The sequence below is a fragment of the Myiozetetes cayanensis genome, unplaced genomic scaffold (assembly GCF_022539395.1).
Source record: "Myiozetetes cayanensis isolate MyiCay16 unplaced genomic scaffold, myiCay2020 scf12, whole genome shotgun sequence".
Lineage (NCBI taxonomy): Eukaryota > Metazoa > Chordata > Aves > Passeriformes > Tyrannidae > Myiozetetes > Myiozetetes cayanensis.
In genome coordinates, this window is record NW_026086826.1 from 826,820 (window position 1) to 1,115,177 (window position 288,358).

General features: G+C 40.6%; 1 protein-coding gene across 32 annotated transcripts; it reads right to left on the bottom strand.

Annotated features, from left to right (window-relative positions):
- Positions 1 to 35,213: 35,213 nt before the first annotated feature.
- ADGRL2 (adhesion G protein-coupled receptor L2) lies at positions 35,214 to 190,844 on the bottom strand. 32 transcript variants are annotated; one of them, XM_050306413.1, is made up of 27 exons: positions 190,710 to 190,844; positions 189,340 to 189,911; positions 159,068 to 159,240; positions 105,993 to 106,206; positions 85,631 to 85,740; positions 80,983 to 80,997; positions 79,237 to 80,037; positions 71,416 to 71,712; positions 70,775 to 70,878; positions 69,748 to 69,933; positions 68,114 to 68,152; positions 65,047 to 65,230; positions 63,132 to 63,254; positions 62,659 to 62,864; positions 61,404 to 61,577; positions 60,164 to 60,373; positions 58,987 to 59,207; positions 57,658 to 57,724; positions 48,992 to 49,083; positions 48,096 to 48,140; positions 47,782 to 47,808; positions 46,942 to 47,110; positions 43,590 to 43,718; positions 43,078 to 43,174; positions 40,632 to 40,760; positions 39,812 to 39,829; positions 35,214 to 37,299 (listed from the first exon to the last, which is right to left on the bottom strand). In XM_050306413.1, exons 3-27 carry the CDS (start codon positions 159,138 to 159,140, stop codon positions 36,545 to 36,547), a joined length of 4,485 nt encoding a protein of 1,494 aa, XP_050162370.1. In that variant the 5' UTR covers positions 159,141 to 159,240; positions 189,340 to 189,911; positions 190,710 to 190,844; the 3' UTR covers positions 35,214 to 36,544. The 32 variants fall into 32 exon arrangements, with proteins under 32 accessions (XP_050162370.1, XP_050162371.1, XP_050162375.1 ...); XM_050306441.1 differs by lacking the exon at positions 190,710 to 190,844 and adding an exon at positions 37,979 to 38,031 and having other exon boundaries at positions 37,161 to 37,299; positions 189,340 to 190,058; XM_050306440.1 differs by lacking the exon at positions 190,710 to 190,844 and adding an exon at positions 37,979 to 38,031 and having other exon boundaries at positions 37,205 to 37,299; positions 39,778 to 39,829; positions 189,340 to 190,058.
- Between the last annotated feature and the right edge of the window lie 97,514 nt (positions 190,845 to 288,358).

Consider the following 288,358-nt stretch of genomic DNA (forward strand, 5'->3'; position numbering starts at 1 on the left):
TGCATTCCATAAAATTCTAATTGTTTTGAGTAGCCTGCTCCATGGATGTGTAAAATCTTTAAAGAACTTATCCAAAGAACACTTTGGAAATGTGGATTTTTTTTTTTCCTTTTTGGCACATCTTTGAATGCTGTTAATAATGTGTTGTAAGTATTTATTGGAGTGCTGTGCTGGAGCTTTTTGTTTTCAGTATAAACTGATGGAGATCAACAATTTTTGACACTCCTAGTACTAAGTGCTTATAAAGTGTTTATATCTATAATTGTGTTGAATTATGTTAATGAAGCACTGAAAGACACTAGTAAATTTAAGTGCTCAAAAAGTGCATTACTCTGAGTGTCACCTAGGGGCTCTTCACATCACACACTTGGGGGACCATTTTTTTCCTTCCAAGCACCTTTAGAGCACTATATCTTAAAGTGTCTTTTTAGCATTAATTAAATTTAAAAAAGCAAGTGCCAGGTAAGTGTGCATGATTTGCTCTAATCTTCTGAAATGCATTTTAGACTAAAATACCCTTCCCTTTTTACAATTCACTATTTTCCTCCTCAGTTGTCCCCCACACTTTTCCTATTGAGTATTCAGCTGTTAAAAACATCCATTGCAAAGGCTGGGAATTAACTCCATTATGAATGATTAGGCAAAAAAATAGAACTATTCAAAGGATCAAATACCCACATAAGGGTGTCTAATAGCCTTATGAATAAATGGCATTATACATATTTAGTATGAGCACTGAAGAAAACAAATAGAGTTTCTGGAGGAGAACACTCTGAAGATAGAGGCAGCAGCACAAGGACACCAACATTTAATACACGCTTCCCTGAAGAGTTTCAATAAATAAACAAACAAATAAATAATTCTGAAGTCTGATCAAAAACAAATAGGCACTTTTAGGAATGTTATTATTGAATATCCTACTTCAAGGGCTAGTCTGTTGTATGATAGAATATTCATATTTTAGGATAATAATCCTTACATTACCTAATTCTGACTAGACCATATTGAAATGATTTTTTTCACTTCTCCGAGAAACTGTATTTAATCCCTGTGTCAATGTGCTGAGAAAGATAGTAATGATATATCTGAACTTTAAACATCTTTAATCTTTCTCTTTATCTTTCATTCTTGTTGCACAGCCCCAGCAATCAGATTTCAACACTCCATTCCTCAGAAAATCTTGCTGATTTAGAAACCATAGTGAGATAAGTTTCTCCTTTGACCCAGAGACACATTCTACGGTGTCTTTGGAAAGTTTTTTTAAATAGCAATGTCTGCTGAAATTTTCTGAATATTTTCTTTGGAAATGACTGGAATGTATCAGCCATGTGGCTGGAGTCCCCAGGAGTGTAGATGTGAGTTGTGTACTCCAGGTAAAGAGACATCCCAGTCAGTCCTGACTGGAAGCATTATCAGAAAGGTCCTTTTTAGCCTAGAGTTTGTAAACTGAATTGTTCTTAACTGCATTCCCTGGGGACAGATATCTATTTCACAAGTGTCACTCCCAATGTAGCAGGAGTGAAGAAGCCAAGAACTGGGTAAAATTGAGCTTGTTTTACCAGTTCAAGGTAAAATACATTGTCAGGGCACCTGAAGCCTTTCTGAACAATGGTGTGTGTATTGGAGCAGCTTCACTGCTGTATAAGCAGAGAGTTTTATGCTCTACAGATCCCAATCCAGCTCTTACCTGCAGGTTGATCCAGTTACTGGTGAAGGCAATTACCAAGGAGCTGATTTTAGAGTGAGGGGAATAAAGTCTCCAGAGTATCAAATGTAAAAAAGAAAATTTGAAACGTGATTAGTTTGAACTGTTATTGTCTGCTTTTTGGAAGGAAAGGAATCAGTGCTCTGACTCTCTTCTCTAAGGTTACCTATTATGCACCATATCCCTCTTTTCTGTCCTTCTAGCTACTTGATTGCCTATTTATTTGCAATAGTCTTTGGAGGTAATGAACAGATTAAATTTAGATAGAGGACTCAGATTCACTGTTGGCACAGCTCTGCTGAAATAAATGGAATTAGCCAGGAGAGTCAAAATACCTTGTGTTCAGCAACCATAAGCTATTTGGCCTGTTGATGACTTCTAAAATCCCTCCAGTGGATGCCAGTGTGTGGTTGTATGGTGTAATTTTAAAGGGCGATATGTACAGGTCTGAAAAGCAGAAGTCATTGAAACATAGAAGGTATTATATTACCTAGACAAAATAATTGTCAGAATAAATAAAACTAAGCATTTGGAGGAGGGACCAGTGAGGTAATTAATTTTTCATTTGGGCAGTATTTAATTTCATGAAATACCTTTTTTTTTTTTTATCTTGGGTAAAAAAAGGGCTGGACTGGTGTGGATCCAGGTCTTTTTAATACGGGGTACAAACCACCCACTGAATGCTGTGAGCAGTTAGACAAATGGTATTGGTTACTGGTATATAAATGACTTTGTAATCCAAGCATCAGCCAACAGATAGCTTCCAGCATTGTTACTATTGTACATGCTGCCAGTGTGCACTGATTCCAGGCTGTGACAGCTCTTGGAAAATCTCAAATCATCTGGCAGACATTTGCTGTTTGTCTGTACAGGAATGGAAGTCTGAGGAGCAGACAAAATCAGCATCATTGAGGTCCAGCTTTAAAGCCACAGCCAGAGGAAGAGCAGGACAGAAAGGGGCACAAACACAGCGAAGTTAAAAAGATAAGCTTATAGGACACAGGGAAAAACAATTGCTGGGAGCAAAAGGACTGAACATTTAGGTGAAAACACAAGCCATGTGATCCTGGCAGTCTGCAGCCCTTGTTGCTGCTGGCTGTGAGGGTTCTAGGCAAAGCTGTGCTGTACCAGAAGTGCCACTGAGCTCTTAGGCCTTCAGCTAATGAACACAGAAATGGTGAGCCTGGACTTTTCACTTTCCTGTGTCCCATTTGCATGAGGGAATGAAAATTTAGCCTTCAATAAAAATGTCTTATTTGATGCATAGCTTATGCTACAGAAAGTTTTTAATAAAATGTTCATACATGGCATACTTGGCAATTATTTCCCGTTGCTCTAAACTTGAATATATCTTCCTTATCCAGGCACTCAGTACATAAATCCAGTGATGTGTTTTTCCTCTACACCTGCAGTAAGTTAGTTTTCATAAGGATGGGAAAGTGCCTCTTGAGACAACAAATTGCTGAGAAGAATTAGAAGACCAAAGGTAATAGATCTTTTAATTTAAGATAGAACCACTTGCCATTTCTATTCCTTTAAAAAGCAGTCAATTCTAATTATAGAGATTTATCTTGGATTAAGGAAAAAAAAATACTAAAGTAAGCACTGCTTCTTCTACTATAACTGTAGGGTTAAGGCTTTTCTAAATGGGAATTATGTGTAGTGAGGCCAGTAGAGTGACTGCCATCAAATTCTGAATTAACTGTTCATATAATGGAAATTTGGTTGATCTGAAACTATTTTCCTCTTAACTTTACATTTTAAAAGTTGAAAAAAAGAGGCATTACTGGCAACTACCAGTGTTGGGGAAGTAAAAATGAAGTGAAGGAGGGGCTTTCTGAAAGAAGGAAAGCATTTTTATTAGTTCTTGAAAAGCAATATTCAGTCTCGCCCACAGAATATCAGAATTCCAATGGAAAAAAACTCTTGTGATCCATTTGAACTCAACTGTTTTCAGGGTCCAATGCAAGGAGTGAAAGTTACAATAAAACTTCAGCCACCCTGGCTAAAAATCCTTAACATGGAGAGAATCCCTTTGAGTGCAGTTTGGAAGACAACTGTTGCATTTCCTCCTCTGCCCCCTTTTCCTCATGTCCCCAGAATGGTTTTGCTTGTATCATATCTGCCTTTTTTCTGATAGCCTTTGTTCTCCACATGGCAGTTCTTTGGTGCTCATCAGAACACCTGGTGTGTCTCCCTAGACCCCATTTATCACAGGACTGTACATCACTTGTTGTCTCTGGGCCACAGATGTGCTGGCCTGGCTTTGGAGATTCCTTCTCTTCTGAGCTGTCAGAAAATCCCTGGAAAGGAATAGGACAAGGAAAATCAAGCCACCTCCAACAAACAGGGATTCACAGTCTTCGGGACTTTCATGATATTCAACTCTGCTTTTGTCCTTGTCATCCTCTTGTTGTGGGAATTGTGATCTGCCTTTATTTAGTACAGGAAAAAAAACAACTTTGTGCCAAACTTTCTGGTATTTCATCATCACCCACATGGGGAGAGTGGGAAAAACACTGTACTACCTCTCTCAAAAATCTTGGTATTGATACTGCACAGCCTGCAATATTTAGCCCTCAGTCTGTTTCTCAGGCAAAACTAAGGGATTGGAGTATTCAGTATATTTTATTATGGATATCTGTGACCTTACCCTGAAAACTACAAGTCTCTCTTAAAATACCTATTTAAAAAATATGAAGTGGGGAGGTTGGGGCTTTACAGACAATCAGTTGCTCTAGACCCTGTTTGGGGGTGTATTTTCCTTTCTTTTAGAATAGTTTCCCACTCTTGCTGTGCTTTCCCAAACTAAGGCTGTGTGGCAGTTCCATTGAATGAAACTTCATTTTGTACCAAAACATTTGGGTGCAAGTGGGAAAGTATTGACCAGCATGTGATCCCAGCAAAATCTTTTCCTCCTGCTTTTGTGGGGGTGTATTTCCCTCATTCTGTTTTTTAAGAACTCCGAGTTCTGAACTTGGCATTTGCTGTTATTGAAAACTTCTGACAGCACACTAAAAATACTGGAAAAAGTAACTCCAGTAAGTGAAGTGGTAGTAACTCAGTATTGTAGTCATTAGTAGTCTAGTTGGAAGTCATCAGAAATCTCAAAGAGTTCGTTTTTCAGCAAACCTGAAGAAGGCTTCCAGAGTTAATGAGTGATTCAATCCGTAACAGGAGTGCTGAAAACATTTCTTTAAGATACAAGAACCAGGTTTTGGTCAGGAGGAAAATCTCATAGATGTTCTGCAATTGTTTAGCTTTTAAGTGTCACTGAAATAAGTCTGCAGGGAGTATGAAACTTCTGGTAACACTTGCCTGACCCCTCTTACCATTTGCAATTGGATGCTTCTTTTACACAGGACTAAATATTTCTGAATTATGGTTTGGGTTTTTTTTTTTCCAAAATGTTCCTCAGAGCACCATTTACTGCTTTAAGTTTCAGGTTTGAACTGAGCACACTTGATCAGAGATGAGTTTTTTTAGTTGCTTCTTACCTAGTATAAATGAGAAACTTTCACAGCTACAGTGGGAAAGTGAAAAAAACCACCAAACATTGGCAGATCCATGGGTTTCTCCAGCTATTAAAATGAGCCTTCACTAGTGATGTATCTTCTACTGGAACTGTGAAAGGCTTCTTTAAAAGAACTCAGATTTTCTTTGCAAGTGGAACAGCCCAAGGATCTGTAGCAATCATCCAATATTCTGTTATTCGTTTGTAGGAATGCCAAGAGTAAAGGGTTAAAAGTCTGGGGGGACAATATCTGGTTATTTTCTTTAACTCAGTGATGAATCTGCTGTTAACATATGTGGAGAACAAAGCAGTTCAGACAATTAAACTTTCTAATCAAAATGTGTGAAGAGAGGCAATGCTTTCTGCACTTGAATGGGGTGCTTGCAGGAAATACTTGTCTGGCAGACCAGCCCTTCAGCTTGCAGTCCATGCATCGTAAATGGTCCAGGTATCTTCCACACTGAAAACAATTTACTCCTCAGTGAGGAGATGACAGGCTTTCACTTCCTTTATTTATTTATATAAAATCCTTGTTTCTTTTGCCCAGCTGAAGGCCTCGTGCAGATGTGTTTGAGTGCTGGGGGAGCAGGGATGGCGATTCCCCCCGCTCTGCATTCTCCTGGAAAACACTCGTCAGAAAGCGTGGGGAGATAGCCCTTCCACAGCCAGCTCAGCTGCAGGGTTTGGCAGTCCATCTTCAGCCCTGGCACGTGGCAGTGGTGCTGATCTGCAGGAGCCATGGGGCAGTTATCTCTGGGCTGGATGCAGCAGTTCAGGTATGAATTTAAATCGTTGTTCTGTGTGTGGGCTCTCCCCCTTATTTTCCCGGAGGGTCAGAGGCATCAGGCGATCCCAGTGGGCCCTCTGGTCTGGGCTGCAGCAATCAGCAAGTGCCTGATTTCAGCTGGTGGTGCAGTGGTGCTGAGGGGCCCTTGGGAATGCAGGAATCCTGCCTTCCTTTCTGTCTGCGCGTGCCGATTGAATCCACATGGCAGGGAGGGGTTTAGGGTGGAGATGATCCAAATATTAACTGAATGCAGAAACTGGAAGCCAGAATTCCCTTCTCCCAGGTGAATGGTGAAACAAGTTAGGTTGTGGAGTGATGTTTGTTCTAGCTTTCTGCCTTTTGCTGGTGAGTTTGTAGTTAGGGTGTGCCAGCAGTATACGTGTGGCTCGTTAGTTTATGGAAGGAAACAAATAGTTTCTCTTCAATAGAAGAATTTTATACTGATTTTCACTGAATCAGCCAGTGCTGGGTCTTTTATTGGGCTTTTCACTATCTACAAATGTTTTACCAGTTTCCATGGCAAGCCAAGGGCACTGCAGTCTTTCTTGGCTTTATGGTTTGACAGGGAACATGAGGACAAAACGGGTTCTACCTCGTGATTTTTCCCTCTTCCACAAAGTGCAGTCTGAAAAGAACAGCTACTTAGGCTAGGAATATATTCAGAAGAGATTACTTCAGTAGCTAAAATGTCAAGTTTTTTAAAAAAGGTCATTGAAATGGAATGTTTATTTTTGTTTGGTTGGGTTTAGGGTTTTTTTTTCTGTAAGAAGGAAATTCCTACTTTTGGACATTATTTTGTAAACATAACATAACTAAACATAATCATGTCTCTACATTAGAATGCTCCAGTATGGCTCTTTGCTTTGAATTCTTTTACCAGTTTACTGATCAATATTAGACAAGCAATATTGATAATTATATATATATAAATATATGTATATATTTGCCATTCAGAGCTGGCAAATATACAAACAGTGAATAAATTATTTCATAAATGTAATCATGTTTATATTTGCAGAAGTAAGGAATATGAGTAAGAAAAAAGTAAAGAGTACATTATGGAATTGAAATTACAATAAATTTTAGGCAGTTATACTGTAGTTACTCAAGCTGATATCTCATGTTAGCATATGTGCTATGTTTTATGTTTATTTTCAGCTTCCTAGTATGACTTTTGCCTTAACTAAATGCAGTGCACAGTAGAAATAAAATCTCAGCTATAACTATCAATATAAATAGGCATCTCAGGGGTATTATATCATCTTTGTCTGTTAAAAAGATTTTACATTCACCCTGTGCACGCTCTCTCACATATAAAAAGACCCATTTTCAGCACTTATATGACTTTATTGGTAGCACTTTAATGTCAAAATTATGTATACTACTTTTAATGCTAGAATGAAATGGATATGCTTCTTACTGCAAATTAGGACAGTGGTTCCAGCACCCCAGACTTATCAGTGTTCAGGAAAGCTCCCTTCAGTACATGATCAGCAGTGAAATTGCAGGGACGTGCAGATAAATTTGAATAAACCCATTTCTGTGAAGGCATAAAGAAGAAACAATGAGGAGTTCAAATGTCAGAGCTCCCTGATTAATTTTTAATGATTTCCAATTCTTGCTGAGGTTCCCAGTATCAACATTTTAGTCAGTTATTTGCCCAGCAGTCATCCTATCCATATTTGATATGGGATAATTAGCAACTGGCTTAGAGAAGTGCAGCCCTTCCTACCATCTGCACAATCAATATTAGCAAGTGTTCTGGTTCCTGGGGATAGTCCTGTGTTTTCTGAACAGCTCTTGATTTATTCAAAGAGATGTAACGATCATGAAGAGTGTTAAACTTGCAGCCTGCTGTTGACAGTGGCTCTGTTTGGCCTCATTAGGTGTGGTACCAACATCTGTCCAGCGGGATGGAGGCCACCTGCTCGTTTCGTGTGAGTTCAGAGCACCAGCAGCTGCTAAAGACCCAGGCATTCAGCACGTCCAGCCATGCCAGTGGTACAAATGAAAGCATTTGTGCTTCCTCATCAGCCTTCCAATTTCCTCTTCTCTCGCCATTTATTGTGTTACAGCTTTCTGTGGTCCTTTCAAAGAGTAACAACAGGCCTCTGTCCTTTCAAGCTGGCAATTTGCTCTCACCCAGACAGCCTGAGATGGCAGCGCTGCTTTCACTGGTGTGATGACTGCAGAATGCACAAGCACTGAAGGATCAAGAGGGTAGATGGTTTGTAAACACCGAGAAATAAGGACATTCACCAGCATGGCTTCCCCATTGCAACAGGTGATGTATTAACATGCATTTGCAATAAATACCTAAAAAAATAAACTCATTTTTGCTGGTCACTAACATATGAAATGAGGCCTCATTCCTCCTTTCCCTTAAAAAACCCAATAGATCCTAAACTCCTCTGTAGAGAGCAACTTACATCATATTTTATTAGCCAAGAGAACAGTCGATTTAAAAACAACTATTTTTTTCTTTCATGTCTTCGTTTCCTTCCCTTTTCCTTTCTTATATGGGAGTTTATGTTGTGATGAATAAAAACAGAGAGATAAATGGTATTAAAGCTGTGTCAACTGCAGCTAAACAAGTACCTTTATCAAAAAGACAGACCATTCCTGAAATCTTAAAGGGATATTCTTCAGAATGTAATTCTAGCAAAGTCCTGGAAAACTCTCCTGCTATTAAATTAGTATGTCCATTGATCATGCATGCATTCCAAGTGGGAATTTATGCTGTGTTAGACAATAATGCACTTATATGATTTTTCAGCTTAATAGAAACGATGACCTTAATAAGCATATTAAATTGGGAGGCACTGTCTGATGATGCACATTTTATTTCGCTGCTAACAAACTGAATTACATGCTAAAGGTTTGCAGTCAAGTTGAAACCTAGTCAGTTCATAAAACTGATTTAATAGCAGGTTCCTGTAGCACAGTACTCCTGCATCCTTAGCTACTGTGGTTTTTAAATCCGTTTTTTCTCATCTCATTCAATGAAAATGTTTTACCCTCTTTGGGGCATTAGGAAAAGTGAAAAGGGGCATGAGTGTGTAGGTGAGATGCTGAAACCTGACACGTTTGGTGATATGAAAGCTGCCAGTGTTAAAGTCAGCAGGAAACAGTAGTGAGTGGAAATTCTCACAAAAAGTACAGCAACATACACAATAAAAATAGGCAATAGCATTGATACTGCTATGCATCTCCCAAACTGAACAAATTAAGTATTTTCAGAGGAAAATTAGTGTTTTTGAAAGAGATATTTAACCTTTGATTATTTAAAAATAAATGCTTTATTGTAATTTAAAATTTATTGAAGCAAATGGTATCATTTTTCAGAGAAGCCTCTGAAAAAAAAAATGTTGCTTTTAAACTTTTTTTTTCCTGAGAGGATTCTCTGTGGCTGTGTTGCACGATTTTTCCTTGTACTTAGTCACTGTACTCTGTGATTCCTGCTCTACCTTTCTTATTCTTGGCAAACTATAATCTTGGAAGGCAGCTCCGTGATTTCAGTATGCATATAATTTTACGTAGTTGATGAATCCTGCATGCAATAGTAAACAGCAGGGAGGGGCTCAATGGAAACTCATTTGTTAGTTTTCCCACTTGGAGGCTGTTATTTTTATAAATTACTTATATTGGACACTGTGGGAGTGCCCTTTTCCATATACACTGAAGTACTTCACTGGCCCCAGGAGTCACTAAGACTAGTGGATTTTAATAGTTATAGATCTTAAATGGAGGGTTAGAAATTGTTTCTTTTCATTACAATTACAACAAGGAATTAACCCCAAGGGTATCCACTTAATTTCATAATATATAGACTGGAACGCTAATAATGTGTCTCTCCTAAAATGTAATAAAGAAGCAACTGCCCCTTGGCTCCCTGGGGTAGATTTCTGTAAAATGTATTGCAAAAGTGTAACACAAAGAAGATTTTACGTTAACAAGCTCTGCAATGTCACCGTGCTCAGAGTGCTCATCCAGTGTTGGCACCGGGATTGGGCACCAGTATTTGGTGTAGCTTGGCTGGCACCAGGCGAGCCTGAAACAGGCAGGGAAGGAGCGGAGGGTGATTTACAGTGAGCACACAGAGAGGGGAAGGAGTGCAGAGAGGAAGGGGGAGTGCAGTAGCACAGAGTAATTACTTCCTTTGAGGGCAGCTCGGACCTGTCCCCTGGCCAAGTTTCCTGTGTTGTTTTAATCTTCCGTGCCCTATTGCAAAACAAACCCTGGCCCTGCAATTGGCAGCGAGTGAACTCCAGTGCATTTGCTGCTGTACTTGTGAGCAGCAGAGGAGCTCTGACCTCTCAGTCATTATGGATGGTGGCTGTGGAACAGATTCCTGGCCAGGATCTCAAGCACTGGATCAGGCCGTGGGTTTAAATCTGGGTTAAAGACATTTCTATTTGGTGGTGGTTTTAATGGGATCTGACTAGATGCAGTATCCTGGGAAAGCTCGACAGTAAAGGCAGCAAGAAAAGTAGTACAGGAGCTGTGCCTGTTTTATCCTGAAAGAAAAAAATCAATTATAGAAGAATTGTTTTGGTTTGATTTTTAATTGTAATGCTTATAGACATTTCTGAGATTGTTGTTTCTTAAGGAAAATTCATCAGGAAAGAAATACATGGCCAGGTTTTTTTTCTTTAATTATGCATGATATGCTCAGAATTCTGTGTGCCTATTTTTATTGCAGCTATTCTGTTTGTAGCTGCACATTTAAATAACTGTCCTGACTAGTCATGGGTATATGCAAATGTTCAGCTGATATGTTTGTCCCCACCCTCTAAAACTGAATTCTCCCAGTTATTCGAGTGAGTATCTGTGGCTTGTAAACATTGATTGGACTCCTACTCCCAGAAGTTGGAAATGTAAAATTACGATCTTTGAACTAACTTCTCTAGATTTTCTAGGTTTTCTGAACTGATAAGTGCCGTGTAATTTATGTAAAACTTTCTGTATTGATGCAGAAGTACCTGCCTTTAACAAAGTTACTGCTGCTGTCAGAGATGTGCCAGGCAAGAGAGAACAGATGTCTAGAAGGCTGCCAAGAAAGGGAATGGCAATGGGAAGAGTCAGGTAGCCCTTTGCTCACCAAGGCAAAATAGCTCCATCTTTGAAGAAAAAATTAAAATCACAAAGCAAACTGGAAGAAAATCTAAATTCGTAAGTCTTTCCAGCTGCTTTCTGTTAATTTTATTTTATTGGTATTAAATTTGGCATTTCTGGGCCTTTTTTCCCTTTACTGGCATTATATTAAAATGGGGAAAAATATTTACATAACAGAATTTATGTTTTAACAACTTTCATCACCTTCTCCATGTTGTGGTGTTTATGTTCCCAAATGTATCCTGGAGCCAGTCCACTCAGTAAGAACAACAGCAAAACTGTCAGGAAGAACAGGAGAGGCAGAATAGAAGTTCAGCATGTCACTGAGGCTGGAAGGGTCTCTGGAAAGTTTCAGGGTTAAAGGAAATGCTTGCAGCCATTTCTCCCACTCATGAGTAATTACTCATATGTGATGGAGTAATAATTGCAATTGAAATCACATGAGTGACTTCAGCAATCAACATTACGATCATGGAGCATAATCTGGATTCTAATCAAGGACAAATTAAAAATAAAATGCTAGGGATCTCTTCAAGAACTATTTCTGTAAATAGTAGAGTTGTTTCACTAGGTGAAGTCAAATTAAAGCTGTGTGTGAGGAGTAGAGCTCTCGTGCTAAGTTCTTCCATTTCTTCCATCCATTCACAGGTGATACAAGAGCGAGTCATTTCAAGGGAAATCTGTGTTACAGCAAGATAACAGATGTGATGTACTTCACAAACAATGTTATCTCCTTCAAACAGATAAAAATACAGATACTACAGGTTAGGTGCCAATTTGTTTCACAGAAATTACATGCTGTAAATCACTCCTGCTGTATTGCTGTGTATCTGCTCATATTGTGCCCAGCTTCTGCATCCCTAGAATAGATTAATTTGTAAGGTAAAAAATGTGTGGTAAAACATATTATAAAAAATGGAGGTACTCTACTCGAGAGCTAGAAGCAAAAATCTGAAGCACTTTTTCCCCAGATATTACAATTTTTGCCTTTTTTGTGCTGCCTCCATGTAGTGATAGATCAATATGTGCTTTGTCACCCAGTATGGGGCATTTCTGTGATAGGCACCAGATGTCCTGTAGCCTTTATTCTAAAATCCCCATTCATTTTAAATTAAAGATGGATGCCTACCCTTAATTACAGCAGGGCAATATGGTCCTGGTCCATTTCATAGGTTTTTGGAGAGGTGTAAAAAATACATTTCATCATAAGTACTGAGGTCATATTCACGTAGGGAATTGTTTTGGGAAGCAGACTAAAAAGTGGTTTTGTTTTGTTTTGTTTTTTTTTTAGGAATAATGCCGAGCGTGCACAGTCCAAATTGTGCTGGAATTCTCTGTGTGTTGTGGAGAGCCATGGACTCCTGCCTGCAGCAACACCCATGACAGAGCAACACTGATCTGGACACTTAGGAAAGGCAAGGGAAGGGAAGAATGTTTAGAATACTGGATTCAGGCGATGTAAGTCTTGAAAATGCCTCATCACAAACTGCCATAGGGAGCCCATGTCAAAGTAATAGAATAAAATGCCACGATGTTTACAGTCAACTTGGGGGTAATGCTGGAGGTGTGATACACAGGCTGAAAGGCTGGGGATATAAAAACATAAAAATACCTGAGCCTTAAATGAATTTCTGGATAGGAGAAAAGTAATAGGATTCTTGATTATTTGCCCCAAGAGAATTACACTTATGTGGCAGTCAGAATAGTGAAAGGAGACCTCAAGTTGTCATCATCAGTGAACATAAACCTTCCACTGGGAAATGCCTCCAAAGCAGTGGAAAGCAGTGTGTGGGCTGGGCAGAGCTCAGCAGCATGTGCAGTGCACCCCCTGTCAGACCAGCTGTGCCTGTGCCCTGCCACTGCAGCGGGGCAGAACCACGGGAGGGTTTGCCAGGGGAGATTCCACAGAGCTTTCACCGTGTGCTGTTCAGGGAGCCTTGGAGCAAAAGCAGCAGGGAGTCCTGGTTATAAATGATGTGGAACCAAAAGAATACAGTGCACCATGTAGCCAGTCCTTTAGCTGCACTGGGACACTACTGGTGTGGAAGAGCATGGGCTGAGAATGGGAGCAGCTTTTGAGAAGTGAGGGAGGGATTTCTGTTACTGAAGTGGGGCAAGCAGCCTTCTACCCATCTCTGGCCCAGATGTGTTATATTCTTTTGTGAAATCATACTCCTTTTATTAAGAAAATCTAAGTGGGTTCTTCTTGCTTTCACAGTACCTGTATAATACACTGAAGTTCATCGGAGGAAAAGAAAATCATTCTGCTTTCATCCTAAAGTACACCTTATTGAGAGTTGTAAATATGCTACACTCTCATATGCAAACTCGCAAAGCAAGATTTGTGCCATTTTTCTCAGAAAAAGGCCATTTGAAGTTGTATGAATGTCTTTGGGGAGATATAACTGTCCGGAAGAACGAAGGTACACCGAGGTCTAGGAGGTAAGTGGGTAGAAAATTCATTCTGATTTAAGCAACTTAATTATTACTTGGGTTTGGTTGAACCAGTAAAGGTTGTGCAGATCATTCATTTTTATTATTAGGAGAGAAATGGTCTGATCACAGCCAAGACATTTTTCATGGTCTTTCTTATTTACCTTGAGCAAAGACTGATGAACAGCTGTGCTTAGAGCCAGAGATTGCAGCTCTCAGCCTCACTTTTTTGTGGTACAAAAGCACAGCTTACTGCTTGAAATTTCCAGCCCAACTGCTTCTCTGCACTGTGTCTGTTGTAATGCATGCTTTTCTGCACCAAATAAACCCTTTAACTTGACGAAATTCACCACAGGAAGTGGTAATGCCGTGTCTGTTTAAACTGCATATAATCCATTTCCATAGGAGCATTAAGGTACAAGCTGAAAGACTTGCAGAACACCTGGTGTCCATATTGTTTCCTTTGCTGTTGTTCAAGACCCTAGAGAAACCATAAGTAGGTGTAGCTAAAGTAATGTCAGTAATAATGCTGTGTCTCTAGTTACGGGGGAGCAGAGGAGAACTGGAACGCTTCAAAGCTGCAGAATTGTTGTGAACAGTGTTTGTGAAGGACAACAAAGCAGCAGCACGATCCTGCTGTTGGGGGTGGTTCAAAGACACAAAGTCAGGTGATTGAGGAAATTGCTGTGCCACTGAAGCTGCCTGAAGTGGGGTGTGTTGTCATGTCTTTGAAATGCTGTGATCCCAAACCCCTTCTCAGCACAGTGGAGTGGAGGCTGGCACCGTGGTGTGTGGCCAGAGCAGTCAGCCAGCCTGTGTCAGACTGGGTGCACTTCTCTCCTCACCCTCTGTGGAGCTGGGCCCTTCTCTTACCTCTAGAAGAGTGTGCCAGCCTCCCTCACGGGGACAGATGGCACTGCGGGCGGCTTTCAAGCGGCAGAGATATTGCTCGTGGGGTTACCTGTACTCTTATTTTTAATTATTAAATATTTATCAAAACAAAACACTTTCAGCAAGGGTTAAGAAACTCTTTTCCTCCACCTCATGACTTTGTAAATGGGAGAGTGGAAGGTTGGACATGTGAGCCTAAGTCCCTTCAAGGCAGAGAATCGTGTCCAGGTTTTACGTGTGAGGAACGAGCACTCCTGGTCTGTGAGAAGCCTAATCTATTGCTTGTGTTTACTAGACAGGTCTAGAAGATGAGAAGATCAAGCAGTTGCCTAATTTGTGGATCCAGACTGGACTTTGGTGGGGATTTGGCACCTGTTTCGTTCACAGGTACTGGGATGTGTGATACGTGAACAAATTGCTGTACATGCAAGCAATCTTAGCCATTTCTGAGTGCTGGAGGAGGTATTGTTGATTAATGTTGATTTATGTTCAAAAACGTTCAAAATCATGAAAGCATATCTGAAATCATAAAGTCACGTGTGCGATGATCCTTGTGGGTCCCTTCCAGCTGAGAATATTCTGTGATTCTTCCAGGTTTCCTCTTTGGCTGTTCTGGACTTTGAACCATTAAAGAAAGACACCTTCTGGTGGTTAAATGCAGTGTGTGTGTGTCAGCCAGCTGCTTCCAAGGCTGTGGAGCTGTTGGGTCGGGTTGGGGGATTGCAGTTTTACGTGAGGGGTCTGTGGGAGATGAGCAGTCATGACTGTGCTGTCAGGAATCCATAATCCTAGAGCTGTGGTAATGAACCTTTTCTGCTTCCAGTGACTGAACCCCCCAATATCCTCTCCTGCAACACTTAATATAGAAGCACTTGAGTATTTCTTTATATAGTTCTGGATATCTGCCTTTTATTAATTTCCCTCTGGAAACCTCTCTTTGAAGTTTAGGCATTTAAATACCTTAAATTACCTGACTGTCAATGAATCAAAACCAGATGCAACAGAAGTTACACATATTTATGGCAAACAAGCCAGTATTTCCATTGTGTATGAGCAGGAGACCAACATCATAACATGTTGACTGTGACACTAAATGTGCTACCCAACCTCTTTGTGTCTGTGTTCAGTAGTCCACAAAATTATGATGATGATACCTATTATACACAACTGAACAGTATGGAGAATTAATTCATTAATGTTTGAAAAGAACTTTGAGATCCTGTAGCAGAAGGTAGTGCACAATTGCTGTGTGCTAATTTGTTATTCTCTATTACCAGATTCAATAGGACGCAGTATAAATCTTTAAAAAGCAAACAAAAAGCTAATCAGGAGTCACTTATTCTCACTGTCAAAGCTGGTAATGACCAAATAGTCTTGTTGTGGAAGTACAAAAAAAAGAAAAAAAAGTAATCCATGCTACTTGGTATGTTGAAGCAGCAATTAGTACTCATTGTAGGGAAGAGAAGTGGAGCTAGACCAGAAATGAGCCTTGATGAGCCTAATTGCCTTTAATTATCCCTAAACATTTTCTTGTTGTCTGTCTTATGAAGACAGAAGAAACCCTGTAGTTCTAAAAGGAAATAAGGCTTGGTTTTGTTTTCCTCTTTTAAAGAGGGACATAATAGCCACCATGGAAACATGTTCTTAATCAACGACATTAAGCTCCTGGCTGCTCTGCTTCTCTTGAAACTGCCTAGTTCATTATTATCAGGGAGAAGGGGGAAGGGAGGGGCTTTAATCACTATTTAGCTTTTCTTAGCAAATTAAAATATTAATTACGATACCCATTATTTTATCTTTGCTTAAGCTATTTGTAAGTATTGGTGAATAAGAGCTCATTTCATGTTGGGGTAATTTATTCTCAAACTATTCAGACTTACTTTTTCAATTCCTTTTGAAAAATCATTGGGTCATGAAATGCTGTCTTGCAAGAGCTGAGAAAAAACCTGAGAAGTGATTACTGCAGTACATTCCAGTGCTGTGGGAAGGTGAGCAGGGGAAGGCCAGAGACCCCCAGACCAATGGACAGGTGTATCTTCTGTTCACATTTATATGATGGAAAGCCATAACCAACCTGATTTGTTTTGGTTTTCGGAGTAATGGAAAAGAGAAGAGGAGACCTTTTGTAAAATAAACTCTCATAGGAAATCCATGGCCTCTGGAAATCTACACCTCTCAAAGCTTAAGTAATATTAATGATGTTAGTTTGGTTGATGGAATACAGAAATGTGGAGGGATTAGAAAAGCAATTTATAAAAGGAACATGATCAGCACTATTATGCATCTCCTGTGAACATCAGATACCTTTTCTTGGTGTACAGAAGGGAAGAGAATTTGCAGAAAGGGAAAAAAATCAACGATGTCTCTGCATCAAATTGTGACTCAGTAAACTTCTTTTAAATTAAAATGTATGCTGGGATAAATCAGTACAGTTCTATTAGCTCTGTTGAAGCTATGTTGATTTATACCAACTGCAGGTATAACTAAATTCATCCATTCAAGCAGTTTGTGTAGAATTACATGGAAGGCGATAGGAAAGACATAGCAGTGTGTCAGAGATGTAGTTTTACACACATTGCTGCCATTGCTGCAGGTCACTGAGCAACAGAGAGAGAAAACCAAAAGTATATTGCTATTTTTCACCAAATGGTGGCCTGTGGCTTCTCACTTTTTTATGATAGTCTTGCAAAGTTTGTGGATATTGTTGGAAAAAGCAGGGCATGACTGTAAGTAGCTGTGAGAGCATTAAGGTTCCATCGTGAGAGCCCTCCTAGTCACTGGATGTACATCTGTGCTCTCAGCATCTGAAGGTGTTAAACCTAAAAGATATGTGGACTGTTTTGATTAAGTCAAGTTACTAAAATTGTCTACTGATAAACAGAAAGGAAAAGCCATTATGAATCTGGCCTTGAAAGAAAACTATTCTGTCTTTTTTTTTTTAAACAGTCAAGTTAGTTCAGAATAAAACGTTAAGTGAAATTTGCCAGCAGCAACTTCCAGTTCCGTTCAGTTCTAGACCTGACCTCTTTTACCATCGTGACCTCTTCCTTTCACCTTAAAAAACAAATACTTTAAAAGCTCAGGGTATGTGTGCAGAAAGGGTCGAGCAACCCAAACAGTATTTTTAATTGTAGCCATGGGATATGCATCTCAGGAGACACGCCACCAAGTCAGAGGATTTTCTTTTCTTAATTGCAGGAGCCTTGCACAGCCTCTCTCCTAGACATTCCTGCTGCCCTACATTATTGATGTGTTCTGGCTCACTGGTCCTTATTTATTTTGTATGACACCTCATTCTCCTGCCCCAGTGCCATGTTTTCGGAGTCTTTTCTGGTTGTTCTCGTGATTGTTGCTATTGTTCTTACGATACAAGGAAAGCTGAGAAAAATACATTATAAAGCCTGGCTACAGCACGTGTCCTGACAGCACAGCCAAAACATTTCTCATTCCTTCTCTCCTACCTAAGCACAGATAAAACCAGCATTTGGTTATTTCTGCAGGCCTGTATCTCATCAAATTCAATTTCCTTTTTTTGTGTGTGGCTGCTTTTGGCCTACATGTGACAGAAAGATTTTTTTTTTTCCCCAGCACCCAATCTACTGCAATGCCATCCTTTTCTTGCAGCTTTCTAATAACTTGTGACCCAGGGTCTTTAGTCCAAGAAAGTGATTTTTTGGAGTGGTGGAATGACAAATATTTGCCACCTTGGAGACTTTGAGGATTTGGACCATCCAATAAGACCATTAAATCATTTTCTGATTTGTTTTCTCCTCCCACGTTCAAATTAATTTTCTTTATTGCACACAAGTAAGAAATTTTCACAAGATTTCTACCCTGCCAAACTGTTCAGTTTAATTTTCATTTTCCATGGAACATATCTACTAACAGCAGTAGCATGTGGGCTTGATCTGAGCAGTGCACTTCGCCATACTTGGGCTGTCACTTTAAAGGGTTCATTGTGTTCCAGCTACTCCCAAACCAGATGCTCTCCATCAGAGCTGCCTTCCCCCGGCGTTCAGGATGTGTGGCTTTGTACGGAGATTTACAGAAGGAGTTTAAGCTCACACAGCTTCTGCTGTTGCCTTAACGATTCCCTCCCCCACCAGGCTGCCTGGAGTAACTAATGTCAGTTCCTGGCTGAACTAAGAAATTAAATCCTTAATAGTAAAATATCTATATTATCTGCTGGAGGATGATGAATTGGTGGGTTTGTGTAGGATTATGTACATCTTACCCACAGATGTTTGACCTTTCTTTAGGCATGTGTTACTTATGTGCTTAGTGAGAATGGGGTTGGTTTTCCAGACAGAGGTTGGATCAGGCCTTTTGAAGGCTTTGTTTGTGCTTCTCTGTGGCAGAATCAATGCAAGAGAGCAAATGGTCGCTGCTATTTGCCTCTTTACCTGTGTCAGCACAATTCACTGCAAGCTGAGAGGAAACCAGGAGTTAGAAGGCTTTTGGGGGGCAGAGGGGAGAGAAGTTAATAGGAACCATGTTAGTACAGCTGCTAGATGTGTAACTTTTTATTTGCTCTGTGATCTTTGCTGGCTGTGTATGAGGCAGCAGTTGAATGGAGAGTTTAGTCCTGAAATCAGGTGTAGCAGCTGGGATGCCACAGAGCTCAGTTTGGGTTGGAAGCCAGAGGCAGCTGTTTCTACAACAGCAAAATCCTGCATCAGTGTCTCCCTGGTCCCATTGATCTCACAGCCTGTGTAGAGATCTTAGCTACTCTTATTCTCAAAGGTACAGCTCTGTTTTCCTGAGGATGTGGCCTTTGAAGAGTGGAAGGGCTGTTACGATCCCCAAGGCAGGGGAGATTGGGTTTCCCAGCTCCTGGTAAGCTCAAAGAGAGCCTGAGCTGGGATCCAGTGACCTGTTCTAGAAATGCTAAAGTGTGATGAAAGCAGCAGCTTCTGCTGAGTTCCTGGTGATCCCCTTGATGTAGATATTTTTATTTTATTTTTATATGACAATGAGGGTTACATTCAAAATCTGTGAGTTTCTTATATGAATGACTTAAAATATGTGCAGCTTACTTCAAGCCTAGGAAACCTAGGAAGACATGAACAGGTCTTTCAGACCTAAGTGGTCATTTATGCTGCATCATCCCTTTACCACCTCTTTCTGTGTCAGTTATTTCGTTAGATTGCATTTCTATTGCTTCCAAAAATGCTCTGAAGGTAAAGCAGCCTCATTAGACTGACTGTGCAAAGTCAGCCACAGTGGAGCCTGGTGCTGACCTCTAAATCTGATCAGCAACAAACCCTTGACCTTTATGCCATCTCATCATCACACAAATATAATTGTGCTGCAGAGTGATGCTGTACAAAGTTAGCTAAGACAGTGCTAGTATAAGAAATAGCACAGTGTCTGCAGAGTGGGCCTTTGACAGACAGTTCTGTTCCTCCTCAGAGTTGCCAAGTCCATCTGAGTGCCCAGAGGTGTGACTGCAGCTCCCAGCAATTAGCTGTTTAATTCAGAGGTAGCTATTATTGATGGAAATGCAGGGTGCAAGATGTACTTATCCTGGGAAGTGGTACAGTTGTGTTAATCATCATCTCAGCTCCTGCAGGTCTGCAGCCCTGTGAACCTGTGATGGTGCCCCTTAGAGTAAGTACAGAGAATGGAAAATCCAGGATACAAAAGGTTAAACTGAGACTGTAAAGGAAGCCTGACTCAAACCAAAACTGTGGTGTATGAGTGAATATTTTCCACTAACGTAATTTTTCAAAGTTTTAATTTGTGTTTTCAGTTCTACCAAACATGGTAGCTTCTGTTTTGGGCAGGATGAAATTGGAAACACTAACAAAGACTCATCCAAACAGCAGCTCAGTAGTGAAAGCAGAAGCCTTGACTCTGGAGACTATTGAGGTGGTATCTTAAAGTGAAATTGCTAATAAACCACCATATTAATTAGAAGTCTCCTCGTTTCTGGTCTTTGCTGTATTTTCTTCCTTCACTTCCTTCATTGCTCAGCAGCAATTTGTGTTTGAAAGCTGCCTGCACTTGTATCGCCTCTGAGCATGGGATGAACATCACCTCTTGGGCACTGCTGTGTGGCCTCTTGTGGCTAAGAATTAGTGTTCCACTGTTATGAAATGGATTCTCACCCTAATTTTTGGACACAAACTGGTCGGTTGGAAAGTTTCCTTCTGCTGCTGTAATAGTTTTCCTTTTTCCTGGAAAAAAAAAAAAAAAAAAAAGAAAGAGGTAAATCCTAAAGTCATGTACACATATGTATTATATATTTATATCTATTAATATATATAGATTTATACAGTGGGCATAGGTACCTCTGATATAATCCCTCAGAACTCAGTAAAAGATAAACCAGATGTGTTTTGATATCCTTCTGAAAGTGTCATGTAAAGCACAGACAGCATAGTTCATATCACAGAATGATTGTAGCACAGACACATTCCTTCAGAACAGGAGCATCCCTACTGAAAAATCTCCCTGAAGGCTGAAGTCCAGCCTCCTGTCTCCTCAATGGCCATGATTTTTTAGTTCCTACCACCTGTAAAATTGACAGATTTGCTTTTGTCTGCCTGCAGTGTTATCTGGAAAAAAGGAATCTTCAATTGCAGCTGAAGGTAAATTTATTTCTAGCATTTGACACAGGTTCAAGAAGTCCTGTGGCAATGCAATGTTGAATACAATCCAAGCCCTTCTCTTACAGTTATCTTTGACATTTCAGGGTTTTATTTTAGTTTAAATAACCTTCGTAACTATGCTTTCAAGATAGGTTTTCATCTTCTTCACCTGTTTGACACTGTCTGCAGTGAATGCCAAGTAATCAATACTTCTGACCTAGGATTTATTTTGCAGCCCAAGATTGGTGTTAAATTTTTTCCCACACTGTAATGGATAAAATTAGGATAGAAGAGAAAGGTAAAAATGAAAACTGAGACTCTCAAGATATCAGCAAATTAAAGTCTGTCTTCTTTCCTATTGTTCCTAAATATATTGGAGGGTGGCAATAGCACAGCTAATCTTTCCCAGGGGACCCCTCTGTGCTTCCTGATGAAGAACAAAGCTGGAGTCCAGCCCAGTGTTTGCAGCTTGCTCTCCTGGCAGCAGCAGGAGTTCCATGGCGTGGTTTGCAGAAGCTGCAGAGCAGCACGTAGGTCTTGCCATCATCTTCTAAATCCCTTACCTTTAGAGAGGGTGATTGGAATAGAAAACTGTACCTTCAGATACTTGCTTTTGGTTGAGGAGGACCCAGAAGACACTTCAAAGTAACCTGATTCTGTGTGGAAAAGCAGACAAACTTAGGAGGATGCAGCTTGCGAGGAGAGGCCCAGTGTCTGTTTTCCTCCCTGGCTGCTCCTGAACTCCAGAAGTGCAGGCAAGTGCATTCATTGAGGATTATTTCTCATCCCCAGACTCTGTAGATGAAAAGGTTTATTATGAGACTGGAATGATCTGGGTCTTTTTTGAGCAGGTAAATGATAAAATTTCGAGTTACTCTAAAACACTCATCTTCCATTTCTACTTGTGGCTTCAGAAAGTAATCGTTCCTTTTGTACCACTTCTTACTCCTTCCCATCACCCTTCTATAGGTTTCCACTTTTGTGTGTGCTAGACCTATTGCAAGTGACAGTCTGCAGATATGGACGTTGAAAAAGCCACTGGTGTTTTGAGAATAAAGGCTGGCACTTTAAAAGAGGTATGAGATGTGTATTTACTTGTTGTATTTAGCTTTGACACTGAACTGTAATATGTTTTTTTAGATTTGACAGCATTCCTATGGGATGGTATAGCACTTGTATGGTAACTATTTTATGCTTTTAAGAATGCAGATGTGGTTGAAACAGAGATGAAGGCTCACAATTCACAATATTTCCCATTAAAACCACAGAATTAAATACAAACATAAAAGGATTTTTACCATTATCTCCTTGGTTGGCAGAAGGATAATGTATTTGAATATAAAATAGCAAAGGTTGTAATATCTCACTTTTTTCTGCTAAACCTCTTCATAAGGTTGTGTGTATCTAACAGAAAAATATCTGAGAGGCAAGATGTTCTAAGGTGAGGTTAAATGAATGAAAGCCTTTTGGATTTTTCTGAAAATTATGAGGTTCACAGGCACTGTTACATATTTTACTAATGTCTTCAAATCAGCAGCAGTGCAAGTCCTCTTCTTTGCATATAATTTTGCGGCGATGAATATTAAATATTGCATGATGTTTTAAGGATCGTGGCCTCAACTGAGAAATATGGAAACACTGTGAATTTCTGTGTTCTGTTCAAAGGAATTAGACATGTAATAGCAGTTGCTCTGTCTCTTAGAACGGTCCCCTGAAGTCCCATCTGGGATGCTCTCTGGGCAGATGTCTTCACTCAGTGTCTAAAATGACACCAGACCCCGTTGTTTAAGCTCAGAGTTACTCTCGTTGTTTATTGCTTGGCTGCTCCTGGTGCCTTCCAGGGGCAGGGAAGATCTCAGCCGTCGTTAGGCAGCCCTGCAGATTTGCCCTCTGTGGATCTGAGCCGTGCCTTTGTCCCAGCTGCTCCTGGAGCCAGAGCCTGCAAAGGGCCTGGTGGAAGCAGCTGTTTAGAAATCTTTGAAAGCTTTAAACCAAGCTTGCCCCAGAGAGCTCGTCCCAGGTTGCTGTGGGTGCTTGTGCTGGCCCATCCTCCCTGGAGAAGGACCGTGCCCCACACAGCGTGGGACGAGAGATCGCTTGGCCAAGCCTCCCTCCAGACACATTGCTCCAGGGAGGAGACCACGGACAGTTAAACAAAATAATCATTAGTGAAAGCATCTGTCTCATCATCCTGCAAAAGTATTTAAAACAAAAGTCTGGAGGGAGATTCTTCTGGTGTACGAGAGCTGTGTTCTTCACTTCTGAGCTCCAGCTGTAGGTGCACAGGAAATCTGTCTGTGTTCTGGGGATTAAACCAGCAGAATAACTGCGACTTTGAACCTCCCCACAAGCCTGAAGACGTCTATGAGAAGAGGGTCTGCCTTATATCTCAATAAAGATAGGTAAAACAAGAGTTCAGAATCGAGATCAGAATTGAAAACACAATTGCAGCTAATCTGTATCCATTCTGTTCTGAACAGGAATTCCAAAACTTTGACATTTTTCATCAAAGAAGTGCTGGTACAGCAAAAAAAAAAAAAAAAAGTGAAATTAATTGAAATTCCTTGCCTCAATTATCATTTATTTATTTGATGTTGAAACAATCAGTTAAGAGCTCCACAAGGTTGATGTTAGGTAGCTGACTGTATTCCTAAATCTGAGTCAAGTTACAATAATTTCTAATCAATAATGCCACAATATTGTAGCAGGACTGTAATAAAGATTCAGTCAAGAATTTGGCCATTAGCTTTTCATTGCAGTAAATTCTTTAAAGCTATCTAGCTACCTAAAGACACCTTTTAAAATGTAGCTCTTTCGTTTTGGCATTCTACCAAAAACTCAGATAGATTCCTCTTGGAGATGCCTCTGTCAGAAGGGCAGTAAATTCAGTTTATTTTATAACAAGGAACATTTAGACAAGCTTTGTATTATTTTTTAGGTATGGAATGACAGTTTAGGGAAGACTTTCTTTAAAAGTTTTCCAGGGAAGGACATGACTTGTATGATCTTTGTCAGGATAACACTTACACACTTCAGAAATGCCTATGTTAATTTTATAACTCCATTTTACATTGGTTTTATGCAGCTGCTGTGGAACCTCTTCTCAAAAGTATCAATATAACAAATGTTTTTAGGCACCCCCTTTTCAAAGTTGAATTTGGATTCATAAAAGTAAAAAGGAGCTCTTCTAATACTGATGTTAATGGATTATTTTTATTAGAAATTTGGCAGGATTGGTTTGCTTTAAATACACCAAATCAGTTACAGGAAAGATTTCCACCAGCTCTTTGTTCTTCACGCCACAAAGGAGGATCTATTTCGGATCCTTCCTTCAGTGCCATGATGTCTTCTTGATTAAATCTCTCGCTGGACAAATACTTGTGCTTTTTTTATGCATCATCAAAATTCTCACCCTTCTTAGTCAGCACGCTTCAGTGTCTGGGGTTTGTTTTGGTTGGTTGTTGTTTGTTTGATTGTTTGTTTGTTTTTAATTTTTGTTTCTGTTTCTTCTTGGGTGATTTTTGTTACTCTGTTGTCTTCCTGCTTCCCTTTGGTGCATTTTTATTTTCCAGGGCTCACGTTGTGTTCAGGGTGTTCACTTTGCCCATATAATATGTTGCAGCCACAGTGAATAACCTTAAGGGATAGGCCTCTGAGTTGTCTGTCCTTTCCTCATGTTAATTTTAAGTTCCTCTGGGAAAGGAGTGGCTTGTGTTGGTTTTAGTTCTGGTTTTCTCCACAGTGTGGGTGACCCACTGTAAGAGAGCACCGAGCACTGTTGCTGCAGAGGTCAGGGGATGAGACTGAACTCCCTGATTCTCTGTCCTTCACTGTGATTTGTACTATCCCACTCTTTATTGAATTAAATGTGTTAATAACAGACTTATGTAGCAGCTCAGAAGGAGCTGGCTGTCATTTATCAATTAATTACCCATGAAAAGTGGCATTACATGGTGGCAGTAATCGTACCCATGGTGTTAGGCATATGCTACATAAAAATGCAGTCACCTTGAAATAATATGGACAAATCAGCTGGTAACCTACAGAATACTATTAATAATGTAGTCCTAAGCCCTGCAGGACTGCAATTTGTCTCTTAGTGGTCTGTGGATAGATTCTGCAATGTTTTTTTTTTGTTCAAGTTTTGGGTGATCAAACTGGTTGAGCTATCTTTAAATCCAAAGCCAGGGATTTCTCTCGTACCAGATGAACTAATTAACTTTAATATTTTTAGGTGAAGGCAGGAGGTGTGATGGCTTGTGGCAGGCAAGTGGTGGAAAACCAAGTTTTAAGCAAAGTTAAAGATGCATTGGTAGAACTTGTGTTGACTTCAGTACTAATTTCTACAGCAGTAGAATGAAGGGCCTGGTATGACACTGTTCCACTGCTGTTCTTTTAAAAGCAGGCCAGTGCAAGGCCAGCTGCAGTCATTTTGTTGCTAGAGAAGGGTCTCAAGTGGCACTGTGTGCTTCGAGTCACTGTGATGCACTGGAGCTGTTACTGCACGAGCTCAGAGAGAGAACAGCACAAACCAGGGGTCCATTCCTGGCTGGTGACACCTGCCTGGGTTTGCTCCTGGCTCTGGAATGAAAGAGAAAACTCAGAAAGAAAGCAGCTGTGGTAGACAAGTACAGAGACCCAGAGCTGTGTAAAATGGTGCTGTGCCTGTGCTCTGCTCTTACAGCACTGTGTAGTGACAGTGTTCTTGATCCCCCCACACTGCTCCAGTGTCATTTAATCTTCTGGCAGGTCTGGGAGACCCCAGCTGTCGGCTCTTTTTGGCAAAGTCATCGACTTAACGAACTTTTCCTGTTGCTCAGAGTGGAGCAGATACTGAGACTGTCCAGACTGGCTGGAGTGTCAGACAGGGAGTGCAAATGCTGGCACATCACTGTTGTGTTGAGCTTGTCAACACCTATTGTCCTTTCTGTTCCTGCAGAGAAAGGTGCAGTCACTTGCCAGAAAGTTTGCAGCCCACACTTCTGGGGGAGGTGCAACATCAGAGCAGCAAATCAGGGCACAGAGTCTGAAGTAGCAACAGCAGAATGGTGACCTAATACCTGTTCAAATCAAAAGCCATTGACTGCAGTTGCCTTTGGAGTCTAGAAAGATGATGGAAGAAAAAAACCTGATGACATTTCAGATTTCATATATCAGTTTATTGAATCTTTCTGTAGACTTTGAGCAGAAAATGCAGGGGTTTACTTGGGAAGGTGCTGTCTTTTGTTTCTGTGCAGTTGTTCATCACGTGTCTGACATGCCAAGGTAAAAGGTTTTCATTATCCCCTCTACACACCCCTCCAGTAAAAAACCACATGAAACAGTAGAAGCTATAACATATCTGTAGTTCAAAATATTCCTTTCTCTGGCTTTAACCTGTGGCTTCATAAATGAAAAACAATATGCACCACATTGAAAAAATTATGCACAGGCATTCATTTCAGAGTCAGAGCTATTTGGATGCAACTATAAGTGCACCAGTTGTGCCAACAACTAAATAATACTTTTATTCTAGCTTTGTTGTTGGAGCATTTTTACACTTCAAGTATATTATATGCTTCTGATCAAACGTTGTGCACCATGTACTCTTTGTAATTATATCAATATGAATAGTTGCTAAGGCTGAAATAGGTAACTGCCACTAGAAATCTGGAAAAGTGAATTTATTAATACATTTTGTTATGTAAGAGAGCACTGTCAAGGTTCCCATTTTATGTCAAGATATGCTAAAATGATACCCTTTGGAAAATAAAAAAAAAATCATATTCTTTCAGCTACATTGACAAAGATTCCCTTCAGTTTTATTCCAAATTCATATATGTGTCTCATGTCAGAACCTGGGCTGTAAATGCTGCTGCCTCTGTGCAGTAGGACAGAGGTTAGTAGCCTCTGGAAGCACATTAGCATGAGGAGAAGTGAGGTCAGAGCATAGGTGGAGATTATGCTGTCTGGAATGTGAAAGCAGACACCGTCACCCTTCTTTGAATAAGCTGTAGCAGGTGAGTTCTCAGATGGGATCTATGTCACACAAAATTGGGGGCACTAGATAAAAGAAACACCTCTTGGGAGACCCATTCCCAATCCAGGCATTCTGATGGTCATTTCGTGCCAGGGCCCAGGAGGGGGGCACTGCCAGTGTGTTTGGGCACCCAGGGGTGCTGTAATGGGTTTGTTCTTCCTGGGGATGAGGCATCTGCTGGTAATCCTTCCCAGCTGATTCCAAGCAGGGACATCAACCCCGAGATGTCAGCAGGGTGACTGCCTTAATTTTCCTCTTGCATCTCCATCTCTGTAAAAGCTTTCAGCTGGACTGGGGCTGCTTTTTTGCTCTGGGTACTGCTTTAAGAATACAGGTTTTGAGGCTCTGCTGACTGTGAACATGGTTTAGCTGTTTTTCAGACAGCTGGACGAAAAGCACAAGCTCCTCTAAAGACAAATGGTGTGTCAGTGGCCAATTGCAGGAAAGATAAAGGATTCCAAAGGCTGTGAATATTGCAGTCAACTATCCAGGGCTTATTTAATATCCTTTTATTCCAGCTTCTTTCATCACTTTAGTCTTTGCTAGTCAGAATATAGGTTGTTGGGTTGAATACATTCACAGAGGTATGATACAATAACTTCTGCCTTATTCCAATAGAGAGTGGATTACCTGGATGTCTTGCTTGCCCTTCTATTCTTCTTCTGTTTCTATAAAACAAGACTTTCATCAGTCTTTTCCGTTTCCTATTTTGATCATCATCCTCTTGTCTCCTTTAGGCTGCTGTGAACAGGAACTGAAGATAAAGTGTGTGTTTATAGGCAGCATTTTAAAACAGCTGCAATTTCAGTGCTGGACCAACCCTCTGATTAGACAAGTGGAAAAGCTATGATGTATACTCTATAATAAATGTCAGAGCAAAGAAGAGCAAAGAACTGAAAAACACCCTATTAGGGGCTAGCAAGAGCCAGGAAATAAAAGAAGAACCTGTGTCAAAAAGCAAAAAAATTCAAGAGCAGAACAGAAGTTCAAGGGTGACAAAGAAAAGGATCAGAGCCCTTTTGGTGAGTAAATACTTTTAGACAGGTATTGATCTAGTGGGTGAAAACCAGTGAATGCTCTTTGTTGAGAAATAGCACTTACTGGGGGTGGTGCATCCAGAACAAGGTTACACATAGTAAAGAGACACAAAGCATTTTTCCGTGGCTGGAAACAATACTGAGGTGGGTTTTGCCTTTATTTTTAATTTCCAGTACCCGAGTCTAAGAATCAGCAAACTGAAATACGGAAGGATTCTCTTGATGATTCAGAAGAGAAGTCACAGTCTCACTGAAGTCAGCAAAAACTTTGGCCATTGATTTAACTGTGGCCAGGGCTTCACTGTGGGCTTTACTGTTATGAACAGCAATCTGCTGCTGAGGGCACAACAAAACATGGCACCAGAGAAATACGTTGCAAAAGTCCCTGTCTTCTGCTCTCTTCACTTTTCCTCTGGTTGAAAATGGTATTTATTGTGGCCCAGTGCTGGGCTTGGAGTACAGGGTTCCTGTTATTTTCCACCAACTGGATGGGTTGCCTTGGATTTCTTTACTCTTAGGGTCATTTGGCTAATGGAATAAATTGAATTATGCATAAACATAAATGGGCGACTTGTCTTGTTTCCTACGAGGAAACAACACACTCAATCTTGTCATTCCCCACCCCCAACTGTTCAATTATTCCTTACCTGTTGAGAGAAAATTGATTAAGTAGTGAGCATTAAATTTAGCAGTGGTGCTACAAGAAGGAGTGCGTGGATGTGGAACAGCACTGGCTCTGTGATAAGGTAATAAAACAGGGGGTGAGCAGCAGAGAGAAATGGCAGCAAATAGGTGGTGCCAGACAGCAAACCTCACTCTGCTCCTGTGAACTGGTGCAGGACTGGAATAATCTCACAGACCTCAGTCAAAATATGCTAATCTTGTATTGGCATAAGTTGAGGCAAACACTTATTTGGGCATATCCTGCATGCTCTGCCACTCCCTGTTCTAGCAGAACTCCTGCCTGTGGCCTGACTCAGAACTGCAGTGGAATGGTTGTGACAGTCTTTCAGTATTTCAGAAAAATACTCAATGTAATCATCATATTTTAGGGAAGGGTTGAGGAGTGGGCAGAAAGGAATTGTTTGTTTTTACCAGGGCAACCAAGAGCTTTTCTGTGTGTATGTTTAATGAGTGAATCAGACTGCTTTAGCACACAATTGCTTAGATCAATAATTATTCAAGAAACAATACTGCCTTGGGAAAATCTGTGGTAATAAAAAGGAAATCTGGATGGGCTGGATAACCTTTTCAGGCAGATATTTATCTTCAGATGAAGCTATTTTTTGTACAGTTTCTAGTCTTTTGAAAATGCATTATTGGGTGGTTAAAAAATAATCAGATTGTTAGTGTTTGGAGTCTGGAGCTCAGGGTGGCAGTGAAATGAAGCATTAATGGATGGTATTCGCAGATGCATAGCCAGCAAGATTGTTGGGTTTTAATGTCAAAGTGGCAATATGAGATTAATCTACACGTCTGTACTCTAGTGACAACTGTTACCATTACCAGTGTGAACAGATAGCAGGTTCTAATTAAAGTTACAAGCCAGGGGGAAGAAGCATTAAGAAAGAAAAGAATAATTTCATGAATAAATTGCACTTGATTTACTAGTTGACAGAAAAGGTCTAAAAATTAGTATTTGAAGTCACTTTAAATACAGAATCTATCAAACCACGGAACAATAATCAAGTTGACCTAATTATAACTATAAGCAGCCTGTAACGTGTTCTTTTCTTGACATGGGGAGACCAAGTAATCTCCTAAGTGCTGGCTAATCTGCATCAAACTTTTGCTGAGACCTAGAAGAAACCCCCTGCAGCAGCCACCTGCTTACTTTAGATGTCAGACTATGCAGAATTTAGCTTCTTGTATTTTCTGCATCTGCATTAAGAGCAGCTTCTGTGTGCTCCCCATCAACTGGATCGTGAAAGGTCCTCAGCAAATGACCCAGCACTTTGTGGGAGCAGTTTTGTCTGTCACTGCTAGTTAGCCTTTATGTATGGCTGCCACTTTTACTGATACTTTTGCTTGCTTTCAGTGTTCATTCAGGACTGTAATCTTTTCGATATGAGACAAACATTGTTTTTTGCAGATATTTTCAAAACCTGTAAGACTGGACGTAGAGCAGATGCCTTCAGTGATGCTGAGGAGCACAGCACTTGGTGTTAACAGCACCTCTGGACAGTAACACTGCCCTGCTGGCTCTAACCAGCCTTGTTCTCAGGGAAGGGCTTTAGGAAACTTATGGGAAACCTCTGCTGAGGCAAGTCTCCAATCAGCTTTCTGTTGCTGGTAGTTTTGACTGTTCCTTTGCCTACACTGCACTGAAGTTTAACTTTGAAGAGTTAAAAGTGCTTTTTGGGTCTGACATCCAGCAGATCCACATTTAAGCACCAAGTGCAGGGAAAACGTTGCCAAGAGAGATGTAACTGCTTAGGGCAAGGAAATTGTGCCTCTCTAACGTACTAAAATTAAGTCAATCGTGCAGCTGTTGAGACTAGAGGGAATGGTTGATGTAATTTATTTGGATTTAAAAATTAAAAAGTCCTTATAAAAATATCCCCACCAAGAAGCCATTAAAGTGAATGAGTTTTAAAGAAGTGAGAGCTAAAGTAGCTGTGCATTAGAAACTAAGAGGTAGAGCAGGATTAAATGTCCAATTTTTTGAGCAAGGCAAAAGGCTAATGGTGTAGTGCCCCAACTCTCCACTCAACTGGTGCAATCTGAAAATGGGGATGAGGGTGCCATCAGAGAGGTGGCACTGTTTGCTGTTCACAGAGAATTACTTCAGTTAATCAGAACTAGGGAAGATTGTGACTGACCTGGGTTAACAAAGTGAATAAATGGGCAGTGTGATGCAGATGAAGTGCAACGCTGACAAAGGCAAGGTTGGGCACACATTCAAGGGAATAATTGGAAGTATTTGTAGGCTTTGCAGGGCTTTAAATTAACCATAACTATTTAGGTCACTATTTATATGATCAGCCTAGTGGAACAGTGTGTTGTGATCCTGTGAAAACAAAATATGATGTGAGACCATGGGGGCCAGCAGGAGCACAGAATAGAAAATACAACTCCCATCCATAAATCAACATGGGCAATTCACCCATAATTTTGTTCTTGCCCTATCTCTTAAACCATACTGATGAAAAATAATTGTGGAGACTGGCAACTAAATGATTAGAGAGATGGAGGAGGTTGAAAACAAGGGTTTGTTTAGAAAGAAGTAATAGGAAACAAATGGGAAGTATTTTAAACAATGAGTGGTGTGAAGAAGCTTCTATTTATATTGCTAACAAAAAAAAAAAAGGCAGCAAAGGGGTGTATTTAAAGAGAATTAAAATGAATTATTTTCATGAAAACCTCATTAACCTTTGGGAATTACTCTGTTAAGCAATCATGGAGGCCGAATGTTCAAAAGCATTATGTTATTTTAAAACAATTCTTATGCTGCAAGAGGACTGGAACAGTTATTCCAGATAGCTGTTCAGTGCTATCTGCAGAGATCCTGCTGCTCCATTAGAAAAGCCCATACAGGTACTAACCTGCTGCCTTCTCTTTGGGAGTCAGAGCTTTTAACAACCTGTATTGCTGTTTTTGGGCTCAGTGATGGTTTTGTGCTGTCTAAACTTTGAACTCTTTGGCAGTGCAGAGCCCACATTGTGCCAGGGCTCCCACTCCAACCTGCCAAAGGGGATGTACACCCGAGGAAGAAATGGTTCAGGTCACAGACTGTGCTGTAGAATTTTCTTTATGAAACTCCCTATTGTGAGTGCAATTTCTGCCCCTGGGATCCTGAAGGATGACTGCAGCACGGTGCACTGTATGGCATGGTCCTTTAAAGCCTCCTTGCTGCCGAGTTAGAGTTAGAAAAGCTTGTGTGCTTTGCAGGAGCATCTCCCAGCACTCAGCCTGCACCGGGGTGGGAGCTGTTCCCAGGCCAGGAGCTTTGATGGGGAGCGGCTGAGATTAATGATGACATAATACACTAAGAAGAGATATTAATGCTCTTAGGCATGAATTAATGAAATACCATTGAGAATTTATCCTGCATGAATAAAGGGATTTGGAAGTTGTTGTTCTAAAAACCGCAGGAAGATCTTCCTGGAAAAGCCCCAGACGCTGGGTTGTGATAGTCAGGGTCCCAATGACCCCTTCCTGCAGCCTTTTGGCTGAGCCAGATGATTGAGCTGGGGTCATTAATGGAATTCCTACTAATTTACAAAACGTTTGTATCAATGAGACACATGGATATCTTGTTTCCAGGGCTGTGACAGTGCTAATTTTTCTCTCTCAGTGCAAAGCTGGATTCCAACCTGTGGTTCACTGTGGAGCAGAGACTCAGCGTGCCAGAGGCATCCACAAATCCGGGCTCCCGAGCTGGCAGTGGTGACACAGCCAGACCTGCCTTGCTGCCATGGCAGCCGTGCTTGTCATCAGTGGGGAGGGTGATTGTCACCACGTATTTAACAAAAATATCAAGGTAAGCTTTACTGTGACCTCCCTGGTGTGTCTTTGCAGGGCTACTGAGGTGGAACTGAAGAATTACTGTATCCCATCACTTTTCATTCCTCACTGTCCCCTAGAATTAGTGAGTTTAAAATGTCGTGTATATATATATATATATATAATCATCTTCCTGTAGCTTCTCTTGATTTAAAAAGTAATTTTATTCAGGGATAAAACTTTACACTATGATATGTTGCCATATAATCAAGTCTAGAAGAGAAGTTTTGTTAAGTTTTGAGGCAAAGTGGGATAACAACAGTTGCTCTCTTAATGTCTGTTCTGTGCAGTTAAAAAAACTTTCCTTAAAAATCAGGACATGAAATATGACACATATTTTATCCATAACTTATGGCAATTTGAAACACCCTTTATTGCCTACATAAGTGAATATATGTAAACTTTATTTAGTAATTTCATTTCAAATTTAAAAGAAGCAAAGGTGTATTGTAGAATTCACAGATAAAGGTTAATGTAAACTATAAAGTTATTACCAGTGTTGCATTTCTTCATGTTATGGTTCACTTATGTAGAATTGAGATGTATTTTATATTAAACAATGCATAGCACCATTATACAACAGTTCACTAAATGCACATCCCGGTCAATCTTCTGTAGGAATTAAATATAACTGGACTGAAGTTACAAGGAAGAATTGAACTGAGCCAGTAGGGTTAACACTGATAGTAACAGGAGATAACTAGCCATAAGAAAATTACAGCTCTTCTGAAAGACAGTGCCTAAAATAGCAGCGTATCCTTGGCACCATCATAGGAACTGGTTAACTGCTGACCCTGAAGGAACACTTGTTTCCATTAATTCTGCTGTCATTATTTCGCTATTCTTGAACTCTTCCTCTGAATTCTTCTGTCCTTCTGATCCCAAGATGGCAGGAATGTGAGAACATAAAGAAATTACAATAAGCTGTCAGCTATATAATTATACTGTAACCTACTACACTGAGAAGTTACACCAACAGAAGTTTGGCAGTGTATTGGCTGCTAGCTAAACACAGCACTCTCACTAGCTCAACATTAAAAAAAAAAACCAGGCTCACCAAAAAGCAACATCTGCATTACAAAGAAGCTAACAAAAGAATTCCCTTATGGTACTTAGGTTCAGCTGCTTCATCTTAGGTTCATCAGCTACATTTTCTTGCTTTGTGAATACTTATTACATTTGCAATTTAATATATATTTATTTAAGATCACAACACTACAAACCTTTCTCCAGTCTGTAGTTTTGCCACCTTTAGTTAGACACAAAGGAGTGCTTGCTTGAACTAGGGTTGAAGATTCTGAAGAAAGTTGGTGATGTTATTAGGTCATGTGTACTGTAATTACTTGAGCACCACAATTTTTAAATCCTTTCCTAGGTAGAAGGCAGTAAGTATGCTTTTAAGTTGTCAGACAGACTAAGGGAATCATTTTTGCTCCAAGGAGTCTGCTGTATAGCCTGAATCAGAACAAAGTCCTGTGTCATAGAGACTGCAGATTGTTAAAGCATCTCTACGAAACAGAAGCAAACCATTACTGATTAAATTTTAAATGTTCCAGTGACTTTACTGCAAACACAGTAACTTTCAAGTGTTAAGGAACTCACTGGCAAGAGTTACCAGTAAGGCTGATGGTGAAGATGCCTTTCTCAAGAACCACCACTACAGTGTCACAGTCCTGATTACAGATACATTGAGATTACCTGAACCCCACGGTTCCATCTCAACCTGGACTTTTTATTTTTTTACAGAGCCTGAACTTTCTCCAGAGCAGGAAGTCTTGCTGAAAACATTCTTCTGAAATCGGTACTTCTTCAAAATGCATGGACTTATGGACTCTATATATTCCAGTGCATTAGAAGGTAACAATACAACTTTCAAGTGAATTTTTACTGTTATCACACAGAGTCACAGGGGTCACACGTAGCCTTGGCCTCTGTGATGGAGGGGTGTCAGTTTGAGAAGAACACAACTTTGGAAGTGGTGACAAATGGAGTTCTTGGTGTTATCTTTGAGAGGGCCTTCGATGAGAGGGACAAAAGAGGCTTGGGAATCAACACAACAAAGACTTCCAATTTTGCCACTGATTTGTAAATGATAACATCTTGGGCAGCAGCTGCCTTTGCAGTTGGCCAGTCTGGTAAGAACAGGGACACTCGTCCTTATTTATCACACACAAACCAGCGCTGTGATGGGGGGATTATTTAGACAGCACTGGCAGTGCTCGCCAAATGCTGCTTATTCGTGTTTTCCCCACTGCAACAATGTATCTTCATCACTAATAATTAACTGCTAATTACTGTTGCTGACAATATGATAGTGGCATTTACCACCTTGTTTTTAATTTCAGTACAGATGCCTTTTTAAAAGCTATGTAAATATATGAAATTACAGTACGTTTTCCTAATGACCCTGCCATGTCTGAGTTCGATCCAGTTCAATTGTGACTAAAGAATAGTAAAGATGACCTCTCTTCTGTAGAGCCATAGACAGTTTCTGTTGAGTTCCTGACACTTAAATCATGAAACTTAAAGAAGCCATTGTAGGCAGGATACATCTGGGCTGAAGGACTGCTGATGCCAATTATGCTTCGTACATAATAATGCACATTTTACCTATTTGGAAAAAAATTCACATTTATTTACTGTCAAACAGGTGTTAAACTTTACACTGGATATTAGTGATGGGCTCATTATTAACAGGTTTACACAAAGGGATGAAAAAAAAGCAGAATTTTGTTGAAACAATTTACATTTCATTAGATTTTTATCATAAAATAAATTAATTACTAAATATAGGCAGAAGGAATATGGAAGAGTAATAGTTATGTTTTATTTAATTTTTTTTTAAAGGACAGGCACCTTTTATTCACGAGAAAGCTTGTGAGAAGTGTCCAGTGTCCCCCTTGCCCCCCAACCCTGATTAAAGAATGAACAGGGAACTGAGTTACAATCTTTGTTAGCTATACCAAATTTGTGCAAGGCTTGGCATAATTGGCTTCTAAAACAAATTTCTCCCCAAATTATGGTTTTTTGGCAATAAAAATTCAAAACTTAAGAATAAAAACTAACTTGTCAAAGCAGAACACTGTTTACAGTGAAAAATAAGTGAAAACGGGTAGAAGTTGCATTTTAAACATACTACCGTACTATGAACAGTGTAAGAAAAACAGCTTAGAACGTATGTGCAACCAAGAGCTTCTCACAATATTTTCTTCAAACTCTTTAAAATTATTTTTTAATGACAATTATATTTCAGCTGGACACAAATGTTTTTATTTTACCCTAGCAATAGAACAAAATATAATTTCTTTAGCCATTTTTTTCATGAGAACGGTTCATTGTACAGTTGAGGAAATATATGAAATAAGGCCTGTGGCTTGATTGCTAGTGGTTAGACATGTATTCAATCTTTGCCCTAATGGAAAAGATTTGCAGTGAACTGCAAACTGATGCAGAATATCTCTCCTGCTTTTGCAAGTCTTGTCAGGAATAGTAAGGTACAGTAAATTTGTCCCACAGGATTTTAAAGCCTACGCCTTGTATATAATACAATGTAGGCCTAGGAAAAAAAAACTGGTGCAGCCATATTTACAAATTTAGTTCACAAACTGCTGCAGTAAAATGGCTGGAAAGTGTTTATTTCTCCTTTTTTTTTTTTTTTTTTTTTTTCCACAATTTTGTTAAATTCAGCAGCAGAAGATATCTTAAATACCTTGTTGGTATTTCTTTTCTTTGTAACAAATAATTCATTTTAGTATACTCTGTGTATATACAAAGTTTTTGTTTTATAAAAATTCACAGAACTGCGAGGTCCAGTCATCTCCGTTACTGGAGAACCACAGGGTCAACAGAATTGTCTCTTCAAGCAGATATGAGGGAGCCTGCATGGGGCAAAGTAAGTCTTTTTAATACTTGAACGTGGCCTTTAATATTTCTCTGCTACGCTATTAAAGGCTTGTCACTAGTTGCATTTGTCCTTCTCTAACATCTCCTTCCGGAATGCATCCTTCCTTGTTAATGGGGATTATGTAGCCGTCGCTGTTCCCCCTGCTGATCTGATAGTACATCTGGAGCTGATGGCCAGCCCCTAGGTTTGGCATGCTCTTGTAGTAAATGTCCTCGTTTTCACTCCTCCTGGAGGGAGAGAGGTCCTCCTCGCCGTCGGGGCTGCTCTCGGGGTAGGGAGAGTCTCTGAGGTTGGGCATGCTCGTGTAAAGGGAGTCTCTGTTGGGGGACTGCAGGTGCTCGTCGGCCTCGGCCGTCAGCTGGGACACGTAGCTGTCCGTTCCCTCGGCCTTCACTTTCTTCTGGGGCTGGTACAGAAGGGAGTGAGTCCGCTGGGGGATGAGGGGGGCCTCGAGCTCTTTGTGGTGCAGCTCCAGCCCGGCGGTGTCGCTGTGCATCAAAGAGGAGGCGTCGGCCACGATGGCGTCGTCCTCGCTGCTGCTCCCGCCCATCGCCGCCTTGGCCGGCAGCGCCCGCTCCAGGTTGTGGTTCTTGCTGCTGCCCCGCAGGTTGTTGTGCACTAACTCTGAAATGATCATTTTCTCAAAAGCAGTATCATTCAGGCTTAGTCCACAGTCCACGACTTGCACGCTGTCGTTATAGTCTCCGTTGCGCAACGAGTAGCTGTTGTTGAAATTACCATTTAGCGGTAGAGTATCCATGGCACTTGTATCCCTGGCATTGTTCAGTGAATGTCCTGAAAGGGAAAAGGACAGCTCTGGTTAGTGCCTGACGTGCCTTCATCACTTCTTTTTTTTTTTTTTTTCTCTTTTTAACACAGTTCTTTAATGTAGTTCAGGACAAAGTTGTACTTGGAAGTAAAACTTGAGAAAAGTTAGGTTATTGAACATTCCCAAATGTAAACAGTTGCACAGCTTATAGGAAAGATGCATTCTAAAAAATACTCATGTGTGTTTCCTGTGGGGAATAGTGGCATTTTAATTTCTTAATTTAGTGTCAATTCTGTGACTTTTCCACCAGGAACTGTTCACTCCATGCCCTTGCATATGTAATGCAAAGCAATTCATTTGGAAACATCTATGTTTTGAAGTACACCACCATGATTTAGAAAAAGAAAATTAACAGAATTTGTCCTAAACGACACTAAATTAAAAAGGAATTAGATCACAGACATAACTGAAGGTAAATGTACAACATAAACCCACATAACTGGCAAGCAACTAGTTTAACAACATTTCTAACATTTTTTCCTGTTTTTTTTTTTTTTTTTGAGATGAAGTAAAGAAAAGAATGAAAAAAAATGGATAAATACAAAGAATTTATGTTAAACAAGGACAGCCATCTTTCACACTACAGGGACCAGGGCCCACAAGCACCATCCAACAACACGATAGACAGCAGGTGGAATGACTCACTTTGGACAACTCACATCATGTCTGTCTGCTCAGGCTATCTGGCCTAAGAGTAGCTGATATATAAAAGAAAGTAAAATGATTTATTGTAACATGATGAAGAATTACTGAGCTTCTCAGCAACTTAGTCAGAGCAAGGGTTCAGCAAATTAGATTACTAAGCAATAACAGCTTTTCTTTTCCCACTTAATGCAATTTTTTTGCACTAATATTCTGTCTGCCAAGAGTGGCCCCAGGCCCCTAAAGGTCAGAGTTTGCCTGCAGTCTGCATCAGTCACAGTGACAGCGCTGAATGAACCACAATAGTTAATTAAGAGTTAGGCCCACAGTTAACCATGGGCATGGAAGTCAAATGCAGAAATGTTAGGGATTTCTGTAAGTATGGGTCACAGAAATTAAACCAAAGAATAAATATTAGTTGTGGAATGGGAGGAGGAAATCAGCCACGGCTGATATCTCATAGCTGCTGGAGGAATGACAGATTGGGTAAGTCTGCTGAAAACATGAAAAGGAGTTTAAGGGGGGGGAAATGAAGTCTTATGATGATTAAGGTCTTTATGCTTTGGGGGTTGGCTTTTTTTTTAGTTTTTTTGGTAACTTGGTAAGGAAAAGGTTTTCCTATAGACACAAAGACATGTAAACTATGACAGCACAGTGCTTCCCAAGCAAAGGAAAAAAAAAAAAGGAAAGAAAAAAAAGAGAAAAAACTTTGCAAGAAATTAAACAGTCTGAACATGGAAGTCAGATGGTTAGAGCATTCCTAGAAAATCACTTTATCTACAGATATGTCTGGAAATAAAGAAAGAATGAAGTGACTTTACTGAAATGAGACTGACCACTGTGAGGCTGCTGCATAATATGCAAGGCTTGGAGGAGTATAAGAGAAAAGTTTTTTTGAAAAAGATTATATGTTTTTTCCCATTTTTATTTGTTTGATTTTTTAAATAATTAAAGCTGCAGCTTATCCTAGAAAATTCAGTCCTCTCTGGAAATATTGTTTTCAATTAAAAAGTAATTGCATTTTCTCATGAAAAGATTTTTGTCTTCAAAAAATGGAGTAATAATTTCCAAATAAATTTCGAGCAATTTGCAAGTCATTTTGCATTTGTGTTATTGTTAAGTCTTCTCCATGTGCACTGATTTAAACAGTGATGAGGGTTGTTTGAAAGGTCTCTTTAAGCTTTGATTAAACAACTTTGTAGTTTTGCAATTTCATGTATGTTCCAGGATTTTTCTTGCAATGCATTTAGCTGCAAAGAACATATGGCATTTATTAAAGCAGACAACACATGGACCACATGCTGGATTCATTTCCCTCATGAAAGTGATTTAATTCTGTAATTTTAATTTTCTTTTTCTCTGCTAAACAGATATCAAAATATCTCTGATAATCCAAAATGAGTTTTCTGTGATATACTGCAGAGTTAAGCATGCTAGAATATATTCAAATTGGTTTGATGAGGCAAATTTTGTTGCCCGTGATCAGGTAATTAATTTGAAATCTTTCCATAGCCTGTAGCAAGATTACTGTAGGAATATAAAAATACAAGTAAATTGTTAAGCATTTCGGCCTGACACCGCTTTGGCTTTAAAAGCAAATTATTTCAGCATTGCATGGCCTGTGTTACCAACAGGGTTTGCTACAGACCTCGTGTCCATTCCCAAAAAGCAGGATGCAAGTACTTTTTGAATGGGGAAACATTTCGTTTGCAAATTGTGAACCACTTGCCCGCTGAGTCTACTTCATGACTGCTAGTTATGTTTTAATTGTGCCCATTAAAAATCATGCTGAAAAAATTTACATTTGATAGGCAAAGTTAAGTTTTACTCCCATACTTGTCTCTCTGTAGGTTGCTAGAGGAAAGCATAAGGAAAGTAAGAAAACAAGAGAATGAAAATAGAAACTACAGTTCAGTTAAAAAGGAAACTTCAAATAAAAACTGGAAACAAGTTTTTTATGAGCTCTTTTTCAAAGATTTATCATTCCAGTTACACTAAAGTGATATTACGACTCATCAAACAGTATCTGCAAGGTATTTACTGATGAGTTGCACCATTGTTAAAAAAAGCAAGTAGATAATGTAACAACAAAATGTTAGGTAAGCGATGACACCCTTTATTCCTTCAGAGCTAAACTGTTCTAACTGGTAATCTCAAGATTTTCCTACAGGAAAATGATCTCCCATAAAGCTGCACTATACTATAGTTTAGATCTGTTTGATGCTGGATACAGTTTTCTACACTGGGGTATCCAAAGGTGCCAAGATGCCTCGTGCTTTAGTATTTAATCTGTTCCAGAAGCAGGATTTTCTCAACAAGCTTTAGAGTCAACCTTATAGTGCATAGACATGATACCTCTAAGTGATAAATATCTTGAAGATGGGCTCTCGGACCATGTGGTGTCAGTCCTGTAATAGTATATTAAGATTTATGCCACCTGTGTTGAAGACATGGATAATTACTGGTAAATACTGTTAGGGCAAAGGCATTACTATAATATAGTGCAGTTTTACAAGCTGACATCATTGGCAATACTGCATTTCTCCAGGGGACAGAAATTCAGACACTAGGGCTGGGGCATTGCAACAACTCGAGTTTCTGTCTAGGGAGGAGAGCGAGCCAAGAAAAGCGGTTTATTCAGGAAGGATGAGCACACCTGGTGAGTTAAACACGGGAGCTGAAGGGGCATTACATACAACTGTTTCAGCGAGCAATGTGTTATAGGGGTTGTTAGTGCCGTGTGGTCGAAGAAGAGGGTTTGTTAGTAGGTAATTGCCAGTCATTCCTAAAGCAAAAGAAACAGAGAGAAAAAAAAATGTCAGTTCTTTAATTTTAGTCTGACAGTTTCAATAAAGAATATTTTTTTATTCATCATGAATCATGTAGGACTTGTCAAATGTAATTCAGTTGAAAATTTCTGGATGTGTTTTAGCTATGTATTTGAAATGGGAGCAGGAAAACACGGTTAGATTCCAGTAATTCACAGGTGCTGCCCAAATCCCCCAAGTAAACATCTAGTGAAAGTGATATTTACTGATGTATACAAAATCAGCTACACCAGAATAGCAATTAAATGGGTAGGGATGGAGGTACCACATAAAGCTACTAGAACTTTAACAACGAGCATGTGGACAACTTCTGTCCAGAATGGAGAGAACTGAAATTTTGGACTGAAAAACCTCTCATGACAGGATCAGAGCTGTTATTCATTTATTAAACACACACAGGGAAAGGAAGGGAGTTGCTGGTCTCAAACAGACAGTGGATGATAAACTGCAAGAAGCATATCTTAGTATATGCAAAAGTGTGCATGCTGAGGGGAAAGCAAAATATTTGCTCTAAGAAACCAGAGCATTCTACATTTTCTCCTGGGACATTCATGCTGCAAATTTATCTGCCAGGTTTAAAAAAAGTATTTCCTCGAATGACAAATTTCTTTAAACAATCAGTTTACAAACAAGGTAAGGCAAAGCAAAATAACACATGAACAGATTTTTTTAAACCCATTTTACATGTTAATGCAACACCATTTAAACAACCCTTGGAATAATTAGAAGAAAAACCAACGTATTTTGAGACATTACTAAAAAGTCAATTAATCTCTGATTTCCAGCTACTGCAAGAAAAACGGATTGGAATAATGACCAAAAAAAGCCACACATGAAAGGCTGTGTTTAAAAAATTATTTTAAACTTTTCAGTAAGGCAAAATTTCACTTTATATTGTATTGCACAGGGTCAGAGTATGACAGACCCAAGGACAACTAAAGAGACAGCTATATCTTTATGGTAGGGATATTTTTTGGGGGGCAAGGAATGATAGTATATATTCCAAATATTAATGCTTTTGTACTACTCACTACCAGCATAGATACTTAGTAGCAGAAATGAGCAGAAATTTCTGAGATTCCAAGAATTACTGTCTGACTATGCTAATCTTATTTTAAAGTTTGTATCAGTGATCTACTAAAAAGCTTTTATCACAGCTTTTTTCAGTGGTACTTCTTTCTAAAAACACTAACTGAAATATATTTTGCTTGTAATTTATAGTTAAGAATTATTTTCAATCCAAATTTTTTTACCACCTCTAAAAGCTTGATTTTTATTTTAAAGGAAAAATTACACTTGCCATTAATTATTAGACTACTCTTATAAGTGTGTATCACTGAGACAGTGACAATCTTAAAAGTGAAAAGAGCTGATATCAATTTTTCTAATCATGGCAGAACATCTCCAGTGACTTGAGACTGAACAGGGAAAAGCTTTCAAGACCTCAGTTCAACTCTGCATTAACTCAGGGTGTAGAGCAAACCTCAGGAGGCAGAGACATCAAATTAGGGTGAAAACCCAAACATTTATGTAGCATGTATTTATGGGATTTTAATAAGACATTAACTTCTTTCTTGGACATGAAAAATACACATTTTCTACTTAATTTTTGCCAGAGGAACATGCAAGAGCCATAGTGGGGTGGGGGAGCAGTGAGACACACAGGAAGGGACAAGCTGTCTGGGTTTTTATACTCATATATATCATACCCTTGTTTTCTAACTGATTTCAAAGTCTATTTGAGTGGAGAAGTTTTGAGGGTTTGACTTCTCTGTGCCTGAAAATCTGGATTCTATCCCATGTTACAGATATGCTGCTCTTTGAAACAGAAAAGATAAATGCTTTACAGACATCTTTTGCATAGAAATGATATCAATTAGATTTCACTGGGAAAATTTCTGCACCTAAAAATCAGTCAAATACGCATTAAAATGTTACTGCACTCATATTTCTGTTTCAGATTTAACCTATAAAGGTTAGGAAAGATTTAAAATTATGATCTTGCTTTTAAGCTAAATTATTGATGAAACTTATTTAAATACATTCCCATGAATGGAGGAATTCAGCTTCTAGAGCAGGGCCAGCTGAGGGAACATGGTTTTTAAAAAGTGCTGGTGGATGACTTTAAAACTCTGCTTTTAGAGAACATTTGTTCCAGATTTCTTTTTTTTTTTTTTTTTTGGAAAACATTCTTTTCAATTCTTCTCTGCTAAGTGATATAAAATCTGTATAAAATTTAAGGATTCTAAAACTGAAATGTTCCCAGTGACTGACCTTGATTAAGAGTTGAAGTGCTGTTGATGTCACCTGAGATAAAAGACGATTCAGATTGTTTTCTCACAGTGTCATTCCACATCCTCCTTATCCGACTCTGTTAACATAAAGCAGGGAGACAAAAGCATAGTGAGTTACGAAAAGATTTTTTTCCTACTCATGTGCTATTATGTAGAATATTTGTGTTTATTTTGGCCTAAAGTAACGCATTCTTCTAGCACATAGTGAAAATTCTTCCTTTTTTATTAAAACTCTAATTTATTAAACTTCATTTAGATGAAACATGATGGTATAAACCCTCCCATAAACCAGCCCCTAATTACAAAAAAAAAAGATGCTTGTATTAGACCAAAGTAAAAGGAAATGTTTAAAAAGAAATAATTCTACTGTGCAGAAGTATGTATTTGCCATCTAAATGACAATAATGAGAAGACAACTAGCCCTTCTGAGTGGAACACATCTCAGTAGGCTTTTAATAAATAAATGTAATGAAAAGATGCTGTCTTTGTCACCTGAGTGCCAGAGGAGTAGCGGGCGCTGGTCCTCGTGGTGGATGCCTTGACGGAGCTGTGGGGGCTCTCTGTGGGCAGCCCCCCGCAGCAGTAGGAGTGGCGGAAGCATTTGCCATACTCCTTCCGAACCTGGGGGGAAACCAGAACAACCAGGGCTCAGTGTCTGCTGGCAAAAACACAGCAACCCCGCACTCAGAGCACTCACTCTTCCAGCAAATGGGTAATTCTTGTCTGTGGGATTGTTGGCTGGAACCAAAGCCACATCTTCCCCCTGCTCAGAGCAGTATTATCAACTACCCAAGGCTTCTGAACCAGTTCTTTCTGAGCTCCCCAGTGCCACTGCCCCACTCGAGGCACAGCCCCAGCTCCTGGCAGTGTCCCAGACTCACAGTGGGAATCTAAAGGATGGGAATGAAGCAACTTCCACCCCTAGCACCAGAACATGCCACTGCTAAGTTTGCTGAACCCAGAAATTCGAATATACCTATGTATATGATTTTTTTTCCCTGACAGAGCAATAAAACTAATGAATGATTCCAGGGTTTGGCCTGCATTTATTCACCTTCTGTTTCCAGTGACCTCCTGGAAACTTTAGTTTTGTTATGTGTGTTAATGATTGCCACGAAAGTAATCAGGATTAATTTACAGAGCAGTTAATTCTCTCATATTCAGTGACTGCTACACTGACTACTATTTTCAGATAACAGGAGAGCACATGCACATCTTGGCAGTGTGACAGCATCAGTGAAAGGACACAGTGGATAAAATTTGTATAGATATGTAAGTCTAAATTCATAAATCTTCCATCAGAATTTAAGTGTCTCTTCTACAAGAGTGAGACTCGTGAGTTTCTGTGAAGAGCAGGATTTCAGCTGAGAATTCTGCCTGACCTATGAATATATAACACAGAAAGTTATGGGTATGCAGAAAGGGGAGAGGGGAAAATGAAAGAAGTTAATTGTGTGGATTTACATATGTAATGTGCTGTTTTCAACATTCCAGGAGCTTTACTCATGGAATACACACCATGATGTTTCTGTAAAGCACAAGGTTGAAGAAAATTTGAATAATTTGTGCCTTAACTTCAAGCTAAGCACAGTAACTCACCTTTTTATAAAAATATATGGTACATATTTTAAGTCAACCTCTATCTATATCAGCACAAAAGACACATAAAAAACGAAAACAGAAATGAAACAACTTAGAATTCTAATTTTCAACCCTGTAGTCTGAAAAACATAGGTCTATATTTATCATCACTAGATGGTATAACACCTAAAGAAAATCCATTCCTGAACACTAATGGATACTAAATGCTCCGAACCACTACACAGTAGAGACAATAGCAATCAAAACTGTATTTTTACCGAAATACCACCCCTCCAGGGCTGGTTTTGCCTAATGCCTATATTGCAGTGAATGTACATTATCTGTCAGGACTGTGCATTCCACTGTCATTATTTCTAAATTATAGCTTGTTGAAAACTGATGGAAGCAACAGCACTATCATCTCGTCAGAACTGGAAACATAATAGTTTTCACTTCCACAATTCTATTTCTCTGTTCAATTTAGTGACCAACTAGTAATAACAGAATAAAAAGACTACATTAGCTATGCAGACAGAGGATAGGACAACATCCAGTCAAAGGCAGCGACACTTGAAAATCTTAAATGGCAGCTTTAACATTCTTTCAGGTATAAATCTTATTGCTCTAGGTTATGCTTTTTCACACTCGACTGGTATTTTAATATTCCTTTTTGCTGACTCCACTTTATATAAAAACAATGCACAGCTGTAAAAAGAAATAAAAAAGGAATCTGGTTTTGATTTTTGAGTCCAACACTAATACAAAAAGGGAAACATTATATGAAACCCTAATCTAGAAATTATTTGAGACTTTGAGAATGTTTGCATTTTCTTCCCGATCTTCTTTTCTTAGGCTCCATCTCCTCTCTAAGTGTGCTTTTGTTCTCCCAAAATGAGAGGAGTGCCATGTTCATCTGGATAAAATTCTGTCTACCAGATTTGCTCAAACATGCCTGAATGCCATTGTCTACATCAACTTTAGAGAGGCTGATACCATTCAGAGCTGGTACAGCTGAGAACGTGCAAGAATATGTTTTTTTTTACTTCCACAGCAATGCTTTATCCAATGGTCTCATTAAAAATATCTGTTAATTATGTCTCTGGTGAGCTAATTATAATGGGAGTTGATAATTGCTAGGTCTCCAGCCTAAAATTGGTAAAAATATTTAGAATCTAAATATTGAAAATAAGGTATTTCCAAATGTAGGATGTACTGCATTTCACGTTAAGTTTTTTTGGGTGGGATTTTTGACATTTACCCTTCCTCTCAACTCTCATTACTTTCATTTGTCCTGCCTTCTAACCCAGGCTGTCAGCATTTTTCATTCACTCTTCCTTAAAGCATCCCTAAGGCACCCTTGGAAGCAGTCTCCATCCCCTGGGGAACAGAAGGGAACCCAAAAAGAATCCCACAGAGCTGCACCTTCTCTCTTGCTTGTTCCTCTCTCCTCTGCAAGCTTTCCCTCTCTCCATCAGATCTGCTCATTCTGGACCCTTCTGCTGAAGGGGAGCAGAACTAGTTTAGCTCATCCCCTTCACGAGGGAGGCTCTTGCCAGGGGATTCCAGTTTTTCCAGGTAAGAGAACAAAGCTACTGGGATTTCTAGGGGAGGGAAACTCTTGGAAAAAAAGTAGTCATGCTGGCATCTTTTCCATCTTTAGAAGAGTATTCCTGTTAGTGGCTGTCTAGCATTAATGACTACTTTTCTTTTAAGGTGTGCTGAAGTTCGCAATAAAATTAATTTTTACATCTCACGTAATTTTCTAATGAATGAGCACAGAAAGTAAAGTCCCTGCCTATCACCTGTAGCTTTATGGGATCTCAGGAGAGGTCCTCTGCCTTGATCTGAGGAAAGGAGAGCATTTCCAGGCTGATACTGTCACTGGTCCTTTGTTTGCAGCCCTGCAGCAAAGGCAGGACTTGTTTCAGGGGGGCATAGAAGGTTTTTGGCTGTAAGTGCAGACTAATAACATGTCACATCACCAGTGTTAAACAGGACATTTTCTACAGTGATTTTCCTCACGAAGCCTCAAAACTTTTCAAGCCCAGGTTGGAAATGCTGCATCCATGTTAAACCTGCCTGGGCACAGAGCAGCTCCCCACAAGCACATACAGCAAGAACTGCTTTGGAGTCCCAGTCCCCTCCCCAGATTACTTCTGAATACTGCAGTTCTTGACATGGCTATTTTTCTCTATTTTATAAGAATTACATGTGGCCTTTCTAAGGAATTAGGGAACACACCTCTGTGGCTCTGGTAACTTACTTTCTTTTGGAGGGCACAATGAAAGATGAATATAAACATTCCTTGGAAAGCATTAAATACTGTGAAGAGATACGTCATCACAACGGTCCCCTCGTTTATAAACAGCAGGCCAAATGACCATGTTAGGCCAAGGAGGCACAGGAGAGCAAATGCACCCAGGACCCAGGATCTGGAAAAGAAAATTAATTTTAGTAACGTTACTTATGAGAACGCACATCGCCAAATCCAATATTAACATTTCAGTTCCTGCAGTTGACTTTTACTAGTCTCATACTCAAATGTAAAACTTCCTTGGGTTTAACCTTTTATCTATTAAAGAAAGAACAATTCCATTTAGCGTTCTTAGTCTCCAGTGAAAACAGCAAGAGTAGATATAACCTTTTTCCTTTCTCAAGAACAGCACAGGATGTCAAAACTATTTTGAAATGCAGAAGTATAGCACAAACCCCAGCTACTCCACTGCCTTATCTGCTTTTAGAAAAGAGATGATTGATAAATCTGGCTTAGCCACTAATCACAGCATAGATTTTAAACAGCGGTGCTGCCATATGACACCAAATAATGTCACACAAATGCACAAAGGTTAAACAGCAGATTAAAAGCCTAGAGCCCAAATCTTTAATGCTCCGATAAACTCAGCTAAACCGAAGCTAGATGGTCTAACTTCCACATGGAGAAACCCTGCTGAAATGCGACAAAAATATGGATATTGCTTTACAGAATAATCTCAAAAAGATTCCATCATGAACAGGTTAAGGAAAAGGAGTTGTAGCGAACGGCACAGAATGAAAGGGAAGGGGAATTTAGTCAGTGAATTCCACATCTAACTAATGATCTTACTTGATAAATGGCTTATTATCTTCATAGCTAGAAAGCATTATAAGCAGAAAAGAGAAACAAAATTATTAGACAGAATTGAAACAGAAATTAATAAGAGCATTTTTAATTGTCTATAAAAATTAGTCAAAATTAGGAAATTCAAAATGCAGAGGCAAGCAATTTAAAATTATAAAGGCATATAATAGTTTAAAAGTCTTTAGCAAATCAGGTATCTCAAAAATAGTTAATTAAAATTAAGGGAAATCCACAATATGACCGAGTTTGTAAAGTTAAAGATCATGCTAGAAATTTGTTAATGTAGGGTTCTATCTTACCCAGGCAAGTCCGTATTATAGTAGCCATCACAAACACGGTAATTACTGGTGTGGATGAGAAGACAGAAAGAGGAAAAGGAAGAAAAGAGAGAGATGCTAAAGATTAGCTCTCTCTCTCATCATGCAACATGCAATGAAGCTGATACTGCCCTATCTAGCACATCTAGTTCACAAGGTTAGCCTTACTGGAAATCTCCCCTGGCCATTTTCAACATTCAAATCTGTAAGACCCTTTCACATCCAACCCTCAGTGTTAGAAAGCTGCACCATCCCTTCAGTGTTGGTAACAAAAACCTTCAGTACAATGTAAAGCTATAGAGAATACAGTAAAAAACTATCTAAAAAAGTGAAAGTTGCCAAAGCCTTGTTAGCTATATAAAACTTATATTACTGTGCAAAAGGGATACTACAGTACAGCACCATGATAAAGTAAACATTTGTTAAATTAGCATGAAAACAGCAGATAATCTTCAAGTTAACAATAATAATAGAGTCAATTCTCTTGGGAGAACAGGATTACGAGTAGAAACTGCTCAGAATCCCTAAATCAAAAAGTCATTTAACAAAACAAACTTAATATAATCATATCAGCCATGCAAACAGGAACATCATTTTTGAACTGCATTTTAAATGCAAATGAAATTACTACAGTGCTGTGGCATTTCCGTGAAACAGTTTCTTGGCACTAGTTCCAGGCTGAAATTATCTAATTTTGACCGGCGTTTGTGACATTACAGCAACAATGTGACGAAAGCAGGATTGGCTCTGTTTGCTTCTAATTGACATCTGCAGTTGCTGGGAGACAATGGCATGTGCTCCTAATGGAGAGTAGCTTTCAATCAGTTCAGCAATCAGAAAATAATCATAGTTCTCATACTTGAACACAAAGCACTTACTTAATGTTTTCCAACCTGCTAGAGTCTGGTTTCAAAGTGTTTGAGTGCTTCACCATTTTGCACAATGTGATCACCAGGAAGATAAGATTCAGCTGTCAAAACAGATAAGAGTGAAATTAAACTACTTCAAGTAATAGGTTGACTAATGATGATGTTACAGGCTAAACAAAACCCCTGTAGTTTGTTTCCAAGTAAGCACTGAAAGTTGGTAACTCCATCAGATACAGTCTGTAAAAGGTGACTGCAAATACACACGAGGGGGAAAAGAAGTGTTAGAAGTCCTTGTTTCACGTAACGTTCCCAATTCACCACCCCATCATGAGCTCCTGTCCAGCACCTGCCATCCCCACTCCAGCTCTCTCTTCCAGCATGTTGTGCTCAGCCCCTGCTCACCTGTGCCTGTCCACTTCTGGCCCTTTCCCCTCTCCCTGATTTCCTCCGAGGGCTGTGGTTACCCCTTTCCTGTGCTATACTACTCATCTTTTTAGCACCCCATCCTGCTTTTGAAATGTTTTTTCACCTTTGCTGGTTTCTTCCCCCCCTCTTTTTTTTAATTCCTTTTTGTTCTCACAAATTCTACTGGGGTCTAGAAGAGAGCTCAAATGTAACTGAAGAAAAAGAAAGAGAGAAACAAAGATGTAGCGAATGCATCACTCTGAACAGTGCCACAGACACATGCAGGTGGTGCACCCTCTGACTGCCCTCCTTCCCTTTGTAGTCTGGCTCCTGTCAGAGTGACTGTGTGCCACTTGAAGGACTGTGGTGTCTTATTCTTGTTGTGTCACTCATACAGATAACACCAGGGAAGAGACCGAGGGAAGTTTTTTTTATGGTTTTCCTATTCTGAAACAGAATCACAGATATCAAAGTTAGTGGGTGCCCTTCTCCTATCGATTTCAAAGCCTGTGAAGAGCACAGCAAGCCAAAGACAAGAATGCCTGCAGAATATGGGCTGAAAAGTGGCACCCAATTAATCTGAGTAATTAGATTGTTCATGCAGACAATTCAAACCAAATTGCATCTTTGAAACCAGTCAGAGCTGTGCCCTCTCAGGAGGAAGACACACATCCTGATGTACTGGTACAATGGTACCTAAGAAATGACTGAACCAAAAGCTAAGGCAAGATGGGAGAATATGCTTGGACATCCTTAGAACACATATATTAGACAGATTATAACCCTATTTTTATGATCTTCCATATGTATCTGCAGCTGGTTACTGATGGAGAACGATCACACCAAGTCTGGTGGCCTTTGGTTTGAGACAGCTTCAAAATCCTCACAGTTTTTCCAACGTGTTCCTACGGTTGTGCCTCAGTGGTCAGAAATGTCACTCAAAGAAGAGTGACTCCTAATAAAGAGGTGGTCTTGAAAATCTTGAAAAGAGGAGTATTTTGCAGGCTCTGATCAGTCTGTTAATAAGAACATGTATTACAGAAACAATCCCTACTGCTAAGGGCAATCAAGTTATCACTCCTGCTGCTGTCTCAAAATCAGGATGGACAGCATGAACTATTAGGCAGTTCTCAACACTAGAACAGTCTGGCAGCTTTTGACCTTATCAGTCCTCATTGAAAGTAAAATATTTTTACAATTGTATCTTGAGATTAATAGAAAAAATATATGTGATGCAAATAACAAAAATAAGCTTTTATGATTGATTTCAGTTTGTGTTCCAAGAACAGACTGACAATGCTTGACCTTTAAGCAGATGTATGTGCATGGTGTAGGTTAAGCTTATTTCCATTGCTGCAAAATCTAATAGAAGTGTCAATAATTCACGATCTCGATCTCCCTTTATGATTCTTACAGGTAATGTCTAAGCAGATGAGAAACACCACTTCATTATATCATTGTGATCTCTTCCTCTGGTTTAGGTTTCCACTGTGTGGTGTAAGTTCCTTGGGTAGAAAATGAGTTGCCTCTCTCCCTGGCCTTTGCACCACACGGGACAGGGGCTCTGGGCCTGACCCTCACTCTCGTGCCTGTGCAGGCAGACTTTATACTTCTGGATCTGAAAAAGTTTCTTTACATTTGGTAGCTGACATAACGTGAACTTCTCCAGCCTGCTGAAAAGAAGGCAACTTCACTTTGCTTTTTGTGAAAACAGACAGATTAAGAGCTAAGACACATGCCCCATACCAATGCTAACATGTAAATCAACTCTGGCTGCAACCTGTGCATCCCTGAGTGCTCCATGCAGCTCACAATGGTATTTACAGCACAGCTGGAAGCTAATCCTTGCCTAAGTAGCTACCCTGGAGTATCCTGTATTGTACTAGCAACATCACTCTTGGATCAAAAACTCATAGATATGGCTTAGCCCATAAATGACTGCCTTACAAAACGAGAGGGTTTTATCCTCTGACTCTGTACAACTGAAGTGCTGGTTTGACACACGAGAAACAAAAGCTTGTATTATTCAGATATTGAGGCTCCTTCAGTGCAGACATGGCCTGAGCCAAGCTCCAGGGTACTGAACAGGTTTTTCAGCTCTGTCTGTGTGTCCTTGCTGCACTAGGGAATAACTGTACACAGCAGTTTCTTAAGAGACACTTTAATTCTAATTTAGGTACAGACCCACAAAAGCAGCCCACAGAAATAATAATGCTGTATCACAACAGCTGAAAAAGTTCTTCCAAGTAAAAAGGAAAAATACAGTACTTTAAACACAAAGTAACTATGACAACAGAGCATATGATACTTGTTTCTCCATCACTGAAATATTGCATAGTTCTCAGTTTCAGCAGTCAAAAGACCATGGTCTGTCACTTGTTCAAACATGCTGGCATCTCTGTTGCACATGATATCATTATAAAAAACCTATTTTGCCTGCTTACAGATACTGTAACCAAACCTTTCTACAGATGTGCTTTTTGGCTCCCTTGACTGCTTTTCAGCTAGGAATTGATTGTTTTGGAGGAACTCAGGAGTTAAAGATTTTTGGGTATCCTGCCATTTTTTTTTTTTTTTGTCAAAAGAAACTAAACAGTGAGGGAAGGGAACTTCCTGGAAAATAATTGCTTTTAGAGGGAATAGCTGAATTACTTTTCTTGGTGAGAAATATGTAAGGGGAGAGGAAAACACAGTTAGGACTTTTGTATTCATTTGTGCAAGGAGAGCTTTTTCAGCTCTGAGCAACCTGGTCTGAGCTCAGAGCTGAGCCTGTTTTGAGCAGCAGGCTCGACTGCAGATCTCCTGAAGCCCCTCCAACCTGAATGGTGTCATGACTGTGAGGACTGAACTGTTACTGATCTAAGTGCAACCTGTGCATCCCTTGAGTGCTCCATGCAGCTCACAATGGTATTTACAGCACAGCTGGAAGCTAATCCTTGCCTAAGTAGCTACCCTGGAGTATCCTGTATTGTACTAGCAACATCACTCTTGGATCAAAAACTCATAGATATGGCTTAGCCCATAAATGACTGCCTTACAAAACGAGAGGGTTTTATCCTCTGACTCTGTACAACTGAAGTGCTGGTTTGACACACGAGAAACAAAAGCCTGTATTATTCACATACTGAGGCTCCTTCAGTGCAGACATGGCCTGAGCCAAGCTCCAGGGTACTGAACAGGTTTTTCAGCTCTGTCTGTGTGTCCTTGCTGCACTAGGGAATAACTGTACACAGCAGTTTCTTAAGAGACACTTTAATTCTAATTTAGGTACAGACCCACAAAAGCAGCCCACAGAAATAATAATGCTGTATCACAACAGCTGAAAAAGTCCTTCCAAGTAAAAAGGAAAAATACAGTACTTTAAACACAAAGTAACTATGACAACAGAGCATATGATACTTGTTTCTCCATCACTGAAATATTGCATAGTTCTCAGTTTCAGCAGTCAAAAGACCATGGTCTGTCACTTGTTCAAACATGCTGGCATCTCTGTTGCACATGATATCATTATAAAAAACCTATTTTGCCTGCTTACAGATACTGTAACCAAACCTTTCTATAGATGTGCTTTTTGGCTCCCTTGACTGCTTTTCAGCTAGGAATTGATTGTTTTGGAGGAACTCAGGAGTTAAAGATTTTTGGGTATCCTGCCATTTTTTTTTTTTTTTGTCAAAAGAAACTAAACAGTGAGGGAAGGGAACTTGCTGGAAAATAATTGCTTTTAGAGGGAATAGCTGAATTACTTTTCTTGGTGAGAAATATGTAAGGGGAGAGGAAAACACAGTTAGGACTTTTGTATTCATTTGTGCAAGGAGAGCTTTTTCAGCTCTGAGCAACCTGGTCTGAGCTCAGAGCTGAGCCTGTTTTGAGCAGCAGGCTCGACTGCAGATCTCCTGAAGCCCCCTCCAACCTGAATGGTGTCATGACTGTGAGGACTGAACTGTTACTGATCTAAGCAAGTGAATCTGTAGATGCTTTCCAAGCTTGCCAGGTGCTCAGAGTAGGACACCCTTCTCTAAGAAGCATGCAGTACCCTGAGGTCACACAAAGACCCACAGGAACGGCAAGATGGGCTTTTGAGAGCAATCTTGTTAGAGAAAAATGGGCCTCTGACAACGATGACTCTCTCATCACTGCATGTAACATAAATAGGGAGTGACTGGCTGGGCCTCATCCTGACAGCTGGGCTGTGCCCATCCCCCCTGAGCCAAACTCTGCAACCCCTCTTCTTCAGTGGTAGCAAAAAATACAACCCCATGCAAACACAGGCAGAGGCACAGTGCTTACATCTCAGTCGTGACATTATACCCCTAACACAGGCTGTAAAATCTCCTTCATGCTTCACTTCTGAAAATCAGACTGAAAATCACACCAACACTCTTCTGAAGGCTAAAAGATAAGAAGTTAAAAGTCTGGTCAGGCATCAGGTTTGGATTTGTAGGTTCTGCTGTGATATCAACGAGTGACAGAACACACACTTGCAGTGGGTGGAGCTATAATGTGAAATCTCTTAAAACATTACGCTTGATTTTGCCCTAATTTCTAAAACATACCAACTTGAAGAGATGGGATACTGGATTACATGGAGAGCTATCTTAATCTATATCCTGATTTTAGAACTATGCGTAAAATAAAAAAAAATTACACAAATAATTAGAGCATCTTCTAATGTACCTGGAATTTCATGCTTCTTTCACAGCCAACACACGTGGCCACTCCTCACTTGGAAATCAGAAGGTACTGGACATGAAAGATGGTGTAAGTTGGAAATTTGTGTTTCTGGGCCCTGAAACCCATGTAATTTTGAGAGAGGGAGTGTCTTCACAGTCAAATCACCTTTTTAAAAAGTGAAGGTAATATCCTGCACAGCAGACTATTGGAGTGGGATTAGTTGTGGGTACAATGAATTAGTCGTGAAATAAAGCTAGATTTTGCAATAATTATGATAAATTTCCCCCTGTGAGTAATAGATAAATACCATTTATCAAGTGTCTACTACAGAAAGGTAAACATTTATTATTTATAAAAATAAGGTTCCAGACACAGTCCATTTTCATACGTGGAGCCAGGTTATGTGTGCACCTGTACATCCCTGACTTTGGTAAGCAATACTTCAACCTGACTGGAAACATTTCCTATTTCCTATGTTAATGAAATGTAATCTTTGCCTACACAACCACTGGCAGACTGATATGTTGGCTCCATCTGTGAGAAGCAAACCGCGCCAGTTGTGGCTAAATTAAAGTCAAACCAACATCCCTGGTTCCTTGGGTATGAATGCATATGGATCTGCACAGCAGTGAAAGCACTCGGGCTTTCCTGACCAGGGATGACAGAAGTGCAGTGTTTGTTTTATAGCCATGAACCTGCTCCGTGGAATCACGTCCTCCTGGAGCTCAGCGGTTTAAAATTCCTCGCACACAGCCTGCAGTGCTGACATGGAGACGATAAGGCAGAGGAGCAGGAACAGCACTCTGCAGTAACCCAGCTGAACTGCACATGTTCTGACCCTTTTTGAACTCCCCCGAGCTTTTGTTACCTGGCAAATGCAGCTCTAAAGCTGCTCTTGTATCTGCAGATCTTTGCTCTCAGCCATGCAGAAGCCGATTCCTCTCTGGGGCTGGCAGCGAGAGAGGTGCCCTCCGAAGGCTTCTAAATGAGTGTGCACACTGAACTCTTTCTGAACTGAATTAATTATTGAAGATGCAGATGGAGCTGTCCAAGTGATAAGAACAGCTCCTGACGTATCATGATCCAAGCTTTCATTAAACCATTTCAGGCATACTAATGGTTTCCCACCGCTCATTACTTACATGCTCTTCTCTCATCGATATAATAACCCTGGTGCCCAAAGGCATGACAGGCTATGGAAACAGGGAAGCTGAAAGTTCCTCACAAGACATACTGAGGAACTTCATACTCCTCCCCACTCATACTTCCCATCCTCATTTAGTGCAAAAATGTACACAGAAACAAGTACAAATCCTTACAAACTCAGAGAAAAAAATCTGTAAATTGAAGTAGAAAGCAATACTGTCAGAAAAGAGCTGATGTGCATTGACAGTACTATTAAACTGAGAAACATAAAAGTGATTTGAGTACGTTAAAAAGCTTACCAAGGTGAAATCCTCACATGCTACCGACCCTAAGTAAGCTACACTACAAACACAGCTCTTCAGTAACGCTGCACAGGACGTATTATTTTTCAGCCATTACACCTCTCACACTCCTGCCTCTGGTCTCTCTTGCTTTCTCAGTTGGGACGATTAGAGGGCAAAGCAATTGCCAGAGAAGAATTACTCCCAGGAACTGTGCTGTGATTGCTACCTGCTGTTTCATATTTCTGATGTTGGGAATACTGCTCCCAAAGGCCTTCTGCGTCTCAGTCCAAATGATTTGCTGGAGGATAATAATGTCATGGCCAGTAAATAACAGTGAACTATGTCTGTACATGGTCAATATGATTAAATGTCCTTCACCTCTATTCTCGCTCTGACCTGGTTATGAGGAAGTGAAAAAGCCATCAGCAAAGCCCAAAGCTTCCCATGTGAAATGTTATTTTAGAGCAAGGGAGAAAAATGGAGGTGACTTAGCAAAATACTCCCAGTAACAATAAAATAAGGAGCTGGACACGAAAAGCAAAAGTATCACCACATGATCAGACTTGAGGTGACTGAACCATTGTGGCATGAAACTCAAGAACAATTTTCTAGTAATAATTACAACACCTGCAAGAAACAACTTCATGTTGAAAAATATTGTCTATCATATTGAAAACACTAAGTCTATCTTTCAATTGCAATTGTAGGTTTAATTAAAAGAAGAATCCCCATCATTCTGAGACATGATTTAATTTGAATGTATTTAGTATAAATTCTGTACAATTATTATAGTCTATACTTAAATCTTACAAACCCTATAATTTTTCTAATTCATCTCATACCCACATAAGTTTTGGCACCTACGCCCGTGTGTTTGAAAATATGCCAATGAACTCTTAACAACTTCTATATTGCACAACTCTCTTTTCCTAAGTGACTGCTCAAGCATTGAAACAGTTTTTGATATAAACAGAGAGCAAATCCAGTCTAAGTATACATAGGCTTATTTCAATATTGAAGGCACCAGGAAGGAATCAAGTACCTACAAAACACTGGCCAGGCATATTCTTTAACAGAAAATTTCCACAATCAAAGCTTATTTTCACATGAGAAATAATATAGGCTGTAATGTACAAAAGGTGCTGAAACAGTGTGTCTGGCACGTGATCTATAAAGGTCAGAAATTTCATAACTATGCCTGACCCATGTGCTTCAGCTGGAAAACCAACAATGACAAAATACAATTTCTGAATTTGGAAATTCGAGGGAACTGAAATTCAGTTAAACATTTCACAACTCTCCCCCTGTGCAAGGGCAGGAGAACACGCAACTACTTGAACTTCGAAAAGCACGAAAGCAAATTAATTCACCCTCCCAAACTCTCAGCAGTGATGAGAACAGCTCTGTGTGTACCCAGGCTATGCCCCAGCACCAGCCCTCTGCAGCACTTCCCAGGTACAGCCCAGCTTTAGAGACACAGAACCAGCAGGGACAAACAAGGGCAGGCAAAATGCACATTGTGTGCTCACTTTCCTCGCAGATTCCTACACTGGGGGTGCTCTGAGGGGGGCACTGAGGGGGCACACAGGGCACTTCACACAGACCAGCACGTGCTCCCCTCTGCCCAAGGGGCAGCCCACTACTGACACTGGAACACATCAACCTGCACAAACCACACACACACAGAAGTACCCATGGCCAAATGTGCATATGCAAATACACATACAAATACTGTGGAAGTGTAATGGAATATAAGATTTATTTAATTATCCAGTGCGTTAGAATACCCTTTTGAGATAATTATGCTGCATAATTAGCAGTTAAATTCTGGAATGTGTACAGAACCGACTCAATTGAAAGCAATAATAATGGCTCCTTTTTAAAAAAGCCTGTGTTTAGTATTTCATTCATTTTTCATATGACTACACATGTCAATACGACCTTCAGACTTCCAGCCATTAGGAAAAAAATGGCCATGCTGAAGTGCCACCACAGCTTTGACAATTAATCATTTGGTCAGCACTCCTTAAAACTTTCTAAATATTTATATAACCATTGGTCACATTACAAATTGTTCATAAGCATTTTCATGAAATATCTTGTGAATAAGGATGGTATTAATTTCGCTGTGAGGCAACGAGAAAGGAAAGGAAAAAACAAAGTTCTTACCAGAATAATAAAGGTAACAGGTCCAATGAAGCTCCAGATAAAATAGTTATCTACATGGAGCCAGCAACTATTAGGGAAAAAAAAAGAATGAAAAGTGAACAGCTGCATTAGCACCTCAGTCCAATAAATGCAAAGTGCAAAAATACTTCTTAACATTTTGCCAATAAAAAATGATAAACACTGCTCAGTACCACTTAATCCATGGACAATTCCTAACCTGAAAGTCTCCTGATGAGCCCTGTATAGTAACACTACTGAACCTGAAACTACATCATCAGGAATAGGTAATGTATGAGGAGAAACAAAAGCAAAAGGAGCTCGCTCTCCTTCCAGTCAGTTGTGGAGACAGGTGCTACCATGGACTAACAAAACTAACATCAGTCAGTATTTTTTACAGGCTTCCCAATCTGCTTTTAACTTGGTATCATATGTGAAGTGCTCACTCCTGAGGAATCTGAGACAGAAAATGTTCAGATGCCATGTTCTGCTGAAAAACAATATGGTATAAATAAAATGCCCCATCTGGGAGCTGAACAGCAGAGAAGGAACACATCAGATACCAGACTAAATGACGTGTAAACCTATTAGGGCCAACTTCACTTAGCAATTCATTTTTCATACAGCCCAGTTCCCTGCTGAATTGCTCTTATTTGTCTTTCATCAGTAGCAAAATCAAGCAGCTTCCTTGTAGTCAACAGTATCTTCCCATTCTGTAACTAATTTCATCAAAGGACAAAATAAACACTACTGAGAGGCAAATTCATGCCTCCAGCAACTCAGATCCTCAGAAATGTTTTCTGTCTACCTTCTGTCACTTCCTATATATATCTGTAGTTTCGTAAATAAAAGGCAGGGGCTAAATTTTAATCCCACTCTACTCGCCTGATAAAATACTATCAAAATAAAACATATGGGTTGGAATATTGTGCTGTCAGAATCCAGGAGAGAGCTAGCTAGAGGGGCAGCTGAACAAAGACACCTAATGAAGCATTAGCTTAAAACTGGGTGGTTAGGCTTGTCAGATACTTGGAGAAATTTTACTTAATATACATTTGAGGACAAAAAGTTATTTACTTTTTCAATTTGTTTCAGGTCAATCTTTTGTGTTAAAAGAAAAGACCGTAATTTAGAATCGGTCTCTCTAGAGTACAAATCCCCTGAACCCAGAGAATTACAAAAGACTTGATTGTAATTTGTGCACAGCATCGCCATTCTCTTACCAATAAAGCTTTCAGATGGTATTTTAGTCTGTCAGGGACCCTCTGACAGCTAATAGGCTTTAAAAAATTATTCACTTGAAAAACACTCAGGTCACTTGCAATTACTTACGCTTTCTCTGTTCCGTAGCTCTTATAGTCAATGGCTGCTGAGACACCAACTACTGTAGCAGGGAAGAGGTAGCCAGCAACATAATAGTACTTCTTTCTAGAATATTCACTCTCAAATACTTCTACTAACATTAGATAAAGCTGCACTCCTTCTAGACACATCCAGGCAAAGGCTGCCAGGAAGAAAAAGTGTAAGAGACCTGCAAATATCGGACATGCAATCTGCAAAGAGAGAGAGAGATGGAAATATAAACCACAAAACCTTCACATCATCACCTCTCCAATTAAAAAGTGTGCAATAGAACAGCACGTGCTTCTATTAGAAATCTTTCACAAACTCAGGAGCAATTTCCCCACCTGAGAACATGCACTGAACATCTGAAAATACTACTGTGTGTTCAGTAGCTACAGAAAGTAAATTAGCTGAGCAGTGTGAATGAAAATAAGGAAACTGCACCCTCATCCAACAGTCATCAATTATACAGTGGACTTTTCAATGTTATAAGCAACTCTTTAATTTTGAAACTGGTATGGTTTTAGGACTTGCAGCTGACATGAACAGTTGGCTCTAGATGCATAATGTGATACCACTTATTTAAAATTATGAAGTGGTTGCCCAGAGATTTTTATCTGCTGTAATTTGGAAACTTCTACTGTTGTAACAGAAATCAATCTGAATTCTCTCCCCACTGGCCAAATTCTGGATGAAACTATGCTGAATATTAAAATTCAACCCAATGTATTGCTTCAGAAATATTTTCACCAATACTGCTAGAATACCTGCATGAGTGTACAGTGTAAAAAAACCTGTACACATACAGAAAAGGTTCTCTCTTATAATACATATACATAAAAGTAGTCAATAGTCATTCAGAGATGTGAATAGGGAAAACATACAGGTTCCTAATATGTCAACATTTAATTTCATCTCCTCTTTCACAAGTCTAACTACCTGCTTCGTTAATAGCCAGTGTTTCTCAAGTGAAAAGGAAAAGCATATTTTGGATGGATGTAAATACTATTTATGAGTATGTCTATCTTATTTTCACACTGAGCTTTTACTTCAGCCTTGCTGTGTCAGAACACTGAAAACTTGTCAGTGTTGTCATGTTTTAACTCAAATCCATTTCAAACAGTCATTTCAGAGAACAAGACCAGTACACACAGAGAAAACTTACCTTGTACTCTGTCTTATCGATGCCTATGAGGAAAATGAACTCAGCAATGAATAGGTTGATACAAAGGTTCTTGTGAATGGTGTTACGATCACTTTGCAGGCCACGGAAAAAACAGAATGTGAAGATGCAGATGGCCAGGCAAACAAGAGAGATGACAATTCCCACCCAGGTGATGACAGTGAGGAGCAATTCGTGCACTCCATCTTTGTACTAGAAATAACCAAGAATGGAGAAAATTAATGTGACTCTTTATGAGTATAAACAAAAACCTATTTTCACAGGTAGCATCCAGAAAAGTTACTTGTTTATTACATGAGATGGGCAAAACGTACACAATAATATATCTCAGTCTCAGGTCAGCTCCCAGAAAAGCAGGATTAGGGTAAGTGGAAGAGGAGCAGGTCTGAGAGAAAAATGTAACTATTTTATCCAAATCAGATAGCATTTTTACTCTTCCTTGTCTCCCTGTAAACTGGTCAGGAATACAGCAGACACCACGTTTTTAAAGAGTCACTAGCTGTGATGCAAAGAGAAGGGAGAGCTTTCCCACTGTAAGAGTACCTGTTCTTTCCTACAGACCTGCAACTCCACAGCAGAGAAGAAAGCAGGGATTTACACACTGAGCAGGATAAAAGGCAGAATATGCTACAGGTATAATTCTGGCTCCAATCTCACATCCACCTAAAGAAGGTTCCTTGCTTCAGCTATGACAGAATCACTTTTGTCACCACAGCAACCTTTTTGAATGCAATGGCTGTATGAGAAGTCCCACATCCCTGCAAAGATTGCATGCTCTGGGCCCCCTGACATCCAGTAACTGCTTTATATAGACAACAACATTTCTGAGTATGAACAGGCACCTAAACAACCAGTGTGGAAGCTCCCTGACCTTCCTCTCTAAGGAGAGCTGGCACTTGTGCTCCCAGGGAACAGCCTGCACAGCTGTCTCTACAGACACTCTCCATCTGTGCTGGGGGGAAGTCTTTAAAATGCTTGTAGGGTTGGCCAGTAACTTTAAAATATGACTTGTAGAAAACTCTTCTCCTTCTCTTTCCTGTTGTTTTACTTGTAACTTCATGGATGAGGAAGAAAAGTGCTACAGAAAGCAAACTGCCTTGGAAAGAGTGGACAGGAGCTATAAATACTGAAGAAACTTCAGCAGTTTTGGGTCTTGCTGACAATTTAAAGCTGTATCTTTAAAGTTAGTTCCCTGGCAGTGGCTGGAAACACCGTTACCTACCACAATCTCCCGACGAGCCATGAGAATGGCAAAGTTGGTCAGGTGGCTGCAAGCACACGTGGTGTGGGTTTTGTTTGTGTCCACCAGTTTGCAGCCCTGCGTTGACCAGTATCCCATCATTGTCCTCTCCGAGTAGTTCCAGAAGGAGCAATTTGCGTTGAAATAATTGTCGGGCTGGGAGATGGAAGGATGACACGAAACGAGGATTTTACACACTGAGATGGCAGTAACAGTTGTTTAATATGTGTAAAGGGTAATTTAGATTAAACTCTGCGTGTTTCGGACAATAAAGTTTTTCATCAGCAGAACTGTGGACTGTGTTGCACGAAGAAGGCATCCAGTTTAAAGGGGCTTTGTAGTCCGAAGCACTCCAAAGTGTAGTCTCAATTACTGTGGACCCAGTTCTAAACAATTACGATTTCTATCTTACGATTTTATGCACGGATGGTACATTACAGTCATTTTTGCTTTCTGGAAAATTAGGACTGTGAATTTATTTTTCCTGTAATTGACAATTCGAAAAGAGGGTCTTTTTCCTTTGATTCTCACCTTTGGTCAGGCCAAAGTCATATGAATAGATATGAGGAAAAAGTCCACTCCTCAATGCCTATCTATTTTGATGAAAAACAATCAAAACAGATTTATAAGAAGAGGCAAATTGAGAGGAAAAGCCAACCATATTTTCTCCATCACAGTAGTGATTATTTACTTTCCCCATGTGAGACATGAAAACAGAAAGGGTCAAACTTACGAGCAAGAGAAACACATCAAATAAAATGCCATGAAGAAAATATATGTAAATTTAAAGTATAACAAACCAAGATATCATACTTTATTCTTCACTGAATAAATGCAGTTTAAAGAATTTGAACAGGCATCCATAACATGGTGCAAAAGTAATGCTGAAAGTCAAAAGTGTCAATAAAAGTTGTTACATCAGACCATCAAGAATCTAGAAAGTTATCTTCAACCCTGCTACTAAGGTAAGAGTTAATTTTCAGTTAGAAACAAATTAGTCATTTACATTTTCATGCTGATTACTGAATTAGCTTTCATTAAGAATACACTTAAGTTCTAATAATCACTGAACCAGGCTCATTTAATTTTATGTTCCCAGACTTAACTCAACTTGCGTCTCTGACCCAGTCCAACATTTAAAATTCAAATGGAAAAAAAAAAAAAGGTTATTTTTCTGCATTGCTTTTCTCTCTCACTGCTTTTATGACCTTCCCATTAATTCATCAGCACGACTCACATCGATGTGCTCCAGTGTGAAGTGCACAGGATCGGTGAGGTACACCCGGCTCGACTCCTTGTTGATGGAGGCCGCGATGACGTGCGAGTTGACGGCGATCGTGCTGTTCCGCCCGGCAAAGTCGCTGCCAAGCTTTATGGTGGCGTTCTCAGTGCTGAGGAAACGGCCCAGACTTTTGTAAATGATGAAAACCAGCTTTGCTGACCCTGCAAAAGACAAGAAATCCCGTCACTGTGCCGCAGAGGTCTGCAGAAAGACAGCCACCTGTACCCCGGTGAACTGACAGTGAAGCATCGGTAAACAGAGAGGCATTTTTAGGCTGTGGGTTCGAAGACAAACAATCAGGTGCCCGTGGTGTTTGGGAAGAAGCCATGGAGCGGCTTTGCTGTGCTTTGTTTGGGTGTTTAAGCAGGGGAGGTAACGCAGGCTGTGTAACAGTCAGTGGGGTTCAGAGCTCGGGGCCCAGCACTCACCGTTCCTGCTGTTCTGCTTCACGGTGCTCGCTGAGAGCTGAATGGAGTTGCCTCCTTTACTGCCCTGAGGAAATTTCAAGTCCTGCACCTGGCCCTCAGTAATGAGCACTGCAACATCCAAAACTAAGCAGACCAGAGGGGAAAAAAAAAAAAAGAGTGTTAAAAAAGGAGAACGCAGAGAAAGTCTCCTGGCCAGACTGCAATATGCCAGATGACAATCTTTCCCCCCAATCTTTATTTAGTTTTCTCACACTGCTGTCTGTAAGGCAGACTTGTACTGCATGTTTCAATCACACAGAGCTAGCTTCTTTAACTAATCTAGTGCACACTGCTAAAATGACAGCACTTTAATAGTGATAACATGATATCAAACCTCCTTCTAGTTTGTGTCCCCAAAACATCCACTTTAAAATACCACACACATTGCAGAGAAATGTTAGTTTTGAAGATCCTAATGTCTATGCAGTATCCTCTGCTGACAAATTTAGAACTTTAAGTATTGATTTAGATATAAAGAGTTTTTTAAACAGTCAGCAAAGAATACCTAAGAACAGTTAAGCTGTGCATTTAGCAAAATCAGTACTCATAGCTAAAAATAATTTCTAATTTTTTTCCTAAATGTAAATCTGTATAAAGATTTATAGGAATCCCTTTTATTAGTTCACATTGTACATTGGGAAACTTTTGTGGGATTGCCATCAAACCCTGGATTCCTTTGGATAGATAAAACCATCGAGGTGAGAGCGGACAATCGGTTTGACAAAACGTGGGCTATATTAAACTGGTCTAACTACAGGTGTGAACTGGACTGACAAAAGGTATGAACTTAGGGAATGGCTTCCCCTTCTCCAAGCCACACATGTATGTGCACTGGGACTTCAGTCCTGCATGGCACTGGTAATGAGTTACTGTGACTCGCAGGCAGCTCATGGTAAGATATAACGTCCAGAGAGTCTGCTCAGCTCACAGAGCTGCTCTGCTGCATCCCAACACACATCTGTGATCCCACCCAAGTTCCTTCAGGAGCAAATGGTGCAGTTACTCTGATAAGGGACTGTAAAACCTTTCCCCATCCTTTCCCAGTATCTTCCTACTCAATTAAAAACCAGGCAGAATCATCTTCTGCAGTTACAAATATGCAGACACTGAAACGTGAAAAGTCTAATTTCTGCACTGTATTCCAAGTCTCTACCTCGGTACTCTGCATATTAGCAGACTTTCAGGTTCCTTGTACCTCACTGAGACAACATTAATCTCTGTAATAAGTTGAAGGAATTTTAATTTTATGCATAGCAATGATTTTTGCTTTAGCACATCCTGCGTAACAATATTTGCACATCTCTAATACCAAACCCCTTCATTTCTCTGTCACCACTCAAATTCTAAATGAGGCTCCAACTATCTTCAGCTCCTCTGCAGTCTCTGAAGCATAGCTATTCTGCATTATGGGAGATGTAGTTCACTGAACACATTTTTACCTGAAGGCAGTCATGTTTAATATAAACATTTGGCCTATGTTCGGAGTACCTAAAATATTTAACTGGCACAGTACGGTGCAAAAAAAGTAATTTAAATTCATTAGGAACAGTTTATATATAACAGAAAAGCATTTTCTGCAGCTCTACAGAAAGCAGTTACCTCAAAAAATCCATACTCTGCCATTTAAGCCCTCTTCATATCCATGCGTTCTGCTAATGATTTTTCAGTGGCAAATCAACTTTGCAACATCAACTACTTTCCATTTTATACCGTATTAATGACAGTGAAGAAGAATGTCACTTTGGAGCATTCACTTTTCCACTAAACATTGCACAGCTCAGCTTCAGAGGCTACGCTGCTATCTGGAGTATTTCCTCCTCGTTTTGTAAAGCAATGCAGAGCACCTGAACTTCTGCTAGAAAAGAAGTTTACTTACCGATGTTTTCTGTGGGCATTGAGACCCTGGTTGGTTCTAAGAGATTATCAGCCAAAACAAAAGCCCCTTCTTCTAACGTATCAAGTAACATTGTGGCTGCATGGGCTTGTTCTGAAGAATTCATGTCCTTCCAGGACTCCAGAGCTTCAGGCCTGAGCAGGTTGTCCACTGTATCCACAATTGCCTGCATTCATTACAAAACTATCATTAGGTCTGATTGCCCTGGGCAGCTGGGGAGTATTTCCAGTGTTATCTGGTGACAATTATAATACTTAACTGTCAGAATGATTTACTGTGATTTAATGGCGCTAGAACACTATTTCCAACATTAAAATATTTTCCACCCTCTCGCTGGATTAGCGTGAATAGAAGTGCAGTTAGCCACTAGCATTGTGTGGTCTCTAAGTGGTAAACATGCAGATTTGACTTGTTTTGTGCCAGATATAAAGATGGTATTATTAATGTGCTGAAAAATGTAAAAATAAATGCCAGAAGTTTTGCCTGAAGCTTTCATCTTAAAGTTAATGTCAAAATGTATAACTTCTATTTAAAAATACTAATGCCAAAATTAGCATTCTGCAGTTTAGCTAAAAATGACAATACTCCTCCTCTGGAAACTGAGCCCAGCTAATGCAGCCCTAGCACTATAAACTACTTGTCTATGACAAACTGCCTTCTTTATTACAGGAGGCATGCAATGAAGCTGACTCAGTGGATATAAATTAGCCCTGGCCACTCTCACTCCCCCTCCTGTTCCTGTACCTGTTCATAGATACTTAAAAAGATTACCAACTCCCATTCCTGCACAAAGGTCAGTCAGAAAAGGAAATCAATAGAGCAAACAAGATGTCCACTGACTGTCCCTGTTATCAGCGAAGGCAAAAACTGTAAAGCCGAAAAAAAGCTGCCACTTTAGAAAGTTTTACTTGTAACAACTCTATCATCATGTTTTAAGGTTCATTAAGCTGCATATAAAGTAACAATAAATAAGGAAGAAGAATAATTCAGTGACATGATTACATTATTTTTACAAAATAATCCAATCAGAGTAATCAGTTAATCAATTGAAGGCAGGCTTTTACATTAATGCATAATGTAGCTGTGCATTGAGTACACCGTGCATTGCCGAGGCACCCTGTTTACTCTGTCCCATTTACCTGCTCATAATGTGTCATTAAGCATATATATAATTTGTTTGATCAATTTAAAAGCAGTGGAAATGGAAACAGAAGACACTGTACAAACAGAAAGATGTCGGTCTGGAATGCTGGATCGTGCAAACAAACGAAGAGAAAAAGTTGGTCAAGGCTATTGTCAGAGCAAGATTAATTAGCCTAATCCATTTTAATATCCTCCTTCTGTCTGCACTGTGAGCCACCATGACCTTCCTGGCAGGTGGAAGATACTTCGAAGTGGCATTAAAGCCTTTTTTCTTTCTCTAATGGGAGACAGAATAGTCAAAATGCTCACACTGATGCTGCTGCAGCCATTAACTAGAGTGGAACAGAAATTGGTCTGCAGAGGCCAGATTCATTAGTCACCAAGAAATACAGATTGGAGCCTCTAATCTGAGGTACAAATGAATCCTCTGTCACAAAGTGGGAACTTGCTTCATTTGCATAGTGTAAGTCAGCTTTTGATTTGTAATTTCAAGAGGTTTATTAGTCTTATCTAAGCAGAGAAGCCCATTTGAGACCTACAGAAAATGACACCGGTTGGAAATGAGGGTTGTGCTACGGTTCTCATGTATCCACCCAGCACTGACAGTGTGTGTTCATTAACGTGAGGCTATTTTATTTATTATGGCAGAATCTAACTCTGCATTTTTCTTGTGGAAAATGATCACCTGCCCAGTAATATTTCTGAGGTGCTTCTCCTCTCAGACAGAGGCAAGTGGACGGTGGCAGAAAGCCCACGGCCCCTGTGACACCTCTGCTGGAGCAACCCCGTGACTGCTCTTCTCGTGATCCTGGTTATAATGAAAAGGAAGCACACAACCCCACTCAAACCATGGCTGCTGGATTTCCCTTTAGTATTAAAAAAATACTTTAGAATAAACAACTATTACAATTATTTTTATCTGAGAACCTAATTTCTCTCCAGATCTTTGCCTCTTTTTGTCAAATTTCTGCATAACTGGACATTTCCCATCCACTTCCAGGGCTTCAGGATAACAGACAGAAGTGCCCTGTACAGAGAATTATCTCTTCAGTAAGAGTCTGAATTATTTTAGTGTGTTGCAAAGTATTTCAAAGTTCTTTTCAAAAATCATTCTTACATTTCATCTCAAAGGGTACAAGTAAAAATCAGTACTTTAAAAGTTTTGAAAAAATGCGCAATAAAATTTTTCAGAGGCAGACACACGTGTTCCTGGACTGTTTTCTCTCCTTCACAGGGGCGAAGTGGCATTACTGGCACTGTACAGCAGAGAAGGAGTTGGCCAGTACAGACAAGCATTCTGCAGCTGATGACAGGAACTGGAAATCAGGCAGCAATGTGTGACATGCCTTCCATAGAGCCTGGTTAATGGGACACATGGCAGACATTTAATAGTGAAGTCAGAGAAATGTTTGCCTTTGCATTTTTTCCTGAAGTCACTGAATTGTACCAATTCTTGAAACTGTAAGGAAGAGTGATTTTGCTAGGTATAAGGGTACACAAAGAACAAAGCAAGCCATATAACGTACATTTTCCACACAGGCAAATTAACTCTCAACAGTCTTTGATACAAAATTCTACCAAGAATGAAGTAATTTCTTTAAGTTGCCAGCTTTTTCCCCTACCCAAGGTTTTGTTATGAGATAGATGTTATTTCCAATTCAGATAATAACCCTTTCTGCTTTTTGTGTTTTGAACAAGTTGAGGTAAAAGACGTATAAACTTTGATCATAAGTTTGTGGTTTTTTCTGAGCGTTATACCTGTGCAAAGCCAACATTTGTAAAGTTGATATGGGGCACAATACACATTTATCAAAGACTGAAATACATAGGATCATGCAGCAGGATGATAAAGCGTGGCAGGTTGCTGAAGCAGGGAGAAAGCAGGGTGACAGCACAGGAGAGATACCTTAAGGTAAGCCCTGCATGTCTTCTCTCGTTTTTGGAGCTTTTTAATAAGGAAAAAGAAAATCAGAAGTTAGACAGGTTCTGGAAAGCTTCAGAAATAGGAAAAAAAAAACCCACTCTGGTTTTTCAAATCCCGGTTTTGAACTACAGCCTGGACATTAATCTAGTTCCTGTCCACAATGGCTACAAAAAAAACATCCCAGAGGAAACACTTTTCCCCAGCTGTGGTTTAAGCCCAGGTGGCCAGTCCCACACAGCCCTGGCTCATTCCCTCACCAGCACCATCGGGGAAAGGAGTGAGAAAACTCCCGAGCTGAGCTAAAGACATTTCAGCAGGTAAAACAAGAGCCACGCATGCAAGCAGAGCAAACCAAGGAATGCACTGCTTCCCACGGGTGGGCAGGTGTTCAGCCACGCCCAGGAAAGCCAGGCTCCATCACAACTCTTATGGGGAAAACCAACACCCTAACTTCGACTGTCCTCCTCTTCTTCCTCATTCCCACCAGCTTTACACAGCCAGCAGGATGCCACAGGGGATGAAATATCCCTGGGGTGAGCTGGGCTCTGCCGTCCTGGCTGTGTCCCCTCCCAGCTTCCCTGCCAGCGTGGCAGGACGAGAAAGGGCCCTGATGCTGTGCAAGTGCTGCTCACCAAAAACAAAACACCTCTACATTAACAACACGGTGTGCACCACAGATCCAGAGCACAGCCCCACACCAGCCACTGAGAAGAACCCTGACTCCATCCATGCCAAAACCACCACAGCAACCTTTATGTGGGTGTCTGGATACCTTCTGTCCAGAGAGTGAGATTTATATGAAAAGGCCAAAGGAGGAAATCCCTGTGTGGGCACTTGATCTGTCTCTGGGAAAACTATTTTAAGGGCAGCTAGGGACTGTAAATAAAACTATTGCCAAAATAACAGAGGAGTTCATCTCTCTCTAAAGGAGGATGAAAAAAAAATTCCTTTGTGGCTTGCTGACTAGGCTGACGCAAGGAAGAGGCTGAGAAACACAGCATTTCCTCTGAGAAAAAGAGGAAAGGTAATAACACTTGCAATTTCGATTTAAACCACAAGGACATAAATTTTCTCTGCAATGTTTCTTGGAACATCATTCCAGAGAAAACATTAATTCACGTTTTAGATATGTGTACTAAGGCATTCTTATAAAGATCAGCTTTAAGTCATGTTGGTGTCTTTTAAAAGGCTAAGAAAGTGCTATTATTCTGCAGAAAGTCACATCAAAATAAAACCCTGCACCTATGCAGAATCCCACTGATTTTGTTCCATGTTGAGGGTAAAAAGGATCACTGGATAAACACACTGATTTGTTACAGAATTTCTGAGAGCTAATACTCATTTCCCTCACACTAGTTATAATGCATTCCAGATTTTAATATGAGACACAGCTATGTATTTTAGGACCAGTCAGCTATTGTGCATTACATCTTATTCCCTAAAGAAGGTAATTGCAACTTTCTGCTGCGTATTTACTGCTGTTTTCTCTTATATGCTTATTCCAGAACTGTATGCATGCAGGAACAAAGTACAGATTAATGTTTCTGAAAGGAAAAGAACACAAAACCCAAGGGCAATGGTTATCCCAGCACGAGGAGGTGATGGGAGGTGTGTACCTTGTTATAACTCCTTCCAGCAGAGTCTTTCTCACTAGGCCGTAGTTCCTGAAGTTGAGCATCCAAAATATCCACGAGCTGCTCCATCAGCCTCACTGATGAACTAACATCGCCAGCAAACACTGGTCCTTTGGTGTGTTTAGCCAGTTCATTGGCCAGACTAGCAGCGTTTTCCCCACTTCTGATCTGAAATGACAATTGGTATTATCTCAGCAGGGTCCCTTGTTCTGCTTGAGGCTCCTAATTCCAATTCCCTGTGTACCTTTGTTGTGGTGAAATAACCATTGGCACATACACTGAAATCTGTAACTAATTGAGACCAATAACGTTCTCTTTATCTCAGAAGATTAAAGGTTCTTAGATCCATGACACACAAAAGCAGTTCTTAACAGCCATCAAAACCAGAAATCTGACTGGGACTTCTGGGCTAGATCTTCTATTCATCCTCACTTTTATTTTACTGCCATTATCAGACAGTAAGAAATCTATTTGTTCATACCAGCGCTTGAGGCATTCAAAAGTCAAGTAGCTTGGTAGTGACAACAAATTATCCAGTTTTCATAAACTTTGTAAATCTCAGTAGGGAGGGAAAACACAGAAAGTGGTTCTGCACTCTAATCATACTGTTATCAATGCACTCAGACAAAAATCTATTCATTACAGTGTAATTTTTACTGAACAAAAGCCCTTGCTGCATACCACAGGTTTTCTGTTTGATGATTTACAGTATTTGATTTATTAAGCAAATACTGCGTTGGGTTTCTGAACATCAGCAAAGCTGCTTTGTTTTGAACAGTGATGAGGACATGTAATCATGGATCCAGTCACAGAACTCAGAGAGAGGGCACACCACACACACACACAGACCTAACTGCTGGGCAGTGCTCTGCACAGGAAGCACCCACAACTCCTTCTACTTCAAATGAACGCAGGGCAATAAACACAGCTTCAACCCACTGAATTATTAATGCTCAGAGTTAAAGTCTTTAATCACCAGTGAACACCAGATTAAAAGGTTTCAACCAACCTTCTGAGCCAGCTGATTTACCCAGTGTGAGGTACAGTTGCTAAGATCAGGGCCTTTGGGGTTCCACATTCCCGTTAAGACCACGCAGAGATACGAGGCAGTTCCTACAACAGATGCAGAGAACTACAGTGAAAGGGAAACCATTTTTCTGCACACATTCAGGAACTTGGCTACACTGTGCTCCTAAACAGCGTTACATTCTGAATGCTGCTGCCAATGGTAGCAGTTGACAATAATTGACAAAACCGAAAGGAAATAATGTCGATTACAAAGAGCAATAAAAACCAAGTCAGTGAAAAGTACCAGACGTTTTCTGCAAACAAACAAAAAGCCCTTGATTTTTCCTGGAGCTCGTCCAGAGGGGAGCTAATAATGAGAAAGGCAGCTGTAAGCATATTTCACAACAGTCCTCAAGCAATGCCCTAAAATTTGACCCAGATTCTCAACAGTGCAAGCGCAAGGTAATTCTGCGGCTACGCTCAAATGACGTCTGCAGATTGACCACTGACCACTGCCCTCTCCAAAGTAACCAAAGAATCATGTGACAAACAGCCTGAGATTAAAAAAACATTCGTCCCAAGAGCTGCACATCACTTCTGAAATATCTGCTTGAAATCAAGATGCGTTTCTAACGGCAATACCTCTTGTTCCTTTGGGGCAAGGGCGTTCAACCATCATCCCTCGCTGTGTCTGAGGCCAGCTAATGCCCCTGGCCTCAGTGGGTTCACAGAATCTCTCTGGCAGAGGGAAGAAGCTCGTCACGGGAGGGATTCTGGTTGTGGACACGGGTGGAGGTGGTCTGGGTCCTTTGCTTCCTTCCTTGGTTCCTCCAGCTGAGGTTGTGCTTACGGGACCTTTCTGGGATGTGGTGCTGGTGGTTGACACTGTGGTTTTGTACAGCTCTGCTGAAGAAGTTATTGTCACTGCTGTGGTAGGCACTGCACAGGGAAAATTAGAGCAATAATAAAGTAAATGGCTTAGAATTATATATATAGAAAAAAGTTATTTAAAAGTTATTTATGTAGCTTTAAAGGATTCTCTGGAGTCTCCTTTCCTTTATCTTAATATTACTCTCATTGCTATTCTGGGTGCTTAAGATATAACTGACTGACTTTTTTTTCTTTTTTCACTCCCAACCCACACTGGTGTGACGTTTCAGCACCTCCTGCAAATAATCTCTTCCGTAATAAAAACTGATAGTTACAATTCTAAAGGCTGAAAGGCAGTACTAGCAAGTTATCAGTACATAACAAACACGCTCAAAGCAATTAAAGATTACTTAATCACTTCTGCAGCAGGAACAACTCCACAGATAGAATCATTTGAAGCAGTGTGCCGTAAACAATGCAGTCCAGCTTTAACAGCAAAGGTAGTGGGCTGTAACTAACGAGGCCATTTTTAAAAAACAGTCCCCAAAACTTCAAGCTCTCCCAGTACACACCTTCCAGGGCAATCATTATGATAACATCTTCCCACCCAGCAGTCACTCTGCTCCAGGGAGCTGCAGCATGCCCGATTAGCTGCCAACATGTACACCGTGCCCTCCTGGGTGAGCATTTGGGGCCATAACATCCTCTGATAAAGCAGGTGTGAAGACACAACTCATTTAAGCTGGTGGCAAGGACCTGGTTTCACCTTTGACAGAAGCCCAGGACTGGCTTAGGACACATTCCTTGTGCCCAGGATGCAGCTGCTCCTGCCACGGACAGCACAGATCCTTGTGCTGAGAATAAATAAGCTCATATAAAATAATTTTGGCTCTTTTCTTTCTTTCTTTCTTTTTTTTTTCCTTATTCTGCTAGGCCCTTGAACTCTGAGTTACTGGACAATGCAGCTTCTCTAAATCAAATCATAAAATGAAAACGAAGAGCTGTCTCACTTTCTTTTAGCAGTTACTTTATAAGTTAGTGTTTTGAATAATATTAACTTTCAGTAATTTAGCAGTTAAAAAGCCTTTTTCAAAAGCCTTTTTCAATTATGTTTCAGTTATAACATATTAGAGGTCTTAAATAATAATTTATCTTTTTATTTTCACGTGAATTTAGAGTGGAGTTTTTAAAGAGTAAAGGCAAAGATGTGCTTTTCATCTCTCTCCTGTTCACAAATGAGAAACTCCTCCAGAGAGCCTGTCTTCTTTTCAGTCTTGTTCTTGGCTGCTTGAACACAGCCTGTGTAATTGTGCTGAACTCGTGGTGTAGCCAGCTACTCACTGAAATCCTCAGATCTGTTCTGCCAGTGCTTGCCTGACATCTTGTGAAACTGCTCTATTTTCCTTTTGATTACAATGCACCCAGCCTTCTTGTGCTTTCCCAATTAACATTTGTCAAAAGCATTTGCAATCACTTGCACGAGTGTCAGGCAAGGCCTGCTGAATCAGGTCCTGGGAACGGGGAGATGGGGGGGATGGAGAACGATGCAGGGACAACCAATTATTTCTGTCCATCCCCTAATACATCGTGCTAATTAGTAAATATTTAATCACTGAAATGTGCACTGGCATTGCTGCAACTACAACTCAAACCCTATAACATTTAGGACAGTTTTGTCTCAGGAGCAAAATACCCTTGCCAGAACTCATAACAATATTCTGAAGTTCAGGAGTGAGGTAAAAATTTTCAGAACTTTTATTTTGTGTTGCGCCCTGAGCTAAAATAATCCCACTGTCATTATGCAACTTTAGGTAGAACAATTTTCATGCTATCCACTAAAATCAGTTTCAAAGCCTATCACCCACGATTCAAAAATGACCTGCACAGCACAGTAGTACTACATACGTAGAAATATACTTTTAATCTCACGTTTTAGGAGAAGGACTTCAAACCACCTCTCTCAAAAGAAACCCTGGAAAAATTACAGATAACTTCTAAGAGATTTTCTCTTGAATTAAATTAAAAAAAAAAGAAGAAGTCAGCATATTTAAGAATATATCAGGAAACTTCAGACAGTGCTTGAAGTCTGGGGAAAAAAGGTGGTTGAAAAAATAAGAAACAAGTGAATGCATCACTTCAAGGAATATATATCTAGTTTTTAGAGGGCAGCTCATTTTGCTTTTAATGACCTGTGGGAACTCAAACGTGCGAGGCCACTGTCCTGAGCAGCCAGGGACACGTGACAGCTGCCACCACCCCACTCTCGTCATGAGAGCTGAGGGTGGCACCTGCGGGCTCCTGCCAACTGACCTTACCAACACCACACAAAGGCAGTGATCTTTAACATGCCACAACTAAGAAGAATAACAAACTAAGAACTCCATATCAAGGTTATGAACCTGAGCAGCAGGGCTGAGTCCCTACAAGGCTGAAGATTATAATTTTTGTCCAAGTCCAGCATAATTTTTGTCCAATACCAAAAAAGCCACTTTTACAATGCAAGATTCTATTCTGGACTTTTTGACTAAGCTTGACATGATGCTGAGGAGAAAACCAAAACCTCTTCTGCTTCCTCCCTTTTTTTTTTTTTTAAATGGGTGTCTCTTACTATCAGCTGAAGAGCAACAGGAAGTAAATCCAAAGACTCAAATTGAAGGTAATTAATTTACATTTGTTTCATGCAGCTCCTAACAGCTGATTTAAACAGTTATGCATGCTATCTGTTACTAAAAATGAAGACACCACTGGAGTAAAACTTAACACCTGTTTAACAGTGTGATGTCTATAAAAACCATAACACAATTGCCTAGGACAGCAGGGGAATAGTAACTTCCTTTCCCATACTGACAGTGAAGAGTAGATTTAGACAAGGCACACAAGCTATCTAGTATTCCTTGCCAACAGGTTTCTATTCTAGGCAGGCATTAAATAAGTTTTTAAAAAACTAAACCAAGCCAAACCAAAGAATTCCCCACCCAAAATACAACCTGGATCTCAGATTTACAATTGTGTTGAAACGCCCAGATGATGTGGCACTTCTGAAAACACCAATGGCTCCATTCTCACCTCTGGCATCCAGGTAAGTTTAGAAATCAGCTGCATGGATTTTTCAGTTAAATGTAAGCTCTTACAGGCCAGGTATTTCGATGTATTTGGACACATGAAAATCTACGTGCCCACCTTAATTTTCCGGAGGTTGTCACGCCCTGAGCTGCTCTGGAAAGCCACGGAGATCAGAAACCTGTGCAAATCACCATTTTCCTGCCTTCTGTTTATTGACTGCTGTGTGCCTGTTTTCATGCTTCAGTGAAGAGCAGGGAAGGCACCAAGACTCACCTAATTACCTATAGGTTCCAGCTATTATGCTAGCCAGTACTCTACTGACCCTGCCAAATCCATTTAGTCGGAAGCGAAATGTTTACACAGCCATCTAAAAATTTACACCCTGAAAACAACAACAGATATGACAAAAAATTAGCAAAATACCTACGGTTAAGAAATGTGCTATCTGGTCCCCACTGTATTGCCCTTACTCGTACAACCACTCTCTCATCAGTCTGTAGTCTATCAGATTTGATATAACAGTACAGGTGTCATTCACTCCACAATTCTTGCTGTTGCACTAGTTTTCTACTATTTCAAGCCCTTGGTGATACTGCTGTCCAAGTTTCTGTTCTGTCCACACTCACCACACCAGTATTTTCCTGCAGTTAATGATGGGTATCATGGTACAAAAGGGGAGACAGTTTCAGTTTGAACAGTTAGCACAAATTGGGATGAATGTAGATGAAATCTCTCCTTAACACACTAACACAGAACAAAAGGATTTATCTTCTTTTTGTTACCAAGGAAACCTTACAATGCAATGCACATATTCACTTTTTAGAGGGAGAATTCCCTTCATTCTTCCTGGTCTTTTAACTTAAAATTCTTCAAAAATTCCAATTTCAGCAAGGATTCATTTGGACCGCTGGTACCTCCTGTAGAAAGAACGTACCTGGGCATATCCACTAAATTTGCCAAGGATATAAAAACTCTGGTTTGTCTCAGGTTTTTCACAGTGGCTTTTTGAAGGGTCTGATATGTTTTATTTCATCTCTAAATTAGAGTTTCAATTTTTAAATGCTTTTTACACTTAACCTTAGAAAACATGCTCTTCTGCAACATCTGAGTGGTACTTGTCAGCTGTAGCTTGACAACCATTCCTGCATCTATGCCAAAGATGCACCAGCTGGGGCTGGATGTTTCACACGTGGCATTGTCTTGGCAGGCACCTTGCAAATGCCAGCAGACACAAACACTGCAGAAACAGGAGGGGCCCTTGGAGAAAACCTCAGCTGGGGCATTTGCTCGGCATCAGATGGGCAGCCCTGGCACTCAGGGCACGGCTCAGTGGTGGACTCAGCAGGGTCAGGGTCACACTGGACTCCATGAGCTCCAGGGGTTTTCCAGGGTTCTGTGATACCTCTATGGACTGCAATTTTCATGAGAAGTGAGAAGAAAAAGCAACATAAAAAGAATGAGGTTAAGCCAGGAGTTCGAGTGCAAACTCCACGGTTTCAGAAATCTGAGGAGTCCTCCTGAAGGTTGAGGAAATGAGGATACAGGGAGCACATAACACAGACAGCTGCAAGAGGAGAAAATGGTGTGGGTTTGCAGCAAGGGCAAAGTCAACATTAGGTTAATTATAGTGGTGCTTCAGAGGTTTCACCAGGCAGATTTAAAAATTAAAGAAACAACAGAGAAAACAAAGCCAGGTTTGAGGACATGGATGGGCCCAAGTTTTGGCACTGGGAGTAAATGTAAATCAAAAGTGCAGCTCAACCATGACAAATTCATCTTTGTTGTAGGAAGAAAAGACTTGTTTTTGAAGAACTCTGTAGCTGGATGTTATGGTGTAGACAAGAACTGATAGCCAAGACAGATAGATAGTGAAAAAAATAAAAATCAGTATATGTCTTATCTATCTTTCTTTCTCCCATGGTAACAGGTAACACAGATTACTGAGTTTCCCACCATGGTCCCAAGTTCACCATTTGAAAAGAAAAGGCCATGACTTCCAATTTTGACACACTGACCTTGTGACACCATTAAATACTTGCCATTAAAGTACCATTACAAACAGCACTAAAAGAAGGTTCTTGTGGTAGGTGACTTAAAGAATGTTATCCTAACACCTATGTTGTTGAGTAGATGATTAAGAAATCTGAGTAGACCATAAAAAACCCAAATCAAATCAGAACAAAAGAAACACAAAAATGCCCTTTATCAAATGTGCTGGAAAACTGATCTAATTCCACATGATCCAAATGTTTATTACACATATAGATCCTTTGTGTAACAATTGAAGGACTGATCTTCGATTTATATAGACTTTATGCTGAAACAAAGAGGAACTGGCCATACAATAAATACAGAAGTAGAAACTGTACAGAATTTCTTCTTGCTTTTATAGCAGTACATCTCAAGGACAATTATGTTAGATAATCTTTCCTTTCATTTAGTCGTTTTTAACTACAGGCAATTGGCTTAGGCAAAAGAGGAAATGAACTGAAACAGATTCTTAGATCTGCTATTTACGGACCTGTACAAAATTAAAATATTGGGTATTGGCTTTATCTAAGGAAAAATACTGTTTGTGGATATATGCATCACATATTCAAATAAACCCAGTTCTTCATATGGCTTCTATATTGTAAAAAGGCCAAAATTAAAAAATATCCGACATCTTAATGCATTTAAACTCGTAAGTTACTCAAATATTCTTTCTCTGCCTTCATGGTTGAATGGGCAAACAGCTCAGACAGAGGCAAGCACCCTGCAGTGTGCCCTGGACGCCTTCTCATCTAGGTCTGGTTGGATTAAACCATTTCTCCTCCTGCCTTGCATGCAAGCAAGGAACCCAGGAACAGGAAGGGCTACTGGGGGTGCCCAAATCTGTTCCTGATATTAGATGGGATGTGGCCAGCACATGTACTGTAACTTAAGATCTTGGAGACTCTCACATAACAAAAACATTATGAAATGTCTTACTGGAGACCTTTGGAGGTTTACTACAGCAAAGGAAGGATTCCACAAAGCCTTCTCTCTCCCTGCTCTTCCTTTACACTTTCCTTCCTATGCAATGATTTAAAGATTAGCTTTTGTCACATTCACGCAGCTGCCTGAACTGCAAAAGCTACTCAGAGCCAGCACCTCCATTTTCTCCTTACTCTTAAAGCTTTGTGGAATTTAAAATGCATCTTCGCCTCAGTTAAACCGAATGAAAAGTGACATGCATGAGAATGTATGGAAATGAAAGCTTTAATTTTTTTCTAATTACAGAGGTGGTTATCTCTGTGCTAAGAGCAGCCCCAAAGCCTCCCTGAGCAAGGGACTAGCTTGATGTAGGGAGAGCAAAGCTGGCCAGGATGCAGCCACAGCTCAGTCCCCAGACCCCTGGAACCTCACTGAGCCTGGCCATGTATTGCCAGGGAGGTCTGCAGGAGGCTGACTGGGCAGATCACTGGAGATCACAATGTATTGGCTCCAAACTGGCCTGTTCTGCTGCCTCTTCCACAGCTTTGTACCTGGAAGAGCTGTATGTACGTGGATGTAATTGTGTGCACATTACAGAGCTTGCACTGCTGAGCATGAATCAGCTCTGCAGAAGCAGGACAGCCACTTTTCATGTGGAGGAGCCATTATTACTGCTTTTTTGAAGTAGGAAAAACGGCTGCTAAACATGCATACCAGTTAGACGAGAGAAGTGAAGTATTACCTTCATTGCTAAAGCAGCTTATCAACATTCTGTTCATTGCTGCATACATCTTCTGCCACAGAGCATTTCTCTTGGTACTTACTCTCCTCTGTAGATGTTAGTATGTGGCTGTACCCGTTCACATCATTTTTAGGGCTTTCTGAGACCTAAAGGCCTCTGGTTTTCCTTCCCCTTTTGACAGTTGGTACCTTTCCTTTTAGGTAGTAGTTCTAAATTCTAGTGGCCTGAAATGTGAGGGACTTACTGAGAAACCCACTGGAAAGACGTCAGATAATCCTGCCTAACCCAACATCAGACACTGTGAAAATAAGGCTGCAGAAAAATACTTGTGCTTGGTACTGCACATTAACCCCACCCATCTCCTCTGGGGCCTCCCAGCACACACTGCTCTCCTCTGCTGGCGCCAACAAGCTAAAAGGTCTGCGTGTGTGCTGTAATCAATTCAGAAGGCAGGTACCACCGAGGGGATGGGAACAGCCTTCTGGCTCAGCGGGAACCTCCCTGCACTCAGTTCAGCTACACAACTCAAACTGACTGATGGTACAAAGCAAATAATTCCTCAACTCAAACAGAAAAGCTACACACTTGCAAAAAAAAAAAAAAATCAAGAAAAGCAGGAGCCTGTAAACCAAATAAAGTAATTCCATTTCTCTTCACAGGTTCTGCAGATTTATCTTGGACAGCTGTAATGCTGCACTGCTCAGCACGGTGCAAACAACCCCTCCTTGCCCTTCTGCCAAGAGCTAAGTCTAAGACCAAAAATATTTTAACACGGTTCTCAGAATGGAAACACAAAGAGATTAAAAACGAGAGGAAAGAAAAGAGATGCTTACCTTGGGCAGGATCAGGTGGGCCAAACTCCAAAGAGTACCTCAGGATGAAGTTGTTATTCCACACGTACAGCTGGTTGTCCCTGGGGTTGTAATCCACTGCGGCGATGTACTGGTACTGGTTGGGGAACGGGATGTCCACGTGCTCGCCCCTGCTCAGCCTGGTGTTGTAGATGTAGTCGATGGCGTTGCGGCCGGTCTCGCTCTCGTTGTCCTGGTACACCGAGCGCACCACGTACAGGACGCCGCAGATCATGAAGGCGTTGGATGCCGCCCGCTTGTCGTACGTCGTCTCCCAGGTGGCCTCGAAACGCAGAGTGTAGGGGTTCAGCTGGCTAATCACTATCATCCCGTTGTTCTGCTCCGTAGCGTAAATCACCCACAAGCCATTTTCATCAACGGCCAAGTCAATGTCAGTCTTTCCTCCCCAGCGGTACGGAGACGTGTCGTGGTAATTAGCATAATTGATTATGGCCTCTCCGCTCTTAATTCTAGTCCTCAAGTCGAATTTCACTATGTTCCTAGTTCTTTCCTTGTTAAAAAAGACAGCGCCATCGTACACGACAAAGCCGGTACCATCCACTCGGTTGGGCAGTTTGTACGTCGTCTGCTGGCGTCCGCTCTGGAAGTCCTCCAGAGAAGCATATTCTATCAAGGTATCGGTGCGGTACGGGGTCCATGGCATGAAGTATATTTTATCTGCAGCCTGCAGAGGGTCTTTGCACCAAGCACCTGCTTTTTGTTCGGCCTCGTATAAATACGGTGAGTCCACAATTGCTTTCAACGTCCCCGGGCAAACAAAAACTAACAGTCACAGAGAGAAGTAAGACAAGAATTATGTCAAATTAAGACTGTCTCATAATGAAAGTCAAAAAAAGAAAAAAAAGAAAGAAAAAAAAAAGGTAGGTAAATCATAATGACTGTGGCAGGAAGAAAAAAAAATCCATTTAATTGGCACTAGATTATACCTTATGTTATAATTAATGCAATTATCACCCTTTATCATCCACTTTTCTTAAAGTTACCATGTTCTTGCTGTACCAGTATGGAAAGTGGATGGGAAGCGTTTTCACTAGTACAGACCAAGGCTCAATGGTATACACAGACAGCTGAAAACGTAGAGCTACTCTCGCGTTTTTGTTTCAGACTTTTAGTGAGTGCGGATTTAACGCTCCAGAGCTTTTAACTGGTGTGCAGCAGTGCGCTAGGTCATTTCAGTCCAAAAAAAATCACATCGACTTGTTTAGAACTTTAAGAAGTGGTGAGGCTGAAAAAGGAGGGGCCTCGATTAAAAATAAAGGAACAAACCAAATCATCAGGTATATAGAGAAAGCAATTAGGAGCAGAGAAAACAAAACACAACCAAAGCAATGAATGAAACAGACCAGGAAACCCTGTAACCATGGCATGCTATGGAGAGGGTTCTGGAAGCCAGGCAAGATGACACTTGATTAACAAGAATTTACCCAAGGGTGAGAGAAAGAGAGGGAAAGAAAGACAAAGAGAAAGGGAGAGAAAAAAGCAAGGGAGTCTTCCCTCCAGCCCAAGTACTTCAGACACTATACCCCGCCACCTACTTTAAGCAGCCAAGTCACTTTATTGCAAACAGTCGACTTCTTTATGAGGTGTACTTATGAGATCCTGCTGATTATCATAATATAAGAGTGTTGTGGGGAGGGGAAGGGAAGAGGTTAACATCCATAAGGCACATAACAAGGAGCTGGGGTTTGGACTGTATACGTTATTTACCTTTTTGCTCCACTTCTATTTTAAGCATCGGAAGAAAAATAAAAAAGTGCAAGGAAAAAAGAAAGAAGATTAACATAAATTGACTATTAATCTAAAAGATTAAATTAGTAACAGACGCTAAATATAGGGAGAATAAGAACTGCACTATATTGGATAAAGAGAAACAGACAACAGGATAACCTAGCAGGAGAGAGATTCTACGGTTACACAAGTGAACATGGATCGATCATTTTAGTAGATTAAGGAGGCAATACAGATATGTTGGCATGTAGTTTCACTTAGTGAACCTGAATAAATAATGAATGACTTTACTAATGCATGCTATACACACTCTTTTTTCTTCTAAAAATATAATGCTATCAAGTTGGGTTTTCAGTGACATATTAATTTATCATATATGTGCAAGTGCACATATACATATTGTATTAAGTAATTAGAAATACAAAATTCAGTATATTAATTATATAGGTTTGCATATGTGCTTATTAATCTCCCCCCATCTTTGTCCCAGACATCCCTCTGCTTTTCTTTCTTGTAAAGAAAGCAGCTTGCACACTTTGGCTCTCCTTAGGCTTTATTTTATTTGTTTTCCTGAACGTTAATCTTGAGAACTTTTGCCACTTCCCAGTTTATAACTGCAAAATCAGACTAGAAGGAATAAGCAAAAACATCTAGAAAAAAAGAAGCAAAAGCACAGTAAGCAAGAGGAAAAGAGAAGAAAAAAGTAACAATTAGCTCATTCAGATATTCTCCAGCATCATCGATTAAGCCCACAACAGCAAGCCAATATGCAAGGACAGCCACACTGTGTTTAAACAAACATCCATCCTGCCACCACACATGGAACACATAAACCCAACCCAATTAACAAAGTTATATTACTACAGCAATTTTTCCCCCAGGAAGTTTTAAGGAAGTTACAGAAAGATATATAGCTGAAGCCCAGCTAGTAAATAGCTTTCCAATAATTATTTGCAATAAAACCCATTTCATACACTCTGTGGCCTTTGAAGTGTGCTCCCTCGGTTTCATAAAATGACCTGGAAAATGACAGATGTACCAATCCGTGTAACAGCAGCTGCTGATACCAAGGAAGTGCATCAGAACTATTTGCACAGCTCTTACATTTGCAGTATTACAGCATTATCCCGAAGAATGCCTTTGCATGTTTCACAGGGAGTTTTGGATTTCAGTTCCATTTAACGAAATTGCGTAAGATTATCCTGAGAGAATGGTATTGGCTCATCTGATCTAGTGTTTCTTCAGGAAACAATTCCATAACTTTACGGGGGAGCTGAAGGGGGTTAATATTTTCAAAATGAGCAGTAGTTTTCCTGGCTTTTGTACAGTTATACATCTTTAGGTAAAATACTTGTTTTTCTGCAATTTGTAATTCTTGCAGGTATCCAAGTAAACAGAAGATGTATTCTGAGGTGAATTCCTGGGTTTCACCATTAGTATTAATGACTTTTGGACGATTCTGTTTGTGAACTTCTGTGCATGTGCTTATTCCTCGCCAAAGAGCAATATTGATATTGAACCAGCTTAGAATTAGTAATAGGAGAGGAGGGGAAAAGACAGGGATAACTAAAATCATTACTGGCATGTCTGCTCTGCATGCACTGGTGTGCAGCTGTACATTTTTCAGGGACAGATGGGCTTATTGAAATAAACAAATGCTGCAAAGTCCAATCAATACAGAGAGAGAGAGAGAGAATAAAACACTTTAAAATGTTTTCTATTGAACTCCCAAGTCCAAATAGGCTTAAAATAAAAATGCACAGATGTACAAAATGGCACTTTTGATGTTCTCCTTTATAAAAGGACTGACTTCTGTTAGTCAAAGTGTCAACATATATTGTGCAGCATAAGTGAGAGAAATGTCAAGTACAGTACTCTCAATTTCTTTGTAATTTAATCAATAATACTCTTATTTCAGGACAAAGCAACGCCTATCAAACATGTCTAGAATTTTGGTGGAGATCCAACTGAGTGTCTCAAAAGTTGTGAGTTTTGTGTCTACACTTTGAGATGTAAAAGAGGAAGTTCTTCATTAAGTACTTTCAAACTTATAAGTTTACAAAATTAAGTACTTCCAAATGAGCAAAGCAGCTATGTATTTCTGAAGGCCAGCAAGACAGAGAGGAGCTCATAAACTGCATTTTGTACAAGGGTGACAGCAACTCCAGCGTGTGAGAACTCCCACCTTTCACCACAAAACCTTTTATGATTGATATTTGTCATCCCTCGTGGATGGAAAGCCACCACAGTGAGACACAGCACATTCTGCAGTCTTGCAGCAACTGAAGATCAGAAAAAGTAAGAACCACAGCTGAACTTTGGTTAGAAGTGCTGTGATCACTACACTCCCCCTTCCTAGGCCCACAGAAGCCTATCCTACCCTCCAACAAGTCTCTTCAGCTGAGACAGCTGCTATTTGCAAACTTAATGATTTCAGTCATTCTGTACACTTAGACATGGAGCACTGGAACAAGTAAGGAAATAAAAATTTGGATTTGATAACTGGAGTTTATCAGGCATCAAAAAAGAGACTTGAAAAATAACAGGATAGGCTTTTTGGGACAGGGAAGAAAGATGGTCAACAATCGAAACGGCTACTGAAGCACCATGTGGTTTGAAATCAGACTTCAAAACTGATTTTAGTCTCTGGCAATCTTTTGGATGACTGGTGGTAATGACAGGCGATGCCTCTTACAGTTCTGGAATTGGGCAGTGTCATCACTGTACAAGCTGCAGTTGACAAACTCCAAAACTTATAGACTTTGAAAGACAAGAAGTATCCAGAATCCTGAGTTACGACAGACACAGAATTAGCCAGTTCAAAGGGCAGGCCAATACAACTGACAGTAAACAAAAATAAACATTTTAAAGTTAGAGCAACTACAAGTTAGAGTACAGGGTGGGCCGCGCTGTGGCACTATACTTCTGAAACTGGAAAAGAAAAGATTCCTGGAGATAGCAATACCCAATCGGTAGAACATATCCACACTTCTCTTCCTAAAACAGCATAAAAAATTATGTTTGAACATTATTTGCATTACACTTTTTCTCTATGAGCTAGCCTAGTGGAACTGGAAACGTAACTTCTTGTCATTTGACTGACCTCACGGTTTGGAATCAGGTGCACTGCCCTCTCTCTGAGAATTTGGGAATGAAAATAGCGCCAAAGCAGAAGTGGTCTTTGTGGAACAAAACTTTGGTTAGATTGGGGTAAGACATCACTCCTCAAAAGTGGCACGAGAAGAACAGTTACAACAAGCCACCGATACTACACACGGGAGGAATGGTACTAGGGATCACTGTTTGCTGTGGGCTTCCAATCCTACAAATGGTACAGGGAAAAAAATCAGCAAGCAACCATTTCACAATGACACAGCAGAAATGAGGAGAAAACAGATGATCTGTGTTTGGCCTTTGGCAACAGTGAAGGGTCAGTGTGGTGAAGCAGTGCAGAGTAGTATTTCAGTTTCAGGAGACTAAATCTTAAAATTTTGCAGGAAGCAGTACGGACAGTTTTGACACGGCCTTGCCTATGCCAGAACTCATTTCCTTCCTTTTGGGATATATACTGTCACCACAGAGTTTTTGCATCTCAGACTTGGCCTGTTTCCTGTACCAACAGAAAATGTGACTTTGGTTAAGGATTACTGCAGATCAAGAAATACACACTTAATAATAACTCAAGGGAATGATCAGTGCACTGCTCAAATTCCATTGCAAGCACCGCTATCTCTCTGCTGAGTTACGGGACGAAGTCACTGCAAAGAATGACCTTACAAGAAAGCAAAACCAGTTAAAAGTGTCGAATCTGCAGAACTTTTATGAACATGCACACATATCAGTGAAAAAAAAGCATTAATTACTGCAAGGAAATAAGAAGTATGTCTACAGCTACAGAACTTTGGCATTAGAAAGAATATTGTGCAAAACTGCTGAAGTTGCCATAACATCACATTTTTCTATCTCAGTATGATTTCAGTATTTACTTTGTTTTCAGTGAAAAATCCTGATTTAAGGCACAATTCCTATTCTGCCTTTAAATTAAAACTGAACATTTCTTTCTCACTCTTTTCCCCTTTGCTTTTAAGAACCCATTTTGAGTAAGTCATTAATGAATTATTCACTCCGAATTTGCGTTCATTTATAACAAAGTCCTCTTACAAATGTTCCCCAACTGGGTCATTTGCCTGTGAGTGTCAGTGCTGGGTTTGCTGTGCACCCAAAGTCACCACAGCAGCAGGTAGCCTTTCAAGCAGATCATGATTAAAATTGAAGTCAATTCCTGCTTTACAAGCCTGTGAGCCAAGCCAATTTGTCAGCAACTGGTAGCGGGCAAAAGTACAAATTCCTATCTGGCCTATTGAATAGCTAATCTGAGTTTGTTTTCTGGAAAAACAGTAGCCTTAAAAGCCAAACACTTAAGAACACAGACAGACACTTGGCCAGCATCACACCATGGCTCCCTTCCACACTTTGTGAAGCTAATTGGAGGCCCTAGCCTGCAAGTGCTTTGCATGCATAATGGGTCTGTGGGCCATAAACATATGCTCCTTTTCCACGGAACAGCTCTCCAGCTTCGATTGTGAGGGCCAGAGGAAGTGAGCAAGAATAAAAAGATTATACTTACTGTAAGGAACACATTCATACTGAACTTCTAGATATTTGTATGTTCCAGGACAAGGATCAGGAAACACATCTGACCCAGTAACTACTATACACTGTGTTCGGTTGTTGCACCTGTAATGGGAAAAGAAAGCAAGCTAATTAATTTAAAATTACATTTAATTTGCAAGTTCATACTCAAGTACTACATTCAGTGCTAACTCTCTTCACACTTGGGCAATCCAATCCATAAGACAACAAAGTTAATTAATACTAATTAGTCAAAGTCCAAAAAAAGGCTTCGAGACAGTATTTTAGTTCAGGCTTTATACTTTTAAATTTGGATATCAGGGTTATCTTAAATGCCCCCACTGTAGAGATAGCTGTACCAAACATATACTGATTTGATACTACTGTTCAATAAAATGAAAACAAAATGTAAAGATTATAGAATTGAAAAATGTGCAATTCTGAGTAATGTATCATAACACCAGTGAATAATTCCTTCCATCTTTAGAGACATACATACTGCTGAATGGTTTTACATCTCAGAGACAGTTTTGCTGTGATTCAAGGAAATGATTTTGGGTGGAACAGTTATTGTGGACAAAGAACATTAGCATTTTCATTTAAATTATTTTAGGAGCTACTGGTGGACTCCTGTTAGGCTACAGGAAAAGACTGAACATCTGAGGAAATAAGAATAACAGTTAAAGAGAAGAACTGCAAGAAAATTAATTAAAATGTATTTTAGAGGAGATTAAGTACTGAAACATATAAATGATTTGCTTACCAAGCAAATGCTTTTTAATACAAAAAAGAACTTTATTACAATGCCTCTAACCACGTGGATCTACTGAACATTTTTGAAGGCATTTTTAATAATAATAATCAAGACTACTGTTAATTTTTCCAGAATAAAAAAACAAACAAACAAACATTAGTTTGGAAGTTAAAAGCGAAAAAACAATCACCTAAGCCTGAAGAGATGGTCAAAATGTAATACAAAGAAATAGTCACAAGGAAGTGAAGAAAAAAAGGAGAAGGTCAGGGAGTTTGGTGACTAAAAGAAAAAGAGTTTGGCTGATCTTCCCAGGGGTTGGTTTTGTTTGTCAGCAAACTGAATAACAGAAGTCTGAACTTAAGTAATAGAGCAGCCTTTGGCTCCAGCTGTACATCAACTGCTGTGCTGCACCACCACTTCCCACCCCCCCTGAATGCCACAGCCCAGGGGAAAACCATCTGCCCTGTACCCATGGCCTTCCTCAGCTGCCAGTGCCAGCAGGTACTGCAGCAATCCGTGCTACCTCCTAAAGGCAGAGCAAGCCCATTTGAAGGACTCTAAAATAAATCACTTCCCTTTTTAAAAACCCAGGGATCAGAGCAGCACAGAGCCGGTCAGGACATGCTGTGCCTCTCTGCTGAGTGAGCTCAGCAACAAAACTCTTCAGACAGCTAATCCTTCTTCTTCCTTTTTCTTCTTTATTTCAAGCTACTTATTTCCAGCACCATCAGGCTCATTCAAAACTGCAGAACTAACTGGAAACAGTCAGGCATTTCTGTATACATGCACAACCACGGACAAAGGTAGATGGTAAGGAGTTCACCTGCACGAGTGCTGTGCAGATGGAGGCTGTAGAAGCAGAAGGCAACACGGCCCCAAAAATCACAGGCCTCTCTGTAATATCCCTGATACAGGGCTTTTGATCCCACATCTCAGGCAGACTAACAAGCATAACCTCAGATGTAAGATTTTGTAACAAATTTCTCTGCGTTTCTTCAGTGAAACCCTGATTTTCAAGCACTTCTAAGATTTCAAATTAAAGACACAATCAGGATAGTCACATTTTAAAAAGTCGACATTCAGGTAACTGTTACACAGTTTTGTGGTCACATTTCCATTAGAGTGAGACGTTCAAGAAAAACCAAGAGCAGCTACAGCAGCTGTCAATCCCAACTCACGGCTTACAGACAGGACAGGAAGAGAAAGTGGACTTTGTAGAGGTAGTTCTGAGACAAGTAACTTGGGGAATTTACACTGCTCTGGATAAATTAAAGCTGTGTGTCTGCTGCATTGTGTAAAACCAGGGATACCAACTTCTTTGTTAGTTATTGGCCTACAGTTCTGCTGCTGTCTGCAAAAGCCATTTTGCAAACTGGCAGAGGTTTCAGTTGAGCTCCTTTAAGACAAGAAGCCCCAAATTCCATGGTATATTGGACACAGGAGCCTCCACGCTCAGCACTACACAGAGTTTACCCCACATGGCTACAGATTACCAAAGCTACTCATCCCTGGCACAGCAGAACCTGGTGAAAGCCTCAGAAACACTGTGCTCCAAGAGGAGGATACTGCACTGTACAGCCTTCCTGTACGGTGACCCATTCTCATTCCTTTCTGTAACGGATTCCCTGGGACAGGATTCCCCAAGAGAAGACTACAGCAGAAATAAAGTCCCTGGCAATCTGCAGGATTGGCCTAGACAGCATCAGGGACAAAAACAAACCCAAACCTCAAAAACCTTAACTGGCAATTAACTTGAAGTCCCTCATTCGTTTTAACCAAAGTTATTTTTTCTACACAATATACTGGTAGTTTGGTCCATCTACTCAAGCTCTTTTAGAATTGTTCCAATGAAGGTGTGATACAAACCAGCCATAATTTCTCCAAATTTAAGATGTCAAAATCAGAAATACTTTGGTGTTTCAGTTTGTGACCTAGTGTTTTAAGTTTTCTGTAGGTTTAAATACCATTTAAGTGTTCTGCAGTCTACAAAACAGCATGCTTCCCCTGCATATGTAAAAATATGCACAGTCTCAGGTTTTTATGTACAATCTTAAAATTCATATGATTTCACACTGAGAAATGTCTTCATGCTTAAGACATTCACAATATTCACAAAGATTTATGATACAATGACTTTGCCATTTACAAGGAAATAAAGCAGATCTGCAAAGAACTCTGTATAAACTCAATAACAGTTGATTTAGGCAAGGTAATATAGGACTTAAATTTGAAACCCTAGTTAGGAAAAGACTAACTGAAGCAGTGAAAGAATTCAGGTTCCTGTGCTAGCACCAACAAGAGTTTTGCAAGGGGAAAGGTAGGAATTACAACTATTTTCATGAATGCAAGAAGCAATTGTGGACTCTGACACTCGTTTCTTCTGTATTTTAGTGTGAATGAAAAAAGGTTACATCTTCATAATGCAGATGCATCACTTAGAGTAATCTAAAAATCAAATGGAGTGTTTAATTAACAGTTACAGTATAATGTCTGAACTCCTTTCACCTCAGGAAGAAGACTGTGCAAATGAGGAATGGCCCCTTCACATTTCAGATGAATAAAGAAAGAAAAAGGAAAGCAGCTCCAGCAGGGCTGTTATTAAGTGTCTCCTGCTCATGATGTAGCCATGTCCCTGCTGCATCCATCCTCCTTGCTCAGCATTAAGAAAAGCTGTATTTTCCATGATAATTTGTTTGCATTTCAACTCTAATCTTGACTGGTACAATTCCCAGCAAATTGCTTTTGCCTTTTTTTTATTATTATTATTATTATCTTATGTTTATTATTGCACTTTTCCACGTGCAGTGTATGGAGATGAGATTCCACGTGCAATCTATTGTGCGAGGTGTTTTAATCAATAATCTTGTTCTGCTGATTAAGCAGGGGCTCCTGTTTTGGCAAGATAACATTAGTTTCTCCTGTCATGCTCCAAAAGCTATTGGGAATCTTCAGCAGATCATTAGATATGCTACAATAAAGCTCTGGTACATTCTCTTTTCTTTCTTCAATTACTTCTTCACTGTCCTATCGTTCCTCGTCACTGCTGGCACTGCATTATTATTACAGCTCCCCTGAAACTTGCACTAGAGCTATGTCTGCAGGCCATGGGATGCCATTTTCAATTGCAGCTTCTGCTTGAAAATATAAATTAAGAAAATTTCATTATCTCCTGCCAAGGGCCATTATTCACCATTGTTCTAAGGAAGATTAAAAACACACAATCTATGGACTTGAACAAATACTCCAGCACTAAAATGAAAAGCACAGTGTGTCGTGACTGGACCAGAGAGTGAAGCACTGGAATCTGAACAGCAGAGCCTGGAAAGGCACAGGCATGACATGAATCAAACCAACCGAGTGAAAGAGGGATCGCCTTTACAGGCCAGTCACACCTGTCACAGAGAGATACACACACGTGCTTTTCAGGGGGTCCTGCAGTCTGCAAAAATAAAGCACGTGTGAAATAATGTCCACATTGCCATTCATCCTTCAAATGCTTCTGTCTTGCATACTAACTTCGACAAAGATAGTAATATAAAAGAAACATCGTGAAAAGGGTAGGGATTAACGTCTAGGCAGAAAAGAACTATCAAAATAATTCTGGGTATTCCTGTATTCCTCATCTCCAGGAATGCAGCATTTCATTAAGCTGGGTATAATGCAAACACAGAAAACATCATGTGTACTTCACTATAAAAAACCCAAAATACAGTATAAACCCACATCTAATAGATAAAATTCATTTTCAATAACATTGCCGATACATTAAAAAAATCTATCTTGGTACGTTTTGAAACTCTCAAGTCAGATGTGGCAATATTTCTCTTTCAGCATATTGATTAAACACTTAAAGGCCAGCAGGATGGCATGTTCCTGCGTACTGCCTGCAGCAACCTGCTAAACACCACGGAGGCACTGAGCTGGGGCTGCAGCTCCACGAGCTCCACGAGCTCCTCGGGTCCCTCCCTCGTTACGTGCATGAAGATGGCAGGTACTACTTCAGTGTTGTGTCTTACTAATCTGGTCTTGGAAAGCATGTACAGAACTTATAAACAAAATAGCCAGAGTTTAGTTTAGGGGTGTTCAGATACAATTATTTAAAGCAATGTACTTACATTCTGAGTTTCAAGTTCACCTCCCAATACATGTTCCAAAACATGTTACATACTGAAACCTAATGAGTCAGCAATTTAATCCTGAAAAAAAGAGCTGCTAAGAAAACCCAGCCAGCCTTCCTGTAAAGCCTGGATTTGAGGTGGCATTGTCCAGCCACCACTGCCATTTCCAGAGTGCCCCAGCAACTGGCACAGGGTGGCACAACCCTTCCCATGCAGGAATAGTGAGTGCACGAGTCTCTACAGAGCCAGGCTTCCTTAAAGATGGATCTATAATCCTGGAACTGGCCTTTCAGAAGCCCAGGAAGCCACACTGACATCGTTGCTTACTCTTGTGTAAGATCTTCTAAAAATTATTTTCAAGTTAGAATGCCCAAAGCTATTACAGGGGAATGAGCATGCAAAAAAAAACATGGTAGCAATTTTACCCAGCTCAAAGAGAAAGCAGATTTAGTGTGCTGGGGCTGGTGGTTTTCATAATCCAAGGAAAAAAAAAGGGAGATACATGAGCAGGTATGATAGTGGAATTTGGCCATAAGAGATGTGTCTAGATACTGGCAACCCTCCTGTGGCCACTAAAGCACTGAGGCATGCTAGAGTTTGGTTTGACAATTCACAAACCAGCCCTGGGATTTCTATGCACTTGGCAACGTGACCATTACAGCAATAAACCTGGTGGGTTTAGATGAAAAATATTGGGGGGGGTGGGGGGGGGAAGGGGTATTTTTCTTTTTTCTTTTTAAAAATATAATATTGATGATTTGTTGAATCTTCCTAATTATCAAGTAAACAAACAGAAGCAAGCAAAATAATTTATAATTAATATTGTAGAAGGTGCACCATAGAGTCGTTTCTGTTTGCCCAATAAAAATGCAATAATATTTAACTGTGCTTTCTTTGTAAAATGTAATCTTGTGGGAGTTTAAGGGTACACATTAGGTATAAAAACTCCAAATAGACAATAAAACACAGCATAAAATTTGCAACTCCCACAGGCCTTTTCTTAGGATTACCCAGTCTGATCCACTGTCAATGAATGTGTATCAGACTTGTATGGCAAAGTAATTTAACTGTATTTCTCACTTTCAACCTCTTCTTACAACTTTAATACATTTAGTTATGACCTTTTAGCATTCATGTCTCTAAGTTCAAAGCAGCCACTGTTAAAATGATGAATCTTCTCACCTACTCACACCTGAAATAGTTTTTTCTTGTTACAATTCATCCCTGTTCTAGCACTTTGCTTATTGGTGTAAATGCTATTATTATGGGGTTATTGTCAACCAGAAACTGGAGCACCAGAAAAAATAGGGAAAGGGGAAAAAAAAAAAAAAGAAAGAGGAAATGTGGATTCCAGTGGAATGGGTAACTTCTGCCTTCTCTTGGTATTTTTTAAGTGCTTTTATAATCCCATCTTTCTATCCCCACTGCTTTCTACCACATACATGAAAGGCCTACTAGAGCGACCAGAGCTTGTGAGGAGAAGGCTGTAAATCAAGGACAGCAAACCAGATATGAAAGATGCACCGAGGTGTGCAAAGAACACGGAACAATCTCCTGGTGAGGCCGGCGCGGGCACAAACCCAAACCCCGGAGCAGCACGAAGCAGGAGAGACCTGCCTGGGAGAGAAAATGCTCCCAGGGCAGCCCTGCCTGAGGAATAAGAAATGGAAATACACCGATTGTCACGATCTTGTCACATTGTTTAGGTGCATGCACATTTGCAAGCAAGCTGCAGCAGGGGATTACAGCCCTGCGTGTCTCAGGACACCAGCTAAGCCGAGCAGATCCGCGCCGCTGAAAAGTAATCAGTTCAAAAGACCCAATTAAATGTTTCACCATTTAGACAAAATAAATAGCCTGCAGCCATGGTTATTTACTAATGAAAACTTTAGTAGTGCAGCACCGTCCTATCTGGGCAATTTACACAGATTATTCACACTGAGTGAGCATAAGTGCAGCATCACGCCCTGTGATGCTCCAGGGGAGAAACGGGGGCTGTGCAATAAACCCAGGGCTTCAGGAAGGGGCATCATTTCTGAGGCACAGAGCTAGAGCAGAGCTATGGAAAATCCAGGGAAAATCCTGGAGCACAGTGTCTGATCCTTAGGAATAACACTGCAACACACTTGCAGGAGAAGAGACTACCAGGTAGAGAGTACAAGATAAGAGTAAAAACCCCTTAAAATTCTCTTTTTTGCAGCACTGTTGATCTTTTTTATCCATGGCTTGGCATGCAGCATATTCATAATTTAGTTAAAAGTTATGTAACTTAAGGCAGCTTCTGAGTCACTATTAAATGAGTAACTTGAAGAATTACAATACTGAAAATATTGGAAATACGTAGCTTTATCCTTCACATTAATTTGCACAGATCTGAAATACATTTTTAACAATCACCCACTTTAATTACTAAAATAAGGCATTTTACATGACAGGTGTGATTTGTTACTGCACCTTCTGAAACACAGAAGCCTTGGTAGACTTTCAATGCCCCCACCAGACTCCAGGTCTGTGCAATGCAAGTTCAGCTTGATTCACTGTGGGTCTCCTGAGTTCAACACATCTCCACTGCTTACAGAACTGCATATTCAACACAAAACTATCTGGCCTCTAACAGGAAATTAAGACTTGGTCATTTCCAGAACTGGCCCCTGAGACAACTGGATTCCATAGGGTCCTTTGGTTCCCCTGTGCATGGACAGGCTGAGGACAATTTCAAACGGGGTGTGCAGTGGGGGCAACCCTAACTCACCTTTAACGTATGCAGTCACCTTGAATAATTAAAAATACTATAGCCTCTATCAATTAGGAGAAATTATCTATAAAAATGTTCACCCACTGCAGTTTGCATATGGGAAAACGATCATATTTTTAACAAGGGAAATGGGAAATCGCTATGGGATGCCCTACTTAGATTAAATTAGCAAGATCTTGTTATCAGGCCATATAAAAGATACACCATAATAAGATGTGACCTTGCAGAACCTTGGAGCCAATCTGACTTTTTTCCCCCTGTAACCCTTCCTAATTATCTGCAAAGTTACAGACCCTTTTGTGGCAGGTTATTTTTCTGTGAATAGTGAGGGGTTTTGGGCTTTTAAATATTTAATTAGTCTTCTGATATGAGAATTGTTGCACATGCCAACTGCTTCGATTTTCAAACTGTGTTCATCCTAATTATGTTCAGATTTAGATTGGTCATCCCAAACCTCTCACTCTTGTAATTATTTACTCCTTAAAGATCATTCAGCAGAGAAATATTTTTCACCCTTATGGCTTTTTCTTTCCACAAATGGCTTTTCTGGTCCGTTAATTACCCACTCAGAGGATTAGAGTTTGTAATAATGCAAGAGATCCTGCACGTAAGATGAATTTTACAGGGTGAAAGAGAATAAATTGTTTTTTGTAAACTTGCCTTGGGGAATACCCCCCCTTTTGGGTTATAATTTTCATCGACAGTGCCATGTGCCCACCACTGCACATCCCCCAGCTCCACAGGGCCACGGGGTGACTCATCTGTCCGGCTGGACAGAGCGCGAGCAAAGCGCTGAGCGAGAGGCAAAAGGCGGCTCGGGGATTTCAGGAGATCTGTGAGAGTGCAATCTGCTGGCAGCGAGCTACGCTCCTTTTTCTCATCATTTTTAATGCCCATTTCGTGGCCTTAAAGTTACGTATATTTAACCGATAACTAATAATAAAATTACAACTTTTCTCATTTCATCTGCTGATTTTTTCCAGAAGTGCTGTCCCTTGGTAGATCTTTAATCAACTCTGTAACAGTGGTGTCATTTCCTATTAAAATGTGTCTGAGAGTCCTCACTACAAGTACTTTCTTTTCTTCTGAGAGGAATGCTTGTCACAAAAGCACTGTTATTCATTACCCACAGTGATGTCTGGATCTAATTATCATCTGGAAAGCTTGCAGGGTTTCCAGGTATAGGACTTCCCCTGCAAAAGTATCCTGTTCTAACTTGGAAAGCACAATCCCACTTTCTTCTCTGCAATTTGAAGGAGAGGGATTAAATTACTGATGTGAGCTTTGCACTCCATCGTTCCTGGAACTCCCAGTTTAAGCCCAGGATAGTTTAGGGGGCTGCTTGCATTTGCTTGTTCCCACATCTGCAGAAATCCTGTCTGTGCTGCAGTTGTTTTTTACCCAAGTCAAGCAGATTCACCACCATAAAACACAGATGAGAAAATTCACTGGCTTGACTCTGTCAGTCAGTGCACAGATAATCTTTAATTGTGTCAAAAATATTCATGATCTAATCCTTTTATCAAACGCTCTGCCACTGAAGGAGTCTCCTGTGCCTGCACAATTAAAAACCCCATGTCAGCCACACATAATACTGTGTTACATTTGATGCAAATCCTTTACTATTGAAATAAGCACTGGGCTGACAGCAGGAAGTGGCTGATAAGAAAGCAACAAGGCATTGCTGATGGCATTCATGATAACTGAGCTCTAACTCATATGTGTTCTGTCTACAGCATGTTACCCAAAGTGCTCCTGTTTTAAGTGCAACTCCAGGAGGTGTTCTTTTGCTGCATCTCTGTCACAAAGGCAGCAAAATTACCCAAGAAAGCTAAATACACAAAGTAAATTATGTTTTTCATACCCACCAGTGATGCTGGCACCAGAATAATATACTGAGAGTAATATCACTGCTGCTACATCCTAGCTGAGAAAACACCTACAGCTTCCTGAGAGCAACAGTACAGCTGAGCTCAGTGCTGGGAAGGAATTCTGTAAACAGGGAAAGATTATGGGTTCAGAACTGTCACTTTATTGCTACACTTACAGCTCAGCCTAAATGAAAATACTTAATAAGAGCACAAACTCTTGAGTTACTGTAAGGCAACAATTTTACAGTGCTGCAAAAAGGTGGATATTAAATACATTTCCCAATTGCTCCTTCATCATACACATATATATCACAAGAAGCAGGGTAAGGTTTAAGATCACAGATTACCACTACGAAAGGAACTTAAGACACCTTTGTAATTAAAACAGCAAAACATGGATCTTGCCAGATGAGACATTATAAAGCTTGGTGTCACTAAGAAGGAGTAAGGCTTCTTCCTCCAAGGTGTTTGAACTGCGTGACTTTGGTGAGGACAACGAAATCATTTTGCTGCCTCATTTATTTTCTTTTTTTTTTTTTCTTTTTCTGCTTTGCATGTCCATGTGAGTGTATGTGTGTGTGTGTGTGTATGTACTAGCAGAAATTGGGACGCAAAGGTTCCTACAGCTGTCGTGTTATTGGATAAACCTGAAAAAACAAAGCTCTCAATAGTAAATTCGTAGTAGAGCTTCTGTGCTGCAAGGGTATTATAAAACAGGTTTGACATGGAAAAAACTCCTCGTGGTAAGAACCCTTCCTTCCCATTGATGTGTCTACAGCAGGCTAAAAATATCCTGAATACTGAGTATTCGGTCTGTGTAACACTTAAGACTGCATTAACTTCATTGCAGTACCTTGTTTTATGGGCTCAGTTCATCATGACCTATAAAATGTTAAGCTGAAGTGCTTTAAATATCTGCTCACACGGTGTGCCAGCCGGGGAGTACAAGGCACTGTGCTGTGAAGCGGCAAAGAGCGCTCTGCTGAGGAAGTGGCACGCACTCCTGTGTCACTGATATAAACAGGGGAAGCTTGCTAAATTATGGATGAGACAGGCAGCCAATCTTGAGAGGAGACAGCAATCCTAGCTGAATTCTGCCTTTGATTTTTGTTTTACCGGTATGACGGCATTTTTCAAGATTGCTTCCTAAAGAAACCCTCAAGCTGACTGCCATACTAAACTAAGGGCACACATGCAAACTCCTTTCATTCACAGTTATTACAGGAAAGAAAATAAATAAAGACCTCCTTTATTTGTGGCAGTGGTATTTTTGCTAATTATTGTTCTGCAATATGAAGAAGATAAAATGAAAAGAGGGAAATTATCTACGTTTTTCAGTAATCATGGCCCATTTATTAAGCAATTAGATTGCAATTTTATTATTAGAGAGAGAAAAAAAAAAAGGAAATGTTGTAAAATACCGTTATTGCTTGTATCTTTGATCCTTAAACTCTTCCATTTCAGCAACCTCATTAATGTCAAAATGCCATGAATATGGCCACCCCTTTTTAGACTGTATACCCTGGGCTCAGGCAGAATCTATGGGATTCAATAAAGAAGATTTTCTTGTTGAATTCAACTAAAAGCTTAATTGAGCCACAAAGGTCAGAAGGTTCTTTTTATTTTAAGTAGGAGATTATTCTGTGGCAGAAGGAAATTTACAGAATATGAGATCTGCTCATTTCTACACTACTCTGAATCCAGTTTTTAATTTTTAAACCCACGTTACTCTTCTATTCCTTTCCTCTGAATTAAACATTTTCACTGTAATAATCTTTAAATTCCATTTCATTTGTGTTACTAATGAAAACTTTACACTTTCATGGCTACTGCTGACTTTTAACACTAAAAAGTACTCGTAATTTACTTACATATATTTAATTCATATTAATCTGTCCTAATTTATGATCTATACCCTGCTCTGCCCATCTTCCTGTACCTTTTTCCATGTCAGTTCTGTTTACTAAGTGATGTTCAACAGATTTCCTATAGTGCAATGAACCTCAACAGGCAGCTTTTAATTGCCTCACATAGGAAACCACATCACTATTAATTCCACAGCAACAGTATAAAATAAAACTATTGCTTCTCAGACTCCAGAGCAATTAGACCTCTCGGCTATTTGGCTAACTCTGCTTCATGATACCCAGTGCAGTTAATTATATTTTTTGATGTTAATAGTCTCTGTCAGTTTCAAGCATAACTCCTCTTTGATGAATATTTAAATTATATTTGAATAAAAAAATAATCTTGGTTACATTTCATATTCAGCAGTCATCACAGCTTAATAAAGGTCTCCTCAGCAAGGCTTGAGATAAATGGCTATATGAACACATGTATGAAGTCCTAAATCAACTTATCAGATAATGCAGCTGTTTTGGCTAAGTATTATAGAGGAGGTACTGGGGCTGGAGGAATTAACAGGCCTCAACTATTACATTATTATTCTATATGAACTAAATTTGGCACAGCAACATATAAGTAAATCACAATTTTTCAATAATAAAGTTCTGAGTGCAACTGAACCAGGAACTTGCACTGCCTAGACTAGAAAGATGAAAACTAGGTAAGAGTCATACAAGCCCACCCAAGAGGACACAGAACTCAACTGAAAGGTGCTCAAGGTTAAGCAGTGTTGTCTCAGCCAAGTTATCAAAAATGTTAGCAAATTACCAAGATAGGTAATTACATACCCAAAACACCCAGCACATGATTAACTGGGGGGTAAACAGTGTGCACACCGAGCAGAGCCCATTTCAGCAAGCAGAAGAGGCCCACACAGAAATCACAGGCTGAGGTAGTTTATATGATGCTCAAAGCAACACCATACAGTACTTAAAATGTTATGCATACTTATGTATAGCCACATTTATTTTCACCCATGAATAGCAAGGCAAGGCTGATGAGTATCTCTATACGATCCTCCAGATAAGATATATGCTGACTTCAGAAGAATTTGAGGGTGGTTTTGCCAAAAATAAAGGAGGAGAACAGCTTGAATATAAGATATGAAAACACTACATAGAATATCAAGCTACACCCTAGTAAAATAATGAATCCTATCTTTTTTGAAGTGAACTAAATCTAAATTTTAAATGTCATTAGTTGGTACGAATGATCCTTTCGTTGTTTCCTTTGTAGCTTGTCCAATGTCGTGACCACCTCCACATGCCTGGGTGTTATGTGCTTGCACGTGTGCAATGTAATTTCTTCTGCAGAAAATTAAAATACAACATGTTGCAAAGAGATGATCAAGTACCACTGGCAGCTATTTCCCCTCACCTGACTGCTCAAAACCTCATAATATGAGGATCTGTATTTAATTTACTAAGTAATGCCACGATAGAACAACCCCATTAATAAAATCCCCTATTTTTAATGAGCAAGACTAGACCTACTACTTTCATATTAAGAACTAATGATAGTGAAAATGCCCAATGCCTGCTGAGGTTCTTCCCAGTCACGGGTATTACTGTTTTCTGCGGTGTGCTTCACAAAAACTCCAGGCTCTGTGATTACACCTCATTCAGGAAAACAAACTACATGGATTTCTGCTTTTTGCTTTATATTTGAGGCATAACAAAGTCTTGTGACTAACATGTAGAAAACAAACCAAAACAAAAATCAATCTGGCCACGGCTCGGTATTGTGAAAAGCTTAGTTTCAAAATAAAGAGCATTTTCAGCTTCTGCTACATCTAAATACTCACAGGGCTGGCTGCTGTACTAAAACCTGTGTCTGCTTCAGATTAGAAATCTTCATTTAAAAGGGCGCTTACAAAAAGATATCTGATGTTTGCTAATCTTGTATGGTAAATGTTTTGTGAGACAGTTGTCAGGAAGCTGAAACAGAAAGCACTGGCACACCAAAGCAAAAGAGGGACCTGGCACGAGAGATCAGCATCACTGCCACAGCGTGTAAATTCCAACCTACTCATCCACTACAGCCTGGGCTACCCTGTCATCAGCACTGGGGTTTCCCTGACACAAAAAGAACAGACATGCAGGCCTTCATCACCAGAAAGCAGAAAAGGACAAGGTGTCCCTTTTATTCATTCCGAGATGCTTTTCACCACACTAGCAGAGAGGCAACCCTGGGCTGCAGGAGGAGAAGCAAGGGAAGGAGCAAGGACAGCAGCAGGGGTCAGCAGAGCCCTTGCCTAAGCCTGGCAGACCCCAAAGAGCAGTGCCATTCCCTCACTCACAGGCAGCTCCTGATGGCAGCGGGTGGAATGCACCCGTGAAATGGCTGTAGGTCACACCACGACATGCAGAGCTGAAGTGTGCTGCGTTCACACACTGCTGTATTCACACACTGCTGCATTCACTGCTGCATTCACACACTGCTGTATTCACACACTGCTGCATTCACTGCTGCATTCACACACTGCTGTATTCACACACTGCTGCATTCACTGCTGCATTCACTGCTGCATTCACTGCTGCATTCACTGCTGCATTTACACACTGCTGCATTCACTGCTGCATTCACTGCTGCATTCACTGCTGCATTCACTGCTGCATTCACACACTGCTGTATTCACTGCTGCATTCACTGCTGCATTCACTGCTGCATTCACTGCTGCATTCACTGCTGCATTCACACACTGCTGTATTCACTGCTGCATTCACTGCTGCATTCACTGCTGCATTCACTGCTGCATTCACACACTGCTGTATTCACTGCTGCATTCACTGCTGCATTCACTGCTGCATTCACTGCTGCATTCACTGCTGCATTCACTGCTGCATTCACACACTGCTGCATTCACTGCTGCATTCACACACTGCTGCATTCACTGCTGCATTCACTGCTGCATTCACACACTGCTGCATTCACTGCTGCATTCACACACTGCTGTATTCACTGCTGCATTCACACACTGCTGCATTCACTGCTGCATTCACTGCTGTATTCACACACTGCTGCATTCACTGCTGCATTCACTGCTGCATTCACTGCTGCATTCACTGCTGCATTCACACACTGCTGCGTTCACTGCTGCATTCACACACTGCTGCATTCACTGCTGCATTCACTGCTGCATTCACACACTGCTGCATTCACTGCTGCATTCACACACTGCTGCCTTCACTGCTGCATTCACTGCTGCATTCACTGCTGCATTCACTGCTGCATTCACACACTGCTGTATTCACTGCTGCATTCACTGCTGCATTCACACACTGCTGCGTTCACTGCTGCGTTCACTGCTGCATTCACTGCTGCATTCACTGCTGCATTCACTGCTGCATTCACACACTGCTGCGTTCACTGCTGCATTCACACACTGCTGCATTCACTGCTGCAGCTCACAGCCCTGCACCCTGGAACTGCCTGTGAACGAGGCACTGAAATGCTTTCTGTGCAAGCCTTGCAAAGGTTGGAACTCAGGTGACCCTACAGCAGGTTTTGCCTTCTACCAGCAGAGCACCCTGTGCCAAGCCTGCTTTTGGGTGCACCTTTTCGCTCCCGTGAGCGAGATTCATCGGTTAGAGGGCATTTGACCCACTGTCCACCCAAGCCTGGAGTCTGTGGAAGATTTTCTTTATTCACTGACATTATGGAACGGACCAAACTTGTTTTTACTTGAAAGGACACTAACACAGTGTGACAGAGCTCCTCTGCGGACCTGACAAGCAGCAACAGGAAAGGGGGTCCAAAAGACGGGTCTTCTTCAGAATGGAACCCATTTTGTTTCCTTTCAAAAATGTCTGACTCACTCACATGCAGGATTTATCAAAATTATGTATTTCTTGGGTATGTGACTAGGTGGAAAAGACTGAATGTCCCCGTTCTCCCAATCTCCCGTGGGATGGATAAGGAAAAAATGAAGTCTTGGGAGAAGGAATGGATATGGTGCTTCCTCCAGCTTCCCCCATCACTGCGTGGGGCAGGAGGCACGTGCTTACACTCTGCAGACCCCGTTTCAGTGCAGCTGCCTTGCAGAGGGCTGATGGACAGAACAGGTTAAGAGCAGTGCCCTGTGAGGGAAGTTGGTGGTAACAAAACCCAGGCGGGAACCGCTCAGTGGTGTCGTGACAGACGTGGCACTGAACGTGTGGCGTGTGCTGCAGATAGGACAGGGCATGTGCCACAGGAGAAACAAACACTGCTGAGGAGGACTGGCTCCCCTTTAATCCTTGTACTTTTCTGCAACAGTGTTTTAAAAGGGAAGGGTATTTTAAAAAATTACAGCTCCTTAATTTCATCTATTATACCTGACATATTTTTGTATTAGGTTTACCTATGAAAATGAGGTTTGCTTTGTTTGTGCATATTTAAAAAGCAAAGTGATAGTGATTTATTATGTTTAGTAAAAATATAAAGTTCACATAAAGCTACAATTATAGTATAAATCATAGATGAAAATAGAATTTAAAGGCCATTTCAGTGTAGAATTGATGCAACCAACCTTTCTGTTGCAGACCAAAAATAAACTCAATACACCAACTGTGAGATTACTTTTTTCTAATGTGGATGTTTACATGGTCTGTAAAGGAAGTTTAAACATCCTGAATTTTCTTCTTTTCAATGTTTACAACTATACTCTTGGTATCAGAGCATACATTCCTATTTAAAAATTCAAGGTATTTTAGCCTCTGTTAGGAGGGAAGCAATGTTTTCTTTCTGAAGTTAACATTAATTTGACTGTCAAGAGTAAATACTTGAATTTTACATCTATGATTCCATAGATTAAGAGTGAATAGGCTGTATTTTCTTTAAATACAGAACATTAATTTTCAACTAGTCCCACCAATAGCTGTAACTAGAAACTGCTCAAAAAATAAGGTGTACAGACTGGAACAGACCTGACATTTTTTAAATGTGGTATTTATCACGATTTAAAATTTGCAGGCAAAAAAATAAAATAAAATAAAATCTAATTGGACTGTCCTGGAACCACAAAGATAGTTATCGTGTCCAATTGTGACAACAAATAATAATAATAATAAATAAACATGAACTTTTGCCAAACAAAAAATTTAGGACTTGGAAAAAGGATTCCTACTAAACAACCACTATTTTAAATTCAAAAAGAAAGGTGGCAGCATGCAAAAATCCATCTTAGCATCTTATCATTCCACTATAAAATGACATACACCGTAGGCCTTTGATTTGAAACGACTTTTCAGTATGTATTTACAAGTACTTTTAAATATCTGTTATTAATTTAAGCTAACAAAACAGAAACCCCAACACTTCGTGGTACCTATGTAACCCTTCAGTGCCTGTCCTAACAAAATCCTGCTGTCCTTGGACACTGGAGGCAGAAACTCTCGGTGGTTTGCACACAACTCCCACGATCCATCTGCAATCTGCCCGCCACAGAGTGGATCTCAGACCGGGCACTAAGGCAGTTTTATCCTGTTCCTTTCCAAATCCCTGCCATGCCCACAAAGAGCAGTACCACTTGGCCTCATCAACTTCAAAGTTTCATGACAGTTTCTGCTACAGCCACACAAATGTACTTTATGAGCAAGCAACTAGAGCAATTTCCTCAGTCTGCTTTGCATCTTCTGCTTCCCTGTTCATTTAATTTCTTTTTAAATGAAAAGGAAACAGAGGAGATTTGTCCCTGCTAAAGGACAGTGGAGCACCAAGGAGTCTGATTATTTCAGGATCTAACTGCCTGAAACGTGGGTGCTCTGCCACTCACTTACAGCTACTTGCTCACCAAATATTCCAGAAATAAGCTCATTTCTACCCTGAACCTCAGCACGTGGTAGGATCTCTCAAACCTGACGGTATGCAAACATGGGGGTTAATTATCACACAAGTGTGAAAGAGGAGAAGGATTTTCTGAAGGTCTAGTCTCTTTCTTCAAAGCTTTAATTTTAACCATGCCAGTCTGAAGTTGACATGGAACCTAAATACATCTGAAAGGCTTTATTCTGGAATAATTGGGATATAATTTCAATCGGGGCCTAAAAATTTAATAACTACTTTACAAAGGTAAAATAAAAGCAATGAAGTCATTAAGTGTTCCAGTCAGGCTTCCTAGGAAAGCATTAAGTTTAAAATCTTTTGAGAACTGCTGAAAAGAAAGAAAAGGGTGAAGGAGAAAAGATTAAGCAGCAGCTCACTCTGAGAAAGAGGAGCTGATGCATCAGTGGACACCGGCAAAGTGTGTGCTGGTATCTCAAATTCTCTGGAAGGGGAGCAGGGCACGTGATCACATGGCTTTGTGTTAAACTGGAAACCTCATCTTATTTTTCAATCTTTGGATTTCACAGCATTGATCTCATTAAGCCACTGTTTTCACCTCGTAATTGCAGCAAATGGAGTTGCTGTGCAAAAGCTGTGGGGTAATGTTGCAAGTGAATGAGGAGTATTTAATAATTGCTGTGGAACTACATTTAACTGCACGTCCAGACTGAATTGAGTGGGCAAATGCAGTGGTGGCACGGTTGACTTGATAAAAACATGGCATTAGTCCTTAAAAGTAAACACTGTAAGATTTTAAGTAGCAATATAGAAACCACTGTTGTTTATTTATAAAGGTAAGGAAGAAAAGCTTTCCCTGTCACCAAATGCTCTTTTTTTTTTTTTCTATTAGTTAGAAAAAAGGAAAATCAATGAATCTGCTAGTCCTTCAGGTGAGATTTTTCTATGCAATTGCTGCCATCAAAATACAGCTGATGTGATACTTTTATACATCACATCAAGGACGTGTTGAGCACCAAACAGTTTGCTTAGACAACAAAAAATTATGATCACCAATGTAGTTATAAATAAATGAGACACAAGAACTTCTAATATTTCATAATAAATTTGCAATATTCTCCTATGCTTGCAATATAGCACAAATTGAGCAATTTTGGAAAAGATTAAGCAAGACAAGAAACATCTTTTCTACTTAATGACAGGTTCTAAGAAAGAAAACTATGAAAGCAAACTTGCAAATTGCTATAAATGCCAGACAAAAATAGAAAGCGAAGTGTCAAATGATCTTTGCCATTTGTTCAAACAAAAAGAGAACAAAAATGAAAAACTCTCTGAGCACAGATAATCTGACCCAACGTCCTACATGTGATCACAACTTCCTTTTAATGTTGAATAAAGCATATAAGAGTAGAAGATGGGGGATGTTCAAAAGCACTCTCTGCTATCATAACCTTACAGTTGATTAACTGAAAGGGGAGGACTGAAATTTCAGCTTTCCAGTAACAGTCTGATGTCACTTCAAGCAAGGTTGTGCCTCTGTATTTGTCTCTGACTACCTTAATCTGTATATTTGCAGCGAACATAAGGAAGACTTTGATCAAAACACAACATGCATTTTACACAACAAGGAAGTCTACAGAGAGGCACTACATTTACAAAAGCAATTGAAGGTGGTTTCAAAGGGAGTTGACAGATTAGAGGATGATGACACTGCTGCTGCAGTCTCAATGGAAATCTGGCTTGATCTAATTAACAACTACCAACTAGAACCACAAGAAGATAATTCTAACATGGTTTAAAGAAGTTATATTACCTTTTTACTAATGTAGCAATGGAGCCTTTCCCTACTGATCACAGAACAAGTCACAGGTTCAACACTGAAGAAGAATAAAAGGCCTGATATCCTTAATTTACCTCCAGCATTTGAAACTGAAGTCTCAAATCCAGCCCAAATATTTGACTACAGAAGTAGACAACATCCACATATTCACATAAAAATAATAAAAAATTGTAAGAGTCCCACTCATGACAACTTGGGTGAACTGGTAAACTGAAATGGAAGATTATTTCAAGAGGTGACTCTACATTACTGAGTGTTCTGAGGTCCAAACAGAACAGAGTAAATGCAGCACAGCATGAGGACAACTCGCATGTTTCCTCTGACACATCTGTGTCCATGCACCAGGAAGCTCCCAGGTTATTCCCATCTCCTTTTTGTTCAGATTCCTCACCCTAGGAAAAAAAACTTCCCCCCAATGCTGCCCTTACCCAGGCTGGTGGATTGAGCAGTAGCAGTGCCAGTGACTGATCTGTGCTGATGGTTCCACAACTGTCAGTACGAGTGAGTGCTGCCTGCACACGGCCTGTAGCACAGCACTTGCTGTGGATCTGAGCTCTGATGCACCTTCTGTACTAAAAATACTTTGACTGGAACTCAGGGACATGATTTAGAGGTGGACTTGGCAGTGCTAGGCTAATGGTTGGATTCGATGATCTGGAAAGTCTTTCCCCCCTAAATGATTTCTGTGATTCTGCTGGTTCTTCTGTCTTCTCTGAATGACAACTGCTGTCACTAAAGGAATGTAACTTGTGCTTATATGCACATGTATGCTTATGCACACGTGTAGAGTGACATACAATCATCCTGGCATGTACAATGACATACAATCATCCTGGCATGTACAGTGACATACAATCATCCTGGCATGTACAATGACATACAGTCATCCTGGCATGTACAATGACATACAATCATCCTGGCATGTACTCATTCTGGCATTTTCCACTGGTTGCATTTTTTGGGTGGGAACTACAGCAGTGATATACTTCATTTACTGAAAAATGCAGCAGCCATTTGGTAACATTCTGAGGGTTGTCTGACCACCTGAGAGACAAGGAGATAGGGAATCTCCAAATAAGTGAATTGTTTTATTCTCCTTGCAGTTATCTTCCTGCCTTTTAACCTCTGCTCACAGAATGAGGGGGAAAAATCCCATTCTTATTGCAACTGGTAGTTTATATTTCCTTTTAACATTATTAGATAGAAATAATACTACTATTATAGTATAATAGCGAAGTGGCAACTACAACTCAACACTTCCTTCAGTATTTAGCAGTTATACAGTGTGTAACTCTCTATTAATTCAGGCATTTTTCCTCTCCGGTCCTCCACACGTCCTGTGTCTTTTTACCTTTGTGTCATGATTTTGTAGGCGTCTGGAAGGAAGCACTCTGTGTTCTCCATCTGGAAAGGGTCAGCATCGCAGATCTTGTCGTCTGTCCGCCCGTAGTTGGCACTCTCTATCATGATGACGTCGCTGCCCGGGCAGCGCAGGTCGATGGAGTAGCCTTCGCAGGACAGCTCCCTCCTCACCAAACCAAACGGGAGCGCTGCTCGGCTGAAACCTGAAGGGGAAGAAAAAGGGGGAAATGGGATTGAACCTGAAGGATAAATGGCACTGGGCTGCTCCTTTCCTGTCACACAAGCACCAGCTCCGCCGGTGTGCTAAAGGCAGGGCACCGTTACACGGCTTCACCTGGTACCACCTTACGGGAAGCATCTTCCATGGAACTGTCACACCCCTACACCCCTGCTGTGCCCTTCAGCTGGGAAAGGAGGAAATTCCTTGCCACTGCTCCTCACCCTGGTCCAGGCAGACAGTGGAGCCTGTCTGCATGACTACACTGCACGTTCCACTTCCCACCTCTTTTCTCTCCGCTGCTGTCTCCACTCCTTGGGCGCAGTCAGACAGGCTGTGTCTGAAAGCGGGAAGCAGCAGAGCAGGCAGGATTTGCAGAAGTGATTTAAAAAAAAAAAAGAAAACAAAACAACCACAAAAAAACCCTAAAGCCATAGCTCCAACTTCCAACTTCATTAGTCTTTCTTACTCTGTGTCTCACTCTCCCCAGGAAGAGTTGGTTACTTTTGCTTAGCTATTTTGTGACTTGATCCAATATACATGCTGATACTCGACCTGGTTGAACTTCAGTGCCCCTCACTATGTCTTTCACATAAATTAAACCACGTATAGATAAGATTTTGAACAAATATAGAAATGATTAGTACACAAATTGCAGATGCATACTGTACAAAATCTTCCCCTCCCAAAAACGATACATGTGTTTCACAGAATTCTCATTTTTAAAATGCTTTTTCTACATAAGAGAATTTCTAAAAATAAGTAACCTCTCCAGTGAAGCACCATAAAATATTCTGGAAACCAAACAAGGTTCAGCTATTCATCCACATGTTTAGTCTTTTGGAGACATTTCTTTATGCAAAAAATTTATTACATCAGAAGAAAAACTATCTGTATACTACAGTTCCTTATACACAGTTACTGATGGATTATTATTGAACAAAGTATTCCTGTTTCTTACAAATTTGTGTGCATTACTGCCTTTTGGAAGACAAGCTGGGTAACATGGTAGTGTCAAAATCCTATTTCTTTAAAACAGTCATTCCTTCCTAAATTTTCACTAGAATTACAGATATTTCCTATATTTTAAAAATGTCTTTATAATACAGTAGCACAAAGCCATTAATACCTCAGTGCTGTTGGAGACCAGTCATGACAGCACAGAGAAACAGCTCCTACATATGGAAAGTTGGAGCTCTATGGTGGTTTGAAGGCAAAGAAAATAAACTTTTTAAGAAAAGTATGATGTGTTAGAAGAGGCAAGGAAGTAAGATCTAAAAAAAACACAAGACAACTCGAGCTAACCCTTTGATAGTAAATTTTCACACGAACCAGAAGCTGTCACTTCTTCTACTGAATTAATGATCTGTGGATTAAAACTCCTACCGTGTGAAGATGATTATCTGTTAGGACTGCAAAAATAAAGTTTTTTATAACCATCATGCCAGTATCAGGATGTGGCTCCCAGAAGTCAGAGCCAGCACCTCCAGCACCTGCACGCCCCTGCCCTCCCCTTGCACCAGCACCAGCCTTTGTAACCTCGTGTAAGAACTCGCACAGGGGCTGGTGTCACCTCCAGAGGAACCAAGGCCACAGCCCAGTGACCAGGTCTGCCTTGGCTTAATATTTTGAGGAACTGAACCCCCCGTGAAGGCAGGCAGCAGGTTCAGTGTTTGCTGACGAGGAAGGGAGCCATGCTGCAGGGAAGGCACCACGTTCCACCTCCAGCTCACTCCTGGCCCTCAGTTCAGCTGCACGTACCACGAGCAGCAACAAACACTGTTATTAGAGGCTTGCTGAAGTGTCATGAGCTGAAAGCTGGAAAGAGCTGAAACACGAATCCATCACATTAACACCCTACACGTTCCTCCCCAGCACCAAATTAGTACAAGGAAGACAAGAAGGCGCTCCTGGCTCGGCGAGGGCGTGAAACGGGCACAGGGAGGGGCACATGCAGAGCACCCCACACGAGCACAGCACCCCACACATGCAGAGCACCCCACACGAGCACAGCACCCCACACAGCAGCTCCTCTGATTAATGACCACCCACAGCCATGGTGGGACCCAATACAATGCTGCTGCTGGTCACTGCCATTCCTACACCCCCCGCTCCTGTCAGCTCCTGCCCATGGACAGCTCACCCTCCAGCTGGCAGCACTGGTGCCGGTATCTCCTGCACCACAGCCTGGCAGGGAACCCTCCGCTCCCCAAACTTCTTGGGTTTCAGTCAGCAAGGAGGGGAACAGCTCCTAGAGCTGTCAAAGAGGCGTCTGCACCGGGGCAGGAGGGGAAGGGCAGGGGGACAGGGCACAGCCACAGTCCGTGCCACACCGAGCTCCCGTGACGGGCACCGACCCTCACTGCGCACCCCGCAGCACGGGCTCCTCTTCTGCCAGGAAACATCCTGAATTCAAACACAAGACCTCTGCAGTTTGCTACAAAGGAATCAGCTGCCTGCAAATCTTATTTCATCATCTATGGCAACCACTGTAAGGACTGTGAATGTGTTTTATCCTGCATTTTTTCCCCCTGCAGGCATCCGTGAGAAGTTCTGTATCAGAACTTCTGTATTAGAACAAACATAAAAAACACTAGAGCAGGGTTAGATCACTTCACAGGCAACAGAGGACACACCTGAGATTGCAATGTAGGTGTTACATTGCAAAAGCTGAAAGCAATAAAGCAAAACAATGCAGCGTATGCTAGGTGGGAATGCTGCTCTAAGGAATCTCTATGGCGCAGAAAGAATTTTAACGAAATAAAATAAATAAATTTAAAGTCCACTAGCAGAGCTGCTGCGATCTTTATGCTGAAGCTTTATTTGCAATTTTCTCCTATCACCAAAGAAAAAAATAAGTGTATCAACAAGCAAAGTGTAATTCAATCCATCTTGCAATCCTGACAATCGAAGAAAGAACTTGTGGGAGGCCCTGTGAGCGAAAAATCAATATTGCAGCTTTGTGCCGTGCAAATGCGAATACTGCCAAATAGCAGTGCTTAGGGTAAAATGAACTGTTTTGCTCCATTTTCTCCTCTCTGAACAAATGATTTTGAAACGACAGCTTCTTTTGGAGCTATAAAACGTCAAGCAATAACTCGCTGCGCTTTAGGCAAGCGATTGGAATAAATACCTCTTGGCAACAGGTGCAATGACTTAGGACTGAGATTCATTTACATTCAGGAGATAACTCCCGGTAAACAGATGCACTGCCACGGGATGGAAGTCTGAGCGACCGCCATCTGAATGCCTCAGCATCCTCCCCGAGTTCCTCACACGTAAGTATGTGGCTCTGCCAATAATGGATGTTGTCACCGGTAGCTCTGTACTCTCAGGGCTGCATTTCCTAACCAGCTTGCCTTGCTGTACCTGGAGCAAACCTATCAGTCTGGCAGCCGAAATCAACGCTCCCCCCCTTCCTGCTGGCGGCCTGCAGGCAAAGCGTGCCCCGGATGGCACGGCCCCCGCTGTCTGCCACCCACCAGCAAAGCAAGGACCTCGCTGCTGCTTGGGCTGGGACTTGCAGCACACCCTAAACATTGACTCGAGTCAGCGTCTGCACCACACGCACCATATGCTCCTCTGATTCACCCGCCTCTGTGTACATTCATCACTGTGCAATGCGACTTTTTTTTGTTGTTTTTTACAAAAATGGAAGAAGATTAATATCTAATGAGAAAAAGAGCATTGTTTCTGTCTTGCTGACCATTTTGATTATAGGAAAGCTTCCTGGCAAACATATGTTTCCTGCACTTCAGATCTGCCTACAAATTGGTTGAGCGCAGGCTCTTCACTGAAGGAAGAAAATAAACTGCTTTTGCAAAATCTCATTTCCCAGGAAAAAAGGTAGAGGGATTTTTAGTGGTAATGTATGTTCTTTAATGCTTTATTGATCAATGCATGTAGAAGACCAAAATAAAAGTAAACATCGCAAACAAAAATCTTTCCTCTGATACTTTAGTATATAAAATAAAAAATACAAGTTGTATGAAAGGACTGTAACTCAGAATCATGTTTCAGAAATACAGTAAATTCACAATTGGCTAAAAATTTTTAACTCAAGTTTGCAATGCCTTATTTACCATTCTACTGCCTTGGTTCCTCTAGAGAAACTATTTGTCTTTACAAAGATAACCTAAATTTGTCAAAGTGCAAAGAAAAGTTAATAATTCACAGTATCCTGCCCACTTGCATACCATCTTTCTGAGCTGTCAATAATAAGAGAGTGTGCTAAGCTTGGTAGATAAAAGCAAAAAGGCACCACCACATTTGAATGTTCACCCCATACAGAGGGAAAACAGTGGAATGTAAACAGGCTAACATCAGCACTCGACATCAGAAGCAAGGAACCTTTGATTAAAACTTAAAGCATAGAGAAAGTCAACATGGAGATACCAAATTATTTCAAAAATGCAGATACTTGAAAAACTGAGAATCCAAAACAAATTCTCTGCAGAAATAAATATATATGTCTCTGCGAGCAAGAAAATATTGCTTCTTGTGTTATTTGGCTGCAACAGAAAGGTCTTTTGAAAAGAGCACATCTTTTCAAACAGAATGTTTACAGTTGTCTCTTTCACAATCTCTTTTATTTTACCATATCATGCAACGCGATGATTTAAGTTCTACACAAGATGAAGTGATGCGTCCTGGGCAGCATTTCAATAATATATATTTAACAAATGCAAAGCCCCACGAAAACCCTGCTGGGAATTCTCTCCCTCTCCAGCGAGGTGCATGCCTGCACACACGGGAGGGTGCAGGGGGACAGCTGAACACGCTCTGCCACCTCACAACCACGCAAATGCTCACCACGGGCCCTGCAAAGCTTTCACAATTCCACAGACAAGCCTCAGCATCCTGCAGTTTCTAAAGAACCCCATGAACTCTGTCAAAGGGGACTTTTCTCCCCGTCTCTCAGCACTGTATATGTTTCACACAGACAAGCATGTTATTTTGTTAAACAGCTTTTAAATTATCCAGTCCCGGTCAACAGATCACTACCAACTACTACAAGGACAGAGGCAATTTAAATGACAACTGTGCTTTCTCATTCTATCTTTGAAGGGAAAAAGCCATTCTGGCAAGCATGTCTATTAAAAGATTACCCTGGCACAGTAAGAGCTGCTGACACTGCCCAGAGGTCTGGAGTTCACAGCACTCGGCTCCTCTGGCAGGGAAGCCCCGGCAGCCGCAGCCAGCCCGGCACACAGAACCCCTCTGTTCCTCGGGGTCACGCTGGGCAGGAAGCAATCACTGCAGGAATATTCTCCTCCAGCTGCACGCTCTGCCATCTCCTGTACATACCCATCCTGGCTCAATTAAGATGCTGGAAGGAGGGGACGCCGAGAGAAGAGGGATTATTTAGCGAGGGAAATGTGTTTGCTAGTAAGGGACATCTTCCTCGTTTATATCAAACTCATTCATAAAAACAGGATAAAAGTACATGAAAGGGTCTCATCACCTGAACTTTAACAAACAGGCACAGAGTGCAAAGGAACAGACTTGACCATTTAAATTACATGGAGGCAAAGCAACTTCTCCACTGAATAAATGAGTTGTGAGGGGTGATTCTTAACACGGGTTTCTAGAATTCTGCTTCTCAGACATTTCATATTTTAATTACTTGACTAAAATCTGGAAGCCTATCTCTTACAAACTGGAAATACGAATTGCTATCAATAAAAGCTTTTAAAAATATTAAGTATCTAATGAAGGCTTTTTAGAAATATTTTTTACATTTTATTTGAACACAATTTAGTCTTTTGAAAAATTAAAACTGTAAAAATCTTTGTCAAATTTTTAATGTTTTTCAAGACTCAGTGTGAGCAGCAGAATTACATCTGCAAGTCATTTTCTGTAATTATATACTTAATATTCAGTATCCATAAACATAAAGTACGTATGTCTGCTTAATGAAATTCAGGAGAGAAGCCAGAGTTACACCCTCTGACTCACACCAGGATGGGTCCTGCCTTCCAGGTTCACTGAAACTTATTACAATCTTCCTTCTGCGTTCTCCAGTCTCCATGCAATTCTCAAAAATAACCCTATGAGGCTCTCTTCAGCAAAAAAAAAAGTCAGGGCTTACCTACTCTCTGTACCTTGTTGAATGATTCAGCAAAACCCGGAGTGAGCAGCAGCACTCAGCCTTCCATCCCTCCTGTGCAGGCTGGCAAGGAGCTCACGGGAACTCTCCTGAACAGCTCTCACCCCTCACTCAGAAGGGCAAGGTGGCAGAATTAAGGGGGGGTTTGGGGACTGTGTTTTTGTTAGGGTTTGTGTGTGTGCACTTCAACAGCAGGAGAGGAAAGAGGACAGAGATGAGAGCCACACGGACAGAGCTGCAGAGCACAGTCCCTCAATCACCTGGCACACTCACAGCCCGGGCAGCAGCCATGCACACATCCACACATCAGCCCGGTGTGTCCCATCCCTATCTTGAAGGAATCACCACTAGGGGAAAACAGACAGTTTGGTCTTCATGCTCATTTAATCCTTCACCTGCCTGCTGAGGCTGCCATTAGAGTGCTAATTAATGCTAAACTGTGAAAATGGGCTTCTGCACTTTGAATCCAGCCACACTGAAACTGGAGAGAAACCACTAATTCCTTTAATGAAAGTCACCAAACCAGAGCCTGGTTCCTGGCAGCATTTTAGCAGTGCCTGCATATGGCAGATGGAAACCACGTGATCTAAACATGAAAGTCTAAATATCTAATATAAAAATACGTGTTCTTCAGTTCTCACTTAGAACCACGTTTTATTCTCATATGTATGCACCTTTCCCATCCCTTTCAGTGGGAGCTGTGTGCATGAGAGCAAGACTTTGCCCTCTTGATCTAAAATTATCCCAGTTAAAAACAGTATTCATCTGTCAATGATATTTCTTTCCTTTTGCCAGCCAGATGTCTGTTCTCAGGCTGCAAGAATCTCCTTCCTTTTTTCCTTCACATCACACACACTTGATCCTCTGCCAGCTCACAGAAAGCACTCTACCCTTTTCTTTCTCGCCATTAAATACATTGCATCTTCAAAATTCCTCAAGGCAAGTAAGTCCCATGGTCTTTGTAAACCCCCCTCCTGGAGGTTATCTCCAGTTTACCAACTGTGAACTCTCTGAGCACACCACCTGTCAGGAAGGAGAAGCTTCTGAATCAGAAACAACCTCCAAGAAAGGGAGGTAAGAGACACAAAGGCTGATGTGTCAGAAATGTTGTGTCAACAGGATTTCCCATTGAATTATTTCCTCTGCACAGGATACCCGTAGCAGAATAAAAATAAATATTCTTTTATTTTCTACAAAAATGTTATTTTGACAACAATTTATATTTCCAGTTATCTCAATCATTTCTGATTGGAAACCATGTGATGAGCAGGGAAAGAGGAAGAGGAAGAAAGGGGGACTTCCATCAGTATTCAGAGTGACCAGCTGACAAAAGAAATATGCTTTTATTCTCATCATTAAGAAACCCAAAGCCTTGTCACTTCAGAGGTTGATAGAAGCATGCAGAGATGTATCATTTCCCTGGGAATATGTGCATTGGTGGAAGTCAAATCATCCCAGCAGGTGACATGTTGGGTGCCAGTAATAACCCCTGGTTAAACTGGTTATAGCCTAACCTATGCAAGGAAGGGAAACACTTCATCTCACTACAATACCTGATAATTCTGGCTCATTTTAAAGAAAATGTTATTCTATGAGTGCCAGAGTTTAAAACACCAAATACAGCCCTAGTGCTAAAAAATTACCACAGATTTAATTACTGTACAATTGCTATCATATGGCAATATTTGACATCACAGCTGTAAAATTACAAAGGGGGCACTTTCTTGTTTACAAACAGAATTATATATTCACTGGAAATGGAATCAAGAAACAATATAAGAATTCATATACTCTCTTTTGTTTCAATAAAACAATGGGGTGGAGTCAATTGTCACAGTATAATTTACAGTGGAAAAATGATGTGGTTAATTTTAATGACGGCAAGCTGCTTAAAGAGTGCTTATGAGCATGCAAATAGCACAGCAATCCCCTCTCATTCAGTATTCTCATTCAGCTTCTGAAACAGTGCAGAGGACTCAGGAGAAGAACCCGTGCAAACTTAAAGGCTCAAGATCCTGCAGATGAAACTGCTAAACCAAAATCCACAGTCATTCCTCGTGAAAACAAGAAGAGCCATGTGATGAACGCACTTTAAAGGTAAATGTGCCGTCACTTTTAATGTTCCCATAAATAGATATGAGACAAGAGTAGCGACCAATCTTGGAAAATACCTGTCAGAGTGAAAGGTTTTCTTCCTGACCTTACCTCCTATGAAATATTTGTGGATTTCTGAAAGACTATCATAGAGAGGAGAGGGATAAACAACACATAGTTTTTACAACATACTTAAGGTTCTGGCACATTCTATGAATCATGGAATAATCCTGCACAGACACTTGAGAGCATCCTCCGAAAAATGAACTGCACGAAGGAAAATGATTCCACTTTTATAAATAACTGAGGAAGATACACAGTTCTGCCATGCTCCCTGGACAGCAGGGAGGAAGAATGGCGACACAGGTCCCATTTCCAGAGTAAATAAGAGAAGCATGCACCTTTTCTACCCTGTCAAACTGCTGCTCATCACCTATAAAGGAGCTGAGTATCCATATGCCTCACTGCAAACATGCAAGACAAGTGAGATAAAGGGACAGGATAATTAAATTCCACCTGGACTCAAAGTCAGGGCTTCTGAGTTTGAATTCTGGTCTTCAGTCCTGGAATTTGTCCATCTCCCTCACCACCTGTCACAATGTGTACGGCAAGAAGGCTCTCAGCTTCTGAGAACCAGCTAGTGAATGCTCAAAAGAAAGAAATGAAAAATCAGGATCCCTGAAATCTCTGAGTACTAAGATAGAAAGTAAACAATTTTCCATAATTATGTGATAAGAGTTCTGTATTTAATACTATTTACATTAGGAAGTAACAAAAGGGATGAATAGACACTAACACAACACAGAAAGGAAAACTTTTCATTTGCTCATTACTTCAATTTAGAAGCACACATCTAATAGCTGAAAGACTCTGCTTCCAAAGCTGTTCATTGATCTGAATACAACCCATAATAAAGGCAAGGGCTAGAAAAGCTCTGCACCAAACCAAATCACTGTTAGGTGCTCGAGAATAAAGTCAATAACTAGCAAGACAGAAGTGCTACACCGTTACTACAGGTGTGGAAGGCAATTTTCTCAGTAATTAATGTCCCAGGTCACAGTTTTCTTTTGTAGAAGTCTTTTCCTGAGCATAAAAGCTAGTATTTCAGGACGAGACAGCTGTGTAGAAAAGATCTGATTGCTCCACTTTTTTCCACACCACCCAAAAGGACTCTTTGCTGCCAAAAGCCCCGTGCTGTGTGCTCCGTTCCTCAGGTGCACAAAGGGGCAGGTGTAGATGGGGACAGGCAGAGGGGACGCTCTGAGGAGCGATGCCCGTCCCACACCCACCCAGCCTCATCCCTGCTGTCACCACTGCCCACACCTCTCTACAGCAGGGTGACCCCCAGATCACCCACCCAGCCTCATCCCTGCTGTCACCACTGCCCACACCTCTCCACAGCAGGGTGACCCCCAGATCACCCACCCAGCCTCATCCCTGCTGTCACCACTGCCCGCAGCTTTCCCAGCAGGGTGACCCCCAGATCCAGCTGGGAGCACAATCCAAGCAGTCATTACGGCAGCGTAATTGAGGAGGGAGTTGTTAATCTGCCGGGGATGCCAAGCAGGAAGGAGAAGGTTAGGGGTGTCCAAAGAAGGCAGGAATGAGCAGGTGTTCGGGTGACTATTTAAATTAGGCATCCTGACATAATCATTTATAACACAGGCTTTAGGCTCCCTGGAAGGCACTAGAGCTGGATATCCCATCTACTCAGCAAGCAAAGTGCATTTCTCTTTGGTCCAAACAAGGACTTTGTAAGTCTGCAGTACCACAAAGCAAGCTGCATGTGATGAAACTGTTCTCTGCAACTTATACAGTACCACGCCACTACTGCACTGCTGAATTTGAGCTCCAGATCCGTACTGGGATTCAGCAAGGTATGGCCCACGTTACCTTTAAATAGACAATAAAGGCAACGTTTGAGCTCCAAAGCCAAAAAGAACCCTATTTTCCACAATGGTTCTCACACACAAGAGTCTCTAGGAGCTCACAGGGGTACTGTACAAATCAAATGCAAAATACAGAAACAGTATTATCTCCCACTGAATTGCTGTCATCTCTGAAGGACGTGTTGAGATCCAACATTACACAATTGTTCACAGTAGCAATTTTGTAATATTTTATCTACTTGAAAATAATAGGGAATTTTAGGTAAGCAGAATCTTAATTACCTCAATTAAGTTCTCATCCTGCATCACTAATATCATCGGGAGCTTTGTCATTAACCTCAATGAGCGCAGGACAGATTTTTTAGAATTTAACCTGGACACTCAATATCCTTGTTCTAATGAAAAAGACATTAATGAGCTTCATTAGACTACTCCATTTTAGAGAAGCATCTTCAGCAGCCAGCTCCCCTCAGCACCTGATGGGGCACTGGTGCATGAGGGAGCCAGGACAGGACCCGGGAGTGTTTAGGTCACTGTCTTTATTGACTCAATGAGCTTCACGTTCAGCCCCCCACGGGAAGAGCAACACCTTTTGACTCATCTCAGGAACTCCCTGAGGTGAGGATGACAAAATGTATATACACTTCTGAAATTAAAACTGAGGTGGTACAGCCGAGAGACTATATGGAGTGAAATAAACACAATTAAGAAAAGAAATCCTCCCTGTAATTAAAAAATGACACAAATTTTCTATAGAGTCTGCACGAAGATCCTCAACCCATTTCAAACACTACCCTTTCTTCCAGTCATCTACTGAGACACATTATGGGAAAACCAGTGATCTTCTATGACCTTCATTTTATTTTATTAAATGCAGCAGACTCCTCATGCTGAATACGAAATAAAAAATATGCAACCCAGGAAAGTACTTTAAGAAAAAATGCCCTTTGGAGGACCCAATTTCACTCTTGATATATAATGACTCAAATTTGCCAGTGACATTTGAATAAAAATCTCTATTATATTGTTGTGCTCAAAATTCTATTAGGAATTACTAAATTTAGAACAGGTGCTGTAGATCACAACTCAGTCAATGTTTCATAAACATGGGGAATACATTTTTGAAATACAAGTGATGTCAGAACAGACTAGTTGTACTCCCCATCCTTAGCCACATTTTAGGATAGGTTTTCTGTTTCAAATGGCTACCCCACTGGCAGTAGCAAAAACCTCCCAAATATCAAAATACACTCTTTGTTTACACTACAGTGGCCAATGTATTTTGCTAATAAAGCCTTCAAGAAGAAAATAATGTGAATTGCCCAAGCAAGGGAAACTGGCACTTGCAGATACTATTTTATCTTTCCCAGGGCTCTAAGGACAATTGAAAAGTATCACTTGTTGCAGTCCCTTGCCTCTGAAAAACCTGGGGGAGAGCAGAGGGAAGGTTAGGAGGTCTATTATCCCTGCTAGTAAGTGCAGATTAACAAGTCACTACCCAATATAATATCCACTGAATTTCAGTTACCTGCTGTCTGAGCAACCTGCCTAAAATTGCGAAGACTACACGCCAAGCCCAATTTGTAGCTGGTTTGGAGCCACATCAACATGGGATAGGTGTAGCTGGTGGCAGCAATAATGTGGGGGGTATTCAAATTTGGAAGGGAGGGGACTTATGGAAATCCCTCTCCCTAATTAAATCAGAGAATGAGAGTTTGAAGTGGTAAATAATAAATCACAAAGAATCCTCAATCTGGTTGTCAAGGAAACCGGTATGCCTCTGCCATAATTGCTGTGAGCCCAATCTTGCCCTTTTTGACATGGAGCCTTATCATGCATTCTGGTCAGAGACTGAGAAAGTGGCTTTTCTCTTCCTCTCAGGAAGGAGCTGAGGCGGGGCGGCCCCGGCGCCATCCGTCCCCATCCGTCCCCATCCGTCCCCATCCATCCCCATCCGTCCCCATCCGTCCCATCCGTCCCCATCCGTCCCCATCCGTCCCTGCGCACCGTGACGGGCCAGCCCAGCCCCAGCTCCTCACCCGCAAACGGGACTGCCCCGCCTGCACCGCACACTCACAGCTGCTGGGACCGCTGGGAAGGCACTCCCAGCTTACTGGTGCTGACACCCTGAGCCTGTTACCTCAGCTGCTCACCAGGCCCAGGTATTCCTGGTTCCCCTGTGCTCCCCCTCCCCGAGCACATCCCCCTGGACGCGGGAATCGGCCACTCATTGCACTCGTGGACAAAGAGGTGAACAGGGAAAGGGAAGTGCAGGACCAAATAAATGCTTTCAAAGGCACAACAAAACAGATTAGAAGCTGACTCCGCGCCAAGTCATTCAGATGGCTCAATGCATCATTGTCTTTTTCCCCTGCGATGATAATTACCTTCTATAAACACATCCAAACTTGTTTTTTCCTTCTGTTTCTGCTGTAATCACACATCGCCGCTGGACACACACCAAACTTTGAGCATAAGCAATTCTCAGGGCTTCAACACCAGGAAGGCCAAAAAGGGAGAAAAGCTATATTAGTGTCTCTATCTCATCCTTCAAGAAATCCTGAAGCGGGTTTTAGAGGAAGTATCTTCAAAGTAAGGAAACAGGAGGAACAACAGGCAAGTACATCATGTTCCCAGCTGACTTTAGGCAAAAGAAAATCCAGAGACACAGGGAAGAATTGTGAGAAGGAAAAAACCCATAAAAACTCCCTTTAGGAACTATAGAGAGAAAAAGACGACCGGAAACATTTCTCAAAGAAGATTCTTGTTTGAAACTGCTGATTGGCTGCTTGCTGTTTCACCAACGGACAGATCTTCTTTTCATTCCTAACCCAGTCCAAGCAACAACCACCAAGCCCATCTCCTTGAACATATTTTTATATATTTAATGTTAGCAAAACACGTAAAAAGTAACAAGACTGCCGCACCCTTGTGGTTTTAATTTTTTGCTGCGTGACATCCCAACGATCTTTGTTTCCGTCAGTACTTAAAGAATGCAAAGGATTCAGCTCAGCATCCAAGTTGCAATGGGACGCTCTGGATACCCCACTGTATTATTCCCAAACTTTATCACCACACCACATTTGGGTAAATGTAATTTACAAATTTATTTTTAGCCATTACTCCAAGGGCTATAGCACGCTAACAGCACTTCCTTCTGTCTGTTCAGCTCCTACTCAGACAAAGCTATTCAGTTTTATTGACTCTAGCAACTGTCATCTTTTTTTTTTTTTTCAGTTGAGAGATAAACCAAACATCTCAAGAAAACATATGGTGAGACACAGTTTTCCTGCTGTAATATTTAACTATTCTAACATAAACTAAGGACATTGGTAAAATCCTTTGTTCAACAGATCTGCAGACACGCAACGCATAAAAAGCAACAAATGCTTGTTCCAGAACAGGTGTAACCAAAGCAAAATAAACCCTCCTCCTCCTCCAAAACCAACCCAAATCCCTTCCATATTCCTCTTCCAAGGAAGTACAGTGCAGGTGTTTGGTAGCTAGGAGAGCTTGGGCAAATTCAACTTTGACCTTTGCTCCAATGCAATTCATAGGAGCAGAGCATCACCAGACAATTCAGGCTGAAATGGATTCCAGCCTTTTCCTCTATGCTCAAAATATTCTTTAATCCAAATACTTCGTACAGTTATAAAATTTAAGTCACATATAGGAAGAATTATTCCTAAATAATTTAAAAACAGAAGACCTTGTAGATGTCATCGCAGTTAATTACAGATTAGTTACAACCACTTACAATAATGCACATTACTATCTGTATCACTGTACATGCCTCTAAAACTCAATCACCTTCCCCCGCAAAAAAAGAGATAAATAAAGGTTTGCATCAAAAAAGATAATGCAAAAGCAAATGATTGTGCATTTGTGTATAAACACATTCATTTGCAAAATACACGTACATCCATCAGAAGAAAAAAGGCCTTTAGCTGATTTACAGATAATTTACTATGGCACACTCTTACCACTATTTTATTCTTATTTGAAAAATAAGTCTGGATTCCTGAGCACAATGACAGAAACCAGTTTATTTTTATGTCTCTTGCTAAATTTCAGTGATCTTGAACCTCTAGGGCTAAACATCTCCGTGTCAATCTGTTTTTATCATCCAAGACTCTCCCATTCTTCAGGATTTAAAGAACAGTGTCACTGGCTTTCCCAGTGACACAACATGCTGGAGAAGGAGTTCAATATTACCCAGAACCTGCCCCATCATAATCCACTGTGAAAAAAATACCTCAGCCTCTTCTGTTGGTAGGAAGCCATAACAACCCAGTATTTCTCCTCTGAACAATTTTCCAGGTGGTCAATTTGATTTGTCAATTCTTTAGAATTTTATGTCCTGTGAGCAGCATCTATCCATCATCTTTTGTCTTCACCTTTTAGACTCCTGCAATTCTGAACAAAGGCCCTCAGACCTCTTATTCTCTACAACACCAAACTCTGGACTTCAGTAAACTCTGCTGTGTGGGGAGTTTTTGCTGAGCTGCCCAGTGCCTGCTCCACAGCCTGGGTTTAGGCTGGGTGTGGCACCACGAAGCTGGAGATAGAACAGGCAGTTTCCTACACTTCTGAGCTCAAATGCAATTTTAACACAGCCCTGTGCAGTATCATGCAGAAATATCCACAGCCTTCTCCTGCTGTAGTTATGACAAATGGTTATTAATTTTAATTGGCCTGAGATAGCTTTTAGGGAAATTACATCTTCAGGCTTCATCACCTACCTGAACAGCCTCTTTTTGCCGTTACCACTGATATTGCTCTACTAAGAAATACAGGCAATGTGTTCTGCATTTCCTCACTGATTACCAACTATATTAAGCAAAGAGGACTGGAAGCAAAACAGAAATAAAAAACTAAAGGCACTCTGAAACAAACTGGCTGTGATGCTCAGTTCTAGGCAACTTATTCATAGGCCTCTTTCTGGGACAGCAGGACAAGACTGAAACTCCAAACCAGCAAACCACAGAATTTCCCTTTGCGAAAATTACCCAGACTTTACGTTGAGGAACAAGCTCTGGATGCAGAACAATGTTCCTGTGGTTCTGTTCTTTCTTTCCCTGCTTTTCTTCCAAAACCCTGATAGGATTAGATGTAGTTCACAATCCCCAGATCAAAACAAAAACGAAAGTTGTGTTGGTTATCAGATTCAACACAAAAACATCCTAGCTGCGCAGGACTGATAATCTTAAAGGTTACCTCTGCTAATGATTTTGAAAGACAAAGCATTTCTCACTGTCATGACAATTTTACAGACTTATAAATCAGAAATGCTTCGATTTTTAAAGTTCAGTTTTAATAATTTCCTCCTGGTCTCGGATTCTCAGGCTGTAACAGCACAGGTGATGGCACAGCAGCAGACAAAGCAAGGGTTACCTCACAGAGGTAGCTGGTGAGAAGCTTTACAAGGGCTTTCCCATCATCTTTCTTCCCCTGCACAGCAATAAAGCAGCCAGTGGAACAGACAAAGGAGCTAAATTTGTTCAAGCCTCGCTCAGTGGGGCTGCTGGAACTGGGACACTGCAGAACATCCCAGTGGAGCCAGTTTTACCACCAGGAAACAAATTTGGCACTAATGTGAAATACCTGACAGTTTGGAGTCTACAGCTTAAATCAGTTCTGAAGGTCTGTGCTTTGTGAAAAGGAACCAGTGAGACACCAGCAGAATAAGTCAATGAACTGGAATCTCTGGCTTCCATTTTTTTTCTGAAAATATCCCATCTTCTCTTAGGCTTGCCAACAATTTGAACAAGTAGCCTTAGAAAGGAGTAATTTAGTAAACAAAAAAACCCAAACTTGTGAATTTGAAGTACTTTAAACAGAATCTGCTGTTACCACATTTCATATTAACATGGTAAGCTCTCACAGAATGCCTTTGCAAGGAAATAAATATATTCCTTGTGTGTTCAAGTATAGAGCCATAAACCATATGAGACCCTATTTATTTCAAATTTCCCATGATGCCATTTACTCCAGCTTTTAACCTTTTATGTGACATTGAGCTATTTTACAATCATAAAATAGTAGAAAAAACGACCTGTTAATTTGAAAGGGACACATTACAACATCTCTCCCCGGCACTATAATATTTTAATTTCTTTTTTTTCAAGGCAAACCAGTTGGAAAGTGACCATCTGCTAGTCTCTTAGCACTATTCAAGCAAAGCAATGCACAAAATGTCCTCCTTTTCCAGCAAGAGTAGGACCATTAACCAAAAGGAATTTAGGATATTGTCGTGTGAGTTTAACAGATTGATTCACAACAAAATAAAACCTCTATTTCTTTAATTACTGTTAAATATACTGACTGTAAGGTGATGATATAAAACTGCTGCACATTGTGTGACCTCTAGAGCAGAGGAAGAAATCTGAACCTTTCCAAGCAATAAAACAGTATTATCAAATTTCCTATGCAAATAGTGTTCTTCTATTTTGAGTGCTAAACTAAATGCAAGCACACTTTTACAAGTACAGCTCTACTTCTCACTTCAAAATACACAATGTGCTTTGGACACTGGGTAAGTTTTCAGTATCACTTAAGGTTCTGAATATTTCAAAACAGTTGATAACGGCAGGGAAAGAGGAAACTCGACAAGCTCTCCACGCTGATAAATATAGAACTTTTTGGATGAGTAGAGCTCAATGGAGCCGTAATCTTGGCTGGCACCTGTACATGATACTGTAACACATACAGCTAGAGCTGCAAGTTTGTGAGAATAAATTAAATTAAATTCACATTCATGTTAGCACTTTAAAAGATGTTGTCAGTACAACTTTGTATGCGTGCAAGCCACTGCACTTTTGAAAGTTTTACCCTAAATGTTTAGAATTCAAGCAGGCTGTCTCCAAAGGTTAGGAGGAGATACACTGGCCGTATCTTAATTGGCCTTTATCCACATTATTCACATCTGTACCTTCTCAACATGCCTAACTAAACTGCAGATTAGGCTGAAAACGAAGTAACTGACTTCAAATTGGTAGATTCTTAAAGAGTTTATAGTATCTGAATTGTGAAATATAGCAGATGTCGAACGCCCCTACCAAAATGTACTCCACAGTTGCCTTAAATCTGCAGTACATTTTACTTTAAAAGCATTTTTCTCTTATTCCTCTTCCTAGTCTCTCTCTCCCCATCAGAAAAACAATCAGGCAATTCAGGAATTTACACCAGTAGCAAAATACTTGCTACATATAAAAGACAGTTTCTCGCTGTTTTATTGAACAAATAGATCTTTTTGATCAGCTATTAATGACATAGTAGCCCTATCCATTTGCTCAATAAACGTGTAAGTCTCACCACTTCCCTTGTTTTTATTTATAAATTTCATAATGGCAGTATAAGGCACTTTAAACTGTGTATTTCTCAGGGAATACTGCACTTCTGGGACTGTTAAAGTCACTTTGCCTTCAGCCTTTATCACCCTACGTGAGGCGCAATAAACGCTGAGAAATGTGCTGCCTATTGTGTGCCGAGTTACAAAGCTCATGTCCAGCCGTTCTCCTGTCCTTGCTCTCTGAATTTCCTTCCTTCAGCCCTTCTCAGACGTGCTCTTAGCAAGTCTGACTGATCCATCATCACCATTTCTGATGACAGACTGGGTTGAGCAGAACAGGCTCAAGTTATGCAACTGGCTCATTCACAGGGCTAAAACCTCACCTCCCGAGCACCCCACTCAGCTCTGGCTGGGGAGAACTGCTCACTCACACGCCAGGTTCTGGCCCCTCTTTGCCAAAACAATTCCACTATTCCACAAGGAATCTCTCGTGCTCTTCAGTGGTGTTGAGTAATTACACATTACCAGGCTCCAGCTAAGTCAAACAGACCTTGCTCGTGATGCTTCTCAGGATTCAGGGCACACTCTAAATAGGAAAATTCAAGGAAGGCTGCACATCATTTGTGTAATTTCTTTGACACAGTCAGACAATTTGGCGATATTTTGCGAGGTACAGAGACAAGTTCCAGTCAAGCAGTAAACTACAAAAGCTATTCAGAAGACAGAGTGATCCTCTCAGCTTGCTAGGAGGCCACGCAGACATTCAAAAGCCACATTAGCTACAACTGCCTTAATTCTCAGATTGGCTGAATCAGACAAGAGGAGAAGGCCAGACAAGACTGCAAACATCCCCCTGTGAAGATACAATTGTTAATTCCCTATGTGGCTCTAATTCCCGTAAAAAAAGCCATGCATGCACATAAATATGTATCTATTTGCTGTTATGCTAATTTTGTTAAAAAACATCAATAGTTGATCAGCTGAATAATGTGTGCAATTTTGAAAGGCTTTGAAAACATAGATGTCTGACTTGACCTTATGACTATTTTCTCCTTCAGGCAAACCAATATTATAACCAGAACAACACAAGAGGATGAACATTGTTGGGGAGTTGCTCACTGTGCCTGTCATACCCCGTTAATGCAACTTTGATTTGCCTTTGTTCTGACAGTAGCAAACAGCTGCTTGTAAATGAGCCACAGTCCCTGGGCTGCCTCCCATTATTCCACACTTTTGTTTGACAAGGTCACTTGCTGTGGGGATTTTGGGGAGAAAGAGTGTGCAGCCTATAGAATTAGAGTTAAACCACAGGCAACCCAGCTTGAATGCTCTTATTATATTTTTTTTCATAGCACCAGCAAAGCAAGATTAACAAAGAGAAAATCTTTTACTCTGCGAGCAAGTCAAACTTTTCTTTCTCTCAGTGTTCATTTCATAATCCTAAAACTATCTTATAAAAAGCAAGTCATGTTTCCATAAATCCCCTTTCATTCAAATCTTAACAGGATTTATATGAAAGATGTATTTAATTACAAAACAGGATTAACAAAAACAGATTAATATTGTTTTGTTCATCCGCTGCAGCAATTCATTGGGAGACAATGCCGAGCCACAGCTAACAGCAACTCCGACAAACACTGCGAGAACATGAAGAAACAATCTGATTTATGCCAGTTTCCACAGGAAATTGATTTATTTTTGATAGGAACCGAGACACGTTAGTCTTCCAGAAAGAAAAGCATCTCATAAGCAAATTACTGCCATGATAGCTGCCCATTTAAGGACAAGCAGACATTTCTTTGACTAGGAGGTTTTATAGTGTTGAATTAAACTGTGAGATCAGTTTACAAAGACATTAGGATAGCATCTGGTGCTATCAAATCATCCCTAAACCTTCACTTTCCAATTTGACCTGTGATCTTAAAGGCAGCGAAGGCTGTCATTTAGGAGAGCCTGCTTCTTTGTGACAACTGTTGCTTTTGAAGTCACGGCACAAACAAGGAATAGGTAGCAAATATTCAAAGGGCTGGCTGATGCTCTGGGAGGAGACAGCCAGTGGCAGTCTGCAAACACAGATGAATCACAGTTGAGTGCTTTCAAAACTTACAAGTGGAGAAAGAAGAGGTGCTGACTTTTTTAAAAGAGTCTTTCAGACTCTTCAAGGAGGGTCACTGAAAACAATGAATGGAAATCAGTCCAAAAGCCTCCCCCAGCAGCCAACTGTGCTATTCCAAAGGGACAGTCCCAATTGTTCAGATTTTTATCTCATCGGCCCAAAAAGTGACTGAGCTCTTCCTGCTCTGAATCGTTTGCTTCCTAGTTTTTTGTTAGGCCACTGGAAGAAATGTCTTCATCACAAAGGCCTCCGCATCCGCACTCAATAAAAACTTACAGACGGTTCTGGAATCTCTGATTTAACTTCCCAGTCTCCTGGAGTTCTCAACAGAAAAGCACAGACCATTCAACAAGTTTACACATCTTCCCTGGACTCACTGAAAACTCTGACTGAGCTTGGAAGATTAGATTTATGACAGTAGGATTGGGACAGGCAGCCTTCTACTCTCTTCCCTCTTGCAGCTAATTCAGTTCCAACCTCACTCTCCACCACAAATCCATCAACGTGCAGGTAAAGAGAAGTCTTCCCAAGTTTCAGCTGGAAGTAGTTTCCCTTGTCAAATGCAGGTTGCAAAATACATAGTTAATGGCATACCTGAAACATTCTAACTGAATTACACCTGAATTATCCACTGCTAACAAGCAGTCATCAACAACAACAAAGTCTAACGATAATTCATGATGACAACACTCACTTTCCAATAAAGCAGGCTGCAAACACCCCTGGAGCTGGCTGCCAGAGTGCAGGACGGGAGGTTGTGAGTCTCATTTGTATTCAAAGGCAGGCAAATCTCTAAAGCTCATTTACATGCTTCCATCTTTCTTAGTGCATGTCAACAGCAGGTGGTCTATCGATACTACCTTTGAAATAAGTAGGTGGTTTAAATTGCCTTCAAATTTCAGTAAAAACCCTGAATTATAGAATAGACCTCGAGTCTTAACTTTCCTGTTTTCTTTGTGTGGGCTGTAATAGAACATGAATAAGTACAGCGTGCACTTTGCTCGCACTTTAATCTACATTAAAAAATAAGTTTTACACACAAACCCAGGCACCTTAATCTCGAGCGTTAGCAGACAGTCACAGACACAGCCGTCTGTGATCTCAGCAGAGCAACTCACACAACTTTATTTGCAAAGGTTTGAGTAGAACCCGCAACAGATTATGAGAGACTTCTATGGATGATTTTTTTTTTTTTTAAAGCACACATTTTTAGGATAAACAGATGAAGACTGACTCTTGAATCCTTCGATGCATGTGTTTAAGTTTCCCTGCTGCTAGCCCACTGGGAACTACTCCTCTGAATAGATTACGTTCACTACACACTTCTAGGGACATATGTCTCCTATTTTTCTTTGTGGCATTGTGACTATTTCTAACAGTCAGTTTAAAAACACAAATGTCTGTTGTCAATCAGGACCCATTTCTGATGAAGTGAGAAGAAACACTGCCTGAGACAGGAATCAAGGCCATCTTCATGCCCAAAAGAGTACACAGCCAGCAGTAAGCAACATCACAAATGTGTTATACAAAACCAGAATAGATTAAAGTGACTAAACCCAGCATTTGGTTGCTCTTCCTCTGTGATGTTTGCTTTCACATTTTGACAACTCCCTCAGAATTTGTGTGAAATTCAGTGTCCGCCAAAATTAATACTTTGAAGTCTGGCTTCAAACTCCCATAAAGAACAGTGTCTTTTGAAACACAGAGGTCAGCAATAACTCCACGGGCTCTGCACATTATGCTAAATTAGCTCCCAGATTTTGGTCAGCAGGTGGAGAAAGCACAGCACAGTGTCCCAGTATCCCTGAAAGCCAAAGCTGGGGGCAGTCCCCACAAATCCACTGCAACCTCAGAGCTTTGTTTACTCCCCTGTCTGGCCTCAGCTGAGCGTCAGTAAAAACTGACCTGCAGGATTCACACTTAAAGACTTGAGCAAGGTTTTGTTGCTGACAAATGCACGTATTTGTTTATACAGTTGGGATTTTTCTATGTGAAAAATGGTCGGGATGCTGAAGGTGTCCCCTGAGCTACTAAGCATAAGGAAGCCTGTACTTCACAATGAGTTAAAGATTGTTTAAAGACCAGGGCAGTCATTAAGCTGTATTTACTGTCTAGACAGGAATAGCTCCACCTAACCATTCCCAAAGGTTGTTAGCATTTCTAAAAATTAAGCAGCAGCAGGAAAAGGTTAAGATCAACTTACTAATTAAGTTACACTCACAGAAATCTGGAGAGGGGAAGAGAATGTAAATATGAACAGCATCCCCCAGTCTGACTCCCAATCCTTAAACACAAGTCCTGCTCCACGAAGAAAAACCTTAGGGCTGAGCATGTGTGCAAGCCTGATGCCCAGACACGGGGCTGCACAAGAATCCCATTATCTTGAGACTGGTAAAAGAAACCTCTTGGAGTTTCTCTGAATTACTGGTAGAAGGGGCAGTGTTTTAATTTCCATACTGTAAATCCTCGGTCTACTGGTAAGTCCATTAGCTGCTCTTTTTTAGCTTTTGGTGTTAAAAGGTGAACTCAAGATAAGCACCAAACAATGAGGCATGTCCCAAGCCCAAGTTATGATGTTAATTGCATGATAAAAGCAGATATTTAGGTCACTTCCACGGTACTTAGCAAATTCCCAAGGGCACTTGACAGGAAAACAGAACTCCTCCACCGAGCTCCACTGGCAGCAACCGAGATAAAAGAGATCCCTCCTGGTGACAAGCATTACTCAGAAATTCCTTGGCAAGTGGTGAGACAGGACTGTCTGAGAGATCCCTCAGACTCCCAGGAGGGACAGCAGCTCTTCTGCTCCGCAGGTTCCTGCAGGTGGAAACCCTGAGTCAAGCTCAGCGAGCTCCTATTCCTTGTCCCACCGCTCTCCTGGTGTCCTCTGTGCCTGTTCACACACTGGAGATGGGAAGGGCCTGCTGATGCACTAAAAACAACTGAACCCTCACCCAAGGAATAACTGCACGAGCCAAGAACGGGTGGCATGCAGAGCCACTGCCACCCACACCTCTGGGAACCGAAAGGATGAGCGCGAATCAAACTGTTTAGAGTCACTTACACTGCTGTTTAAATCACAGTTCGATTACTTAAATTGTCAGAAAGAAACCTATACTTAGACAATCAATTTATCCTTATTTACATCTGTAGTTTTTTTATAAAAGAAAAGATAATTCAGTGATTGCTAACGAAACATATTGATAAACACAGATTTTAAACTGAATTTGCACTTCACTTTTTCAATTAGTAGATCTATCTACCTCAGTGATATTTCAGCGGAGATATTTACATTCCTCCTCTTTTCTTATACTGAAAAGGGTAAATAAGTACTAATTTGTTTTTAATCAAATTACTACCAAATCTTACTCTTATTTGTGTTGGACCTTTTGGAGGGCAAAAACAGACTAGAAGTCAACTAAAAACACACCTCTTCAAATCTTGTGGATTACTGCCATGTAAATTAAGCTATCCAACTTGTTTACATTACAAATGCACATATTTTAAAAGCACGTTTTCTGGAATGAAAAACTGAATTGGTCAGATTTGGTGACCAGGTCACACAAAATTTTAAAACCAGTTTAGTCCCATCCTCTTACCAAAAAAATTAGTTACAGATCAGAAGAGAAACAAAAAAAAAAAAGATTTTTCTGCTTTCACTGCTCCTAGGTAACTTTTAACAAAGCTGTCACAGAAGCAGAATGAACAGAATAAACGTAAATTAAAAATAAATCCCGAAGTGTTTCTACACCTGCAGAGGACAGCACTCATGCCTAAAGCTAATTTAGCAACTCCCAGCCTTTTGTTCCAGACTACATCGATGCTTTCACCGCTCCTCTCTCCTGGAGGACCAAACCGGTAGGGCTGGAATGTTGCTGGTGAACTGGGAGGCAAGCCCGGCACCTGCAGGGCCCAGGGCTGTGCCCACCCCTCCCTGCCAGCCCTGCCAGAGGGACACAAGGGGTTACAACTCCTGACACCACCACTGATAAGCACACACTAATGGCTTTTTCTGATTTTTTTTTTTTTCCTTTCTCCTACTTCCCCGTGGGCAGAAGTTGAGAATAAACTCTGTATACAGCACTGGCAGTCTTACTGGGGAGGAATAATAAACTCTGCAATTCCACCTCTTCCCTGCCCATCTCTCTGGGAGGGAGGAATAATGGCAATGCCTACCTACATTCTCCTCCCCACCTGCCTCAGACAAAAGGTTAATAAAGCACTCGGCATTTGCTTCTCCTGGAAATGGCACATGTGGATTAATTAGCATTGCCCAGGTAACACAACAATACCATCGTGAGTGCCCAACACCAGGTTGTTCCAGAAACCTATTATAAAATTGTAACCCAAAAGCAGCTGAGGATTCTTCCATTTCAGGACAGCAGAAATGGTTGTGGTTTCAGCTGCAGCTGGGCCTAGAACTGAGCACTGACAGACTGTGGCATGGGAGCAGGAGCACGACCACAGCCAAGTGAGCTGTTCAGAAGCATTTACTCTCTTTGGAGACCACTGACAGCAGGCCTTCATGCTGCAAGACAATTTATACTTGATCGAGGTGGGAGGATACAGATCTAACACCTGCATCTTGCAGGGTCTCTTGTACCTTCCCCGAGCAAACTATTGACAGGGGGAGCAGGCAAGACCCCTTCAACCTCCAGCTTAGGGTGATCTCACAGGACACAAATGTTCATCTTCCCTCAGGCACACAAGGCACTGTCCTGTTTTCCAGCTCCCTGGGCTAGTGCATCTGCATGGGAGGGTTTTTGTGTCCCAGATGGGAGATGGCACCAGCAGCCAAACCAGAACCACTCCTGGCAGGTTCACCTCTGAAAGGTGCTGAATGCAAGAACAAGTGTTCACTTCCAGATCTCAGGTGGAAGGAGATGCCTGCAAGGAATCCTGAGTGCTAACTCAGAACTAGGGCCCAGAAAACCTCCTTTTCCACAGGCTAGGGGTGGACAACTCCAAGTCAGACCACCAAACTTCAGACCCCACCTGGGGGTACCACCAAACGTCCAAGGGCCACAGTGATCTTACGAGTGTGGGAACACAGACCTAATGTTAAGCGACACTGAGGCTGAATGTCTGATCTGCAAAGCTCCCATGCCAATATCACAAATATCTAAAGATTACTGCTTCCAGAATTAGCAATTAATTACTGATTAAAAACTGATCCTGAAAAATATGCAAAGATCAGCTATATACATAGATATGCCAAAGAAAAGAGACCAAAACTAAACCCAAACTGAATAGAGACTCTCAATTGATCTGCACAGTCCCTTTTGTATGGCTCAATTCCATTTCCAGGAAGGCAGCACACAGTTTCAGAGCAAGACATCTGCCAGACTAATGAGAGCCCAAGAGTCAAAACAAAAGCACAAATAAATACTAAGAAATTAAAAATCCCCAAACTGTTAAATAGACTCTACTGTCTAAAACTACAGGTGCTTAGGAAGAAATTATTTCTTAACTGTAACATAAACATTTACAAAAGATGACTTTTTCTTCATCTGGTGTTCATCAGAAACTTTTGTTCAAGTCTCAGAGCAGCTGCCCACCATTTCTGCATCTTCCAGCACAAAAAAAAAAAAGGGGTTGCCACTGGGGACGGGAAAAAGAAAACCTTGAAGAGCTGGCTCAGAGTAAACTAAATACTTCAAATCCAAATTTGACTCACTTCAACATGCTTGGAAGCGGTGCAGGTTGGCCGGGAGCCATCCTCAACCCAAGCAGTGTGGCTCAGCAGCTGGCACGACCCAGGCAGGAGCCCCCAGCTCGGGAGGGAGCGTTAATGGGGCACTGCAGGTTGGTGCCTGGGCACAACTTCCTGCTTGGGCTCCAGTTTCAGAGTCAGTCCCTGTTTGAACCGCTTGGTCTTCAGCTCAGGTTTCCAAATCACTGTTTGTTTTATTGTTTTGCAGTTCAGCACGGTCAAGCACAATCAGCTTGTAAACTACTACACTGGCTGTCCTCAAGGTTGAGGGAGGGTGAGGAAGCACAGTGAGCAGTGAGTCACACACCTGGGCAGCTCTGGGCACACTCAGCTTTATGCCATAGTGTATTTGGGCAGCTGTTGAACTCAGTGTGCAATCCAAGACAAATAAAACTCTGCAGTCATCAGCAAAGCAACTCCCATCTGCATTTGAAGGCCAGGCACATTTCTGCTGCCCTGGGAAGAGCAGGGCTGGGGGATGTGGGGACACAGCAGGGGTTGGAGCAATTTACTTACTGTAAATTTGACCAATTTTTCTTCCAATAAAATTTTTCAAGAAGCTGTTTTGGATCCACAGTGAACCTTCTGATCAGAGGAGGCTGAACATAGAGAGCCAGGCATTAGGATTTGAATGAGGGAGAACAGAGTCTCAGGGGTGTCCTGTGCTGGGAACCCCTTCAGTTCTGTGTGCAGGAGGGGGCACAGGACACCAGGGAGGGGCTGCAGGAACAGCAGCTCCACAGGCAAAGCCTGCAGCTCCTCTGAGGAGAAACATCTATTGCAGCATTAGAGAAATGGCTCAGAATCCACACATTTCCATCACACAGGGTACAACACAGTCCAAGAGAGGGTGAAGAGACGATTTCTGTGTAAGTACCCACAGGAGGAGAAGCCCCCCAGTAACTGTGCTCACCAACAAGCAGAGCACAGGACAAAGGAGCTGGGCACGTCTGAAAGCAGCAGGCTCTGAAGCAAGGAGGAACACTCCCTGCCCCGGGAACACCTCCTGAGCAGCTCCCCAGTGCCAGGCACGTGCTGGGACACAGGCACGGACAACACGAACCCCTGCACTTCTGTACGGACACACCATCCAAACTGTCACTCAGGATCTGAGAAGGGTAGCTCTTAGTTCTTGGGGAGAGAGTGCTTGCTTTGTTAGCTTAAAACCAAAAATATAACAGAGACTATCAGAATTAACCACCCTTAGTCATCTCAACATATGGAATATTTTGGTATAGTTTGTAGCTACAGCTACTTAATTCAAACACAAGAAGTAGTTTGAAAGGTACTAAGCAGTGATTCATAAATACTTAATTGATACACTCTAGAGTTTGGAGTTTTTTTGAAATGTGCATTCCAATTATTCCTAAAATAGGGAAAAATATGAATGAGAAATTTGTTATTCTACATTATTTTCCACAAGAAATGTGAATTTAGCCAGAGGCTATCAATCTTGAAAGAACACTACTTTTAGAAAGCTTAGTCACAAGTTTTATATTCTTTTATTCTATTTTTCTCTGTAGAAACAGACTTCTACAAACGAGATTGCCCCAATTCCTGGCTCCAGACCTACAAGGGAAATCTGACAGTGCATGCACACAGTTTTGTAAGATCTCAGTTTATTTTCCAGCAGTTCCTACTCAGTCCTCACAATGATGCATCACCAGATTAGCCATTCCAATTGCTTATTAAAGTATGAACAGGGTATCTCAAGTCTGTTATAGACATAATCCTGGGGGTGCCTCTTCTGGTCTCTGGACGACAACACTGACATCCCAAAACATCAGTGCTGCATTACCCTTCCAGTCACAGGAGGGACCTCCCAGCTAACAGCCCAATTAATCACGAGCATGTACTTGAAAAGGGAGTTGAAATCTTATTTGGATAATGAAGTAGACATTACAGGATGCCTAAGAAGAAATTGTGCCATACAGGCACAAATTGAACACGTTCATTATAGTGGTACAGTACACTTAACGCAACCTGAGAAAAAATAATTGACAAAATCTTAATCATCATTTTACAAATTAACAAATAGGTAAAAATGGATGTGGATAGAGGAAGGGGTCTGAGGGCTCTAACTGGGTCAGATTGTATGCTGTTGAAATTAGGTTTTCATTTATAGTTATTAGCTCCACAAAAATGCTTTAAAAATGGTATCTTCTTTTATACACAGATTGGATTGAAAATGAAGAAGGAAAGGTCTTCCTAACTGAAGATAGAACACATTTTAATATTACTGACCTAGAGTTGTTGAGCCTAAAAATGTATCTCATAGTGTCTCTTCAGCGTTCCTTTTACATTAAAGGATATTTGAGTCCAGCTGTGTGAGGCACTGGACTCTGTGACAGTAGGACAGGGGACATGTCCACAAGCTCATCCTGATGTTGTTCTACCACAAGATGTTAGATCCACATTACTTCTTCCAAGAAGGTAAGGACTTCACAAATACAGAGTAAAAAATAACATTACATGATTTTGCGCTCTGCATTTACATCCAGCCAAGTGGTAATTTGTTGCTTATTTTAAGTAATTTTTTTTAACTATTCACTGGATTCAAAATAGTCAAACCTCATTATGTAGTGTCTCTGAATTTACTTTCCAATACAAAAGTATCTGTACTCCAGGTACTTCAGTTATTCCAGTTATAACTGTCCATATGTCACTTATTCCATGAAACTGGTAAGAGAATCATTAAAATGGGAGAATACAGAGGATTTTTTTTTCCTGCTTAGGCAATGAACAGCCCTAATCACATAGAAATCTTATTTTATTATCACTTTAAACACTCACCCCTCATACTACCACACAAACACCCGGGTTTACACACCCAAATCAAACTTTCAAAACCACTGCTGAGACTGATGAACACTGGACTTCTCGTAGGACCAGATGAACACCTTCTGTAACTCTGGCTAAAGACACTGCTACTCAGTAATCAAGGCAACAGCTCCACCTTTTCTGTGCCCTTATCCAATTCCCAAATACAGAGCACTAGAAGAGATTACAGGAAAGCCTTAAAGTCCCCAGAATTATACCTGTTTATGTTTCTGTTAGCTCTGAACACACAAACAGAGGTAGGAATTAGTAGAGGCACTACGTGTTTGTCAACTCTAGGGTTTATATTTATATTTTCAGACTCTCAGGAAAACAAAAGATATGTACACAAAGTCATAAAACCAAATTTTAATAAGAGAAAGGGAGTAGTAAACCCATGGCTAGTGAAGGCACCACAATTCAACTTGTTCTCATTTAATGAGGATCTGTCCTGAAATCTCTCACTTGCAGGAATAAAACAACTACCATGATGTTTTAATTTTATTATTTCACCTTAATTTAATTTCAGGGTGGTTTTTGGTTTTTTTTTTTTTAAAGAAACAAAACCTTACAGAGTCAGATCTATTAAACTACCTAACGAAAAGGGCATTGGACCGCTTCAAAGGGCACCAAATTCCACACTCACATATAGTCTCACACAGGCTGGGAGGCTCTACTTTCATGGATAAGCACATCCTAAAGAGATTACAACATCTTAGGCAAAAGGCTATTGAGTTACAGTGTGGATTAAATTACAGAATTTGGTAAGTGTGTCGCATCACATATCAGCACAGCCACCAGTTTAGTTCGGGAGATAAGTTACTAAAACTATGCAAGAAACTGAATAGCCTCTTATGACAGTTTGATGCATTATTGATTTTTTTCCCCATTTTTATTTCCAAAACAAATTTCATTTCATTTTCGTTATTTAATTCCCATCAATTGGGGCGATTCACAGACTTTTTTGGCTGCAAAATGTCTCTGTGCAGAACACACTTAAATAACCGAGTGGAAAATTCTGTCCTAACCACACTTTTTCCTGCTAACTACTGGCAATTGTTCTCCCACTGCAAGAATTGCAACCAACCTAATTTTTACATATGAAGACTGGAGGAAAAAAAAATTGTACAGGAACACAGACAGTTCTCAGTACTCGAGCATTCCAGGTTACTACTCATCCAAAGCAGTAATTACCCCTTGATTCAGCTTACCATGAAGTCACATATTTAATATCTGCCCTTCTGTTTTACCCAAAGTTTCACAATACAAGCTTTGCTTATTCATTTCATGCACAAGCTACTCGAATGCTAAAGCAAAATGATCTACATTAGATCTGCCAAAGGCTCATTATTCTTTAGGCAAACAAAGCTAAGAGGGTAACTCTTTCAAGCACTTGGTCCTGTTAATTCTTAATAACAAAAATAATATTTCTAGGATATTTGTGCACTACAGGGTAAAATGAAGCAAGCCAAACTATAACAATGAAGAATAACCAATTTAAGTACTTACTAAAATATGTCTTTTTATGGGAACTGTTCAAACATAACCCAAGAAAGAAACAACTATATTCAGCCTCTGGGAACTTTTGCTAGACACATTGTTTTACATTTATATTAGAACATAAAACATAATTGTTATTTTCAGAAAAAAAATGTTTAAATTAGATAAAGAAAAGCTGCTTCAGCAGTAACTTCAAGCTGGTCCACCAGAATGCAATGCTGTCACATTCATACTCATTTCCTATTTGGAAAAAGTAGAGTATTGCATAGAACCAAAACTGAACTAGTAGAAAAAAGGAAACTAGTACAACTAGCACGAAGTTATTCTTTGTAAGAATATAAAGTTATGAGCATATTTTAAATATAAAATCTGCCAAAACAGTGATAATGTTTTTTGCCTGCTAAGAGAACACACTGCAGAATGGATCTCCCCAGCCCCTGTGGCCCGAGGGGCTGCAGACTGTACAGTGATCAGGCCTGGCTGGATAACACCACAGAACAATCTGGGATCCCACGACTTCTTTTTCCCCTTAATAAACTATTGTTCAGTTCATTCAAAAATGGAATATTCCACTGGGGTCAGTGCTGGCAGCTCAGGCAAACAAAAGCAGCCTTTATGCTCCATCCAGACATTGCAAGGTGCTTATTCAATTCCTTCTGCATCAGGGGCACTGTTCCTTACCTAATATGTATACATTTGCTGAGTGTTATTCAGCCTTTGTTGCTTCTGACCCTCACTTGGCATTTAATTCCCAGTCCACCAGGGTATTCATGCTTGATGGCACTGATGCACACACTGAATGCTTTATTTATTTAATGGTACAGGGAATGAAGCTATAAACTGTATTAGACAATATCCTGTTTAAAGATGCCAGTGGTCGGTGTCACAGCATCACTAACCTGGGCCTACAGCAGTGAATGTGTCACTGGAATTTAGAGGACAGCACATACTGATTACAGATCAGCACTGCAATAAGGAAAGAATAAGGTTCCAATTCAAAGTTCCATTTAGCATTTTTCAGGAGTACCGTTATAGTATTGAAAATGTTTTTTAAAGATGCACATTAATCTTCACCGCTGGTGGCAAAGAAATTTTCCTCCAAATACTACAGTCCCCAGTAAAAACTGCTGATACTCCACTGAAATTCCATTTATATTCCTGTGCAGCTATGCAGAGTTCTTTCTAAAGCATGGCTCTCTGTGCCTAAAGCAGTGGAGAGCTGATTGTAAACAACTCATATAGAATTTGATAACTAGTGAAAAAAACTACTGACCTTTAGTCAGTTGAACAACTTTGTCATTTATAACAATAGAAGAAGCTTCACCTACACTGGTAAGGTACAGTCTTTCCTCTAGTTAAGGTTTTCCAAACAGCAAAACTCATGAAAGTTATTCAGATATTCTCTCAAAAAGTCTATTACGTAAAACCAAATAAACAATGTTTAACCAAAATAATATGGAAGTGACCAACACAGCTGCAACTTACTGACATCTCCCCATTCAAATATCCTGACTAAGTGAAATATCACACAAACGCTAATAGGCAGCCACAGCAAGAGGTATTTTAGAGGAACTTACAATTATTCTGGAACCCTGGGACCTAAGATCCATAACAGCCTATATCATCCGTTGTTTTTAATTATGTCTTTTAAAAAAGCTCCCCTGCTGTGTTTCTGAAATACTAAATGGCCTCCACAGCTACTTGGCATAACTCATTCTAATTCATGATTACAAGATGATATTTTCAGACTATTCCCTCTTTCCCAGCAAATACTTAAATGGGGGAAAAAAAAAATCATTTTATCTTAATTCCTATTTAAGCCATCCATTTGAGGCATAAAATTCGAAATGCAATAAATGTCAAGTCACAGTACATAACATAACATTTACATTATGTTTATGCAGAATTCCTATCTAAAAGAAATTTTAAAATAAATTAAACATGCTGATTTTAATATTTGCTGTCAGGAAAAAAAAATCACATGGTAGAGGTTTTTACTTGTAAGCAGGATAGTGTCAGCTGAGTAAGGTTTGGGTTTTATTCTTCTGTGCAAGACAGAGAATTTAAAGATTGTAATCACACTAAAAGTAAAACGTTCTGCTCAGTACATCCCATTTCAGACATCCCATTTCCTAACTGCAGTTCCACGTTCAAATGCTAAAGGTTGATATGTATATTTATCCTCTAAGCTCTGACTTAAACTATTGCCTGGAAGAAGGTTATGCCCTTAAGGTCCAAAGAAAACACACTGGAAGACACGGTTAAAAGGAGAAGATTCAAGCACTTTGTGTGACCTGTCCTCTGCAGGATTACTCCCATAGACACTGAGAGCTTTTTTCTTTCGTTACCTCTCCTTATTCCTAAAATACCACCGATTGTGTTTTAAAGAATCCTGCCTTTAAGAACTGTCTCATTTGCATAGCAGAATTACCATTGTTATCTCCCCGAGAAGAGGAGCAAGGTAATGGAAAGGGAAGGGAGGAACTGAGCGCTTGGGGTCATAAGGACTAAGCCTTAAACAAAGGCAGAATACAGAGTATTCATGAATTTGCAACTACTCAAAGTGTGCCAAGGACTGTGTTTCCTCCCTGTAAGCTTTTGTGCTGAGTGTAGGCAAAAGTCAGGCCAACCTCGAAAGAAGCAGTATCTGATTTTCTGGACAGTTTCTCTGATAGGATGTAGCTGGGGCTCTGTTTATCTGAAATAATGCTTGACAGCTGCATCCCCCAAGCACATGCTCTGACACAACATCCCAAGATGGGGGAAGCATGTACAACAAAATGAAACTTAAAGCGAGACAGACTAGTCAGAGTAAATCCCTGTTTCATTGAGTTCTTCCCTGACTGAAAGACATGGAGACTGTCTCTTGCTAACTTACAGAGAGAAACCAGAAGGTCTGGGGGGGATATAGTGCCATTCTTCGCCTTTTTCTTTTTTTTAAAACATCGATTTTGAACAGCACATTAGAAAGAGGGATGACAGAATCAATAGAATTTAAGATGCTCTTGTAATCTGGGTTTAACTTCATAGTAACACCTCTAATCAAAGGCGGGGAACCCTCTGTGGCATTTTGACATCTACATCTATCATGTGGATATGGCTTTTATTGAGCTGAATTAACAACTTTACTCAAATAATTAAAATCTAGCCGCCCAAAATGTCAGAGTAAAAGTAGTTTAACACTTCATCATTCCCGTAAAAGTGTAATTTTCATCTGCACATTATGCCAGCTGTTTTGTGGGTTTACAATAAAAGTAATCAAGCAGTAGAACAGAAAAAGAAACTGTAAAACAGCAAAAGAAGTAACATTCCAGTAGCCTGCCACATGTTGAAATTAGCAGTGATTTTACTCCATGGAAATTAAATCCACCTATAAAACTGATAATACCTCAAAAGTGTAAACAAGGGAATACTTATAGCATCAAATCCAACCTGGGCTCTATTTTTCTCCTTAAATAAAAGCAGTCATAAAAATCTCTCATTTCCTCCCAAAGTGGAAGTAAAAAAATACCATTTGTTCTATCCTTCAATTTGTCTTCTCATTTCCTGTTCCACTGGAAAAATCCAATTCTCCAACTACACACGGAGTCTGAAAAGACTGAGGCCACCTTTTCAAAAAACAAAAGAGGAAGAAAGGAGCTTAGCTTTCATCTTTGCTGCTCCTCCCCTGTTTAGGGAAGGTGTTTTCGTGGTGTGGGCTTGCTGGTTTTTTTTTTACAGGGCGAGTGGATCACCCATGCTGCACAACTGATGGGGGTTCAGACCACATTTCTGTAGGGCGGGGTAACCTAAGGTTGGAAACAGGTCCCAGGGGTGGGGACAAGGGTAGGATGCTTTTTTAAGTGGTCACACTGGCTTATTTCAATCGCAAATGAGTATAATCTCAGTGTTCTCACTCAGCCGTTGAAGGATTTGTTCATTTAATTAATACTTACTGAAATATAGACAAGGCAACACGTATTGATAATTCTCCCTAATAAGGATTACTTTGCCTTCGCTTCTATCACTTGCCGTGGTGTACGAGACCATTCACACTAACAGATATGACCTTTCCCAAGCGACGGAATGAGTGCGAGACAGGGGAGGGAAAGGGGATGAAAGATGATGCTGGTGCCGCAGTCATTTTATGTTAAAGGCTCTGCTTATATGTGTAATTCATACCACTGAAGTCAGAATAATTTGAGAGCTGAGTTTTCAACAGCCTTTATAAATGATGTGTTTTGTTTCAGGAAATGTCGTCTTCACTGAAACGCTGGTAACACGTATATGATTATGTCAAAATAAAAACCACAGGTTTTAAAAAACTTCAAAGCCCTAATTTCAAAAATAAGCTACATCTCAGCGACTATTTTCTTTTGCTACCTTGATGTCAATTATTTTGAATTTTACTGATACATATCTTTGTTTCAGCCAGGTTCTTTCCTTACTAACTGCATTAGCAATGTTAATGAAAGAACCACATTTTCCATACAGACAAAAAAACCCCTTCATAGTTATGTCATCTTTTTCTTCCCCCTCCCCCAACTTCTCTTACAGTGTGAAATGCAGAATGTGTATTTCAAATTATGAGACTTGTACCACAGCAGTAGAGACCCTACAGCAAAACACTTCCAGAGGGCCATGCACTGTCCCCAGATGCACAGCACGGCTTCTTATTTATTTCAGAGGGATTTTTAGACAGGCAAAGAAGGTAAAAACTAATAAGCACCTGGGGAACAGATTAAGTTTAAGCAGTAAGAAAAAAAATATACTTAAAGACTTCTCCTCATTTTGGGAAGGTGCTGACACACTTCTCACCTCTGTCAAGTGAAGAGTAATGAGACAACTTAATTCCTTTGCATTTTGATAGAGTTAGCTATGCCTAGAAATTGCAGTTAAAATTTCTGGCAAGAAAATTTCACTCCTGTGACTTTAATCCAAGTCCCAACAAGCACCTAGGCTGATAGAACTGAGATAACTCACAGATCAAGTTTCTAGGTTAAATTAATACATCCCTCTAGAACTCACTTTAGGCTGACTAAGGTGAACTGAATTTCATTAAGAAAATCTGGAAAGTGCTGTTTGAATTGGCAAGGAAATGGGGAGGGATGGTGGGAGGCAGGGACTAGCAGCTGAACACATCTGCAGCCTAAACGCCAAACCCTTCTAGAAATCCACAATCCTACTGGGTGAAGGGGGACAAAAAAAGGTACAAGAACCGTGCTGAAGAGTGCTCTCTTATCCGGACTGGCCACTAAACCAACACTAATTTGAATGTTTTAATGCTTCTGGGAGATTAGGAATTGCCCCTAAGGGAAACACTGCAAAAGAAACAGATTAACAAGACATGAGTTCTAAAAAGTTTTGGGTTTTTTCCTCTTTTACTGGCAGACAAGCCAGAAATAGAGAACAACAGCTGAAGGGGAAATTACAGAGAAAATGAAACTCCTGCAGACTATGAGGAATTGAGAGGATTGTGATCTTTCACGAGATTATTACAGCTAACGACCCAGTTCAGACACATCCAACAGACAGGCCAGCGTTTTACATACATACCACCTTGCTCCTTCAGAGCATCAACAATGCAGAAAATAAACACTACAGACAAATATTTTAACTGCAGGACTAATTCAGTTGGTTTTACTCTTTGCTCAGAAGTACACTGTGTTCCTATGGCTAAATGTGCCTGTCTGTTTTGCATCAACCCCACTCAAGCACAGCACTGTGGAGAAACCCGGAGTGGGTGACCAAAGGCTTCTCTCCCTCAGACACCATGCAAATATTCCAAACCTCGCCAGAATTTACTAGAAAAACAACACAATATTTGTTTTTCATTATTTGTTCCACGGGAGACACTGCATGTTAATCGCTACAAATGTATTTGGGCTGAGAGGCTGCAGCTTTTCCTGCACAAGAAGTATTTTCTTCCTCCCACCCTGCAGGAACACCTTGCCTTGCTGCAATCTGCCTCTTGCCAAGGGGGAGCCTTTGCTGCCCGTGGGGATCAGCCAGGGATCATCTTCCTCGGGCCTGGCACTCCCAATCCCACGCCAGGCTGATGCTGGCCACTCAACGGGACACACATCCCACTGCTGTTGGTCCCACGGCCTGGACACTCCCTGCACGTGTTAGGCGAGTAAACATTTTTAAAAGGCTGAGAAGTGGGATTAGAAAACTGGAAAAAGTAAAATAGGAGAGCAAAAACGTAGAGCTTGCTTCCCAAGGAAAGCCTTCCTGGCTCTTGCACTGTCTGGGTTCACCTGCAGGTTTTGCAGCTCCTCCTTTACCCGTAGCTAACTCGCTTCAGAGAGTTACTCGCAGCTACATTTCCTCTGTTCCTTTGTTAAAGATGGAGTCCCCCCAGGGCTGCTCACAGCACTTGCTTAGGGCTACTTTCCTCTCCCTTCCATCAAAACTCTCCTTTTAGGCATCTCTGCCTTTCACAAATTCCAGCACTAGTCATATCAAATACAGCCGTGGAAATCTGTATTTTTCCCTTCTGCTTTCTGGAGTACAAATTTATTTTAAAAAAACCTCAATTAAGTAGGACACCACTCTTCTTGAACTAGGGCATCCTGTTTCATTCAAATGAGATTCGAGATTTACTATCATGTACGACTCCAGATTACTAATCTCCTATATTTACAAGTATTCAGCATATACACAATTTACTTATTGCTTAGTGCCCCTCCTCGGTGCCTTGGCTAACACCTGCAGTGCCTGTGCATTCCTGTTCCACAGCCCTTTGGAAGCCCAGCCACTCCACAGTGCAGCTCCCTCCAGTGAACGCAGCACACAAAACAAATCTGCAGTTCCGCTGCCGCTGTAACAACCAACCTTTGTTCGGACTCAGATCCATTTAAGCCCCGACAACAGAAAATACACCATGTCAAAAGGTGAAAGAGTGCAGCCTGTGTTTCCCAAAATAGCAGCCCCGCCGCCTCCTGCGCCAGGCGAGCTGTGCCGCGCAACCCGCCCGCGCAAAGCGCCGAGCCCGGGCACCACCCGCCTGCCACACCAGCGAGGACAGCACCAGCAAAGGCCTGAGAGCACCCACAACCACATTCTGAAACAGAACTGAACTGCACAACTCCTTGGCTGCTGACAGAACAAAGGAGAGATCACAGGAAACACCGGTATGATGGAAACAATAGAAGTTTATTTCTGCAGCTCAACCTCTATCTCCCTCGACATATTCTTCAAAATAGCCTTAATGATATGAAGCTGAAGACCAAAAAGAAAGTGTAAAGCCAAAAGAAACATACATTGTAGCAAAAAAATTGGAAAAAACCAAAATCATCCTTCAAATAGTCATTATATTGTGGTTAGAAGACATAACACAGTATACTACTAAAGACAAAGAGTAAATTTAAGTTACAGGATATAGAAACGGAATTTGCTTAATATGATAAGACTGAAATGTTATTTAATCTTTTCCTTAAGAACTACTTTTTAATATATGATGCCATAAACACGACCCTTAAAATCACTTTCTTTTTTTCCCAATATAAAATATTTCACTATGAATATTTCCCACTTTTTTTATTACGAGTTTTGGAAAGGAGTGAAAAAATCATGGGTTTGTGCAAGTGTCCACTTCTCCCTGAATTCAGTTTATTTCTACATGATCAATCCCTGCTGAGCTCATAAATCTCACAGTAAAACTTGTGAAACTGCTACAACAAATATCAGAAAGACAAGATATGAGAAATGGCAGATCTGACTTTCTGCTCAGGTTATTTCAGGATGAACAGATCAGCCTCCCAGATGCGTATTCATGCCTGGACTGGGAAAGCCATTATAATGAAAATCAGAGTTAAAAGGTTTGAGGCCTTACCTGGCCTGGAGGTATTCTCTGAAAAACCTGTTTTTCCTGGTCTAGGAGTCACCTAAAGAACTGACCCCATGAACAAGGTAAATGAGTTCTTCAGAAGCCTGGAATAAATTCCTAGGCTCAAGATGCTATTTGGTCTTTGCTAGTTACCCATTTCCTTTGGTTAATGCACCTTAGCAGAAACAAGAGCTGTGAAACACCATTGTCATCCTCTCATCATCCTGTTTTAGGCACCTCAGATGCAAATACAGGGCCTAACAGATCCCTAAACTTACTTTCTGTACCCCTAGGAACCTACAGCGTGCACCCACAATGAAGCAGCTGCCTCCATCTCTAAGCATATCAACACTCTGCAACACTTGTTCTTAGGACAGAAAACTGAAGCTTTGTAAAAACTGGGACACTGGTGAGAGATTGAGGAAATAATTGCAGAGTTAATCTGATCCACCATAAAACTGCACTGTCACAGAGAAGGGTAGCCCTTTATCAGCCCTCATGTCCCCACTGATGCCGGATTTGCAGAGTAACTGCATGCTCAGGTATTTTTCCAGCCTCATTCCATTTGGGACTACAGATGTAGGATAGTTTTCCACCTGTAAGATATATATATATATATTTATAACTATGTATATATATATATATATTTATAACTATCCTTTTGGTACCTGCTAAGTTTTTAGTCAAAACTCTCCAACTATGAATATATATTTTAAGCAACAAATGCCAGATGACACTTACTTGACAGTAGGTGAATTAATTTATGTTTTAAAAAAGGTCTCCTTTAGAATCCTTAGTTTGAGAGGAAAGGACCTCTGAATGGTCATTGGAGGCTTCCAGTGTTTACTCCCTCTGTATTTTAGGGCAATTAACTTGACCTTTCATCCCATGATTTATTCCTTAATAAAATGAAGAAATGTTAACACCACAGCAGTGGAAGTTCACTGTTCATGAAACGCTCTGAGCTACACTCGACTGCACACCTTCCCAAGCTCTCAAGACACCCCTTTTCCTTTGTTAAATTTTCTGCCATTTTTACTTCCCCCTCCCAATTCAGAAATTCACTTCGAACCAATTTGCTCGTACAAGACCAGACTTCAGCAGGAGGTGGATAAAAACTCAATGGATGCACATGGCTATTCTCTTCCACTATCAAAAGAGCATTTTCTTCTCCAGGAACTTCCCTGCAAGACAGAGGAGCTGCTCATCCCCACAGCACCCTCCCAGGTCAGCAGCAGGACCAGCCAAGCAGCAGCGGGGTAGGAACACAGCCAAGGCAGCAGTAAAGGAAACCAGCATTAATTCACTGGGATTGCCACATGAAATACATGTGGTCTAACTTTGATTAGTCTTTCTAATCTAAACAAAGGCAGAGAGAAACGCAGCCATTTATAAGGAAGCATTTCTCAGTAAGTAGAATTCTTATCAAGGGCTGTATTTCTAAGGTGTCTAAAGCACCGTATTTTCCCTGATGGAAACACAAGTGAGGCTCCCAACATGTTCAGAAATACCCACGACTGTCAGCTTTGCCTCATGTATTAGCTGAAGTTATTACCCCGATCAGTTTTACTCCTACTCAAAGTGATAATGAAATGGCAATTTTTTCCAGCTGTTGAAATACAATCTGCTTGTTTTCTTGCAGTAACACTGCAAACCAAACAGGTTACAGAAGAAATGAAAGAGATGAAGACAGAGATATGTAGGTATTTGTTTTCACAGAACCATACAGGAATTAACTTTGGGAATAACCCAAGATCCTTTAAAACAGGCTTTGGGATCAATACTGGTATTTTTTGAATACACTAGGAGTAATTTTCAAGCTAGATTTAAAAAAAATCCTGTTGATTTGCTAGACCCTGTAATTATCAATTAACTATGTATTAAAATATTTATTAACTCTTCATTTCTGGTTTTAAAGAGAGCATCATTAGTAACTAAATCTTCTTCACCAAGATTCCAAACTCTGGTACTACCATCGATCAGGTTTCCCCCCTCTCCCTTTGGATTGTTTTTTGTGGGGTTTTTTTTCCCTTGGTTTTGTTTGTTAGGTGTGGGGTGCTTTTCTTTGTAATTAACAAGTTGCTATATTACACCTCCTGAGTGCTGGTAAATATTAACTTGCAAACTAAAGGCACGAAACAAAAAACAAACGTGAAGGTGCAACTACCAATAAAATTGTGTTGGGCATGTATGTTTGTATATATATATATATACACACACATATATACATACACATATATATATACATACATGCCCAAGAGAATTTATAAATATATATATATATTTGAGATGCTCAAGTGAACATCATGAATTTTAGACTGCACAGAATGCCTGAGAATGAAAACTAGAACTCTTAGAAGGTGTGGAAAAATGCAAGAAGAAATAAAGACACAGATGTTGCACTTACTCATAGTAAGGAATGTATCTGTTCTATACAGCATTAAAGAACTCTAAAATGCCAATGGATGACATCAACGCTTCTGAAGTTTATTTGGATTCATTTTAATAAATATCAGGTAAAGGGAGGCATAATTTAGCTGTCTGAATTACTGGATTATGAATTAAATGGTTCTTTTTACCATTCTGCACTCAAACCACAGTCCTATTAAGCACAAGACTGTAATGTGAATTTTTGAAGAATGAGAAAATATTATCAGTACTGCAAGTGATTAAGTCTAGCCCAAAAGAACATGTAAGGCAAACGCTTCAGAAAGCCTGCCTTTTTGTATAAATGACAGATCAAAGTGTTATTAGTAAAATGATATAATCCTGTTAAACTGGATCCTGGAAAAGGAGTACTGAAAGGCAATTTAGACTCCACCACTTCCTTAAACCACCACATTTTATTTATTTTAACTTGCAGGTCCTTGCAAAACTCTCACTGGCATGTAGGCACTTTTCTTTCCACTGAAATCACAAGACAGGACAATCAGGTTTGTTATCAAAAAAACCTCAAACACAACAAACATGCACACAGTTTTCCCGGGCTGTGCAAAAGCTTCTGCTTTTCACCCTGACAAATTCTGTAAGGACAGGAAAATCCTTGCAAATTTGTCTCCTATTCCTCACTGAAGACTCAAAAAAAGAGAGGGAAAAAAAAAAAAAACCCTACACAGATGGGTAGAGATTTCTTACATGTTGTGCACCCTGTCCTGTCACCACAGGACCACCTGCAATCCTGCACTGCCCAGAGAGGTGTTCTCAAAAACACCTGGGTAAGCTGTTTGCCCAAGGACTGTGCACTGCAGATAAGAGGTAATTAGCAAATGAAACTATTCCTAGCACTCCTCCTTCAACATTAAGTGCAGAGCTGCAGCAGCAAGCTGGCACCTGGTACAGGGAAATGCTAGATGTGATCATTTCAATTTACACATTCAGCACTACATCCCATATGCTTGTCAATGTGAAAGTGTCAGTGATAACAGAGATACCCTAAGAAAATGCTCTGTTGAAATGCTGACATGAAGTTTTTATGTATGAAACAGACCCGCTCCTCTGGACCATCTGTAACTTCTTCCTTTTCTCACGGGGCATGTGTTGGCCATAAAATCTTTTCATAAAAAAAAAAATATATAAAAAATTAAGTTTGAGTTTAAAGAGAAAATTCTAAGCCCTTAAACATCCATAAACCAAGTTTATATATCAGAGTACTGTTCACATAAGCACACTACTTGCTCAGCAAGAAGAAAAAAACTGCTGAGCAGAAAAACTTTGTTGCAATTAGATATAGCAAAATTTATAACCCTGCTGCAAAATTAAAGTATCTGGCACTGTGACTTGTATCACTGTATAAAGCTAAACAAACTGGCAAAATATAACTGGTGTTGTTGCCTGTAGTATGTTTTTCCATTCCTATGTTCTGAGCACATCTTAAACTCGCAGGTGTTTTTTCCAAAATGTTTTCCAGTGATTTCATAACCAGAAATTTCTTAAGTACAACAAAAGCAGGAAGCTCCTTTTGTGTGAGAAGTGACGAGTTTGCTGAATGAGGTGACCGACTAAGGCTAGGAAAGACAATGCAGAGAAGCTGAATGATTTCCTCTGCACAGCTGAGGTTTGTGAGGTGGCCTTGATCATCAGAAAAGGATGGTGGAGACGGTGGAGGGAGAGAAACAGAACGACAAAGTTTACAAGAGAACAGCATTACTCATTATACTCCGTGAATGATCTGGGAATGGGGCGAGAACCGAAGGAGAGAGAAATTCGCTCCATGCCAGTGTCTTTAAAATAAAAGTTGACAAAAGACAAGGAGATTCATGACCACAGTACTGTACTCCAAAACCTAAAAATATAACTTAGTTAAATGCCTTTTTAATATCCTAAGCAATAAATCAGGAAATATCTACTGGTACTCAGTGACAGCAGATAATTAAGAAATGTCCACTGTAAGCAGGCTACTTTGTGCCTTTAAGTACTTTGACACCTTCCCCTGCAGCTTCCAGTACTGACTAGCACTGAGAGAAAAAAGCTGAAAGATCAAGATATAATGAGGCAATTTCCATTCCAGTAAAAGTATATGCACTCCTAAAATCCCTAAGCTACCTGTGAAAGGGCCAGTTTATCTGGGAAGTGAACCCTTCAGAAAAAATCTTGTTTCTCTCTTCAGACACAGTCTTCACATCCACACTTGTGAATCCTTGCACACGATTTGGGACACCCTTCACCATCTTCATAACTAAATCAGGCTGTAAATACTCTGACTTTAGGCGACAGGGTCCCACAAAGCAACATTAATCACGTTAAGAGTCAAACTGGTACTAAATTCTGACAAAGAATGACACTTTTTCGAACCAATTTTCCCTCTTGAAAAGAAAATGCCCATTCAACTGGCACAGTGGCTTCCCAAGCTTCAGTGGCTGCACGGATCTCTCCTTTTTCCATCTATTTAAGCACTCTGACAGCTCCACCTCTGTCCCACTTGTCCAATGCCCAGGTGACTGGGGGAAACCCCTTCCTAAAAAAGGAGGAGTGTCTCCTGCCAGTCCTGCTCCCAGGACCATCCACCCCAGGGTGCCAGACAAATGTCCCCTGCCCAGGCACAGGGAGGGCACCCGAGCCGTGCCACTGAGAGCCTTTCCAAGGCACGCTGCCTACTGCAAACACCTTCTGATAATTAAATCTGAATACCTGCGCTTTGCAAAGCAAACAGCAGCCGTGGAGAAGCTGTACACATCTCCACATGCTCCAGAGACATTCCTAAGTAACTTGTCAGCGGTGCTAATTGAAAGTGTGCAGCATTAAGATGTTAACAGCACACATCTTATCAAAAATAAGCCTTTTCCCGTAGAAAAATGGAATTTGTCACAGGGGAGGAAAGAGATACATGTGGATCTATTATTATTCAATTTTATTATTTTAAGTATTTATTTGGGATCTAATTTAGACATTCCTCTTGCACATTTTAACCGTGTGCTTTGTAGGTGTTTCTTTTTTTCCCCTTTAAACAGTATCAAAGCCTTACATTGTCCTCATCAGAGGTACTTCAAATTCTGATCTGCTAAACACAACAAACACAGAAAACAACCGCAGTGCTTCTCCTGAAGTATCTGACTGTAAGGTCCAGGTGTATATTCGAGTGACAGGGGCAAAGCTGACAGCTCTAAAAGCAGACTTAATAGTTGAGGTTGCAGACATGCTATTGTGTTGTCAGCAGAACAAGCACTCAGTAACCTTCAGTATTTCGGCTGAGGAAACCAAAAAAGTTGAGCTTGAAAAACAGAGGAAAACCAAAATTAAGCATTCTAAGCCTAGGGAAGTTATTCTGCTATCATCCAAAGGAGACACCTACCTATGCTGCAGATCTCATTTAGGAGGTGTGACTTTACAAATGCTCAAAGAATAAAAATGAAATTTTTTAGCTGAGCATATATGTACACACTGTCAAAATATAGATCTACATGCATAAAAATGCCTGGTTTTAAGCTCAGGTAATGTTTTCAAAAATTAATTCCTAATGAAGGGTATATATTTGTGTAAGTAATACAAACAGGAATTGATTCCAGAGGCTTCTAATTCCCCCAGGTTATCTTAAGAACGTAGGACAATTTAGAACTACTTTCATGGAACAGCAATTCTAAATAAACAGGATATTGAAGACGAGAGCTGTATGTCTAAAAATGCCTTCACGTCTAAACCGTGAAATATCTTGCAGTGAACAGCAGCATCTTTTGCACATTTAAATGGTTAACTGGCATAAATATATATTAAAAAGTCTTTTTAACAACAAATTTTTTAGTTAACAAGCTTCTAGTAAAAGCCACCTCATGCAGACCAAACCAGAGTACAAAAAAAAAAAAAATGTGCATTGTCTTTTTATGGAGCTCTTGTCAACACTCAGGAGAATCGTGAGTGGTTAACTAACACCACACTATCAAGACATAAACATGCTGCAAAAAATTCTCAAAATCTTCAATAATGAGATTTCCCTGTGTTATTCCTTCACAGTGTCATTGGTAACAACTCACTGGCCCTTATCAGACAAGAGTTCCCATTTTCTGTCTTTCCATTTTAACCTGCCTAATCAGTTGAACAAAAGTACTTTATGTAAAATGATTCCTTTAGTTGCCTTAGCTACAAATCCCTGCAGTATTGTATAATTGAAATCTACTCACGTAAGTTAGGAATAATTAGGACCCAAAATTAAGCCAAACACAAAGTTAATTCAAATAGTCAGCTGCTGTCATTTAAATGGTTACAGAGTTTTATTGTTGCTTAACATCTTTAAATGCTTCTAAATGCACCTTCCCTCCTCCCCCTGTACGATCTGACTCCTTACTCCAGATGGAAACAGGACCAAGAGAATAAATTTTGCTTAGGTCACCATCATCCACACCTTGACCAAAGATTTTCTGTACTAAAGTTTGTCTCTGTTATTGTCACTATATTTTTGTATTTTATTTTTTAATGAGCCCTATAGAAAAAGGAAATAAGAAGGATCAAAACAGATGAAGAAGCTCTGAGGTAAATAAAGTCGGAATTACTGTGTCTGTTACAAATGGCATTAACACGATGACAAACTTCTAATAGCAAATATTCACAAAGTCTCTCTTCATACTTCAAAAAACTCATTGTAAAAAGAAGGCAATATACAAATACTATTAAAATGGATTCACAAAAAATCCAAGAGCTAGAAAATAATGCAGCAAAGAGGTAAGGTTAAATATCCTAACTGGAGTTGTTGTCAGCACTGGGTTAGCACTCTGTTGATTTAACAATGTGAAATTCAAAATAATTTATGCAGCAAATTAATTGTTATACTGTTACATATAAAACATATAGGAAAATAATTGTTATATTACTACATTACAGTGTAACTGGTAAAGGAAAGACTGCTGGTTAGATGTATTTCTTGACTTTCTGTCAGCACTTAGTTTACACTGCAGAACAAAACACTGTGCATCATCATCAATCCTTCAAAACAGTCTACATGTGGATGACTTCCAGACTTTTGTATTGTGAATTTTTAAAAATGTACAGATGCTTTTTATAGATATGAAGATATATATATATGTATATGTATATCTTTACACCAGCACAAAGATTTAAAGTGTATTACTGATCAGGATTTCAACTGAAGGCCTAAACCAAACAATTTATGCATGATATGCAATGCTGATATGTTTTGGGTTTTTTCCCAGCTGGTGCATTAATACATGAAGTGATGTTTTGTGGACTCTATCCATCTTTATGGGTAATAACCCACATCACAAACCACCCGTTTGCCCTCTAGTACTTTCCATGCCTCACTCTTCACGCATGCCAGTTTCATCTGGTGCAAATTAAATGATGCAAAAGCCTGAGCAGCAAACTGCTCAGTTTTGTTTACTAAAAGCATATTTATCTTAAGCCACTAGAAAGCACGATCAGTTCTCAGCCACAAACCCACGTTTTTCCAATAGACTTTCAGTGGTGCAGAATAAAAACCAACTTAATTCTTAAAGTAACATTTTGTAATTATTAAAAAAGGCGAAATATTACAGGCAATCCAATAAGTTAGAGAAAAGAACTGAGGCAGCTCAATAAGAGAAATTAATGTGAAGTACTATGGAAGGCAGATCAAGTCACATGCACAGACAAACAGGACCAGTGGCAGCAGCCAAACCTGACTGAAGCTCACTCAAAAGATGGTTAAAACAGAAGTGATATGAAATAGCACCAAAGTCTATGAAAGGCAAACATTCCCCATTGCTTTTACAAGTAAAAATGCAGCACAAAGGCAAATCTGGTTTCAGTGTCAGCTTCCTCTCAGGTTTCCTAAATGAATTACTGAATTCAAATTTAACAGGAAGACTGCTCCAACAGCACCTCGCATTAATTGCACTTTCTGCTGGAACAGAACAAAACTGCCCAATTCCTGAGAGAGAGATCACAGGCCCTGACAAGGGAGAACACAAAAGGCAGCTTTCCTTCCACCGTCAAGATCCCTCATAAAACTCACCGAGTGCCGTATCCAACAACTGAAAGTTATGTGGTCCCCCCGGGTTTCTCACATGTATGGGTTGCTCCGGCAACAGATGAAAAAGAATTCATTTTGCTTCCCAACGAGTCTCCCCCACACATCTTTTACACACCGAGACAACATCAGGGATTATTACACCAGTATAAATCGAGAAAACAAAAAGAATGAGACGTTCCCAACCGCCTGGACCGGCCCAAGCTCAGAAGGAAGAAGCAGGGAATGTGCCCTACCACTGCCAGCACCCTCGGGTACATTTACAGGGTGCCTCAGCGTCGCTGGGACGAGGATGAATTGTGTCCCTGAGTGAAAGGAGGAGCCACAAACAGAGCTAACATTTGTACAGCTCTATTTCTTTATACTTCAAAAGAAAGTGAGGAGATAGAGATTACAGAAACACAAAGAGCTTCGGCACAATTGGGTTCTGAAAGCCAGTGAAGTAGTTCAAGACTCTGTCTGGAAGGGCAGAAATTTGGGACACCTTCAGCAAAAGGATTTTTTCAGCTCCTACGTATAAGAAAGAACTGCATATTCAATTTATTGTACTGTGGCTGTGGATTTCAGGTATGGCTCATTTACAGAGTCACCCAAACATCCTCTGTTAAAAATGTAAAAAGTGTAGTAATCTTTTAAAAAACCTGAATGACGATTGGAAAAGTATCCCCCATTCCTGGGTCTCAATCAAACTTGCAATCTAAACATAACAAAATAAAAACAATCACAAGGAGCAACTGTACTCTTCCAAACAGCCAACATTAATGAGTAAATATGACACTAATTAACCACTGCAAAAGGCCAGAGAGTTTTTAAGCGTCTCTTCCACGCTTTAAGGAGCTTCCATACTAGGAAGTGCATTTATGACAAGAGTATGGATGGACAAGCCAAGAACTTCTCTCTGTGAATGGTTTCATCTCCTCTTCCTCATGTAACACAGTCTGGAACACGAATATGGAAGTGGGCACATACATGAAACACATATGAGAGTGTCTGCATGAGTCCTTCTTCTGCAGTGCTCTCACTGTACACACTCCCTGCTATTGAGACATCTGCACAGCACACAATTAGCACCAACTCTGTGCCATTTACTCACAGAGGCAGCCCACGAGCATCAATGGATCTGCTTGCAAGTATAAAACCCATTATGGGCCTGTAGAACTCAGCAACAAATATTAAATCTAAAATCATTATACTTTATGATAATTTTTATAATCTGATCATAAGGACACTAAATGCAATAAGAAAGCCAGTGCTGAGGCATTCATTGATATCAGATGCTTCAGGCAGTTATACTTACCATTTTACACTATGACCCGAAAGTACAATATACAGACAGTGTTGTTAAAACTATATAAAAAACCTTGTTACTAAGACAAGCAGTATTCTTCCACTCGACAAAGAACAGGAATGAAAAATAATGCAACATTTTTAACATACAACTCTTAGTAAAAAATAAATTTCTGTAATTTTCCATGTGTAGTAACAGCATACCAATGAAGCCTATTTGTTGTGTGGTTTTTTTTAGACATGTATGTCCAAATTCTGCTACTGTGTTCTTGGAAAGGTACCTTATCAAAATAAACTAATCTAAAATATACTCAGATTTCTATTTAACAAAAGAAAAGCCCCTTAGGCACCGATGTGAGTGCAGCTGAAGGGTAAGTCAGTCCCCTCTCCCTGCAGTGGTCACTGCACAGCTCGCCTTGCCCACTGAGACCCCTCAAGGTTACAGCAACTAAAGACAGTAACTCAAGCAGCAGCTTAGAGGGCTCTGAAAATAGAGCCTCTGCCTTTAGCACAGCACACTTCATTTCTGTCATCCTAAACATTACAGGGCTCTTCTCTTCTTCTGAATAGAGCCTGGGAATATGCAAAATCTCCACTCATCAAGGAGAGTGTTTTCCAGTAACTGTGAAGACAGCAGATCAGAAAAGTAATACTATTACTCATCTCATAGTAATTATGCATTTATACTCTTTGCTTAAATTTTAAGGCTCTTACATTAGCACTTCCTAGCAAACTCTCATTTAAATGTTAGTACAGTATTTAAAATGGTGGGTTTGCTTTGGTTTCAGAAATGTAATGTTAGAGCACAGAATCCTGCAGACCTCACTGCTTTGGGAATATATAAAAGGGTATTCACTGCCAGCATGTTAAAGTATCTCTGGATTTCCAGGCAGTCTGTCTGTCTCTGTTTCCTGGAAATGCAACTGAAAACTGTAACACTCTTCTTAAAGAAGAAGTTTGGTCTTGCTTTGAAGCAATTTCCTTTTTAGAAAATGTGCTAGGCCTACATCTCCCTCATTAAAGGAAAAAGATGTCCCAGATAAGTAAGCACCAGCATATCCCGTGGAAAAATGGCATCATCTGCCAGGGTAGAAACAGGACCCAGTGCAGCAGCCGCTTTCTGCAGAAACCCTTCACACCAGTCCTAAATCTGCATAGTCTGCATTAACCAACTGAGAAAAAAACATTTGCTAAAGAATCCTGAACACATTAGGAACATGTGACATCAGTGAGGACAGTACTGGGAGGTTTATTAGAGTGACCCTCCCAAGGGTGAGCAACAACTGCCTGGCCCGAGTTGGGCGTGCTTAGGGATGCTCTGCAAACTCCGGGAACCACGCAGTTCCTACTCACTGGGTGCTTCCCAGAGCTCCCACTGACACAAATTCCCTGGCTACAAACTAAATTTGTGCTCCTGTCTGCTCTTGTGGGACTCCATAATGGATTTCACTCCTTGTAGAACCCAAATCCACTGATTAACAGAAGCTGATTTCTACTCAAGTCCAGGGTACAAGTTTTTTTTAATTTCTATACTGAGCAAAATCCTACTAATACCTCCCAATAAATGTGTAGGAAAACTGGTGTGCTTTTACAGTTAGTTCAGTACCTGTGGCATATGCCTGAGACACTCCATGTCTGAGTGGCTTGACAGGAAGCTGAAGATCTGAAGCAACACACTAAAATAGCAACTATCTTTGTAGTGACCCAACGTCCTTTATCTGTAATTATTATGTCTTTTCTTTAGTAAATGCACTAACATTGAGCATGCACTTAAAACTGCTTCCAATGTAACACTCAGCTCTTTGGCTGGCATAACTGGAATTTATAAGAAAATATCTTTCTCAGTGTAATGTTCATTAAAACAAACATTCAGAGGCAAAGACAGGCTGGATTTCTTTAAAAACATTAATTCCCTTCAGGAAAATAGAATTAAATAGATAATGAAAGCATGATGCTTCTTCCTTTGGACAAAGCATAGATAATAATTCACAAGAAAATGAATTAAAATTGTATTAAGCCTTGATTAAAATAGAATGTAGGCAAAGAAAATTGTTTCAGTGCTTCCCAAGCATTTGTGCTTTTCAAGCAGCAGAAGAGAGAATGAAAACAAACGGCATCAAAAGCTAGTCAAAAAGGTGGACGTTGTAAGCAAGATAAAGCTTAAAATATCGAAACCTACACAGTCCAGAAACCAATCTTCACCAGAATGTTTAGCTCTGACATCTTTTTTTCATATGCATATTAGTGTATCTGTCTTAACTTGCTTGAAGAGAAACCAATAATATGTATAATAAGCTTTCTACTCTGCTTTGCTATGGAAACAAGGCATGTGTGATCTCACTCTCTGACTTTCTGTATTTTCTCAGATAATTTCTAACTTGTTGGATGATTTCACCTAATTAGGAAGGGGGAGGGGGAAGAGAAAAAAAAAAGAAGAGGCGGTGTCAAAAGTAATTAATTTCCTCAAGTTTGTATAAAACAGGAGAAGTAAAGGTGCAGGACTCAGCTGCAAGGGATTGAGGGGAGCAGGAACCCCTCCTGGGAGGCCAGAGAGTCACGATGGGCACGGGCTCTGATGGACACAGGGCTCCCAGGGACAGGGGGCTCCCAGGGACACTCCCTCTGCCCCATGGCACAGGGCAGGACTCACACAGCTACTGTCCATGTCCAAGCCAATCCACTCCCCAAGGCAGTCCTTTCATTCTGCCTTTTTTAACAGCCTATAGCAGAACAGTCCAGGAAAAAGGGGCAGAAAAATACTTTCCAGAAACGACATTATTATTCATGACTTCGGCTCTTCATTCCTTTTTCCTCTCATCTTTTCCTTATTTAGGGCTGCCGTGCTCGGTGTTGATGGCAGTCACAACATTTTTCAGAGCCCTGCACAACAACATTGACCTGCTGTTGATCAGACCTATCAGCAGTGTACAATAACTCGGTGTGGTTCTCCCGTCCAGCTGCCGGCACTTGTCTGTTCCAGGTGCATTTTAACTGAGGGAAGGGACTGCTTCAAAAGCAATCCCATCTGGACTGCACAGCCAGGAAAAACAAAGCAAAACCAAGACCTTTTCAACTGAAGATAGGACTCCTGTCTGGATAGGCAGCACTAAAACAAAATTATAGCCTTCGTATAACTGTGCCTGCTTGCTAATTCCCTGGTGAGTTAAAGTTAGGGCACTGGGAGAGTAATGAAGCCTTTTCTTGATTGGAAAATGTTTCATTATATGAGCAAATGAATCAGTTGTCCACACCCAGGATCTCCCCCCCTCCTCCCCGTTTAGCTGTACAGAAACATTAAAATGTAACAGCAGGGCATTCAGCCAGGTTTTATCTCCCCCTCTAACTGCAACAACCCGCACGTACACACAGGATTCCATAAAAAACTGCAGTTCCGAGCGAGAGAATTAAAGATTTTTCTTATTTCTACCAAAAGTTAGATGCTCTTATTTTAACCTTTGTTCATGTTCGTACTTCCAGGCATGAAGTGCTACTAAAGCATGTTATACTTGGCATCTCTCATTACTGAAGCAGAAGGCAATGTAATCTTGTGAGAAAGTGTAATAATGCGGTATTCATTTTGCTTCTGTGGCTGGAAGCCAACTCTATATTAATATTCATTTCCAGTATACAGAGCCACAGTATTTCATTTATTTTAAGAATTTACAATTAATTTGGTATGATTCTGTTATCTGCTCCCAATTTCCTTTCCTGTTTCTTTTAGCTGAAAAAGCAGCTCTTGTATAGACTTTAAAAAAGTGAATTCACAACTGAAGCATCAAAAGATTGCTACTGGCTACTACAAGCCAGAAAAACAGGGACAGCACAGAATGAACTTGAAATATTACAGATGACAATGAAAATTAACTTTCTGCAAATAGCAAAAATTCAATCTGCAGAAGTTCTTGGTTGACTTTTTCCTTTCCAAGCTCTCTTACAGCACGCTCTTTGCAACTTTAACGAAATCACAGCAAGTTGTTCATCCACTTTTCCTTTCTGCTTTCAAATGTTTTCAACCACCACACAGCATTAAACTGCAAGTGCCTGGATCTTTGTAAAATGCACTAAATATACGGATTTTAAACAACTGCAATAATGAAAAAAATTCCTTAGTATTTTAAAACTTCAGGGGAAAAAAAAAAAACATAGATGACTCTACTACACAGATGTCTACACCTTTGGTTTCAACTAGTGCAACCACCTTCGCAGTGTAAGTGCATTTGTAATTAACACCAATTACAACCAAACCAGCCAGTCGTAGGGTTTGTAATTCCAATCTCCTAATCCAGACTCGCCTTTCTTACTGTGAGAGAGGCTGAAAAGCATTTCACCTTTCAGCTGTTGGTCCTTACTGTGCTACAGAAGCGAGGTTACACCGCAGTGCGCAGATGGACCGACAGGAGAGCACAGTCCGTACAACTGGCACCAGAGAGGAAACCACCCCGGCCTGCAGCACCCTGGGGAACGCCAGCCTTCTAACATATCCTGGCAGGGTTTGAGAAGAGGGGAGGACAGCTATCTAAGCCACCTTCAGAAACCTCTGTGAAGGCTCCGAGGACGCACCCCCGACAGATGTGTGTGTCCACACGTGCAGATGAACAACTTACTTCAGCAGAGCTCGTCTGTCAGCACAACACACAGCCCCAGCCACGACAGCCTAGGATTAGAGCTCAGGAAATCACCCAGTGAGCGTGGAATACCGCGTATTTCAATTTTTAATCTTGGCTTTTGCCATTTTTGGGGACTAGTTATTTATATAGATTCCAGAAAGAAGAGAGGGGGAGGCAGAGTAGCTTTCCCGAAGAATTTCTGAAAATCTTGCCTTAAAATTCAAGGAATTTTGATAGGGTAAGGTATGGATCCGCTTTAAAAGCTGGTGAGATCACAGCACAGATGCACCAAGGAAGCCTATATATTACATACCAATTACTGAATAATGTGAGGTGCTATTTTATTACTACACCAATCTTTTCACCTGCAATCTGGTCAATCAAAACGCTTACACCCAGAAATACCCTCAAGTCCTAGATGAATATTTGTAATTAAGAATTCATAAACCATGTTTTCCTGTTCGTCCATTTGTGTCCCTCTGTTTATTAAAAGGGCCACAAGAACTGCTGGGGAGACAGACTAACTGGATAAAGTTTATGAAGAAAAACAAAGAATAGATAACGCAACATGTTTAAAAAATCCTTTTCCTTCCTCATCTCTTTGATTTAAGAGCTATTTTAAACATATTTGATAGTAGTGAAGTATTTTTCCCTTTTCTAAAAAAAGCAAGCATATTTTCAAGTAGATGTTATTTCTGTATGAACTTTGAGGTTTATTTCCTGAAATTTAACTTGCATAGTTCTAATATTAATGAAGTGTTTGCCATTTCATTTTCATCAAGCCAAATTATAAAAGTAAAGCAGGTATTTCATTTTCACTGTTTAGGTGTTTTATATCACATTTAACAGATCTGTACATTCCTACTAAATTGTTGTGCAATGAAAATAGAAAAAGGAAGAACAAACGGGAAGAATCCAAAAATAAGGCACCTACCAAAGCATATTAATACCATCACTTCAGTTTAAACATATGACACCATCAAAACCAAAAAATATATTTTTTTCATTAAGAAGGGGCAGTTTGAATCTTATAAATAAAACCTAAAATATGCGATAGATACGTTTAGTTTGACATTCTCAAACTTCAAGTGATGTAACAGGAATTAATGTGCAGTCCATTTAACCATCTTCAAACTCAAGTAAAAAACAAACTAAAGCTTACCTTCAGAACACTGCAGGAAGCTGACAATGAGCAGAAACCAAAAACTTCGCATTCTGCAGCCAGAAGACACCATTATTGATCCCTGTAAGAATTTTCTTTGTATTCCTTAATGAATCCAGTTATAAAAGCCCAGCATCATCGAAACCAGTGGCCTGCATTATTCATCTTCATACCTGGAGTAGCAGAGGATTTGGAAGAAAAAGAGAAAAAAATTCCATCACTAACCGAACACCAATAACTCAGAATACCAAATTTGACTGGACAGGAACGGGAAGTTTTTAGTAAAACTGACAGTACACCCGCACTGTAGCTGGGAATTCAGCAGGTTTGTGGGATGTAATCTCTCAAGGTCAGTGAACAATAAACAGAATGCCAAATAATGATACAAGTTGAAACTGAAAGTGTGTTATTGATGTACTTGTGGCAAGACATGAAAAAAAACCCAACAGGAGAACGTTTCCTCTGAATAGAAGAAATTGGATGTGCAGATGAGTAAGCTAAGCTTTTCCCACTGCCCAAACGATGTACCAAAGGAAGAATTCTTAGAGCTATCATTTGCATTTGAAAAATACAATTACAGTGATAGAGTGCAGTAGCTGTGATAGAAGATTTGACAGCAGAGTGCTCCCTTTCTCTGATGCCTCCATCCTCTCACCAGCCCAGTGAGTAACTCTGTTCATCCTCGCCCATATCCCACTGTATGAAGCCAGGTCACGCTTCAGCCCTGCCTGTTAGAGTTTGGGAAGCTGGAGAAAATTAACCCCCATAGAAAACCAAATTACTTTTAAGTAGAAAGCTGGCCCTACATATTACAGATAAGTGCATCAACTCTGGAGAACAACTTTCTGACCACTGTGCAAAGAGCTGAGCCCACATCACACTGATTTGGTCTCTCCAAGGTGAACGAACAGCACTGTGTGGATGTATCCCTGAGACATCTGAAATTAACGTTACTTTAAAACCATGTAACAATGACTATGTAAAAATTTAAGTGGCAGGATCCAAGGGCCACTTGTGATTCTCACGAGCACTAGAGCACGTTAAGGGCTTTAAAAATACATTTACCCTTTTGGCAAGGAGAACTGGGAAGGATGAAGCGCACAAAATGCCAGATAAAGAAATGCTATGAACTGCAGATCGTTTTCAGAGGTAAAAGTGTAACACTTTTTATAATAATCAATGTTAATCGATGATAAATTTGTTCCTTGAGCACACAAACCACATCAAGACTGACAGTCACTATTTTCCAGTGAGAGAGACGGGAATTAACAGCAAACACTACAGAACAATTTCTCCAGCTCTGAATGCAGGCAGTGTAGCTGTGGAGATTATTAAACAGGCAAGCAGGCTGCTTTACTTGGCCCCTCTTTAAGAGAAGTGGAGGCATCCCCCTCACAACACAAACGTGCTGCTGGCTCCTCATACAGGGAAATGAAAGAAAACTGACATCTGAGGCCGACTGATTTTATTTATGTTTATTTACACATAAAAACGAGCACTCCTTTCCATTTCCAACTACAGGCAGGTGCTTCCCAATCGCAGGCACTTCCAGCCACACGTATTTCAACAAGCAGGATGGAACAGCAAAGCACTTCAGCACAGGATGGCCAGAGCCTGGCTCTCCCTGGCACACCCCGGGTGCCCACAGCTACAAGGTGTGACCCTAATTTCCACCCTGACACACCAGCTGCTACAGGACAACCCAGGAGCAGCCAGAAGAGGCAGTCCCATTGTATCTCTAGATCTTCTGCGCTGGGCTGAGAGTGTTTTGCAACCAAAAGCAAATAAATCTAAAAATCCACAAAGGATGCACTGCATTCAGCAGAAATTACAATTGCAAAGGAGCTCCTGCTGAGTAAAGAAGAAAAAATTGCCACCACGGTCTCTCTGAAAAAAACCCTGGAGATAGTTCAGCTAAAAGCTTGGGAAGAGTTTGGATTAATTTTTCACCTGTAGCACCCAAAGGAAAAATCATAAAACTATTTCACACACACTACAGACTAATCAGCATAATTTCAGTAAGCAATCAGAATAATCCAAGAGAACAGATGACAAACAATAATGGTTAAAAGTGAAATTAAGTCAGCCTTCTGATTGCTCCCAGTCTGTCCAGAAGATTTTGACTTCCTGAGACTCAAGTTTTATTGTTATTACCATAACAGACCACTGCACTCCCAGATTTTGAGACATCTTCCATCAGCTTCAAGTGGGTAGTGACATACCTGTCCCTTATCTTCAAACTCATCCCTTTCTTGTGGGCCTTTTTTAAATTGGGGGGAAGGAAAGAGTTACGTAAAATCAAAACCAATAATCAAAGCACCACTTGAGGTGAGACCCAACATCTCCCTAGAAAACTGCTGCAAAATGTATGCCAAATACTTTTGCCTTTTTCCTTTTTTTTTTTGAGTAAGAGTTCTTAACCTTGTAAACTGAATTTGCTATTTTAATAAGAAACTACAATTTCTGAAAGGATATTGATGTCTTTGTGACACCAAAACCACAGAAACTATTAGGAATAAATGCAGAATATTTTAAAGGACACATTTAAGTGTTTGGTGCAATATATTGTTCTCTTTAGATTGCTGTAGTCTACAGACATAGAATTTAACTCACCATGCCGCTGCAAATAGAATTCAAAATAATCTAACCAGCCCCTACCAAATTATCAGTAACACATGTTTTTCTAAAAACCCAAGAAAAAATGAAAGAGTGTTTGAAAACTGATGCAATAGGGTTCGGTTTTGCCTCTTTTCATTTGAATAAAAATTAACACATTCACAGCGAACAATTTTAATGCAGCCTCTGTATTTGCGAAGCTCTGCGTGGCTCCAAGAAAAAGAACAGTGCAGTTCTGAACCAACCATCCATCAGTGTAACAAAAGCTAAACCTGAAAAAGGCACTCAGACAGGAGCTGGAGCCAGAGAGCACTCGGACTACAGACACTGCTGTCAGCCACGTCCTCCTGACCATCCATCTGTCAGCGACACAGACCCACCTCAAAACAACAACAAATCCCAAATCAAACACGCAGGACCAGGCAAAGATGTGTTAAGTTACTTCTCTGTAAACAGAGAAAGGAGACCACAGAGAGTGGCTGTCCTGAGCAAATAAGTTATTTCCCCTCAGACCTTAATAAACCTTTTCTCTGGATCGCTGACTGCTTGTGGGTGGGGCAGAGAGAAACTCCCTCGAGCAAAAGGTTGCTAGAATTTCAGAGTGCAATAAAAGCTGCCCAGAAAATTCCAGTTGTAACTTAAATCCCTACCTCTGAGCCATACTGCAGTCTCCCATAGAAAAAAACCCAACCCTCTGCTGGAATAGAGGGGTTCACCTTGTTTTTTCTCATCTGCACTGGTAGAGGAGGCTGGAGCAGGAACAGAAATGTTAACGCTCAAACCTGTACGCTTCAAAGGCACTGGGCATCTCTTCATACTGCATTCATCAGCTGTGCTCCAAGGCCTGAATATCTCAGTGCCCCTGCCTCGCTTCCTTGTTCTTCTGTGCTTCTGAAAGTTCTCACAGCCAGAACAGGAGCGCTGCAGAATACACAGCATGCTGGCCATCCCTCCCCCCACACTGCCCAAGAGCACCCCAGAGACAACAGAAAGCTGCTCCAAGCATGCTCCTTGAAATACTTTTATCTTTGAAGAGAAAGACCTCTAAAGGACTGCCACGTCCCAACTCTACTCTGTTTAACCTTCCCAAGGTTTTATTTTCAAAAGCCAAAAAAAGGGTCTTTTAAGAGCTTCCGGACAACTGACACAGCATGCTCAAAAGCTGCCTTTTCCCTCCTGTTCTATCCAGCTTTGCAGGCAATTAAGACAAAGGGGAACAGAGAGATCTTTCCAGTTAAGCAAGGATGTTTTTCTTTAGCTCGGAGTCTTCTCAGACTAATGCTGATGTACTTTAGAGTATAGTGTTTAATTTTCCGAATCATCTTAGAAACACTGCAGAGCACTTGCAACCTCAGTCAGGCTTTAACATCCCCATCCCAGAAACAAAATTTATACTAGCTTTGCAGATGATGAGGCACAGAAAGGTAGAGAACATCAGGCGTAGCTGCGCAGCTCGTACGTGCCAAGGAAGCAGCAGGACCCAGGCAGCCCTCCTTATAAATCCTGTGTGACCTACCCTGCCACACATGCAGCACCCCCACCGCCTTCCATAACCCAGTTTATGAAACTAAGTAATTCTGTAATATATCTGAGACACTCTGCAGAGGAAAGGAGGGGGAAGAGGAGCCGAGGGTGAGGAGATATATATTCATACAATATAATAGACTACTTGGTCTCCTGAGAAATCATGTGTCCACGTGCTTTCCCATCATGAGGCTTTCCCAATTTAAAAAAAAAAAAAAGTTAAACTTCCTATAATCTGTAACGTAAGAATTTAATTAGTGCAGTGTGATTAGCAAAACTAAGCTGCATTAGTAAAATACTAGAATGAGACTAATACTGTTTATGATCCAAGGGCTACAGTTTTCTATATATCTGCAATGAGATCCAGCTCTACTCTTCAACACTGAACATACCTTTGATGCGTTCAATATGAGTTATTCCCTAACTTTTCAATATGCCTATTCAAAAATTGATTTACATTAATAACTCTACATTAGTGCTACAATATCAGATTGTAGAAAATCTGGTTATGTGTTCTGGTTATGAGACCTTGGAAAAAAACCCCTGAAGACAAGCAAGACTCCATGCTGATCTAGTTAGCCTCCTTGTACTACCCATGGCAAACAATCAATGCCTGATCTGCTCCAATTAAGCAAACTGCATATTGCAAGGAGAAAGGAAAGGCTAACCCTGCTCTGTCTAAAACGTTTAACAAAGACTCTGTTTCCATTAAAACCAATTTAATGCTAAAAAGGTAGCAGGGAGTCTTATCTACAATTCTGTATTCAACAGTCCCTGTTAATTGTCACCTTGAACGTTGGATTTCTAACCCAAAACATCTCTTCCCAAGTTGCATGGAAAGCATACAGTATCAGGGAAGGGAATAATACAGTAAGAACAAGCCTTGACCAAGGTCAGCCAATCCTGCAGTGAAAGAAATCCCTTCAGTGCACTGAGCTGTGCTGTGCTCTCAAGTGACATTCCCACACCTGAGGAACACCTGAAACAGGGCACAGTAAACCTGTATCCTAAACTGGGACTGACCACAGCAACACCCACACCAGCCTGAGTGCCCAGCTCAGCAGTGCAACAGATCATCCAAAATACCCCATCTACCCATGCCAGATGTGCCACTGAACACTGCACTGACACAATTTCAACAGTGCAACATCACAAGTTCGTCCATCAGTCCCCAGCACCCCCGTGGTCTCCTGCAGTCATTCACAGAGAAAATAAACAGCACTGGAGAGGAAAAGACCAAGATTTTCTTTTCTCAGCAGCACTCCACTGCAGCTCAGCCTCACTCTGGTGTTTTCCAGGCAGGGTACACGGCACTCCATGCCCAACAAGCCAGCTCTGCCCCTCCTTGTTAACACAGGACAAAGCCTGGACACTCGAGGGAGTTTTCATTCAATAAGCCAGCAAAGCAAACCTTTGCTAGCGCTAATAAGAATGGCTTTTTTTGGCTCCAGGCACTCTCCTTTTGCCAAGTCTGACTTTCTCTTTTTGCCTTTGATAAGTGTTCGGGATCAAGGGGGGGTGTCACTCAATCCCCATCACAAATTCCCTGTAATTCACCGGAATCGACACCGTGCTGCTACACAGACCACCTCCACTCCAGCAGAGCAGGTAAAACCCTTCTACCACTTCTGCCCTCTGTGTCACTACAGCTTCCTGGGGACTCAAAGATAAATCCCCATCATCCAAAGAAGGGGGAGGGAGAGGGATGCTGCAAGTCAATTACAACCGTTATCGGCTGTAATATCTTAGTGTCATGCTGAGCATGTTAAATATGCTGATCGCTGTGGACACCAGAGGCACAGTCTGGGGCTGTTTGCCATTCTCTTCATTAAACTGCAAAACAAATAGCTCTCATTTTCAAACCTATGTAGGACAGATTTTTATGAACATCAAAAATAAACAAGAAAATAATGAGTATCTGTGAGAAACATTGAGAACCGTATGACAAACCAAAAGAAGCAATTGTAACAGCTGAAGAAAATTCAAAGGCTTTTCAAACTTCTCAGAGAAGAGAAATCCTGAAAATAATCTATTTATATTAAAGATCTCATTTCTCTCCCTTGGAAAAAGAAAAAAAAATCACTAGACTGACATCAACCAAAGACACAGCAGTCTTGTAAGACAGGAAACCGTTTGCTGACAGCCTTGACAAGGCTTTGCAAAGGCCCGTATTTCTCAAAGCTGTTATGCCACTTAGCTGATCTCTTTTTTTTTTTTTCTTCCCATCCACTGTTTTTCACAGCTGAGAACTTGTTTGAAGTGGAAGTCGACTGAAAAACAAAACAAACAGAACTAAGTCCTGGGACTGTGGTCAGACATGTCGGTACCTGTGGAACGACGTGATGTTTCTCTAAGTGACTGCAAGGATTTCAACACACCTGATCTGCTTGATGGCTGCTCAGCACTGGGCTTAAGCAGGGAAATGAGTTCTGGTATTGATTCTCAATCCAGCTCTGGGGCCCTCAAGATAAGAAATATGTGGACCTGTTGGAGCAGGTCCAGAGGAGGCCACAAAGATCCTCAGAGGGATGGAGCACCTTTTGAAGCAGACAGGCTGGGAGAGACGAGGCTGTTTGGGCTGGAGAAGGTTCTGGGGAGATCTCAGAGTAGCTTTCTGGTACCTAAAGGGACCACACAAGAGCTGGAGAGGCACTTCTTACAAGGTGTAGTGATAGGACAAGACAGAATGGCTTTAAACTGAAAGAGGGTAAATACAGATGAGATGTCTGGAAGAATTTCCTCCTGTGAGTGGTGAGGCACTGGAACAGGGCTGTCAGTGCTGCATCCCTGGAAGTGTTCAAGGCCAGGTTGGATGGGGCTTTGAGCAACCTGGTCCAGCAGCAGGTCCCCCTGCACATGGAAAGGATAATTTCAGGTCCCTCCCAAGCCAGACTGTTCTATGATGATATGCTTTTCACAGCTGACACTCCGAGGAAAGACAACTCCACAGACCAGCACCGAGCCAGCAAACACCCCCGAGTTACTGACTTCCAAAATAAACCCAAGCTGCAGACAAGAACACGTTTTTATCCATGCATTTACAGCACACAGATCCATCTATAACCAGGTTAATGGGGACTGTACAGCCCCAATACCCTGGACCTGCCGGGGCATGGCTGTGCTGCAGCCTCAGCACCAGCTACTCATGCACAAACCTCAGTCTGGCAGCACCAATTCCCCAGGAACTACTGCACTGAAAACTTCTTTTCTAGGCACGTGCCGAGGAATATTATCCAAAAGATTCGTGAAGGTGCTGGTTTAGCATCCTTTTCAAAGCAATCATTTTCTATCAGTTGTACTTACGATCATATTAAGTGTCTATAATCAATATAAATTGCATGGTTCAAGTTTCAAGAATAAGTTTGAGTATGCAGCAAAATCACTTTTGGTTATTTAAAAAAAATTTCATCAAAAACTGGTTGTTGTTACCAGAGAAATACCGAGTATGTAAACACAACTGAAAAATATTTATTATTTTGAAAAATCAGAAGCAGCAGGCACATAGATACACTCACCATGCACTGGGTGTAGCTTGTGGCAGATCTCTGCTTAGAGAGGAATATGGTTCTAACATTAAAATCTGTGAGACCATGGCCTAATCATTGTGCAGTGAAATATGAAACAAAATCAATGGTGGCACCCAAGATGCAATCTCGGCTGTGTTTGGCTCACTGCACTGAATCCTTGGCTCATAAATCATTGTTACTAGCCATTCAGGGAAATCAATATTCAGATTCCCTCTTGGTCTATACATATGACCACTAAATGAAATAATAATGACCAAAATCTGTCACATATTAGGTTATCAATATTACCAAAAGGGATTTCTTGGGAGCAGTGAGGTAATCTAGGATAAAATACATCAGATGAGCACGCACAGAAATGTGATAAAACTTTGACTATATATAGGCAGCAGGAGAAAGTTATTTTCAAATATCTCTTCTTCCACCATATCCTTAAGTATTAAAATTTATCACAGCATCACAATAATGCATTTTATGAAAGACCCTTTCAATAATGCATGCTTTTAATTATGCTTTAAAACATGTGGTACTTAAGCATTGTTCTTTTTCTTCTTTCAAAGAACCCCTTCTAAAGTCATTCCTACTTTTGCTTCTTTCCTCTGAAGCACAGTTAATATTACAATGACCAGAGTTGTGTTCTCTTACCAGCAGCCTGACAGTCAGAACATTCTGAAGACCACATTTTAGTCCCACTAAAAATCACCACCAAGCAAACCTCTAAGAGTAATTCTATAAAGCTGCACTTTCCCAACCATTCCGTTATTAAATGGTCTTGCAGAGAAACCTGAGAAGTTCTGTGTGCAACCATCCCATACCTGGCCAAGAGCCACAACAAAACCTGTAATCTTGACAGCAGAAGAAGGGAAGAAACCTTTAACTACTTTCTAAGCACACAAGAGATTCTGCAGGCAAGTATGACCTCAGGAAGAGATTCCTCTGAATTTCCATAAGCCTGTGGAGGACTCGTGTGTGCACTTCAGACACACAAAAGCAGCAGACAGTGACAGAAGACACATCTTTCAGGTTCACCACTTTTACATACCAGTAGCACTTAGAAGGCTGAAACCTCTAATATCATGAAATAAAAATCAACCAACTCCCTGTTTTTCTCCCCTCATCACAAGAACTCAAGGGTGAGAAGCCATCTATGACATTACTGCACAAACTCTCTTCTTTGCACCTACACACAAATATACGACTGAATTACAAAACTACTGCTTGCACATCACCAACCATGTGGGAAACGGACGAAATAAATATGGTAAATAAATCTTCAGGATCTATTCAGAAAGGGCCTGTTTCTGCAATGAAACCAAGGATTCAATTCTGTTACTGGCTGATGGGCTCTGCAAAGACAGAGCTGCCCAGGCATCTAATGGTGCAACTGCAGTTAAGAGTATTTTCTTGTACAATTTAATAAGCAATGAACATTCAGATGACTCTCCTTAACTGTGCAAGGCAGCTGAATGACTATCAGTCATTTACCTGAGCTGTAACATTCCTCCAGCTGAGGTAAACTGGGGCCTTTCTTATCTACTTAAAACTATAACAGAAAGATAGAAATTATGCCAGTTAATTTTTTATTCCTTTTGTGGACTAGTCTAAACCAGGGAACTAAAAAGATTATATTTGGAGAAGCTACGAGCAAGAAGAGTTCCAAATTATGGTTGCAGGGAAAGGCTCGTTCTACTTGCATTGCCCCTGTTTGAAACTCTTCCCCCTACACAACATTTTCTGCTCTGCAGGGAGGCAGAAAGAGAAACAACATGTACTGTAGGAACAGAGAAGATCCTTTCCATGCAGGGCGAAAAGGGAGGTGTGGAGTGGTATCTTTTAAATATTAACCAAAATGGAATATGGGTTTTCTCCAGCACTGCCATGCCAGCCACTGCGAGCACCTGAGGACAAAGTATCCTCCAACTGCTTCCAGGAGAGGAATTTTTGAAGAGAACGAATACTTTTTAAAATATTCAAGAGAATGAACTCTTTCCATTGGAACGACTGAAAACATTGACATTTGCCATACATTTTAATTTTTTTTAAGCCATCCATACAGAACAGATGAAATTTCAGATACATTTTTAACACGTTTTTCAGCAGCAATGTGACCTCTGATACTCTGCGGTTTCATCAAGCAGACCAAGAACTCTTTGTCACACATTTACAATTTCTTTTAAGTAACACAGGTCTTGGTGGCTCAATGTGACAATGACACTGCTACTTTTGAAAAAAACTCTTATTTTCTGTTAATTAGCTTACATTATGATTTCAGATGAAAGTTTATTTAGCCTTTTGTGATTACAAATACTCACCAGGTTTTTTTATTTTATTTTGTATTCTTTCACTAGAAATTAAAGCGAATTGGTATTTCATTAAAACCCTGCTCTTCAGACATTCTGCTGCAGTTCATGAACTGTATGTGCAACTAAAGAAAAAAATAAGTCTCCATTTGTCTATCAACAGTATTTATAAGTGAGAAAGTGGAAAGATTACAAAATTTTAATAAGAACATTACATTATAGTAGCAATAATCTAGGTGTTTTACTGGGAAGTGAAGTGGATTACCGTAAATGAAATTTTAAATGTCCTTTCCATTTTATAGATAACACAAAATGACTCTTTTCATGTCTCCAGCGATAAGGATACATGTGCCACACATTTAAATAGTGCCTTCACCCTATCCAACCCTGCTCATGAATTAATAATTCAGTGACATTAATACAAGAAGATAAATGATAAAGAGGTTACAGCAAAAGGGCCAGTGGTACACATATACTTCTTTTAAAACAGCTAATACCTCTCTGCCAATTACAGTTAGAACTTTTTAACAGTTTTCAATGGCATTTTTACAATCTAAATAGCAGCTTATGCACACACAATTTCACACAACTCAAGCTTAATAAATCTCCTGCTGCTACCAAACAATCATTCTGGGGGATTAAAGTGCAACATCTGCTAACATTAATAAGCATTTTACATAGCAATATGTATAAAAGCAGTTGCTATCAGTCTTCTCAAAAAGCTTCCAGACTGGTTTGGCATAAATTATACCTTTATCGTTCAAGTGGTAACTTTAGCTTACGGCTACAATAAGGTAGCTTATACAATACTTATACTTGCTACAGTAATGCTATCTAGCAGCAAAACCTAACAAAATTATATACTGACTGCAATTATTGCGTGTACCGGAACAATTTTCAAAATACTTGAAAAATAAACCAAAAATAAAAAATGGATGCACGCAAAGAATTTCAGTTCAGAACCCGGTAAAGTCACGTAATTCCAGTGCCTAGAAGAAACCAAAGCTACCAATCTGCTCGCAAGAGACAATTCCTCTCCTTACACCAGTGATAATTTTCTAATTCACCCTGGGCTTTTTTCATCTGTGTTTCTACCAAAGCAGCATCCACCGCGACGGAACGCGCGCCTTTCCACGGCACGGAATAAATACCAGGGGGGTTATTTAATTAGGAATTCCAGCATGCACTTTTCGGTGGAATTTGGCAAGTGAGCAGGCTCTGGAGCCGGGAGATGTGTAACACCGGCTCGAGCCAAGAACACAGTTGGCACAAACGGCCCAAACTTCCCCGAGCAGCCCTGCCAAGGCAGCTCAGGGCCTGCAGTTCAGCTGTGGACACAGCGCCAGGGCCTGCCAATCACCCCTGCTCTGCAGGGAGGAAAACCAACACAGTCACATTCCAGCTGCTGCCACCAGTTTATTAGAAAGCAGGTTTTAAAAATATATATTTTTTTGTACAGCGCCCCAAGATAATTTTGTTGTGAGGTCACATCTGCAAGCTCGTTTCTTTCTTTTATGAAGTAAGAAATTTTTATTAAAAATATCCATATACATAAAAGAACGGCAATATCTGGATCAGATATGCAGGTAGACAATATTTAATATACATTTTTAATTATCAATTAATTCACCCAATTTTCCCATTACGATTTGCTTGAACCTGATTGCTTTAACATTATTCTTTAAGTCAAAACAGTGCTTTAAAAATTATTATCTTATTGACCTGACATCGCTCACATTCTTATTTGACACATTTTAGGAGAGATGAAGAAAATCAAAGCAATAAGATAATAAAAGATTCCAGCAATGCCACTGCCTCACCACTAACACTCAGGACCTTTTGATGATATCAGGCTTTAAAAGTACCCAGAACCAGGGCTGAAGCCAGGCTTAGCTGGGAAAAACCCAGTCACTTAATGCCAGAAGGAAAATGCTCAAAACAAAAGGTAAGCACATTTAGTAGCTGCATTTTCCTCAGACTGCTGGTTTCCTTAGGCTGAAGCCTGCACCTGAAGTTCCCATCCACATTTCACAGATGGAATCACTGCTGCCAGAGGAAGCACACGAGGATTAGGAACCCAGGTGCCTCAGTGCCTCAGTCTGTCTTAATGCAGCTTGAATTTCAGATCACCCTTTTAAAGGAAGTTTTTATTAAGTTACTGTGTGCTGCCTGTAAAAAACCACAGCTTTAAGTCAAGTGACAGGTTCTTACTTTTTTTGTTTTAGAACAAAATGACATTGGCACAGGACTTTCTTTCCAGGCTATTCCTCCGCCTGCACTCCCGTTCTCACATCAGACATGTCCCCACCATGTGCGAGCCTTGCATGTTCTGGAAGATTTACTGCTGCTCTGACAGTCTCATGGCTATTTCAAATCCAGGTCACAACTTGCCACAGTTACTTAGATTAACATTTGCAATTTAATCTGTTTTAACACAAGAATTCAACAGTGCTGAGACAAAAATGAGGTGACTTTATTTCTCAAAGATGACTGAATATTAAATATGAAATTTAACAGGTTGTAATCATAACAGTTTGTAAACACTGTAATATATATGTCTGCCCTAATTTAGCAAGATGGAATTCTCACATAACACTCATCAAACTGAGCACAAAAAAATTGTTCTGGCATTTCACTAAATTAAAATCTTCAGTCCCCACAGCCAGAATGCACAAATTTAGATTTTATTAATACCTTAAATCAAACTCACTTTTATGAAAGGCAATTTACAAGTCATCTTCTCTTGCGACAGCCAAGAACAGAACGGGGTCTTAAGTATATTTTTACAGACACTTTGATGATAATCTAACCTTTTGGTCTGATTGCTACTTTTAACAAAAATAGCGTTTTCTTTGAAATCCAGCAAACTCTTGTTTTCATGAATATAGCTTTAAGCCTTCAGTGACAGAGTCGCTGACAGCTCAACAGAAAGAAGGCAAATTTAAGAGAAGCTGTCCCTGTTAAGAAAATGCATGCCATTTTACCAGCTTCTCATTCAGCAATCTGAACATCTCTAAATTTAATCTAGATCACCGTATTTCACATCTTGCCCAAAGATGTTGCGTTGTGCCAAACCTTCGCTCTAACAAAACCATGCAAGTTGTACACACCCTCAGCAAGCCACCTTCATTTAACTGGTCCTCCACATCCTCTAATATTTTAAATTTCTAACCCTAAATAACAATATCAGTCTTCAGCACTCCAGGTACTTCTGCAATAGATTACAAATCAGAAATCATCATCAGGTAGACTCCCCTGTGCTGCTGGTTACTCACCAGAAATCAGTGAGAGTCACACCGCACAGAGAAGGGGAAGACTCGCTGGCATGAAATACCTGAGTGCAATCTGATTTCCTTAGCCAGGCTGCCAGCACTGAGGATCACCTGCCACCCTCTCACAACCCAAGGGACAGAACTTACTGCTCTCCAGGACACACAAGCTACACGGACTACTCTTTTTAATCCCTGTGAAAGGCCCACCAACCCACACCAGGATCCACGGAACTGCCTGCAGAAGGAGTCAAAGCAGCAATAAAGGAGGAGACAAAGAAAGAGGCCACGGGCACTCGATGCTACAGGAGGGGCCAGCACACACGGGCAATGGGATGCACAGAATTATTTAGAAACATCTGCTATTCTGCAGGAAACCACATTCTATAAATGATGATTTTACAGTGCCATAACAATATTCTGTAAGTGACTGATGATTTCATAATGTCGCCGTAATAATATTAGTTCTTCAAAAAGCTGACAATTTCAACACATCTATTGCCTATTTTGTGCTTTTTTGTTTGTTTTGTTTCGCTGGTTTGGGTCTTGTTGGCGGTGGCGTTTTTTTGTTTAAACATCAAATCCAGAAGAGGTGGTGAAACTAATAAGCCTACAGTTTATTTACGGGTCACTATTGGGCTGAGAATTTATTTCTGCAAGAAGAGAAAGACAGGATGATGAATAATACTGACAAAACTGGAAAGGGAAAAAACCAAGCCAAACTAAAGGTCCATCTTCTCAGATATGCAAGAAGTAACAGACGGAGGCAGGACAGAACTCCTTACCTGACACTGCCTGGTTACCAACATACTCTCCAAAAGTTACTCAGTTTTATTTTAATATCTCTTCAGTCAAAAGGTGATTTGCCATTTTTTACCTAGAAATAGCAGCTTTATAGACTTTTTAAAAATAAAAATATCCAACCCAAGTCTACCATAGTGTACCATACATGAAGAGTTTGCAGCAAGCACAGTGTTTCACCCCAATGATTTCCTGTCTTCAGAATAAAAAACAAATTCACTGTGACAGAATTATGTTAAAATAGCTAAGTAAATACCAATTTTTAGCTTTTCCACAGTGTTGTTATTTACTAACTAAACATGGAGCTGTACAGTCCAGCATGACTAAGGGCAGAGGGAAGGAAAACAGGTTCTTCCTGGCTAGCAGCAACAGGCATTTCTTCTCCTGATCTGCCTCACAATTTTATCACATGATGAAGTGGAAACTTCTTATTTTTAAATAAGTACCATTTTAATAAAGACATAGACATAGCTTATTCAACTACATACACATTCACGAGCAGATATTTACTATTGGTCAACCTTTGTTATTATTTCATTCACTTTCAAAAATATTTACTAAAAACACACTCTGTAAGAAGAGTTTATGATAAGTAAACCCAAAAACATATTCATCTAATACTTTCAGATATTTAAATAGGCTAAATTTAAATTGCATTCCTCTCTAGAAGGTATTTATCTTGAAACAACCACTAACAGCTCTCGCTTCCAAACAGCAAGTACTGATGCTTCAACATTCACAGAGCACCAATTTCTTAAAGCCTAAACTTACACAAAAGTCCATTTCCCAGTTTTCAATTCGAGCCTCAATCAGTAAGTCATAATTACGATTTCTTTTCTGTGCTATTATTCTATTACAGGTACCGCAGTACAACTCATTAAAGTGAGGTTGAACAGGCTGTGGTATGGGAGGAAAAGCACCACTGCTCTTCCACTAAGGACCAAACATCAATAATTCAAGCTGATTGGGAAACACTATTCAACAGGACAATTAATTTTTAAGAATGTGGTAGGGATAGTAGCAAACACTAAAAACAATTTTAAGTTTTAGAAGACTCATCAACAAAGCTTACAAACACGAAGCTTTTGAAATAAATAATTAAAAAAAAAAATCTACATCTCTTCTTGTTCCAGGTTAAAGAGAAATGGGACTCAAGGAAGCATCCTGGAACCCAGCCAGCCTCTACAAGCATTGCTTGTCACCCCAGCTCTGCTGCTCCAAGAGAGGCTCCCCCTCCAGAAGTCAGCGAGCACACCCAGGAACACAACAACTGCAAGAAGAGAAAGGACACAACCCACCAGGCAAGAGCCAGGACTGTGAGATACACCTGCCCTCCCAGCTGGCTGCATTTCCCACGTGCCCACGAAGCCCCTCCGTGGCTGGCAGGGTGTCCCCAGCCCTGGCACACAGTGTGCCCTTCCCGGGCAGGGCCATCAGCTTCCCATGGAGCAGGGGGAACCCTTCTGCTCCTGAGGGCTGAGTGAACGTCATTTACATGAAGGCATTATAAAGGTTCCCACATGAAAATGCATCTCTGGCATAATCACATTCTTTCAAGTTACTTTTCCTCCCACTTGCTGTAGTCCTTAGGTGAAAGGATAATATTGACAAAAACAGGACAAAAGATAACCACAGACTGAAAGCCATGAAAACACCAAGCCATTTACAATTCTTTTTTTTTTTTAACTTTAACTTCTCACAGCAACTGGGCAGTCTGAGATCGACCACACAGGGTAAAACACTTATAATTTATAGCCTAGGGGCTCTTCCATGTTTAAGAGGAAGGAGCATGTAAAGAAATACAATATCTTTCTCAGCCCGTCTGTTCTTTGAAATGTCTTCACTAAAATGGAGATTTTGACTTTTTGACTGTGAATAACAGAAAAAGGACAAACCTGGTTTCCAAGGATCTTCATCTGCAGACAGCACACACAGCGCTCCCCCTTCACTCTCACAACCATCACACTTCTGTATCACAGGCAGATTTTCAGCGTGAAGGGCAGATGGGACCACCTCCAGCTCATGATGATTAGCTAAATTAGTCCTAATCACACCTCTGTTTTATCATGAAGGAACTGAAAGAATACAGCAGGAATCTGGACCTGCAGGCCAGGGCTCACACTATCCCAGAGGGGCAGCCATGGCACTGCACACAGGCTGATGACAGCTACGCATCAGCACCAGAGAGCTCAGAGGCACCAGCCTGCAGTAAAAAAGGGGTTACCTCTGGTTTGTTTCTCTTGTGGAGAGCAGGGCAGTGTGGAAATGTCTCGTGTACATTGGCATTCACAGTGTTTCACCAACGCTGCAGTTAAAACACAACTTGTTCAACAGTCAGATGGACCTGAGTGGATTTTAGAGCACAATACCAGGAGCTACTTCTTTCTACCCTCTGTGAGCCCCAATAAAATTCCACCGAGCATATCTGCTCCTTCAGTTCAGCAGCAGCCAACATGTCCTACATGCACAGTTTTCTTTTAGGTAACTTAAAAAGGGCTGTAATTAAAGGATGAGAGCAAGGATGTGTTAACCCCATCTCTCACCTGTGCAGAGGTTGTGTGCAAACTGCTTACCCACAGCACTGAAACAGCAGCAAGTCCTCCCACTGCCCCACGTATGTTTCATAAGTCCTAACCAAGTAGTTTTAATAATCTGCTAATGCTGCAGCTTTATTTGGTGTATTGGTCATGTATCTATTTAAAATACACACAGAAATAGCTTACTGGATAGCTTCCAGTAGACCTACTATAAAATTTTCATTTATTTGACTTCAATTCAATTAACATTAGGACTTTGGTAACTTTTTTTTTTTTAAATATATAAAATTGTATTGAACAAAAAGAATAGTTTTAAATAATTTTTCATATATTGAGTGATTTTCTGTGGAAAATACGTAATAACTCAGAAATTTATTGGTTACAGAATCTTAGCAATATATCACATGCAAAGATCCATCAATGCTGAAGAAAAAAAGTAAGCTAAATATAATTAAAATAAACTAAACTTTTCATTTGGTCATTAATTAGACAGATAATAGAAAGACACTGATTTTGCTGTAAATCACTACATTGTGGGGTTTTTTTTAATTAAAATCTAAGGGACCATATGTTCATAAACAGGCTGAAAAGCAGCACTTGTCTTATCATGCCATTGTCTAAACACTGCTGTAGACATCACTGTAATCAGAAATAATATTAGGAGAAGCGAAGATGCAGTCAGGATGTACGAATTCGGTACAGATGGCAGGAGTACCAGCAATAGTTTATTCACAGGTACACCTGGAAGATCGTACCGGGCTCCGTTCGGCAGATTCCTCACTCCTGAGCCAAGGGCTGCTGATTACTCGCATCCCATTTGCCAAACACAAAAGCTTTATTAGTCATAACAGCACTGCTGTTCCAAACAGATACAAATAATAACAAAAACGAGAAAAGAAGAAAGAGGCTTGCCCCTTCTTCAGGGTTAGCTGTCTGTGGGCAGTTATGTACGACTCAGTGTGCCTTCATTTTAAATGCACGCTACAAATGAAGTGACTACAGTGTGGATTTGTGTTTTGATTTGTTTGTCTTGCAAACAGAAGAATACTGATCTTAAGAAGCCATTCATTACGACATTTGTCCAAAAAGAAGGCTGATCAATCTTTTATCTTAGTTATATATACATATTCCAAAAACGCTTCAAGAGAGCACATAAGGCTAACAATTTGGTAAGAATATTTCTGCATATATTTTCCTCTTTCAAGTGTAGGAATTGTCTTCTAAAATACTTGACAACTTTTAGAATTATATATATATGTGTGTGTAAAACAAATCCACTGCAATCTATTTAAGAACTCCGAAAATTAACTATAAATAATTGTAGTATTAAAGCATGGATAAGACGCTTCAGCTCTTACTGAATTTTTATGCATTATTCACCATTTACTCTAAGCACTGGTTTGTTCTTAGGCAGGGTATGAGAAGCCAAGCGCTGCCCTCAACAATGCAGTCACAGTTCACGCTCTGAAATCGGCTGGGGCTCCACATTCACCGGGGTAACATTCATCCCTTTGTGTTTGCTTTCCACTCACAGACAAAAGACACGATCGTTTTCCACAGTTCAAAACCAACGAAAACCGAAGCCACTCTAAGAACCTACAGGAGTCTGTCTAAAATAGAAAGTGTTATTCTTCAGGTCATAATTCTTCTGCCGAACACAACACTAAAGACAAAGTTCCCCGGTTTTGCACCAGATACAACATGTTTGAGCTGTGGGTCACAGATAAAGCCACGCGTTGCCACCACGATCACAAAAATAATGGAAAAAAAAAATTTAAGGCTGTGAGCAGCAGGCACATTTTCAGAAGTGGAATATTTCATGTTAAAAGAAATATGTATACCTTTCCTTTGGCTTCTGGCAATCAATAGCAATTTAAAACAGGTGGGTACAGGATCTTTCTTTATAAAGTATTAGATATAGAATTAATCCAGAACATCCAGGCAATGTCATGTCTTGCAAATCTAACCAATACTACCAATGCATGGGTACAATATATGGAACATGTATTGGAAATGCCTTATACAACAGGAATTGCCATCCCTATAATTGCTTAATTTGTAATGACCTTATCATCATATTGTAAATCAGGGAAAGAAGGTTATTTTTCTTTCTTTAAACACTCATTATTTCAGTATTTACTGATTATAGCTCGAGATACCTTAAAATACGTGGCTGTTTTGTCACACTCTGCCACACAAACTGCAGCACTACTCAGTGCAGTTATTCATAAATGGCTACACAACCTCATGCATTTTGTTCAATTAAACCCTATAAGTGTTTTTTATTGACAAAACCTATTTTAGTTTTATTAAATATGACTGGTATATTGCTTCTGCCAAATAAGTGAGTATTAATGTCTCACTTTTTTTTGTTTCTTTAAAAAACAGATGGAAAATTTTAAGAATTAAGGAACAGCTTGAATGTCACTTACATGAAAATTGTACAAGCATGACATTATTGTCACTTTTGTTGCTTGCAGTAATTTTAAAAAGTATCTAAGTTACTTATCACCATAAAAACCTGGCACTAATGAAAGAAAGTGTGTTATGCTACGGCTGAAAAAAAAGGAACATGATTTTACTGAAGGAGGCTCTTCCAGTGTAGCAACTAAATTACCATTGTTCCACCTTCTAACTGCAAGGGTGTTACAAACTGTATCGTAATCCCAGCTCCATTACCCTCACAACAGAACTAAAGTGACCTGCACGTGTTGATTTTCACATTGTACGGCAATCTCCACTCAGTGGAACTTGGGCAACATCCTCACCTCACCAGGAGAGAAAAAGGCACACTGTGCAAAGAAAGATTATGTCCATCACCTCCCCATAATGCCTCAACGAGATTAAACTAACAAACCTCTCTCTCTTCATCATGACTAATACATCAGCATTTTCCCATGCAGAAAGCACGATACAACTTTCCAACTCCAAGGACCTATCAAAGTGTCTATGGAAGACATCACTTCTATATTTTCTGTAAATCTCACCATTATAATCCTATTGGAGTGTAATTGCTGTGGCTAATATTCTTACCCTGTTATGAAAATGCTCAACATAAATGTGGCACTGAGTTGTTAAGATAATACATGATCATGCTGTGAGAGGGTAATACCTATACAATAGCCCTTGCCAATACCATAAATCTCTTTATTGGACAACAACCTATTACAGGAGATCTACTTAACTGTTTCCCTACTTAGAGGGCCATTTGGTGTTACAATAACAAGCTGACTTTTCACATTAGCAAGGATTAGCCAGTATAAATAATAAATCGACACAGAGTTGCTGCTCTTTTAGAGATGGGAAACCTTTCCTGGTGTTTAAAAAGAGAATCCAAACTAAATCCCCAAGACCACGTCAGGCTGAACATATGTTAACTTTAAAGTTCTCTGCTAGTCTAAACTAACAAACCTCCCCCCCAAGCATCAACTCGAACCAATTCATGCCCCAGATTTATTGCAGGAGAGCATGTTACAGAGAGCTGTTTCTGTCTTATGGAATGTGCATGCATACTGCTTTATTTCCTAACATCATAACAAATCATCCTTGAATTTACTGAAATATCTTAAAGTAAAATGATTGCCACCACTTTCCAGAGACAAATAGCACAGAATTCATCTAAGTACCATCTATTTTGCTTCTTGCTCAGCAACCAAAATGGTATTATAAATGAATTATTTTCTTCTCTAAAGTCTTAACTTTTTGAAGGACAACACACTTTCATCATCCAGAGAACTACAATACAAATTATAAGGCATTCAACACACCACATCATTTGTTTCACTGTGCCAGATGAAGGAAATATCACTATTTGAAATACGTATTTCTGATTCTTCAAGCTAGTTTTTGCGTTAAAATTTACAAATAAACTTAGGTTATGACATTACTTGCTCTCCGTTGTATTTACCAAAGCTTAAGCGAGAAATCCTTACGATTGTTTGTTTGGTTTATCAATTTATCAATAATATTTGGATGAAACTCACCTTTTTATATTTTAAATAGAGAAAAAGCAAAATTAAGAGTCAGCCTTGCATCTGCAGTCACCTTGATTATGATTCAGAGCACTGCTTGCATAAATAGAAAAGACTTACCTACTGCTTTTTGCTAGCACACTCCCTGCCCGGGGTGCAGCCAGGACCTGAGAGGACTCTGCTGTCTCTCTCGTGCTGACAGGACATTTTTAGGATCTGAGAAGGCAGTTTGTGCAACAAAAATCTGCTTCCCATCACACAGAGTACCAAAACTGTCCTCTTGCACCTCCACAGGCAAGAACTGTTTCTCCTCAGTTGCTTCTCAGGTTTTTTTATAAAAAGACACTTCTTTGAAATACGAAGAATTGTTAAAGTCAGCTTTTGCCTACTAATGTTTTACAATTTTTGCCCACTGTTATTTACTGTTACTGATGGACAGTCTTTTTAAAAGCTGTCTTGCAGAGCCCTTCTGCTCTGCCTAACAGAGAAGGCTCTGAGAAATGAAACTGTACTTACTGGAAACAATTCAGCTCGGAGTGCCTTGATTACTCTGATTATCTCATATACAAGCTCCCTCTGCAGGTAATAATAAGAATGAGCAAAAATATGTGAAAAATGTGGGTAACAGGCGGCACAGGAAACCAAATAATCAGTCATCATTTTACAGATACTCCCCCAGAAATCCTTCTCCAATGTTACCCAACATAAGGAGTTAACACAGAAAACATTCTTCTTTTTTTTTTTTTCCCAGCTCTGTGTCTCTTCTTGTCCCCTTGGAAAAGATAAATATTCAGCTTTTTTCTTCCTAAATGTTAAACTAAATGTTCTCAGTTTGGAAAGAAGAAAAAAAAAAAAGAAAAAAGAGAGGAAAAAAAAGAAATCAAAAGAAAAAATTGCTCGGCTTATCCAGAACTAAAGAGAAATGAAAGACCACCCCAAAGAAAAAAAATTCATCCTATCTGATGCCTCTCCCTAACCCGAAATCAAACAAACAGCAACATCCCTCATTTTATTTACTGCTGGGAGAGAAAACCCAATGCCACTTTTGGATACAATTACACATGCACTCCACCAAAGTTTAAAATGCAATTAAAATGAATGGTAAGTTACCTTGAAAATTTAAAAAAAAAAAAAATCCCTACCAACTTATACAAAACCATGAAGTAACAATATAGTTTTCATCCAATTAGAGGCAGATGTTCTTCTTCCAAAAGACATTACCCTTAGAATGTCTTATGTTTTTTCACTATAATAGCATGAGCTTTATAGACAAAAATCCCTTCAAAGCAAATGGGAAAAAGTTTCAATGAGGAAAGCTCATTATAAATATATACATACATAAATATATAATTAAATAAAATATACATATAACACATATAAATATTAAGTACATCATAATTAAGCCTTCATCCTCTCTAACCTTTCGCACACAGCAAAAACTGGGCAGCCATCAGGCAGCTTTAATCTCTCCTCTGACATGGAGAGAGCGAAGGTGCGCCCGTAGTTTTGTTTCTCCTGCAGACCCAAATCTCACTTTCTGCCAGGAGTGCCGTCAGAACCACGAAGAACACGCACAGAATAAACACCCACGTGCAGGGCATAAAGTCACAGATGCACTGTGCCACTGGACTTTTCACTGGGAAAATAAATTCGAAAATAAAACCTTTCAGTGTTTCAGAGTCAGCTTTAAATAAATAAATAAACAAACCACTAATGATATTCCAGTATGGCTACAGCCATTACATGGGATAAATGTAGGACAAATTTTGGGTGTTCACTTCAAGCTGATGAGACTGCTGCACACAGAGCTCTTCTTTGCTGCTGGAATACCTTTAACAGTTGGATCAGTTACTATCAGATACTATTACACACGTCCTCAAATGAGGAGAAGAATAAGGAAGTACAGAAAGCAGGAAAAAAAAAATTACATTCTGGAGATATGATGCTCTAATCAAGCACGGGTAAGATGACTGCCTGAAGGGCAAAAGGATTTCTTCTCACTTTCAAATTATGTCAGCCAGCACCTCCCCTCCCTCCTCAAAACAACTCCCAGCCTCAGCCCATTTTCCTGGCACAGCGGCTTCGACAGAAATACACCACAGCTGAGGCACCTTCTCTCCTTTAAGCACTTTATACTGATTTACACAAGAATCAGCCTCACCGATTGACAGTCTGCGTTTAAGAAATACCTACTAGGCTGAGGTAAATAAAAACTGCTGGAGAAACTGCCCTTCGACATTTATGTGACAAATTTACCAACAAAACAGTCATGAATTGGTCTTCTGCAGAACAGTCATTTTGTTCAAAATGAAAATGCAATCTTTATTCATTCTGGGAAAGCAAGGTTTTCCAAATCGGTCACTTCACATAGAAAAAGTCTACAAAATAGTCCAATAGTCTAATGAAAGGCTGCCTGGATCAGATGGAAAAGAATTCTGCCTACCATCAACACAGGCATCAGGAATTTGCCAGAGAAATGCAGAGTCAACAGCAGAACTTGTTCTCAGAAATATTTTCTTAAAATGGCACTTTATTTAGAGGCAACGCTGCCTACTGCAAGGGAATTGTTTCTGAGCACTCTCACCCCGGCACAGACTGCTACGCTGTAAAAGATTAAAAATATGATCCTGTGCGAGAATATCCAGAAAAGGGAACTGAGTTCTCCCCCTGGCAGTGGTGGCTCTCCAGCACTGCTCTCGCAGGGTGCTCCGAGCACACCAGAGCCCGTCAGCAGCAAAGCAACTATGACAGTCAGAACAGGGTCGGTCACCCCTCCCCAGCCGGCAGAAACAACCTGAACAGTAATCGGCATTATTACTCTGTCACCTGCATTCAGAGCAGGAATCGGTGCGAGGTGCCGGCTGATGGGAACACACCAACAGAGGGCACAAAGGAAAAAGCAGCAGCCCAACCTAAACCAGAGACTGGGGCTTTCATCACACCCGGAGGCAACCGAATAGACAGGGGCAGCCTAAATTCTTTTAGGTAATTACCCAGCGGCAGGTTGTTTTGCCGCTCCTCTGCCGGTATCACCGATTTTCCCCCGCAGCTGCAGAACAAACCCCGCGGTGCCCGCAGGAGCTCGCCCCGTCCCCACCCAGGCACCCCAAAAGGGCCCTGCAAAATTCCCCTCTGCCATACAGGGTGTGAGCGCTCCCACGGGCACCCGCGCACCAGCACACCCCTGGTTCAGGCATTACCACATTTAACACGCTTTTTATGCGTGCAGTTATCACAACTCGGGATCTCAAATGGCACTCTCCATTCCAGCTTTTGTAGCTCGTTGTGGGCCAAGTAACACATCATTAGCATGGTATAAAAACACTCGTGCGCGCTGATCGGTGCCAGGTCAACCTGTGTCACGGCTTAAAATCCGTGCCCCGTTTTCCCCCTCTATTGCCGGTCTTGGAAAAGGAAGTACCTTTCTTGGGTGATAAACACATTGTAAAACGCTGTTAAAGTAAAAAAACCACAGTACTTTCAGAGTTAGGCCGTGCACCAAGGGACAAAACAGGCAGACCCAGACTCAACTGTATTTGTACGAGGAAATGGCATAAGATAAATCTCCTATGACAAAAAACTGCATTACGTTGAAAGGAAAATATTCCTAATATTGCGTCTCCAAAAGAAACACAAGTAGCTTCTTACCAGCTCTAACTAGATTTTCTCTGAAGATAGCTACGCTCCCCACCGAACACAGACATTGATACTTAAATCTTTTTGTGTAAATGTTAGTGTTTATAATGTGCTCCTGAGAGATTGAGATTAGAAAAAAAAATAACCACACAACCAAGACAGGCCCTATTTTTCTCAGCCCATGATCACTTGTCAAGCCATGATTAATGCTGTGCTCTGTAGAGGGAGACATTACATCTAGGCTACAACAGACCTAAATTTTACCCTAAGGCAGGAGTCTGATTTAAACATCTCTATTCAAAGTGACATTTGTCCTCTCTTTTCAACCAGTTTCCTCTGAAATTCCAGTAAACCGACTTTGTGACCTACAAATGGTCCATTGATTCTAACTTGTCGTGTTGCCTGTCCTTGTAGCAAAGTTAGTTTTGGTGACTGAATGAAGCAAGATGTTATGCATTCAAGAAAAATACAGGAGCAGAGTCCATTAGGTGCTCTATTAAATGCTCGGTTGGATAACAGCGACTAGAATTTATGGCTGTAAGGATTCCAGCTTACAAAGAGGACCTAAAGGTGAATGCTGAGGTCAACATTAAAAATCAGAAAATATTTTTATATTCAGAAGTAACAATGGCCTCCCTATTCTGAGGTGATGAGCAAAGATATCTCTTTTGTATTACAGACAAGAGCATGGGCATCGTCAGAGCCACCCTGAAAAGTAATTACATTTTATCTCCTGCCTTTCACTCTGAAATGTCTGCTAAGGTATTTACATTTGTCTGTTACAAGAACAACAAGAGAAAAAACTCGTTGTTATCACTTATCTCAAGTAAATACTATTTCTCCTGTGAATGGTGGTATTCCATCTATTCTATAAAGTTATTGTTAGATCCTCCGATTTACCTGTAACTGCTATTGAAGGAATAAAAATAAGACATGCTTATACCTTATAAAGAAATAGACACATAGCAGACCTGGACATGCAGAATAGTCAATATCCTTCTTACTGAACGTGAAACATGGCAGCATTTGATAATATTAAGCAATTTAGACAGTGCTGGCAAGTTCCTACTAGCCAAAGTAATCTTATTTCTGGTGCTTTTCAGGGCAAATTGATTTTTTCCCCTCCTCTTAGCCGCTCTGATAATTGAACAAATGTATACAAGTGTGATGGGATTTTACTCAGCAGACAACACACAAAACAGTCCCCAAACATGAAGTACTTTGCTCATAAGAAACGAATTTTTGTTGTAATCAAGCAGACTGTACCTAAGCTCGCTTTGTGCCAGGGTGACAATCACCAGCATTCTGCCAGAGATGCACTCCACCTGCAGGTGTTTAAGCACTGTGCTGGCTTCAGCCAGGCTGCAACGCTTTTCACTGTTATGCCTTTCTAAATAATTTGGATAATGGCAAGCTAGAGCTGCTCGAACCATTACAGTACCTTATGATAATCAAAAAGGAAGAATTCATGACATATGCCTATTACATATTCTTCTAAACCCCATAAAATACTCCATTTACTGTGACAATCCATAACCTGGAGATGCTGCGATTCCCCATTTGAAGACTTTCCCCTTCCTAGGGACTCAGTTCCTGGTTAACCATCAGTCTGCACGGCCGCAGCACTCACTGAGTGCCTCTCTGTAACCAAATCGCTGATATGAAGCGACACAATCTTCCCAGTCTATGCTGCAGGAACACACCTCGTACGTTACAGGCTGAAAAAAAACATGAACTCCAAGGAAATTAGCTACTGAAGAGGGCTTTAAACCTGTCATCCTTCACCTTTCAAATGAAGAATGTTAAAAAGAATCACACTTGTTAAATAAAGACTGGGAGTATTTTCTACACCAGGTATATATTCACATTAAATTGCAAGTTACCAGTATTCCAGAGCCACCTGATACTTTTATTTTACAAAGGTCTGGAAACAAAATGCAGTTATCTTTTTTAAAAACTATTTAAATATTAAACACGACTGTTAAGAATATTGAGAATGGCCTTAAAATAGCTTGTTGTTCTTCCACTTTTCTTGACATCCAATTACGACCGTGATGGTTTAAATCTTTTACTTGTTTCAAACTGAGGGTTTTAAAAAATAACAGACAGCCTTTAAGTTTAAAAGCTGCACATAAATACTTAAAAAGGTGAAATTCTTGCAATTTCAAATCTCTTTCGTACATCACAAACATCAGTCCTAAAAAAATGCCTGGAAAAGGGTGTGTTTAACGTGACACCTCCAAGTAACATGACTGACTGTAAATTTGCCTGGCCTGGGCTCTGAAGGATTTTGCTTTATATCTGACTGCTTGTCTGCCTATGCATGAATAGGAGTTCCATAATACATCAGACATGGTTTAACTTCTTCACTTGCAGTTGACCAGGTAAAAAATCACTACTTGTTACGTCCAGCTCCTGTACAATCAGTCATCCACAGATAGTTATCAGTGGATGTGCAGAGCAGACAGAGCATTTTTTTATATAAAATATCTCCAACCAGTTACTGGTAGGTTACTCATCAGGAGTAATATTACTATTGCTAGGCATGGTGCTCTCTGCAAGAGCCATACCATAAGTTACCATTATTTTCTTACATGTATGTCAGCATCTGAGGTAGACACAGGATGAGCAAGGACTTGGAAATACAAAAACTTTTAGTCCAAATTTCGGTAAAAACTTAATGATTGTGTTTCTGTGCTCTCCAAACATCAAACAGCTCTTTCTACTGTAAAGTTATTATGATTTAGATGAATTTATGACAGTATCTAGAAATGAATTTCAAATATAACTTTGATAAGTACTTGGCCTAACTGGAGACTTCTCTCTCCAAAATCCTTAAGTGAAAACTGTGGACCTTTCTAAAAAGCTGTCATTCAAAACTGTAGCATTTTTTCTTCATTTTAACTATTCTCATTTAAAAAAAAAAAAAAATCTCTTAATCAAAGTTCCATGCCTACATATCTCATTTTCAGAAAACCAATCATATTATTACATACTATTAACCATAAAGACTACAAACGCCTAAGACTTGCTTATTTAAATTTTAATAAGGTGCTTCCTTACTAGAGACTGGAATTCCTGAGTAACCCCCTTTCCTGACTTCATGCATTAAAAGCAATAAGAGATAAATAAAACATTGAGAAAGCTTCTGAAGTGATCAAATAAGAACTAACTAAGCAAACTTTGGTTTTTTTAAAGCTCTCCTCTTGCTCATTTTAAGAAGGGAAACACCCAGAAGCCTGGTGTTAATGTCTCTGCTGATTGTGAAAATTGCAGCAATAAAAACTCCAACTGCTTGTTTTAAATTAAGACTTGCAAGACTACATGTGAGATCTGTATCTTTACATTAGTTTTTATAACATTTGGAAGTTTAGTTGCCTGCTTTGATGTTGGTCTATTAATGAGCAGGGGAGCCAAAAGCCAGGGGAAAAAAAAAAAAAAAAGTTTACTGGAAATTCTCAAGTCAAAACCTGAAGTAATTGGTTTGTTCTACCCCACATTATTCAACATCCTGATTCCCCCAACTACGAGCTCCCTGAGCTATCTGAACCTCTATGCTTTTTTACTGTTGCCAACACATAGTAACCCACAGTGATTGAAAATGGCAGCTGAAGTGCTGCTGCAGCACATTAATTTTTCTCTAAGTGGTCCAATTTTGTCATCTGAATGTTGAAAATCTTCTTTCCACTACTTTTTTTTTTCCTTTTTTTTTTTTTTTTTAACCTTCGGAGATTTGTCGAATTTGGGGTTGGCGTCACATAAACCGAAGTGCAACATTTTCAAGACAATTTTTAGATTATCCCTAATAGCTGAAAGGATAATGTGCTTTCTTTATAGCACTCTGCATTCAAAGCAGACTAGTTAACAGCAACTTAAGTGTGATAATGGCAATTACATCAATATGTCCCTTTTACACCACCAAAAGGCACTACTTCAGACAGCTGAAGACATTAGGTAAATAAACTGCTGGAAATCACCTGAAAGTAATTATATCATTTTAGGACCACTAAATACATCTATTTACAAAATACCCAAGTGGTCGTCTCCATCCAGGAATTACAGAAGTCTACATAAATTATTTTATTAAGTGCAGCGTTTGTCACCAAGACATGCCATATGTCCTCAGACCCTTCACGAAAAGAAAGGAGGCTGACGCATGAGTGAAGATACCCTACTCTAAAGGCACAGCACTTTCATGGCTTAGGAAGAAACACCACTCAAATGGTGAGCCAGAAGGGAAAAAAAAAATAAAACAAACAAACAAAGGCCAAACAACAGCCCAAATACTAAACAAACACTCAAACATTTTATAAACACAAATTGTATGGTTTTAGTATGTGTATCATTCAAGTAAAACATTTGGAAAGAAGCATTAGGCAAGGAAAGCATAGGAAGTTCTTTTCTGCCAGAGATATAAACCAGAATATAGTTCCCAAGAAACATCTGGTCCCTGGAAAAGGTCCCAACTTATTGATGGATAACTGGATTTTGCTTGGCTTTTGGGTTGTTGGATTATGAATATTGATTTGCAAAGATAATAAAAGGGTAGGCCGGGCCACATCCTCTTCCAGACTCAAAGAAACAGTAACAAAAGAATAAAAAACTACAAATATGTAGTCAGTAAAACAACTTGCAATGCGATAACTGTTCTACAAAGCCACCAAAAAACCAGCACTCCTGCCATGGCTGGTTTCAAATAATTTATTATAGGGTAATACTAACCGCAAATTAGGTTATCTTAGTAAACACAGTATCACTGATTAAATGAGATTACGAGAATTACTCATTTTCACTTTTTCTGGAATGAAAAGGAAATGGAAGCATATGGCCGGTGGTGATCAAAACTTCTTTTAGAACTCTCCCTAAAAATATCCATTATTCCAGCCTACCCACCCATTAAGGTGGGAAGCGTATTTGTTTCAAAGGCCTGGAACCGAGAGGTCTTTTATGGCAAGATTTCATTTGTTTTCTGAAGTAATTAGAAGGTCTTCCCCATTCAGCCCCGCACGCAGCACCGTGTAGGCCATACCCGGAGCATGAGCGGCAGAAAGGGCTTTCTAAATCCCCCTCCCAGAGACATCACAACCCTCGCCACAGCGCCTGTCATAAAAGGTCACTTTTTTCCCTCGGAACAAACCATTAATCAATGGAGTGTAATTGTCCGAGCGTTCGCGAGAGCTCGGCCGCGGAGGGACCTCGTTTTTAACTCGCATTAATTGCAAAACGGCAGAAGTTCAGAAACACAACCCAAATCCACCTCCCCATTTTACCCCTTTACAATTCCCACTGCCCTTTGGGCCTCTTCTTGGAAGCAAATGGAAGACGAGCTGAAGTTTTCTCAATTGAGCCGGAGCTAAGAAACCTTTGATATGCTAATCCCCTCCTTCAAACGGTAAGAATTCACACTTGCATTAATTCAAACAATTTCTGCAGAATGATGCGAAATGGCACCTCTTTTCGTGGCAAGCAACAAAAGGAGGGAGCCGGGGCGCCTGAGGAAGCCAAACAGCAGAACATTTGTTCCGCAGGACGCCTTCCGTCGGCAACAGGGGCATTTCTGGGCAAAGAAAACACACCTGAGCACCAGCAGAGCTCTTTACTTTCTGACAAACCGCGCTCAAATCCCAGCAGGGCCGGCGCAGACTAACAAGATGTTATTTTTAGAGCCAGACACAGCAACGGTGCCTCATGACACACTGTTTTCTGTCTCCAGATGGCCCCAGATTTCTACATGTGAAAATAAATAGAAAATAAAAAAAAAAAAAAAAAGTTGCTCTCCCCCCCACCGCCGACAAAGGGTAATTTATTCCTCTTCCCACAGCCACCCCCCACCTCGCAGGGGCTGGGGGGACCGGGCGCTCGCCGGAGTCCCACAGATAAACCCGCAACAGGTAAATATTTACCGCCCGGGACGCTGCTCGGCGCGGGCCTGCTCGGCGCGGCTGCCGCAGGTCCCTCCGCAGGGCGCGGGGGGGCGGCGGAGCGGAGCGGGGCCCCAGCCGGGCCCGGCGCTCTCCGCGGGGCTCGGAGCAGCCCGGGGAGCGCTGCCCGGCCGGGGGCAGGCACGGGCGGCAGAACGCGCGGCTCCGCTTACCTCTGCGTGCGAGCCGAAGGCGGGCCGGGCTGGGTGTCCCCGCAGCGCGGCGGGGAGCGGGGAGGCAGAGCCCGGGCTGGGGCGGGCAGCAGCCGGCGCTGCGGCTCGGCGGGCTGGGCAGCGCACGGCACGGGCGGCTTCTGCTCGGCGCGGCCGGCCGGGAGGCTCTGCCGGGGCTAAGTCAACATCTTCCTGCGGCTCCGAACGCGCCGCTCCGCACCGAACGCGCGATGCAGCCAGGCTCCCGCACGCACGCACACGAGGAATAGATTCAATTAAAAAAAAATAAAATAAAAAAAGGCGCCGAAATGGAGGGGAGGACGGGCGCAGCGCAGCGAGTGTGCCCAGCCTCGGCAGTCCCTTCTGAGCAGCGATCAGGAGGCGATGCCCGCAGCTGGGGTGGCGGGGAACAACTCGAATGTTACGATGGACCCCCCTCCTCCGCGTCTCTGTCGCTCGCACCGACTGGATTCACATCTCCCGGGATGACATTCTGGCCTCTGGCGGAGTGCGGCGCCGGCCCCTCCTCGGATTTTCTCCTCTTCCTCCCGGTGCTGCTGCCCCGCCAGCGACTGGAGACCGGGCGCCGAGCGAGCACCGCGCGCGGCAATGGGAAAAACGCAATACATACACACCAAAAAAAAAAAAAATCCCAGTGAATGTATGGCAGCCTCTCCGCGCTGTGCACCGCTCCTTCTGCGGCTGGGGAGCGCCAAGTCCTGACACGGACTTTCCGCCGGCTCTGAACTGGAGTCACCTCCAGCCTCCTCCCCCTCCAATCTCCACCCCCTCTCCCTGCGCTCCCACCCCTGGGCTCAGCTAATCATATAAACATATTATCACGTACAGCGGCACCGGCGAAGGACAAAAATCTCTCCCTTCCTGCCTTTTCCAGACCCCCCCTCCCCATCTGAAGGCAGGGCGAGGAAGGGATGCTGACGGCCGAGCGGCGGTGGAGGCCGCGCCGGCGCTCCCCGCCCCAGCCGAGGGGCGCGGGCCCTGCGGCCGCCCCCTCCCCTCGCCGGCTCCCCGGCGGCTGCAGGCGCCAGCCCGGCCGGCCGGAGGCGTCCCCGCCGCGCCTTCGCCTTCTCCTCGCCCTGCCCGCGCAGCCGGGGCCGAGCGGGGCCGCTCCCCGCACCGCCTGTGCCCGCTCCTCTGCCCGCCCGCACCCCCAATCCTCCCGCGGCGGGGCGGGAGGAGCGGGGTCCCCGCACCCCGGCCCTTGCTCGGCTCTGCCGGCCCTGTCCCCGCTCCCCGCACTGCCACGGCCCGCGTCCTGCCCGCCGAGCACAGCCACGCGTGACGGGAGGCATGTCAGGGCAGGGTAAACAGCGCTGGGAAGCGATTGAGAGGATACTCGCTTGACTCACTGCTGTGCTCGTACACAAAACGCAGTCTAGCAGCGCTGTTGCGTTCTCCCAAAAAATCCGCTCTCGGAAGCCAGGTCTGGCATTGCCGGCAGGGCTTGGGTTTTTCCTCTGTGTCGATGCGAAGCACGGAGGATCCGCTCCGACCTTTGGGGATGTGCAGCACGGGCAGTTCCCGGCTCTCAAGGTCAGGGAGAAGCAGCTGGGCACCGGCGGGGGGACAGCGCGGTCACAGCAGCGCGGACCTGCCCTGATTACCGCCCCCTCCCCCTTGTTTGGGGTGTTCAGCCATCCCCTCCCTCTGCCAGCTGCAGCACTGAAATGAAATCCTCTCAGCTGCATCTATCCACGGAATCGCACGTACCAGGCATGGAAGGCATGAGCGCTTGGGGCTTGATCAACTGCTTTAGGTCCAAAGCACACTGACAATTCAGCTTAAAACACCCACACCGCGCCCGGGAATCAGGATCATTACCTTTGTTAATGGCAATGATTTATTTTTTAATTTAATCATTTTGACGTCTCTGCGTACCTGTGCAATTGGTGCTCTTCTTTAGAAATTGTAGCGTGTCTTAAGAGAAACACGACCTGTTAGAAGGAAACTGAATCTTGAAGATCTTGCAATATGAAGTAGTGAGAACCACAGAGCTGGTCCAGGGTCCTTCAAAACCACATTAGACTTTCAACACTGCCAGCAATAATCCTGGGGATGAACATCTAATAGTCAGTGAAATATGGGCATCCCATAGCCATGCAGACCTTCCTCAGTTCAGGGTATCTGTCAAGGGGACTGCGGAGTGGAAAAACAATCCCAGGCTTTTAGGACCAAAGGAGGAGTTCAGTGCATCTTCCTGAGGCTGGTTTCAGCTGTATTAAATCTGCAAACTCCCTCAAAACCAAACTCAGCATGGGAGGACAGAAGACTGTCTGTCTGTGTAAGAGTTTTGTGCCTACAATGTATAATTAAGAGTATGGGTTCCTGTGAGAGCAAAGTATAACAAAAGAGCAGATTCTCTATGAAGTCCTTTGTGTATTCCTAGTATAGCCAACAGCCCTCTCTTGCTGAATATCCTTATAAATACCTGTATAAACCCTAGCTAACCTCTTATGCATTTCTAATGGAGTTAAATTATACAGGTGTTTTAATGTATTTTATTAGAAACTGGTTTTCGTTGAACGGGTTGGTTACATCTGTTATGGAAACATGCTTGAGAAGAGGGTCACAGAAATATAAAAACATAAATATTGATTTGCGATGGTTTCACCAGAGTTTTAAAATATATCACTAACAAATCCTACTTTTTCTCTTTTTTTCTTTTTTTTTTTTTATAAATGTAATTGCAGATAAGCAGTGATAGCCCTAAGCTAACAGACTTGTGCTTAGTTGATGAGAACAGGATTTAGCCAGAAAACTGTCGATAATACAAGAATTAGCTGGGGTTGACGGTTTTCCTTTGAGAGGATACGAGAGAGAGGAATTCTTCTGTTTGCAGCAAAAAAAGTCTGTTGGGTTCTCCAAAGTTTTTTTTTTTACCCAGGAAAAAATTGAAAAGAACTGCAGAACTAGGCCTTGTGTTAATATTTGCAGAAGTCAAAGTGAATTCACCTCTGTGGATTCAACTGCAGGACTCAAGTTCATTTTCCGTCTTTTCATCAAAAACTTCTGGAATCATATTTCTTTCTACATGCAGAGATGGAGTTTTACAACTCTAAGTTTTACAACTCTAAGCTGTAACACCGAGTTTTAAACAATTGGTAAAAATGCAGGGACCTTTTAGCATTTGTTTGGAAAACACATGTTTCCATTAATCCTCATTAAAACTGCATTAAGATATAGGAATACCTGGCAGAGGTGTATATTGTTTTGGCAAGTGAAACACCATTATTCAAATGATTAATTTTACTTCACGTGAATCAGCATCTGTTTCTTTAAAACAGAAAAATTGCACACACATGTACCCATGGCATAGTTGAATCTGATCCTGTAGTTTTTCCTCAGCCACAATTATTGCCAGATTTGAATATTAATATGTAAGAAGGAATTATAACAAATCAAGTTTCTTTCCACCATTATGACTGCCTACTATTTGCTTTTTGCCATGTCCCCATAAAATACGAATCTCATTCCATACAGGCTCCACAAATAAGTACAGACAAGTAGATTTTCTTTAAAATCTTGCTTTGCTGCAATAGTGCAAAATATCTAGCTTGAAAGCACTACAAGAAATTTTATATTCTTACCAAAGTAATTCAATGATATTTTATGCCCCCTTTTTACTCATGTTAAATTTGTAATGTATCATGTTAAGCTCTATGTTCTGTGTGTATTGCTCTCCAGTTGCTCTGATTAATCTGCTGGACCACGTCTTTGAAAAACTAAAAGCAAATTCTTAGTAATTTTTAAAATAATCACAATAATTGTGTATCAATTAGCATTTCTAGGGACTATGTGTAGGACAGTAACAACTGGAAAAGATTTAACTGTCAGCTGTGCACTTGGAGATGCATCTGAGAAAGATGATTTAACTTGTGGCAAAAATTGGCCAAATTATGATGTCTGTAATATGATCTTATATCCTCCACTAACTTCTTTTTTTTTTTTTTTTAAGAATTGCATCTTACATCTGCCTGTTCTTAAAAAGGTTAATTTAAAGTGTTTCGATATCTTGATAAATAATATTTTGTATTGCCCTAAGTGTCAGTTGCCCCATGAGAAATGATTTACACAGATTTTATGCAGCCTATTTTATTATTACTGGAGTTTTATGACTGAACTTTAAATACTAGCGACTGACATTTCCTCTTATCTGTCTGTACTCCTGTGAATAACGTATCAATGATCTTATAATTAGATGTAATGTTAGCAAAGACTGATGGAAGAGGTAGTAAATATATGTAGTGTGGTAGCATCAGCTGAAATTGGTGTACCAGTATAAAGACAGGGTTTAATTGGTATAATGTAAAGACTTGAGGTTTTTTCCATGACACATGGAAATGTAACAAACCATTACATGATTTTACCATCTCAACATAAAGCAGAAAAGGGAAAATTTTGCTTGTTTTATTTAGGAAAATCCCTAATTAATTTTTGCAGGCAAATTTATATAAATAAACTGTGAATGATGCAACCCATAATAGGAAATATCCAATGTATTGCCTTAAAAGTTTGGAAATATATCTCGACAATTACCGGTCTTTTAAACTAAGTAATTGATTTTAGTGTCACTTGGGGAAAAAAATGAAACCCATCAATAAAAAAAGAGAATTCTGCAGCTGTTCCTAACAAATAAATGTAATATGAATTTGCATTTTTGCATAGTTTACTTCAGTAATCAATTTTAATGACTCATAATCTATATCATTATTCAAGAAATGACAAAATCATTGAGTTACTCATAACACTTGCTAATTGTTTTTAAAAATAAATTCTATACATGACTAAGGAAACACCCATTTCCACTTGCTTTATGTTAAATCAACATCTAACCACTCATGGTGATTTCATTCAAAGAAAACAGAAGGAACACATTAGCTGTGTGGTTAAAGAGATTGATGGGCTTCAAACATTTTAACCATGAATGGTTTTTTTCCAACTGTAGAAACGCATGTTTTTAATTTAAATAGCTTCAAGAAAATGAAGATCATTTTATCCAACAAAGCTGTTGTTTCTTGTTCCTTAGAAATTAATTTAATTTTGTTTAATTAAGTAATATTAGGAAAAAGCTCGTTCAGAGAAAATGCAGCTATGAAACAAAAGCATGTGTATGCCATATTAGCTAAGTATTCTGAGACAGACTTTTTGTATCACATTAATAAATTAAAAGAGATCAATGGGGTTTTTACCAATGAATTGAGATCCAGTTTCCTATGCTCATGCATAAGCTGTGCTTTGCAGTTGCCTCTCCACTCTCTGAAGTAAATTTGGGGGAGTGGTGGAGCTCAATGTTATTGAAGAGGCACATTCCTTCCTTTGGACTGCAGGTATTTCGGATGTATGTTGAGAGAGTTTCCGAGCCTGAGCTGTTGGGAGTCACGTAGCAGAACACAGTTAGGAAGAGACCAGTACAATTCCCTGCTTTCATATGAAAAGCTCAGCACAGAAGCTTAAACGATCATCCCAGGAAAGGAACTGCAGTGCTGAGCTTTTGGGGAAAGAGATATGTCAAGAGATCCCAATTCTCCAAATAGTTTTCCACATTTCTAGGTTCCCTTTTCTCCAGCTGCTGTATCTGCATAGGCATGACTTCTGTTTGGGCAGCAAAACGATGTTTGGGTTTTCTTGTTTGTTTGGTTTTTAAGGCGAGAAGCCCAAGAGAACACTAAGAAATTAAATAGATTTTTCTATTTAAAATAAATGTAATTTTGCCTGGCAGGTAGGGAGCTCCTTCTCCTCCTTCCCCTTACACAACCATATTATACAATTTGCCATGACTTTGCTCAATCTCTGTAATTTGCAGCCAGAGAAGTACCCCATATCTCAGGCTGGCATGTGTGGAGGTCACTGAGTATTCTCACCACCTCTCCTTACCTCTTCCAACCCTCCTGCTTGTTATAACAGAATGGGAGTATTTGAAACGGAGGGAGAGAAGGAGTGGATGCCTGTGCTAAGCCCCTGGAACTCTTATGATTGGTTTATGAAATTCCAGTTGCATCTAGATTCCAATCTAGAAGTTATATTTATTATAGAATGCTTTTAAGTATCATTTTACCTAGGTTTCTGGCCACTCCTCTGTTCCCAAAGTGAAAGGCAATACAAAAGAGGTGAAGAATTCAAAGGCAAACCATTGTATTTGCAAGTAGGAATCCACAAAGCCCTTTCTCTTCTTCACGAGCACCTAATGTAATCATCCATATTTTTGAAGGCATAGGCCAAGATTTGAGGAGATCTGCACAGGTCTACAAAACCATAAGGATTTAGATGCCTACACTGGGGGTAAGGTTACATTTACTTTCTGGAGGAGTTATGGGATAAAATACATCAAGATCTTGGACCACCGACCAGAACTGAGGCCTCCCCAGTCCAACTGATTGTCCAAATCATTAAACTACAGAGTCATGTTCCCTCTGGTGCTCTCACTTTCTAGCCCAGTGAATCCTGAATCATTTTCTGCCTAGTGCATGACTTTAACAGAAGTGGAGAATATTTCCATGTCCTGTCAGGCTGTGGGTTAGAGAACTGTTAGCTGGGGAGAAATATGCCTTTGAAACACTTCAGGCAGAGGAGAGAACCTATTTCATACACTTTGGACAAATCTTTATCTGCTGGTTGTGGAATAAAGCCACCCCTCTAAAAGAGAGGGGTGATTGCCTCTGGGTTCAGTGGCAACCTCACCGTTCTGGGGAGCATCAAGTGCTCTTGGAGTGTGACTTAAAGTATCACCTTTAACTGCTCAGTTTTGTTTTACAGAGAGCCTTAGCAATAACATAGGTGCAGAGCTCCTTAGTCTGGGTTATCCTGACTGAAGGAATATTTGGCATGATGAGCATTACAGCTGCAGCAAAATTTGATATAAAAGCATGGAAGTGCCTATGGAATAGAGACATCTCCTCCAGGTAGGCAGCGTTGAAGCAGAGGAGTTTTTAAACTTAACGGCTTAAATTCTTTCCACGTTTCTCTTTAGGAGTCAAGTTGCAGAAATTCTATACGCTGCCTACGTGAAAATCTGGTCCATAGTCACAATAATCAAGTTGAGAGATATGGTAATAGGTTATGAACAGGAAAGAGCAGGGTGCTCACAATCAATCAGGAACAGAAAAGGACCTCCCGCTGGGACTTCCTCACCTCATGATTGCAACTTTCAAATTTCCCTTATCAAAAGATGGGGCATGAGGGCCATATTTACTTCCAAACTTGCATATTTCAGTTCACTTTTGCTGTTTTCCCAGTGTGCCACTTAGGTGTTATTGTGTCAGAGCAAGTGTTTGTTTTTGAAAGTGGAATGTTCAATTGGTAGCTTTAATCAAGACAATGTTTAAGTTGTCCTTTATGTGCAGTTGCTCTGGTTCTGGTTCTGCCCCTCACTTTCTCATGCCATTCTGGAAATGCTCATGAGCTCAGCTGGTTGGTTAGACTTGCTTTGATTCTGTAATTTGGTTTAACACAAGGACTTGATGCCTTGTATTTTTTATACGGATCTGTTTTTTCTTTCGTGGTACTGATTGCCACTGAAATGGTGGAAGTTCTGTGATTGGCTCCCTCTGGAGCAGATACCACAGATGGATCATGGGTCACTGGCCAGAGGGCCCAGACACAGCAGCAAATCCAGTCTCTGCCCACTGCCCATCAACTTTGTACAGCAGCACTGCTTTGCAATCCACCTCAGCTGGCACGAGCAGAGCATGGAGAGGGACCCACACTTGTTTCCAGGCTTACATCTTCCCATTCTGTCGTGCTTGTGTTGCACTGCCAGGTGTAACTCTGGCAGCTGTAAAGAACAGGCATTTTCCTTCACCAAAACTGCCTGTAAAAGCCTCTGTTTCAGTAATGATTTGTTATATATTACAAACACCTGCAGCACGGGAATTAATATCACTAAAGTATAGGGATCAAAGATATTCCACCTTTTTTTTCTTTAATTAAATGATCATTTACTTTTGACAGACCTCAGTGTTTTTGACAAATAGTATTTGAATCTGATTGAAGGTATGGTTACGCCCTTCTAAAAACACTGCAGTCAAAGAATGATATTAGTACTGTGCTGTTTTGAGGAACATGGATTGACTGCTCAGTACTACTGCTAATTATAAATACTGAAATGTATTCAATAATTAATTAAGGTGCTGTTCTCCACTTCACTGCGAGCACTGGCTGCTCTTTCCTGAATAATCAGCATCAAAATATGATCTTTTTGTGTAGTATCAGGTAAATCATAGTACTACATTTAATATATCGAGACAAGGCACAAACTTTTATGACACACTCAGAAAGCAAAGTGATAACTCGGTATGCATTTACACAGGAATGGGAGAATTTTCTGCTTATGCAAGCACTGAATGTGACTGAAGAATAAACCTCAGATTTGCACCACATAGGTGCCCAGTTTCACCTGTTTTCTCCTCCTGCTGCCTCTCTACATGGCTATGTCAGTTTAATTTGCTTTCTTTAGAATTTTTTGTTGACAGTAAAATTAATGTGCAAATTCCCTATCGGTTGTATATATTAATATAATTCCCTCTCAAATACGGCTCATTGAAATTAGCACTGGTAAAAGGTGAGATACATATTCATACAGTTATTTACATAAATCCCATTCAGCTTTCTGCACCCTAAGCTTCAATGCAAAGTATCTACTACCGCAGGTAATTTTAGCACAAGCGAAACTGCACAGAAGTGACGTCTGACTTCCCAAAGATTGGGTGTCTTTTAGCAAATAGATTATTTGGAGAGAAAAAGTTCTGTAAGAAATTGCATTTTGGACATAATTTTTAGACATAAAATCTGCCATCTTTACAACAAAAATATTGAAAATACTGCTTTGTTTCTTTTAAATTTACATAAATTGGGTGTGATGCCTCATTTGTGATACAATGTAAGATAGTGTATTAATATCTTAATAAACTTTTCAATAACAACTATGTTATGAAGCAACTTATAAGACAGAGTACACACTAGATCACAAGGTAACTTTTATAAAAATAAGTATATACTGGGAATTGATTTATTCAGCACACCATTTTTATCAGTTCTAGTGACAAAAATATCTTTAAAATCAGTTGCAATACGTATATTGATCTGCAGATTATTTACTTGGATTATAGAATGCTAACTATAGGAGAAGTCATGAGGTGATTATCTGTATAAGTTTAGGGAATTAAGGCCCCATCTATTCCTTGTAGTGACAGGCATTTGCTACTAAAAATACAAAGTGAAATCTCCTATGTGCAGGTGCAGATTCTCCTGAGCACTGCAGCTCTGTTTGTGTAAGTTTTCCCAGTAAACAGAGGAGCTGCAAGGTCATTAAACAGACAATGGCACATATCTCTCAGAAAATTAGCCCTTACTGGGGAGACTTGCAGCTTTTATATTTCCCTTAGCTTAATGCTGCAACACATGACTTACAGCAGTCTCTATTTTTCACAATTTTCCAGTTAATGAAAGTAATGTTTAAATACTCTAAACTTAGATTATTAACTTGCACAAAATAGAAACAGATGTGTGTCTCTGTATGCCATTAAATTTATGATTTACATAGTATTCCTGAATACAGCTGAGCAGAGGCCAATGATTCTAATTTGCTCTAGATTTACAATAACCTGATCTGGTTTTTGTAAGTACTGAAACACTTTAAACAAAATTAGAAAGCCGTTGTGCTTTGTGTGATTAAAGATGCAATTCTCTTTGGGGTAATGAGAAGAGTTAGAACATGTTTCTTTCTTTATGGATGTTTCTATTATAAACACAAGTACCATATATTATGTATTTTTGTTACTATTTCCTTGGTTTTAATTATAAAATAAACTGATTGAGTCGTACTGGAGTTGCACTGAAACAAGGCCAAAATCTAGCTAAAAAATGCATACAGAGGTTCATAAAAATCCTTAAAATTCTTCTGAGGGCCTTAAGATCTTGTTAGAAAAATACCAGTTCCTCAGAGTTTGCAGAGTCCAAAGCATCTCTGTGATGTAAAACTACACAATTTAAAGAGTTCTTTAAAAAGCTAACACATTTCTCAGCTTATTGTACTGTGTTAATGCTCAAAATCTTACAGGACAAAGCTTCAGCGGATTCACAACATTTTACATCTGGAGGTACAGACTCACTGGATTTAATGGCAGAAACCACAACTGGAGTGAATGTTGTCATTCAAAACGTGGTGTGCATAAGGGCAGAGCCCAAGCTGTGTCGTTGGGACACTAAACCATGAATTTTTTTAAAAAGAGGCAAAGATGAAATTCGATCTGCCAGATATGAGCAAGTGGCATGTGAGAAGAATACCCTGGGTATGAATGTTTAGGGCCTGTTTGAAAGGTTCTGAAAACCTGAATACAGGGCCTATAAGGATGTATGGGTCCAGGGTTAGTTAGAAATGAGGTGTTTCCCAGTTCTAAGCTATGACTCTCTGTGGTCAAAAATGTAGGTCATTTGACATTGTAGTTTGCTTTTCACAGGGAAAGGTGACGTAGCAATGAAGTGTACACAGCTGTTATAATAGGGACTATTTATAATAATTTTTAAAGCTACCTCAACTCTTCTTTGCATATTGCACCCCAAAAATCAAACAGATTTTATCAACTTAAAAGTAATGAACTAGACTTATATTTTATGTAGTACCTGCAATATAATATTATTTCCTATATTATATTATTCATTTGCTATTTTACATAATGCATTGAAGATAATATAGGCTGGATGCTATATATTCATATTTAATCATACTACAATATATGTATTTATATTTATCTTTACCTCTGATGAAATGTTTAACATTATTAATCCTTTCATTATAATTATATATAATTAACTGTCATTAAAAACAGGAGCATTACCTTTTAATAAAAATTTAATCATCCATTTACTCACGCACGGGATCAAAATGCTACACAGGGACGAGACGTCTGAGAAGTGATTGAATGTGTTCAGTGTGTTTGGTCACTCACTCTTCCAGAGCACTCAGAGATTTCCATCTGTGCTTCATGGGGGAACCTCCAGGGAAAGCTCCCACGCCCTGTGAGTGGGGATGGCAGTGCTGGGTGACCGTGGGTGATGTCCCTGAGCCCTGGGAGAGCTCCTGACCCGGGCACACCGACAGCCTTTCACTGCAAGGGAGGATGGGGATCCCTGGGCATTTTGGCTGGGGGATCTGAAAGTGGCATCTGGAATGAAGAAGCGGTAGGTGAAAGTTTTTCATCTTACACTGAGGCTGAAGTGCACATGACTGGAGTGGTGTCATCTGAACTTGCTGGGAAGTGTTTCTGTTCAGCACACAATCACCCATGAGGCATCAGGCTGGCAAGAGACTGGCAAGCACTGTAACCAATACAACCTTCAGTTGTGTCTAGGCAGGAATTAATACCTGAGAACTGTTTGTTTCCTTCTTGAGCAAATAAATGTGGAGATGGGCTATGGCACTGACAGGAATGGGTGGCACCAGGACATGGGAGTTTCATGCTCACTTTTCACCAGCACCTGAACACAAACTAAGGCCCCTCTCTGGAACACTCGGGTCTGGGGGAGCAAAAATCTGTGCTGGACCAACAGCATATCCCCAGCCCCACAAACAATGATGCCTGTTAAATCTCATCAGCAATATTAACCTAGAAATCTCAAATATTGGGAAACGCGTCATCTTGTATTGAAATCAGTGGTGAGTTTTGGAGTAGGAGGTTTTTAATTTTTTCTGGTAGATTCATACTAAGTCACTGAGGCCCAGAGTATGGAATTGTGTTTGCAGCAAACTGTCGTTCAGGAAGCCCTGTGTGATTAACTCGGGAGGCTGGAGGTAAAAACTGCAGATGAGAATTCCATATGTCTGAGGCAAAGCACCTGAAAGGAAAACTCACATTTTAATGACAGAGCATGGGATGGCCATTATAGGAATATATTGTATTGATAAAAAGGGAAAACACCTGGTCAACAAAGAGTTTGGAATATTTTTTTTCATATTAGTTATTTTAAAGTCATATTAAGCTGTCAGAAGACTTTGGTTCATTACCAACACTCTGTTTCTTAAAGATGCTCAGTAAGTCTGGATGCACTTAGGATAATTTATTTTCCAATTGACTCTGAGTTGCCCAGACCTACTTCTATTGAAGTCAACTTTTATTTTTCCAAAGAGAATTAAATCAAGTTTAATTTTTCTTCAAAAAGAGACTTAGTTAGAGTCCTTAATTGTCAATTTTCTTTGAACAATTACTGTTAATTTTGAATAAATTAACACCTAATAAATTTTGTGATTCCTTATATTAAAGCCCACTCTAAAAACATTTGTCTGGTGCAATTACTCAACCACTCAGACTAAGTGGGAAGTTAAAAACTGTCTTTATATGGGTTCTGAGCCTTCTTATTGTGATTTAAAGTTACCCTATCCCAAAATACATTTAAATCAAAAGCGGGCTGTGTTTTAAATGTTTTTGTGGCTGGAAGGCTTCAAACACTGGAAAAAATATTAACTAAAAATACAATGGACCCTTTTCTGCTCTTTTCTTTGTATTTTACAGGAGTATTTCCTATTAATACCGATGTGGATAAGGCAATTCAACAACACTGAGAGTGATAACAAGGCCATTTTGCAGTGGCTCTTGTGCTGAGCAGTGAAACTGTGCAGAGAAAGCAGATTTGGACTGTGCAGGTCCTGCCATGCCGGTCCCTCCACTGCACAAGACAGGTCAGAAAGCTGAAGTGTCTGAAATCCATAGGCTGCCTGTTCTCAGAAAGTACCAGAGCACACATTCCAGTAAAAATACACAGAACTTTCCACCTTGTGACAAGATATTTGTTACTTATGCAGAGCTGGTCTTTGTTGAAGAGCCGCTGCCTTCATTCTTTAATTTCTTTGTGGAGCTCACAGTCGAGGCGATCCCGGTGAGCTCTTTATTTAATATGTTTCAGAGCACAGGACACCTGCCGGCTTCTTTAATAACCAGTTGTCCTCAGTTGGCTTATATGTGAAAACTGTTCAGCAGAGGCAAGTAAAGAATAACCTTAGACATTAAGACTGATTCCATTAAAAAAATAAAATAAAACTGTGTCCGGGCTCCACACCCAAAGTCCCTGGAATAAATTTGCAAGGGCTTTTCACAGCATGGAATTCAAGCGGATTTTTTTTTTTTAATTGAATTCTGTTCTGTGTAAGTGCAGCTCAGTGGAATTCAATTTCCATGTAGGCTCCCAGGAAAGAAATACATGCTAAGTATTTTTATTGCTAATGTCTTGGATTTAGTTTCTTGAGTGTTATTTAGATTTGAGTGTGGACAGAGTTGCTGGTGTTTACCTTAACACAGCGCTCTGTGTTCCGGTGGAGAAGGGACTCTTTAACAAAGGATTGGCTAAAGCACAGGAGTTTAACCATGAATAAATTCCAAGGCTTTGTATTGTATTAATAAGGCTCAAATTCTACTTCTTTGTACAAATCCTATGAATCTGATGGAAAATCTACATATTCCCAATGCAACCTTTTTTTTTTTTTGGTCCCACTTTAAAATATTTTCCCTACTTTGTTGGAAGCCTCTTTCACACCTTGTTAGAGGTATGTTATATATACTGTTTTATATATTTATATATATATATATATACACACATACAGTTACAGATGATTCAGGGAAGCCCTACACTCTCAGTCATGTAGTTTGAAAGGGAAGGGCAATGGCCCTGCTCCGAGTGGATGGCTACTGAAACAGAGAAATCAGACTTTGACCAATTAATTTATTTTAATTGACTTTATTCTGCCCTCACTCACATAATTTCTCCCGTAATTCTTTCCCTACTGCTGGAACACATTATTTTACTGCAACCCACAGAACTCAGGTGAGGAATAAAAAGTATCTCACAAATGAAAACTCTCAGCCACTATTAACTCACACTCAGATTTTTCTGAGTCAATAGAATCTTTAAAAATGCTTTTTGTTTTACAACTATAAACTGTTGACTGCTAAGGCAAACTGCTAAAAATAGCTGGTTTAGGGGTTTGTGTTAATCCATTATTTTAGACAAGGAAATAATCTGAAACAAAGGTTCAGCCTTGTTAATTATTTTATCTTACAATCAATAAATTAAGCAGCCTTTGTTCATGCTTGGTGTTACGTGAAGGATGCTTGTCTGGTGAAGGAACATGTGCTCCCCCCTCGGATTCTGTCACAAAATTTAGACCTGATCCAAAGTATGCCCAGACCTGTGTTAGAAAACAGACTCTGCCCTTCTTGTTTCTAAATCTGCTTCCCTTTTCTCTACAGGGGAATGTCTCCATTTACCATACTGACTACTATATATAGTCCATATTATCATTATACCCACCTTTCTATATTCTTTATTATCTCTTGCCTGTTTGTATTATATTGTTGAAGAATCTTTAGGTGTTGGATGAATGGAATTATTGTTTTTGATAAGTAAGTTTGTTGATACCCGTGTAAGCTTCATTAATACATTCATTAGGTTTGTCAGGAAATTAGGATATGGTAGAGATATATGTCTTTTTAAATTCCATCTTATAACATCTTGTGCACACAATCTCTTTTCAAATTCTGCTTATGAGTAATCATTTTTGTATGTGTTTAAATCACATTTCAATTTTCTGTGTAGACACAGTTCTTACTATTTAACGTTGCTAGTTTTGTAAACATGTTTTCACTGTTGCTTTGAAGAACTGAGACAAAACAAGAGCTAATCTGCAGGATGGCAGCAACCAGGACAGCCTGTGCCTGTCAGTACCAAAGGATTCCAGCCAGGACTGACACCCAGGCCGAATGGCAAACCAGTCCCAAAGAACTTCTGTGGCGCTAAAACTCCTTTGGAAATCACACAAGTTTTACTTTTCAGCCTCGGGGAGGCTCGAATGTCAAATGGGACAAGTGGGACTGAGGGGGAGGGCACTGGAATCTCCAAGCTGAAGTCCAGCAAATGAACCAGGAGCCTTTCAGTGGGTGATAAAAGAGCAGACCTGCAGGGACACTGCACCCCTGCCTGCTGTAACCATCACCCACCAGGGACATGCTGGGATGGGTTTGGGTCTGGCAGAGCTATCTGTGAGCTCATCCTGCCCAGGGCCTCCTGTGGGACTGGGGTCTGACTGCAGAGCCAGCGAGGAGGTGTCAGCAGTGTTGGGTCTCTTCCTCCTGTGCTCCATACAATTATGTTGTAGCACATGAGGCAAAATGTTTATGTTCTGTCTAAATCAGTCTAAATAAAATGTTAGAGGTGACATTCTCTTTAAACATTACTGATCATTACTTATAAAACTATATTTCAAAAATTGCGAAAACAAACGCCTTGACCTTGTGAGCTACGGAAATATTATAAAAAACAAATCTGCTCTGCTTTTTTGGCTAATAGTTGTGATTTGCATAGCTGAACCTTGAATGTAGCCATAAATAGCTGCAGAATCTGTCTTGGCATCGTGCCCAGCAATGTTAGGGTGCCAGACAAAAAATCGGGTCAGCCACTCACCGAGTAAGTCACTCTGTCTCAACAAGGTGATGTCTAACAAAGAAGCTACAAGGCTGAAGACAGCCAACATATTCAGCTGCTGTTCAGAGAGACAGGAACTTTTCATTTATCAGGATAAAATCGTCATCAGTACACCGAGTGAACTCCCTCTTGCAGAAAAGAGAAAAGCCCATCAATTGTTTTTGCTAATTAAGATGAATATTATTCCTGTGAAATGAACCAAAAAGTTCTGTGTAAGTTCAGAATCCCAATAGAGCTCTACAATCTCAAAGAACAATTGCACAGGGTTTTAATTGAGAGGAAAGTGAGAACTATTTTTTTGCCTTCTTCAGTTTTCAGCTGTGGCTGTCTTCCATGTGTGGCTCTTTTATGCTCTCAGTTTATCTAACGTGATTTTCCATATATTAAAACTTGAGGAATTAAAAATTCATGACAAAATATTCATATATTTAATGAAATGCTACCACTAAATGGTGCATATTTAAGAATGATTCAAGGTAACAGATCATTTATTAACATATCTAGAAAAAAGCCCACTTTTAGATTAAAATCTAGATGTTATGACTGTTCATAGTAATGTGCACTTAATCTTTGTTCATTAAGCAGAGGTAGAGTTAAAAATGAGAAGGAAAGTGTATTTTCTTTAAGTGATATTAATTATAGTCAAGAATTTATTTTATTCTGTCATATTTATCTTGTTTTTAGGATTAGAAAAAGCCTTGCAATGTTGAAAGGGAGTAATATGAGGAAGCTCAATTTCCCATTCCTTAAACAAAAGATACTCAACTTGAAATATATATTTATATTTATATATTTATATATTTATATATTTATATATTTATATATTTATATATTTATATATTTATAACTTTATAATTAAAATATATTTATATTTTTATTAATATTTACATAATGGAAATCCTTAATCAACAGAGTAACCCTGTATTTCTGAGCAAGTCAGGGAAAACTGAGGTGTACAGGGCTATATATATATAAAATATAATATATATAATATATAAAAATTAATTGTAGCCAAAATAATCTATTACTGTCTTTGTTGTAGTATCCCTTATGGTCCAAGCTTCTGCCCTATCTTCTTCTCTTATAGTGTAAATCACACAGTTGGCCTCAAAATAAAAATAATTATAATTTCACTTAACATGCAAATTTAGAGTTATAAATTAGCTCAGATCAGGATACTGCCTGAATACATTTGTTTTCATGAAAAATGAAATGTTGGGTCTCTCTCCTTCCCTTCCCCCCAAGCCTCCTTCACAAGATCAGCCCCAGGCTAAAATGGTTCTAAGTAGACTAAAGCTGGTGGTAAACACTTACCTTTGACAATATTCTTGCCTAATGAACATTGCAGAGAAGGGTGGATGCAGTGCAAGTGTGTGTCTGTGGCTGCAGCCTACACACAGCCCTCGTGCCAAGTACCTACTGCTAACAGGGGAATAGACACAAAGACACAGGCCCTTTGATGGTTTAATCCCAGGCATACTTCACTGTCACCTAGTTAATCTTTTTGATTAAAAATGGCTCTCGAGTTCTTCTCGAACATTTTTATGTCTGTGGCTGGAGGAGGTTAAATGTGGTTAAATGCAGTTCTCCTGCCTGTTTAGGCTGTTCTTTTTGGTTTCCCCCCTCCTTGCCCTGCCCACCCCCCCTTAGTTCAACATGACTTTTCCCTCTCTTTAATCACAGATATGCCCCTGAAGGATCTGCAAGCACGGTACTTGTGCACCAAGCCCATTCTTTCCCCTGTAGCAGGAGGTAAAAGCACATTTCAGCTCTGCCCTTCTCACAGGGCTGGGTCAGACCCGAGCCTGCCAACACAGCTTTACCTGCAGGTCTTACTCTGCTCGAAAAGAAGTTTCAAAGAACAACTAACCAGAAATACAGCCATCATTCCTGAAGTTCATCACCAAACCTGTGTTTTGCTGTTGCTTTTCTTGGGCACTGGCGATTTTTGGTACTGCTTTTGTCTGGAGACAACCAAAAAACCGGTCCCACGTATTTTAAATCTATCATTGTTTTAAGTTCTTACACGTTAAAGTTCGTGAATTAATTTTGTTTTTTCAAGAGTCCTGAGTTCCCTGTGGGATTAGAGGGAAGATCTTTCAAGTGTAACACTGGGAAGCACATTTTTGGTCAGAGTATGTGCTCTGGTGGGATATTTTTCAAGTAGTATTTCTTTTCACTTTAACGGTAGTTTCACTTCGTGATGGTTTTATGTTGATTTCAGACTACATTTTTATGTAGTGGGAAAGGATATTTTTTGTAGAGTGAATGCCCAAGACCTGTTGGAAAACATTTCTCCTTAGCAATGTACTCATCGGATTCAGTGTAGTTTGCTCAGAGGTGTTATTTTAGGATGACCTTTGCACATACAGTATGATGAATTTTTCTTTTTATTTGATTGTAAAGATGTTATGATCAAGGGGCAAAATAAATATTACCTTTTTCAGCCATAAAAAAAAGAGAATGAAAGATGAGACCATCTCTTTAAAACAACATGATAGCATGCAGAAGTGATGTCTGCCTTTGGAAACTACATATTTTTACATTCACACAAACAGCAAAGCCCAAGTGAAACATAAAGAGAGATCAATTTTATACAGTTCAAACAGTAACACATGCTAGGGAACTCACCCTTCACAGCCTAAAGAAGAGAGATATTTATGTTCTTCACTGGTAGAACAATGTATTTATGTTTAAGGGAATTCATACCTTATAATAAATTGTTAAGTAAAATAAATGAGCATTCTGTGGTCAGCAGCATTTCTAGCAAGGATGTTAAATCCTTACATATTTTCTTTTGAATAATTAGCATAATGTTCTGCAAATCTTTTCTATGTAGCTTACAGGATTTGAATATTCAAATATTTTCAGTTGTATAAGCCATATAATTATGAAATTGTACAGTACAGTTATTTCTCAAGCAATTTGGCAATCCTTTCTTACAAGAATTTACCTTCTGTTCTTTGTTATCAGAAACAGAAAAAGCTTTCTGCTTACCATTCTGGAAAAGATGGAATTCATCATTCTGCCATAAAGACCCTAGAAAGCAAAGAAAATGTTATTAGTTATTATATTCTTATCTGCAGGGATTCTAACTGCCAAACAATGCACCAGCATCAAAACAAAAAAATGAAAATACATGTTCAAATCATAGATCAATAGTTTAATGCAGTTGTGAATATATATTACATGTACTTAGCAGGTACCGGATTAGAAAAAAGCACCGGCTATTGTTCACATCTGAATTTAGAACTGCATGCCAGCTGGAATTTATCTGCATAGTGTTCACAAAATACAGACATAGGATCTTGGCATCCAATTTGAATGTATTTTTGAAAATAAAACCATGGGCTTGCTGTCACTGCTGCAGAGAGGGAGAAAACATGAACATGAAGGGTTATGATCAGAAGAGACAATCATCAGTGACACAGGAAAGGCTTCCTTCTTAACTCAGGAGGAAATTTGTATTAGCACTAAAAAAAACCCTCTCCATTATTATTAAAACAATTAATCAGCCTCCATATTTTGCTTTAGGAAAATATTGCTGGTGAGCTGTGAGTTTGAGTGGTCAGCCTGGAATATTCAGAGAGCAGCGTGGAGTGCAGCCCTCGCCTCACCAGGGGGCTGGACCTGCGGTGGGCAGAGCAAACACTGGGCACTGGTCACCTCTCTACTCCTGTCCTGTGACCCCTGTCAGTCTGTTTACACCTGACATCAGGGCCACTCTGCTTGACCAGCTGTGCAGTTTGAGAAGAAAAAGGTTTCAGGATAACAGGCTAAATTCTGTGGTCAGTTCTCACACAGAATACAACCTTGCTCCTGCTGAAGCAGCCAGGGTTAGGCACAGGGTCTACCTCATCCATAGTTTTCTGAGGGAGAACACTTAAAACCCACTTGTTATTCTCTAAATGTTTCACTCTTTGAGAAAACTAAATCTTTAAGTTAACATGCAAGGGAGAGAAATAAGGAATTCAAATAAAAGTTCTGTTTAGAAAAGGTTACTATAACCAGGAGATACAGTCACAGGCCACTTAGAAATAAAATGTTCATGCCTAAGTAGGGCTATCACCTTTAAAGAGGAAAACTGAAAACTCAAATAAATGAAAAATCAATTCCAGGTTCTCACCATGACCACGTATACCACTGGATAAAATATAAATATTTACAGGCAAGGGATTGTGCAGATAGAGAAGAATTCCCCAGTTTAGTAGAGGAGTTATTTCCGTTCAAGGAGTTTACCTTGGGCAAAAAGGGAGTTTCCAGGGTGAGCAGTGCTGCAGAAATTCAGACTTAATCTAGGTTGCAGCACAGCACAAGAAATAGGGAGCCTGGATAAAGCCAGTGTAAATTAGAACAGTCCCTGAGGGCTGCTCTATTTTACGTGAGGATTCATTGGCCTGTGTCAGCTTTGAATCTCAGCATCTACAGACGAGGCTCAAAGCCTCTTCTGCTCCATCCATCATGGGCTACACCTTCCTCATGGTGCCTCGTGTCAGATGCAGCACAGAATAGTTCTTTTTTTCATTTGTAAAATCCAGGAGAGCAGGGTCCCTCTCAGCCAAAGGAACAATATTTCACAGAAGCTCAAAAGGAACCCCTTGAGTGTCTGTCCCAGTGGAGCCAAGCTCCTACAAAGCACTGGCTTCTGTGCCCTTCCCAGAGATCCTTGCTCCTCAGCCCTCTGAGTTTGCAAACATACTGTTTGAGTGAGGTAATCATTAATCAACTGCCTGTTTGGGACTGCTGCTGAAAAAATCCATTCATTTCAGCAAAGTAATAGTTGCCTTCCCTCCACACGGCTTTTGAGTCCCCCTGCCACAAAGCCATGATTTTTTTTCTTTTCCAAAGCTATTTGTAAACCAATAAAATGTCACTGCTTCAGAAATGAACAAGAGCTCTCATTGACTTCAAAAGGAATTGCATTCACCAAAGATTTTGCCTCCACTTCTTACCTGCTTAATTATTAAGATTGTACACAGTGGGTTGCAATGTCGTAAGATGTGAACTGAAAACTGTGGGCCTGTCCCCAGCCATCAGTCAGGTATGTCCCCAGCCATCAGTCAGGTATGCAAACCACCAGCCTGATGCACAAGTTGTCCAATACTTTCACATGGGTGTCCTCCTGAAGGCATTGCAGCAATGTTTGTGCTGCAATGTTAAGTATATGTTTTAATGTTCTACTAAATCATGGTTTAAGTCCTTACATAGTTTCAGATGAGCAGAGCTGCTGAAAGTTAACTAAGTTTAGTGTGACAGCCAATGTATGAACTCTATTTGGACACAAATAATTTTTAATAACAGGTTATTTGCTGGTGTACAGAATATGGAATTATTAGTTTAGAAGAAGTGAGTCAAGGCTTCTCCTACAGCATTTGCTTTCACTGACTGAAATACATAATTGTGTGTGTGGGGGTGACCACCCAGATTTCAAATGTAAAGAAATGTTAGCAAGTTTTTGATTTCCTTTTTGAAAAATCAGATTTGTCTATTCAGGTCACAATTATTTTCAGCGCCTCTGGCACTGGCATTACAAATGTTAAAAAAAAAAAAAAAGAAAAAGGCAGCCCTGTAATCCCTGTTTGCTCACTCTGGTTTCTGGAGCATTGAACAAAACTGCCCATTTCTAATCAGTGGCTCCTGAAGAGGGCAGCACGTTCTAGATGTTATTGAACTGTAAGCTTGGAGGTGACAGCCTGGGCTTTACTTCACTGCACGCAGAGGAAGAGGGGATAAAACTTTCTGGACAGTTTGTGTACATGGTTCCCACGACCAATAAGTCAGCAAAAGTCCAAGGCTTTTGACCAAGGTCACAACTGTATTTGATTATTAAAGAGAACATTCAAAATAGCTACCTGAAGCAATGCATTTAGACAGGGAGCAACAAAATACCAGCAAGGAGTACTTCCATGAGGAGTATGTTTTATCTTTAACACTGTAGATAACTTTTCCTATTGGCAGTGCATTGACTATCAAAGCTACTAAAGGGGTTAGATTTAATTATCTCACTTCTTTGCACATTTCATCTCAATTGCTATGGCAACATTCAGTTGCCTCAGCAGCAATGTACACTTTAATCAGATATTTCCTCACTCATTTCTCTGTGCACCACAGCAATGTAGTCAAATTTACAGCCAAACCCTGATGCATCTGATAACACCTCTTGGGAATTAATGGCTAGGTTTCCTCTGCCCCTCACCCATAGCCACAAATATTTCTAGGGAGTTTTGCCCTCTGATGACAAAGGCTTTAGGAGATGAAAAGTGTGTGCACTTCATATCTTCCCTACTTCACTTTTACGTTGTTTTTTGCCACCACTCCCTCTTTACGTCTTCTGCTTACTGGGGAACTCTTCCCAGCAAGCAATGGGCAGGTCTTCTGGTCCCTGCAGGAACTCTTTCAGGCCTGAGAACAGGAAACACAATAACTGGGCAGACAATATGGTTCCTCCCCTATTCCACCCTGCCCTGAAAAGCTTTTTGTTGGATTACTCAGCCCTGATTAAATGCTTCATCAGAGTACATCATAGTTCTTTAAACTCCTTGGCCCAGAAACCAGGAACATAGGCTAAAATAAAAGTAATTAGGAGTGATGAGCAGATACTAGGGACTCCTTATTGAAATGCAGACAGTGAAAGGAGTCAGGAAGCTAAAAGTACATGGGGATTACTAAATTCAGCTTATGGGAAGCCTTGATAGTTCCGGCATAGAAAATTGTCTGGTTTGAAAACATGTCACCAGCACGGTAAATGGTGGAGAGAGATAAGTTCCTAATGGGGCCTGGAGCCTATGGTGAAAGACACAGAAATGCATTAGAAGGATTGAATTTGTTTGGATTATAGTCAAACATTTAGGGAAGAGTGATGGGCAGGTGTTCATCACACAGCTCTTCCTGACCAACCAGACCAAACGTTCTCTCTGTCCTGGGCTCTCTGCAGCCTGAACATCTTGCCTCAAGAAGAGGACACAGAGTGTGGCACCTCCAGCTGCTGCAGCTCTGTTTTTCACGGGGTTGCCAGAGAAGAAGGGAGGAATCTGCCATGGAGAAGACAGGGTAACATGCCAGGAGATGTTCACACACATCCCCCATACACAGAGTGTGTGTGCTCTTACTGCACCAACACTCCCTAAAGGTATCACTGTGCTGCTAGACAAATTAAAATTAAACAAGAGGTAAGAGTGCACTTGAACTGAAAACTGTTAAAAGATGCCTACAGGCAAGACAAAAGTGAACAGCAGGAGTTTCTGCAGCTGTGGGTGACTGGGAGTTCCTGTGGGCCAACTGTCTGTGCTGCCATTTCTACTGCAGGAAGTGCAGTTTCAAAATAAAATCATAAAGGTGGCGTGAATTCCAAGCAAAATGACATGAATATTTCCTTTCTGCCTTTAAGATAAAAGTTAAGATAATTTCTGTGAATCTCATTAAGCTGCAGGACTGAATGGAGAGGGATGGTGGGAACACATAACAGAAGAGCCGAGAAAAAGAGTGAGAGACATCAGAAATGTGATAGCAGGTAGGTTTGCTGACAAGCACATCTGATAACATCTGGAATTAGTGGAGTATGTGAGATCAACTTTGAGAACATTTCTAAAAAAAAAAAAACAAACTCTCAACAGAGTATTTCTAAAGATAAATACAAAAGAGGTTTGTTTTTTTTTTTTTACTGGGGGATGCAATGAAACCCTATAAAGAATCTCTGAGATATGAAGGGACATGGCCAAAGGTCTGCATACTGAGATCAACCTAGAAAAAAATCATAAAAAATAATAAACCATACAAATTTATAAAAACCAGTAGTAGTAGTTGTAGCATGTGTTAAATACATACTAAATTTGGATTTGCAAATCACATTTTATGCAAGTGCAAATGGATGCACTCATTAGAGGTGAAGGTGAACAAGCTGAATAGATTATTTATTTTTGTGCATATAATTGTTAGGTTTACTATTTCCCTTCATTCAAACCACAAAACAACGTACCTCACAGCAAAAGAACTTACTGTGTAAATTATTTCGTGTTATGCACCGAGAAAAGAAATGACATGGCTCAATATCCCAGTCACATAATGAAATAAGGAACTGTACTCCAACCAGTTAATTCAGTTATTTTCAATGACAGTGTTATCCCACAGTTATCACCATGACAATGCATCTTTGTTGACTTAGAAGTACTCAAAAATGAAAGAGCATTTGGATGTGGAGACAAGGATATGAAGACATGGTAGGAAGGAAGATTAAAAATGTAATTCTGTCTCATTTTTACAATACTGTAATCCCAATGGTGCCACTGGAAGTGCTCCCAATTTGCACCAGGACAAAAGAAAGCGTGTCTTGCTCTGATTCTGTGTACTGGGAAACTGTATCTCACTACCAGCTATATTTACAGTCCAACTGCTGTACAATGAAAGGAAAGATGTGAAAATGAAAGCAAAAGAAGTATTAATGCATGCATCAGAATAACACAACAAACAGGGTCTGGCTTTCTACTGGTGAAAACAAAAATTAACCCTCTCTCCTGCTTTGAGTGCTTCGACTCCAAGTGCAAGTCTTATAATCCAGTTGGTGCTATAGGATCATATAATGCTTACATTGGAAAAGATCCTCAAGATCATGGAGTCAAACCATTCACCCAGTGCTGCCAAGTCCAAACCATGTCCCTTGGCACCACATCTACATGGTTCTTTAACTGCTGCTGGGGATGGTGACTGCCATCAGGTCACCCTGTCAGGGCAGGAGCTCAGGTTGTCAGCAAGGACGTGCCCTGTTGGCCCAGCCTGGTCCCCTCTCGTCCTGCACCGCCCTGTGAGGGCACTCTGAGTGCTCCATGATTGTCCCCAGCACCGAGGGCAGACCTGCAGTTCCCTGGATCCTCCTTCTGGCCGCTGGTGGAGATGGGTGTCACATTTTCTAGGCTCTGGCCATCTGGGACCTCCTGGCTTAGCCAGGACTGCTGGTAAAGGACAGGGAGGGGCTTGGTCAGCACTGTCACCACTTCATGAGTACTGAGTGCAAGTGGCTGAGATTGATGTAATTGTTTGTTGTATGAAACCAAGCAATTTGTATATATGAGACTATTTTCCCTTCAGAGTCGAGCTCTGTGAAATAAATCTGACCTTAAATTAAACAATAGCATCAAAGACTTTCACCTTTGTAGGGCACTTCCATGCTTAAAAGCGCTGGTGGAAAATGAACTGGTTTTGCTCACCAGATCTGCTCTTTGGACTAAATCCAGACTCCAACTTATTGGGACAGACTCTTACTCCTGGATCGGGCCCCTTGTGTATATTCACATTTGTGTATGATTGCTTTAGTGGAAAAAGTGGTTTTATTCCCGTTTATGATGGAGTGAACTGAATTCTCTTTTGGCATTACTTACTGTATCAACAATGAAATTTATGCAGTCTCGGTGCATTTAAATTCTGTACTCTACTGAAACTGCACTATCAAAATGAAGGGTAGCAGAAAAACTCCTAAGGTTTAACTGGGAGCATCTTTAGTAATAACAGGATGCATGAGATAGAAGGAATCCAGCCCAGCCTTTTGCAGATCATTTGAGTTTTCCAAGTTTTGCATTTAAAAGCTGTAAAATATATTTTATTAGCGATCTGAGAAACTTAGATAAATCCTATGAGACTTAAAGCATGCAGAAACCTATTCTGCCATTCTAACAAAGTAATTTTTCATGATGCAACTGCACTGAAATTTTTCCTTTTGTGAAATAACGCAGTTTTTAAAGTATTTTTACTGGATGAGTAGAACTTGTGTAGTAAAACTCACTTGTACCCTTTTTATACTGTGGCTTTCTTTGGCGAAATTTGGCATATACTGTGTGCTGACATTTTATTTATTATATGCAATATTTGAAAGAACATTGGAGAAAAGGGTATAAAAACTAAGGTGCATGTGCACGTTATAGCTGAGACAACCAAAGGCGCAGGGAGAAGCCAGCCCCTGGCCCTGAGTGGAATTCCATGGAGGGCAGGGTGCCCTGGCAGGCCAGGCTATGGATGGAAGGGAATTTCTCAGCAGTTATTCAGGTTATTCAGCAAACCTTCAGTGTGACCGAGCCCCGCACGCAGGAACGGGCTCTGCAGTTTCCTGAGCAGCTTTTGTGAGGAGGGCTCGTGCCTCTGCCTTCCCCCTCCCTGTGCTGTTTGTGTCCTCTTTCCATCCTCCACCCTCTGCTTCTCAACCCCCCCGGAAGCGCGAGGGACCGGGCAGGAGCTGGGCTGGTGGAGCATCAGCACTGATCACTCTGAGTCATTCCTGCATCACCAGCAGCTGCTCCTGCTCGGCTTGCCAGCTTTCTGTCACCTCGAGGGTTCCGTGGAGTTCAGAGTGAGAAGCTTATATAATTCTGTCAAGAGATCATGTCTTTGACTTTTTCATCTCTTAGACCCACATGTGTACCCTTTGGGGGTCTATCACAGGCTGAGAGGTTCCAATATATTACATACCATAACACAGCAGTACAAAGAGTGCTGTATAAACTATATAAATGCCCTCCCTTTGAACAGAATAGCAGGAGCTTTCACTCCTTTCTTTTCTGAAAGAACATTACCTAATACTGAAGAGAAACCACAGCTGTATTCATGTGTGCATGCACATGCTTTGCTTGTAATTTGAAACACATTGTCAAATGTTATCATACCTAGTGTTCCTTCTCTCACTTACATTTAAATATTCTGTACCTAATTCGCAAGAATAAAAAGTAACTTTAATCACTTGGATAAAATATTTACAGTTTAGCAACCTTGCTGGTAGAAGAAAACATATTTCACAGAGCCATTAAAAGGACCCTGGGAACTTCAGTGCCACTTTCTCATCTGAAAACTTGTCATGCAGCGTAGCTGACCTTTTTTGCTCTATTTTTGCCTGTTTACTCAGCACAGGCAGTTTGTGCTCTGGCTCACACACACTGGGCTCACATACAAAGCTGCCACACTTTTGGATGTCACCACTTCCCAGCTTCAGGCCCTGCCCCTCTGCTGGAAGGTTGTAATCCCACGGATATTCCCCCAGATCTGGGCAGAGGCTTTGCCCTGGCAGTCTGAGCTAACAGGCCATGTGGGTGGCTCAAGCACAGCCCACGCTCCCCTCTCGTGTCCCTGCAGGCTGACAGCAGTTTCCAGCAGCGCTGCAAGGTGGGCAGCTGAGAGCAGAACATCTGAAATCGTGGCAAGCGCCCCTGGCACAGCCTGGGACTGCAGGGCTGCTTGGCAGAGAGGGCTCTGCAGGCAGGGCTCTGCTGGAGAGAGCTCAGGCATGCAGATCCTCCCCAAACAGGCAGCAAAGAGTGAAAAATCCACGGAGCACGGGACAGAACAACGCTGTAGCAACGTCCACTTGCAAGGTTTCACAAAAATGCTGAAACCATGCTCAGGATTTGGGCTGTCTGATTGCACTGGGCTGAGCTCCTGGGGGAGAAGAGGATGCTGGGGGGGAATATGAAAGTGTTCATGATTAATAGTGATGGCTGTGACAGTAACATTCTCATCTAAATGATGCTTCCACACATTCACAGAGGGAGAAAAAAAAAAAAAGAGAAGAATTCTAGAAATTTTCTAGGAATTAGAAGAAACCCTTCAACATCATTCAAATGATTTTTTTTTGTCAATTGGTCATCTTGAAAAAATTCAAATTGACAGTGTCCCTTTTAATGATAAACTTTCAAAGCTTCGTGAAATCTCCCTGTTAAATGAAGCCCCTATTTTAACACATATTGAAAGAGGTCTCTGCAGCTTGAAAACGGATTAAACAGCCAGGAAAAGAGGCCATATTCTGTTATGGGCTTTAATGAATCCAGAGAATTTACCAATAAACATGTTACATATATTAAGTTGATTTACTATGCAATCTGCAATTTAAAAGCCACTAAATAGACTTAAGGCTTCCTATTCCTCCATCTTGCCATTTTTATACTTTATCATAATGAAAAATGAAAAGAAAGTGATATCAGCCAATATTACAGGGTTCCATGTTAGCTTTTCACATAAACCAGGTGCAAGTGATTAAGAATATGCTTCCTGTATTTTTTAAAAGCTCTTTGTCTGTTTTTATAGCCATTCAGTTAAAAAGGAAAGAAATATTCAGAGCTAATCCGTACAGTTTGGGATTTTTGGTGTCTGTCTTGGCTGTCTGGAAGCATCAGCTCCGTTCCTGAGTGTTTCCTGTCTTGTAAGGCACATTGGAGTTCACATTAGAAAAGATAAAATTTTAATAGAAAGTTATGGGAGTGATGTTTTTAACCAGAGTAATTTTAATTGAAATTAAACCAAATTTAAACACTTCTTTTCTTGTTAGGTTTGGTATAACCCATTTGAACACAAAATCCATCACTTGGACTAAAACTAAGGTGACATTGTCACTTTAAATCACAACTCGGTATTTCAGCAATTGGCATCTCATGAAGTGGTTGTGCCACTTGCAAAATATTCAAGGACAATATTAAACAACATCTACAACCTTCCCAATGTTATTTAAAGAAAAATCAGGTTTTCCATCTCTGTCATTTCTTTGCCTCTTCAAATACTGTTATTAACATTCTTTTTCACACATCCTCGTTTCTCCCCTTTCAAATTTAATTATTTTTTTCTTTCTAAATTAATCCTTTGTTTGAACTGTTACTTTTGAGAGAGAAAAAAAAGTTGTACAACAAACAGCTGAATGTTTGCCAGTTTGCTTTGTGTCTTTTTTGTGCTTCTTCTCAGAGGCCAGATCTGACAAGGTGCTGAGCATCAGGCAACTCCCTGCAAGCCGAGGGTGCTGAGAATATCTTGGAAGAGCAGAGCATATTGCAGGATCATGCCTTGCACAACAAGTTCTCCAAGTGATGACTATTTATGTTTCGCTGAATAGACTTAGCATAAATTTTGACTGCTCTGATCTGATGGGGATTCTTTAGTGGGCAAAGAGGAGGCATTTTTCGTGGCCGTGTCACTCAGCACTCTGAGCATGAAGTGCACAGCGATGCCACCCAAAATGTCTGGCAAAGAACCAGATGCCATGGTTACAAACACACACAAATACTGGAATACATTAGAGGAAACTGCAAGGTATGGAAGCTCTTCAGAGCTGAGAAGGCAAGTCCTGCCTTAATCAAATAGTAATTCAAAACAAACTTACACACAACCACCAATCAATCACGAAAGTGAGGCATGAATGACACCCAAACTACTGGACACTGTGTCCTGTCCACCTGGGCTGTATTTTTTTATGTTACAGGGGCAGCAGTCAGTAATACTGTAAATATTCATGCTCCAAGCCCCGTCCAACCTGGCCCTGGACACTTCCAGGGATCCCAGCTTCTCTGGGCAGCCTGTGCCAGGACCTGCCCACCCTCCCAGGAAATATAACGTTGGTGTAACACTGTGCTGCATATTTACATACAGTGCTGTAGCTAAACAAACAACTTCTTGTCATACAAACCCCTTTGTTCTGAAGAATCCACTCAAATTAAAATCTCACCCTCTTTGGGAAACATGGATCAAACAGCCCCTCCTGATGACAGAGGTATCAGTGCAGGCAAAGCACACTGCAGCCACAGCTTTGTGAAAAGCTGGAAAACTTTATATTTGAAATGTGGTTTGACTAACATACAAAGGCACTGCTTTAGCTGCTTGCTGGCTCCATGCAAAATCTCAAGCAAGAAAAGAACTTCTAAAAATCTGACTGAAGCAGTGTCCATTTGCTGCATCCATCAGGTACAAATGCAGGTCCACAGACCAGAAGCAGTGCTGCAAACCTCCCCTGAATACCAGGAATCAACTGGGATGTTTCCAGGGAGCTCCTCTAGTTTGCCATGCAATAATTTGGTTAGAAAATGCTAGCAGCATGTTTCCATTCAAAAATAAGTATTACCCTCATCTAATTACAGAATGACTTTCCATCAGTTATATCCCTTCATAATTCTATACCTATATACATATGCATAATTCTAACATTCACTAATCCTATAGATCATAAAAATCTCCTATTCAAATGTAGCTAGATAGATTTTCAAGGCAGAGAAATGGCAAGCATTTGTTCTAAATCTACACAAGCTAAAGGGTTAAGAAGTACTAGATCAGGGGAAAAAAAACAAAACAAGAAAAACAAACAAACAGGAAAAAAAGATTGTGAAAAGTTCTTGCTCCCAAAAAAATTCTTGCTCCTTTTGAACTAGTTTACTCAGCTTATATCAGAAAATATCAATGAAAATTTACTCTATTTTGGCAATTAAGAAGAGTTTTTCCTGATCATATTCTTTTAGTTTCTGTTTTGTTGTTTCCTACCTGGTTTTCCAAACATAACCATACCTGCATATAATACCTTTGACTTTAATACCTTCTTTCATCTCATCATTTCAATCTTTTTTTTTTTTGGGACATCATTTCTACTGCTGTTGTTTTTCATACTTTGAGCTTTCAACACCTCAGACTCGAGGATTATACTTCCCCTCTATTATTCACACACGTGCAAAGAAAGACAGAAGAAGATTGTATTTCTAAGTAGAAAATTTCTTAATGTCTTACTGTGTCCAACTTCTCTCCATACTTAAATTGGTCTACCACAATTATTCTCTCAAACTTTCCTGTGATTAACCTCTACACTGTTCTGTACTCTGCCTGCTTTCTTTTTGCTTCATGTTCACCAACTCAATAGACTAAAAAAAAGTGAACTGCTTTGATTAAAAGGGTACAAAGTAGGTTAAAGAATCTTCTATTTTGGTTTAGCTCCTTAACTTGTTTTTAATCAATTTAAGCAAAATTAAAACCAGCCACTTGGAGATCAAGGCAAGAACATCAAAAAAAAAAAAAAGGATTGAAAACATTTTTTAACAATTAAAACTTACATTTTTAATGAAAATATTTAATTTCTGAGAAGACATATCCTTAATAATAAATAATATCTGTCTCTCACGGTGTATTGCACGTGTAGATCACAAAGCATGATTAACTGCAGAGAGTGGGTAAGGGAAATGTCACAGAAACAGCTCCATGGAAAGGTAAACGTGCTCAGCCATCACATCAGGAACAGAACCTGAAGCTGCAGCACCCTGGAGCTGTATCTGCTTGGCAGCACCATCTCCTTCCTGGTTTTGCTTTCTTAGGGAAGTTCCTGAGGATGGTCAGGAGAGGAGAGAAGAGAGAATCTGGACCATGTTCTAAAGGGAGTATCAGAGTGATTTATTGAAGGGCTTCTCAAGAGCACAGTGAAACTTTGGATTTGGGACTCCACAGGAGACCCCTGGATGAACATGGGAGCTGAATGGAACAACTCCCCCAGTTACACCTGATTTCTACAACTTTATGGGCATCTCAGCTTCGTGTGGACTCTTCCATAGAATGAGCTGATCCAGAAAACGTGCAGATACAGCTGAATTAAAGGTGCCTGGGGGGGCTCTTAGAACTGAAGGTTACTCAACATTCTGTTGTGAAACATCTGCCCAAAGTCATGACATCACTGTCAGGTCTGAGATTTTACTGTGTGAACATCATACTGCAGTAAATTCACTGGTAACGTCACTGCTTTATTGATTTTCTGAAGTTTGGAGGAATGTTTAACAGGTTTGCTGTATTCTGAGTTATTTCTTAAAATATTGTGTATTTCAGTTCATGTCCATGAAAATCCCATGGTGGTTTTTTGACTGGCCCTGTTTCCCCTGAATTTCCTTCCCCAAAACTGACATTACACATTCTATCAGGCAAAGCTTCTGGTGAATTTTTTTGATCCTTTCTATCTTTGAATAGTCATTCAGCATCAGCATGTATCTACAAATTAGGAAAAATTTCCTTTTATCTTGTGAAATTCAGACGTTAGATGGTCATCTCTCCTGGAAAGGCACCAGATTAGTTTGTTCTATAGATGGTTCACAATGGAGTTCTCTTTTTTAATAACTTCCTAATAAGTAAATGAATGTACTGGTTTCTGCCGATTGAAAGTGCCTCCATCAAGGTACAAAGGCAGACTAAGAAGCCTTTTTATATTTCATCTGATCTTGGGTCACTGAATTGATTCTTGTATAATACTGGGAAGGCTTCAGGATTCTGTAATTAACATTCAGGGTACTGCTAGCACATGATCTGAGCACTCTGTACCATGGAAGTGATTTCCTCTTTTTCTTCCCTCTTGTGGCCCAGCTACTGCTTGTTGTTCCAAAGGTTTACCAAAAATTGTGTGTTTCTGCCCTCTGTGCTATAAAATTGCTGTATCAATGGCATTATTTTCCTCCAGACATCACACTATGAAAGCACTTGCTTTTGATCAGCAAGCTAAAAGGCTAGTTTTTAAATTGGCTCACGGTTACCCTAGATGTTATTTTAATTTATTGTCTTATTGCTCTTCTAAGGAACTCCAGGATTCTTAACACATCACTAGGTTTGCATAGGAATAACTTTTTTTATAATTGTAGTTATCATTATGTGTCATTAAAATGAAAATATCTCAAGTGCTTCAAAATAACATTAATAACAATTTGAGAGTAAATGACACTAATCACGAGAGCACCTCAGAGCAGATGATTTAACAATACACAAAATAAGGAAAGCACAACACAGAATTCCCACATCAACTCAAGTTCTGAAAACCTGTATTGGAGCCAAGATACCTGGTGTCTTATCTAAACCTCCAGGAAATCAATTTCCAAACACTAAAATGTTAAAGACGGGGGATCTAGCTACCGAAATCCTTCTTTAGGGGCTCGAAACATTTCCAAGGCACTGAGTTAGCATTTTTGATAGGGATCTCACATTAAAGTGACCTTTCCCGGTGAAAAGATGCATTACCTGTAAGCAGCTGCTCCCCCTGCCTTGACCTGCCCCAGGTCCCAGGGCTGTGGAGGGTGATGTGCTGTTTTCTGCCTGTCTGCTGCACCTTTCCCAGCCACTGGAATTCAGGTGCAGCTGTCAGCAGTGAGGGAGGCCATGGGACTGAGTGGGAAGAAGGAAGGTGGAAGAGCACCCTGATCTGAATCCTGAGTGAGCCACTGGAGGAATGTGTGACTGAGGAACTGATGGGTCTCTTTAAAACACCCTCCAGTTTCCTGGGCTAGGTAAGAAGCTGCTCCAGAAACCATGCCCAAGTTAAACATTGCATGTAAGTAAATGGAGAGGAAACAAATCTCTCTTTTTTTTTTTTTAAATAAAATGTTTCTAAAGAACTCATAATGAGGCAGCCAGCGCTCAGGAAATGCAGCTAATTGCACTCTGCAGATATGAGAGCAGTGACAGATCCCTCCTGTCCTGAGCACAGGTCTGTGGTGCAGCTAATCCTGCCAGACTCCTGCAGGAGAAGGTAAAAGCTGATGATTGTTTACCGTTTCCAGACAGGAAAGGTTGCCTATCCACCAGTGATTGAGCCCCAGCAGCACTGGCCTTTCCAACAGAAAGCGGCTGAGAGGATATTTATAAACTAAGCAACCTTCTTTTCCTTGAGGGGAGCACACCCCTAAGCTGAAACACGAGCAGGATGCTGCTCAACACTCTGCCTCATGAGGGGTTCCTCTCAGGGCAGAATGGTGAGAGTAAACAAAAAGGTATATAAACGTAACACAGTCCCATAAAATGCAATAAAACATATTTTGATGCTCATAACAGTGTGATCAAAGGCTCAGAAGAACTCACTGCATCCATTATAATAGTACCTGTGCACTGAAGAATACATTTAAATAATAGTTTGCTTCAGAAAAGACTTTGAAGACGGCAGAGAACTCTACGGTTCTGTTCATTTTTGATCTTCACAAAGTGCAGTTATTTTTGGAAAGCGAATTGTCAAAAGTATTAATGTTATTGGATGGAGCAGCACAGTTTACAGTAATTGCTACTGGAGTCTGTCTGGTGATTGGCAGTCAATATTTTCACATGAGACTCCCTGCAAAAAAATGTGCTCTTTAGCCTGTGCTAAACCAAAAGAATACAGAGAATTGGGGTGAGGAACTGGAAAGCAACGCTGTTTAGTTTGCAGTGCAGTTCCAGAGCGAGCACCCTGGCCGTGCTTCTCCACATCCTCTGAAAATAGAGCTTGCCTTGGACTGAACAGTCTCTTACCAGCTCTACGGAGGGGAAGTGACATCACTCTGAAAATAAATATAGAAATGGGCTTTCTGGAAATATTTATACTTTGTTCATGGATAAAGAGCTGAATGTACAGCCAAGGAGAGCCCACTGCTCAGCCCGCACCACTTGAAAGGGGGAACGTTTTTAAACTTGCAAAGATTCTCACTCCAGAGACTTTTTTTTTTCTTCTAAAATAACTGACTCTTGACACAACCTTGTCTGTTTTAAAGGCCAAACATTTTCCCTGCTCCCAAGTGCTTTGTGAGCCTTAGGGATATATTGTCCCTGGCAAAACTGAGATAGCAATATCCTGGGAACGGGTGATTTCCATCAGGGACGAGGAAATCGCTCCAAACCACATTTCATTCTGGTTACAGCATTTTAATGAGATTTGCAAGCCCTTCTGAGACAGTCACAAGAAACATTCAGCCCCAAACCCTCAATCAGAGTCCTGAAAGTTATTCTAGTGTCTCAGCAGGGGATGGATCCTAGGACTCCAGTTTGGCTGTGATATTTCTTACATTATATTTAGCATTGATTAATTAAGGGGTGACTAAGTATTGACCTCCCAATTAATTCTGGAAGAAGTTGGATGACTGGAAATACCTAAAAAAATTTGAGAAGGATCATCCTCTTAACTGTTTCCTGGAAAACAGCTTCCAAGAACCTTTTCCAGTAACTTCCAAAGCCCTTCATGATATGGATTTCAACTTAATCAAGACAGTTACTCTTATTCTAATGAACTCATAATTTCCTATGAGAATATGAGTAAGTATTTAAATGGGAAATAATAAAATCACAGCTAGTGATATAACTGTTGATGTGCAATAAGAGACTATGTGTGTGAATGCAAATGAAGGCACCAGACCTGTCTCTGCCATCACGCCTCAGTCACCAAGAGCTTGTTTGCAAGCAGTGTCCAATGGATCCAGACACTGCACTTACACTGAAAATGCAGCTCATCCAGAGCTGTGACATCCAAAGGATAAAATAATAAGGGGCCTAAAATACCTGTCAAAGAAATCAAGGGTTAAGACGCAAATCTTTTGGGGAAAAGGTGATTTAGATTTCATCAGAAATGAGCTGTGATTCAGACTGTGCTGGTTTTTACAGTTTACACATTTTGAATTAATGTAGCATGAGTTATGTTGCATAAAACAATGACAATACATGAATTCTACTCGTGGCAATTACTCATCCATCAGCCAGTGTCAGGTACATTCAGGAGCACATGCATTGAGTTCTGCACTGTAAGTTCAAGTCGTTTGTATGTGAATATTGTGAGTTGCCAAAATGAAAAAAAAAAGAAGAGATAAGGAAACTTCGGGATCCTTCTGCACTGACTTCTCTTTGACCCAGGAAAGAACAATGAATGTTTGCTTTCCCTTGGAAGGGGTGCCGACAAGGCTACATAAACAAAGAAGCAGAAGCTCAGCTGGTGCAAATTAGGACAGTTGCATTACTAAATGGAACTGCATCCTTTCCCCCAGCTAAAGCTGGGGACACAAATGTTAAAGGTTCCTCTGTTACAATTTTTTCAGGACAAGGATCAATCGTGACTCCTCTCACAAATCTTCAAACACAGCTTTTCCCAAGCAATGATTTTGCAGATATGAGTCAGATTTTCTGTTTTCTGAATGCCCCCAAATCTTTGATTCCTCTGATAACTGTGCTTTTCTTTGCTCAGTTTCCCCATTATTTTGTTGATTTTGTGGTGCTGCAGAAAAAACCCAAAGCTCTGAGTCCTTTCATGTCCTTCTCAGTTCAGCAGCATTCGGGGGGCCTGGCCATGCATGCTCATGTGCTCCCTTCAGTCCTTCTCCCATACACCAGCCAGTGCCTGAAGAGCAGCAGACAAGGCCAAGCCTGCCTTCACCTCAATAAAAAGACTGTACTCTATTTTTAAGCATTCCTTTCAGATGGAGAAACAACTTCCATCCACGTAAAAGCACATAAAAAAATTAACTTAGATCATAAAAAGAAAAGCATTTGCCAAATTGTCCTGCTGTCTGAAGATCTCTCTCCTATGTGGCTCTGAAGGGAAGTGATAACATGGTTTGCCTGGAAACTGAACTTTTTAAACCAGTAAAAGAAGGCTTGTAATAGCTTGTCATTCTCATCAGTGCTATTAGTGTCCAGTAAACTCTCTCCCTGTAAATCCATAGATGTCAAAGGTTCCCGTGGATCTTTTCTGAACGAGTGTTTAGTTTGGCATCGTGGCTCAGTGGGCAGACCCGGAGGGTCCTGGTGCACAGTTCCTGGATGCTGCTGTTGCCTTCTCTGCTGGAGAGTCCAGGAGTTATTTGGCAAATGCATTTTGGAAGAGAGCCAAAAGACTGCTCTCCCCCTGGCTCTTGGGGAGATTGGTACTCCAGCAGAAATCATCAGAGCCCGGTGAAAAGAAAGGAAAGCAAATGAGGATGTCTGGGAGAGACTGCACAACTTCTGGGCTCGTGTGTGCTCTGCCACAGCAGCTGGTTTGTGCTGCTCAGTGATACAGGATGGAACACTGCTGTTAGAGGGATTGTCACAAAGATCAGCTTATGAAAGGAAATGTAAAAGAGAAGAGGAAAGGAAAAAAATGAAGGCAAACAAGAAGGAAACACAGAAGCAAGAATGGGGACAGTAAACCCACCAGAGGAGAGGAGAGTCTGCTGAGCAGACATGGACACTGGCACAGAATCCTTTACAATAAAACTGAGACCGGCCTGTTGGAAAAGCCAAGAGACTGACCTGTTCATTTTCAAGAGAATTAACGAGCAATGTTAATTTGAAGAAAGCATTTTTTCTTGAGGCATCAAGAGCTGGATGCTTTTTGTTAATAAAACAAGAGCTGTTCCAGGTAGAATTCCTTTGCAAAGGTCCCATGAAAACACTATAAAATTGTCTCTTGCCATTCTAATTTTGATGCTTTGTTCAAGTTCAGAAAATGTCTGCCAGCCTGAACTGTGAACTGCTTTAAATCACATCTATCCAGGTGATGATAAATGCTCACTAGATTTTATCTGTAGAGTGGAAAAAATAAACAAGAATAAATTACTCAACCCCTAAGATTTTTTAGAAGCTGAAATTCATCTAAAGGAACACTTGAGTCCTGTCTACCCCCCACTGAAGTGATTAGGAATTTCAGCTAAATAAAGAATGAAGGTGAGACTGAAATGCCCATGTAATCAACCTTCACAAAAAATCTAATACAAAGTTAAAACTCTTTTGAGATAAGTGCAAACATGAGAACGCTGAAATAACACAGAAAGAAATGAAGGAGGCTTTTTAAAATTCCCAACTTGTGCTTTCCTCAAAGTGTAATTCAAAACTGATTAAAAGTATTAAATCCTTTTTATGCAAAGGGTTAATAACAAAATTCAAATAGTGGTGTGGTGTCCCATGGATACTCAATAATGAAAATTCAAATGCTCGTTTCTTTAAGCCTTTTGTGTCCCTTTTCTAGATAATTGGTTTTTTGGCTAATTTTTGAGGCTATTTAATAACACCTCCTGCCAGACATCTCATGTAAACTCAGCAAGAGGAGGCATCGTGAGTAATAGAAAAGACTTCTGCTCATTTTAAAGCTCAAATTCATACTTTTCTTAACAAAGGAGATCCCCACTGTTAGAGTTTGGCAACCACCGGGCCAACTGCATTGGGGAAGATTGGATTAGGGGGGCAGCTGACTGTGCAGTAAAGTCTCCACTCTACAGCAGGATTTTTATGTAAATTCCATTACAATTCATGCTTTTTGGAGATAATGAAATGGATACAAAACACTCCAAGGTCTCCAAGTCAGCAAAATAATGAACAGGGGCATTCAGAAAGCTGATTCAATAAATTTTTTTAACATTTGGACCCTTGCATGAATAGGATTGGCATTTGTGCAATGTATCACGTGGAATTTGCTTTTAATACCACTGTCTAAACCCCGTAACTTTTCAGGCTATTAGTGATGTGTGAACATCAGCTATCGAGAGTTTGCCTCAGTTTAAGCTCTAATAAGCTCCATCATTTTCCATGTGTTTGCCTGAAGGCAACTTTTACCAAAGAATCAGCCAAATATTTTTTAAGAATAGACTATTTTCAACTCAACAGCTTTACACAACTGTCTGTGAATATGTCACAGCAGTTGTTATGAATGAACTTCAAACAAGAAGAGGCTGGGGTCAAGAGGGCCATTAACATGATCTTCTACTCCGTTCTCCTGCACAACAGCCAGGATTTCATTTGTCAGTCCTTGCTCTGATCACAGTGGAACCACAGCCTGGATGAATGTTTTGGTGTTTCTCCATGTTTGTATGTTTACTGATCACAAAATTTAAAGTGTGTACACACATGTAAAAGTGTGATAAAGGTCTAATGCTCAAGCACACACAGAGCATTTTCTAGACCAGGAATACTCAAATCCCAAGTTCTGCCTTTCTTCCAATCCAGCTGATACAAAAACCTCTGATGCAGAACATGCAGTGAAAATCCTTCCACCACGCTGGAGTACCCATGCCATCAGCTTTATCAACCAGCTTGAACAGTGGAGAGAGAAAAGGCATCGTGTGAGGGCCAAAACAGAATATAAGACAGCTTCTACTTAAGAGCTGTGCAAGGCACTTCTCTTCTGGGGTTTGGGTGTTAATTTTAGTGTTAACCTACTATCAGTGATAGTCAGGTTCACAGTGCTCAACAGGAACATCTGTTCAGTAACAACATGCGAGGCAAAACTGCACTGCTAATATTGATTATGTTTTTATACACAACTTCCCTACTGATATAAATTCTCTTAAGGTAAATGTGAAAATATTCAGGTTTTAGGAGCCGAAAGAGGGAAATTATTAGCAAATATCTAAACTACACATATAGGAATGTTTGTAAAATTCAGAAATAATAAAATATTGGGGTCATTTATGTCTAGAATAGTAAATAGTAAAATAGCACCCTTTTGGTGTAAGTTTTCTTTCAAATGAGTATCTATTTATTTAAATAAAAAGGGCTATTCACAATACAGTTTCTCTTCAATGCACATAATCAAAACAGAAACCAACTAGTGTTCCAAAAATCTCTCTAAAAAGGAATCATCCAAGATGTGAAGCACGATAGAGTTTGTGTGATGGGAACATCTGGCTATTGAGGTTCATTATGATGATCCATGAGGTTGAAAGGTGAGTTCATGAGTTAAACCTTACAAGCTCTGTTGTTACAATGAAGAACACTGAGAAGCTGTAGAGCAATCTGAGAATCAGCCTTTAGACCACTGGTCATATTGTATCATTTAAGAGTAAATGTAATAGGCTTTTCTGAAACAAACAAAAGCAGCAACAAGTTATAAACAAATGGGATTTGTGGGGGGGTTGTGGTTCAAAGTTGCTCATTTGGTTATAATCACATGCCTTGTTTTTCCTAGGGAAACATTCTGCCAAACACACTCACTGCAGGAGTGGGAAAGAGCGGAGAAGCAGCACAGAGAGGAAAGGTGTGAGGATCCCACCCTGCTCCCGTTCTCCTCAGCAGTAATTACCCTGCCCAGTGCCACAGGCTCACTGCTGTGGCCCACACTCAGCTCCCTGCATTCCTGCAGCCTGGCACTCTGCCCATCAGCCAGTCCTCCCGGGCCAGCCCGGACATCACTGCACTGAGAGCACTCGCTGGGGTGAACAGTCCTGCTGATTGCAGTATCATTATGCAGAAGAAAGAAATGACTCAGGGTGGGCACAGTCAGCACCAAAATCAATCTCAACGGGAGCAGGCATGGCAGAATCACGTCTTCTGGGCTCAGCCAGGTCACTTAATGCTCCAGTGAAACACAGCAAAGAGCATTTATGTCTGATAGACTAAACACTGGGATGGAAAACCCCTCCTAATTAAGAATGATAGGAGTGGAAAACCTTACTTCTTCTTCCTGGAAGAGGCAAGATTACACCAAAGGTAGAGGCAGAATCAAAAGAACAACAAAAAAGGTCACTCCTTTCCCCGTGTTTAGGAAAGGAACAGAGTTGGGCTGCTCTTTGCCACGGTGGTGTAACACCATCTTCAGGTGGTCACTGCTTCCCTGTCACCTTCGAACCGCGCAGAACCCTCATCAACACGCTCCTCAAACCTTGTGGGGTTTCCTTTCTGAGAGTGATTTATGACATTTCACAGCCAGGGATGTGCCACATCCATTAAACATTAATACTGAGTTAGAGTTTTCTAAATCATAGCTATCCTCTTTGTAGTCCTTGTGTGCTTGACTTCTGTTTCAGAAAAGGAAAAACACATCTTCCCCTGCTGGCAATTACTTATTCAGCACTGGGCTCTACTGAAATCTCCTGGAAACAATGAGAAAGCATCTTTTTGTTTGTTTGTAAAAAAACCCGGGTTTGCTTGAAATTCAGAGTGAAAGACAGTATAAATACAATGAACCATTTGATAGGAGTTGAACTGAGGCCACAGCACAAGGTGTCACAGCTAGGACAGCTCATGAGGGCTGCCAGAAGAACCCCTCCAAAGGGAAAACCCTGCAATGACCTCACATGAGAAGATGGGAGGAACCCAAAGAAAGTGGGATTTTTATTTGAACTGGAGAATAGTGGTTTTGACCCAGAAGAGAGATGTTTCCACGAGACAATTGGTCTCCAGCTGGCCCATCACATTTATAGGTACTGCTGCCTCTGATGGTTTTTGTGAACACAATTTAGTAAATGACTTGAGCACATATTTGAAATTATGTACAAGAATAATCCCAGTAAAATGAATGGAAATATCTGTGTGTTTAAAATTAGCCACATGCTTCAGTGTAAGGCAGAATGAAGCACATCATCCTCTCAACATGATATTTTCAAGTTGTGCTTGAAGCTCGGTAAGTGAAAACACACCCAGTCGCAGAGCAGCTCACAACACCTTGCCAGGGTTGCCCTGGCACTGGTTTGCAGCTCTCAGAGCCCGGGGCCAGGGGGAGGATGGCTCTGCAGCACTCTGGAGGCACAGGCCTCCTGCAGCACTTACTGCTGGCTGTGCAGCACAATCCACTGTGCTCAGAGAAATGTATGTCTTAGGGGAAGGACTGGGAACCAGTGCATTCTAGAGCCTTCCTAAACTCACCAAATCAAGTCATCAAAATAATGTATTTTTTTAGAGCATCAGGATCTTCCCTCACTGTAATCCGAGTACAACCTTCCAGCCACCATCCAGCTGAGTTGGAGTCCCCTCTCAACCAGCACCCTGAGCATGGTAAAAAGCCCTGGTGCATCATGGAGCACTCTGGAATTCATGTGGAGACCCTGGGAGGCCACAGAGCATACCAGTGTCTAGCAAATACTGTTTAAAGTCAATTTTGTAATCTATGGAAGTTATTCCACTTCAAATACAAAGAAGGAGTCTGCACTAACTAATGTGAGAGAGGAGACAAAGCAAGCCCATGTCAACATGTGCAGGAGGCAGTCAAAGCATTTCTGTGCATGCTCATGAGGAAGTTAACAGCACTCCCCACATGCTCATTCAAAGCAGTGAACATGCTGTGCTGGATGCACAGATAGATTAGAGAAGCAAAATTGCTTTAAATAATCAAAATACACAAAGGAACATTTTTCTGTGTGGCTGGAAATAACCCTGACAAATGTTAATGTTTTGCAAATGAAAAACATTCTTTAAGAAACAACATAAAAAAACCCCAGCAAATTTTCAGATGCATGCAAAGTAAGCTCCTGTATTAACCTCTGCTATGCTACCTGAGGTATGCCAAGATCACTGTGTGATGAACAAGTACATTCAAACTACCTTTTTTTTTTTTTTTTTTTCTGAATTATGAATGTATTTTGTCAAGATCCAGAGAAGGTCAACAGCCAGATTAAAGACATGAGGAAGTTTCCATATGGTGAAATGTTAAAGAGGAGTGGACTGTCTGAGTTTAGCAGCAGATTCTGCTGATGTGTAAGGTAATGAGTGACAAGGACAGACCTATGTATTTTTCTCTGTGTATATCAACAGACAAAAGAGTTTCATCCAAATTAAGGAACAGGATTTTTAGTGTTCCTGCTATTTCGTTATTCAGCATATAATTAATCAGTGAAACTCGCTGCTGCAGTAAAATACTGAGATAAATTGATTGCAAACAGGATTAGTCACACACAGATAAGACCAACATACTGATTAAAAACTGGATAGGACGATATGTGACTTCCATTTCTTGGGCTACCTGTGTTGTTCCTCAGAGTACAACAACTGTAAAGTCCAGGAAAAAGCCTTGCACAGGTATTTTTGGGGTAGGGGAGAAGAAGCTACACAGGGTTTTTGTCATGGTCTTCAAAAGGTGTGGAACATCAAACCAGAGGGCTTTGCTATGACAATTTCTGTATTACAGTTGCCCACGAGCCCTTTCTTCTCTAATTGAGAATGCTGACACTACGTAATGAGTAAATAAAAAGTGAAATTGAAAAGCAAGATTGAGCTGTAGCTCGTGTCCGCAATAAATGAAGCTCAAATCCTGCTGTTATGTTTCTGACAACTTCAATAATAATAGATCACCTTGTTTTAGTGGCACACTGAGAGGGGGTATGAGGTATGTCACCCACAAGAGTGACTAATATGCTATGCTTATCACTGAAGAAGCAGAACTATCTGAATTTCTGCTTGCTAACTACAGGGCACTGCAAATTACCCTGACAGCACTGAGTGTTCTTCCTATACCTTGCTTACAGGCCAGGATTGCTTAGTCCCAATGTATTAATAAGTAAGTGCAAGTATTTCAACAATCAGCATTTTAGCATTTGCATGCAAACTCTCATGCTGTGTAATTATACACAGTGCTGGCACTCAAATTAATTAAAGCTGATTTCTCTGCGACTGCAAACTGGTCCTATCCCCAGACTTGCTCTGGTATGAAGTCATCACCCTATATTCAACATGACACTTTATGTCCCTGGCATTCTTAGCAATGCTAATGTGCAACAACTGTAAATTAGGCAATATTTTACAGAGCAGCTGACAACCGCTGGTTAGCTGTTGAGCTCCCCCTCCCCTCCCCCCGACACTTTCCACATAAAAGTGAGAAACCAGTTATTTCCATTGTGCTCGCATTGTAATTATCTGAACTAACAATGTAAACAAATTACACACATTGTTTCAACAGATACTCGCCCGTGTTTGATTAGGGGTTACAGGAAACTTATAAAACCCCAAACTCCACAACAACATCAACACTGTTTGTTTGATGCTAACATGCAATTAGTCTCTGACAATTTCAATGTTAATTTAAAAGCTCCTTCTCTTTCTCTTTTTCCCTGAAATGGCTTTTTAGTGTTAACAGGCGTGCTCCTGCCAGTCAAGAGGAGGGAACTGGGGAGGAGAGCAGAGAAGCTGACTGCTGGATTTCAGGAATCCTCATCAAATAGAGTGGAACTGTAGCAGAGACAGTTCTTTGCAGCACAGATCCATAAATGCTGACTTCTGGGGCAGTACTGACTTCCAGTCTCTTTCACAAGCAAGTTGCCTGATCTGACTTTATAATTTGGTTGAAAGAAGTCCTTTCTTAATGTATTTTTTCAGCAGAGATCTCCTCTGAGAAATTAAAATATTAGAGGGATCTTTTATCTCACAAATATGACTGCAATAGGACCATTCTCCTATAACCTTCAGAAACAGAAAAGAATATAATCAAGCCCATTGGTATTTTGCATTTACAAAACCTCATGCAGAATGCTTATTCAACTACAGAACTGAAGTACTCCAAGAGGGTTTCTGACTTTATTTTCTCGGAGCCATAGCTGCTCTTGGTGCAGAGCTGCTCTCTGAGAGCTTCTCTCATTTGTACCAGCAGATTTACCACAGTGAGTGACAACAGCAGTTTCAAAAATGATCTACCTCTCCCACTGAACTAGAAAGTAAACTCCCAAGTAGGTTCAGATCTTTTTTTTTTTAGTTCCTTCACATAATTTGGCATTAAGAAAAGGCAGAGTCGATTCTTCAAAACATGACAAAAGAGAAATGTGGAAGCAGATATCCTCATAAAGCAGCTTGTCCATGCTAACAGAAAGCATTAAAGAGGAGTTGTGTATGCTAACAGCATTAACCAGCACAGGAACCTCCCTCAGTTAACACAGGAGCTGCTGGCACACCACGAGGAGAGCAAAGCCCACCTTCTGCAGCTTGAACTGAAACCCTGCTGTGGCTGTTTCACTCATCCCTGCAGTGCTGAGCATGTTCAGCTCCTGCTGGATTTTAGGTCCATTTTCACCACTTACACAAATATACAAATCAGAACAAGGCATGTCAGCTCACATTGTTTCGGCACAGTGAAAACATAGAAATGCTAGAAAGACTTCTGGGTTAAAAACTGGAGACATCAGAAGTACAGAGTGATAAATACACTTGGTCAATATTTGCAGAACAAATTAAGCTCAAGCAATAAGGATATCTAGAAAGCCATTGGTAATGTTTTAAAACTTACATATTCTGTAAGTCCCCATTAAAATCAAGAAACACTGAAACTAGGCAAAGGTAAAATCTATTCCCATGTCTTTCTACATGTTGGCTCTTTTCAAATGCTACAGTACATTCACATACTCCTGTTCTCTGCTTGGACAGGCCCGGGCCAAAGACTTGTCTCTATTGTCAGTCTGAATATCACCCTCACCAGCATTGCTGCAGTTCAGATAACACCAGAAGCAAACAGTATTTGGTGGCATTTCTTGTGTGCTATACCATGACCATAACACTGTTTGAGCCGTGTCTACAAAGCTAATTTATACAGGCTGAAGTACCAACACTGCTAGTGCTCCACTGGAGATAGAAAAGCTTTTATACATGTAGCTGGAATTCACTCTCAGGGAGGGCATAAATCAATACCAAAAGTGAGAGACTAAAGGGAATTATTTGCAACCATCCTTCTTCAGCACTGAAGATATCATTCCTGGTGGTTTTGAAAGCTCAGTTTTATGGTCCTGGCTATAAATGCTATGATCTGCACTAAATTTTTCAGAAGGCATTCCACAGCAGTGATAAATTGACCCTACAATTGGGGCAGCACCGTTTCAGTGGCAGAGTTGGAACAGGATTTTGGCACAAAATCCTTCCTTGGGTAATGCTTTCTCAAAAATGTCAGTGAACTTAGTCTTCTAATTCTTGCCAGGTCTTCCTTGACAAGCCCCTGTGAACAGGATCACCTCAGGGTGGATCCTCTGATCAGCACACACCACATCCTCAGCCAGATGCAATTCATGGGTTGGGACAGACAGGAGTGAGAGCAGAGGTCAGCCAGTGATGCCCAGACCCCCCCCAGACCCTGCACATTCAGGAGAAGGAGAGAACAGATGAAACTCAACCAAACACGACTCAGTGTAAGGCTCTCTTCTATTCTGACAGCTGGAAGTCCTCTTGGAAGTGCTGAGATAAGGTGAGATATGAGGTGAGATGAGCTCTGTTCCCCATCCCTGAGCTTCACTGGGATGTCACTGCCACTCAAACCCATTCCAGGAGGACTCAGAGAGAAGCCAACAGTCTGTGCCATCGTGCTCAGAGCGAGCTGGGGCACTGGAACCATGTGAGAAAAATTGTTAGCACTGTGGGGCCACTGAATAAAAACCATTATGTTGTTATTACTGTTATAAAGAAATAAATAGATGATCACTGAAGTGATCAGGTAAACTATTGCCCTTCTCAGGAATTGTTTCGATACACCAGGTCTGTCTGGAGCAAAAGAAAAGCTCTCAGATTAGAAACCTTTAATGAGCCCATCTCATTGCAAATGCAGGAGCAGCTTCTGCTTCTGGAGAAATCACCAAAAACTTTGTAGACAGATTTTCATCTCTTCTTGTTCCATAAAGGAGATGTTTGGAAGGCAAGGGCTATTAAGTGCATGAACTCTCCAAAAGGACACTTGGAAATAACAACTCATGAAACAACAGTTCTTTGCTGGTTCCAGCTGCTGTCCACTCCCTTAATTTTAGAAGAACTATTAGAAATACAGAGCCAGAAAGCTGCAGATTTTCTAATCCAGGAACCACGATTTCCTTACAGGTGATGTGTGACCTAGAGCACAACAACTGTGTTTTCTGTGTTAGACCTGAAAAACCACACACTGGACTAACTTTATGGTGAATAAGTTTAAATAAGTGAGATGCAGAAGGTTGGCCTGAGGTGTGAATATCACAGTAAATGCCATCTGAAAAGAACAACAAGAACAGCTGGGTACAGCATGCATGTGACCAACAACTCCACAGCCTACACATAAAAACCGTGTGGAACACAGGCCTGGAAAGGACCCTTGGCTTTTCAAGGCAAAAAATTGAAACCCTCAATATATCTTGTACATTAATCCAAAATGTGGAAGCCTAGAAAAGAACTTGAATAGCAAATCAGCCTTTCCAGACCAATAACCAGCTTCTCAAACTGAGAAGTTTCATAACAACCAATGAAAACAACATCAGCTATTATCCACTCAGATAATAAGGATTTTTTTTGTGGCCCTAAAGCATAAACTGGTCAAAACAGGAGGAATGAGATTTGTTCTATTGAGTTTATATCACCAACATGACTAAAAGCAGCAAGCTGCTGCTTAGCTTTTCTATTCTGGTTCATTTCCGTGTTTTGCAGCTCCAGAATCTCAAAGCTCCACATAAAGTTAACTGCAGAGCCCTGAGAAGAGATGCTGAAGCTGACAGGGAAATTGTTGAAACTGATTCTGCAGCTCACTCTTTGTGACTGAGCAGATGTATTTCTAATTTTTCCTTCCCATCATTTACCAGATCCTTCTCCACTATATTTAGGATTGAATGCTCATTTTCTGAACATTTCCCATTCTGTTGGGTCTGTTCCACGTTTGAGAATCAGTAGGTCAAATGTGCTGCAGACTATTTTGTTAGACTTGTTAAAATCAAATTGAAACTGTCTGATTAACGATATGACTCATCTGCGCTGGTTTGTTTTTTGGGGTTTTTTAAACAGGAAAGTAAACAAGTACTTGTCTAAAGCTCCACCTGCTTTGCTGCTGTTATGGTGCTGTGCATATCAGAGAAAACAATTCCCTCTTCTCAAGGCTGAACTAAAATTAGGCTCCACCTGCAAGATGTTAGTGAAATCTTACACAGCTGCATTCCAGAGACAAGTTCCACAGATTGCTTTTGGAAAGCACTGCGCATTTCTGGCAAAATCAAAATCAAACTTGTTAGCTTTTTTTTTCCCTAACTTTTCAAAAATGTATTATTAATGATAAATGTAATTATTATCACACTAATCATGCTGATAAGTAATCTCAAAAATAGATCCATTTAAAATGTAATTTTACACCCACATCCCACTGTATTTAACCACTTCTTTGCAAATGCAGGCAGTAATCATAATAATACTTAGCACTTAGACAGCACTTTATTCATTTATAGACACTTCTGTGGCACTCATCACCAGAGTAACTTTATTTTCTTTATTATGTCTTCAAAGTGCTGCACTGACATTAACAAATTAATCCTCACGGCACTTCAGTAGCAAAGGAATAGGTCTGATCATGTACTATTTACCAGGCGAAACTGCACTCCTACCCAGCCTCAATAGCCTTTAACTCACTCTCAGAGTGACTGCGAGCATCAGAACGCAGATCACGAGGATTACAGAGCTCTTAAAACACACTCAAATCCCAGCTTTGGAGTGAGAGACAATCGCTGTTGAATTCAGCAGTAGAAAGGCCTAAATATATATATTCCTCCCCTTCCCCACAGTAACTCTTTCTGACAAGGGAATGATAAATATTCCAATGTATGGAATTGTTGGAAGTGTCTGCAGAACTGTAAACACAACAGACCTAAAACCAATCAGTGTTTCATTTAGCAAATGGGAGTGAGATATATAGACCTTCTTTTCTTTTCCAGGGGTGATGGGCTTTTAAGACCTTCATTTATAAATAGAGCTTATGCATATTGAAGACTTAAATGAAATTTGCGTTGGTTTTCGTTTGCTGTGTTTACAGAAAGACAATTGCTTATACCGGAGTTTTAGTAATAATTTAAATGTGCAGTGGATTAAGTAGATGTAAGTCAGTTAATGCAGTAAACAAAAGACCCAGACAGATACAGTCTTGTTATGTATTTCCTAGCTCCTCTGCAGATAACTGCAATAAATGGGTAAATGTGCACTCAAAGCAAGGGGCTGCGTTCCCGGAGCAGCCCAGGGCACAGAGCATCCCTGCACGGCTCCCTGCAGCCTGTAACCTCACACTGTTTGCCCTCTGAGTCACTCCTAATCCCTCGGGTTTACGTGGTTTTTGGGGCGACGTCAGAGAAAAGCAGTGTGAAATTGCCTGAAAGCCTCTTTATAAATTAGACTTATGATATAGACCAGTTCTGTTGTTGAAAGACTGAAAGAAATGCCCTTGAGGACTGCAAGAACCGCTTTACAGGGCTCCTGCTGAGATGGGGTTTTGTCTCTGTCTAATGACTGATAACTTTAAAAAAACAACAAACAAACAATCATTCCCAGCTTCCTCTGCTGACTTAAGTCTGTCTGGTTTACTTTTGTTCAGCTAACAATAACATATATACAATAGAAAATATCCTTTCCTTAGAGATTTGGTTATCTTGTTACTAAAATATTGCCTCTTTTAGAAGATTTGCCTTGCTCCCTGGAAGTTTTAACATCCTGGGACAAATTCCAACCTGGCTGTGTGGGTGTGGCTGCACTGAAGGCCGGAGGAGGTGAATCCACTAAAATGATAGGTCTGGATTCAGCCCAGGCACTTCATAAGCATGGTTGTGTAAGGCAGATGCTCCTGGTCTTGCGTTGTTCCTGATGTTCTGTGAAACAAACTGAGACAAGTGAGGGTCACTAATCCAACCAGAGGTTTCAGACTGACCCTGAATATTATTTAAACCCGATCTCAGTTGTTCCTGGGAGCCTGAAGAGCCATTTCATATTGACAGAATAGTAGTTCAGGGATAAGTGTTCATTTAATCAGGAAAACAACTACTATAAGGTGCTGGAAAAGATGGATTGTGCTCAATTCAGTACTTAGATGACCAACAAACTGTGCCTCATTTATAAGAAACAAACATAATCTGTGGTAAGAAATGTCTTTTTCTTTCTTTTTAATGTTAAAGCCTGGAAAATTCCAGCTTCTCACCAAGACTCAGAGTGCTTCAAATCACACCAAATGCATTCTCTCCTGAGCTCATGCCTGACTATTAATGTAAAAACAGCCTTTAAAATGAACATTCTGAGCGGTGCCATCTCACACACCACCATCTCAGTGCCTGCTGCTGCTGCTGCTCAAATGAGCACACATCTGCAGTGCCCCCCAAACGTGTGAAGCACTGGTTCTCCAACCTTTGGGAGACTCTCTTTAGAAATTCTGCTTTCTCAAGGTTCACTTTTTGGGAAAGTTTGTCCAATGCAGCAGCTGATTATGCAACAGCCTTCAGGACTCTCGTGGTAACACTCGGAATCAGTCATTAGGTTATGTAACATTCTCTGCTTACAAAATAATTAATAAAACAATCCCCACTTCTGAACTCACACTTTCTACTTCTTTAGTATTTCTTTTATTTTGGATAGGGGAAAAAAAGGGTTGCAGAGATAATTATATCTTATGTCAACCTACTTCAAGTGCAAAGGTTTTTTTTTTTTCTTTTTGTTAACGTGGGTTATGGCTTTTGAACCACACTGAAGAAATTTTAAGTTGGCTTACTGGCTTTCCACTAAGTGAAGTTCAAAACGATCTTTTTTGAATGACAACTTTTTTCTTCAGTTCTAGTTAAAGATCTTGACAAATATATTGGTCTTTTAACTACAGTGAGTGAAATATTAGATTCAAGACACTGCAATTTGTTTAGTGGAAAACGAGATGTATCCATAGCTATACCTATATGTGTACCTATCTATGGGCTACCCAGAACCTTGATTGGAAATTAACTGATGCCTAGAACAAATTTATCCTTTAGACTGAAATATGGATGAAACAAGTGCAAAACTATGTGTACATTGAGGGTTCATTGATCAGTTTGCCACTGATTAACATCAACTCCCTTAAATTGAAACCTACAACGTTCCTTAGCAGAGAAGCTGAAAAGCCACTGAGTTTGGATGACAACTTTTTCACTAAACCAGTGACAAAATTCCTGCCCAGTGGGGCAGTTCAAGGTCATCACATGTGGTAAATGTTTGGGCAATTCAGGCAACAGAACATCTTTCCGTGGTTGTTTACCAGCATCTTTCACCCTTGCTGCACACAAAACACTTGTTAACTTCTGTAAGGGGTTCTTCAGGGAAGGGGTTCTCCTGCTTAGACTCAAATAGTTTTGAGTTTGCCTGGAGGATTCTGTGAAACTGTGAGATAATTTGAAAAATCACATCTAGGTTTGTGTGACTTAACAGTCAAAACTTCGATGGTACATCAGTGAGCTGTTCTCCTGCTTGTGCTAAAATCAACCACTACCAGACAGCCCTTACTGTTTACTTCCAATCTCCATTCAGTACATGATTCCCTGGAAGACATGCTGTTTCCTGCCATGTACCTGCCCTGAAAACACTGGAGGGAGAGCACAATGACGTGGCCTTGAATGCTTTGTTTGTCACAGCACTTTTCAGGACAGAAGTATGTTTCTATATGGCAGAGGTTGCTTTTGACATGCAGATCAAGCAAGATGGTCAATACAGAGTCTTCCCTTCCCAGCATTCCAGTCATTCCACAGTGGGATGTCTCTCCTTTCAGTGTCTCTAGCACTTGCTTCCCTTTTGTAACTCCAGGTCTCACCATTGCCCCTTTGGCCCAAATTCCTTAGCAGAGACATTTTCTGAATTTCATCTCTCAAGCTGAGTTTCTTCCTTTCCTTTCCCTTTCAAAAGATTCCATGGCCAAGTCTTTACTCTGACTTTCTCTTCCTGACAAGTGGCTGTTCTCAGATGCTCCAGTAACCTGCAGCTTGGTGCAAGCTTTTATTTTTCAGCTGAGGATGAATAAGGAGAATAGTAAATCTGGATTGTACTGCCTCAACAATATGCCATGGCCTTTTCTCAGGGGAGAAGAATAGGCAGGGAAACTTTGGGCCTATTCATTAGCCTGACTGATATTTTTTTCTTAGTTGACAGCCAGCACTGAGAGTACTTCAAAGGTATTGAAGAAGGAACAGAGGGCCAGCACATCCATTAAATCCATTTATTTAATAAACCTTAAAAAGGTTCAGAGCATGAGTGAGATGTCTCCAAGTGCACAGAGCCAGCTTTCTTCCTGAGCTTTTACTACCACTGTTGGGGAGCAGCAGGAACTGAACTCGTAAGCTGTTTGAGAACAGCAACACTTCCACTGGCATAAACAACAGTGCTTGTTTATAGCAGTCTGCAGAGCAAGACAAGAAGGCCCAGGTTTAATACAAGCCAGTCAGACTGTCCTGAGCCAGCAATCAGCAGACTGTGAGGGAGGCCAGCACCAGCTGGACATCAGCATCTAAGATGTGTGCAACATCCTCCATAGCAACAGCCCGAGCAGCTTTGGCACAGAGCTCTCACAACGGAGCTGTGCTAGATCCAAACTGGATTAACTTGGCTTTACTCTCTCATTTCTTGAGATAGTCACCTCTGGCACTTATATCAGCATTCACATTCCCTTCAGTCCCTTGGTAATCACAAATTCCTTGAGGCTAAATGGATATTGGAAGCATATGTAAACCCACTTGAAGATCTTGGTCAATAAGCCTTTGATGAGTTGATGGGAACCAAATTAGTGCCAAATCCAAACTTTCTAACTTTCTAGAGAACCTTCAGGTGTGGCCTGAAAATATTTACTTTAGATAAGTTATCAGAACCTATATGTGAGTTTTCTTGGTATCTTGCCTAGTGTGCCACTGTGGTAAATGATACTACAGGTCACTTTAGGGGCAGGAAGAATAGTTTTAGTTTTCTTTTGAAGCTCACCTTGAACATTTTCTACCCAGCCCAACAATCCAGGTAAGCCCAGGACCAGGTCATAGGTGCTCCAGGTGACCAGAGAGCCCGAGTGTCCCCCCAGCTGTTCCCAGCTGTTGGGTCTCAGGTCAGCAGGGTGGATCCCTCCACGGCACAGCCACGGCTCCCACACTGCACTGATGCTCACCAACAACTCACAGAGGGGAATTGTTTGGTGCTGCTGTCCCACTTCTCATTTATTTCATTATCTTTTCTATATTTATAGGCTCACTGGGTGCCTCCACCTCTGCTGAGGTGTGTCAGTTGGTTCTGTTTCATTCTGCAGCTCCTCGTTGTTTGTTTTAATTTGACTGCTTTGAGATTCTTTGCTTGTGTCGGCAATATTCTCCAGGTGTGTGCTGGCAGCTTTCTGAGAGGTCTTTTGTGGTAATATATCAGCTGACTTTGAACTTGTCACTCTCAGACAAGAGGTAAAGAGCGTACCTGAAATTATGATGCACAATCTACACCCCACACATGATTCAGGAGTTCTGTTTGGCTTTTTAGAGGAGAACAAATCTGTGGCTTTAATTTTGCAAGGTTCTGTGCCCTCTCCAGACTGCTGGTAGCAGCTGTTAACTGCCAGATGCTATTTCCAGGGTTGTACCTCCATTAATCATTGTGCAGGTGCATGAACAAAAAGTGGTTTTCTGGCATGGTAAGGTGTTCGCTTCAAGAAGGTGAAGTTAGACAAAACAGCTATGTGGATGTTAAGTCTATTCAAGAGGAAGGGGCAAAAAAAATCAGTGCTTTTCTCATGAAAATAACAAAATAATTTGTGACAGAATTATTGCAAGTTTTAGGATTTTCATAAACAGTTCCAATTTTTTTACAAAGGAGACCACAGAAAGAAATGTACTGTACTTTTTAATATAAAATATTAAAAGGTGTTCCTAGTGCTCACTATGGCTGTAGCCCTAGATTTATATTTTGCAGATGCTATTTTCCCAGCCAGGTCTAAAGATCAGATTTATTTTTCTCCCAGTAACTATGAAAAACTGAATAGTTATTTTCAACATTGGAAAAAACGGCCAAAAATCTGTTTATATGGATCATATCACGTAGTTGCTTTATATGAGGTAAGAGCACTCCTCTTTTCGCAGTGGAGATGGCCTGACTGCTCCTGTAAGGTCTTGTAAAGAGGCTTCCCTGATCAAAACCCTCTCTGGAGGAGCTGTGCCTGCCTGTGGCAAGTGCCACCAGCAAATTTCCTGTCACTGCCGGGTACTTTGAGTCCCACACTTCAGGGTGTTATCTGAAGGACAAGACTCAAGTTCTAAACGAATATTCTCTAATTCATCTCCGGTGTTTTCACTCAATACTGTTTTCTTAAATTTCAATTGGATTCCCTTCAATTTTCCAAAGCTAATTTCCTTGCTGTAAAAAAGGCTGCTCGTTAAAGGGTTTTTTAGGTGTCAGCTCCCTGCAGCAGTTCATGTCTAATATTAGCAGTCAGATGTGTGGCACCAGCATTGTTCAGCCTGTGCAAAACATATTCAGAGCTCAAAGTGATTTGGAGAGGGAGATTTCAAAGGTGACAGTTGTTCATATCTCATCAAAAACCCCACTGCTCTTTTGTTACATGAAATTTTTACTTCTATCTTGACTCTAATGTGTACTCTGGAAATCTGCTGTGCCTCAGAATAACACTGAAGCACCTCGTGAGAGTCCTCAAAAAATACTCTGCTCCACCAGGGGTGCTGCACTAACATGGAGGGGAGAAAGACACGAAGACAGTTGGCAGATACTATAAACTCTGAGTGATTTCTTCTAAGGTGAATTATGATAAGCATGAAATCTACTTTCTTCCCCCACCTTAACTTCAAATTTTTTAAAATATTAATTACTGAGTGGATTTCATTTTTCAGTCTTTAGAAACTTCACAAACAAGAAAATAATCTGGAGCCAGCTAACTGTCCATGACGGTGGAAACTCCTTTCAAACCTGCCTGCAAGTGCCACGTGTGATTGCTGGGAAAGGCAATGTCTCATTCTTAACCCAACCTCCTGCATTATTTGCATTGGGTCACAGAGAAACACAGTCATAGAACAAATCAGACTAATGGAAACCATTTCTCCATCTTCTATTTTAATTTGCTTCCCTTATTGCTGCTGACAGCACACAACTGCTTTCTGCAGGGTCTCGTTCTGGCTCTGCTGGCTTATGAAAGTGGATTTCATTGATGTTTGGTCTGGGGTCTCCTGCCCTCGAGCCTGAGCTCTGTCTCAGAATGGAAAGTGATGTATTTCTGTACAGCTGGGTGTGTTATTTACACTGATGGTAGAAAATTGTGACTTAAAAATAGGATTGAGAAGGACCTTTACAGCTCACACAGTCCAACCCTCTGCCAAGGAGGGATCCACGATTCCTTCTGGAACTGCCAACACGTCTGCCCAATCTGCTTGGCAGATTCCACAGGCAATAAAAGGCAGCACTAGAAGACAATTTTCCCCAGTATCTAACCTGATCACTCCTCCCTGAAATGGGTGACACACTCTTGAAAGGGACAAAAAGAGAGAGGAAGACTTTCCTTTCCTCTTTTATGCTCTTTGTCATGTCCTTCCCTCACTTTTTTGCATCAGAGCATGTCTATCTTAGAATAAACATTTGGAACTAATTTTCAAAGGTTACTTCTTTCAGCTAATTTTCCAAAAGCTACTTCTCAAACAAACCAGAAGAGAACAGAACTAATACAGCTTTGAATGCACTTATCCTATTACACAGCTCTCCTCACAGGTAAAGTGCTTAGCAGACATAATACCTCACCATAATAATGTATAATTTTTTGGCACCTGTAATTGATGTCTTGGGACAGTGTTTGGGCAATAGTTTTACAAGCACATAATGAAGAGACTGACTGGGACTACCGTTATGATAACCTTTAACAGTTCAAATCTGCTTCTGTAGTGAAACAACTGCAAAACCCTGGGTGGGAACGTAGCGAAGGAAACAAAGAAATATTAAGAATAACTTTTTTTTCAAGCAAAACTGCGAGCAGACAACCACAGCACCGAGGGAGTTATTGCCCTTCTCTTGATGCATGAGTCAAAGTGAAGATTTTGGCTGAAATTGAGAAGCAGAGAGATTTAAGCTACAAAGATGACAGTGATTTTCCTAAGCTGAAGGAGACAAGACAGACTTCCGTCAAAAAACAAACAACCAAACAAACTTAGGGAAGTCCCTGATCTCTGGAAACTGCCAAACAAGATTCAGGAACTTGTTTTCTATTCTCTTTAAGAATCCAAAGCCCACTTAAGGCAGTCTGCATTTTCAGAGCAAATAAACAAACCCGATAGAAGAACACAAAGAGTCAGGTGAAACCCAGTAGTTCTCAAACACCTAAGGAGTTCTGCTTCTCCACTGACTGAAACCCTTCCAGCTCCTTTAACGTCAGTGTATGTGAGCTGTGCATTGCCCTGAGGATCGAATCCAGGTATTCACAGAAATATCTCCTGTAATAAATTAGACTCATCAGGAAGTTGATCAAAACCAAATTTAGTCAGGTATTAATTTTATTTATTTTAAACTAGACGTTTCCTTGACATTCAGTTACTGTGTTGCACTGATTATTCAAATAACTTTTCACTTGCAGAGCCTGAATTTTCTAAAAAAACCCCAACCTCCTCATCTATTTAACCCATTTATTCTTACTTGAGTTTCATGCAGACATTACTACCATGGAGGAATAAGTGGCATCTGATAACAACTAAAAAGAAATAAGGAAGCTAGAGGGTAAAAAGTGCTCTGCTGAGTGTACTGTTTGCTGCTGAAAGGAGAACTGTTGATGGACAAGAGACAGTCCCTGGAAAGTTGTTTGGCCAATAGCAGCTGTTAGGCACAAGTATAAAACAACCTTTATATAAAATGTGCATTTTATGGTTCCTAGAACAGAAGATCAAAAATTAAATATATGCAGGAACATAATTAAAGGATTAATGGCCAAAGCTTCTACATAAAGGAAGAGATTTCCAAGGGAAAAAAAAGTGTGATATAAGCATTTTTTAATGACTAGGCTTTAAAAACAGGCTTGAAAATAGAAAAACAACAGTGCTCTTGTGCTGGAAAGGTCACATTAAACAATTCCACACTGGCTTTATCCGCCTGAAGAACTAGGAACAGGTTTTACCTCTTTAACTTGCCAAGAAGTGATTCCCAGCCTTGTGGGCAGAGCTGTGAATCAGAGCTCCTTGGTTTCAACAGGCAGCCCGAGGAAGAGCTACACTTATTTAAAGTAGTTCACAGATACAATGCACCTGAGGAACGCTGTGTGAGTTTAACTACTGTACTTTCACTTCTGTCTACATGTAAGTTCAAGTGGCTATTTTAACTCTGCAGTATAGGGAATTTAGGATCTTCCCTAGAGAAAAAAGAAACAATGAAATTTCTCCCTTCCTTCCTCCCTCTTTCTTTCTCTCTTTCTCTCTCTCTTTCTCTCTTTTCTTCCTTTCTCCCATGAAGCACCAACTGGGCTTGAAGAAATCCTTTCTCTCTCACCAGGGACAGATACGCTGTTGAAATCCCCAGCCTCTGCATTAGTTCCTTTTCCATAAGCCATTCAAAAACCTGGATGCTGGCAGGGACAAAGAGTTAACCACACCTTTTGTGAGCAGCCTGAGCAGGTTAGCCAGGGTATAAAGCAGACAGCCTTTGGGATTCAGAGCGGCTGAGCCGCCAGGGAGCTTCCAAACACTCTCTCTGGTAACAGATAGTGAGCTCTTCAGCTCAAACTGTGTTGTCATATGTTTTATTCATGGGACATCATAAGGGCCGCCAAACAGATTATCATGTTTACATCAGGCCTCCTCAGAGAGATAAATTCTTTAATAGTTGAACTGGCAGGGTCAGTCAGTACAGAGATGCCTGCCAGGCAACCAAATAATAAATAAAGAAAAAAGGAAAGAAAGAAAGAAAGAAGAAATGAAATCAAACATTGAACTACTTAATGATGTCCTTCAGCAGCCACCAATCAATATATTTTATCTCTTGCTGAAAAGGTTGTATTAAGGTTTCATCATTTTAGCAGCATCATCCTTTTTCTGTGAAGTGAGTAATTGCAGAGGGGCACGGAAAAAAGCAGGGTCTGGAACAGTGGAACTTCATTGGAGCTGACAAACCTTTACACACACTTATTTGTGATGTTGTGTCTCCTTAGTGATTTGGGTTCCGTGTGTAATGGAAGTGCCACATGGAGTTTTCCTATTGTTTGTCGCCGGAATTAAATGTGTTTTAGCAGGCACAAGGGCACAGAGCATTGCTTTTTGTGCCTGAGACCCTAATTTTAAAGCTGGATATAAGATAAAACAGGTCCACTGGCCACGACTCATCTCCAGCTGCACACATACACAGGCACCTCATTGTTTGTGGTTTGGTGTTAAGGAGGAAATACTGTAAAACCAGCAAACATGGGATAATTCTCATCACTATTAATGTATGTGGCAATTAAATGTTGTGAAGATTAGCTTGATATTTGCTGAGAATGCCCTCCCTTTCTGCTTTTATAGGAAATGCTGTTGTTAGCACCATTTAGACTTGAAGTTATACTCAACTGCTCCTTTTTTTTTTTCAAACCCTCCAGGTTCTTATGAAAAAATTCTTTTTAAAACAGAGGAGATGCAAAATACTACCCCATTCTTGCTTATTAAAGATAAAACATGTCTGCAGCCTTTTCTCATTCTGTCCAGAAAAATGTGCTTTTCTCTGTCCAGTCCCCTCCATCTCAGCTTTTTAAACCCCGCTCCCCACAACCTGAAGGGCAAATCTTGAAACCAACCTACTGCCTTGAATTCATCATCTCTGGTGTTCTCCATTTGCTTCTCTATCTTATTCCATCAAATTCAACTTTCTATAGAATTTTAGGTGCACTGGCTTGTATTTTATTCTTGTGTTATTTAATCTACTTTTCCAGTGGCTGCACCTCCCCTTCCTTTTGTGGGCTTCTCATATTTTAATTTTTTTTTTTATTTTTTGCCCTTCTAAGTCTGATATTGTCAATCTTCCTCAACCAGACAATTGCTCTGTATTTATCTTCTGATACTGCAAACATTTTAATAGAATCAGCTGATCATATAAGGGTGTAGAAGAAACTTGGAGTTAAAACAGGATGAAAAGCTGTTCTGGGAGTTGTTTAGCTCCATTCAGAAGCACTGGGTTCATTTCTATCTTGTGACACTCAGTTTAAGTACAATCTTTACTGAGACACTTGGTCTTTCTCTGCTTTTGTCTCCTCTCCTAAAATGTGCAGAGCAGTGCTTCCATAAACACTGTTTTGAGAAAAATCCACTCCAAAATTAAATGGACAGCTACAACAATGATGTAAGTTCTTCAAGTCTTGTGCCAAAGCTTGGGGGGTTTAGTTAAAATATGAAGTAGAGCTGATCTGTACACTGCACCTAATTTATTGCTTTGGAACAGGAATTGTCTCTAAATTCTAGTAAAGCAATATCAGAAAATAAAAACAAAAAAGAAACAGATAAAAAATTCAAGTTTGTAGAAATAGAGGGAAATCAAAACTGTGGCCTGTCCTTCAGAAAAGAAATGTTTGACACATGCCTTTGGTCACGGGCAAGGAGGGAGGGAGACACTGGCTGTATCAGGAATAGGAAGCAATGGCCTGACAAGAGCTACAGCAAATGTTTGTAAATTGAAATCCTGTTTTCCTTTGGAGAGATCTGCTGATGAATTCCCAAGCTCCCTGGGCACACAGCTCCTGTTTCCCCCATGCACAGGCTCATGGCTCAGTCCCCAACGTGCTGCCAGGCCAAAACATTTGGTAAAGAATAGTTTTATACATTCTGTTGTGCTCAGTTCAGTTCCCTGGCACCCCATCAGGCTGCTGAGGGCTGCAGTGAGGAGCTGCAGCAAAACACGAGGAGACAGAACAAGCTGCAGCAAAGCTGGCCAGAGAGTGAGGAACGGGCACGGGGAAACGAGCTGGAAAGATACAAAGGTACAGCTCCAAACAATCCACAGCTGAGTGGCACAACACGAGGTGTGAGGGGCAGCTCCAGAAACATCTGCTCTGTCTCTGGTCCTGTTCCACCTTGGGCTTACACCTTTGAGTGACCAAGAGCTCCTGAAGGAGGCAAGCAATTGAAACAGCAGCTGGTGGGACACCCAGGAGCTTCGATTCCTTCAGATTGGTCAAATTGTGCTGCTGTGCACATCACAGAATATATATCTATCCCAAAAAACCAGCAAAATTTGGGTTGTGTTTTCCCTCTCAGTTTGTGTCTCAAGCATTGCAGCACATTTGCAGTATGAATGGTACCTTGGACTTTTTTAGAGTGCAGTAAGTTTAGCCTGACAGAGTATATGGAGCAAACAGGTGCCTATTTCAAGAGAAAGTGGATTTAGGAATGATGGAATAGGCTCTCGTGGTGTGCTTTGTTTAGTTTATTTATTTCTATTTACCAATGAGGAAAAAGGCTTACAAACCTCAGACTTTCCTGGTCTCCAAAGGCAGGCACATATATTTCATAGGCAAGAGAAGCCTTAACTGCTATATTTTTCTGTAATTCAAAGAACCTTCATCTTCTGCACTTTGTATGCCATTCCAGACACTGAAAAATTTCATATAGCTTTTGGACCTGTTTCTCAAGCCAGTAAGTAAATTCCCTTTACTATTCAGGGAAGCATTGTAAAAGGAAGAGGAAGAACAGGGGAACCTTATTATATTGTATCATCAGAACTATTGGAAGAAATACAGATGGAGTATTACAAAACCATAGAGCAAGATGTGGAAGTAGGAAAAGAACCTTGTATGGTTGTGTTTTTCTTTTTGCTATAGACATTTTCAACTCTTAGAAATTCAGGCCATCTTCATTGCACTAGAGGAAAAAAAGGGAAGGTGTAATGATAAATTTTTGGGACTCTTCTGATCCTATACTCTACAGAGATAAGCTTTTTTCTGTAGCTTTAATGAAAGCATGGCACAGCAAACTCTATCATTTAAATGATGTACTTTCAGTATTTTTCCTCTTTGCTACCAAGTCATACCTTAAAAATACAAGCCAAAGTGGAAGGGAGCTGGGAGAAGTGAGAAATGAGGAGAGATTACAGCAAGAAGAGAGAAACTGTTGGAAGGGGGGATTGTTGCCAGCTCTGTACACTTTTAATGACAGAATTAAAGTGTTTCTTGGTTTACACTGTTCATTCCCTGAATGATTCCAGTACTGTCTGTGCAGGTACATGATGTGGTTTTTATTGAGGGCAAACCCCCTGCACAGGGGAAAGGAAATGTCTGCTCTCTTTGGATTCTTTGTCCCCCTTTCTTCCCTAACTTGGTTAATCCGTAACTCATTTGCTATTGTGAATTAAAAGATAAACACAGCATGACTGAGGTGGCCCCTTGTGTCAAGAATAACAGCCCAAGTGCCCAATTTTTGGAGTAGCTGTGTACAGAATCCCTTCAGAAGACACCTGGAGGACTGATCTTCAGGAGAGTTGAGCAACATCACCAGGGCTTCCAGTGAAACTGGGGGTATTCTGCGTTTCAAATATAAAGAAAAGGAAAATCGTAGGAGGAGGATTCCAGCATGGCTGTATTTTCTGTAAGCACCATGTAATATGTAAAAATAATATTATTTATTCAGACCCAAAGTCACTTTATTCCAGTGCTCAGTAGAAGATGCTTAGAAAATAGTCTAATAGGACAGGTATCTAGTGATGCCACCCTGCTATAATATTCCATCTCTCAGTCATCTGCAGTCACGTATTCTGAGTCACCTCTTTGTGGATTTCATGAGTTTGTCTAATTGCTCTTTGAATCCATGTAAATTCTATTATCTACAGCCACTCAGAGTTTTTTAGGTACTATTATGTATCATAAGATCCAAGTATTGTTTGATTTTAACTTGCTATCTGAGAAAATAAACTGATGCCCATTTTTCTTGTACTGTGAGAGACAGTGAATAATTGTTCCCTCATCACCTTCTCCGTGCTGCTCTGGCTTTAGGGAGTTTTATCATATCCCCCACCAGTCCTCTATCCCAGGCTGAAAAGCATCTGGTTATTGTTTGTACAGAAAACAGTTCTACACCCCTGACCATCCTTCCTGCCTCCCTCTGCAACTTCACGTTCTGACTGCAATGAAAGAACCAAAGAGGTGGGGAGAGGGGTGGGCAGGAAGGTTTGTAAACTGTCCTTGGTTTGGGAGAGCACTTTGGGCTCTCACATGAAGGAATGATGTTCTCTTCCCCTCTGAACAGTTTTTGCTCACTCCCGAGCACTGAGCTATGGTTTGAGGTTTGTTTGGGCTGATTTTTCTGGTCCTTTCCTTTCTTTTCTCCAGCTAACTTTCGTAATTCCAAGATCCCTCTCCCCAGCAGGAACTGCTCAGCTGTTCTGCAGGCAAAGTTAGGAATGTTTTTCCTGAGTGCCCTTGAGGTGGGACACAGGAACAAGGCCTTCAATATTTAGGATCTGGATGGATTTTTCATGATTTGTGGGAGTTGTGGTTTTCCATTTACAGCTTAGAAAGAATGGAAGAAAGCAAAACAAATAGAGAGAAAAAGAAATCTCTATGAAACTTAAGGAGCTTTTGTGGGTTTCCTATTACTTTAATACTATATTTAATATCAAAGAAATTAAGTAGCTGTCGGTCCAAGATGGGAAAATCAATTCTTATTTGACATTTCATTTGTGCTTTTGAGATGCAATGTAACAGTAGTAGAGCAGTAAGGTTCTGACATTCCTATTGGTTCATTTCAAAGCTTTGATTAAACTTTTCATTTTAAATAGTTTCAATTTTTTTATTTGACGTTTTTACCAAGGTTGCCAAATCTCTGACTGTTTCAAATGAGAAAAGAGAGTAAGATGTCATTTCCTATCCATAGATCCCAGGTTTTTGAACAACATTTCCTTGGAATCTGCATCAACATTTCACTAGAAATTCACAGTGCAAAGGATTTGAAGAGACAGCAAAGTCATAATACAAGTATTAGACCAGCTGTATTCACCATCTCATCCTGTATCAAAATCAGACCACTTGCAAGACAAGGAATTTTTTTGACTTTTCTACAAAAAAAGGCTGAACAGTCTTATGCTGTGGAACAAAGAAACACAGGGAGGCCATGCAATGTGACTGAAAGCACGGTTAAGCCCTTGCCAGTGAAAGTGGATCAGATAACTAAACATTTCAGGCTTCACATCTTTGTCAAACTACAATCTATATTTTATTCTATGTCTGTTACTATTTTTCCCTGTATTTTTCTTTAGAAACACCACTACATGCTGTAAATAACCCCACAACCACATGTAAGTGGCTGTAACTCAGCAATGAGGTCATGTTCTCTGGTCTGAAATAAGATCTGAACTTATTCCCACCGATACCAGTCCAATCCTCAGACTGGAAAATACACTGTTCAAATCAGTGTCCCTTTAAGCATCACTTGCATTTTTTCATATCAAAACCTATTTAGTCATGATTAAAGCCAGATACTGCAAATATTTATAAGTAAATGGTGTGCTGGCAGCAATCTGCCAAACTGGGCTGAGCAGGAGCTCTGCCACGAGGAAGTGCTGGTGAGGAAATGGGGACTGTCCTTGCCTCTGCCATCTCTGCCCATCACCAGTTTGGCTCTCCTGTCTCCTGCTGAGCCCACGCTGGGACAGTGCCAGGACAGCCAGTGCTGCCTCGGCCTTGGTCAGGGCTGAGGGGATGATGGAATGCAAATGTTGCGTTGAGAGGGCAGCTACATATTCCTTTTGATAGGTAATTACAGATGACTGCTCTGACTAACATTTTAAATATATTAGGATGTTAGGATGATGAATAAATGCTTTAATGTAAATGGGTTTGGCAGATTCTCTCAGACAAATATGCTTTTGTTCTGTCCACACAGCACTGAGCACAACAGGGCCCTACTCCTTCTTCAACCTCTCCAGTGCAATACAAGTAATAAATAACAATATATGCTCATGGGAGGATTTAGTAGTTAGGACATCTTGTTTATTACCTTACAGTATACATAATTCAAGCTTTATTTTTGTTACTTTCTTCCTTTTTTTTTTTTTTTTTTTGGTAGACTACTTTTCCATCTTCTTCAATCAGAAGTCAATAAACTACACTTTTGTCCTATGTCTGAGTTGTCAAGGTCTCTAAGAGAAAATATGTTTTAAAGGAGTAGGAGTTAATGGTCACTCCTGTGCCATAAATTGCGCTGGCAGACACAGTAGTAGCTTGCAGAAGTAAAGATGGCTTTCTCCTTGAAAGCTCTAATGAGACTGGGGAATAATATACAATCTGTGATTCAGGTACACTGCCCTGCAAATTCGGGAGCTTTCAAACAAGTTGTAATGCTTAATAATACTGGAAATACATTCCATCTGCTTCTTTTCTGAACTCAGCAAGATAAATGTTATATTTGTGGAACTTAACTGCCTTTGATTTCTATTGCTTTCAAAACATTTAATGATTATTTTATACATGTGAAAGCAAATGCCCTCAAGGATTGTCTTGAACTCAACCACAGCGGATAAAAAGGAAAGACACCGAATTCTCCTGGAAACTTCTCATCAATTTTCAAATAACAGACTTTTAACTCAGTTACTACAAATCTTTGTAATTCACATCATTATCATTAAGCATCGTAGGTCTCCCAAGACAATTACAGCCAATAGTGGTACATTAGTTTGATTTCATCTGATGTGCTCTCACACCATGGAGGCAACTGCTCCTACAAGAGGAAAACTTGCAAGGAAGGAAGGAATGAAATTTTAATACTTAATTGAACTACTCTGGGAATATCTTTTTGAAGGAGTAAGACAACTTAAGACTGGACTTTTTCTAAACAGTAAAATGAGTCTCTCTTCTAAAGAGTAACATTTGACAGATTTGTGGTATTATTCTTGCTACCATATTCTTTAAAGCCTGCACAAAACTGATGGCTGGGCAGAAATCATAGCCCTGGAAATAACTCAGTATGTATATTGACCCCAGAAGAACCAAGGTTGATTTAGTCCATAACCTGGTCCTCATCTGTGACCTGCAACCTGCTCACAGTAAGCACAACTAATCATTTCTTTTACTCTTCCTAATCTTTAGAGAGGATCAGACACCACTGGACTTTGGAGCAATTTCAGTAATTAGGGACTGGAAGTAGTTAATGACTGCATATCTCCTTTGTGTCAGCCTTGCAACCTAACTCCATTTGTGAAATGCAGCTGCACGTTCAGCTACTCACACTGTGTGATGTATTCCAGAGTACTGGGTCTGATAACTGAAGAAGTACCTGATTATACTGATTTTCAACTGCTGAGAGCCACAAATTCTGTGGAACAAATCCTGACCCTTCTGTGCCTTTTAAGACAGAGATATCACTGCTGAACTTAAAGAACTGGAACCAAACTTGGCTTATTATTTTCTGACCATGTTCTGAAGAATCAGGGTTATAACTGTCTTGAAACCACGGACCAGAGGAGAGCATTTAGTCCAGTTATCTCAGCTGTGTCAGCTTCTGCAGAACACTTACATCTGGAAAAGAGGAGGCTGATAACTGAGGGGGAAAATGTTACTGATTGTCATTCAGAAAAGGAGCAAAGCCCAACACTGTCCCCTCCATCAGGAACATCTGTTCCTTACAGTTCAATCTACAGTAAGCAGAACTGAAGACTCTCTGGATTCACATGTATTTGTGTGAGGACACTGAGTGCAAACACACCTTTTCTCAGCTCTACCAAAGCAGGACATGCACTGCCATCTACTCAACTCAAGCTGTCCTCCTGCCACCTCTTGGGTTGAGGGCTCCATGACAAAACCTGCAGCAGATGGAGCAGGGAGCAGAGCTGGAGCATCTGCATTCCCCCTTCCACCCTGTCACACTGCACACCTGACTCACTTTGGGAAGGGAATTCCAGTGGCTGAGTTACTGAACAGCCCTTTGTGAGCCACCACCTGCCCAGGGATCTGGTGCAGCACTGTATTTTGTGATGGAGGTGGGCATGGTCATCATGGTCTGTACTCATCATGAGGGGCTCTTACACAGCACTAAACTGTCCTTTCTCAGGGCACCAGGAGAGGAGAATTGGCAGTGATCTGAATTTTGTACAACTTTCCTAAAAAGTCTCCAGCTGACATAATAAATTCATTCTCTTCTCTCCAGCAGGATAATCCATCAGCAGAGCTCATTAGCATCTCCCAAACAAAGCCTCTTCTAAAATCCTGTTGACATCCCTGAAATTTATCACAAGTCATACCACACCATTCTGGAAAACAGTTGTGGGAAGGAGCTCTGGAGGTTGATGTGCTGCAGGATAACTGGGCAGGCTGTGGCCCACTGGCTCCTGCTGCTGTCACACCTGCAGCTGGGCAGGCATGGCCAGACCCTGCACTTGGAGTTACTGCAGTGGAACTCACTTCCTAAGTAATGCAGCAGGTTTTAGTCTAAATTTGGAGCATTTTATTTATTACCCCTCTTCCCCCGCTGAGGGAGGCAAGGCAGTCCATAGACCTTCTTGAAGAGGGTTGGATGATCTACTGATGACTGCAAAAGCTTGTGAAAAACAGAACGAGACCTCCTCCCTGCCAAAGGCAGGGTAAATACAGCCTGTGCCATTCTTGCCTCTAAATTCAAAGGGGATTTATTCTTTATATTAAAAAAAAAGGCACAGCCATAACTTTATTTCCAATAAAATAGCTAACTGTTCTTACTATGCTTTATGGAACATTTCATGGCATTTAAAAAAAAAATTAAAATTAAAGGTATTGCTGAAAAAAAACCCTTCAAAAAGCAGAAATGGACAAATTCCAAAATAGAAATTACCCCAAACTCTACGTGAAAATTTAGCTATAAGAGAAAGTAAAAAGTTACTTTACTGTTAAGGAAGAAATTATATGATCTAAACTTTGAATCACAGTCTTTCACTGGGATCTGAGATGATGATTTGCAGTCTAAAGATAAAAGGTCTACTATGCAAAAACTTATGAATACCATATTGTTCCAAATTCAAACTGAGAACTTTCAAAGCTACGTTTGGGCCACATTTGGTTTATTTTATGAAATGCAAACGTCACTGGCCTTTGCCATGCACGGTGGAAAGCAGCAAACCCCACCAGAGCCGTGCAGGGCTGCAGATCCCTGGGCTGGGCTGGGGCTCTTCCTTCTTCAGCACAGAAAGGAACATTTCCTTAAGGCTGTGCTGTCCAGTGAGGCAATTACTGCCTTGTCTCACCCTGTGTTTGGACTTGGTTTGAGAAAGATACTGGGGGAAAATTCGGAAAGTATCAGAATAGCAGCTTTAATGTGGTCTTAGAACGATGATGATGATGATGATGATGATGATGATTGCTATCGTGATTGTTATTACTGTTAAAAATTAGGCATACCAGGGAGAATTTATGTTTCATGCTTTCTGTTTCTACACAAGTGCCTGACTTTGGTTAGAGAGCAATGTTCATGTTTTAAAACCCATGCCACGTGCTAATAAAATAAAAGACTAAATGTCTACACCCAAGTGTCACTTTTTTTAAAAAAAAAAAAGATCAATTGAAATGTATTATTTCACATCTGGAATTCTGCCTTCATCCCTGAAATGTCAGTTATCATTAAAACAACTGAAATATTGCTCATTCTGCCAAACAGAATGCTCATCCTGCCTATTGCCACAATAAGAACTCTGTATCAGTGAAATCAAAATTAACGTTTAGTCATCCCGAAGCGAGATGGGAGGATTGTGAGCTATTAGTCCAGAAGTTACCTTTGCAGATTTGGTAAAGAAGGAACTGTTTTCATCACGAACTGTGACTACATCAAAGCACCACATAATGTTTTGTTTGTGACATATTTATGTCTGGATTTGATCGAGTTAATTGCGAGGTGAACAGAGATACAGGATTTTCAGGGGATTAAGGGTACAAACCCAAGCATTTTGCCTTTTGTGTTCCAACCCCAGACAGGGTAAAAAAAATCCCAGTGATACAAAAAGTAAATCTCTGGCACAGAAATGTAGTTACTTTCCTGCCATTAATGGTGAAACAGATTAAGCTTCAAATAATAAAAAAATGGATGGTGGAGGTAGAAGTGTTGAAGACACATGATTTTACACGGGCAAAAAGGCTTTGGCAATCCTGTTATAATGATTATTGTTAGGCAAAGACTTGTCCAAGTCTGAAGCACCCTGGGATGGTTTGGAAGAGCAGGAATAAAGAATGGCCAAGGGTTTGGCCAGAACCACTGAATACTTTAATATAAGGTGACCACTTTCGGTTGCTAAAAATTTACTGGTGACACTTTTATTTTCAGTTTTGCCATTTCTCTCCTAAAATACCAATAGAAGTCTGCAAATAATTAAACACCCACTCCACAGATATTTCCCATAATCCAGAGAAATAAATCTAGATATATGATACAGCACACGTTGCAGCTGAGTCCCCCAGCTTACACAACATTTTAACAGAAGAGCAGAGTAAAAGTGACATGACAGCTCTTTGAGGTCATGGCCCAGTGTGTTGATCCCACCATATTTAAAGGGTAAGGTTGGGTCACCAAGTAAGAGCAGCGCTGAAGATTTTTTTGTTGTTGTTCGTTTTGGTCCTGATGACCCCGTCAGAGGTCTCCCTTATTAAAGTGTGTTTGTGCATGCAGGCAGGTCCAGAGGGAATGCCTTCGATTATGTTCTCAGAATTGTGTCTGAAAGTGAAAAAATACTGCTCAGAGAAACACCCTGGTGTCACTGCAGCTTCATTCCCACCTGGAGCACAGTTAATGCAGTCACCAACTCAAATATACCTCTCTGTTCTGAGCACAGGCAAAAAGCTGGCATTTCTGTTCTGTGGAATGGGAATGATACTGGGATATTGCTCTAGGCAGCATTTTGGAAGGTGTTCCTGTACACAGAAAAAAAGGGGAACAGGCAGGTTCAAAGAGATAAAATATTCACATTAAAGTGGTGTATTCCAGCTGACAGAGAACAGGCATTTCTCTCAGTGTATTAAGATATGTCAGAGGATGTATGCAGGTCTAAGGCTGAATTTTGACATTCATGTGCACAGGGGGAATGAGAGGTAGGCAGTGAAATGCTGTGACCATTGGTGTCAGTTCCCACTGTAACCTTTTCCCCTTTTTTTCTCAATGTAACCTGTTTGCATCTTCCCCTCTCTTACTCATAAATGAATTAAAAAGGTGAAGGAGGGGAATGCAACTTAATTGTACCTTATTTAGTTATGGAACTTTATTTAAGTGACAGAGACTCAGAGAGTTTGTGTGAACTGGGGAACAGATCTGAAAAACAAGACAAAGCAACACTCAGCAATGAAAACTGAAAAGTCAAATACTTAAGAGAAATAATCTGAAACACAAATATACTATGGAAGGAAGATAGTGTTTGGAAAACACTAAAAAAAAAAAAAGACTTAGGACTAGTAGTGAACAGCAAATTAAATAAGGGCTTGCAATGTGATACAGCACTGTGAAAACAAACAAATGTGATTTTGGCCAGCATATACAAAGGGATCACATTCAAAGGGAAGCAGCAGAACTGCATCAGAGGAGAAAAGCATTTGTGAATACGCTGTAGAAAATAAGGGATTAATATAGGAGCATACAAGGTGATTTACTGGGTTAAAATTCAAAGCTCTGTGAACAGGTACAGCTTCATAACACTCGATAAAAAATTACCTCCTTTTTCTAGAACTGAATTAGATTAATTTTGTTCAATAATTCTGTGACTTCTAAATTCCCATAAATTTAGTAGACTCCTTGGAATTCGTGCTCAAGCTTTAAAGAAGACCACACTGGAGACTGGCAGGTCAGTGAATTGCGTTCCAGGTCTATTCTGAGTTCCATTCCCAATTTACGAGCAGACAGATCCTGCCTGCCCTCCTGGCTGCTCTGAGCTAGACCTGTGCAATCAGAATCCTGGCTAAAACAATTTTCTTGATCTTTAGCTCTTTTGTTCTGAAAAGTTCCAGTCATATGACACTATTTGTATGGAATTTCTGAAAGCCTCTTACACCATTTTCACATGACGAGCCCCTGCTTAGGCTCGTGGCTGCAAGGATTCGGGGAAGAAGCACTGGAATGGTTTCAGCATTCCTTCAGTGCAGGAAACAGAACTGCTGACACAACTTCCAAAGGAAGACTGAGATGTGGGCTGTTCAGTTCTGTGGCTCTTCCTCTCTCACCTGTGCCTTCTCTGCTGAGCTACAGCTGCAGTGAACAGAGCACAGCATCAGTGCCAGTGTGTTTGGAGCTCCTGCCCGTGGATCACTGAATGTGTGCTCTGCACTCACTTCACACCAGGGAAACCCCTTCACAGGCTGCCTGGCCCGTGGAGAACCAGGACCCGAGTTTGGGAGCACTAAGTGTGCCCACTGCTGCAGATGTGGTGCTTGCTGCAGGACCTCCACGTCCAGCCAGGCACTCGCAGTGTGGACCGAGAGAGCGGTGGCCTCCCCAGTCGGGAGGGAAATGAGCAAGCTGATTGCTAACAGCACAGGAACAGCAGGAATGAAAAAGTCTGCTGTGTGCTATAATTAAAAGTAAACCCCAGCAACCTATCTGCTCTGGTAGACACAGTCAGCATGTGCAAGGCCAGCGCTCCTGAGTAAACAAACAAACAAACGCACACAAACACAGAACAGATGTTCGATTCACAGAAACTTTCAACGGAGGGGTCACTGCCTGGATGCCTGCCACTTTCCATGTGGCACTGTATAAATCACACACAGGGGCTGTAATCTGTATAAAAATCTATATAGCCGAGGCACAGGAATGGGCTACAAATTTGTAGCCCAGGGAAATTCGCTGATGTCACGGAGAGTGGTAGCACAGCGGAGAAAAAACTGAGGTCAAGTTTAAATAGAACTTTTTCATTTGCAATACAAGTTGTCTGCCGTCTGTACCATATGTGCCTTTAAAGCAATAAACAAACAGTGTATACACAGGTGACTGCAGCGGAACTACAGAGGGATTATTTGGAGAGAAATTGTAAAATAGGGGAATCTTTTCTTCAAATATCAGTTAAATGTGGAGAAGTAATTAAACAGAAGAAGAAAATCCACCAGGAGAATTCACTACACAGGTGAAAGAGTCCAGTGAGTGTTTTTCAGTACTCTGAGCCAAGGTAGAGACATCTTTGCTTTTACTTCTAAACCCTTTTCTCAACAAGCTGTTTTAGCACTTGGGAAGGCACAAAGAAGGAACAGAAAGATAGAGAGGATGATGACAAGCTATAAATCACAAAGCTTAAATTAAGTGGTAGGGCTAGAAATACAGTACAGTGCATCACTTGTTACGGTGTGACAAATGGTGCTCCATTTGCTAAAGTCATTTACAACTGGCCATTAATAAAGGGGCTGGGACAGGGGATGCCACTTGCTAAAGTTCTGGAAGGAAAGTGATTAAAAGTAGCTGGAATTCTGAGTGCACACTTCACATATTGGCCAAGAAAGGATTTAATTCTTACTCTCAAACATAAGCATTTTACTGATAATGTGCAGTGTTCCCCTAGGATTTTAAAGCCTAACCATAACAGACAATACTCCAGATGTGTTGTAAGGAGAAATTAGTGGGAAAACCTGAACACAAAGTAGTTATTAAGAAGCTTTACACTTTTATTATAAGACAGAGGTTTGTGGAACACCCTCCTAAAAGCTTATCAAGACAATTATCAAACCTATTCATAAAACAAACCCCAGATAAGGGCTCAGTGGAACTCTATCTACCCTTCCCAGTGCTTAGATGTGCACGCTATTTACCTGATTTTCTCTTGATACTCTTTCCCTCCATTAAAAGGAAATAGGAATTAAAGAACACTTCTCCTGATGCTTAAGCAGGTCACAATTTATTTCTTCTTTCCTCCTCTGTTCCCTTCAATACCATACCATATATCCAGGCTTTTGAATGTTCTTTAGTAAAAAACATTGTGTAATAGGCCCCCCCAAGATTTTTTATCCAACTCCCCTTCAGAGCTGCAATAAATAGCTTCTGGAAATACCTTCTGCTATAGGCAGAGAAGAACTGATGAGCCTGCTTTGCTCACGTGCCAGAGACTTATGGCATCATTTGACTCACACTGGAGACTTTGTGGTCTGTGGCCATCAGATAATTTCACCTGTTCCTTCCCTGGAACACCAGTGCTGAATCTGGTTATCCCACAATTACAGTTCAGTAGCCTAAGAACACTGAGCACTCCAGTGGCTGTAAATGCTATGGGTGCCCATCTCTACCAGACTCTAAAAGTCGAATTTGAGTGTAAGCCTCAAACCTGGGGAGCCCAAACAGACACACAAGCTGTGAAATGCAGGAGAACCCTTCACTGGCCTCACTGGAGCTTTGACGTGGGAGACTGAAAGCAATGCCACTTTTACCCAGCTGAGACACAATACTTACTAATACAGACATCACACACAGATTATGAGCTAAATTATAAATGAATCACCTCAAACTACAACACCAGGGTTCTCAGTATATTATTAGAAACAACACATGTATTTTTAACCATAAAAAGGAATTTGTAAAGGGGACAATGACTATGAAGAGCTGTTCTGTTCAATTAATGCAGTTCTCTCAAATGAATGCATGCACTTTACAGATGACTCTGCTGCACTCTGCACTATTCCAGGGAAACTGAACTTTCCTGATCACCTGGCAAGGAGGTTCATCAGCATCCACGCTGCTGACATGGATCACTTTTGCAGTTGCCCCTGTCTTCCACATTCTTTCTGGTAACCTTTCAATTATTATGATAATTGCAAGCAAACAACATGAAACAAATGGTAGGAATCAGCACGGGCAGGCTGTGCCTTATTTTGTTTCTTTTGCTTTTATGTTCATTTGGATGCTGTTTGGTCAGGGTGGCATTTGATTTGAATTTATCAGTCTTGGAGGAAAACCAGCAGAAGCTGATGTTTTATCCAAATGCAGACAGAACAGGCATGTAATTACAAGTCGTTTCAATGCATTTATTTTCAACAGGTAATTTGATACTCCTACTTTTCAAGAATTAAGATGTCACAGATAAATAATCACAGCTCTTCAAGTTTGCCTCTCAAAAGTACTTCAAATCTTCTCATGCTTTTTATTTAGATCTCAAATACATATATAATTATAAACTTGAACTTTAAAAATGTTACATAGATAAACTTTTGTAATGAAAATGAAGTCAGAGATAATAGAGCAGTTAAAGTAAATGTATGCTACGAGCAATATTTATCAAAGTCTAGATAAATGGAAAGGAGCTTTGTGGATATTTTGGTTTGCCAAATTTGTATTTTTTTCCCTAAGTACATATTGTCTGCACTGTGGGGTTTGCTTGCTGGCCTTGTTCAGGCGTTACAGCTGTGAGACCTGTAAGTGTGTGGTGCAACTTTGCCAATATTCAGTAAAAAAATATTATGTCATAGCTCTAATTTGAGATCTGTGTGTGCCATGGATACAAAACTGAAGGAGCTTTATAGTGAGATGTGGTCTCTGCAGTCTGAATTTAATAATGCTAAAGAGTGAAAAATGGAGAAAAGGAAAAGAAGACTAGGAAAATAATGATAAAAACCAGGAAAAAGAGCCTCACCCTAAGCAGAAAAAGGAACTTGCAAATGTCAGGTTAAAAGTTGGATCTTACCATGATATGTAAAAATGTGATGTTAAAGAGACTTCATTATTAGTTATGCTCAGAACTGTTATTACCAGAACCTGCTCATTTAAATACCAAGAATGACATGCAGACTGTCATCATTGTATAATACAAGCAGATAATTGTAAAGACATTATATAATGAAAGTTAAACTGTAAGAAAACTTACATAATGGGAGGAGGAAGATTTGAAGGAATTTCAAATCTTTTCCAAGTTTATTTTTTCTGTAATAAAGCAATTTCTTAAAAAATAGTATTTGTAACACTTCTGCCCTCAAAATGCCAACATCTTTAGCCTATTTTTAGTCAACAATGAGCTGCTGAGATGACCTACCATAAAAGGTATGGTAAATAAATCCCAGTCTTACTTTTCTATCCATACACAGGGAGAAGTTGTAACCATATTACTTAGAGATGGACGTGCCTGCCAGATGAGCAAACGGATGCCAATTGAATTAAAACTTTTGCTGTGGGCTGAAATAAGATTTGGACATGCTGCACAGAGAAAAAGGATGATTTTTTGGGTGTGAATATAACATATGTAAGGTTTGATAAGCCCAGCTGATGGCAGGCTGAAGTGTGATTGAAGGCAAGTTGAATTGTACAGTTTCTTAATAAGATTTGATCACCTTAATTTATTGGAATTTGATGCTGAACTTAAAGAGATTTTTTTATTGAGAGACCAGGAGAGCACAACTCTATTCAGGACTCCTTCCCCAATGCATTCTTTGTCTAAGAGTGCCTGACAATTTACAATCTACCTTCATACCAGGCACTACTGTGGAGGAAGAGGCTCACTATTGCAGGCTGATAAAAGATCCTGAGAACTTTTGAAGCACGAAACTAAGAACATAAATGGACAATGAATGAAAGGGCACAAAAGCATCAGGTACAGGTACACTCATCACACAGCTGGGAAGGTGTTCTGGAACAACCCTGGGCTGGCTCAGTAGTGTTTATGCATTCATTAATACATGAGTGGCAAGGGAAGAAATTACAAAGGTTTAGGTGCATAAACAATAATCTATTAGGTAATGGAGGCAAATCCAAAGAAGACTGTTTCTTCAGGAAAGTTATTCTCTGGGAAAAATTAAGCACTGGTAGTGATTTTAGATCTAATAAGTTAGATATCTAGGGAAAACATGAAAATTTAGAAAGAAAGTAAAATAAATGGGTTCACAGCCTTAAAAGAAAATTAACAGACACATAAACTCCCTGGATGCTGCACGGCTAGATAACCATTTTTATATGATCTTTTTCTGCTCCCTACTTGCAGATGCCCCACCCTGTTTTCTGTAGTACAGAAGTTTTCAATTTAATGCTATAAATCTTGCCTTATGACTTTAAAATGTGGCTGCTAACACTGGCTGGTAGACTGAATGTCCAGCTAAAAAGAGGCTATGTTTGAATGGTCTGTATTCCTTTCTTTGGTGTTCAATCAGAACCATAGCAGGCAGGATTATATTTATTTTCATCTCTTGATATCTTCCTGCCTAGTGGTATCCATCTTGGCCTAACTTTCCTTGTTTAATCTTTCCAGATTAAGACAGCTGACAGTTTGTTGCATGCACATACACGATGTGAAATGCACAGAAGTGTTTTCTAGAGAAGACAACAGAAAGCATTATTCCTTAAAAATTAAAGTCAGAATTCGAAAAAATGCTATCTGATTTTTGGTAGCTAAGAAGCTGCCACAATATTGCCATTTCACCCCTGATATTTTACTTGTTTCTTTTGATTGGATATTGCAGCAGGAGATGGCTTTGGCTGCAGACACAAACAGCAATGCCTGTGAAACAGCATTCATTTACTCTGGCAGTGCAGAGATTAGGTAGGCTTGGTAGATGCAAATCCACACCTGTATTTTTTTGAAGGAGAAAGAAAGGCAGAAGAAAAGAATATGTGAACTACTGATCAGCAGGACTGCAGTGATTCATAACTGGCTCTCCACACGCTGTGACTTGTCACCGGTTGTTCACGACTTCAGCACAACCTCTGGGGTTCCCAGGAGTTTGTGCATTAGCACAGCATTATTTCTGATCCCCCTGCAAAGTGCACAGGAATGGACATGATTCCAGGCCTGGATTTCTGTCCCACAGGACACAGTGTCCCCAGCAGCAAGTGCAGTGCATGCAGACTGCTGCAGTCAGGGGATGCACCCACACTGCTCCACACGGGGCCAGGCTGGGGCAGGGCAGCCCCTGGAGAGCTGTGAACGGTCCAGGCTCTGGCTGGCCAAAGAGAAAACAGGGGCTGGTCCTACAAACACACAGGCTGGTCCTACAAACACAGGTTGGTCCTGCAAATACACAGGTTGGTCCTACAAACACTCAGGCTGGTCCTACAAACACATGGGCTGGTCCTACAAACACTCAGGCTGGTCCTACAAACACACAGGCTGGTCCTACAAACACTCAGGCTGCATGCTCAGAGGTGGGGAACAGCTATGGACAAAGCCCTGCCAAGCCTTGAGGATGAGTTACAAGAATCCTTCTGGGAAGATGACACAGAACAAGGCTTTTCCTGCCTAAGCATTAAGGGAGCCTCGCTTGGACAGCACACAGAGACCAACAGCTGGGGAGCTGAAGGAAAATGTGTGTGCACGGGTTGGGAATGAAAAAGCAGGTCAAATATTATAAACACCTGAAAAAAGAGCTTTCCATCAGTTCATCCAGCCAGTTCACACGAGTGGCTGATGTCCTGCATTCCCCTGTGAGCTGCCAGGGCAGGGTGGACCCACTCTTGAGGTCCTGCTGATTAGGGGGAGTTTAAAGACTTTCACGTTTACTGAGGAAGGGATGCATTAAAAGAAGGAAGGAAAGAAAAAGGCTTTCCTCTTATCATCCTTCTGTCATCACCCACAGAAAGGAATTTGACCTTTTGATTGAGTTGTTTTCTTGCTTTGTTTAGTAGTGAATTGTCATTTGCAACGGGTCTCTGCCATCCGTGCAGTGCTAAGCTCTGCTATAGAGATTTCTGCTACGGAAGGAATGCACATCAGTAATAAAGATCAACAGGATTATACTTACTTAATTGGACTCTGGCTAATAAAATTAACCAATAGATTTAAGAGAGTTGTTTTGTTTTCTTTTGATCAGTATTGCCAACAATATTTTCCCTCTGACTAGATGCCAGGAAAAAGAATTCCTAGTTTCCTGAGCTTTAATGAAGTTTGCTGCTTTTTACATTGCAAGTCTAAACGTAGGAAGTGTAAACTCTTAATAAATGTTCAAATATAAACTAAGCAAAGTGGTAGCTCCATGTTACAACACAAAGCAATTTAGGGTTGCCTTTTGCTATCACAGTTTGATTAGAGTAACAATAACAAAACTCACAGACAGTTTCCTGTTTGTTTTTCAAGTTTTGCCCCTTAAGGTTTTAGCAGAGGAATTCCATATTAGATAGCAAGCCATAATTCCTTGCCTTCTCTAATATTTACTTTTGCCCAACCCACTCCACTTTGGTACATCACACTAATACACTTGCAGTTATTTGAACAGAAACTATACCATGTATTTTGACTTCTGAGCAATAATTGGAAGCAACAACAGAATCTTAAGCAGTAACCCAGCTGTCTCCTAAGTATTATTAAGCCTAAAGAGTTATTGTGAATGCACAAAACTACAAAGGAATTGTAAAGAAATGATTTCATCTGTATATGACTTTAATCAAGCTTGGCTTGCTGTTAAAAGGCTTGTTAATGAAGACTGCATTTCCCTTCTGAGAGCCCTGCCCATGCAGTGCAGTATCAGCCAAGCCAGGCATACTGCAGGAACAATAGCTACAGGGGTTACCACAAAGGAAAAAAAAAAAAAGGAAAAAAAGGCCACCACCAAAAAAACCCACACGAAACAAAATAAAAAACCCCACAACCTTTCATTTCAGGCTGTTCCTGATCACTTATTTAGGAAATGACAGACAAATAACAGACAAAAATAAAGTAACTGATAATTAGCAAAAAGTCTGCTTGCACAAATGTAAATGTATAGAAGTTAAATAATATTTTATTCATATAATTTTTGATCCAGTTATTTAATTAAAAGAATGAGCTCATCTGGGATTTTCTTCTTTTGCCACATCGTTAGTCCTACTCCTGTAAAGTACTGACTTTAAGAGGTTGAGTCAAACTCTCTGCAGCTAAACTCTTACAAATACAATATGTGGATGCTGCATTTCCTATTTCTAATGCAAATACAGAGAACTGCTTTGCAAAAATATGAAAACACAGACTGATGGTTTTCACTAATGTTAACTGAAAACTGGAATAAATGTCTCTATCTTCTAATTTTAGCACACGCTGCTGCAAGCACTCCTATTATTTGGAGAAAAACACAGAAAGGAATCCTTCACCAACAGTCCCAGCTCCTGATTTTAATGGCATTAATAAAACGAGGCAAACTCCTACATCTGTCCCAGTGTTTGCAGTCAGGATTGGGGCTTTAGTGCCCGGCTTTGAAAACCCCAATTCACACAAATTGTTCCTTTGAAGTTAATGAGATATTTGTATGAGTGGGGGCCACTCACTCAGCCAGTGTTTTCTGCTCCGAGCCCCGCTCCTTTCTGCTGCCAAGTGTACTTCAGTTTATAAGACCATCCATTTCGACACATTTTGTTTAGTTAAACTGAAGTACTTCATTTTTAAGGAAAAAGTTATATGGCCAAAAAGTATAAACAGGGCTAACTTTGACTAATATAAATATTTGAAAACCAGAACTTTTCGTAACACCTTACAGAAACAATCCCAACGCAGATGACAGAGAGGAAAAGTGCTTTTATGGAACAGATAGCTCAACTGAAGGACGGCACAGAGGGAATTTTAAAAATAAATATGAGGAAAAGTGTCTTCTAACATCCAGCATGTTTGAATCAGGTTCACAATATTTTTGCCTAACGAGTAAATGTAAGTTTTTTACAATCCCAGTTCTGCAGCAGATTATTTAAACCTTAAGCCTCTCTAATTAAGAGGAATCATTAAATTTATTCCTATTGCCCGCTTTAAAGTTTATTTGCTAATAAGCAACTGGACAAGGGATGTGTGAGATGAATAGTTGAAGGAAAAGTCTGACAGCAAAAGAGAGGTCTGGAGGGTGAAGTTGGTTTATTAGGCACCGTTTGTCATGAATGGGTCTCCTGCACGTACAAAAGCAAATCCCGCTACCTTAGAAGATTAATTCTGAAGGAGGCACTCGTGGGTCAAAGTATACACAAGCGTGTGCCTAATCTCAGGGAAATCAGGCTATTTTCTCACAGCAATTAAGCAGAGGTCTAGGGTTTCACCCACAGTGTATTTAAACACAGGATACAATTAAACCCCAAAGTATTAATATCTGTGCTGTGCAAAATTGCCCAGGAAATAGATTTTGCACTCTTTCAAATGGAAAGCAAGGCAAATTAAGGAGGGCGACTTTATTGGAGTAAAAATTAGCCCGAAACGAATGCAAGTCCTTCATTTTTAACTGTTCATTCCTTCTGCACACTTTTTCCCCCCTTTCTTTCTCCTGCTCACATAATTGACTCTGGAATGTGCAATCTTCAGTGGATACAGGCAACCAGCAGCATTTCACGAAAATAGTTTTGTTTTCAGGGCTGGCATGGTTTCTGCAGGGTAATGGTTGAACCCAAGCATTCTGACCAAATTTTGAACAAATGCTGCTCTGTGCTGACAGTCTTTGGGATCAAGGGAGGGGGAGCACAGCGTCTTATTCAGCAAAAATCCGTTACAAAAGATCTCTTTCCTCCTCGATGCCTGCGGATTATTGGGCAGCGTGAGCGGAAAGAACACCCTGACTCAGAGACGTTCAATGCCAACTGGAAACGTTGCTGAAGGAAAGGAAAACGATCCTCGAAAGACACAACATGATTTTTATTGTACGTGAACTTCTCGGCGTAAACGTAGTGAGAATTAAATAATAGTTTTAACCAAAATCTTCTTTTTCATCTCCCTAAGAACCTTCTCTGATCCTGTGGCCTTTCACGCTGTTATTTAAAATATAACTCACTTTTGTCTATCAATCATACCTACATAATCTATTTCATTCCCAAATCACCTTATAAAAAGAATAAAATCAATCTTTTCCCGCTTGCTTTACATGATTGGCATTTCCCACCAGAACAACTGTTTATGCACTAAGTAACACTCTCAGCACTGGGATAGATCTTGTCTCCTGCATTTTTACACTCAGAATTGTTCCAGCTTTACATCCACAGTAATGCACATAATAATAGAAACAAACTGATTCCAGATCCCAAAGCTTCTATGTATCAAATTTCAATAAATTTGTGGAAAATCTTACTATTTTGAGCTTTCAAATCAGTGATGTGTTACAGAAGATGTTAATAAATATTCTAAATAGTGAAGTGATATGAAGACATTTTTTAAAATAAACAAAAAATTTGCTTCTTGCTGATCACGTTGGTCAGCGAGAAACTATTTTAACCTTTAAAAATGCAGCATATCCCAAAACAAGCTACTACTTAAATAAATGCTCTTCTTGAGTGTAAGTGACCTTTTAAATGATTATATCTCAGCACTTGCAACAAAAAGGATTTCACCTATCACCTTTACACCATTGATGTGCTGCATTGGGTGAATCCATAACCTTTTCACGATACGTAACACGCAGCAGAACACTGAATTACTTGCTAACTTTAATTAAATCCCTTCCAAAAAAGTCCTGCTGACCTCCTCGGAAAGAAATCTTACTAAATGAAAACAAAAAAGTTTTTTTAAAAAAATAAATCCAAATCCCTCAACATTTGATAGCTCTAAATGAATCTCCAACCATTTCAGAAAATTATCTTTCAGGGCAGTAAATAGGTTTGCTGCTGTAAATTTTTCATAAGAAAGTTTTTAGATAAATTTCAGTAAGCCTGAAATTTCTTTTCTTTCTCTTCCCAGCAGTCTCAAAGGGTCTGACAGAAGCTTGCTGAAGTCTTTCTGACTTGAAGTTTGCTGAGGCCTTAAAATAGAAATCTAGTTCAGTCCTCCAGATTCTAAACTTTCAGAGAAATACTTTTTCACCAGACTTTTTTTTTCATTCCTGAGAAAATACTATCTAGAGCAAAACAACAGATACAGGAGAACCCCGAGCACCAAAACAAGCAGGAAAAGTGCCCCTGAGCCAAATTCCCCATTGTTGTGTAAATGATTGTAGCTGGCACGGAGCTGTGACCTCTCTGCTCAGTGCAAAATGACAACAATGATTTTAAACTTTCAATGAAGTTGGGGGCAAAATCAAACATAATATATCCTACCTTCAGACTCCGAGATTAATTGGAAGGGACACGGGAGTTCGCAAACTCCCTCTCGCTCAGCTCAAGTTAAGGATCAGAGCCCTAAGGACAGATAATGCTCCCTGATTATGAAAAGGAATGGACCGAGCCTGTGCCTGCACACGTTTGGTGTGCAGCAAGAAGGGCTGGGCATGTGTTCAACACGAGCACACACTTCAAACCAGCACGAGGGACATTTTACACAAACACTGTTTCAGTTCACACCTAGCCCGCATTTACAAACGCTTTGTAGTCATCTTCTGTGAGACACAGGTGCTACAGTTCACTTCTGATGCTGAGACGGTAATTATTTACTATGTTCCCTACAACAGGAGTTAGAGAGGAAACATAAATCGATGTGGTTTTGTACTTAAAAAATCTTTATGAAGACTGGATTCTAAATGAACAGTCTGACACATTTGAAATAACAGCATTTGTAGCTGTCTTTCCTGGATATTTTTAATTTTGTTTGAGACACAGCTAGAAAGAAGCTTATTTATTTGAAATTAAATCTATTGTCAGGGCAGCATGCATTAGAGTTAAAAATAGCCCTCAATAATGAAAACAAATTTACAAGGATTTTTCCTTTTTTTCAGTGTTCTCAGTTAATAAGCCAGTGATCTCACAACTGATACAACCTCCTGATGTAAAATCAAAATTAGTGTCCAGCGACACACTGAAATCCTGGAAATGAAGGGACATAAGCAACACTGAGTTTGCTGTGGCTTTCTCTAGACAAAGGAGATGAGTTATCTGATTGGTGTGTAATCACAGAGTTAAACAAACAGCAATAAGGCTAAACTAACTCACTGCCAAGTCTCCATGTCATCCTCGCTGGCTCATTATGTGCATTTGTGACAAACAATACAGAAGAGACAACTGTACTGAATCAAAAAACTCGCAACAGTTTACACTCCTATAAAACTATTTACATTTTGTCAAATGAATATTTATAACAAGTGGCTTTCCCTCCACAAACACTGCAGCTCGAGCAGCTCCCATTCATTATCGTCTTTAGGAAGCACAAACACCGATTCTGGGAGTTGGCAGCACAGCCTGTTGGGACTTGCCCGAGAACAAACCCTGTGAGACCGACACAAAATCCAGGAGCAACTGTGCTGGTGCCTCCCGTTTTCCAGTGTCCTAGCATTTTTGTGCCTCCAGGCCCCAGGGATTCAGTCAATATTCCCCCTGCCCCTCAGCTGGGGAAGTTTCTGTGGCATTTTATTATGGTTGAAGCAGCGAGTGCCGCCTCTGTGGGTTACTGAGCCCATCCTGTGCCACCTCCATTGGTTACTGAGCCAGCCTGGCTGTGTCACCTCCGTGGGTTACTGAGCCCAGCCTGTGTCCCCTCCGTGGGTTACTGAGCCAGCCTGGCTGTGTCCCCTCCGTGGGTTACTGAGCCAGCCTGGCAGTGTGCACAGACACCACCTCGGCCACAGATGTGACTGGTTAACTGTACAAGCAAGGAGGATAAATCCACACAACAATACTTCATTCACCAAGGAAATCTGCTGTGGATTACAGCTTCTCTATGGTTACGTCTGTTCTTAATTTACTGCTTTTATTCAGTTTTCAACCATAAATGAGCCCCTTATGAGGTATTCACTATGCAGAATTGACAACTCTTTTTATCTACTCGAAAAATATTTTTGGATAATAATTTATGGTTACAAAATATTTTAAGCAGTTTGAATAGTTATATTATATTCTTTCAGTACTTAATGATGCAGGATCCCCTGTAAAAATGGAGACCTGGGCAATCTATCGATTTTACATATTTCTAACAAAACCCAGCAGCCTTGGCCATACAGAAATACAAATTTTAAAACTGCATATATCATAGGAATGGCATTGTGCTTTTTTTAAAACCTCTTAAACAGCATCTCATGAGGAAACCCTGGGCCAGAGCTGTGACTAAGGGCCCTGTGGAGGGGAACATAAAGAAAGTTTTTTCACAGGCGTGATATTTTGTTTATGGTCCTTTTTTTTTTTTTTAGGTTTGTGATAGATGTAGGTTTTAAACAGTATTCAACAGAGAAATTGTGGAGCTGTCTGTAATGCTGGGAAGGGTTACTGCATTATTTATGTTTTATGTATGAAACTGAAATGTGAGCATGGGTATTTTAATCTTGTTTCACCATCAAAGATAGTCTCTCAATTTGTATGCTGAATTAATGTGCTATCTACTTTGTAAAAGCAATCTGAAGGGACTGATTAGCATTGGGCACTCAGTGATGCTTAGAAGAGAAGGCTGTGAGTAAGCAGAGCTGCCTGGCAAACTGGCAACGTGCTGCAGAGCTGCTGGTGAGAAGGTCTGTTCTGTCACATGCCCGTATCATCCCTCCTATCCGTTCTGACACACGTCCACAGAGGGACATCATCCACTGAAACCCGAATTGGCAATACAGGAAGGCAGCCATGTGAATGATAGGGAGCTATTTTTATTAATTGAGACAATAGCGATGAGGCTTTAAAAAGCCTTCCAAGATGACAAAGTCCCCCTTGCATTATTTCAGATTAATTTAAAGTGTTGGCACACAAAGCTTTACAACTTTATTCTTGGCAGAATGTGAGTACTTTCAGACTCATTGATACTCAGGGATTCTTCACTATTACAGAGTTAAGTCCCTGTAGATAAACAAAAGAAAACATTTGAATGAGGTACTTGCAGTGTTTTCCTCATTAGCAGCTACAGTGTCTTGAGCAGGGAATGAGTGTTTTGGGAAAAACATTCTTGGCATTAACAAGAAAGGACATTGCTTTTACAGGCAAGAACACTTTATGGCTTTCTGAAACATCCTATCACAATACCATATGTAATCCAAATAAAACAATACAACTGAAAGCAAAATTAAGTGTTAGGGTACTTTAAAAATAAGTGCACTTGTATATAAATACAGCAGAGAAACGCTGAACTGATTGTGGTTTGGTTGCTTTAAATCTTGCCCCTGATGTTTTATGGATTCCAGTTCTTCCTTTGTTTGCTGTTTAATTGCAACTGGTTTTGGTTTCTTTATAAAAAGACCGAATGCTTTGCTCAAGATGGAATGCCCCCATTCCCATTTGCTGAAAGCAGTCAGAACACAAGGTGCAGGCAGACATTTCCGCCTGCATTTGAGGTTCCCCTGGAGGGGCCGGATAAAACACCAGGGCAGATCCTCGGCTCTGCAGCCAGAGGGGTTGTGCCAGTGAATCTCTGGAGCCCTCTGAGATTCACAGAATCCACAGGCCGTGGGGGTTCCCTGTGCATGGTGTGGGCACTGCCAGGACCGTCCGGCTCTGCTCATCTGCACTTCTGAGGGCAAGGTTTAAATTTAGCTGCAGTCAGCAGAGCTGCAGGGCTACCATCACTTATGTTTGGTACCACCAGCCAAACTTGGCACTTACGTCTCACTTATCATGTAGAGATGGAAGGGATGGCAGAACCTCTGGGAGCCTGGGGAGCCCGGGAACTCAGCGACTGCTTTGGCATCACAGATGCACACGGCCAAAAAACCCAAAAGGAACACCAAAGCAGTAAAAAATTGCCGTTGGCCTGAAGTGCCAAACTGGCTTGAAAAGAGCCACCTGGATGTGTGTTATTGAACAGGACTTTTGCTTTGGGCTGGACCAAGAATCTGCATTACCTCTGCTACGTACGAAGCCAGTGCAGGATTTCCCCCTAAGAACCAAATCCTCGGATACCTGCAGGTATGCACCAACTCTGGGAGGTGCTTGTTCCACCACCTCGTGGAAAAGCAGAAGGTGACACTGCTGGGAGGACATAAGATGCTTCTGTAGCATTTGGACATGTTATGGATTTATGCCCACATAACCGAAATTGTGGAGAGGAGCAACACAGACAGCCCAAAGTATCGAACAGCTCCTGACTGGCTATTTCTTTCAAGAATTTGGAGAGGGTGAAAACTTAACTAGTGTAGAGTAGTAACTGTGGGCTATTATCTTTGGAGCTGGATGATCCAAACAGTTTTTCACCCTAGTTGTTCACTCATTTAAACTGCGATGTTCCCACTTGGATACAAGGGAAGTTGTTTTGAAATCCTTGTAAGGTCATTGCAGAAGACACTGATTGTGTCCCCTCCATCTACACATCTTGTGTCATCACAGAGGCCAGTTCATCCACAAGTTCTCTCAGCACCACTGAATGTGTCCCAACTGGTCCTGCAGACTCGTATAGGGGAAGATTTCTCAAGAGAACTCTGACTTGATCCTCTCCCACCCCTGGCAGTTTCTGTCCTCTTCAACCCTGTGTGTCTGGTCAGGGGCATGGCAGACTTTGTGTGTGGAGTGGGGCAATGAGTTCCAGCCTCCCTGCACCTGCTCTTACTGTTTAGGAGCACCCACTCAGCACATTATCCCTGATTACTGCCAGTACAGCTCTCGAAGCTCTTTCTGGTTGAGTTTGATATCCTTTGCCAGGTCCAGCTCTATTTTCACCTGCCAGTTTGCTCAGGTTTGGGTTTCCCAACACCTTCCCTTCTTGTTTAAGCAAGGTTTAGTCTCCTCTCTTCCCTTCCTCCTGTCCATGTCCTTCTGCAGAAAGCACTGGGGTTCAGTGGCAAGTTTAACATCATCGTTTAACTGAGATGTTCCCTGATAATCAGCATTTTTCTGAGTATTGGGATAAATGCTACTGTGATTTGAGGGGGCAGTCCTTAGAGATCTGCCAGTTTTCCTGAGCTCCTTTGTCTTTCAGCACTGGCTCCCTTGAGACCCCACCTATCAGTTCCCCAGGAAATCTTCCTTCACTCAGCCTGACACCTCTTCTTTAGAAAACCTCCTCCAAGAGTGACCTGAACTTCTCTTTCATGTAAATGCCACTCCCCCTGCCACCTTCTCCCACGCCTGCCTTTCCTAAGGAGCTTGTACCATCCACCCTAAGTGCCCTCCAGTTCTGCAAGCCACCCCAGGGACCTTATTGTTCTGCAACCACATGTTGAGCTCCAGTTCCTCCTGCTTGTTTCCCAGGCTGTGTTCTTTTGTGCACAGGCACTTGAGGTTGGCCCTCAGGGTGAGATTTAGCCTTTCTGGTGGTTCCATCCCTGCTGTTAACCTACCCTGCATGCTGCCTATAACCTCAGTTCCCTTACTTGACTACCAGGTTGTTTTCCCATATCTTAGTCCACATAGTTTAAAGCCTTCTCAGGTTGGCAAGCTTATTGTAATTGTTTTTGGTTGTAATGATTCCATGCAACAAGACCTGGTTGCCTTCTACTCCTTTCTTGAAGTGTGTGTAAGAGCATAACAAAGCTCAGTTACAAATGCTGGACATTCTGGTAACAAAGGAAGAGTCTTTTCCGACATTGATACAAATGACAACAAAACCCTTTACTTTGCTATGGAACTTTACAACAAGCAAGGGTGACGTGGCTAGAGGGAAGGATGACTCTGCACCTAGGCAGGCTTCAGGCTGATGCAATGACTTCTTGATGCCACAGAGCAGCCCCAGAACAGGTCTGGCATGCTTCATAATTAAAATAGTTCAGGATCAAAAAGTATAAAGATGATGTAAAACCCCCAAGCTGTGCCAGCTCCTGCGGTTGAGGAGCTGGTCCTGTAAGCTGAGCACCCAGATGTCCAGAGTCAACAAACCAGACTTCAGGTGTAAGCAGCTAGAACGTCACTGAAACAAAACATTCACATCCTGAAACCAGGTGTGTTTATCTGCAATAGATTCAGCACCAACTCAGAAGGAAGGAGGGGCAAGGTAAATGACTACCAGTTTGTCCCTATCAGGGCATCAGAAGAGTGGACTGGGGAGCTGGTGAGCAGCTGAAGCTTCAGTTTCAGAAAATGGCTCTGGTTGTAGAGCAGAAGTCCTGTTGTTTTGGTTGGCTCCTTTATATTCTAGAAACAACAGCATCATTCTCATTGGCACTGACCAAGAAAAGGAGCACTGGAATGCTGTGTGCATTTCCTTGTAGCTGGTGTCTGGGATATCCTGCTGGCATGCAGAGTGTGGGGCTGTGCCAGGTGGCAGGGGTGGCATCGGTAAAGTTGCTCAGTGGGCATCTCACCACTGCTTTTCAGGAAGCAATGCACCATTTCTTTCCAAGGTTGAACTCCAGGAGAGAAATGGCAGCTAGAGCTCCTCCAGCTGTGGTTTTTGTGGGTATGATCCGTAATGTGCCACTTCTTGGCACAGACCTGCTATAATTTCAGCACCTAAATATATTAAGAAGAGCCAATCCTTTAGGGATGCCTAGGATGTTTTTGAAAATGGGAATTCAGATGACTAAGGGCATTTACCACAGGCTGCAGAGAATGCAATTACAGAAAATTGCCAGCTCCCTTCTCCCCCTGCCTGCTGTGCCCCTCTGCTGAGCACAGGTAAGGAGTGCAGACGTGTTCCCCCTGCTGAGATGCATTGAATCAACAAATATTTATGAAAAATCTCAACAATCCCTCTCTAAGTCTTCAGTTACTCAAGGACCTTTAAAGAACTCACCCCACATCAAGAATGAGAATGCCTAATGCTCACATAAACGGACTGAGACCCTTGGAAAACGTTTCCCAATGGCAATGGGAGAAATATTCATGCTTATGGGTAGAATTCTATTAGTGGATGAGAAGTAAAAAATAAGGGAAAAATTATACTCAAGAATTGTTTTTTGAACTTTTAAAAAAAAAGTAAAGTTTGGATCTTAGTCCTAACTGAGATTGAAGATATGGATTAGGAACAAGAAGGAGAGCATTTTGTGCAGTCTATTTCAAATTAAATTGCCAGTTGATTCTTGCCTTAAAAGTCCAAAACCACTATGAGGTACAGTGACTATAATTAAGAGAAAGTAATTTGTAGATATCCAATCACACTTCTCTTTTCAAAAACATGCAAAACTAATCTCACAAAACTAAATGCAAAATAACAATTGAAAAACGTGTCCTTTAGCCTTTAGATGAATTTAAATAAAAATGTGTATTGGATCTGCACATTAATAAAGCCTGTTAAGCTCAGTAGAATACTTTATATTCATCTGTGCTTCATCAAGCAGGTTCATGACCTCTACAGAACTGCAGCAGCTCCCTCTGTTCTGAAAACCGCATGGGGGAAGATGGTAAATATTATTTTGTGATTAGAAAATGTTACTGGGATTGTCATAGAGAAATATTTAATGTGGAGAGTGCAGCTCAGGAATTAAAACATACACAGCAGGAGAAAAAGCAGCGTGGAGCAAATTTTACTCCTGGTGACAGGCAAGTAAAATTTCAGGATGGTCTGTGACACTGGAAACGGGGTGCCAGAGTTACACAGTTAGCACTGAGCTCAGGGAGATATTTAAGCACCTGCCTAACCCAAACCATGTGAGGATTCCCATTGTTTCAGATGAGACAAAATGGATGTTTTAAATATAAGCAGATGATTAAATATCTTGCTGATTTGGTATTGGAGAAAAATGTAGGTGAGTGATTTTTTTTTTTTTTTTTTTGCTGTCAAATAAGCACATATCTAAATAACCAAATGTGTTAAATATACACATCAATGGCACTGGATGAGAAGCAGAGGAATGACTATGTGCAGAACATTGCTCCAAGGTAATACATAAAATATATGATGCAATACTTATGAAAAGCTCAGAACACCAACTACATTTGCAGTCCCTCTCCCTGATTTCATTGCAGTGTGATGAGTATGTGTACATATCCATGTGTGCTTTACTAGTAATCAATCTGCCTTGCTCTTTTCACAGATTACACACCAAGCTATCTCTGTAGATGTGAGAGCCAAGTGGGTTGGTTCCAGTGTAAAAACAGAAGCGTGGTGCTGTGTATCTCATTAAAATCCCCAATATGACAAGGCTGGATGCGAATGTCAAAACAGCTCCTTAACAAAATCAACTTCCAGAGGGCCAATTCCAAAGCTCTTCCCCTCCCATCCAAATTACTCTCACGTAAGAGGGCTCAGAAGACTCTCAGCTCCACTGCAGTCATTGAAAATGAAGCCTTGGCCATTCTTGTTCCAAGTTCTCCGTGTGTTTCGGTCCAGTTTGGTTACCTCACTGCTCTGTTGACACAGTCACTCATTCTGCAGTATCATTTTTTCTCCCAGTGGTGAAATATTCCTGATTAGCACATTGTTGCCATATACTGGTATTGCATGTTCTGTCATTATCAAATGGAGGCAAAGGTGGCAGTGACGCCTGTGTCAGCACACACCCACAACTGCCTGTGCTCAAATCCTTCTCATCTACAGAATTCAAATCACCAGAAAGGTTCCCTGCAGCTAAATATTGCTTTCACATAATTGCCAGGAAAGGGCTTCCTAAATTATAGGACAGAATAAATTATAGGAGAATCATGTTCCCTACAATTCAAGGGGGGAATTAACACAGTCTGTAAAGACTCCCAAAATCTACCAAACTGCATTGAAACTCTACATTTAACTGGAGCTAAGTTAATTCCATGAAAAAGTTCTCTGCTCTTGAGAATGTCTGTTCTAGAGAGAAATAGTATGGGCTTTCTAGATTTTTTAATAGGTGTTTCAAACAAATATGCTATTTAATAATTACTAAAAAATGCAATGACCTCTATAGTTTTCATTCAGAGCATAACTTAAACAGGAAAATAATATGATTCTCAACAGACTGTTTGAGTTATCTGTCCCCTCTTTAATCTGAGAGATTACTCAACAAAACCAATGTTCATTCAACAACATTCATGAAATCTGTTGTGGATTACCAATATCATCAGTTAAACCTGTTTCAAATTTATTGCTTTCATTCAGGTTAAATAACAAAAGAATCCATTTGTACCACCACATGTATATACATGAATTCAGCTTTCATCATTCTCTACAGGTTTAATCCAGTGATTTATGTTTTTTAACACAGTTTTGGGCAAATCTGTTGAAGAAATTTAGCCAGACTGATAGAAGAGTTACACTGGATTACTGTGATGTGTGCCAGGTTTCAAACCAGCCTGTTCTGTTTGGAGAAAGGGAGAAGTCAAGCATTTTAACACTGTAACCCTCCTTGAAGTTCTAATCATTTTAATGGCTTTAGCAAAGGAGAGCAGAGAAAGGTTGGGAGAGTTCAAAGACAATAATCTTTATTATTAGAAATATGTTCGAACAGCGAAGAAGCAAATTTGCTTTTTTCTGCTTTTTCTTTGGTCACAGCAGGAAATAACACTGCTTAGATTAGAGTTTTCTGACGTTTGAACAGTCATGGCAGTGGCTACATGTTAATTTTTTCTTAAATCATCTCCCCATTGAATCTCTCTCCATCTACCAATATTAAAAATAAAGAAAAAAAAGAAAAAGCACACACACGCAGAAAATTAAATGTAAAAAGCTTCTCTTATGTTTCATCTCACAGCTCAGTTTTTTCATTTCAAGGGGACTGGACTGAATGGCTGCACAGCAAAGCTGAGGGTTTTGCTAATGAGATACAAAGCTCTTTGCCTTTAGGTCACTGGTTCAAACCCAGGCAAGGCCAGAAACAGCTGAAAGCTTTTAACCACCTGATGGCTATGTGATATTTTAACATCAAATGAGTTTGTCAATCAAAATCCAACTTCAGGAAATAAGTGTTCCCACCATAAAAATAACCCTCAAACAATTAGAATTATTTGCAGTCTTCTGAAAGTTCAAAAATTAATGACTCTGCACCTTTTGAACTGAGATTTTAGATTAAATGACCAATCCTGGAGTATGTGAAGCGTGAAATATGGAGAAGTTTACATTGCTGACACATTTGTGAACACAGCTTTCCTAGGTAAAAGAGGCTTAAATGACTTTCCTTCCTTAAAGCTCCTGCCTCTTCTCTCATTAGCCTCAGCTAATGTAGCACGTACTCCTACAGTCATTTACACAGCCCTGTGCAGGGAGGGAGGGAAGGGGACACGGCACACACAACAATAAAGGTGTAAATCTACAAGATAAAGACAGAAAATATTTTAATTTCTATGTTAATCAGCTCTTAAAAAATGAAGCTTCTGAAAGTTTTGAATGAATGTCAGTAACTCGTGGCATCCTCCTACAGTTCATGCAGTGGTCCTTTTTGCCATAAATAATTCCTCACTTCCAGGAATAATTGACCATACTCGAACAAAAATGTTTTTACTGAGTGATAGATACTGATCCTCACCTCCTCCTCCTATCCAAGACAGAACTTCAATTTAAACCAAATCAAATGGATAACTCCAAAATTCTGCCTAACTGGAATTTTTATTATCTCCTCAATGTTTTATTTTCCACGTTAGGAAGCTGCAGGGAGCCCAAACAAGGAGAGTACTGTAGGAGCTGGGGGTCCTGGGCAGGGCAGGTTGAACAGTCAGCAGTGCCCTGGCAACCTCTGGGGGGACCAGGGACAGCCCCCAGGGAATGGCTGGAGCTGTGTCAGGGCAGGCTCAGGGTGGATCTCAGGGAAAGGTTCTTCCCCCAGAGGGTGGTTGGCACTGAACAGGCTCCCCAGGGCAGTGGGCACAGCCCCAAGGCTGCCAGAGCTGCAGGAGGGTTTGGACAACGCTCTCAGACACAAGGTCTGATCCTTGGGTGTCTGTGCTGGGCCAGCAGTTGGACTCCATGATCCTGATGGGTCCCTTCCAACTCAGCATTTTCCATCCCTCTATGTTTTTTTTTTCTTCCAGATGCTGATTAGAGGTTTGGGTGTTTACCTAAAAATCCTAAGTTTAAACAGTTCGAATAAAATTTGAATAGTGCCACTGACTGTTCATGAGTTGGAGTTGGGTAGTTTTGGACATCAAAGGAGGAATCAATCATCTAACCTTTTTCCCTTTTTTCACTGTGTGAACACAGACAAGACAAATTCCTTTCAATGCCACCATTTACCTTGTAAAAACCAGCGCTTTTACAAACCCTAACACTAAAATATTTGTGTTTAGAAGTTCAGAGACACAGTGATGCCATTTCTGGGAGAGAAGCAATACCTAACCTGAGTTCTTATCAGACTGGAGCAAATTAGAGTAATGAACATTTTGAATAATCCTGTTATCTTTAGAACTGCATCAGTACTTATTAAGAGTGGAAAACTATTTCAGTTTCAATATTCTCCACTTCTTAGACACGAAGTATTCATGGGGACAGTCCCAGTTCACATTAATGTACATGTAAGAAATGGTGTGAGTGGCCCTTAAAATGGTACAGAAAATATTTACAAGGTTTGGAAATAACCTGAATTGTATGATGTGAAGATTTACTTCTGAGCTATTAAATCCTGCAAAATTACAGAAGGTGACTTCCAGAAGATATCTGAGTACAAACCATCCTCCCTCCCCCCTCAAGCCTGGATCATTCAGCTTCAAAAATATCTTTCCTTTAGTTTTCTAGCAAGGATGTTCAAAGAGCCAATGATGGTGTTAATTTTAATTTTCATCCTGAGTTCAGATTTTTGGTTGCTTTTATGTCTTTCATGACATATTGCTATCAGTCTGACTTATAAAAAAAAGACAGATTAGTTTGTTTAGCTTTTAATGACCATGTGGCTGTAACAAAATCTTACAGTTTTACTGGAATTCAGTGGAAATCGAAGCCTGCAGAAGGAGACTTGGGTGTGCCTGAGCACTTGTGCTGTATTTCCCAGTAAGTTTATACTGCACAGCCAGCTCAAGTGATTGGCATCTGCATCTGAACTCACAGGTTAGCTCAGCCTAAGTTTAAGGATTCCCACAGCACACTCTTTCCGTGTTCCACATCCTTGCTAATTCCTCATATCCCAAGGGCACACCAAACTGTTGTTTATCACAGAATGTTCTCAAATTCTTTCCCATTAGGAACGTTCCTTTCTACTTGGGGGTGTCTTGTCCAAAAGAATTGCTGAACAGAGGCAGACTGTCAGCACTCAAAGAACTGGGACTTGATAAGCCCCATCCTCCACAAAATACAGCTTGGTGTTCAACTCACACCCTCCAGTTTTACACTCAGGGGTGCAAATTGCTGTGAGTGGGGGCCTAACCACTTTGCACAACGGGAAAGGGGACCAGCACAGTTGTGCTGGGGCTAAAACTGTACAGATGACTGCAGAGATGAGATGACATAATTAGGGAGAAATTGTGGAGAGTCTAAACAACAAGGATGGGTTCTGAAAAATCACTCAGTTGTACCAATAAACTGGCAGAACAAATCAGTTTAAATAAGCTGGAGAGGCAAAGCACAGCTGGAACGACCAATTGATTCATTGGGTCATGATGCACTCATTAGATCAACCTTGTCCCAGCTTTCCTCAGCTCTGCTTACTGAAGCTTGGAGACCTCCCTAGAACCGTGCCCCAATTCACTGAGGCCTTTTCCAGTCATTCCTTTTTTCCTTCTGCTCAGTGAAGGAAAAGCATTTGCTTTATTAAAGGCTCTCTGTAGCACTAAGGGGGATAAATGTGTCTCCTAGACCCTAAAAGCAAGACTGAACTTTTCAGTGGAGTCATGAATAAGGCATAACATGTAACAGTGGCAAATTTCCAACACTGAAATTTTAGAAATGAAAGATCACAGGTGTCTGAGAGATTTGTTGCAGTTAAGGAGGGATCAATTCAGGGACAGTCTATACTCTGTGTTACATAGGATATTAGAGTGGTCACTTCTAGCTGTATAATTAACATAGCAACTTTTCCATGGCTAGGAAATAAATCATCCTTCTCTTTCCCTTCTTTTGCTCCACAACAGCTACATTTTTGCAGTTGTGAAAGTCAGATTTTTCCCCTTATCTGATTTGCTAGATGTCCTAATCAGATGTAGGGGAATGGGGCTTATGTGGGAAAGGGAAAAGAATGCTGGTACAAAGGCCAGGTTTGTCCTTGCTTCTTTCTACCCAGTTGCACACAAAGAAGAAATGGATGTGAGGAAATAGCCTGGCTCAGTGTACAGCCTTTATTTTGGACAACTGAAACAAGTGAGTGAGTGAGCAGCATTAGCTTTTGTTCCCTTACTTGGCTGATTAAGCAGGACAACAAGACACACAGAATAGGTGTAAAGGGATATGACAAGAATTTGGACATACTTTCCATTTCCCCAAGAACTGCAAAGATGGGAGGGAATGAAATTTGGAAATATGTTGCTGCATTGTGCTCTCTTGCCTCCAACGCTTTGGAAGCTTTACTGACAAGTTGCAAAGTCTTCATTGGAATTCTGCAAGCTGTGATGAGGAGACCTTGCTTTCCAAATGTTAATGCTGAAATTCCATGCTTGAAAGAAAGACTGACAACAGACAGACAGAAAAAAATTAATACACTGCTTCTTGTCAGTCCTTTAGGATTTCTGAATAGCAATTTGGCATCCTATGCCACCATAGTAAACTGAGAGGAAATGTAGGTTTGAAAACTGAGAAAGGACTTGAAGCAAACTAGTCTTTGACAAATCTTTCATTATAGAAAATTTGAAATGTGGCTACTAATGTTAGCTAAAGATGTCTTACTGACAAGCAGAACCATTTATTATCCATATTCCACAGGCAGCACTCACTAAATAAGGTGTGTGCTAGTGGTAAGTGTTTGATAACGTTGGGAACAGCTGTGAACATCAATCTGCCACTGCTCCAGGACAGAGCAGTTTCTATTTCTAATAGTTGACTCCACAAATAGTGACACCTGTCCTGGGCTTCTCGCTTCTACTGACCCTTCAGTGGCCGCTTAATGAGAAGGGAAGGGCTTCAACAGGACTCTTTCAGGAGTTAATGGAACTGCCCACACTGATGCAACCACAATTTGGGTGGCACAAAGTAGCATAAAAAGGATAACTGTATATCATCTTCAGCCTGGGTGAGGGGTGCTGTGGAGTGTGGGAATGCCAGCCCGGGAGTGTTCACGCCTTTGGTGAGTACACACCCGCTCGGGCACCGTTCTGCCGGTGCTGAGTGCATGGCTGAGGCTGCTCCATCACAGCAGGGAGGGTGCTGGGCCTGTGGGGAGAGCCTCCCTCATGCAAAGCAAAAGCTCTTTGCACTGCAGCTCCCCAGGGCCCAGCAGTTGCAGCAGGGCAGGGCAGCTGAGGTCATGCTCTGATGTTTAAAGACACCCCACGGACGTGGGAAAGGAGCTGGCTCGTACCCCAAGCAGCCAGCTCTGCTCCATCGCTGCCTTGGCTGCACTTCACCAGCAGATGTGAGGCTTTAAATATTTGACAGCACAGCCAGGGACACCTGTCTTGACGTCTTACCCTTCATTCACCCATTTAATGCAAAATTTGACCTTGTGTCCTGAATATGCCAGGAGAGACAGGCAGAACCCTTTGCTTAATACAACCCTTCTCTGTAACCAGATGTTTTAATACAACAAACGCTATTTAAAACAACACAAACATATCTCATTATTGTCTGAGCAGAGAAATGGGCCTCTGTATAGCACACATTTATATTCTGCAATAAAATTGGCACCTGGTACGGCAAAAAGAGCAATGTGCGTGTTACACGGCTTTACAGACTTCATGTGAATAATGGAAAAAGTATTAAATGAAAGAAGCACTGAAATTACCATTGCTGATAATTTTTCAAGAGTACAGAATAATTTCTTGAGGAAACAAGAGACACTATTCATGCCACTCTATCACATGAGCTCTGTTCTCTTTTTTTTTTTTTTCCCCTGGAATTAGTTTTGAAAAATGCAAGGATCTCAGCTGTTTAATAATGACGTTGTTGTATTCATGCAAATCCCTCAGACCTTATGTCAACATTTAATTTTACAATAAATACAGAAGTAAGACTAGTCACATCTGTAATCCCCTGGGTCATAGCTGGCAAATCACCCAAAACATCCCTGTCCCTCTTCCCCCCTGAACATCCTTGCTGCTCAGGACACAATCACAGTCAAAAGGAAAATGTTAACATTCGTGTGGTGTATTGAGAGAAGTTTATAGATATTGACAGGAGTGCTCGCAAAATAGATTATATCAAAACACCAAATATATTACCTTTACCCCAGTGGTAAGCTTTTGTAAACTGAAGCCAAATATGTAATCGTTGAACTCTGCAAGGGTGATAAAGGCATCAGAGAAAGAACTTCAAGCACTGTGGGTTTAGAGAAGGAACTGTTCCCAATAGCCATTTACTCAATGAATTTTTAAGAAAAAAACTACTTATTTACTGAATGACACTCCAAAAAGCATGTATAAATTCTGAGCTGTTTGCATAAAGAATGCAGTATCTGTAACTCCCTCTAAAACTTTTGGCAGTGCATTGAACACCAAAAAAAGCAAAGAGAATTTGAATTGTCCTAAAAACAGGTGCCTAAATCCTAAGACACAAGTATCTTGCAGAAGAAAACGAAAGGACAGTAAGTATAATTGGCAAAAAAATTCTCCAAAACCCTATAAAATAAAACATAACATTATACCAAACATATGGAATTTTGAAAACAGAGTAGAGCATCTACTGGAGAAAATTCTACTAAAAAATATTCTTCATGTAGTCGAGTAGGAATTTCCCATAAGAATATATTTGCTCAAAATACAATAGAAGCTCCTCAAATGTCACCACAACAGATAGTTAGGCAAACAGTTAAACATCCACCCCTAACTAACTTTGACAGACTAAAGCACCAGTGGTAGCACTGGCTGCTTCAGTGCATGCAGGAAGCTAAAACTAGAGATGCTGGAGTGAGTGAGAGACACACCAGCATCCCCTGTGCTGCAGAATTACAGGGACAACACTTCCACACACACTTCCAAATGTGGCCACTCCAGCCCACGAGGAGCTCCCGTGTCCCCACATCTGTGGGCACCTTGCTGTGAATGTTCCGGGGGTCAGGGCTGTACTTCATGCATGCAAAGATGACCTTCACAGCAGCTCTGAGAGGTCCCATCCCTCTTAGGCACGGAGGACCAAAGGGGTGAGCAGGCTCTGGGAGGGACAGCAGGGATGTTTCCTTTGGCTTGGCCCCATGGACATTCAGGATGTGTCACAAAGAGTCTTGGACTCCAAAGGTGAATACAAAGACACATCTGCTGTTTGAACCCAAAGCCTGTAGCAATAGCTGTGCATCATTTATACAGGTGCTTTGGAGGAGAAATCTGTCCCACAAACTCCTGTATATCCAGCTAGCAAAGCCTTTTCTTGCACTCTCAGCTCAAAACATCAGCACTCACCTTACTAAACACCTTTCTGTTTCTTTAAAAGAACGAGTGATCTTTGCTGTTCACAGTGAGGAATCCCTGTGAGGACTCTAATGCATGGACACCTCCTTTCTGGCTCCCTGTTGCTTCCCCAGGCACCCCAAACTCACTCTGCAGCCTCTGCCCTGTGCTGTGCTCCTTCTGTCTCTTTGTGACTTCATCCTTTCTCTTCCAGGCTGCTGCCTCTGCCTCAAGCACCACCCTTTTCCCCATTCCCTAGTGCATCCAATGACCTTACACTCCCTCTTTCAACTCCTCATTTTCTTTCTTCAGTTTTCTTAATCCTCCCTTCCCATTTCCTATGGTACTTCAGAACAGCCCACTGCCACTCCTTTAACAGGCCAGGGATACTGAAGCAGTTAGGCCAACAAAACCCAAACCAAACATTTCCTGGAGAACCTTCCTTTTATTTTCACACTTTCCCCCCACCCCCACAGAGCTTTATATGTTTATAGTGCATTATCTTCAAATGTGACTTGTGCTGATTAGATTAGGTTGCAAGGTGCCAGGGGTAGAGGCCTTGGACCGACTTTTATCTTTGAAATGCCAGCCATGTAAGTAGGTGTTATAAATGAAATGATCCTAAGACAATAATGAACACAGCAGTAGCATCCCTGTCCCATCCTTCAGCTTGGAAATGCTGTGAAAGGTTTTCAATGGGACTGTGTGTGAAAGGGTAAGTTTATCTTTCCAGTTCCATGTAGCTGCAGTCCCCGAGGAGGAGCTCAGTACTAATGAAAAGCTGAATAGTTTCTCTAAAACCTTAGGGATCTTCTACCAGCCATGCCACATGCACCCCTGTTTTGTAAGTCATCCTCTTTTGGTATCATTCTCTACTCTGTTTTACTTGCAACTTCCACTGTGTTAATTACATTTAGTCCTAGAATTCTCCTCTGTGATGAGAAACCTGTGTAACAGATATCTTTTGTATAGAGATATATTGAAAGAAAGAGAGATTGCAGATATGTCTGGTTTTTCAGCTGTGAGAATGCTTCAAATGGAGTGTAAACACTGTAGGTTTTGGTGGGGCATTAATGATTCCCATACAGCATCTTTAGCACTGGAACACCGATCCAGGCACAGTTACTTTGGCACCTGACTAAACCCTCACACAAATTTAGGTCTAGAATAATAAACCTGATCTCATGGACACCTTTAAGACACCGTCAAAATACGAGCAAATAACCGAGTAACCGAATCTACTCTGGAAAAATGTGAAAGAAGAGCCCAATGCCTGTCAAAAAATAACTGAGATGAGCATGTTTGAGGGAAGCCTGGTAAGCTTGAGTGCAATTTTGCAGCCTACTCATGTATTTTTGTTCTTTTCAGTATTTATGACTTAGAGGAAAAATGCACAAGGCAATCAAAGCAGGAGCACCCTTTTTGAAATGCAGACTTTATAACTGATGGGAGACATGCAGAACTTGTTCTAGCCTTAAATGAGAGCTTATTTTGCAGATCATTTATGGCTGTGCAAGTGATCCCAGTGCCATAATTTGCCCTGGACTCGGAATGCACTGGATCTCCACACGGATGAGCGGTGAGAGCAGCGTTTTCTCTCGCACACAGACAAGTTCAGTGTCCACAGGCAGCAGTCCCTGCCAGCCTGGCGAGGTTTGGAGGTTGGTACACCTGCCCCCGTTCCCAGCAGTGCTCCCCAGAGCAGGTGCACAAGGTCCAGGCTTTAGAAAGTCTCTTCACACCTGCGCCTCTTCACTAATGACCCTTTTTGTTTCCTGCTTTTTTGATCTCCTGAGTGTGATAGGATGCTGACACAGCAGACGAGCAGGTGTGGCAACCCCAAGGAGAGGAGAGAGAGGGCATGTGCCTGTGTGTGTGCCTGCCAACAAACCATTGATTTTGTCCTCTATCTTTTTGCAGGTGACTTCTCCAGGGACCAACAAAAATACTTGCATTTTTAGAAGCTTGTGACTTCGCTGGAGCCTTGCATGCATCTGTCTTTCTTTGAGGCAGGAGGAACCAAGGGGCCCTTGAACCAGTTCAGTTAATCCCGATCCTCGTGCTTGAGAAAACACTTGGTTAATCCTGATTCTGAGTATTTCCTCAAGTCCTCACACCCTGTGGTGCCGAGGGGTGTCAGCACAAACACCCCCAGCTGAGCTGACTGTTCTCTGGCCCGTGGTCTGGGGCCAGGAGCAGCTGAGGAAGGCAATCCTCAGGGATCTGATCGACCTCAAATCCTGGGCAATCCAGCAAGCGTGTGAGGCACTCAGTATATACAGGCTGTGCCATTTACTGCATACAAATAATCTTCTTCTGAATTTAGCTTTTATTCTGCTTATAACCCTTCTGTAAATTAATCCTGATTTGTGGGTATGTTTTCCGTTTTCAGGATTAATCTTGAGAAGTAGAAATAAACAGTTCTTCTCCTGGGTGTCATCCATAAACTCCTGAATTTCATTGTTTATTCATTATTCTGCCTGGGAACCATGTAAAAATCCTTGTTGGTGGGTAAGGGAGCTAAAATATTTCACACAGAATACCAATGCATACCACATGGTCAACAGTATGTAACAAATATTTTTGTTTGCACAAATACCCACGTTTTTACTAAGAAAACCCACATTAAAATAGGTACAGTGACAAAAACCTGCTTATATCCAGTAGCAATAAACACTCCTGCTAATGTAGTTTGAGTGGATACAGATTCTGAATTCAATTGGATGTTTATGCTCACAAATTCATTGCTGTGTGATTAATGGATAAGATCCTATGGGCAGAATATGTCATATTTGAAATAATCAGAATGGATTCACTTTAAAGTCATTTGCCAATAACTTGTAATCAGCATATAATCTTTAATGATGACATTGCTGAACTTTGCCCATAAACCAATAAGCAGTTTAAGAGCCACTTCTATTCCATAAATTAAACATTATCTGGATAAATACATGTCAGTACAGAGGCATTCGTGTCTCATATCTTTTCCCTGATTTAAATGGGTTCATCCAATATCAGCTAGGTAGTGAACTTTGAAGCAGAGTCCACTGTAATAATAGTAAAGTTTAATGATGCATGGCTTTGTGAGACTGACAAATTCCCAGCCAAAGTATTGATTCCTGGAGAATTTATGAAGCACAGGCTCTATTCTATGTCATTACGGTCCATTTTTGGCTGAAAGAATCATGTAAAATAGATTTTTAAATGAGTGGTAATAGCCAGACATAAAGAAGGTATTGATGTGTGTCATGGAGGGTGAAATAGCATGCCAGGTAAAGGCATATAACAAATTGCAAACAGCAGTGCCCAAACTCCTGCAAATGTAAATTTGTTTTTAGTTTTAATCAAACCTTTGTTTCAGTGAGTACAAATTTTGCCACAGAACTGAAAAAAGCCCACCCTTTTAAAAAATGTAATTATTTACCGTTCGATTTCGTGCTTCACACTGGAATGTGTCTATAAAATGCATATCTCGCTTACAGACATGTTAATCAATATGAATTGTGTACTACATTACAACAAAACTCCATCTGAGATTATTAGGGAAAAAATCAAATGCACATAGTTCTGCTTACTTGAGCAATATGTGAAAACTAATAGCTTGAACCTCCACAGAACTGGCTGTTAAAAGACTCGACACTTTCTTCTTTCTTTTTTCAAAGAGAGTTTTAATAATACTATCTGAGGCATTTTGCAATAAGGTAAAACTGAATTATGGCACAGACAAAACTTGAAATAAGAATAAAATCTGAAAGCGCAGACAAACCAAC

Excerpts from the sequence above, each read along its gene's own strand:
- ADGRL2 (XM_050306413.1), bottom strand. The coding sequence starts at position 159,140 with ATGGTGTCTTCTGGCTGCAGAATGCGAAGTTTTTGGTTTCTGCTCATT. Across the intron at positions 62,865-63,131 it reads GAAGCAGAACAGCAGGAACG|GGTCAGCAAAGCTGGTTTTC; the intron begins GTGAGTGCTGGG and ends TGTCTTTTGCAG. Across the intron at positions 40,761-43,077 it reads CACTTCAACTCTTAATCAAG|GAATGACTGGCAATTACCTA; the intron begins GTCAGTCACTGG and ends CTTTTGCTTTAG.